At 39.5% G+C, this 236,169-nt stretch overlaps 2 protein-coding genes across 4 annotated transcripts; both read left to right on the plus strand.

The window, feature by feature from the left end:
- Window positions 1-19,735: 19,735 nt before the first annotated feature.
- On the plus strand, window positions 19,736-57,278 carry Kdsr (3-ketodihydrosphingosine reductase). 2 transcript variants are annotated; one of them, XM_003474072.5, is made up of 10 exons: window positions 19,736-20,163; window positions 24,744-24,833; window positions 26,828-26,884; window positions 27,289-27,354; window positions 27,534-27,629; window positions 32,487-32,678; window positions 37,821-37,904; window positions 43,474-43,557; window positions 48,667-48,768; window positions 53,460-57,278. In XM_003474072.5, the coding sequence occupies exons 1-10, from the start codon at window positions 20,056-20,058 to the stop codon at window positions 53,577-53,579; spliced, it is 999 nt and encodes a 332-aa protein (XP_003474120.1). In that variant the 5' UTR covers window positions 19,736-20,055; the 3' UTR covers window positions 53,580-57,278. The 2 variants fall into 2 exon arrangements, with proteins under 2 accessions (XP_003474120.1, XP_063087572.1); XM_063231502.1 differs by lacking the exon at window positions 19,736-20,163 and adding an exon at window positions 20,219-20,516.
- Window positions 57,279-64,659: 7,381 nt separating this feature from the next.
- On the plus strand, window positions 64,660-235,630 carry Bcl2 (BCL2 apoptosis regulator). Of its 2 annotated transcripts, none has more exons than XM_063231503.1 (2): window positions 64,660-66,624; window positions 88,567-103,028. In XM_063231503.1, exons 1-2 carry the CDS (start codon window positions 66,040-66,042, stop codon window positions 88,630-88,632), a joined length of 651 nt encoding a protein of 216 aa, XP_063087573.1. In that variant the 5' UTR covers window positions 64,660-66,039; the 3' UTR covers window positions 88,633-103,028. The 2 variants fall into 2 exon arrangements, with proteins under 2 accessions (XP_063087573.1, XP_003474124.2); XM_003474076.4 differs by lacking the exon at window positions 88,567-103,028 and adding an exon at window positions 230,421-235,630 and having other exon boundaries at window positions 64,669-66,624.
- The last annotated feature ends 539 nt before the right edge of the window (window positions 235,631-236,169 follow it).

Raw genomic sequence — 236,169 nt, forward strand, 5'->3', positions numbered from 1 at the left:
AAACTTTCAAACCGGGTACTATCAAGCAAAACAAAATAGAAGAAACATCAGTCAAAACAAGATGGTGAGAGCAATACAGGGCTTCAAATCAAGTTAATAGAAAATCAAAGTATTACTATAATATATCCTGCTATTTTTTTTATTTTTCCCTTAATTAAAAGGATAAAAATAAAAAAGTAAATAATAAAATGGAGATTGAGATAAAAGAGAGCATAACAACAAAACAGCACAGATCAAAACATAACCATTTAAGCAGAATAGTGTTTCACCACAAGATAATCCTGACATAAAAGTAGTTATCATATTGTCTGTTTCCTTGAAATCTTTGAGTATAACTTCGTATACTGTAGGATCAAATATATCAAAACAATGTAAAACCATTTAAGAGAATGACAGTATTACAGGGTATTTAGAATCTAACAGAAAATGAACAATGGTTTCTGTATAATCTCCTTGTCTATAAAAGTTTGTTTATACTATCACATATAATAAAATCCAGTAAGATACAACATGTTAAGAGCTATGGAGACAGAAGAACAAAAGCTTGATGGGACTTCAAAACAAGATGATACTAAATCAGCATTACCAATTATGACGTCGTTTTCTCCAAAATAGCTGTTCCTATCATCCAATTTTCTCTGCCTCATTTCTGTTGAGCTCTTTTTCTGTCATTAGTTGTCAGTTTGTCTTCTTCATTTTGTTTTCTGCTCCATTCATTGTGGCCTCCCTGCCACTATTTCTGGATTCTTAGTATTTTTCTTTTTTAAGAATATTCCTGCAGTATTCTCTGTAGAGTTGAATTGGTGGTTGCATATTCCCCTAGTTCCTCTTTATCCTGAAAGCACCTTGTTTTTCCATCAATTTCCAGGGATAGTTGTGCAGGATATATCAATCTTGGCTGGAGGTTATTATCTTTCAAAGCTTGAATTATTTCCCCCCACGCTCTTCGTGATTTGATGGTTTGTGCCGAGAAGTCTGCTGTAATTCTGATGGGTGTTCCCTTGTAAGTGATCTGTTTCTTGTCTCTGACGGCTTTTAATATTCTGTTCTTATATTGGACTTCTGGTATTTTGATTATTATATGCCTGGGTGTAGCTCTGTTTGGGTTGTAGGTGGCTGGGGTCCTGTATGCTTCATACATCTGAGTATCTTTACCTTTTGCTAAATTAGGAAAATTCTCCTGGATTATTTCTGCGAGTAGCTTTTGTAGTTCATTTGTTTGTGTCCCTACCTCTTCTTTTATGTTCTTAATTCTTAAGTTATAGATTCTCTTATCATCTTCTAGTCTTTGTATTATTGCTGTTTGTTTCTTTGTTATTTTTAAGAAGTTTTTCATTTCATACTCCCATATTACAAATCTGCCCTCCAGTTCAGATAATCTATCCTTAGTTTCTTTCAAGCTGTTATGCCAGTTTTTGATAGCGTTTTTAGTTTCCTGGTAATCTCTTTGAATCTGCTTCACATATTCTATGTTTTCTCCATCAAACAATTCTCCCCTTTTTCTGTTCTTCCATTCCACCATCTGCTTTTTCTTGGGTGGTGCTTAGCATTTCTCTATCTGCTTACGTCTTGCTTCAGGTCATTAATAACTTCATTCCTGAACTCATCTATGAGGCTCTGGAGATAGCGTTTTATGACTATTGGTGCTGTGTCTGCTATTGCCTCTTTCTCAGGATTGGGGGCCGAGGAGCCTTTCTTGTTGCTCCCTCTTCCCATATTCTTTGTTCCTTATATATGCAAGCGTGTATAGGAGGCCCAGCTTCCTTCCCTGTTGGCCACAGTCTGATTGATTTGCACTGGCTAGATGTTCCCGCCCACCGCAGTGCACCAGGGAGTTATGGACCAGGCAGCCTATGCTGGGCCCGCCCCTCCAGGTCAACCTACCTAAGGCTTTACCGCTAGGATGCACCTCTAGGCGCTGGGACCTGGGTTGTGCTAGCCTACTGGGTCTCAGCCAGCAGCATCATGTAGGCTAGGCACTGCTCACCAATCCCGCTTGAGAGGGGGATATGTGACTGAAGTCCCTACAGCGCTCTGCCCGGTCCCAGAATGTCCTCTGTTGGAGCTTCCTAGACCGTGAAAGAGTCCCAGTTTCCCTCACTCACCACAGGTCGATGCATGGCTCCCTGCCTCTCTAGCTCTCAACTCCATTCACCGATTCCCGTTCTCAGAGCTTTCGCATGTCTCTCGCCCTGCAGCGGCGGCGGCAGGAAGCCCAAATCTCGGCTTCCATGCTGAGGCTTTATCTGTTCCTGTTATAGCACCAGGATTGCATTCCCAGTTGGTTTCTCTCAGCTGAGTTTGTTCTTGGGTCAGCAGGTTATATCTCCTCTTGCTTAGGATTCCTCACTCCGCACCATTCCTGGATTCTAAGCTGGGTCTCTCAGAGAGTCTCTATAGCTGCTGCTATCTGTCCGCCATGTTCTCCTGGAAGTCCATGAGTACAGAATTTGAAGAAATATTTAATGTGATTTAATATGTAAGCATAGTATCAATACTAAGTGTATATTTCATCATACTTCTTAATATGTGCTTTGAGAGCTATGTGTCACTATCCATATCACTTTTAGCTATAGCTTAACTTTCTAAATGTTTGTCTAAAATTATTTATGCCACCTAACAACTTTAGACTTGTTATAGAACGGTATGGTAACGTATGCTTGGTAGGCCATTTCCACATATTCTATATGGACAGAAACTCACAGGAGCCTGAATGTACCTGCTTTCTCTGGTTCTTAACCATTACAGAATTTTGGGTAGATATGTCCTTTTTTAAAAATTAACTTATTGATAGGTTTTAAACACATAATAATCCACATTCATCATAGAGAATTTGTACCCCCATCTTGATTCTGCTTTCCCCCCACCCGCTCCCCTCTTGTCCCTTCAACATCTATTTACAAAAGCTTTTTTCCACTTTTCCTTCCTTTTTTTTTCCATTCCTCGCGCCCTCCGCCTCTCCCTCTTATTTGAACATTTTCTTCCTATTTCCTGATATCTGTTAAACATTTTGATATTTATTTTGTTTAGATATTTTCTGAGCAAGCAAGAGACCTTGGTAGTTGAGCATTTCTGAACTCTGCCATGCCATGCATATCTAAGAGCGTTTTGCCTCAGTCTGAGTAATATAAGGAACTCTATTAAGACTGTCATAGAGAATTCTGAGTGTGCTGTCCACTATAGACAGAAAAACAGGATGAGTGTATTTTAGTAGTAATATTAGAGAAGCACAATGTTATAGGAACTTTTCTCGTGTTGCTGAGACAAAATGCCTTGATACCCAAAATTACAGAAAGGTTTGTTTAGCTCACAGTTTGGGGAGGTTTTAGTCCATAATCAGCTGGCTTCAAGGTAAGGGGGCATGGCAAGGGGGAAACAGTTGATGGCAACAGAAGACGGCAAAAGCATTAGGAGCAAAAAGGAGAAGAGCAAGTCTCTTTTCCTCATATTGTATGTGAGCAACCCTAAGGCAGGTGTAGCACACACATCCCCAATTCCAGCCTTGACAAAGATCAAATCACAAACTCTAAATTCAGCTGCCTCTGAAACAGCACATCCTCTATGGCTGCATGAGGCTTTGGGGGGACATCCAGATACAAACCATAACACACAATTTAGTAGCTTTCATAAAGTGGAGGAAACAGGCCTAGCCACCCAACATTTGTGCCATGGGTTGCCAGTGAAGCCACACAGCATGCCCAGTGCTAACAGTGATTGGATCCCAATTCACAGGTGGCACATGTCTTTCCTTCCTCCTCCTTTTATATGTATGTCCTGTAATGCAATGTCCTTTTGTCTTTCCTCTAGTCCGAATCAGTGTTTCCATTAAGATCTATCTGATGAACTTTTCCAGAATAAACCTCTTTTCCAGAATAAACCCATAAACTGTCCTCATTCTACTTTTGAATTCTTTAAGTTGCTATTAAGATGCTGTTACATTTCCAGCATGTTCATTGACTTAGTTGTAGCATTTAGAGTGTAAACTCTTCAAAATGAAGAGTAGCATTTTCTTTAGCAGTTTACTGCTGAACACTTTGTTAGCTTAAAGGTTTTCAAAAACAGGAAGTTGGCCCCTTTTTTTGATCTTCCTCAAGGATTATCTGTGAGAAACTTTATTATGTAGGAAATGCACGTTACTCTTGATGGTATTGCGTAAAATGATAACTGTCTGTCCTGGTTTTGGAGAGTTGAAAATGAGAGGATATTACAGCCAAATAACTGGCTCAGATTAACATACTATGCATGTACTCTACAAGTTTCCCAACTGAATTCAGTGAACTTTGAAAACTACTGATCCAGAGATGAGGGAAAAAATCAAAGGTACCCACCTTCATCATTCCTCTTGAGGTTTGTACATGAGATTCTAGCTAGTGTAAGAAAAGCTGAAGGATTCAGAAGACATAAAAGTTCACAGATAACATGATTATGTATATAGAAAGTTGATATAAACTATTAGGAATACTCTGATTTTCTCAAAGATACAATCAAAAGTTATGTCTATTTTAGCAATAATTAGAAATTGTGGAAACAGTTACAATAACATAAAAAGTTATCAGCTATCTCAAAATTAATCTACTTACTGGGGATTTAGCTCAGTGGCATAAGCACTTGTCTTGCAAGCATGAGGTCGTGAGTTCAGTGCCAGGTACCAATTTTTTTAAAAATTTAATCTACTCAAAGATTTGTAAGACCTTTGCATAGAAAAGTATGAAGCATTAACAAAATGACCTTAAATCAGTCAAATGACAGAAAAAGTCATTTCTAAGCAAATTGTAGATTTAATGTACTAAATCTGTATTTGAATGGTTGATACAAAAACTACTTTCAAAAATACATACCTTATTCTGTAGGCTAAATACAGATTCAAAGGTATATAGATATTCAGAAATAAGAATAGGTTCTATATGTACAATTCACGGATGCATTTATCTAGAAATAAAAATAATTGTAAATAATGATTTTTTTTAAAAAGTCCTCTGTGCTTTCAATACATTTTACAACGTATTTTTTGAGAGGAAAATAGCAGAGTGGTGATCAACAAAATTCAGCTCCTCTCAGATCTGGAATCCAGATACTGACAGAAGAAAAGTCAATTGCTAGGAATTGGGAAGGAACTGACTGGAAATTGGAAGCTACAGAAACATTGGAGAGCATCCACACACAGAGAAAAAAGTAAAACAATCTAGACTCTCATTGGCCCATGCATCATGGGAGGGAGACCTGGCTCTCCAGAAGCCAGGCAAGTACTCAGGGTTGGAAGATCATGCAGAAACGGGGGGAGCCCACAGGTGTTGTGACTGCAAAAGCAGCACAGAGTTGTGTTCCAAGGAGGATCCTGCTATGTGGCAGTTAACAGCTGGAAAAGGATTTCACAAGGGCATCTACTATACTGTCAGAGTGGTTAATTGGGTGCCATTTCAGAAAGTGGTCGATCATTTGAATTTGGGGCTCAAAACAACTACTTGAGGGCTCCCAAAGTAGCCCTCCCACAGTGACTAAGTGAAAGGCAGCCATAGGAGACAGCCACTGACCAACGAGGCTTGAAAAAAAATCCTGAGAAATTTACGCTCAGGCCAGCAACAACATGGACTTCACTGCATGGTAAGGGGCTAGGCCCTACTGAGTTACACTCAGAAACAACTGGGTTTGGAAGTGCCAGCATTTTGAACCCTTGCCTGCGATCTACATCAAGCACAGATCTGAGGTCAGTTTGCCTTACCGGTCTACCAATATGAGCAAGTTCGTGTCTTGTAGGGACATTGCCACAGCCTAGAATAAACAGAAGTGCCTCACAAACCCACAGGCTCTGAGACCAGGATGGAGAAAATTAAGTCTTGCTACACTTTGAAACTGCAGATCCTGGAAGGAAGCCACTAATTCAAATACACAGCTTTTTTTTTTTTTTTTTTCTGTTTTTGGGCTCATTTGCTTTTTACCTCTCCAATCTCTTTGAGGTTTTTAATTTTCTGTTACTTTATGTAATTCTAAAAATGTCTTCCTACCTCTTAATAAGATCCTTTGACTCATTTTTCTATCCTCATATCCCATCAATATGTCAAATGTTTCTTCTTGCATTCTCCCATCCCCAATGTGCTATATTTTTAATAGTATAACTATTAAGCTTTGTTAACCTTTAGATAGTCAACTATGTTACTACTGTTGAATTACTTTCTATCCTTAGTGGAGATACAGTTAACACATTTAGTAGATATTTGCCATATGTGATTATTTGATTTGTCTTAGTGGTTATACTGTATCAGTTTCAAAGCTTAAAGATGGTACATTATTGGTTCTTATACTATGTCAATATCTAGTTTGTCTTGGATGATATGGTTGCAGATTTATTTGATATTTCCAAGATCACATACTTGTTACTGTTAATAGGTTTCCTCGATATACCAGTATCCAAATTATCTTTGTGACATTAACAACATGGCAGTCCATAGTACTGGTTTCTGGAGCAGTTACACTCTTTACTCTCTCCCAGATTAACAGAATGGGTGGCTATTGAAAAAGAGGCAAAATAACTATAATTAGTTCCTCTCTGGGTACATCACTGAAAAATACACTAAGAGATCTTCATACCAGCAACAAAGTCTTTCCTCTCTAAGCAACCACAAAACAAACAAAACAAAAGACAATAGAAACACAAGACAACAAAGTAACTCTCAAACTCAAAATTCCTCTAAATCCAATTTATGGGGCATTGAAGGGAAAGAAAGCAAAATCCACACAACCTCGTTATTCAAAAGAATAACGGAAGAGATTTTTTATAAAAAATCAATAAATTGGCACCAGGCTCACAGAAGATATAACTAATCAGGTAATCCAAGTATTGATCAGGAAGATCACAGAAGACACTGCTAAAACTAATTGAGTTAAAGTGATACAAAAGACCAGTTTAGCAAAAAGTTAGAATCTAAGGAAAAGTTTCAAACAAATCAAGGAGATTAAAAATTATATTGAAAGATGGCCCTTACGAGTGACAATGTGAGAACAGAATTCAGAATGGTAAGACAGGGATGCTTTCAAAGATCAATTACTCAGAGATGTCCTAAAAACAAGAGAACATGAAAACTGGATCTGCCAACTGCTAGACGTTACAAAGAAGACTAAGATTAATTGGAAAACTGAAAAATCAGAAGGAAATACAAATGGCATAAAAAAATCTGTCCAAAGAAATAATAGCAAAACGCTGTTCAGTATTGAGAAGGAAACACACAGGTAAGTGAGGTATACATCACTCCAAATGCCTCAGATGAAAAGATAACCTCTCCACGTTGCATCACATAATCCCAGAAGTCCAACACAGGGACAAAGTCTTAAAAGCTGTTAGAATAAACCAACCTATTACTTATAAAAGTAAACCCATTAGAATTATGGTAGACATCTCAATACAAACACCAGGACAGTTTTGAGTGCTTCAAGTCCTAAAATATTACAGCTTCCAACCCAGACTTGTATGTCCTGCAAAACTTTCTTTAAAAATTGATTGAAAATATAACAAAGACTATAACAAAGACCACCTCAAGAAATTCTTAGCCACAAAACCAGCACTCAAGAAAACCCTGGAAAGAATGTTGAAGCTAACAGTACCAAAAAAAAAAAATCTAATGAAGTTAATACTGTGGACAGGGTGAACAGTAAAGCAGAAAAAGGGCAGGAGGAAATCAGAAACAGGAAAATAATGCAATGACCAAAATGTCAACACTCCTGCAATAACACTCAGTGTGGATGGTTTCAGTTCAACCAACCAAAAGACACAACAGATTGGCAGAATGGATCAAGAAACAAAAAGTGATGCAATATAAAACAAATATGCCTAGTCCAGAGAGAGAGAGAGAGAGAGAGAGAGAGAGAGAGAGAAATGCAGAAATGGAGAATTCAGAAGAAATGGATCAATTAATTACTAGATACATAGAAACTACCAAAGCAGAACTGAGAATGGAGAAAAACTCTGAATAAGCCAGTATCAGGCAATGCAAATAAGACATAATAGTAGCAATAATAATAACTTATAATAAAGCATCTAAGGAAAGCCCAGGTTCTGGTAAATTTACTGCTGAATTCTGCAAGGACTTTAGGGAAGATCATATGCAAATAATCCTAAACTCTTCAATGAAATCAAAAGGGAAGGAGTACTTCCAAAGTCATTCCTGGAAGCTAGCATTACTCTGCTTCCAAACCCAGAAAAGGATCCGAGCCAAAAAAGAATCTTCAACAAACAGATACAAAAATTCTCAACAAAATACTGTCAAATAGAATGCAAAAAATCAAAAAGAGCATACATCATGTCCAAGTAGGCTTCATCTCAGGGATTCACAGACAGTACAATGTGGGAAAATCAGTAAATATGATGCACCACATACAGAAGCAAGGACAAACATCATAATCATCTCAATTGGCATAGAGAGGGTCTGACAAATCCCAAATCCATTCACGATAAAAACCCGAAGAAACTAAGTATAGAAAAACCTTTTCTTGACCTAATAAAAGTCATTTATGACAAAGCAATGCTAACATCATATTAAATGAAGAAAGGCTGTAAATCTTCCCTCTCAAATCAGGAACATCATAAGGTGTCTACTATCACCATTTCTACTCAACAGATTTCTCAAAATATTAGATCAGGAAGATAAAGGAATATGTATTGGAAAGAAAGATGTCAAATTACTGTTAGTAGATGACATGATCTTTATACACAAGACCCCAAAGTTCCACCAAAAGATTCTTACAACTAAACAAATTTAAGAATGCAACAGGAAGGGGCCAGGGATTTAGCTCAGTGGGATGAGTGCCTCTCTGGCAAATGCAAAGTCAAGTGCACCACAAAAAAAAAAAAAAAAAAAAAAAAAAGAATGCAACAGGAAACAAAATCCACATACAAAAATCAATAGCATTCCTGAACATCAACAATAAATTCATTTATAAAGAAGTTAGAAAAATAATACCTTTCACAACAACATGGAAAAATATAAATACTTAAGAATTAACCTAACCAAGGAAATGGAAAATCTCGATGACAAAAATTATAGTACTCTGAAAGGGGAGGTCTAAGAGAACTTTAAAAAAACAAAAAACACCTCTATTCCTGGACAGGCAGAACCAATATAGTAAAATGACCATGCTTCAAAACATACATGGACTTATTTGCAATCCCAATTAAAATATCAATAACATTCCTCACAAAACGAGAGAAAAGAATTCTAAAATTTTGTGGAACATAAAGAGAATTAGAGTCACCAAAGCAATCCTGGGAAATTAAGTACAAGGCAACAGGCATCGCAATCCCAGGTTTCAAATTATACTACAAAGCTACAGTGATAAAAGCAGCAGGATACTGGTAAAATAAGAAAAAAGAAAGATACACATGGATGAGTGTGTCAGAATACAGGATACGCAAACAAATCCAGGCACATTCAGCTACAAGCTCTTTGATAAAAGATCCAAAAGCTTATTCCAGAAAAAGAGAGATTTTTTTTCATCAAATGGTTTTAGGAAAACTAGCCATTCACATGCAGAAGATTGAATCTAGACCCATTTCTCTCACCATGTACTAAACTAAAATTGAAGTGGATCAAAGATCTAAATATGAAAAGAGGAAACAATCTGCTAGAAGATAAGATAGGTAAAACTGCTGAAAACATAGGTATAAGCAAGTACTTTCTGAACAGAACCCTGATTATACAAGAAAATACCAGGAATCAATAAAATGGAATTATATCAAATTTACAACCTTGTACCCAGGAAAGGAAACAACCAACAGAGGGAAGGGACAACCTACAGAATGGGAAAGAATTTTGCCAGCTACTTCTCAGAGTGTTGTTATGTAGCACATATAAAGAACTTAAGAAATAGATCCCCCAAAATAAAAGATCCATTCAAAAAATGAGCAACTGAAATGAACATATACTTCTCAGAAAAAGAAATACAAATGGCCACTAAGTATATGAAAACATGCTTAATGTCTCTAGATAGTAGAGAAATGCAAATCAAAACAACACTGAGATTCCATCCTTACTCCAGCAAGAATGTCTAATATCAAAAAATCAGATCACAACAAATGCTGGTGTTGGGAAGTCTTCTACACTGTTGGTGGGGATATAAACTAGCACAACCGTTATGAAAATCAGTATAGAGAGTCCTCAAGAAATTTAAGCTAGAAATTTTATTCCAGCCAGTTTTTCATCTTCTAGGTTATCTTCCCAAAAGAGTTAAAGACATTATATTACAGTCATACATGCATACCCATGTTTATAGAGAAAATGTGATGTTTTACACAATGAGGTATTCCACTGCCATAAATCGAGTCATTTGTAATCAAATAGAGGCACCTAGAGATCATGTTAAGTGAAATATATTAGACACACAAGTTTAAATATTGCGTTCTTTCTCTTATATAAGAAGAGCAAAATAAATAAAGAGCAAAGTAAATTATTATACATAAAGAACAAAGATAGATACTATGGAATGCTAAGATCTTTCGCATATGGAAAAGCACCAAGATTTGGAGAGAGAGAGAGAGGAATGGTAGGGGAATGGATTTTTTTTTATATTTTTATTTTTAATAAAAATTTTTAATAAAAAATAACAATCAGGTTGATTGTTGAACATAAGAACCAGTCTCTTCCTCCATAGTCCTATAAAATAACAAAATGTTTTTAAAAGAGCAAAAAAAAAAAAAAAAAAAAAAAAAAGCAGACCACAATGATAGTCATTGAACAAATGTCTTTTGGAGAGATGTTTTCACCCAAAGTGGCTTCCTGGTTTGGGGAATGCTCTGACTTCTCATTACAGGAAGCAGATCCTATTTTCCTTCTTTACTTGATAGTCAGCACACAAGCCTCTGACCTAGTCTTGGCATATCTGGCACTGCATGGAGGTCCAGTCTTGATCATCTTTACACAGATGACAAGAAATTTAAGATATGACTATAGCCATCAATAGCATCTAGTGGGAATCAGTTTATTTGTGAGAACTAATTCTATTACTACCTATGGCCACAAAGAATGAATGCCTGGTGAGGATAAAACTTAAGGACCCACTTTGCAGTCACTATAGAACAAAATAAAAGGGCGAGAATTTTAGACAACGGGCTGGAAACAAGGATGGAAACCCAGCGATCCATGACTGCTAAAAATAACGTTTCTTGGAGCCTCAGTGCTACAGAAATCAAAGGCAAAACTCCACGTTTGGGCCTGTGGGTTGTCAAATTACATCAGCTGAATTCATGTACTCACCAAGTTTTTGTGAAACCAAAGGAAAAAGGCAACATAATATTGGAATGTACATTTGTGAGAATGCGGGATGCTGAGTATCAGCAAATACCTGAAAATGAGCAAAAATGGATTGTGTTGGTTGTCAACCAAGAAGAGCTTCAAATTTCAGATATAATCATCATCTATACAGGTGTGATCAACAATGCTGGATTCAGTATTTGGTTTGAGCTTCTAAGAGTGATTTTAATTGCTTAACCGGTTAAAGAAACTAAACAGTGACACTCTAAACTCTAATAATATATAGTATAAAATTTTATTCAACATGTTTAGTAAATAGAAATTCTGAATTAGACTTATCGTGTAAAAGTGGCCCACAAAGCCACAGTGGTCTTGGAGAAGACTTCAAATCCAGTCCTTTAACCAATGCTTTGATACGTGAAAGGATCAAGAAACAACCCCTACGGTCAATAGATCAAGATAAAGTACAGGAAGAAGGCATGAAGGTAACTTACACACATTATTTCAGTTCTCTATTACTGCATTATTTTCTTGCCATTTCTGTGTGTCAGGAATTCACCAAAGCTTGGCCAGGCAGTTCTGGTTGGGAGTTCTCTGCACAGTTACAGCCAGTGGCTGGTACTGGGATACCAGAGATGGAGTCTGCGGCTAGCTGGACTTCTCTCTCTAGGAAGTCTCAGGGCCTCTCTGAGTGGTCTTTTGCATGGACTAGTTTGGGCTTCCACACAGCACGACAGCCTCAGCACAAACTGCTGCATTGTTACTGTGACCAAAGACTGCAGAAACAACCATGCTGGGCAGAAAAACAAAGTCTCATGAGCTTCAAGTCACTAGTGTCACTTCTGTCACACTAGCAGTTAAAGTAGTCACCTTTCCAAAGGGAAGAACAGGCTCTCCTCTAATCACTGGGAAGAAAGTCAGTATGCAGTATAAGAACATGTAAGTTGGAAGCTGCTGATATGCTTCCCAGTGGGATGAAGCACGAAATATATTTATGAAGTATTCTTACCAAAACTGTAAGATTTGGTTGGATCACTGTGTCGCTATCTAATGAAGCATTAGACATAACTGTTGGGTTACAGAAAATTCAGGGGTGAGAGAGTAAATGACACCCATAAAGAAGCAGTCAAAAGAGAACATAAGATGCTTAACACACGAGTGTCTTCAAAAAGTCAGGATCAGTAAGAAAAAAAAAATGGTTGGAGGATTCTTTTACATTAAATGAAATTTAAGCCACAGAAACATTTGAACTTTGACTGAACCATTATTTGGAAAAAACGGTAACAGTTAATTTTTGGACAAATGCAAAACTATGAATATGGTCTGCTATTAGATAATATGATGAGATTGTCATGAATCGCCTTAAGCATGACAGTGGTATCGTGGCTCTGCTGATGTGTGTTGTACCTCTAATTTTAGGAGACCCATGTGAAGGATGCACATAAAGAATGAAGATGAACTGCCACAATGTCCTCAACTTAAGTGAAATTGTTCAGCAAAAAGTACCTCATACACACACTTAGCCCTGCAAATGTTGAGCTTAAGTAAGATTTAAGGATTAAGTACAATTTCTGGAAGAGGTGAAGGTTGGAGCTTATTTTAAAAACATGTAGTCACAAACCAAGTGTGATGGTTTGTGCCTGTAATCTCAGCACTTGAGAGGCAGAGGTAGGAGGATCATTGTGAGTTTGAGAACAGCCCTGGCTACAAAGTGAGCTCAATGCCAGCCTGAACTGCATAGTGAGACCCTGTCTCATAAAGACAACACACAAAATGTAGTCACAGAATCTATGACTCATGAATCTGAACATTTTCCACACATTTAACAAATCTTTGAACAATCTATGATCAAAGTCCTGGAGCTGACCTTGTTACATACAACTAGATACCATTCTTGGCTATAAGCCAAGGCATTTGACTGTAGATACTCCTTGACATGGAAATAGTTGTATTTTGGAAAGTTGCCAGTACACTGAGACCTGTATATTTCATCCTATTTTCCAAAGACATCTATAAATTTATCACTGCATTCTGAAAGACCCCAAATACCATACTTTATAATTTGGAACATAAAACTTTTGAAACTCTGTGTTAAAGAAAACATGATTACTTGGAAAAGTACCAACTGATCAAAAAAATTTCTATTAACTAAACATACCAAAACTGACATTGGAGGAAGGGTTTTAGCTCAGTGGCATAAGCACCTGCCCTGCAAGCAGGAGGTCATGAGTTTGATCCCCGGTCCCAAACAAACAAACCTGACATTGGGGCCAGGGATGAAGCTCAGCAGCCTAGCACCTGCCTGGCAAGTGCAAGGCCCTGAGTTCGATTCCTGGTACAAAAAAGCAAAAACAAAACAATCCTGACCCTGGAAGAAATTGGTATTAGCCACTTGAAAATGGGAATGGTGACATCCAAAATAGTAACTGAAAGGGTTTTGGCCCAGGCCGGATACTGTAGCGGGTAAAGCCAGGAAGCTCCTATCTCCCCCCACCCTTAGGAATTGCCTCTGGCGCCAAACTAAGACCAATGGGCTACCTGTGCATCCCTAATGCCCCCTTAGGTTCCACCCCAGGCCGAGGCTACTTATGTGCCTCACTCCTCGTGTTCCACGGAGAGATCACCAACCCTGGGGTGGAGATGCCACGCCCCAGGGGGTCGGAGGTGTCTCTCCCCGAATTCCCAAAATAAAGGTTATTTATATTTCATACTTCTTACCTTTTCAGCCGCCGCCGGTCCTCCTCCTCCCTCTCCCCCCACAGTTCTATGGGTTTTGCACCACCTAATCAGTTATCACTAGCTCTTAATCTCTAAAATGCTATTTATAGATTCTTCATAAAAGTATGTACATGTTATCTTTCCCCAGATTCCTTCTTCTATAGGTTTGACCACAAAGCAGGGAAAAACTTTGTTATTTTTTCTTTTACAGCTAGGTAAGTTTCAGATTGTGATGGATATTCAAATCTTAGGAACGTCCTAATGTGTCTTGGAACTTTGCCAAATGGCAAATCTAAATTACAATCTTCAAACTGAGGTAGGAAAAATATTATATCTTTATATGATAACTAAATCCAGGTTGCTATATCGTCACTGGTAGTCTTTATTAGACCTGCTTACTCAGATTGCACCAAAGTCCAAGATAGTTCTATAATGCCCAGTCAGGAGAAAAACCTTTAGCCCTTCAAATCCGTTGCCAATAATTTTATTGTGCAAGCCATCCCTCGCTCTCTCCACACCGGAAATGGAGAATAAGAATCTTTGCCACGTCTACCAATCTCAGTGCTTCCTAAGACTCATGCCTCTGCCCTATAATCTGGGATTCAACCACCAGAGCAGCCTTCCGCCACTGAGATGGGAGTGGTGACGTCACGTCACCTCAGATCACTGAAGTCATTGTGTGACCCCCTGGAGACTTCGTTTTCTCTCATTGCTCTCAAAGGCACTTAGCTTAATCTCATCAATGACATCTGAGACAAGCATTTGTTGTTAGAGAAAGTTATAAGTAAGGAAATTATTGTATAGGCAATTGTGCTCTTATCTGTTTATATGAGGCAAGAGAGCATATAAAGGCCTGGCTAACAGCACAAAAAGGGGGAGGGAAATACACTGAAAAAAATAACTACTTGGATAAGCCCTGCCGTGCATTATGAGGTCATCTCAGGAAAATGTCATGAGGAAAGTCTGGAAACCAGAGTTAGTGACAGCTATCTCTCTCTGAGTGATACAGTACTATAGGTATATTCTCCCTTTATTTTATGTTCTGTATTTTATAAAGTAAGTATTTGGTTTTTTTAATGTAGTACAATATACATAATAGAATTTTCATTGCAATAAAATACACGTAACAGGATTTTCCATCGCAACCCTTCTGAGTGTTTAGTTTAGTAGCAGTGTTGCTCATCCATGAATGTCAACTATTTCCAGAACTTTTACATCATCCCAAACAGAAACTCTACCAATTAAAGTGTAACTCCTGATTCCTGCTCCAGGCCCTTTCTCTACTTTCTGTCTCTATGAATCTTATATTATGTGATTGGATACCAAGGGCCAAGTATTATATGATTTCACCTGTATATTTAACTTATTTCACTAAACTTAATGACTTCAAGGTTCTTTCCTATTATAATATGGCTGAGAATTTTATGCCTTTTTGAAATTGGATAATATTTCATTGTATGAATATACAATTTGTGTAAATATTCATCTTTTGGTGGACATTTTGGATTTTTTTCTACCTTATAGCTACTGTGAATAATGTTATTCATGTTGGTATGTGTTACAGTTCATATCCAGATGTCTCCCCAAAATGTCAAGTGCTTAGAGGCAAGGGTTTGGAAAGGTTTTTGGATGATGTAGGCATAGCTGACTTGCTGTTAGGAGGTGGGGTTGGGACAGAAGAGGCAGGTCACTGGGGGACTTGACCTGGAAGGAACTATCTCTTTTTCTGGCCTCCACTCTTCTTTGTCCTGTTACTGACCTCAGTGAATTGAGCAGTTTTCCTTTGTAATGTCCCTCTGCCTCATACTGTCCTGACTCTAAGCCAGTGTGTTATAGACTTAAAACATGAGCCAAAAATAAACCTCTCTTTAATTTGTTGGAGTTGGGTATTGAGTCCCAGTGATGAGGAAAGTGACTATGACATTGTGTAAGAATCTAGTTGAGCCTTTGCTTCAAATTCTTTTAGGTATATAACTACTCAGGGAACTACTGGACAACATGGTAATTCTGTTTATTCTTTTTGAGGATCCACGGTGATTATTCCATTTTACACTGCCAACTCTTGCAACAATGCATAAACATCCATATATTTGTTATTGTCTATTTGTATTTTCTTTGATTTTATGATAGCCATCTTAATAAGTATGAAGTGCATTTTTTATTTTTCTAACAAGCAAAAAATTGTAATAAATGACTTATGTGACTGAAGAATTCTATGATAACCTGCGTTAAGCTGGTAACATGAGGGGCATGGTGGTGCACACCTGTAATCCCAGCACATGGGAGGCTGAGATAGGAGGACTGCAAATTCAAGGCCAGCCTGAACTGCACAGTAAGACCTTGTTTCAAAAACACAAAACTAACAAACAAAAAAGTGGTGGTACTAGGAATACAACACACTACATACTCTTGCTTTTCATTCCTTCAGTCAAGACAATATTTAATGAGTGTGAATAGTTTTATCATCATTATTGATTTTTGCAGTAATTTCAATGTTTAAACTACTGTCTTAAAAATTACTAAATTTTTTCTTTTAGTTATTGAATTATCTTAGCATCACCTTAAATTTTGTGCCAGAATTGATGGAGTGTCTCATTTGCCTTGTCCTACCCTAGTTAGATAACTGTTTATAAGTCACAAGCATAGTTAGGGTGACCAGAAATAATACCAAATTCATTGTTTTGAACTTTAGGTTTTTCTTTGCTAAAGCTATCCAGGTAATAGCCACACACAGTTGTTCAGAAAAGCACTCCTGGCTAGAGTTCCTATGTATCCTCATGAGCATCTCCTAAGGCAAACACCTAATGCTACTCTGTGTACTGCGACTAAAACCAAGAAATTGCTGTTACAATCAATACTAATAGCCAGATTACAAATCATATTTCTCCACTTGTATTCAAAAGGATACAAATATCCTTTTGTTGCCCCAAGATCTGATCCCACAATTTAACGTTTTCAGGAACAGAATAGTTCATTACTTCTTAGCTCAATTAGAACAGAAACTATAATAGAATTATACAGAAAAGGGGAAGACTACTTCTGATTTTGAAAACTGGTAAGGTTGAAGGGGTCAGGGAAATTTCCCTCTATGCTGTGAAGGTTCACTGAAATAAGCTAACAAAGATTAAGTAGGTTAAAAAGCATGCAAATTATCAACTGTGCAAAAGAAGAAAAGTTGTGATGTGGGTCTGATCACAGGAAGATTATCACTCACTGGTTCAGCATCATTCAGAAGCTTATACACTATGTTTTCTACAGAAGAATGGAAGGTGTAGATAACATTTTGAGTCAAGAATGAATACTGAAGATTATAAGACAGAAATTAAGTTGAAAAATAATCTCCTTGGAACCTGATGAACCCAAGGGACAGACATCATCTCATAATGGAAATCCATCCAGCTGTAGTTACATTTCTCAGGCTTCTTTCCTGAGACAGACAATGGCATTTCAGGTATGAATGGAAAATGGTTATGTTCCCTTTTGCAGTCTGCTTATAAATAAGTAAATTCTAGGGTCTCTACCTATGTTTGAGTAGGCAGAAGCAATACAAACTGTTCCTTTAGATTGAAGTTTACCATGACAAGAAAGTGCCATATTTTTAAGATATTACCCATTGAACCTCAAGGGGGTCAAGGAAATTTGCTATTCTGAGCGGCACTATCCTGGGAGACATTTTGGTCATGTGATATGATAACACAATGGACCAGCTGTTGCTGGCTGAGTGGTACTCTAGAAACAAGGTACTATCTTTTGACTCTTATTTTTGAGACTGTATTTACTACCACAGTGCGATAGTGTCACCCTGGCATTGTTGGTGAGATTACAATACCGTATTGATGGTCCAATGTATTTGGAAATTGAATTAAAGTCATCTGACTACCTAGTAGGTCTTCCAGGTATAGGCATGTTTATTCTGCAGTATGAAAACTTTGGCCAGAGGTCAAAATGTGGTAAAGAATTCAGCATTGTTCACAGACGTTAACTATTTTATGTTTGCTTCTGGGAGTTCATGCAGGTCATGTCTGATAAGTGTCTTTGTTTAGGTGAGTCTAGCCAAACTGGACTTTATGTAAAGAGCTGGCTATACCACAATGACCAGCTACATCATTTAGCTGGGTTCTTTGTATTGTGGAATACCAGTGTACTTGGAGAATGAGTTTAAACATACGGACAGTCAAGTAGGTAATGAGGCCCAGTAAAAACTCTGGACTGAGATGGTTGTCCTTGGTCAGTAACACTCCAATAATACTGTCACAAATCCATGAGTGGAGGATAACACAGTAACACAACAGGTAGATGACAATAAAAACTTTATGTACCTAGCCCTCCAAATTTTGCCCTATGTACATCTTTCCTTGTTGTTGATCTATGGAATCTTTCCCTATAATAAACCACTGCCAAAAGTTAATAAATCCCTTGTAGAAAATCATCCAATTGAAGCTGGTTTGGAAAAACCTCTCAAATTTGCAATTGGTGTCAGAAGTCTTGGGAACTTTGCCTTCAAATCTTGCAGTATAGTTAACCTACTTGACTGTCTGGGCAAACAGTGAAGAAAATAGAAAAATTAATTCTTATTGTCTTTTAACTCCTTAGTATTTGTTAATATAACTATTTCTTTAAAAAGTAACACGATCCCCGGTACCGATAAAAAGGAAAAAGACAAAAAAAAAAAAAAAAAAAAAAAAAAAAAAAGAATATCAAAACCACATGACATTTCACACATAGTGGAAAGTCTATAATCAAAAAAAGATGAGAACAAGTGTTGGTGAGGATATGGAAAAGTTAGAGCCAAGAAAGAGTTGACAGGGGTGTAAGAGCCCTCTCTAGTAACCCCCTCAATCAGTGAAGCAGAGTAGCCGCGAGATCCATCAATTCTACTCCTAGAGCCATATCCAAGAGAAATTACCAAGTATGTCCACACAAACACCTTTTTATAAATGTTTACCATACCATCATTTGTGAGAGCCAAAGTACAGAAATGACCCAAACTTCTATGAATTGATGAACTAAGAGTAAATGTGATATAGCTACATAGCAGAATATTACTTGGCAATAAAAAGAAATGAACTAATATATTTTACACTATCGAGGAACTTTAAAGACATGGTAAGTCAAAAAAGCCAGGCATAATTGTTCTTATTGTGCTTTCATTTACATGAAATCTGTAAAATAAGTAAGTCTATAGAAATAGATTGTCTGGGGCCGGGCAGGGTTTGGGAGAAAATGCCTGAGAGCTAATGATTGTAGAACGTCCTCAGGATTGTGACAGAAATGGTCTGAAACTGATGGTGACTTATACAACCAACTACTTAAAAACCACTTTATTGTGCACTTTAAATCGGTGAATTGCATGTTGATATGTGAATCGGGTCGTCATAAGGCTGGTTTGTTTTGTTTTGAACGTGCATTGGTAAAAAGACGATCCCTGAGCATAACAAAACTAAATTAGTTCAATGATTTTTTTTTTTCTTTTTCAAAACTCCCCGTTCAGACTTTCCCGGTCTTCACAAAAGTGAAAGTGCGCTGTGATCGTTTTCTGAGTACGCCACGAAAACACGAACTGGAATTTGAGGTTTCCGAGTTTCGTCTTTGGACACCCACACCGAAGAGATCCGGAGATCCCGGAGCCACGGTTTCCACAAGTCCCAACCGCTTCCCGCAGCTGGGCGCGGGCCTAGCGAGAGGCGGAGCTCCCGGGCCCCGGCGCCTCTAACCCTCGCCCTCGGAGGCAGCGCCGCGGGGTCCTAGGGAGCAACCGCGCACACGCCCCGGCGGGGGCGGCTCTCCGCGGGAGCGCGGCCCGCGGTGGCTGCCTGGCGTTCGCTCGCTGCGCGCGGGAGGCCGGGCCGGGCCGGGCGGGGAGAGGGGCTTGGGGTTGCCCCCTGGCGGCTCCGACGGGTCCCCGCCTCCCCTCCCCGCGCCGCCCGATCGCGGCCCTCTTCGGCTCCTCCTCTTCCCCTCCGTGGCCGCCCCGCCCTCGACTGCAAACCCAAACACTCCTCGCTCCTGCTGCGCGGGCGGCGCGTGATTGCTCGGCTGCCGCAGCCGTTCTGCTGCCGTCGCCGTCGCCGCCGCGCGCCCGGCCCAATCCGGCCGCGCGATGCTGCTGCTGGCCGCCGCCTTCCTTGTGGCCTTTGTGCTGCTGCTCTACATGGTGTCTCCGCTCATCAGCCCCAAGCCCCTCGCCCTGCCCGGGGCGCACGTAGTGGTGAGTGGCCGACTTCCTGGCCTTCTCGGCCGGCCCGCGATCCAGGCCGCCGACCCTTCTTCCTTCAGGCTGCAGGTCCCACGAAGGGCCCGCCGCAGGGAGAGGCTCACCTGCCGCCGTCCACCCAGACACAGCCCCTGCGGCCTCGGGGACCCGCCCTCCGCGACGCTGGCTCCTCCCGGGGCCGGGGAGCGGTGCGCCCCCGGCCGCGCTAAGCAGCCGGGTTGCAGGGCTGCAAGGAGCTGCTCGCTAATCCCCGGAGCATCCCTAGGAAATGGGTGTTTTGGTCCTCAGGCTTCCGAATGAGTCATCAGAGAAGCCGAGAAACTTTGCCAAGAACACAGCGGTCGAGGGTGCGTGGACCCGACAGGAGCAGTCAGTAGGGGCGGCAGCAAGGCGGCGGGATCCCTACCGTCCCAGGACCCGGCCCTGAGGCTCGGGACTGGAGGGTGGGCTGTGCGACTGACCGAGCAGTTACAGAGGAGTCCAGGAAGTGACTCACCTGGGGGAAAATTGCTCAGAAGCCAGGGTTGATGGTCTTGGGCATTAGTGCTGGGACGTCCCTGAGGGGTGTGCTGATTGCCCACTCAGTGTGGTTGGTCCTTTGCTACAGTTCCAGAGTCGGAAGGGTGAGGTAAACGGGCAAGGCTAGGTCTTGAGGCTTGAGAAGAGATTCCAGTGAGAGGTTTGTTTTACATTCAGCCATCTCTATGGCAAGCATGGCACCATTCTCCACCCGCAGAGAATTCATCCTCCCCTCTCACCCAGCACTTCACCGTGAGCAGTGGTAGTCTCAGCAGTGCTCCTGGTTAGACTTCAGCCTGAGGCTTGCCAGGGCCAGGAGTTGTGAATAAGAAAAGTTGGTTACTAAGCTGGCAAGATGCATCTTCTTGGTGCTGTAGGATAGGATGGCCATTTGTTTTAATATACTTCAAAATCTGGGTAAGGGTTTATGGGTTAGAAAATGTATTTTCTTTCATTTCTCCTTTGTAGAACTATTAGTTTGTTTCCAACTCTTGATATTTTGATGTGGAAGGTGAGAAGTTGAGTGTAGATAAGACAGAAATGGGAATCCACAAGACTTCTGCCTCAAAGCATGCTTTTGAACCTTGAATTCTTTTGGAAGTTGTCCTTGCAGACTATAACCTGATGGAAAGAAGTAGAAACAAAATGAAAATGAGAATAAATATTAAACATTTTGACTCAATAATTACAAAATAGTTTCGGTTAACTTTGATACTAGTCCATTTGTTCCCTCAACTCCAGGCTGCAGGTGACATAACAAAGGCCCTGTTAGAATAGACCAAGCATTACTCACCATCTTACTTTAATACTGTTTGTGAATGTATATACAACTGTAAATAATGAGAGCTTGACCTGAGTAATTCACCTAGTGATATCATTCTTTAATGTTGAAGAAGCGTAAAGTGGCTGGGCATGGTGGTGCACACCTGTATTCTCTATGCTCAGAGGCTCAGGCAGGAGGATCACTGTGAGTTCAGTGCCAGCCTGGGCTACATAATTCAAGACCAGGCTGAACTGCCGTGAGTGAGACCCCGTGGCCAAAAAGAAAAAAAAGAAAATGAAGTGTAATGAGATTGGTCAGGTGTAAAGCAGGTGACGTGGGAAGAGGAGGCTAATCCTTTAGACTGTCAATGTGTCAACATGAACAATTTACACCTGTTTGCTGATTACTTTGGTGACAGTTCTTGTCTGCTAGTGTGCTTTGTGTCATTGCAGTGTGAAACTGCAATGAAGCAGCACAGTCTCACATACTAGGTGCATGTTTCAGGCCTGTCTTTTGGAAGTAAGCTAACTCCTGTTGCCCTTAATAAGAGCTATCGGGTGTGATTAAGAAAGGAAACTGAACTGTTACCTTTAATGTTCTCTACCAGGATTCATTTTAGCAATTTAGCAGCTTAATATACCTGTACCAATTTTTCAGCCATTGTGGAAAAACCCTTGATATTTCTTGTAACAATCAGAATAACAGCCCAGAATTGCCCTATATGTATCCTTAGATACCTTTTAAATATTGCCTGGCTTGACTAGAAGAGAGTTTCCTGAGGATTGTGATCCAAAAGACAAACTCTTTTATTACAGAAACATCTTAAAAATTTCGGAGTTTAAACCTTGTTTTCATTTTGCAGTAAGTTAACACAGCTTCCCTATTTGTCAGTTTAGAAAAAAAGGACAGCAATATTAACTATGACTAATACTCACATAGCATGTTACGGTATATAGATTTTTCTCAACAACCTCATAACTTGCTACTAATTCTCTGGATAATGAGTAAAGGAAATTTATTTACATGTTTTTGTGGCATCAGAGTTTTCAGGAAAATAGCATCAGATACCATTTTGCAAACTAATGTAGGAAAATAGTTATTTAGCAACTTTTATGCAAGGTACTATGCTAGGAATGAATGTGGTCAATCTGACTCGATACATGACCCTGATTAACTAGCAGTCTGGCCAGGAAGCTAAGATATGCCTGTAACTGACTGTACAAGGTAAATGGTGACAGATAAAGGCAGAAGTCTTAACAGAATCTGGAAAAGTTTCATGGAGGAAGGGACATTTAAACTGAGCTCTGCAAGTTGCACAGCATTTGGAAGTCTAAGCCTGTGGGTGATACGGGGCAGAGGGACAATTAAGCAGCAGGGCTAGCATAATCAAACAAGGACATTTTAAAGTGGCCTGCCAGTTGCTATGAGTGTAAATATCTGCTGAAATTTAACAAGCCAAAACAAACATGAAATAGCCCTATAGAAAAGACTTCCTCAGAGACAGCTTAGCCCAGGCAAAAAGTATATTTTTATAATAAACTTATATCGGTAATTGGCAAGTTATCCATCACAGAAATCTACCACTAGTGGCAAGTTGAAACTAATGAGAAATGAACAGTGACTGTAAGTAACATGGCAATATGCGCCTTCAAAAAGGAGGGACTCGCTGATGATATTAAAATCATGGAATGGGAAGTTTCCGTATAGCATGATTTTTTTCTTATTTAGAGAAAAAAAGGGTAGAATACAGAATTTTAAAAAAAAAGTAATAGATCACTAGCTGATAAATTACATATTGTTACCTTGGAAGTAGTTGCTCAAGTCACAAAATCAAAGCATAAAAAGTAGACAATCAAACAATGCCAGTACAAATCATTCTGTTTGATGAACTAACAAAAACTTAGTAGTACGGTTATCTATCTTGCATACTTATACATACAGTTATATCCCTTAGAGTCCTTTGTTTCCCTTTCATATCACAATATCCCTTATGGCATGATTTATATGTAAAGTAATCCAGAGGTCTGAATGTAGACAAGTGGGTAACATAAGTTTTGTTGCAGATCTTTGAGGTAATACTGTGAAACATTTTAATTTTTTAACAGACATTAAAGTGTGTGTGTGTGTGTGTGTGTGTGTGTGGCTGTGGACCAACCTGCAAGGCCTCACACATTTTAGGCAAACACTACCATTGAACTGTTATCTCCAGTCCTATAGCATAACTAAAAAAAAAATGTTACAGTACCTAGCAGTATTTATATAGTTTGTAAAAGGACTACAAAGATAATGCCTCATTATCTTTGAAGCATTATTATATGTTGAGTTTTTCTTGTTCTAAGAGCTAGGAATATAGTGAGGAACAGGAATAGAACTTCTATTTTTATGGAGTTTGTGGGGTGGTGATGTCAGATTATCACAGATACATGTATAACTTCAATTTCGTGAATGCTGTCGAGTAAAGAAAAAGGAATGCAGTGCTGAATAGTGGGTTGTGGTGGGGCCATGAGATGCAGTGAAGCTTTTCCTGAGGCAGTGATGTTTGAGGTAAGATTTGCAGGGAGAGTAAGTACCAGCTATCTTAAAGGAGGGAAGGGAATATTGGTGCCAGGGAGATAGAATGTGCTAAGCCCCTGTGGTTGGAGAGTGCATGGAAATGAAATATAGACAGTGTGGCTGAGTGTTTGTAGATGTGAGTGATAGATAGCACAGTGCAACGTGAGAAGCTTTACTTTTTTTTTTTTTATTTCCCTTCTGACCATATAGTGTTTTTATAGTAAGCAGTCATTTAACATGTGATACTGTATATGCAGGTGGCTGTTATTTTAATGTGTTGTAGATCTAGTCATGTATAGGTATACATTAAGGAAATAAGATTAACTTATTTTGGAATTATAGGAGGACTAATGTATTATTTATTAACTAGAGTTACAGAGCATTTTTCATACAGTAAGCTTAGACAATTATTGTAGCTGAGCAGTTTATAGCTCAGTATTGAAAACAGTCAAAACACCTGGCCCTGCAGACAGTACAGAATAACCCTTTGTGCTTGTACTTTTTTCAAGCATTACGTTTGATAAGAAGAAGCTGCAGTAATTAGGCAGCTCTTAAAGGTGTGTTTGTAGAGCCCACGGTAATTATTCAATGTTATTTTTGGGTGCTGGGAATAGAACCGAAGGCCTCATGCATGACAAATGCTCTACCACTGAGCTATACACCCAGTCCCATCGTAAGTAAATTTTCCACAGAGAACAAGATATTAGTGCTTAGAAGATTTTCTTATTTTTATTTGCAGGTTACAGGAGGTTCCAGTGGCATTGGAAAATGCATTGCTATTGAGTGTTACAAACAAGGGGCATTTATTACTCTGGTTGCACGAAATGAGGTAAGTCTTATAGGTTTATTATTACTGATATACTTCTTAAATTTTATTCAAAGTGGCTGGACTAAAATGTGGTTTGCACCTGTGCTGGGGCGTGTTCACATCACTGATTTGGGATGTGATTCCTGATCTACTGTTTCTTTCTTGTATTTAGGCCAAGGACTTCTCTGTTGATCAACATACTTCATATATATTTAGTGCTATTAATCTATCAGTATCATCAGTGACATTCCAGATCTTGAGATAAGAGAGGTAAATAACACACCTGGCCATGGGAAGCCAGATGTGCTGGCAGCAGCAATTCTGAAGCTGCTTTCTAAAAGTGTTTCTTGTTCTGGAGCTGATAGGTGTAGACGTGTGCCTATAGTTACTCTTTCCAAATTATTTGTAATATGTTATGTGTGTGTAGTGAAATCTGTATAGCACAGAGGAACCCTATCCCTTCTGACATGTTTAGGAAAACTCATTGTTCTCTGTAAAGTCCAGGCAGAATCTGTTTTTCCCTTTCTTGCTGGATCTGTATTTCATGTCAAACTTGTTTTCAGAGCACAGAGCAGTGGCACTGTGTGCACATGAACAGTCATGAAGTACTCTTGTACCATGAGAGGGCCGGTGGTGGTGCCCATAGCTGTTGTCCACTGCTGTTGATAGTGTGTACTGCTCCAGGCACATCTGTTGAAAGAAGAAATTAAGAAGGAATGCTGGAGAGGTGCCAATGTGGCATCATGGTGTGGGAATTAACTCCCTAGGTCAGGTGTGGTCAGATGACTGGAGACCATTGAGAAGGGCAGGTCACAGTGAGCCTGAGGGGGAACGTATTAAAGTAATGACTTAGAATTAGTCTTCGACATCAATAATTTCTTTGAAAAAACAGGAAAGGCAGAATTAGCTTACTTTTCTGTTACATATATTTTGACTTCTCTAAGCGGTGATTTTTATCATGGTATTAAAGCTACCTTACGTGAATAAAAACACAGCTTTCATAAAGTGGTACTTAATATGTTTTTAACAATGCTAATATTTGCCAGAAGACGCATGAAAGAGTAAATAAGAGTGACCAGAATTATAGGTGTCAGGAAGTCTCACTGAGGTCCTTATATTACTATGTGGACTGTAATTGAACGCACAGAATGGCCTCCTGGCGCCAAGAACTTCTTTAGTTTCTAGTGTTAGTTTTCATCCTACTCTTGGTGAAATAATGTCATGGATAGATAGATAGATAGATAGATAGATAGATATCTTGTTTAATTGAACAATATTATTTTACTGTAGACACATTCATAACTGGAAATCTCTTATATCCTTTGAAAGACTTCTCCCCTTTGTTCTGCTCTAGTTCTCATGATTATTTTTCTAGTTCTCTAGTTACTTTTGTGCAAATTAAGATTCTGCAAAATGATGTCTATTTTCTTGAAAGTAAACAAAATAAACAAAATTTATACTTGAAAAGAATTGCTCAATTATATGGGTAAGTTTACTGGTCTTAACAGTATTTTTGAAAATAGCGAGGTGTAGGTTTACCTAACCCATGTAAAAAAAAATTTTTTTTTGCTTTTGTAGTAGAGAAGGAAAATACTGGACGTCTTAAAAATTGTTCATAATGTGGAGTCACATGTGCTTTCCAGCTTTATGAAGCATTTTGTATTAGTGTGATTGCTCTTATTATATCACTGCTAAATAATGTCAGATCAAAACATTTGTTAGAATTGATAGAGTGACCATCACAGTTCATACTGTTAATTGGAACTTTGATGTTCACTTTTCTATTATCTTTCTGTGCAATAAACTTAAAAACTTGCTGTCACTTAGCTTAATATGTTTTACTTCTTTCATGAATGGTGGCCCATAGCTACTCAATATAGATACTGTTTTGGGTATTTGTAGAATTTAATAAATTTTTATATAGCAGTTTTTTTTTTTTTCCCCTCTCCTTTTCAGCAAATAAGCAGACAGGCATATGACAATCACTAAATCTAATTGTTTTCTGTTGCTTTCAGGAGAAGCTGCTTCAGGCAAAGAAAGAAATTGAAAAGTACTCCATTAATGACAAACAGGTAAAGTGCTGTCTTTAGGATGCGTTTTCCTGTAGTAAAAAGAAGAAAAGCATTACTTTAGCACTGTGCAGAGGTCATTGAAAGCATATATGGTTTTTCTGATTAAAATGCGTTAGATTTTTTTTTAAAGGTGAAATTGAACTGGTAAAGAATTCAGGTTATTATCATGCGTGCCTGAAATCCCAGCAACTTGGGAGGCCGAGGCAAGAGGCTCAGAAGGTCTAGGCCAGCCGAGGCAATAAAAAAAATATGGGCTTAAGAAATAGGTTGGGGTAGAGCTCCTGGGTTTGATGTTCAGTACTGAAAAAAAAAATCTTCTTAGTGAAAAGAATTGCTTTTAATTTTTAAAGAATAGTTTTAACACATGTATACTTCAGATCTTTATTTTTGTTCCTTTTTAATAGGTGGTGCTTTGTATCTCCGTTGATGTATCTGAAGATTATAACCAAGTAGAAAATGTTATAAAACAGGTAAGAGATTGGGCAGATTGAATTTTAATGTACTTGATTTGTTATCATTTTGCCTTGTGACTTAGAACTGACCAGTCTTCTCTGTAGGTTTTGTGGTTCATAGATTTTATTTATCAATCTGGGCTTATTGCTCAATGATTCTTCTCTCTCCTAATACTCAATCTGATCCATTTTTCTAGGCACAGGAGAAACTGGGTCCAGTGGACATGCTTGTCAACTGTGCAGGTCTGGCATTGGCAGGAAAATTTGAAGATCTTGAAGTTAGTACTTTTGAAGTAAGTAAAAATGTTTGCTCACTGTGTAACCCTTATACAAAAAGTGGAACAAGTTTTAAGTAAAGACTTTAAGAAAGAGATAGATGAGTGTATTTGGGTGTTCCCAGAAGCTTGAGAAGACAAGAGGAAGGTTGATGAGTCTTTGTTCCCAGGGCCACAGCTGTCTGACTTTACGCACATAAACAGATTTTCTGAACCTCATCTATAAAATGAAAAATAAAACAATTAATGTGGTATAGATTACTACAGCAGTTCACTGAAGCCCCGTCTTTAAGACAGCGCTTTGTAAACCCAGAGAAGTTGGATGTTCAAGTGTCAGTATTATTTTTTTTAATTATTTTTTTAATCATGCATGCTAGGCAAGTACTCTACCACTGAGCTAAATCCCCTTCCCCTTTAAAAATACATTTTGAGGGGCTGGGGATTTAGCTCAGCGGCGTAAGCGCCTGCCTCGCAAGCAGGCAGTCGTGAGTTTGATCCCTGGTACCGATAAAAACGAAAAAGACAAAAAACAAAAACAAAAACAAAAAAAAACCATTTTGAGTCAGGATCTCATTAAATTGCCAGGGCTGGTTTTCATACTTGCAATCTTTCTGCCTCAGCTTCCTGAGTAGCTGAGAATACTGGAGTAGATCAGTATTACCAACTGTGGAGACACTAAAAAATTTGAAGAACATCCTTGTTAGAGTTCCTAATCAAGATAAGAAGATGATACGTTTTATTCAAGCTTTAAACATTTTTTCCAAGGAATAAACCTCTTAGTAATTTACTTTAAAGAAATGGGCATTACACTGGAAATCTTTTTTTGAGTGCAAAATATTTTATAGTTGACAACGCATCCACCCATCCGTTACTGGTCTTTCAGATTTCATTTCATAAAGGTAAGGGTTTTGAATGCTTGATTCTGAATTTGAATTGCGTTCCCTTTTTATACAACAGGAGACCTCTGAACCAGTGTTGCAGCTGTTCTGCTTCTATTAGGCCGTGGGAAAGAACCATAAACTCTGGGATTTACTTAAGGGAAACAGGAAAGTCAGAGTGTAGATAGAAGCAGAATGGTGGGATGTGAATGTCTTAAGGCTTCTTTATCAACTCAGCATAATAGAGCGTTGTTTAGACTTGTACACCTTCATCTGGAAGGAATGGGAAGGAGATTGGAAGATAACATCTACAGCTGTGTAAAGAATCAATTTGGGAAAGTAGTTGTTCAAGTCTGTGTGTGAAGTGATAAAGCAAAGGTTTGGGAGGAAGGGCAAGAAGAGTAGGTGTGCGTGTGTGTGTTCTGAAGTATGTGTGTGTAAGATGATGTGGACTGAGATTCTGCAGGCTCACCTTGACTGAATGGGAGGCAAAGAATGGGTTGAGGAGTGTACTTTGCATGACTGAGATAAATAAATGCAAAGTTCAGAAGCTGGGACCCCAGAAAGTGGGGTGTGTGGGTCTGGGACAGCAGGAGTGGGGATCATGTAACACTGACTCATGACAGTTCCAAGACAATGCAGTGAATGTTTTGTGGAGATGTATGTTGTATAGAAAAAACTGAGGAGTATGTTTGTAGTTGTCAGTGACAAGGAGAAATGTGAAGTGTGTGTTGTTCCAGCCCACTGCTGGAGGAAATAGGCACGTCCCAAATACCTCCACTGGGAAATGAGTCCTGGAAACTTAACCCGGCTTCTTCTGGACTCTGCACCGTGTTATCTTTTCTCTCTGCTGATCTTGGGCATATCCTTACCGTGTAATCTTAGTCGTGATTGAGAATTTATGTTGAGGACTTTGAGACCTAGTGAGGCACTAAACCTGGGGAACTTGGGCTTACTTTTTTTACTTTTCTAAGTGTTTCACATGGTTTCTTAGTGATGTGTCCATCAGAAGCCTACAGGTGGTGTTATTTAAATTTTTTTCTGTCCTCTCATGTCTCTGTTTTTGAGGCTGGTGCCTCTGTTTTGGGTTGAGGCTTTGCTTGGATGTGTGGCAAGCCATGGTTATTTTTGGGGTTTTTTGTTTGTTTGTTTTGTTTTGCTTTTTGGTACTGGGGATTGAACCTCACCACCTTGTGCTTGTCAGGCAGGCACTTACACTGCTGATCTAAGTCCTCGGCCCCCGTGGATATATTTGTACTTTAAGAGGTAGGCATAAATTGCTGGTAGGAGTTCTTCACAGTAGGTAGATCTGTTTGGTAATGGGTTCTCTATAGAATGACAGTTTGGGACATATCTTGGGGGTGGAGTTCCAGTGTCAGCATCTGTAGACCTTTTCTTAGGTTGATCAGAAGATCGTGAGAGGAGTCTTTGCCGCCTCCTGGAAAATATATGCCTGACAGTAAGGTGAGAAGAGTGAAATTGGCAAAGAGTTGGAATCTCCATATTCAGTGTAGAGACAATTTTTCATTAAACTTTGCTTTATGTAGACTGATGTTTCTTCAGAACTAAACTTCTGCCACACGGAAGAGGGACCCACATTTTCCTGGTGAAGAAAGGGAAGTCCTATAGGATGTGACTGCTTGGTGTTTTGTTTTGTTTTGTTTTGTGTTTGGTCATTGTTCTACATCAGTTTTTTAAAGCAAGATAAAATTCATAGAAAATTAGCCATGTTATTTTTTTAAAATTTGTTTATGGATTTTTTTTTGTTTATTTATTTTTTTTATTTTTAGACAAGGTCTTAATCCTCCTGCATCAATTTCCTAAGTGCTGGGATTGTAAGCACATGCTGCTATGCCCAGAAAAACTAGCCATTTTAAAGGAAACAGTTCAGAAGCATTTAGTACATGGATGTGTTGTGTAATTGTCATTTCTATCTAATTCACCTTCATCACTCCAGAAGGAAAGTATGCATCTCTTAGGCAGTTGCACCCCACTCTCCTGGACTGCTCTCCTAGCCCGTCACCACCACTATTCTGTACCCCCAGTTTTGGATATTACCTGTAAGTGGCATCATATGATATGTGTCCCTTCGTGCCTGGCTTCTCTTATTTAGCATAAAGTTTTGATGTTCATTCCTGTTGTACCATGGATTGATGCCATTCCTTATCATAGGTTAACACCACTCTAATTGTGTGGATAATCCCACCTTGTGTTTATTCATTGTGGGTGGACCTTAGGCTGTCTCCACCTGAGTGCCTTGTATGCAGACTCTGAATGCAAACTCCTGTCTTTCAGCCCTGTGCCTCCCACCTCTATCCCACCCCAAGGTGCTTGGTGCTATTTGAACCTTCTGTGGTATAATCTTGCTTTTTAGAGCCTCTGCTGTCACTTAGCATTCAGTTTTCTGTGTTCTGCCAAGTTAGTTGTCATATGTCATTCTGTTTTTCAACTTACACAATGTTGTTGCTATTATTTTCATTTCTGTTATTTTTGTTTCATTTCTGTGAGTTTGTTCCAGTCAAAAACATCTTTTTACTGAGCTTTTAATGAGGTCTCTAATCAGAGCTGAGGTAGAGACAATGTGCTATCTTTTCTTCAGAAACTTTCCTTTTTGAACATTTTTCTTACCAAAACTATATAAGGATATTAAAACATATTTTGGGGGAAAGATGGGAAAATTAATGTTAAGTAAACAGTGATGACCCAGTGAAAAAGTGCAGCCAGCCTGAGTTTGGAGATTCTGAGCTAGACCTTTTGGAGTAATTGTAAGGGAAAGTCTGAGTAGCTTGTTGAGCTGGGTTTTTATGGATGGGATTAGCGGGGTAGGAGACAGGGGCTGAGTGAAGCTAGACTAGCAGAGTAACAGCTGTTACATTGGCCGGGTTCTGTTGTACAAGGTGTGCCATGAATAATAGCACAGGTGCGAGGCAACAGGATGTGGGAGTATTGTTTTTTTGGGCTCAGGTGGCTGGGAACACTCATTCTAGGAACTCAGGCAACTGAGGGCACTTGGGGATCAGACCTATTAACCAGCATCTTCAGCAATCACCATTTTTTGTATTTCTTAGATTCTGTATATGTGGCCTTTTATTTAATAGTTAAAATACTTGTACTCACAGTCAAAATATCACATAAGACTTAATGTAAAAACATTTAAATGCAGGCATTCTTAGGTTCTTAAGTTCAAAAATTTAAGATTCTAATGTTTTAAGAGTTGGTAGTTGAAGAAAACATATATTAGTGCCTGAATAAGTTCTTATAGTAATACAGTGATACCTTGGTTCATACTTGCTTATGAATAATTTGGTTCACAGACAGAAGCATTTGGCAAATTGTGTTTTTGTTTGCAGACTCTGCATTGGGTTACAAATGCAACAATGGCCAGAATATGAACATTGCCATCTTTTCCAGAATCATGGAACAAATTAAGTTTGTAAACCCAGGAACCAATGTATGAGACCCAAATGTACTGAGTGCTTTGTGTGGTATGCTGGCTCTTAACTTGTATCTTCTCTTTGCACCCTGCAGTCATATTCTGAGGTCATTTTAAGGTTAACTTTGTTTTCAGCTGAGAAAATGAGTAATGTCTGACTTTCTGATTCATCATCCAGTAGGAAGTATATGGCACATCCAAAGCGTCGAACCAAAGGGCTGGAAATACTTAGGAGCTCTTTCCTAAAACTGTCTTCCAAAAGGATTACTAGCAACATGCGGTACTCTTTTTATATGGAGAAAACTAATTTTAACTAGCTTTCAGCACAGATATTACTGCTGTCATAGTGAGAATTCAAGACTAGATTGAAATAGGTTGTAAATATCATGCCTTATTGTATGCAGCTTCATTTATTCATTCATTCATTCAACAAATCTAATCACTGGGCCTTCCACTGAAGAATTTAAATTTGAAAAGCAGACAGAATTCTCATGGAGAATTTTAAGGGGGCTGTTAAAATTTTGACCTTCTTGCAACTTCATGTGGTTTCTTTGTTCCCTGCAGAAATTAATGAACGTCAATTTCCTGGGTAGTGTGTACCCAAGTCGAGCTGTGATCACTACCATGATGGAGCGACGGGTGGGCAGGATTGTGTTTGTATCCTCCCAGGCAGGACAGCTGGGATTATTCGGATACACGGCCTACTCTTCATCAAAGTTTGCCATAAGGGGATTGGCAGAAGCTTTGCAGATGGAGGTAAAAATTGTATTTGTGTTTGTATGTTTTCTCTTGAACTCAGCAGTGTATGAGCTTTTTAGTTTTCTAACTTCTTTATACATGTTATTGCATTAAATTAGATGTGTCGATTTAACATTAATGAAAGAAAATGAGTTAAGCCCAGATTTTGCGTTTAACAATTTCTATTGCATGAGAATTATACTATGACAGAAACAGGGTGGTTATGGGGGTTTGCCTGATTAATACATGAATTGCTTGTAATATCTTCGTGATACTGTTGATCTAATACTTTTGTGAGTGTATGTGTGAGGTTAATCAGATATTTTATTCTGTAGAGATCTTCTTTAACAAAAAGACCTGCCCTTATGGTGAATAATAAAATCAGTATATGTTTAAAGAAAAGAGCTAAAAAGAAAAGAAAAGAAAGGAAGAGCTAGAAAGGGATATTCTAGCTTTTAGAGAAATAATTTATTTTGTTCTCATCTGTAGAGAGAGCTAGAATAAAAGCATCATTTGGCTCTCTGAATACTTACGTTTTTTTTGTGTCTTAATGTTTAAGAAAGTGAATGCTTTTTATTTTCAAGGTAAATAGAACATTTCGGAGAAGAAGAATGTAGTTAGGATTGTCTTGAAAATAAATGTCATATTGTAAACACCCTCACTCACACCTCAGCCGCGTGCGTAGAGTTTTGCAGTGTTGTCACATGGGAGTGCTTAGAGAGCCTTATGTGTGTATCTATCCATAATTGCATGCTGAACAAGGCAGGGTAAAATTAATTCTATTGCGGTATACATTGAAATATAATATTGCATCATGATGTTGAAAGTTCAGAAGAGAATTTGTTGCAGATAGCTTCTTATAAGTATTTAGAATATTGGTTAATAGTTTAGATTAGGGGTCAGCAAATTAAAACAAAATTTTTTGACAAGTGGCCAGGTGGTAAATATTTTAACCTTTTGAGGGCCAGATGATGTCTGTTACAGCTCGTGAAGTCTGTTGTGGTAGCAGGAAAGCAGCTATAGTAGATCACATATAAACAAACAGATATAAGTGTTCCAATAAAACTTTATTTATAAAAGCAGGCAGAGCCAGATTTGGTTCACAGGCTATAGTTTGCCAACCTGTCACATCCCAGATTTTGAGCGAGGTTTGGGGCAGTGACTGTGTCCCAGTGATCCACTTAAAGATTAACAAACTGTACTGTTCTATCAAAGTAAGCAGTCACAGAGTTCATTGTTAGCACTTGGCTTAATACTGTTTCTTGTTTTTTTTTTTTTTTTGGAGACCTGGTCCCTCTACGTAGGTCAGGCTGACCTTGAACACATTTGTAGCCTAGGTTGATCTCAAAATTGAGACAGTCCTCCTGCCTCAGTCTCCTGAGTGCTGAGGTAACAACTGTGCACCACCACACCCAGCTAATGTTCGTAGTAATAAAGCCTCACATGTATGCTCATACATATGCTTAATAAAAAGCATTATAACATATTTAGCTAATAGGGCACTCAGCTATGAAATTTCGAACAGTGATACTAATTATTCCTTTTGCAGTTGTTTTGAAAAGTCCCTTTGTGAGAAGCCACTTCGTTAATTTTAATCTTGCGAAATATGTGAGATGGGTGTCATTATGTCATCATATGGAGAGGAAACTGATCTGGTCAAAGTCTTATAGTTACTTAGTGACAGAATGATGAGGCCCAAGCCTCTGACTCTAAACCTTTGCCTCAGGTTGTAGGCTTGCAGCAGAGGATTTGGCTGTAAGGCAGAAGTAGCTTTACTCACTAGCTACCTGCGTCAGCCCTTCACTGAGGTCTTGAATCCATATAGGTGAAAAGGGTGTTTGGGAGATGAAAAAATCTACTCATCAGAGCTTTTCCCCTGAGTCTTGTTTTGCAGAGCTACATCATGACTCATTAATTTATGGCAAAGTGTAAAGTATGGGTGACCTGTTCGATTTCAGATGCTAGGATGGAGATGCTAATCCAGAAGAAGAGAAACCAATGAGTGATTAGTACTGTGTCCCCTCAGCTTCGGGGACGAGTGTGATTCACATGGTCTAGGAGGCTGGCCTGGAATCTCAGATCTGCTGACTTTTGTCAAACTTTGAACTCCATTAAAAATGTCCTTATTTAAACAAAAAATAAATATATGCCATGAAAACTAGGCTATTTTATCTGGGAAAATAATTTCAGTCTTTAAAATCTAATGTGTTCGTAGTAGAACTTATATGAAACCATTTATTTCTCTACAAATGGATAGTCAAGTGTTGCTGAAACGTGGATAATATAGTCATTTCTATGAATGAAACCAATATAATGGCTCAAAATCTAAATTTTTCATCACTAGCCATCTTCTTTAAGCTACCCCATCCCCCTGTACTAGGAATTGAATTCAGGTCTTTGTACTGGGCTGCATCACTATCCCTTATTTTTATTTTGTGACAGATTCAGGATTCAAACTTGTGATCCTCCTACCTCCGTCCCCTAGAGTGTTGGGTTTCAGGTGTGTGCCATCATGCCTGGCATACACTTTTGATAATCTTCTTGGTATAATAAGCTTTCAAGTGTTCCTTTTCCCCTCTGTTGCCCCTAAAGTACAACAGGATCCTAGAAATGTTATGGGTACAGTGAGTGATTTTGAAAGATTGCTTTGTTGGTGTGTGTGTGTGTGTGTGTGCGCCCGTGCATGCGCACACGCATGTCTTTTAAGCATAAATATAACACTGAAATATTTTAAAATTCTTCTGAGCCAGGTTATAGCCAAAGATGTGGTATCAGAGATTCAGGGGGAAAAAAAAAAACCCAAAAACAAAACAGTTGTTTTCTTTATTCTACCTGTCTTATCCCAGTCAAGCCCTGTCTCTTTCCCTGTCTTTTCCTACCATGGTCAGAAAAGAAGCTGAAACTTAACTTCTGAAGTTCCGTGCTAGTCTTCTCTCCAGCCCCTGTGTCTTTATTTAGACTGTATGAGGAACAGCACACCTTAGTTGGGTAATCCACATGATTAATTGGTTCTTGAGTGATCAGTTGAATTGCAGTTTGAGGTTGATGACAAGTGGGAAGATTGATGAAAAAGAAGCTAGGAGAAGAATGAGGCAGAGCAGGAGGACAGAGAATTGGCCATTCAGCAGAGACAGGAGCAGCAGGTGATCGGCCAGCTAAGCAGGGACTGCTTAGTGAAGAACCTGGCTTATGTACCCTTAGAAAAGCGGTGATGTCAGGTGTTACCAAGGGCCAGTGAAGCCAGACTACCCTCCTTTCCTTTTTTTGGAAGGACTGTGAGATTACTAGTTAAAGCAAGGTGTAAATACAGTTTAGTGTATTCAGATTTTAGCAATTTGTGTGACAAAGAATTTTAGAAGAGCAGAAGCTCTGTGCAGAGATTATATCTGCTTTGTTCATAACTGTATACATCATTCTTAGAACAACACTGGCACGTAATGGTTTAGTCAATAGGCGTTGTTACATAAATAAACTTAAAAAGGCCTGTGTAAGTGCTAAGTTACTGCACATTGGAGGCATTTGGCATGGTGATTGTAAAGAGAATACCAGCCCAGGATGGGATGGACTGTTTCCCTCAACCTATGGTCACACACTTGGGAAAAACAGTTTTGAAAAGCTCTGTTTTAAATGTTGGCCATTCACCCATAACTTTGACTTTAAGAAACACTGCTATGGAACACTGACATGCAGTGGCACAGGTACCCGGACCCTTTCTTCTTGTGGAGGAGGGACTCTGGCGGAGCAGCAGGCATCAGTCTGTGTGTGGACTGTCTCATTATCACTTGGCAGCTTGTTTGTGCTGTTTTTCTTTGGTCTGTGTGCAGTGCAAGACAAGGCTGGGAAAACTCATTTCCTTAAGTCTCATCTCAGAAAGAAATGGAAGGGAAATTGCTTGCTCATCAGTCTCCCCTGCTAGCCCCTGTCCATGCCATTTATGAGTGTAGCTACTCCGAGAGGCTGTGTGCCCTGCTGATGCCGAGGCCCTGGCTGCCTTGGAACAAAACCAACAGGAGTGTCTGTGTTTTGCTATGGTGTTTCCCAGCATGGCTCGCCAGGATCTTCTGCTCCTTTCTCCTGACCCTTACAACTCTCTCATACAGCTTTGGAACTGTGCTTTACGGGAAACTCCAAGCTGTTGTATTGTGTGTTGTCAGTTTTCGGTCTAACCTGAATTTACTCTCAGGATTTTCAGTAGTTGACCATACTGATTGCTGCCTTCACTTCCATATCTCCTGGATGTGTTCATGGGGCTCAAAAGTAAGGCAATAGCAAATAAAGATCATGGCATAGAAATCTGGAAGGCTTGAACTATGGCCCTGGAAGTTGGTAATTGTAAGGGCCAGATGAGCATCTGCTGCAGAGCTCTTTGGGGAGGGAATGTCGTCACTGACCAGCAGTACCACCCATGGGCCTTGCTGGGAATGTGTTTGGGAGTGAGGGAGTTAAATGCAAAGACGTGGGGTAAAGATAAACAGGTGTCAGAGGAACAAGATGGAGATTCAGATCAGATAGAGCAAGGAACTGAAACAAGCAGGGAAGGAGTTTCTTTATGTAAATAGTGATTGTAGCTGTCAGCAGAAGTGCTGCTTGGCTGGTCTGACTTGGAGTTCCACCCAGGATAAGAATGTTTTTGGCTGGTGTTGTGAGGGAAGAAGTGGCTCTTGACCCTCCTGATGGGCATGGCTTGGCTGTGCAGGACTTGAAAAACACTTCTCCTGGGATGGATGTAGTGCCAGACTTGGGTCTCAGAGGGCCATAAGGAGCCATAAGTATATAGGTGAAATTTATCAAAAGTAGAATATCAGAAACACATGTGCATTCTGGTAGGTAAGGAGTAGTCACCTTGCCAGCGCTTGGATGGTATGCAGAGTCTTAAGAGTGAGTGGACTGCTGTCCTCAGTGGACAGCTCCTGGGGCCCCGCCTGGTCATCAAGTCAGCTGTTGTGTGGCATAGAGGTCGGGAGAAGCCTTTTGCCGTCTTTTCTAAATCATCTCCATGAAGAGGGGTTTCCTGTGCATTTGGAGGTCATTTTCCACTTACAGAATCACCCCATTGACCTCACCACCTTCTGAGAATCAGGGCTTCCCAGGCAGGTTGGGGGTAGGACACACAGTTGTGCCTCTTGAACTGAAAGTGCAAACCTTGTGTCCCTGATGCAGGTGAAGCCGTACAACGTCTACGTCACAGTGGCCTACCCGCCAGACACGGACACCCCTGGGCTTGCCATGGAAAACAAAACAAAGGTCAGCCTTTTTCATGTTCATCCTTAGTCTTCAGTGTTGCAAAGCCCTCTCCTGGTTTTTCTTTTCTTTCTGTTCTGTTTAAGGCCCTTTGTCAATCACTGGTGTTTCTGGGTGTCTGATGGGCACCTGCAGACTTCTCTGAGGTCTCTGCATGAGTCATCCTTCCTCCCTTCCTTTCTTCCCCAACGCCCCTTTCTTACCGTTTAATTTAAACTTTGGTTCAGATCTATCAAGGTGTTCTGTCTGCCTCATCAGTTGCCCCACATCTGTTTTTTTTCCTCATTCTTCTCCAATCCCCAGAAGCAGCCATTTATTCAACCAATGTGTTTTTACTGCTATTACTTTTTTTTAGTTAAAGATTTAGAGATTATTTATTGAGACTGCTATGGAAGGTAAAATTGAAGACTCATCTATTCCCTACTTGCCTCTACTTCCCTTCTTCCTGTGTAATCTCAAATTAAATCAGATTCATTGTTTTTATTAATGGAACTTTATAAACATGATTCCCACCTGAGCTTTTCTATAGTGACATTCCTTTCCTTGTATCTTTATTTGCTTAACTTTGTATTTATCTGTGTGTTATTCAATCCCAGGTCAGACAGAACTGGCAGTGTCCTTTTAATCCGTTTGAACACAGGATTTTCTGTACGTTTGTTCCTTTCTCCTTAGAGGTGTTTCTCTGGGGGCCCTCTGCCTTCCTGGCCCACCTAGATCTGCCACTCGGCTTTGCTCATGACCCTTCTCTTTGCCACAGTACTGGAGTTTCCCTTTTCCTGTGTCGGATCCTGTGTTTTCCAGTTTTTTCACTTATCTGCCCACATTGGTAGAGCTCCAGTAATTTCCTGAGAAAGTGTACATTGGGGGTGCATTTATTTGGATCCTTTATGTCTGAAAAGGCCATTGTTTTCCCTTTATCCTGCTAATTTTTGTTTTGTTGGGTACAGAATTCTAGAATGGAAATCATGCCCCCTCAGATTTTTACAGGCATTTCTCCTTTAGCTTCTGGCTTCTGGTTTCTGTTGGTAACCCCATGCCAGCCCTGTGGATAGGACCTGTTTTGGGAAACGCTTTTTGTTCTATCTTTAATATATTTTGAGGCAAGGTGTTTTCATTTCATAAGTTGGATGCTTACATGAGCCCTTTCATTCTGTCAACTCATGAACTTTAGTTCTGGAATATTTTATACTACTTTTTTGATAATTTGTTTCCATACAAAGTATTTCAAGTGTTCTTCCTGGAGCTTCTCTTACTCACAATGTTGGATTTTCTGGGCTCAACCTCTTACTTTCTTCTGTTTATTTTCCTCGTGCTCCAACTTTGCAGTTGAAATTTTTATTTCTGCTCAAATATATAAAAATTTGAAACTCTTTTCTCTGCATATCCCTTCATTCATGGGTTTTATATTTTATTTCTAAACATATTCATTCTAGGAGTTTGGTGTTTGTTTTGTTATGGTGCTGATGTTTTAGTTTTTTTTTTTTTTTTTTTTTTTTTTTGACAGCAGACGTTTTTGTTCATTAAGCACTACACATAAGCACTTCACATATACGGTGGCGTGGTGTCTCAGCTCCCCTGTGCAAACTAACAGATGAATCCCAGTTAGCCATCATACATTGTCAGGTCATGGCTATTCTTGTTTTAAGGTTTTAGGCAGGTAACTGTAGTACAGCAATATAAATACTGATTTTCTAGATTTCATAACTGCTAAGAAGAGTTAGGCCTACCGAGGCCAATTTTAAAGTGCATATTAGAGAATAGTAAATTCTTCAGAAGCTTCAGCCCCTTAATATCACAGGTTAGTGATTTTACAAATTTATAAACACTAAATTAATAAACAATATAAAAATTTTGAAGAGGTATTTAGTTTCTTACAGGTTTCTTCAGTGAACACTGACATGTTCTTCATCTGAGATGAATTAGAAAGAACATCCATGTCTTCTAATTTAGAAGAGCATTGTGGTTTGGAATTGGCATCAAATTCATTCTGCAATATAGGTGCTTTCCGGCTGCTCTGAGAAAGCTCTGGGAGAGAAAATATGCTACATCTATCCATTTGAAGCATCTTTTTTGCCTTTTCCTCCTCTTTTGCTCTCATGTCAGAATTTCAGTTTGTTATTTAGGCTCTGAACATTCCTAGTTACTGACTCTGTAGCCTGTACTGTTTTATCTGTTTCTTGTGCAGTCAAGCCAGACCTTCTTCATTAGCTCTGTCCCGTGCTGTTTCTATGTTCAGAAGACTTGACACGTTAAATATTTCAGTTGTTCAGGAGGCACTTGGGTTTTACACAGTTGTAGCAACCTTTTCTTCTGGCAGGTAAGATGATACTGCATTATTTCTTTTTCTGTATTACTCCAACTTGCTATTACCACTTCGCAAATGCTCTCTTGTACTGTTTAAAAAAGGTTTCCAGGTATCTCTTGTTGAATGCTGTCTGTATCTGTCTTAGATTAATATGATCTGTTTGCCTTCAGAAGACACTGTCTTTGGTTGAATTTTACTTTTCCTCCTATTTCTAACCTCTGTCTCAGACAGATCCATTTCATCATCAGTTTTTCTTTTTGATTTTTTTTTAATTGTTGAGGTTTTTTGGGGGAAGCATTTGCTTTATCAGGCATCTTGATCTAAATAGTAAATATGGTGCTTTAAAAAAAACGAATTCCGTCTTAGGCTCCCAGAAAGCTGGGATTCCGGCAGTGTGCCACCATGCCCAGCTACAGATTTCTTAAGTAGAGGTAGGTCCTAGGTCCCTTGTCTTATATCCTGGGAGATTCCACAGTTCAAACAACTGGTGGAAGTGACACTGTCCAAATTAAGTAGCCCAAAATGGAAGAGATGGGCAGGTTTAACTTCCCCTTGCTTGCAAACACCTGCTCTTGGAACCCAGTCATTACCATAGTGTGAAAGCCAACATGGACAGGATCAATGGATTCTTCTTGAATTCATCAGACAGCTGCGCTCAGAGGAATTCATCCCCAACCTTTTGTTTTAATTTTCTGTATCCTGTATTTATCATTTTCAGGGTTTTTTTTTTTTTCTCTGTTGTTGTTTATACCTTCCTCACATGTCTGGTGTTCCTTGTTTAGCTGCTTCTGAGTGAGGTACTGAATGCTGGCTGTAAAGCCCTGGCTTCTCAGCTTTCTCGTTATTAGAGGGTGATCAGAAGGGGAAGTGACCATTTCAGCAGGAAATTCCCTTACGTCAGCATCTGCTCACCTTTCCTCAGGGCTGGATCAGTTTCCCCAGTGAGGAATTGTGTGTTCCCTGCCTTTGGGAGAGTAAGAACAGCTCTGCATTGTGGGGCCCACGCATGGCAGGAAGTCTGGCGAGCTCACCGTTCGGTTCCAAACCCTGCCTCAGATTTCTGTTTGTAGCAGTGCTCCTTATAGCTGCTCTACATGGTAGCCCATGTCCTAAAATTAAGAGTTTCTGATTGGTAAACAGCTAATCTTTTGTCCCTGCAAGGGAGGTGACTTGGAGTCTCAGTGGAGAAAAGGAATTGATCAGAATTACTCATTTAATTGAGGATAATTTTAGTTTCAGAAATTTTTTTAGACTTTTCTTTTTCTTTTCTTTTTTTTTTTTTTTTTTTTTTTTTGTCTTTTTCCTTTTTATCGGTACCAGGGATCAAACTCACGCCTGCCTGCTTGCAAGGCAGGCGCTTATGTCGCTGAGCTAAATCCCCAGCCCCTTAGACTTTTCTTTTTTATAGTAATACTTATTGTGATCCCCCATACCATAAAAATTGACACTTCTATTCCATGGACCATATATTTACAAAGTTTTAAAAAAAGATGTTTATGGTTTAGAAGCTTTTTTTTTTTCTGTTCTTTTTTTCTTTGACACTGCATTTTAGAACATTACTATTGTTATGAAGAAATAAATTTAAGACAAACCTCCTGCCTTAATCAGGACAGATATCCTAGGAAGATTTGTAGCATTTGGCATTCTTGAAATATTTGGTATAGTTGGGTTAAAGCCAAAGCAGACAAAGAGTAGTGATTCGGTTTTGAGGTTAAGTTGGATTTTTTTTACCTCTGGAAAAATTTTGGCAAACTTTTCTCTGGAAAGTTAAATTCTGTGTTGATTTGTGGGCCCATTAGGGGGCGACATAGTACTTTTAATCTCATGTGCATCTTGCTTGACCATTCCAACCTGGTGGTCTGGCAGAATGAACAGGCCCCATCAAACAGGCTTTTCTGTTTCCTGAAGTTCATCAAGCAATATTTGACTGTAATGAATGGCTTTGCTTTTCTATTTTAAGAAAATGTACTCTAGTTATTGTTTTTGGCAGTACTAGGTATTGAACCCCGGATGTCATGCTTGCTAGGTAAGCACTCTCACTGAGCTGCGTCCCCATCCTTTCCTTTAAAGAAAAAATTATTTTGACAGAGGTTCTCAGTAAGCCCAGCCTGGTCTGGAGCTTGTGATTTTTCTGCCTCAGCTTCTTGAATAGCTGGGATTATAGGCACTCACCATGCCTATCTCTAGTCAGTTTTTGTCTTTCCAAACCTATGTATAAACAGAATTTACAGTACACTGAAGTTAAAGGTTTTCATTTGAAAGTCCCTTTTTAAGAACTTTTAAGCACAAGTGTGCAAAGGGCCACAGAGAACAATAAAAGAGAAATGAGAGAAAAAAGATCCTGCTTGCAAGAAATTTTGCAGGTGAAATTTAAATACAGGGGGGCTGGGGATTTAGCTCAGCGGCATAAGCGCCTGCCTTGCAAGCAGGCAGTCGTGAGTTCGATCCCTGGTACCGATAAAAACAAAAAAGACAAAAAAAAAAAAAAAAAGAAATTTAAATACAGAAGTAGAAGTGATCTATATTAAGGCAGAAATCTTCAAAGAAGAGAAAGATTGATTATTGCAAATCAAGATTTCAGAAAGGCATGCTGAACTAGGTGAGTTGAGATAACCTTTGAACACATGTTGAAGAATAAAAGGCCCAGATTTGGGGTTGAGTCCAGCCCTGTAACCAGCATGCAGTGAACTATAGGCCATTTGGGGATTGCTCCTTAGAGGCTCAGCTTTTAGAGCCTGTCCATGCTACTCCTGTGGTCTTTTAAGAAACTGCGGCAGTTGCTGACCATGGGTTGGTTTGAGACCACCCCTGCTCAGCACCTTAGCTCTGTCGCCAGGCATCAATCATCTGCTGATGGGAGTCAAACATAGGTGTTGTCCCGGGAGTAGAGTTGCTCAGGACGCAGGGTCTGGCCTTTGGCTGCACACCGATAGGTCAGGTGTCTGACTAGCAGTGAGGAATCCAAAAGGATCCTTCTTGACCTGGTACCCAGTGACGCATTCTCACTCCAGCTTTGATGGTTTTCATTGAGGCCGAGACCACACATGTGCTACAGAGAACAGCAAGGGCTTTCTTATGTTCCTTTAGCCTCTGGACTGACTATTCCAGTTACCAGCTAGATAGAAGGTGACGGTGGAACTAAGGTCTAAAAACAGGAATCTGTTTGAATGTAGAAATTGGGACTTTATGACTCAAGAGGTTATAGGAATTATTTTTAATGCAGTGGAGAATGATGGCATTGATATGTGCTTTATTTTCCACTTCTAGCCTTTGGAGACTCGACTTATTTCAGAGACCACAAGTATTTGCAAACCAGAACAGGTGGCCAAACAAATTGTTAAAGATGCCATAGTAAGTAAAATCCTTGTTTTGTTTTCTGTACTATTTGCCATTATGCTGTATTTCTGAAAAGGTATTTCTTTAAGACCTGCTTCATAACAAAAATTACTATAATTTTCTGGATCAGATTTATCATATCTAATAGACTCTTCTTCCTTTAGACACACTTTTATTGATTCTGTATTGATAGTAGGTTCCTAGAAACTAAGTATGTATCTTAATCTTAGGAACAGATTTATCAATATGGATAATTGGAACTTCAGTTCTTAAAGAAGGAAATAAGATTTAGCTGTGAAGTGTCAGCAGTATAACTATATAAGGTTTATTGTCTTTTTTCTGACAGTATTTTAACTTTATTGCCTTACCGACTACGGGTTTTTTTCCCCCCTTTCTGCCTCCAAGTATCATTTTCCCAGAGTTAACTAAAGAAAGTGCAGCTGGCCTGTGGAGCCCATCATCCCGGCATCCTGGCGTCCTGATATGCTTTTGGGAATCACCAGTGGGATCTTTTGGAATCCAAGGGCTGTTTTGTAGCACAGAGTATGTGCCACATGCCTTTGGACAGCAATGCTGTTAACTCACATGGCAGAAAAATGTACTTTTCTGTGGGATGTCTGAGAACCAAAAGCCCACACTGACCTTGGAATATCATTAGGATCGTTGGAATGAGAAGCATCAGGGCCTTGTGATACAGTCTCAAAATAGTACACATATGAATATGAGAGGATGAGCCGAGCAGAATCCAGAAAATAACAACCTTTATTAAAATATTTTCTGAGATGAACAACTCTGTTCCAGTTGCCTTAAGCATAAGACAGATGGCACAGGTGTGATTTGTTTTTCCTGCTTATTTTCAGTCAAAACCTGGGTTTTTAAGGATCCGAAATAGCTCTTCTAATTTTGACAGAATTCATTTTGTGTGGTGGTCTGCAAACTTTTTCTTCTCTTGAGAACTGTACATTTATTGACAACCTTGGAGAACTTCTGTTTCCCTGGGTTATGTTTATTGATATTTACCTTATAGGAATTTGAAACTGTAATTTTAAAAATATTTACTTATAATTCAAGAGAATAAGTCTTATAAAACAAGAATAAGTATTACATTTCAATTGATTTTTTTTTACAAAAATAATTATTTTTCAAAGCAAGAATTCAGTAAAAAGAGTGGTATTATTTCATGTTTTCATCAGTTGCTTTAATGTCCTCATAAAAATCCTTAATGATTTTAGGTGGATTTTCATCCACTCCTGTGGTCATTTTGATGTCCTATGTTGCTTTGACTGGAGCAAATGAAGAAAATTTGACGCCATTCAGATACGTAATTGGATAAGGCAAAAGTATTTTACTAGGCTTTTCAGATAGTTGTGGAGAGAATTTTCTTTTTTGATATTAAACCTAAACTCAAAGAATTGTAGTTCCTTAAAGGTTAGTTACAACATGAAGTTGGAAACCACATCAATGAACTTTTGTTCTCTATGGCATTAAGATCCATCTGTTTCTCTCACACTTTGAATGGATCCTTTACCCATTCATGATTTTATAACATGCATTAGTCATTTGGAAAATATGTGTTCACTGAGTTATCAAAAAAAAATCACATTCATCAAGATCATTGCTGATCTTACCATGAAAATATGTTTTCGGCAGCCAGTAGTCTCACAAGGGTAGATGCAAGTTTTCAAAAATCTTAATTTTACCTTGAGAGCTGAGATTTTTAACATCACCTACAAATGCATCAAGTTGTCTTTCTCTAAGTGACAGGCTTACTTCGTTTTCTGCAAGTCTGAATAAGTTTAGTTTCTTTGTCAATGGTTCTTTCCTGTGAAAATTATATTCCACATATAGCAGCAAGTTCAATTCTTGAACAGTTGCACAAGGACTCTCTCAAGGTGGTCATTGTCCTTTGGTATTCAGAAGAAAACAGAAGCACTTTCTGCGACTTCTTCATTCGTCACATGCAATACAGTAGTCCCCCCTCCCATCCTCAGAGACATGTTCCGAGACCCCTAGTGTGTGCCTAAAACTGCTGAACTGTATTAGAAAGTTTATGAATTAGATATCAGGTACAGTGGAAAAAGAGATCACTTATGTCCAGGGTGAGAAATTGATAGATACTATTCAATTCATCATGCTTCTGAGAACAACGTACAATTTAAAATTTGAATTATTTATATATGAGATGAGTAACTGAAACCAAGAAGAGGGTAGGAGAGAGGACTGTATTGAGGAAATCTGTCTTGAAGAGTTGTGATGTAATAAAATGATTAACTTACCTGCTCTATCGAAGACATTTTTAAGTAAAATGGACATTTAAAATTTTTAAAAATATTTATACAAGTTGTATTTTCCTTGTGTATTTGTTATCATTTCAAGGGCATGTAGCAGTGGAGGTGACAGTGATTTCTAGTTCCATATCTAGAACATTGGTTTGGGTTTGTGCCCCAGCAATTTTACTCATCAGTAGAAATACTACTCTGCTAAGAAAGGTGGCTTATGTTCCCCCAAAGCCTCATGCAGCTTTTTCAGAGGTGGCTGGATCTAGAGTGTGTGAAGCTGGGATTAAGGATATATGATCACTAAATTAGTCCACTGATTGGTTTAGCATAGTTCTGGGTAGGATTAAAGGTGCCCCACCCTAGGTGTGAGTGCTACCATCCTAAGAGTAAGAATGTAATATAAGGACAGAAAGAGGGTTATTGCTTGTCACTTGTTGCTTGTTACTTCACTGCTGGGTACTTTCTGTCTGCCCTGCTTGGCATGAACTGTTTCTCCTCTGCAATGCCCCTTTGCCATGCCACCATGCCTTGAAGCCAGCCAAATATCAATTGAAACCTTTATAAACTGTGAGCCAAATAACTGTGAGCCTTTCCTCCTTTTGCCTTTGGGTGTTGGGTATTTTGTCTCAGTAGCAAGAAAAATAAAACAGAATTTGGTACCAGAGAAGTGGAGTTGTTATTATGGACTACACTTGACCATGTGGTTCAAGAGCCTTTGGGAATGGCTTGTGGGAAGAGTTTGGAAAGGTTTGGAGATTTCGGTTGAAAAACCATTCCTGGAATGCCTGAGGCTGCACTCGATGGGAGAGTGGTTAGAGCTCAGAAGACCAAAATACTGATGGAAATGCAGCTGGTAAAGACCAGGTTTAGGAGGTTTCTTCTGGAAAGAAAGACTGCATTGGTTATTGGACTTCAGAAGATGTTTGTTATGCATTGGCAGAAAGTTTGTCTGCATTTTGGTTATTTCCAGGGATTTGCTTGAGACTGAGATTAAGGGTGGCAGACCAGTTAATCTTGCAGAAGAAATTTCAAGGCAGTCTAATGCTGAGGCAGTGGTATAGCTACTGTTGGAGGCTTTTAGTCAGATTTATGTTGAAAATCAAAAGCATAGAGTCCAGGAGAATGATTCAAAACATTGTGAGTTTGACCAGAAAGGAAGCTGCAGCAAAGTTGCTTCCTGCAAAGATGAAACAGAGGAGAAATTGGTTGCTAAAAAGATTAGCGGAAATAAAGCCACATATTTCAGAAGAAGACAATAGAAGAGTTGGCTTGAGGATATCACAAGAACCAGCAGCAATCTACCCTTTGCAATCTCAGAGATGCAAAAGTGAAAGTCTTTGCTTTGAGAAAAGATTACCATGTTCCAGCATGGAGGTAGCCTAGGGAAGTGATTCTTCAGGATTTGGTTCATAGGCACTGAACCTTTCCAGCCAATAGAGAAGGAAGCCTGGCTACTGCTTCAGCTGGCAGCAGAGCGTGGCATCATCCATGGGTGCTGGTATTAGGTGTATGCAGAATGGAAGAGTTGTGAGGTCAGGAAGACTTCAGCCCAGATTTCAGAAGAAGGTCTGTGCCCCTGAGAGGGCAGTATGTGAAGCTGTGAGTGTGAAGCCAAAGGAGCAGGGGAGACCCCAGAAGAGCAGCCAGAAAAATGAATCATTTGAGGAAAACTGCAAGGAGGGAGCAGAGCAGGCCAGAGAGAGAAGCTGAGGGAACTACAACCGCCAGGTGCTGTGGGAGTGGAGCTGCCCGTTCCCTTTGGACTTCACGGCTTGTTAAAATTATGAGGGATGCTGGACGTGGAACTGTGGGCTTTAATGTTTGCCCTGCTGAGATTTGGTCTGTCTTGTTCCCATTCATTGCTCTCCCCATTTATAACTTTAGGGATGGAAATGTCCATATTGTGCCATTGAATGTTGAAAGGGTTTAAATTTCTTTTCATTTGTACAGGAGCTTGCAGCTAAGAGTTTACCTTACTTCTCTGACTTGGACTTTTTAGGAATGCCAAAACTTTTAGGACTTTGGCAACTCTTAGAGATAGACTAAATGCCTTTTTCATAAAGGGATGTGCATGAGTCTTTGGGGTGCCAGAAGCAGCATGTTATGGCTTTTGTCTAGATTTTTACCCAAAGCTTCATGCGGTCATAAATGGGCCTTTTTCAAAGTTGGCTGAATGTACAGTGTGTGATGCTGGGATTAAGGGTATGTGATTACTAAATTAATCCACTGATTGGTTTGGCATGGTTCTGGGTAGGATTAAGAGTATCCCACTCTAGGTGTGATACTGCCCTAAGATTATGGGTATAATATAAGGGATAGAAAGCAGGTCATTGCTTGTTGCTTGCTTGACGCTTGTCACTTGTCACTTGCTGGTTGCCACTTCACTGCTGGGTGTCTTCCGCCTGCTCTGCTGTGTCATGGACTGTTTCTCCTCTACAGTGCCTCTCTGTCATGTGCCACTCTGCCTTGGAGCCAGCCAATTATTAACTGAAACCTCTGCAAACTGTGAGCTGAAATAAACTTTCCTTCTTTTATCTTTGGGTATTGGGTATTTTGTTTCAGCAGTGAGAAAAGTAAGACAAAAGGCAATTAATGTTTTCATATTATTATGATAATCATTTTGTCCATAGGTGACTCTGAAAGAATCTTGGGACTCCTTGGGGGTTCTGTGAACTCACAGTTTGAAATTGCCCATCTGGCAAGAGTCTGTGTCTACTTATGAGTCCTGATATATGCTTTTTCCATCCTGTCACACCTAACATGAATGAACATACTTCATTGTTTCTAGTTTTGAATTGATTTCCTTTCCGTTGACTACTATCTTTATCTGTTCCTTTTCTTTTAGCAAGGAAATTTTAACAGTTCCATTGGCTCAGATGGATACATGCTCTCATCACTGACCTGTGGGATGGCTCCAGTAACTTCCATCACTGAAGGACTCCAGCAAGTAAGCTCTGCCTTGATCAGAAGTCTGACAAATGGGCCAAAACTGCATTGCATGAGAACTCCATTAAAAGGGGATAAAGATAGACTAAGTAACTTTAAGAATGTGAAAAAATTTTATTCAGCTATTAACTTTTTCTTTTCCTCTACCAGTAGCAAGTAAATAGGAAGTAGAGTAAGGACAGAACTTAAGAACTGGAAAAAATGTTTTCTGTACCGGGCTATATAGTACAAGGTGTGATCAAAAACTACACTGAATGGTTAAATTAAAAATTAAACAAAGTGTTAAGTAAAAGACACATTGCCATTAACCCCACTTAAAATACTGTCCCTCACTTCAAGCATACTTGCCACACTTCTTGACCCTTTCTGAAGGAGGTCTAAATGTCCTCTTTCATGAGTATCTTTTCCTGACTGCCTTGATGTCCTGAATTGATTCAGAATATACACAGAAATTCGTCCAAAAAAAAAAAAAAATCCATGGTGTGTCCTCCTCTACTGATTCACTAGACTGTGCAACTCTGACTCTTCCCCAAAGTCAAAATAGCCCTGAAAGGTAAACATTTTCAGTTAGTTCAGAACATCAGGGCACCTACAACAGTGTAACTGAACACAATCATGAAACAAGACTTCCAGAACTGATTCGGAAAGGGGCAAGTATCATGGCATCTATGTGTTCAAAAAGAGAGGGAATATTTTGAGAGGGATTAATAGCAATCTGTCTTTTATTGTAATACAACGTTTAAAAAATTAAAACATTCACCACATTTTTCAATCGTACTTGATAGATAAAGTGACATCTCTGCTATTGATTGTTAATCTGGGTTTTTACCTGAGAACTACTGCTCTAAACTTTTGGAAAAATGGAAGCATCTGTCTACAATAGTTTAGGGTGAGCTTGCCTACAAATAATGAGATACTATTCTTGAAATCATTCTTGGGTGAGTTGGGTCACCAATAGCTAAGCCAAAGGAGACACAATCGAGGATTAGACACAATCAAGGAGTAAACACAATCCCTAGTCTTAGAAATTTATAGTTTTGTCCAGGACACACAAATTAATGGACATTAATTGTTCTTTGACGTGTATTCTGGGTACTTTTACTCTGGTGATGTCAGGTAACCACTAACCTCAGGTCACCTGCAGTCTACCAGAAGAGACTAACGAGAAAGGTATTAATATTACTGGCCAGTGTAATTGTAGAGTTGTATTAGATTGCTTTGGAAGCAAAACTAAGGGGTGGTTTATAACAGAGCATTAACTTCTATGCCAGGGACCACATAAGACTAAGGCAAATGATTTTATTGCTAGTTTTCCTCATGGTCTTTCCTAAGTCCTTTTTTTTCTCACTCTACATAATACCCTACTATTGTGTCATTTTTTCCTGACACTAGACTCTGTTGGATATAAACTCTTTGGAGACAGGTTGCCTGTCTCTCTTGTGTGTCATCGTACCCCAGCAGGAAGTGTCTGCACTGACCAGAAATTCCAGAATGCCTGAGTTGGGCCAGTGCGCAGTCCATACCTTCTCCTTGGGCAGTGTGATTCCTTTCTTATGACTGCTACTTCCATATAAATATGTCCAGCCCCTAACTGCCCCCGGGCTCCAGTTCTGTATCAGAGTCTCTTAGTCATTCTCCCTGGAAAGTGACTACAAATCCAATTCGACCGAGCTTTGTACCTCCCCAGCATTCTGTGGTCTTCTCCCCCTTCCTACACCCCATTTCTATCTCCATAACTGGTGCACACATTCACTCCCCTCAGCCAGAAACTGAGGTACAGTTGCTGCCTCTGCCTCTCTCTTCAGGGGCCCCCTGCTCCCTAACCTTTTTGCCTCCTTTTCAGGAACCCCACTGTGCTTCTGGAGGTAAGGCCTGGCTTCTTGACCCTGTACCTGAGTTACGTACTTTGTGAGCCAGAGGCTGTTAATGAGCCTCTCAGGGGCTTGCAAAGCATTGTTTTGGTTTACCTGGCATGAGTGTGTGTGTGTGTGTGTATGTGTTTAGTTTCAAAATTAGATTTTCACATAAAAGGCCTAGATTTCAGACTTTTCTTGGCAAATCAGATCTGGCTAAACAAGAGCTGCATACTCAGCATGCAGTAATCAGTGGAGACTGGTGGCAGCTACACCTCAACAGTCCCTGCCCGCCCCCAAATCCCTTGGTCTACCACACCCTGCCCAGGCCCACCAGATACATTTGAGTGTGCCATCACGTTCTCTACCTGTGTTTCTAAACTGTGGCTCTACCCTGCATGAAGCCTCCTGTGGCTCCCCAGTACCTTCAGAATGAAGCTCAAATCCCAACAAATGACCAAGCTCTGAGCTGCCCCCCACCACTAACCTTCTGACTTCTGCTCTTTCTTTCTGCACCCTCCACCCCTGTCATCTATGGGACTTTACAATAAGGCCCTCAACCCAGATAACCTCTATCTAACCGACTTCTAATCTTCCCTCAGGTTTTATCTTGCTTTTACTGCAAAACTCCTGTACTTACCCCTGTTCTTTATAAGGCTGTATTGTAATTGGGTTTTTCTTAAGGTCCTCCCTCCCTTATTTAAAAAAAAAAACTAGCTTTTTTTTTTTTAGTACACTTTTTAGGTTTATGGAAAACTTGGATGGAAAGTATAGACTTCCCATATATATCCCCCTTTTCTCCTGTAAGCATTGTTCCTTAAAGTTATATATATGTTTAAGTTGATGAACCAATATTGCCATGTGATTATCAATTAAAACCTAAGTCTCCACTATGATTTACTCTTGGAATTATGCATTTCTGTGGGTTTTGACCAATGCCTAACACATACTCCATTACAGGGTCATGCCAAATAACATCACTACCCTAAAATTCCATTGAGTGGCATCTTTCCATCTTTCACCTTGGCCTCTGCGTCACAGTGACCTTTTTTACTGTCTTCATAGTTTGGATTTTGCTAACTTTCCTTTGTCTTTCATATTTTTCAAATTTACCCTAGTTTGAAACTAGTTGCTTTCACAAGTTGCTCAGAAAAACAGTAAACCCTTTTATTTATGCATGCTGGTTCCCACTTTTAATCTCAGCTACTCCAGAGGCTGAGGCAGGATGATTGCAAATTTGAAACCAGCATTGACAACTTAGCAAAACCCTGTCTTTCAAATAAATTAAAAATATAAAATAAATAGCTGAGATTGTACCTCAGTGATAGAGCACTTGCCTAGCATGTGTGAGATCATGGGTTCAATCTCTAGGAATAAAGAAAAGAAAAAGATAAACAGTGGACACTCCTTTAGATTGCTCCTTTGCACCTTTCTCAAAGGTGGGTGCTTCTTGTTCTTGTAGCAGAGACTTGCGTAGGTACCCCCCTTCGTTGCATACCTCCCTTGATCTTCTCTCTTCCTTGGTTGGTACATCAGATTATTGCCTTCAGTGTGAGAGATGAGGACTTAACTCTTCTTACCATCCTCCTCCCCACTTGCACTTTGTTTATATTGTCAATTATTTATATTGTCATTCTGTCTTACCGTCATTTTGGTTAGATATGTGCTTGAAGAGATCATTTTTGTGATGAAATACCATTTAGAAGTGTCATGTGTGTGTCATGAATGATTACTCCTGTTTAAAAAACCCAGGCTTTTGTTTTCACTAAATTACTTTTGACCCTTACCTGGGTACTGTTTGAATGTATTAGTGGTTCAGTCTTGAATTCTTCACTAACCATCTTCATCTCCTCTTGACATGCGCTGTTCATATATACTGGCCGCGGTGGCTGTTTCCTTCAGGAAGGAGCCATGATTGCTCAGCATGGTGCAAAGCTGATGCCTGGCTCCTCCTCTTCCTGCTGGTCCTGGAAAATATCTCTGCCTGTCTTTTCTAAGTTGGACCTTGTTTCCTGGACCTCATGACAGTGTCTGTCTTTGTGATCCTCTCATTTTATTTACCTCTTCTGATAGTTTTCCAGGAAGTGGTGGGGTGAGGAATCTAGGAGACAAATTTTTTTGAGTCTAGTACTTATAAAAATGTAATTCTTGCTCCTTGTACCTTTTCAAGATCCCATTTAGAATTGCGTTAGTGAGAATCTATTAAAGGGAAGACCGAGAGTACCATGGGTATAGTTTATTGCTGCCTTGACCCTGAAATAGTAATTGCCTTTTTACTTGATTGTTTTTACAATTAGCATACAAGCTCAAGTCTGGAAGTGCCCACCTATAGTCTCAGCTACATAGGAGTTGTTCAGGACCAGCCAGGGCAACATGGAGATCTTAAAGAAAAAAAAAAAAAAAGGCTCAGAGAGGGCAAGGTTATATCTCAGCACCCGGTGTTTGGGCTCATTCTTATGATCAGCACGTAAATCTTAAACCAAAGAAACATTTTTTGTATTCCGGCTCCTTGGAATGCTATAGTTGAGTTTCCCTAGTAGTTACAGTCCTGTGTTGCTAAGAATACCATTTTGTTCTTTTGTGGTTGGAATTTATTAATCGGACAACTATTTTCTCTCTCTGGAAGGTGGAGTGTTAGGCAGTGGTACAGAGTAGGCATATTCTGTTTTCAAAGCTTATTGACATTTATCAAGTTTTCATTATACTTATCCTTGGAACAGATTAGAAGATGTGTCCTAGAAACTATTTACCAGAGGCCTAAATACTTTGAAATGAAGTGAATTATTGTATTGCACTGTTGGATGTCAGACAAACTAAAAGGTCTCTCTTTGTCTTGCAGGTGGTCACTATGGGCCTTTTCCGAACTATTGCTTTGTTTTACCTTGGAAGTTTTGATGGCATAGTTCGTCGCTGCATGACGCAGAGAGTGAAATCGGAAATTGCAGACAAAACTGCCTAATTCTTACCCCTTGAGTGTGTGTGGGGAACTGTTTCCAAATAATTCAAACAGCTTGCTGCTACATGGGACCCAAGTTTTAGACTACAGATACTTGTCTTGTTTTTGAATATATAAGATTGGACCAGTGCTCTTCCTAAATCTGGCTACCAGCAAAGAAATAGAAGTCCAGCTTCAGACCACATCATTAACACTATGCAAATATGGAATAGGAGAGCTTTGAGATGGAGCAGTAGCAGTGTGAGAGAATTAACAGTGTGCCAACAGGGTAAGGATTGGAATTCTAGAATAACAAGCAGAATTTTTTTCTATTTATTCGTTTTCCCCTTTATAAAGATAAAATCCAGATAATGTACTTCATGGTACAAAAGAAGTCTTGAGAGTTTTTTTAAACTTTCCATGAAAGGCAGTTCATGGATTTCTGGGGTTGGTTTTTCTTCTTAACTTGGTGTATTTTACTCAAGATGAGCTGTGTGCATTGCCAGTGAGTCTGGATGCCCTGCGTCATGCTTGCTGTGCTGCTGGTGGAACCTCTCTCTCTTTGATCCCACAAAGCTGCAAGGGGGATGGGAGAGAATAGTGCAGAAGGTGAGATCAGTCTTTTCCGGTAGGGAAGCAGTGCTTTCTTGTCTTCTTTTAATCGAAGCTTAGGACTTTTCAGTTTTTATTCATGGAGAAAGACAGCCTCCTTAGTAAAATCTTAGATGCTTACAGAAGTTTACAGTTTCCTCAATAGCCATGATAAACTGAAGCTCACGTGTTCCATGTTAGTGTCTGTCCTTCCCTTTCTCCTCTGTCCCACTTTGCTTATTCTGCTGTAATATTTTTGTAAAAGAAGAATGACCAGCTAAGATTTTTGACTTGACTTTTTAAATTAAGTCATCAAGTCATTAAACAATAAATAAAAAGTGTAACATTCTTAACCTAGTAGCATATATGTAGCTTTTAGAAAAGGCTTATGATTGTATGTTTAAATCTTACTCACTAAGAAAAGAGATGGATAATTTTGAAGATACTCATTTTTTTGAAATAAAATGATCACCCATTTTTCTATGATTCCCCCTGACCTGAGAACAGTATCTTCCTGCCACTGTTACCACTCATTTCTTCGTGCAGCCCTAGAAATCTCCCTGGCCCTGTGAAGCCGTATTTGGGTTGCAGGACCTGCTCATTTTTTGGATTTCTACATCAAGTGCCTATTCCCATCCTGGTCCTCTTCCTGTGGCATCCTGTTTGTCAGGACATCTTGATGCCCATCCCCTCATCCCTGCACATACAATAGTGCATTCTAGTTCCCTTGGATGGGAAAAATCTTCTACTTTTCAAGAAGAAATTTTTTTGTTGTTAAAGAAAAAGTAACCTAGAAATTATATCCGGGCCTTTTTTTTTTGAGCTTTTGAAGTTTTTTTGACTTTGAAAGTGACTTCACTTTTAAATAATAATATGTTTAATAGCTCCATGGTATTGAGATCTGCAAATGGCAAATTTAGTCACTAACAAATACAGAATAAGTTACTATTTAATATATAAATTTCTTTGTATAAACTTGATTACACTTTGCAGGAGTTTGTTGATGCCAGAATGAGTTCATGCATCATTCAGTTTTTATAGCCAAAGTTTGCAGTCTTTGTGGAGTTATTCTGTGCAGCTGCTAAAAAGGTATAATGTATTTTCCTAAATTATATTAATATTTATACATTTCTCAGTTTTACTCTTTTCTTATGAGTGCTTTTTGAATGTTGATATCCTCTGCTGATCTATATTAAAATCTAGCCTAAGGTGGTGTTGGATTTAATAAAATTAATGACTTAGCAATAGTTATTACAGTATTTTTTTCAAATTATTGTCAGAGAGAGTATTTTACTCAGGTACTCTACTGTTGAACAAATTTAAGAACCCCTTTCTGTGGTGGGAAATACTGTCCCTAATCTCGTGTAAGTCAGGCACAAGAGGAGGTTTGCAGAGGTCATAATGGAATGGAATAAACTTTGTCAGAGATGTTAAAGGTCCACATTCCCTTACCCCAGAAACTCTAGAACTAAGTTTGCTTATTTTTCTAAATTTGATGCTATAATTCACTATCAAAACTTGAACTGGTGTGTGGTTATTGTTTATTTGTGCCACTTCATGTGCCTGTTTGAAATATCAACAGGTTTGATTTTATAGTTAGTGCCAAACTTCAAGGAGGCATTTTGTGATATCCATTATATGCTTCCGTGGCACCTTTTTCAAATCCAACAAATTATGAATTTGGAAAAACATCTGGCCCAGAGGGTTTTGGAGAGAGAATTGTAGTCAGACAGCATCCCACAATATTCTGAATCCATCCAAAACATGAAAATATTACAAAGAACATTCAATTTTTATATCCCTTTTGGCTTGATTCTTGTACAACTTGTTTTTCTGTTGAGGGGAAGAAAAGGAAGAGGAAAAAGAAGACAACCTTTAATCCAACTGTTAGGGAAACTATTGACCTTTTTTAAAGAATTAAATCACACTGATTTAATAGTTACTGTGGATGAATCTTACCTATGGCTATAGTTTTTAAAATTCTCCTTCTTGGTGCTGGTGTTTGAACCCAGTGCCATGTGCATGCTAAGCCTGAGTTCTACTGCTGAGCATCGTTGCCTCCCAGCCCTAGAAATTTAATTGCAATCCTGTTGGACTGTTGACTATGTGATCACCAACAACTTACATAAATTTCAGTTCTCAAGCACCTGCTCTGATGGTTTGGTTTACTATTTTATTGTAATGAGTATATTTTCTTATAAGTTAAATTACATTTACTTATAAATTAACATCATTCAGTCATATAAATTCAAAAATATGTTCCAAGGCATTTCATAATTGAAAAATGTATAGAAAACAGTCCTTAGTTCTATTTTCAAAAACAAAAATCATGGGCCAGGGATGTAGCTTAGTGGTAGAGTGCTCGCACATCACTATAAAAAAAGAAAAAAATTAGGAAAATTATTCATTCTGTATTTTTAACATAATTTGCACGGTTAAAAAGACTATTTAAAATGTTGTTCCAGTGGTCTTTTTACGCTAATATTTATATATATCTAGTTAAAAATATTTATCTGGATCTGTAAAAACCATGTGTTATTGATTCCCACAAATGAAACTTCAAGAGAGTATTTCTGATATTTAGATGGTGAAAGCATTTTGGTAATATTGAATTTCTTTCAATTCAAAGAATTGTATGTTTTTCTCTTTCTGGAAGAAGGCAATACCACAATTTTTTTCTGAATTATGTCGTCAGGTTTAATTTTATTATATCATGTTTTAATTTAAACATTAGTATTACTCAGTTGAAGCCACTTTTAAGTGTTTGTTTTTTGATGTAAGATAATTTGTGTGTTATTTCCTTAAGTTTTCAGTAGATTGGTTTTAAAAGTAACAACTAACCATAACTTTCCAATTCAGGACTGGATCTTGCTATTGAGTTATAGTTTGTGGTAGTTGTGGATTTGATATTTTGAAGAAATAATTGCTGTTATATTTTACACTTGGCCTGAAATGAGAACTCTAAAAATGTTTTTAAATTGAAAAACAATACATGGCTATTTTGATACATGTTAGAACTTGTATTTGCTATGTTAGAAGCTTTTGTGGCAGAATTGTAACCTAATTTTCATATCTTGTATTTCTGAATCACAACAAAAAATAAATGGGGAACAAGCTTTACAGATCTAAGAACTTATTTTTCTAGAATTTTGTGTTAAGAGACCACTTAAGCAAAATTCAAATGTTTTCTGCAATGTTATCATGACTTGGCTTCCTAAGCATTTCACAAGGCCTGATTCTTATCTTTTTTTAAGGAAGTAATATTTTCAGAATAAATGCTTGCTACTCAGCTCTTACTTCAGATACCTGCTATTTGTAGGCCTTTGCTATGGGATGTATGAGTAAAAGTTTAGGATTGTAGGCCCAGCCTGTGGCCCATTCCTATCATTTCAGTTACTTCTGAAGCTGAAGTAGGATGGCATGTTTTGAGGCCGGCCTGGGCAGCTTAGCAAGACCATTTCAAAATACAATTTTTAAAAGAGCTGGGGATATAGCCCAATAGTAGAGTATTTCTGGGTTCAATCCCCAATACCAACCCCCCCCATGTTAAAATTTTAAAATCCCACCCTTCAAATTATATTTAAATAGTCCATCCATAAACTGCCTTCCAGCTCTGAAGGGCAGCAAATTTTGCAAGATTGATATGTAAAAAGAACACATCTTAATATTCATCAGTTCTTAAACAATCACTTTAGTCATATTGAAAAAGGAATATTTGGACGTGTTTGCAAACTTAATCTTTAAATCTGAGCACTTCGTATTAAGAAATGGCATGTGATATCAGTTCTATAGTTTTCATGTTTTGATGCAAAAAAGTGATTCTTTTTCCATTCTTGACTTTATAACCTCTATTTTTCTTCATTCAGCATATGTTTGTTGAATACTGACAATGAACTGGCTATTTAGGCACTAGAGATAGAATTCTGTGTAAACATTTTGTCCCTTTCTTAATCAACATCTTCCCTCCTTTGGTTCTTGGAACTACTCTGCTACATCCTTACAGTCTTCCTGCAGGAAGAGGAACCAACTGCCTGTTTCCCTCTTTAGTTTGATGTCTCTGAATCTTATGTCACTTGCATTTGGAAGCTCAGCACTATTCTAGGCTGGGCATGTGCTAAGGAAAAATATGTTCCTGCCCTCAGATAGTTTATAGTTTTGGGCAGGAAATATATGCCAGAAACTTCACAGTGATCAGTAATACTCTTAAATAAAAGATACCACAACTAAGGCCAGGCGTGGTGGTATAGGCCTATAATCCAGTGTATTAGTTACTTTATGCTCGTTGCTGAGACAAAATACCTGAAGCCCAAAGTTGGGAAAGGAAAGGTTTATTTCTTACAGTTTTTGGAGGTTTCAGTCCACACTCAGATGGCTCCCAGGCAGGCGGGTATGGGCCGCCTTTCATGGTGGCTGCAAACACCAAGCCGGAACCGGCAAAGAGCAAGACACACCTTCTTCCTGCCATTACATCACATCCTGGCTCCACCCCTAAGTGGGTGTAGCACTAACACCATCAATCCAAGCACTATACAATGAACTATCACAAATGAACAATGCAAACTCATGAGGCCTGGGGGCCACAGACATAAATCATGACATCCAGCACTTTGGAAGTTAAGGCAAGAAGATTGCTACAAGTTCAAGGCCAGCCCAAGCTACATAACAGGACCCTGTCTCAGAAAACAAAGCAAAAGAAAAGATCACAAACAACATCTAACACTTAACTGGTGGCAGTCCCTGCTGAGTGTTTTACATGTTTTAACTCACTGAAATCAGACAGTATCCCCACTCTTTGAGTCTGTGTGAATTTTAAGCTCCTAGCCTCTGTACAAACCATAGGTAGAAACCTGCCCAGGACAGTCTGGTAATTTCTCAGAGGAAGAAATTCTTGAAGTGAAACTTTAGGAGTGAGTATGAATTTGCAGGGTAAAAAGTTTGGATACATTTCAAGGAGTCTTAACAGTTGTGTAAAAGCAAAAGATGCAGAAGATTTTGGTGTGTGAGGTGTAGTTGAAATTTATGGTGAAAGTTTAAAAGTGTATCGTAGTAGAAGGCACAATGCCATTAATTCCCCTCAAAATACTTCCCCTCTCTTTGGACACACATCCCATCGTTTTTACCACTTTCTGAAGCAGTTCTAGAGGTCCTGTTTTGTGTGTTTATTAGATGTGCTAAAAAGACTGCTGCTGTTGAGTGGGATCCAACAGAACGGCAGGCTCAGAAAAACGTGTCCCCTCACTCACCCATCCATTAGATCTGGCGCTGTGTGACTTCTAGCTCTGCCCCAAAGTTGAAGCAACTATGAAAGGTAAACATTTTGAATTGGTTCAGGATGTGAGGCAGCCATGACAGTGAAACTAAATACAATAAAGGGCTTCCAGGACTGCTTCAAAACGGTGGGATACATGTGTTTGAAGTTGGAGTATTTTGAGGGGACTTACACAAACTGTCTCTTACTGTAATCCTTGTTTTTTTGTGAGAAGGTCTTACTATGCAGTTTAGGCTGGCCTTGAGCTCACTTTGTAGTCCAGGCTGGTCTTAAATTTGCAGTGATCCAGCCTGCTATGTGCTGGGGTTACAGACTATAATGTTTTTATTAATTTAAATATTCACCATGGTTTCCATCACATCTCACATTCCAGACACCACCAGAATGTAGTTTAGGTGTGAGAAGGGAAAGGAAGTGGGAGTGGATAGGTATGACCATGTCATGCCATACCAAAGAGTCAAATGCTAGTCGTTGATGAGCTTTGAGCAGAAATGTGAAATAGATTTTAGTTTTAGAAAGTTCACAGTACTGCTTAAAATTTGGTTTTAATATTGCTAAGTCATTAGGCCTTGGTGCTTCACCACATTAGTGTGAAAAACAACCTATAAGAAACATTGTGGATTGAAATGTCACCCAAAAATATGCTGAAGGCCTTTACCTACTTGGAAATAGGGTCTATAGAGTTGTAATCAGGTAAAGATGAGATTATTAGGACAGGTCCAAATCTATTATGATTAATGACCTTTTAAGAGAAAAAAAAAAAACTGACTAGAATAAGACCATGTGATGAAGGCAGAGACTGAGATATGCAGTTACAAGTCAAGGCAGATCAAGGATTGCCAGCTTTTACCAAGATTTAGGAGGAGAGGAGGAGTCTATCCAAACTCTCAGAGGAAGTATGGTTTCACAGGCACCTTGATTTTGCACTTGTAGAGCCAAAAAGAAACCAAAACCAAAAACAAAACATATTTTGTTGCTTTTGTGGTTCTTTGTGACTGAAACTTCAGGAAACATATCAATTTTTCTCTAATAGCAATTAATATTTGAGAGATACTGTACTCTGCTAAATAGTATAAAAATAAAACTATACATCAGAATGTAAATTTGTCACTTATCTTTCCATGTGATGGCATAACTTATTTGGTTATAGGACTGCAGTTCCAATCTAAGAAGAGCACTAGGTATATTTGGACAATACAGCAGATTGCTATCTCTAGTTTATTTCACTTTAAATGCTAGCTCATTAATCTGAAGGGGAAAAAACTGCCAAATAATTTTCCTATGATTTCCTTTGTAAATCAAAAATAAAATTATTTACAAATTAAAACAACATTGAGAGTTTATCTTACCTAAGAAAGAACAGCTACCATCAAAAAATCAAACTAACAAAAACTGTGCAGGCTGCAGAGGGAAAAGGCACACTTCTGATTTATTGGTGGGAATATCCACTAGTACAACCACTTTGGAAATCACTATTACTGACAGTTCTCAGAAAAACTAAAACTAGAAGTTCCATTTGACCCAGCTCTTCTAGGTATGTTCCCAAAAATTAAAATCATCATACTAAAGTGATACATGCATGGCTGTGCTTACAGCAGTCAACTCACAAGCTAAATTTTTGAAGTGGCCTGTATGTCCATCAACAAATGAATGAAGAAAATGTGTTTATGCACAGTGGAGTTTACTTCACCATGAAGAAGAAATTCAAGATATATGTAGGAAAACAGATGCTCCTTGAGACTATAATATTAAGGGAAGTAAGTCAGATACCTAAGCTTAAATGTCATGTAGTTTCTCTTATATGAGAGTAGTATTGTGCCTAAAAAGGGTAAATTAAGTCATTTGTTATCTTAATGTTAAGTGAAATAAATCAGTTTCAATGTCACATAACTTCTTTTATATGAGAAGCTTAAAGTATAAATTGAAGAGCAAAAGGCAAGACAATAGAAAACAGATGGACAGCGGGAACCTGGAGATGGTTGCACAACTGCACAACAGCAATGGGTTTGTTTGCATTTTGTTATCTAGGTTTAAAGATTGCTATTTTTCTAACCATTTTTGAGGTTTAGTGCTCCCCCCAAATTAGGTGAGTTTCTAAGTTAATCTAAGGCTTGCTGTTTCAGAGTTGTTGAAAGTATTTCCTGACAAGAAGAATGGATTAAGAGCACAGATGGATCACATAGCAGAAGAAAGACTGAGCATGAATGAATTGGGAACGTATTGTTGGGGCTTATTCAGTGCTTTACCAATTACTAATGTCATTTGAAACAATGATACTACTCAATGCAAGGGTTGGTAGTGTATAAAATACATGAAGTTAGACACTATCATTTTAGATCACTTTTGGAGCTTGTGAGGGTTTTTTGTGCGGAACGGAGTGCTGTTGTGCAAGTTTAACAGATGTTTAAATTTTTTTTATTAATATGTTTTTAGTATATGATGACAATTATTGTGGGCAGTAGATACATGTACGTATCTTTCTATCTCCCTCCTCCCTGTTTCTATCTCCAGGTTCTCCTGTTGTTAAAACCAGGGCTCAGACTTGCACCTCAACCTATTTTTAATTTTTTCATTTTCAGACAGGGGCTAAGTTGCTAAACCCAAGTGAAGCTTGTACTTCTGATCTTCCTGGCTCAGCTTCTCAGAGTGCAGCAATTACAAATGCCTGAGATGTCATTTCTTTAAATTTTGTGCAAGATATATGTACTATTACTCTAGTGAGTTCCTTTTGTTTACGAATTTATTTCTACTTCATTTGGGGTCATAGTTTTCAAACTAACCCCCCTCCCAATTTTTTTTAAACTCAGCATTTTATTAATCCATTCCCTCTTACTTAATGGTCTCTTTCTACTCTCGTTTTAAATAAGTTTAATAGTTGGAAGGTTTTATATGTACATTAAACATTGCTATAATTCAGATTAGAATAATTTTTTAATTTCATAAGTTTAATGAACATTTACATTGATGGATGAACAGAACTTTTGTGAATAATGCTGAACACCAACCAGCAGGTGGCGAGACCTGGCAATAAAAATCTTTTTGTTTGAAGAAATAAAACAGGCCTTTCAGATTCTTGATACAATCTCCATTCCCTGCATATTGCTCTTTTCCTGGTGCCATCCTTCTGGTGGGATCCATCCGGGAAGAACTGGGCAAAAAGGCGGTCCTTTTAGCTCTCCCAAGTGGAAGCCATCTGGGAAAGCAAGAAATCCATGGTACTTGTCTGGAAGGTCTCAGGCACAGGTGTGGTCCAGAGCTAACAAGAGACCTTTCCTGGGATGTTACAGGCTAGATGCTATGTAAAGAGCCAGTCCGGGAAAGCTCATAAGGAAGACTCTACAGAGGCAGAGAAGTCACCGAAGCTTTTCTTTCTCTGGGAATAAGGGACCAACTTCCTTCTGACTGCCTCCTTTGCAGAAGTACAACTTCTTTGCCTTTTGTCCTCTAGTTTCTGCACCCACATGCTGGGTATTAAAAGTGTGAAGGCTTTCAATTCCTCTTAAGTAATGTTAGGTTTTTAAGACAAAACATAGTTCCGGAATTAGTACAATTTACACTTTTTATAAGAACGTGTATCACAGGTCAATCTACAGTACAATTCCTATGATTTCTATGAGTATAGTAGGTCAACTCATACCCACTGTCTACCTCAGAAGACCTTACCCATCTGCCACTGTCCCTAGATAAGGGCCCATCACATCATCTCCCTTCACTCTTCCTGGATAACAGTTATACCAAGGTGCCCTTTCCTATGTGAAAGACATCAGCATGATGACTGATGGAATGGTGAATATCATAAATGAAATGTGATATTTTTTGTTTAAAAATAATTGCTTATTTCCTATGTGAAAGACATCAGTGTGAGGACTGATGGAATGGTGAATATCAAATGAAGTAATGTATTTTTTGTTTAAAATAATTGCTTATATTTTTAGACTGGAAATAAAAATAAACAAGGTATCAGAACGTAATTGTACACATTGTGGTACTCATTTCTCATGTTTCTATAACCACAGTAATCTAGTGTCGTTATGCATTTCTATTTGAGCCTGTTAAACTGCTGTGCATTTAGTAAACGTTTTCTTGATGCTTTGTCAAAGAGAAAGATAAAAATAGTTATTTTTCGCTTGTCCTTTTAGGGGCTATTCAAGCTGGTGAATTAAAAAAAAATGTCTTTGCTCACAAATGTGTGTATAAGCGTATCATACAGATATAGCTGCTAGGCAAAGGTGGAAACATTTTAAAATTCATCCACCGTGGTATTAGGATTGTGGCCTTGGAAGCTGCCATGCGGCACTGCTCAGAGTCCAGCCCTGGTCCACCAGCCAGTGTTAGGGCAGACAAGCAGCCTTTACTGAGCTTTCTTCGATAGTGGTCCCCTCCTTCTTGCTTTCCCTGGCGCACTGGGTCAGGTCCGGCTCGGTCACAACCGTGTGTTCAGGTGAAACCAGTCGGTGTGCGCGCGCGTGTTCGGCTTGGACACTCAGGAATCAACTGGGAAGTAAAGACGACGCTTCGGGCTGCTTCCCTGGACCTTCCTTAATGAATGTGCACGGCCGCCTCGTCCCAGAAGGGCAGCGCCAAAGCCCCGGCGCTCAGAGGTTCACACCGGCCTCTCCGGGCGAGGGAGCGCCGGCCACACACCGGAGGTGTGCAACGTCTCTGTGTGGAACATCTGTGCGCGCCCACGCGGTCGGAAAGGGTCCCGGCGCTCGTTCGTCCTTGTTTTCAGGGCGCAGCCGCCCGCTCAGCGCTCGGTCGCCCCCGCGGGCCGCCGCGACCCCGGAGCACGCGCCAGGCCCACCGCGGGCCCGAGGAGGCCCCGCGCACACCCACCGCGCCGCGACCGCGCGGGAGGCCTGCGCCGCCCGCGCCACCCACCGGCCGGCCCCCGGGCGGAGCGGAGCCGGCGGTGGCCGCCCGGGCGCGCCCTCCCCGGCGGTGGCCCCGCGTACCAAGCGTCCCCTACCGGACGCTCGGCTCCCAGGCCGGCCGCGGCGCCTTTAACCCGGGAAAGAGAACGGGCGGAGGCGGGCGGCTCAGAGGAGGACTCTTTCTTTCTTCTTTTTTTTGAATGAACAGTTGTGACGTACGTACAGGAAACCAGGCGGTTGTGAGGAGAATGAAGTAAGAGGCCAGGCCCCCCCGCCCCGCGCCCGCCCCCTTCCTCCCCGCCCCCACCCCGCCCGCGCGCCCGGCCGCCCGCCCGCCCGCGCGCCCGCTCCTGGTGTCCCCGCCGAGCCACCGCCGCCGCCGCCGCCGCTGCTGCCAGCCGAGGTGCCCGGGCGCCGGGCCCTCCGTGCCAGTAGCCGTCACCCTCGGAGCGGGCTGCGCGGCGGGACCTCGAGGAGGCAGCCGTCGCTTGCGCCGCCGCGCAGGAGCAGGAGGAGGAGAAAGGTTGCGCAGCCCGGAGGCGGGGTGCGCTGGTGGGGTGCAGCGGAAGAGGGGTCCAGGGGGGTAGAACTTCGTAGCAGTCATCTTTTTAGGAAAAGAGGGAAAAAATAAAGCCCTCCCCCACCACCTTCTTCTCCCCACCGCACCACACACAGCGCGCGGGCTTCTCGCGCTCGGCACCGGCGGCGGGCCGGGCGCGTCCTGCCTTCATTTATCAAGCAGCTTTTCGGAAAATGCATTTGCCGTTCGGAGTTTAATCAGAAGAGGATTCCTGCCCCCGTCCCTGGCTCTTCCATCGTCCCCCTCCTGTGTCTTTCTCCGTGGAGTCGTGAAGCATTTCCGTGGGTAGAGATCCATGTCTGTGCCCGCGCGTGTCTGTGCGTGTGTGAATTGCCGAGAGGAGGAAAATCACAGGACTTCTGCAAATGCTGCACTGAACGTTGTAATTCATCTGCCGCCGCCGCTGCTGCCTTGTTTTCTCGTGCTCTTGAAACCTTCGGTTGGGATTCCTACGGATTGACATTTCTGTGAAGCAGAAGTCTGGGAATCAATCTGGAAATCCTAATTTTTGCAATCGACACCCCCACCCCCGATTCATTTGGAAGTTTCAGAGCAGCTACAAACGGAGAGTTCTGAAGATTGATGGGATCGTTGCCTTATGCATTTCTTTTGGTTTTACAGAAAAGGAAACTTGACAGAGGATCATGCTGTTCTTAAAAAATACAAGTAAGTTCTTTGCACAGGAAATTGGTTTACTGTAACTTTCAGTGGACACATTTGAGATGTTTGACTTTTAAGTGCATCCAAGTAAATTTCATTTCCAGACAGTTTAATACGTTCTTTTTAGGGGTGTAATTTGTAGTGTATATGCCCAGCTTTCACCTAGTGCATTGAAGAAAATGCACCTGATTTCGACTTACTAGGATTTTTTCTCCTTATCCTTTCAGCATCACGGAGGAAGTAGACTGATATTAATACTTTATGATAATGTGCCTCATGAAATAAAGATCTGAAAGGAGTTTGAATAAAAATTTCTTGCCATCTCATTCGAAGGGGGAAACACCAGAATCAAGTGTTCCGCGTGACTGAAGACACCCCCTCATCCAAGAATGCAAAGCACATCCAATAAAATAGCTGGATTGTAACTATTCTTTTTTTTCTTTGGGGTTGTAGGGTGGGAACGGGGGCGAGAGGTGCTGTTGGTACCCGGCTGCTTTTTTTCGGGGAAGGATGGCTCACGCTGGGAGAACAGGGTATGATAACCGGGAAATAGTGATGAAGTACATCCACTATAAGCTGTCCCAGAGAGGCTACGAGTGGGATGCCGGAGACGGGAGCGCAGCGCCCCCGGGGGCCGCCCGCACCCCCGGCATCTTCTCCTTCCAGCTGGGTCGCAACTCCCCGCTTGGTGTGCCCCGGGACCCGGCCGCCAGGACCTCGCCACCGCCACCCCTGGCCGGCCTCGCCGTCGCCCAGGGGCCTGCGCTCAGCCCGGTGCCACCTGTGGTCCACCTGACCCTCCGCCAGGCCGGCGATGACTTCTCCCGCCGCTATCGCCAAGACTTCGCTGAGATGTCCAGCCAGCTGCACCTGACGCCTTTCACCGCGAGGGGACGCTTTGCCACGGTGGTGGAGGAGCTCTTCAGGGATGGGGTGAACTGGGGGAGGATTGTGGCCTTCTTTGAGTTCGGTGGGGTCATGTGTGTGGAGAGTGTCAACCGGGAGATGTCACCTCTGGTGGACAACATCGCCCTCTGGATGACTGAGTACCTGAACCGGCACCTGCACACCTGGATCCAGGATAACGGAGGATGGGTAGGTGCATGTTTGAGTGAGTGTTCTGGGCTTGAGGGCACAGGTTTGTGATGCCCCGGCAGGCGTGTGGGTGGACCCCAAGGGTCAAGAGGAGGTTGTTGAGCCAGTGAAATAAAATCGGGTTTGTAGTTTTCTTCTCTTTTTCTCTGGACAAAGTGCACCCTACCAGGTGATTTCTTGCCACCAAAAGTGTTTAACTTGCTGCCTGCCATTGAACTTAAAGATCTATCATTTTTGACCCATTAAGATGTTTTGCTAGGCGGTATCCCTTCAGTGTTTCTCACACTGAGCCTTCAGGGTTCCCAGCATCAGGGATACCTGGGTCTTGTTGAAATTGGAGATTTCAGGGACTGCTTATGAACCAGATCCCCAGGGTTGGATCTGGTCAGTGTGCAAGCCCCCCTGGTGGATTCTTTAGTGTGGTAAAATTTGAGAACCATCCGATTAGGTGAACAGACTCCACCGGAGGACCTCTTCTGATTCATCTGCTAAAATTTTCCCCAAGAAGAAAACTAATGTAGTTCCTTACCCTGGAATACTTAAGCAGTACTTGTGAAGAGGTAAGTTGGCTTTCATTGACGTTCATGGACGCCTGTCTGCAGTGGATATGATGGTGTGTGTGCCTTAAAGAATACTGGGCTATGAATGCTTTATTTCACTGGGCACAGATTTTGCATCTGCCACATGCTTTGTGTTCTGTAACGCATGCATGGTTTAAAGTTTACCGACATCTAGTACTTCTCACCACTTAGGATCCACGTAACATTGTGATGTCCTCTGCTGTAAACTACTTGTATCTAGGAGAATGTAAGAAGGAGTAAGTTAGTGTGGATTGAGAGATGCCCTGACTTCAGTTGAAATGACTGATATCTGTAGCTTTGAAGATCGTCTGTCTGCAAGGTGATTTCTTTTCCTGGTGCTGTGCTAGATAGAAGCCATCATTTTGCTGTACAGTTCTTGTTTTCTATGATTCTTTGGGAGTGGGGAGCACATCCTAAGACTCAAGATTTATACTTAAGATCTGAACCTTATATTTAAAATGATTAATTTATAGAAGAGTAGTAATTCTTGCCTAAAGTTGTTTTCTTATAGACTTTTTGTTTTAATTTGAGGATTATGTTTGGAAAATGCTTGCAATTCAGTGTCTCCTTTTATAGTGTCTGGGAGAATGTTAAAATCACTTTTTTAGGACTTAACAGGAGGAAAAAAGCCTGAAATGACTACAAGTAGATTAAATGTCAAGATGCGCATTATATATTTTGCCACAGTTTACAAAATGTGCTAATATTCAGGACCCAAAAGGAAAAAGGCCAAAAAAAAAAAAAAAAAGAATGATTGATGTGAGCATCTGATCTTTAATGAAAGTTGACAATATAGACCCACTGTTTAAGGTATAAAAGTAAAATTCACTAACCTAATGCTCTAAATTTTAAATTTATGAATTGTTTGTTGAGACCCCCACATTATTAGATCTTTAGTAATTTGGGAAAAATTTGTTAAAATATGAAAAAATAACATTTTTGTTAAATGTTTAGTTATTAATAGGTGGCTCAGTTTTTAACCACTGTATCCAAAGAGGTGGAGACTTCCAGATGTCAGAAGGATTGTTCTAAAGACAAAGCAAAACTGATTTAATAGTTTTACTATTTCATACTTTTTAAAATTTAAGTTTTTCTTTGAAATTGAAAGAAATCCAAGCTAACTGTTGTTTGTCAAGTAAGTTAATAAAAAAAGTGGAAAATAGGACCATGTATTTGTGATAGAAATATAGATACAAACTTGTCATTTGTTATGGGATTGTAATATGTTAATACCTCTTAAAAATGAGCTTTTTAATGATCGCTTTTTCCTCCTTTCAAAATAAGGCTTGCATGTAGAGCCTATCTTTGTGGTCAACAGGTATCTGAGGTTGATAAATGTACAGGCTATGTTTTATGATGCCAAACCACAATGACATATTATACAACATGATAAAAAATATTTACAAAAACCCTTATGGTAAAAATAAATCATATAGAACCACAAATGATTGATAGTAAAAATATATAATAATTTTTAGAACAACACACACAGATGGATGAATTATATAGGAAAACAAAGGAATTTGGTTAAAAGAAAGTATTTATCAGGAAATGCAATCATATGTGGACACTTTAAAACAAAACTATATTTCAAGAGTTAAAAATGATTTGCCTATCATTTTATATGTGCATTATTTATCTAAATTTTTATTTTAGGCTTTTGGCATACAGACAGGTTTTCCTCCAAATTTGTACCAATCAAGGTTCTATACCTAATCAGAAATTGCTTCTTAGAATGTAGCTTTAATAACAGTTGGAAGCTTTGAAGAGAGCATATTTTCTGGACTTAAGACCATGATCTGTACTAGGGCTCAGTGGATTGGCTCATCTATGAAAGGTAGTATTGAACATTTAAAACTTTAAACTTGAAATCACTTTTTCTTTTCTGCTGCAGACTCAGAACCTTCTGGGCCTGAGGAAAATACATTCCATGTTTCAAAACAAGGAGAAAGCAGTCCTTGGAATGATCAGCCTCCAAAAGATGGTCCCACAGCCTACAAATTAAAGGCTACAGCAGTAATTGAGTATAGAGTGGAGTGTGGCTTTTTCCCTAAATCTGAGTAAGGCTTTGTGTGGCACTGAGAAAAAAGACAAGAAAGAAGTAGCAATGAGAGAACAACAGTTCTAGAAAATGTCTAAGACCTTGCAGCTAATGTGTAGCTCCCAGAATGGCAGCATCAGCACCACCAGGAAGGTTCTTAGAATTGCAGAATTTCAGGTCTCATTCCAATGCTACTCACTCAGAATGTGTACTTTGTGAGCATATTAAAGTCAGGAGTGTTGACTATCATACTTGATTATTGTGGTGTCTTTTAGGAAGAATCATATCCTGGGATGAATTCTGCAGTGCTCCATTCCAGTAGTCTCCCAGAGTATTACCTGGAAAACAATATGACCCAGATATCCACTAGAGTGATACAGTCTTCAGGAAGAAAGAGATTGGAATGAAGGAGATACATAGATACCATAAAACAAATCTTCCCAAAAATGTTTTTCATGGTACTTACACAATGTGTATTAGCGTCACTGGTCCCATTAAATTAAGATAACATTCCTACTTTAATTAAGAGATCCTATTTTTAATGGTTCTATTAGTTATTATTTTATGCCCTCATACACAGTTTAAATTACATAAATGAGTTAGTAACCCTGCAGTCCCTTTTAGACAAAGGGACTCTTGCAAGCAAAGAGCTGAGATACAGGCAAATTGATGATGAATGAATGAAAATTGGCAGCACTTCCCAAGCAGAACTGTGATGACATTCAGCCTCATGTCTTAGGAAGGTGTAAGATACAGCCTAGTAGAAGAATAAGATGCTTCACACAAGAGACTAGGAGATTGATTTCACTCTGTTGGTGGGACGGTTGGTGGTTTGATTTTCTTTGTTTTATTTATTTTTATTGTGTTTTTGGTGTTTTAGTGTTGGTAGTTTTGGGAAGATAAGAACTTAGTTCTCCATACCCAATAGAGGTCAGCTTCCTTTTAATTAGTTAGTGAGCAAACAATTTCTCTTTTCTGGATGCAGTCCATGTCCAGCAAAACATTTGATTAACTGGAAAGAAGCACCATTCTCATGCAAGTGTACAAAATAAGTGAAAGAGCATCATTTTCTTAGGGGCTGAGTATCCGCTGCTTATGGGCGCTTTTGGCAGCAAAATGATACGATTAAAAATAGAATGATGATGATCTAGTCTTAAATAATACATTTAATGATGAACTTTCCTTGGTAAAAGTGCATCTCTCTGCCTGCTAAGAATCACATGACCCCTTTCAATAATTTATTTTGTAGAAAAAAATACACTGTTGCTCCTAGAGTTTTTCAGTCATGTGCTGTTGAGTGATTATATTTATGGACCTTCATAAAAATTTTCACTTCACTCAGTTGCCTTTTAGGGCTTTTGTTGCTATTAAATGTCAGTTGAAAACATTTTTTTTTTGTTCATCCTGTTACTTCAGTTGTGCTTTCTAGTGAGAATGGACTGCTCTTTTTAGCAATCCTTGATTGAGCTGGTACACGTCAGATTGCTTAAATGTTATTAGGCCACACATACCATACCAGGTAACAGCCAAAGAAAAGAGAGGGAAGGAGGAAGAAAGAGCAAGAAGGAGGAAGAAAGAGAGAGCAAGCCAACCAGGACAATTTTTATTGCTTTCTTTTTTCTCTCTGTTTCGAGTCCAGTTCTGCTTGGGGAGGGTGACCAACCATTTATGAAAGAGCATGGAGGTGCTAGGGCTCCTCTGCACCTGTTTTTAAGGTTGTTCATCACGTCTTAGTAGTAGTTTAGCAAAGCAGGAGTGCATTTGTGCTAGAAAACAACACTATCTTTGTAGTGTACAAGCAGAAGGTTTTCCTTTCCCCCAAAGATATATCGTATCAGAGGTTCAAAGGTTCTGTTAAACCTTTTTAAGGTAATCTAATATCACCTTATTCAGGTATGGCCATGACCTCTCGATCTGGTCACCTATCCCCTAACTACATATAGAAAGACCACTTGGTGGATTTGTTTCTTACGAAGTTTCTCTTTTCCTCTGCTTGTTTTGATTCAAACATGAACATTTGAAATCTAAGCAGTATTAGTGAGGCAAATCATTCAAGGACTAAGACAGTTACCCCATGAACATGATGGCAAGTCTTGTGTGTTGGGCTCTGGGTTAAATTGGGTACATGGGACAAAAAGCTTGCCCTGCTCTAGATGAACTCACAGGCTAGGGTTGTAGGTGTTCTTATAGAAACTCATAGTTACCACACATCTTCATTACCATGATTCTACACTCCAAGACTTAGAGCAAAAAAGAAAATAACTAAGAACATGTTACTTTGCATGCAGTTCAATTTTTGTCTAAAAAAAGTTATTTCTAACCATATGGCTGTTCATGTGTGCATTAAGGCCTCATTTAAATAAGGGACAATATGCATACAATTTAAAAAATACTGTATAACCAAGACATAGGCTTAACAGAACTGAAAGGCAGTGGGGGGAGTTCCCTTTTTAAATAGTAACCCACTAAGGACTCTGTGCATTAAAAATACTTAGTAAATAGTCTAGTTTTTAAAGAATTTCATTAAAGCTTTTAATGTAAAAGACGATCCAGATTCTGATTAGAATAGAACATATTAAATTTTTATTACTATACTGGAAATTGAACCCAGAATCTCCCACCCCCCCCCCCTTTTAAATTTTTGAGACAAAGAGCTGCAAAGTTTCTAAATTGCCTAGGCTGAGTTTGAATTTACGCTCTTCCTGCCTCAGCCTCCCAGAGTGCAGGGATTACAGGCCTGCACCCCAGGCCCTGCTAAACAGGGTAATGTGAAGAATTGTCTTTCTTCATTAACTCTTATATACAGAGAAATACAGGTAGCTTTTGAACTAGAATAAGGCCTCTTTCTTTGGAGAGAAGAAAAATCCTCTATTTTGCTTTAAGTTCTAGTACTGTTCTATTGGCAGATGGTGCTCTTCTAAAATGTTATTTATAGTTTATAGAGACTCAGTCTACTGTAGACTAACTATATTCCAAAGGCACAGGGTGCTGGCTTTCTAATTTACAACTGCTGTGGCCCTCTTTCTTTAAATGGAGATAGTGTAAACATTTTCAAATTACAACAAAACTATTTTCCTGTTTATAAGTATTTCTGTAGGTGGTTGTTCTGATAGTTGCCCAGTTCCATAGGGCCAATACTATGCTTATGTACGCTCAACCAACCTATCTTCAGTAAGAAAGAGGATTAAAAACTGTGTTTCTCCAAAGCCGTTGTTTTCTCATCAGCACTCAATCCCAAGGCCATCCCTACCTGTCCGGTTACAGACAGCCCAAGTGCAGCTCCATGTTACCGTGCAACTTACAAAGGGTGGGAGTCACCAGAGGAAGCAACTGTGTGCGTCACAATAATCTTGCCATTAGCAGCTAGTAAAGTAAAAATTCTGTCAATAAGTACTAACATTTCCCTCCAGAGATGGTAAATTCTAGCTCTGAGTGGAGAGAAGAGTATCTGCTAGCAGAGGTTTTACTTGCTCTGATTCCTGTGGTGCGTGAAAGTAGTCTACAGCTCGAGCTTCAGTTACGTTTTCACTAACTAAACTAGCTGAAGGTAGGGACTGCTTCTCCCAGACATCCTCTTACAGACATGTTAAAAAGGGATTCTCCTTAATACGCTGAGTGTCACTTGGTTTCGCTCCTCTGTGACTTCCTGGCAGCAGAGTGCTTTCCATGAAGAGGTTAACCATGCAGGGAACCTTTTCTCCCATTTTGCACATGGAGCATGTGCTTCACTGGAAAACTCTACTGGGAAAATTTGCATTTCCATTGCTGCCCATTTTGCCTTCCAAATTTCAGGAACAGAACCATATTCTCTTTTCGTTAATCGGCTCTCTTGGGGGCTTCAGTGTAATGAGTCAGAAGCTTATGACCGACTCCACTCTGCTCTTTATTATGTCTCCTGAAAACCCACTGTGTCAAGCAAAGCTTTAATTTTTCAAGAGAGATTTTTTTTCCATTGAGACCCATACATCTTTTCTTGTGACAGTTCCAATTACTGCACTTCTCTGTTTTTAACTGTTAAAAAGACAGTTAAACCTCAAAAGACTAATGGAGAGTTTACGCATTTTAATGCTTAAACCCCAAACAAGGAATCAGTGTTGCAGGTTGTGTCTTCTTGACCTTTCCCAGCTCTCCTTATAATATAAGTAAGATTTCTGTTTTATAATACAATGAATGTTACATCTGTGTATTAACTCAAAATTGAACTGCAGCCAACTATTCCTCTCCTCTGTGTTTGAACTTTCTAAGAGAATATGGGAGCAAATACTGAACCTTCTTTAGTCATTGCCTATCTAATATATATCCTTATTATAATTAGAATATGAATATAGTTAACTAAAGCTAATATCAGCTTAATATATTGACTTATCTCTTTGAGGGGAAAAAAAGCAAGTCCATAAAGAATGTCAGCTTTGGCGCCTCTGGGTTTAAAATTTCAAAAGTATCTCCTAACTATATCCTTTATGGATTTCTGCCAACATCCTTTTTTTAAAAATACTGAAAATATGGAGAAGAGGTTCTGAAGTATTGTATAGCAAAAGTGTAAGTATAGTGAGACATCTAAACATCATATTAACAGTATGAGGGAAAAAATGATTTGAGGAAGTCTTAATCAAGGAAAATGAGCAGGTGCCCACAAAACTTAACACAGAGTTTCCAGTAACCGGGCAGTAATGGACATGGAAGGGTGAGAAGGCTCTGTTTAGACAAATGTGAACATTTTTTTCATTGAAAAAACTTTATTAGGGGGCCAATTATGTGTGAAGGTCTAAGCTAGGTGTTTCAGTTAAGTAAAAAGTATGTTAAGTAGCCTTGCTTTTGCAGAATTGCAGGTAAGCAAATTGCAGTAATCACTGATAATTTTTAGTGGCAGAGAGAGCCACTCCAACTAAGGAGGCACCCGCTAGGAGTTTCCTCCTAGAGGTTCATGTAGGAAATAATTTGAGGGAAACTTTGAAGAATAGGTAGGTAAAAAGAGACACCACTTCAGATAGCCAGAACCAAGGGAGTCAAAGCCAAGCAGAAGTGTGTGAGTTCTGTTTAAGGAATTAGGAGTCTGACTTGACTGGGGGAGCAAGACCACTCCAGTGGAGTTTGGTTTGAGAATTTATCATTTGGTCCTAGGTTAGAGATTTGTATTTGACTTGGTAGATGTTAAAAGGATTCTGAGACAAGGCAGGATATGTTGCTTTGAGGAAGACTGATAATGATTGAATCTGAATGGGAGGGACCAGGTAGGAGTCTGAACATCATTAGTGAGGTGGAGAATAGAAAGACAGTAGATATGGGGAATGATACAGAATGGAAGTAGACAAAGGGCTGGAAAGAGATGGGCTGAAGAAGGAGGAAGGAAAAGAATCAGAAGACTTTAGGTATATACCAGGTAAAAACAACACTATCTTTGACAGAGAGAAGAAAGGTAACATCAGTTACTGTTTGATGAAGTCAATGTGATGAGTACAGTTGTGGACATTTTCAACCTGTGCTTTCTTTACAATATCTAAGTGGAAATTCTCAGTATGCAGTTGAGCTTAAGGATCTGGAGCTTGACATAAAGTGAGGCTGGAACACAATACATCTTTTTGCTCAAATTTTGTTGATTTCCCTTTTTCTTCCTTCATTTCCAAAAGTGGTGCTAACTGCTACAACTGATTTTGTCATCTTTTATCATTACTGTGTATCTTCGCTCAGAAGTCCTCTGTGGACCTCATAGGCTTAAATTGAAGCAATACACTTGAGTATATAGTATATAGAGGTTGTATAGAGGTTGGCTTGCTGCTATGAGTTTGCCATCTTAATCAGTAACTCAAGTCAAGTTAGTGTTGTTGTGATATTTTGTTTGTAACCTCCATTTGTGGGTCTGGGTCCTTAAAAAAAAAATCAAGATGTCCTTCTTAACTGGGACTTTCTCATGAAATTATTCTCCTATTAAGTTCAACCTGCCACTTAGCCTAGAAGTAAGTGGATACACACAGTGGTTGTCAATGGAATTAATAAAAGAGTTATGTCAGCAGTCCTTTAGATAGCTAATTCACCCTTACCTGTGAATGTACTCCCATTTCTCTTACTATAGATTGTGTGCCCCAAATGTTCTATCCCACTGGTTCATTAATATTTAATAGAAACTAAAAAAGAAAAAGACGTTTTCAAACATGATTTGTTTTCATCTTTTCCATTAAATTGAAAATATCATTCATACCTAAAGAGCAATGTAGATTTTGCTTTATCGTTAGCATTCAACATGTGTTACCACTCATCCTAACATTAGAGATACGTAACATTCACGCTGTACCTGTTTCTGCAAAGGCCCTGTATATACACAATACCTACTTGTTTTAATTCCTCAGGTTTCATATCTAATCCAGAATGTGACAGTCTTAAGAGTTTGAGATTATTCATTACCTTATTATTAAAGAAATCCAGCCCTGTTCAGAGTTCTCAGAGTGGGAGCAAAGTAGATTTTAACTCTATAATCAATGTTGTTGCTCAAATATAAAAAGAACAGCATTAGAAGCACAAAGATAAACAATGCCCTAGTTCTCCCATGAAGCAAGCAACTTTTGAAGCTGGAAGTCAGCTCAGCATTCCTAGAGGTGAGAGAAGCTAAGATTTTGTTTCTAAATACACTAATAAGACCACCAGGGCTGTCATAGATAAAGCTATTGGCCTGGCAGCTTTAGCAAAGTTCTTGTTCTATTTCGAGCAAGCTTCACTGCCTATCTGGCTTTATGAACTGGTGGAATTTGTATTTTTGAGAATTTTCATTCCTTGGCATGACAGAAACTCAAAGTGTTGTTGTTCATCATTTGTCGTCTGTTTCAGAAAGATCGTATGATTTGTTTACTTGTAATGAAGCTTGACCAGACTTCTCCAGGGGCTTTTAAAAACGACGAATGTGTCAGCTTACAGATTTGTCCCCATGAATGAAACCACAGGCAAATTCTCTTCTCTCTCCCATCCCCCTTCCTCCTGCTCTTCTGTGGCCATCTGTGCCTTATGTTCCCACTGCCAGCCCCTCTTCAAGTGGCTTATCTTTGAGTGAGTTCAGAAACTTCAAATTATAAAGGACACCCAGATAATTGGCCCGGTCTCCAAACTATCTGTCCCCTGTGCTGCTGCCAGATTCCTTCTTAATGAATACATCCAGTGACAGTGGGATTCTTGGGCTTGTCCATGTCCGTGAGAAAATGAGCTCCCCTGCTTTGTAACAGCTTGCAGCACAGAGAAAAAAATGACAGCCATTGCACTAGTTTTCTTTGAATGTAGTTTTCTTTCCCATAAATGATACTTTGAGAATACAGTTAAGGGGTTATTAGTTTTCTATTTCATGCTTGGCCTGTGTGTGAGAATAACACAAGCTGTCACTGCAAATAAGCAGCTAAACATGCTTTGTCTGCTTAATGTGAGCATTTAATATTTGGCTCAATTAAAAATTAACTGATGAAAGTACATGTCACTGGAATCTGAAAATACGTTTTGTAAGGAGTATTTCAAGGGCATGCCAATGAGTAAATCAGTGTTTTTAAAATACGGAGAATTTGGGAGAAATTTAATATCAGGGGAACACTTGTCTGGCCCTTGAAACCTTTGTATGTTTGCCATGGCAAGATATTAAAAATGAGTGTCCAGTTATTGTTGTTAAGGATCCATTTGCATCTCTGTAGTTTTTAGTAATTGCTTTTTTTAGTAATTGCTTGGTCATATGATCATTGCATGTAGAACAAGAATCAGTTACTCATTTGTGAAGACTTTTTTTTATTGTGTACATGCTATAGGGCAGGCCCTGGAGAAATGGGAAGCGGGGGCAAGGTAGGCCTGGCCTATGGATCAGGAGGAGTAGGGACCGAGACGGTGAAGCCGGGAGTTGAGGGGAGGATGCTGAGAGTGATGAGGAAAGAAATGCAGCAGTTGTGGGGGTCTTGGTGAGTCCACAGAGGTCTTCTGAGGAAAGAGACTGGTGTTGGAAGCATGAGCAACAGCGGAGTGGTAGGACGAACAGAGTGCCATCAGGGCTTTGAGAACAAAGGCCAGAGGCCGGAGATGGCTGGAGAGTTAAGGGAGAGAGTGAGGCTCAGCTGAAATGCCAAGTACAGTGCACAGCTCGGGAGAGGACGCTGGAGACGGGCCTCTATGGAAGGGCTCATGCCAGACAAGGCCACGGTGACACTGCTCGGTGAGACTGGGGCAGGTTAGAAAATGTATGAGTGACTGTTTGCCTGAGCTCAAGGAATAGTAGTAGCAGCAACCAGGAACTGATAGCTTTGCATAATGAATAGGGCTGGGATACAGAGGATTTTAGGAAGGTGCTGTGATTTGCTGGATAGTTTAAGACACCACTCATTTTTTTCTACAACAGTCTTTTTCCATTGGTGGTCATTGTTCTCATTATATATAAGTATTTCTCTCTTTTTTCACATTCTTTTAAATTGGCATTACCTGGCTGAAAACTTGTCAGAATTCATAATGTAATACATTTTCATTGGCAATCAGTTAATAAATTTAAAGAAAGAATTTAATAATGAAAGGCAATTATCACGGAATTTTTCTATAGGTAAAAAAATTATGGAATTTTAAAGCATCTAAAGGAATTTCTTATCTGTTGGCCCATTTGATCTCTGCAACACTCCTGAGTAAGGAATCCCCTTTATTCCAACTTTCCCTTACCTTTCTTCACCCCCACACTTTTCCTTATTTCAAGTTGAAGAGAAAACTTTGTTACAAAACTGTGAGAGTGCCAAAAAGCAAAGCCGGAGCTGACAATTCGTCAGCAGTGCAAGAAACCCTTCTTTATTCTGCCTTGCTCCTCTGAGTTTGCGCTAGATTTCTTTAAAAAGGCTTAATTAAGTGTGCTTAATTTTGAAAATAGTATCCTCTACTGCTGTCTCAAAAATTATTAGGAAAATTAAAATGTCTTTAATTTTAGTTGTTTCCCTCCACTTGGTTTGTGGGGGTCGACCCCAGAAATTCGTGGGCTACATTGCCAGCCCCTTACTTTTATTTTTATGTATTTGAGCAATTAATTTATTTTTTGGATGCTAGGGGTTGAACCCGTGGTGTTCACATTGAGCTACAACCCTACTCCTGTTCGTTTGTTTTATTTTGAGAAAGGGTTTCACTAAGTCTCTGAGTTGCCCAGGCCGACACTGAAACTGCAATCCATCCCTGTCAGACTCCTGAGTAGTTTAGGGTTTTGTTCCTGTGCCATCGCACCTCACTGGTTCTGCTTTTAAAGTATGTTTGTGTGTACGCTTGTAGCAGAGTAGGACCTAACTGCTGTTAGATGCCCACATAAGGAGCTCCGGACACTGCATGGGCTTGTGAGCCAGTTAGACTTGGCAATATCTCCACTAAAGGAATAGCACCATGATTGATGGCAGAGTTATCTAATGTTTCATAAGACAGTCGGTAAGCCAGCATTAAGAGAGTGGGATTAGAGGTGCATAGATTGTTTTTATCATCACTAATTAGCAGTAGAGTTTTTATTTACTTTTAAAATTGGCGACCAATAAAAATTTGACAAGTTTTTAGCGAATTTAAAAATGGTAGAGAACTCATCAGTAGGGTTTCACCACAGTGTAAAAGGGTGATTTCATTCATTTAACAAATGTTTATAGAAAGTTTAGTATGTGCCAAGCACCATTCTTGGAGCGTGAACCCTTAACCAATCGTAATGGTCAAGAACCATGTCTTGCTGGGTGTAGTGGCATATGCCTGTAATTCCATCTCTTTGGGAGGCTGGATCACAAGTTCAAGGCCAGCCTGGGCAAGTTGGCATGACCCCGTCTCAAAATTGTAAAAGGGATGGGGGTATAGTTCAGTGGTAGAGTGCATGGGAGGCTGTGGGTTCAATCTGCAGTCCTGAGAAAGGGGAGAAAATGAAAAAAAGAAAGAAAGGGAACTATCTATTACCTCCTGAATCCATCACCTGAGCAGTGCACAGGTAAATTACAAAATAATAGAGGGGCTACAGAATAAATAAAACAGAACAACACGATATGGGGTTGCTGATTGGACAGTTGTACTTTTGCACAATCCTGCAATTTACACGGGAGGTTCACTTGCTTTTGCTCATTAACAGCTGAAAATTGTTCTGCCTTAAAATTAATATATTAGTAAATTATTGTCTTCACATAGATTTAAACTGGGCTGCTGTGCATGATACAGAAGTAGAGACAGCCAGTATTTTTGGCTAAAAATTTAGAGCACTATTTCCTTTAATAATCCTCCTGATCTTTCTTATTTCCACTTATCATACCACTTGACATTGGCCCCACCCACTAAAAGACAAGAAGGAAGGAAGCTAGCATATGTTGAAGCCCCATCAATGCCAGACCCTCAGTTTAATACTTGTAGGAATAAATTAAATTCCTCCCCTGATGATAGGAAGTGGAATCATAGGTGAACAAAGGGGTTCTGAAAACTCATTTTACTTCTCATAAGAGCTAAGACCAGGACTGTTTATTTAGGCAACATAAATGATAATCAGCATCCTCAGAACTCAGACAAATTTTTAAGCATTTAAAATAGAGAACCTATTAAAATTAATAAGTTGATGCATTGTGACTTTTGGGGTTTTTTAAAGAAGCTAATTAGTCATCGTAGTAGCTAGGAGGTAAAATCTGTCTTACAACATGGATATGGAGTTTTAAACGTTTTCATAGTTAAAAAAATGAAAACTTCTCATTGAAACTTTTTTTTCTCCTTTGACTTCCAAGAATCTATATAAATAGTCTTTGAAAAATAGGTTGTAATAATCACTGCTTCATGTGAGACCAGACACCTGATTCTGAAGCTCTTCCTGGGGTCAGAGTGTGTCTGAATAATAAACCCACAGTGCCTTCCTGGACCAGAGCAATGATCTCACTGTCAAATTGTAACCTGCCTAATGCTTTTAATAGAAAGGTGGGAAAAGTCTGTGGTTTTACTTCTGGTGTGATCCTCAGCTCTTTGCTGTTCTTTTTTTAGGAATGACCTTAGTGTTTTTTCCAGAATCTAGGGGTGGAATGACATATGTTACTCAAGTTTACAAGATGATAATGTAACTGTTTTTAGATGTAGCTGTAAATTTTATTCTACTCATAAACAAACCCACCTTTGCAGACCACGGTGTATCAAGGGAGGGTTGTTTCCATCCCTTGCATTTTAATTTGGATACTTTGGCCTGGCACAGTGTTTCCATAATAACATCTGAACAGGATGCAATTGACTTGCAAGGCTAAGGGGGTTTCAGTGTGGGCCAGAAAACTTCTTTCTTAAAAAAAAATTAAACCCTACATTCTGACAAGATAGAAACTCTACTTATTCAGCCTTTCTTTTTTCCCCTGGCTTTCTGGTCAACTGACATATCTGTTATTAAAAACATTGAAATTGAATATTAACTTACTTCAAGGTCATGTGTAGAATTCACAACTCAAAAGTCAAAAGAAAAAATAATGTTTTAAGAAGTTTGTTTAATAAAGCATAAATAAATTTTAAAAATTAAGTATTTTCCCAGGGTACATGTTGTGACTTTTTAGAGTAGAGCTGCATCATATTTAATAAAGAAGCAAAAAAGGAAGGAAAATTATTATTCAAGCAAAAGCACAATAGTAACCTTTCATTACATGAGACAGAGTTCAACATGAAGCTCCCAAAGTCCCCAACTCTGAGCTCTTTTTGGAATTAAACAAATCATTCACTATTTTCTGTCTCTTGTATGGGTCAAACTGTCTTTAAAATGTTGGACCATTGTAATCTAGCATGTTTAATTAATAGGCTATCACCCAACAGTGCAATATGTATAAGACTCTTTTATGTATTTTTGAAAATTCTTAAAATCCCAGTAAATTCAGAATATCAAGATATTTTGTGCTTTTAGCAGCACTTATGTGACCTCTAAAGTTACAGAGATTGCTCACAGGACAAGGGAAGAGTCGATTTGGCTTCTGTACCCCAGCTCCCTGGTTTCCAGTGTGAGTATGAGAAAGTCCTGTTACTTTATTTCCTCATTTCTCTTTAGAATTGTTTCTGATGCTCCCTGAGGAGTAAAGAATACCTTTTGTCACCAGTAAGTATAATATTTTGTGACTGAAAAGCGCATTAACACCTTCAAAGATCTCTGTTTAATGATGATGATCCTAAACATAACCAGGAGCTAGGAAATAATACCAGTCCTTCTGTGCAGAAGGGTGTCACACAGTTTCCATGCTGAAATTCACACTGACTGTCATGAGCTCAACCGTCATTCCTGACCAGTATGCTTTTAAGATATATGTGTGTGTATCCAACACATCTGTAAAAGTGCATGTGTATATAATGTGTGTTAAAATACACTTAACATTTACCATTTTAGTATCTCCTTTTTTGTGGTACTTCATGTATGCTACACCAGTGCTCTACCACTGAGCAATATCCCCAGCCATTTATATCATTTTTGAATGTGTGCAGTTCAGTGGCATTAGCATATTCACAAGGTTGTACAGCTATCACCACTGCCCATCTCTAGACCTTTTTCATCGTCCCGAGGTAAAACATTTTACCCATTAAATAATAACGCTACGTATTCCCCTCTCCCATCCTGTGTAACCACTGTTCTGCCTTCTGTCTATGAATTTGACTCTTCTTGCTATCTCACATAAGTGGAGTTACACAGTATTTTTTCCTTCAGACTCTTGTTTCCTTAGTAAGTTCATCCAGTGTTCTAATTTCTTTCTTCTTTATGGCTGAATACTATTTTGTGCATTTGCATTTAAATTTTTTTTTCTTAAAAGTTTGATTATAGTCCCCCTCACCTCAACCAACAGAAACAGAAAATAAGAGTTGACAACAGAGGTAATGTGAGGACTGAAAATTATTAGAAAAATTTCTTTGGAGTCTTGACAGGAAGAAGACAAAAATGCTTTTCAAAGTAATTCGGGAACGAAGCAATGTAGCCTTTGATGGCCCTTTTGTGTGGAGCAGACAGTGATGAAGGCTACTCAGCTGCTGAAGTGGCTCTTGGACGGGCGCACCAGGCACAGGGCAGTCTCCCATGCTTTTTAGGGTGCTACTGAGTCACCAAGACAGGGCTGTTCTCCGTAGTAACAGTTGGAGAGTTCAGAAAAGATCGGTAATAAGTGGCAGACACCGCTCTGTTCCAAATGATTAAAAGTTTTTTAAAGGTTTCAAGCATCTGAAGAATTCACTTGAATGAAATATTATGTTTCAAGAATGTACTGGAAGGGCCAGCCATCATGGTGTATGCCTGTTATCACAGCATTCAAGAGGCTGAAGCAGGAGGGTTGCTGTGAGTTCAAGGCCAGCTTGGGCTACATAGTGAGATTAAGGTCAGTTTGAACTACATAGTGAAATCTGTCTCAAAACAACAACAACAAAAAATTTAAAAAAGTAAAAAGAATGTACTGGAAGGAAGCAATATCAAATAAAATAAAACAGCCCAAAGTGACCAAAATACCTTTGCTTCCCTATTCTGTTCTTTTTCTATTTTACTTTACTTTTACTGTTTCTTTTTCTGTTGTACTTTTCAGAGTAGAAAGTTAAATAACAACTTGATTCAAGTGGATGTTGTGATTTCCTGGAAAATCTTTACTCTATTGCTGTATCTAAATTATTCTTTCTGTGCATAAATTAAATGCTGGGCATATTTAGAGTAGCTGGTCTACCCTGCTTGGTGGTACTGGAGTGGCTCATGAGACCCTGTTTTGCAGCATCTATCTGGTGATTTCATTTCAAAAGCACTGTATAGTAAAATGTAGTCAGGTGTTCATTCGACGTTCTCCGTGCCTGCTAGGTTTCTGGACATGACCTCGAGCCTTGTGGAGGGCAGTCTCCTGGGAAAACATACACAACCCAGTGAGCTTCTGCCGGGAAGGTGAAAGATGGTGTCATGAGGAGATGCTATTTGACCTGGGTCTTGAAGAATAAGACTTTTGTTTTGTTTTATTTTGTTTTTAAAGAAGCTTGTCCTGTGGCGAAGCAGAAGATACCGTGTGTAAGTACAGTTCTTGAAGGGCCTGATAAGCTTGAAAATGGCAAGAAGAGCAGAGCAACCAGAGTATAGGGGCTGAGGGTAGATGGAAAGACACGGTCCGGGCAGGGCTGACTCAGCGAGGCTGCCTGCCACACCAAGAAGTTTAGACTCGTGTTCATGCTGTGGAAAGCTGTTAGTGAGTGACATGCCCAGATTCTGTTAGGGAAAATTCTGCTGAGAGGCTTGTTGGAGGGGAACAAATAAGCCAGATCAGGAGATGGGGCAGTTGTTCAAATTAAGGTACTAAGCAGTTGCACCACGCATACGAAGTAGGAATAGCCAGGATAGGACTTCCCAAAAGACCTTTCAAAGTAAGTTCAGTGAGGTTATGTAGGGCTGGGGATTTAGCTCGGCGACATATTTGCCTGCCTGGCAAGTGCGTGGTCGTGAATTCGATCCCTGGTACCAATTAAAAAAAAAAAGAATCACAGTGAGGTTGTGTATGGGACTTGCGTGTGGATGTAATTCATTATCACTGAATACTCAGCACTTGGTATAAGGAAAGCATGTAGTTGGTGCTCATCTGACTACACAGACGGCTGGCTGTGCAGATGTTATAGGCTGTACTAGTAACTGTTGAAGGGACACTCCACTATCTTGTGTTCCTTTGGTGGATCTAAACATTCTATTAGTACATTTCTTTTTTAAAACAGTCCCAGGAGGTTGGTTCAGCTTTTATTCTTTTCTTGCAGATGAGGACCCTGAAGCTTAGAGAGTGAATAATGACAAGCCTGGTTAAGCCCGGGCTTGAACCCACGCCGCCTTGGAGTGCTTGGTGCTCTTAATGGCTGCACTCTCCTCCTCTCTGCTGTTGGAGTTTCCAGGAAGCTGAGTCTGTCAAGGCTCCACAAGTGATGACTTGGGGCAAACACAAGCAGTGGCAGGATGCAGAGAAGCCTGTTTAGGAAACGATTTATCTCCCGTAGACATAGCATGTGAGATGACCTTACCAGAAATAACAGTGACAGTGATAACAGCACCATAGCCTTTTCCCTGGCATCAGAAACCAGCTTTGTAATGAATAAGGAATTTCTCTAGGGAACAGTCCTAGAAAGAAATAAGCAGTTGAGATAAAAATAACAAAATATAAAATAGCCAATTGTTTTCTGTGTTTTCCCTTCCAAACTTGGCCTTGCGTGATTTACTTTGTTCACTTGCCATCTGTAGGTTGTCGCCGTAATTTGACTTGCTTGTTGCTTGGTCTAACGGAAGAGGAGATGACTGTGAGCATTTTCAGAGAGGTGCACCTTGACTTTGACTTCATCATACCTGACAAAAAGGAGAAGGGATTCTTTAGAGCCCACACAGCTTTTGGGGTGGAAGCCTAAGGTTTTTTGGAATGAAGCTGGTGACTGTTGTTTCCCACATGGCCCAGGCTTTAGAATCTGAGCTCTCTGACTTTCAGGTGTGTGTGCTGTCATGGATCATTACAACCTCAGCTGAAGCAGTATTTTCATGCCACAGGTCAGAGTCTTGCAAAATAAACTCTTGTCATAACAAAGATGCAGCATCCAGATTACATCTTAGCATTCCACCACCCTTTACCCTAGAAGGACACTGCTTTTCGTGTCAAGATGGGGAAGAGATTCCATTTTGATACTGATTCTAACTGGGGGTTGACTGGCTCTGGCTCGACCACCCTTGTGTATGGTGATAAATCTTGGTGCCATTGTAGTATGTAAGAGTGAGGTGTGGAAACTCTGCCATGGTCTCTTGGCTCCAATTTTATGCAGATTTGCTTAACAGAATGCAAATGATTTCTCAGTAATACAGGTCCAAGAGACCACAATCTTGTTTTTATCATTGTTCCTGGGCTTTTACCTGCAGCCACATGAGAAGTGGGGAGAGGCTAAAGACAGTGTGGCAGGTTAAAGACAATGGAGCAGATTAAAGACAATTTGGGAAAGAATGGCACAGCCATCAGCACGCACCAGGCCTGAAACTGAGTCAGAAGCACCAGTAGTCTAAGACATAAGTGTTTCGGGAACAGGAGAAGGTCAGCAGAGGCTAATGTTTTTTGTTTGTTTGTTTGTTTGGTTGGTTTTTATGGCTTTTTGAGACAGTTTCTCACTATACAGTTCAGGCTGGCCTTGGACTCACTTTGTAGCCCAGGCTGGCCTTGAACTCACAGTGATCCTCCTGCTTCAACCACCCAAGTGCTGGGATTACAGACATAGGACACCACACCAAGCAGGTCAATGCTTTTTTTTTGTTGTTGTTACCTGGGATTGAACCCACGACCTCCCGCTTGCCAGGCAGGTGCTTATGCGGCTGAGCTAAATCCATGGTCCTTACTGCATTTTTAAAGTCTTTAGTCACTTCTCTTATTTCAAAGAGCTTTTGTGATCACCATATGTTTCCAAATATTTGTTTATCCCTACGCCTACTCCCTACAAGCTAGGCACTAAAAAAGACTAGTATGTGCCACAGCTATGATACTGTTTAAATCTAATTCTGCACTGTCCAACATGATAGACACTGGCTACTACCTGTGACTATTGGGTCTGCAAATGTTGCAGGTCTCAATTGAAATGCGATTGGAGTGTAAAATTTACAGTGGCCTTCAAAGACTTAGTATAAAAAAATGCAAAAATATTTATATGAACATTTTGCATATGTTGGTATCAATAAAATATACTAAAGTGGTCACTAGAAAATCTAAAATTACATATGTGACTCATGTTTCTACCGGACATTTACTGTATGATATAATCATCTTTTTATTTCTATATTTAGATATTATTAGGATAGAAAGACCTTTTCCCCCCACTGAGAGGTGGGTACAGTTTTGATTATTTTATGCCATCTTGTATAACTCTTTTCAAAGTATGTTTTATGGATATTCTTGGCTCCATTGCCTGTAAACTGAGGTAGGAAGGAAAGGTGTAGGGAAGGTCCATACCTTTGTAGGGATGGAGAAGAAGGAGGAAGGGCTTGTCAGCTTCAGAGTTAAAGGTGGGTAGGGAATAAAACTTCAGCTCTATGATGTTTATCCCAATGCATTTTAGAAATATACTAAAACTTATCCGTGGATAAGTATAAAAATCCTTATTTTTATACTAAGGATTATAGGTTACAGTACATTTAGAAGTATTTATGTGTGCATGTATGTGGTTAATATGTACTGATCCAACACATTGATCCAAGGTTGTAGCTCCTACTTAATGTCTAGATACAACTGCTGTTGGATTTTTAGCCTCTCGGGAAAAGGACAGGGTCGGGGTGGCAGGCATATTATCATGACAGAGGCATGTTTTCTTTTCTTAGAAGTTGGTTACTGTCATGTTGAATTCTTGGCAGTGTGAAGCAAGCTCAGAAAGTCCTGAGATTGAATTTTAGTCATCAGTGGGATACAAAGATAAGGCAGGTGTCCTGGGTCAACAAAGCAAGCAATCAGACCCGAGAAGTCACCTAACATGGGATACGGTTTAGGACTAAGGATGGGAGATACAGGGAAAAAGACATTCCAAGGTCAAGACTAGGCATTGGAATTGGCAGGTGAGATCTGTAGAGCAGGGGAGGGCATTCAAGGCAAGGGCCTTGGGTGTGTCTTTCTGGGCCTGGCAGCGGCTTGCGTTTTTCAGCCCATCATATACTTTCTGAGCTTTTCTTTCTTCATCTATGAATAAGGGAGTCAAATTAGTCTCTCACTGTCGTTTTGTGATTCTGTTAGTTTTGAAGGGCTCAGAGTTAGCCAGAATGGCATGAGGAAGCTATCAAAGACAGCAGAGAGGTTTTGTTTTACTACCTCTGTTTTTGCTGTCTAATGCACTCAGAGGGCTGAGATCCATGGTAAAAAGGTAATCGTTGGCTTGGTCTCTCTACCTGGCCTTGACTGAGCACAAGCTGTGTCTAAGATTGCTTTGCTCCTAGAGCCAATATAGGATAAGATCTACACGTATTTATTCCTACTTGTCTGTCTGGGTTCTCTCTGTTCTCTTTATTCTTATATTTTCTTTTATCACACATCTTCAGAGTGTGATATTATGCAGGTAGTTAATTTACCCACATTGCCCGTGTGCATTAGTAAATCACAGCTTGTTCTTTGTCTAGAACTGTTTCCCCTTCCTTATATTTCCTATGAATTAAAAAGCTTCAGGGCTATAGATGAGCAATATAAGAATTTAGCTACTTTTTGTGTTTAAAGAGTACACTTAATTGGTTTTTGTACGTGCAGGGAAACAAAAACCCTTGGATCATGGGGGTAGCTTTGTACTTTGCAGAGAAGTCTCAGGAGCACATTCCCTCACTCAGGGTTCCAGCCACCTCTTCTGCCTCATTATACTTTGCTTAGCACCAGGAAGCCTGGCATGGTTTCTGTTGGAATGAAAAGACTGGCAGAGCTGCCCTAGACAACAGCACCGTAAAACACTGTGGCAGAAGGTTTGGTCTACATACCAAGGCAGCCAAAGTATTAATTGCATTCTCTGTGATCACAAAAAAGGCGCTGAATTATTCTCTTCGTGTTTTAAGAGTGACAGGGTTTTGCTCTGCCAGCTTTAAGCACAATGCATCACATGGAAAGGAAAAGCTAGATTTGAGGGGGAAAAAGGAAAAAAGCATGTAAGTGAAGGTCTCTGGTAGCCGGTTCTTCAAAAAGATCTGAAGGTGAGCAGTTCGGTGATTGGTACCTATAAAAAATCAGATGCAGGGTGAAGAAGGGTTTCCATAAATTTACATAATCAAATTAAATATTTTCCATTTTTGAAATCTTTGAATTTTAAAACGGGGTTTTTCAAGTTGCCTGCTACAATTTGATCCTATTTAATTTTGTGCTGGTGTATGGAAAAAAACTGATTATACTATTTCTGTATGTACTTTTCCTTAGACCCTGAACAAAGGCACACTTGTGAATTTTCCAAATTCCAGAGTCTTCCAGACTCTTTCCTGGGAGCCTGTTGCTCCTCTTCCAGGCACACACCCCTTCACAATCCACACTCACATGTAAATCACTCTGACACATATGCTTGTTCTCATTGGTCAGTCCTTCAATCTCTGCATCTTCAAAGCAAAAAGCAAAACTTCCTAAAGAACTGTTTATTTAACTTGGGTGGGAGAATAGCTAAAACAGGTGTCAGCCTGTGATTTGGGGATTTTCCTATGCTGAACATTGTTATTCTGTGACGCACCCCACCCTCTCTTCACAACCCCAAAAAAGAGAAGTACTAATGCTGCTGATATTCAGGTTTTGAGTATGTTTTGGTTTAAAATGTTCAGTGGATCAGAGAGAATTTTATTCTGGGTAGTGTCGTAGGGATATAGGAGCATTTTGACTTCATGCTATTAAATATCATTCTTCCATTCTTCTGTCTTAGGTTAGGAAGGTATACACTGTCCCTCTGACTCAACCCTGCTGGGCAGAAGTGCTTCATGAGGACTAAGTCCAGCCAAGTGTGAGGTCACCTCAGTGTACGTCTTACACATTGCATGAGGCTGTGAGTTCAGCTGACTTCTCTAAACTGCCCCTATTAGACCACATCCTTCAATCAAAGGGAGGATCCTGTGGTCCCCATGTGTGGAATGAGAGCCTTTGCTAGGATCGCGGATCACCTACAACTGGAGGAAGACTGCCCAGACGTACAAACCTTCCATCTTTTGGCCTGTTTGCCTACTGCATCTAATAGAGAGCACTTAAGCTCCTTTTTCAGTGCTATGTACGAGCAGAAACCTTCTCTGACACTTTCTGCCCCTCCATAGCCCCAGAATCAAGGGACTCTTAAGATATTCCTCAGTATTATACTCACGGCTGAAGAATCATTCATTCAAGCATTTAGGAGAATGGTTCTTTCATTACTTTCTGTTCAAGACTTTCATTTGCTGTTCATTTACTGAGCACCTGGTTGGTATCAGACACTAATCCTTTTCCTTACATATACAGGCTCTGCTCTTTACTTTCAGAATATGAAAGTGCTGTGTATAAAGTCTGAATTATTTATGAACATTCTGCACAATTCAGGACAGTTTTCTAAAAGTATTGTGCTTTGATATTAACTTTATTAGATTACTATTCTTTCATATCTAGGATATGAAACTTAACTTAAATTTATCATAACTTAAATTAATCATAACTTAAATTTATCCTTAAATAGGAGTGTTAGTAAGCGTGAAAAGGGATGTTAGTATTATTACTGACATATTTGGGTAAAATAGGGTAGTCCCAGGCAAGCAGGTACCTGTAGTAATAATGCTAAATATACCAATATTTTTAAGAATTGGGGATGATTGGTGGTTGAGGAAGGGTTATGATAAGTCCAATATTTTTCTGAAAGCCAGTGGGTATTTTGTATGTTTCTATGGCAATTATAAACATACTTGCTAGAGATCAACCCATTAGATCAACTGTAGTTGATCTATTAAGTGGTTGACTAGGTCTCATCTGCACTTGATTCATTGCCACTTGAATGGTTGATCCTTCTTCCTGTGATGAAACTCTGCGAGCTTAGCACTCTACAGAGTGGTGCTAACTTTCTTGGATCCTGAATGAACTTCCTTTCCCTGCATTTCTTTCATTTTCCTGAGCTGTCTTCTAGGCTTTTATTTCTTTGTTTAGGAGTCAAACTAGGAAGAAGAGACATGCTGTGCCTGTTTTCGTAAGGTTGTCTTACACCTTTCTGGGATGAAAAAGACAAGTATCGAACAATTCTTTCAGCGTGTTTCTCCATTTTATACTCATGAATACTGCAGGGCCTTGTTTGATAGTGTGACAAAAATAGTTCCAATTGAACTGAGTAATTCTAAGCAATTTGCTTTAGCTCTCTGTACTCTTTAAAATGTGCTTCTGTAGATTGGGTTATTACGTCTTTATTTAAATTGTAAACTCCTGTAGTATGAGATCTCTTTGTTTAACTTTCTCTGAATAATCTCAAGAGCAGGGCTAGGGATCAGTTGATGTTTGCTGAGAACTGGTTTCCTTTTCTAAGGATGGCCCGCTAAAGAGCCGTATGTGAAGGTAGATGTCCCACTAGGTAATGTTCCCATAAACAATGTATTGTGACTCATCGGTAAGAGTCATAACTTTTTGAAAAATGTTTTGTTTGTTTTGTAACCATAAACTTTAATCTCCCCAGTCAAAAGAATAATCCATTTTGGGAAACAATGTAAAAATTCTTTCAACAAATATGGAAGAATGAAAACCAAGCATGCACATGTTGAGAATTTGATATTGGAATAAAATCAGCTTCTTCTTGTTAAGTAATAACTTTGTGAAAACAGTATCCATTTTTTGCTTTTTTGCACTTTTCAGTCTGCAGCTAAATCAGGCCACAGGAAAAGGATGGTGTACCTTCAAAGAGCTAGTGGGGCTGGCTGTGTTCTTTCTATTCGTGGAAAACAGCTGTGGGTGCCGAGTGTCTAAATTGAGCTTTTGTTCCATGCAAAGGTGGGAAGGTTTGGGTTGAGAAGATCACTCTGCTGTGGAGGAGTTCGCAGATGGCAAGGGACTTTATCTACATCTCAGAGACTTCTGAAATGTGTTGATAATGCCCCGGGAAGGAGCCGAGTGGGATGAAGGTGGGTGTAGGAAACATTCCTCCTACACAGTGCTCCTATCTTCTCTTGTTTTTGTGTCTGTGGTGACTTCAGATTAAATGAATTAGGTTACTCTTTTCCACTGCCTTCCACCAAATAGAAGTACTTATTGAAGCCCTTGGTTATTTTTTTTTCTGCTGAGTGAAGCATGAACTCAGTTTAGGGAAGGGAATCTGTGCATGGCAGGGTTATATTTCCCTCCCGCGCTCATGCTGTCTCCCTCTAGTGCAGTGCAGTTTATCCTCCACCTTGTCATCCAGGATTACTGTTATTACCCTTATTATGAATGAGGTGTTGAGATATTTTCCTTATATCAAGTTTTAAAGCTAGTTTTAGGAATTCTTTTTTGCAATGAAAAATATGGGAGCAAAACTTGTCCTCATTTCGTTTTGATTCCGAGTTAATGGTTTGAAAAGTTTCTGAATAGTGTTTATCCTGACTCATCCTTCCCTCTTCTTTTTTACCTTCTCCATCCTCACAGCTTTAGTGTCCCTTAAATGCAGTTGATTCCCGAATGTATATTTGTACAGCTCTAGTTCTGGTACGTCCTATTTCCTGATGACCCTTTCTATCTGGATTCTTGTTGGCAGATCCAATTAAACATACAATCAAAATATTTAGTTCGGGACTAAACTCATCATCATTCCTCCAAGGTCTTTCTTGAATTTAACTTTCTTGTCATGTTGCTATTATCCTGATCACTGAGGCTCAAAACCTAGGATTTGTCTTTATAACTTCTACTCAGCTCCTAGTATGTGGAGCTACAAGGCCCTGCTGGTCCCCCTGCATACTTTCCTCAAGGTCCTGTTGTCATTCTTTTTCTTTTCTTTTGTACCAGGGATTGAACTCTCAACCTTGAGCCTACCAGGCAAGCGCTTGAGCCACTGAGCTAAGTTCCCAGCCCATTATTCTTCTTAACTGTGGCCTCAGTGAGTTCTTTAACTAACCCCAGTTTCTTTCCTTACTCCAGTTTATCTTATGCTTTCAACAAATCTGATTAAAATTTTTTCATGATTTATAAAAAAAAAAAAAAAAAAGAGACTCCTGTTCCACGAGGGGGTCTTGGTTTGCTCGGGCCCGCTGCTCAGGCTGTTCTCTAGTCTTCCATTTCTGATGGGATCAGCAGCGTTTCCTACTTCTCCACAGCAGTGTGCCTGTTCTTTGAATCCGCCTTGCTGCTCTGCTGTGAGGATCCTTTGCCTGCTGTTTTTACATCCCAGTTAAAACAGCTCTGCTTCCATCCAGATTTTCTAAAATCCACCCCCATCCTTTAAGAGTGTTTCTGGATGAAAGTAAGGGAGTGAACTCACTGGCCTCCAAATTTTTGCCTCCCTGCCAGCCCTTTTATGTCACTTTGCCACATTTGGTCACATGTTCTCTGATACTTCATTGATACATGAATGTTTGCGATAATTCCCTTTCTTCCTTTCTTAGATATAAAAGTATTATGGTTCAGGGTGTGTCTTCTGCATTTGTATATCTAACACCATAACTAAAAGGAATTTAAAAAAAGATTTCATGATCTCATACAAGTGCTCAGTGACATTTGCCAAGTGAATGAATGAACAAAGTACAATAGCTTTGTCATCTTTTACTTGAAGAATGCTTGTTCACTGCTCTTCTACCTTCATACATTTATCTGACAATGTATATTGAGAGCATGTGCCAGGCACTCTCACAGGCATGTGAATTTATCATGTGCAAAACAGAACTCCTGACAGAATACACACAATTTTGGACCTTCCTAAGCCCCATCATTTTCCCAGTCACCCTATCTAGTTCTCAAAGAAACAACAGGCAGTTATTTTAAATGTTTTAGCTTTATATTTTCTTATTCTATGATTAAAGTTTGCTGCCAAGAACATTATGCCTGCTTGGTAGTTTGCAACTTTGAAGTTCTGGTTCATAAAATTGGTTACATATTTACAAATCCTGACCTACAGTGAGGATTGGAAGCATCTTCATGGATTATCTTGAGGAAATCATTGGTTGGCAGCTGGTTCCCTGCCTGACAATGAGAGTTTGAAAACTAAGGAAATGTTTGTTATCCTAGATGATCTCCATCTTTTCTCTTGACATTCTTCTTTTCACCTGAAAATGGACCTGAGTCATAACTCTTTAGTCGATCCCCGGGGGTGTCCTGGGCTGACTTTCAAGGTGGACAAGTCTCTGCCTTCCAGCCTACCTCCTACTGACACTCTGCTTTACTTCCCGCCTCCCATAACACACCAGTCCTACCCCAATCTCATCCTGTTCCAGTGGCTTTCAAATCCTTTGTTGAACCCTCCTTCCTCCTTGTCTTCTTCTGTCAAACTAATTTGTTCTTTACATTCCTTTTTGTGTTTATCTAAAGCCAATAAGTTTGGTATCATAATAATCCATGTATGTCTCTGCCCTCTCATGCAAATGATGCTCAATTCATATTTGATGAAATGAAATTACTTTCTAAGTAATTACAGCAAGTTTGAAAACAGTGAAAGAAACAGAGCTTTTTTTATATCATAGTCACATTTTTATATACAAACAGCATTCTGGCTGTGGGGCAGGTATTACTCTTACGGGTTTCTGGCACTTGTGAATGTGTCAGACATTCTGTTTCCAGACAGCTGTCACACGGTCAGAGTTCCTCAGGTAATATTTTTATGCACACCAGATTATGACACAATGCACAAAGGTCCTGAAGAATTCAGGTCATTGAAAACCTGGCAGGCTACTGGTATAGAAATTAGAGAAAAGGTGACTTGGTTAGAGGTAGAGCACTTGAACACTGCTGCATCCTGCTCTTCCATTATCATCAGATAGTCTGCTTTCAAACTTAAATTGCCAACAGAAGGCTGAAACTCAGAGCCATGCTTGCTAAATTAGGTTAAGTGAGACATACTTCCAGTACCTCCCACATTCATGCCATGATGCATAGCCCAGCCCTGTTCAAACACATATGCCTTGCATGTAAACTTGTGCCACCTTCCCACAACCGTCTCTTCCTGTACATGCTCTGAGGACCAGATGGGCCTGTTTGTGAAATCCAAATTCAAGATTCTGTTCTTGTGTAAGAGCTGCGCCACATGGCTGACATATGTTCAATTTGTGGCTCACATAAGCCTCCTGAACATGTCTCCCACCCCATACCTCACGAGCAATTACCCGTCTTGTATTTGCATATGTTCCTTTATCTCAAGATTGTGGAGAGGCTGCAGTCTGCGGCTGCCTCCTTCTCTAGGTACAGCTCCAATAAAAGCTGTGCATCCTTGAGGAGTTATCAGGAGAATTCCCCAGGCCATTTCTGTCCCCTACAACACAGAGACAGAGGTTAGAGCGGTCTCCAGGACAGAGTCTCCACTGACATTCCTCTTCCACACCTTCTACCTCAAGGGCAAATGATCTTCAGGAGGGAGCAACCATCATTCCTTGCCAGGGAAGCTGAGTACACAGGACTGTTGGATGAGTGAGAAGTTCCTCAATGATCTTTGCTTTTCCATTACAGCTTTCTTCCTCCCCAGTGTGTTATATGAGGCCTACTGTGTCCCTCTTCAGATGTAGATGAGCAGCTGTGAGCAGGAGCCCCAGTTGAAGATCTCTTCCTGGGGATACTCTATTCCCTTGGACAGCAATAAGTTTGAAGCCTTCCATGCCTGGCTCTCATTTGTGTGTGTGTGTGTGTGTGTGTGTGTGTGTGTGTGTGTGTAGTATCAGTATTGGTGGGAGCCTGGTAGGAGCCAGCCTTTGTGGTCTTGTAGGATTCTCACTGTCTGCAAACAGCTGCATATACCTGACCCCAGCCTAGGGAAGGTAGGATTGAGTAAAAATCAGCAGCCCCCTTCCCCATACACTGCAGCCAGAAATGTACTCAGGATGTCTTCCTGCCCTTTTAAAGTAAGATACTCCTCTCTGAAATTGTATGTGTCTCAGCCATGGACTGGAAGTTTCTTCCTTTTTGATTTAAACATTGAAAATGATTAACTTGTTTGAATTTCCCTCTTGCGCTCTGGCAACACTTACGTATTTCTGCATGTGTACTGCTGAGGCCATATGGTGTGCTTGGGTCCAGGGACCTCACACTGAATCATCTGGGAAGCACATTTTGCCAAACCCTTCAAGAAGTCTGTTCACGCTGGGTATAATAGGATCAGTTTAAGGGACCTCACCCTTAGGCCTCCAGGAAAGGGTGGCTGATGGTGTATGTCATCTTGGTCCTGTTTTCATCCTCCTACCTCTGAAGGTCTTCAATAAATTCACTCAGGCAATACTTATAAATTTCAGTAACTACACCACATCTCAAGCCAGTTTAATCAGAATATTTTGGGTGGCAAGGTGGGTAGGAATCGATATTTTTCAAAATTCTCAAAAGCTACCCCTGGTCATTCCTTAAGTGCTCAATGGCATGCATGTTGATTCCCGTTTTAATGACTTGTATTTAGGAGGACAAAAAATAGATTTTGATTGTTATAAAAATTAAGGTTTCTTTGCTGCCACTGAAGAGTCTAAAATCAGATTTTCCATTGGAATAGGAAATAAATGCCAGGTTTATTTTAAAAATGCTCTTGATCTATCTAAAACTAAGAAATGTAATGGATTCTCTAGTAGTTTATTCTCACATCTGAATGTGTCTTGGCTTTTTCTGAAGCAAAACTTTGGTTTGTATACATTACCAAAGGTATCCTGTGACTTAGGAGGAATATAATTGAACTGAAAATTCTGGGGTTGTGCACGAAGGTGACTGAGAAAAAGATGTAACCAGGTCTTCCCTGCACAATGAAAAGTGATTTGGAAATTCAACATGTCACTATAAGCTGTACTTTTCTGTATGATTCTTCTAGGTTGGGATTTGTATCTCAAGGGCAGAGGATTATTTTTGGGTGATTATGGTAAGTGATTATTTGCTTAAGACTTTAAATGAGATGAGCAGATAAAGTACATTTGTACTCAGTTAACCACACAAACATTTTTAGGTTTAAAAAAATAAGCAACTAAATTGGTGGTTTGTTTTATTACCAGACTGATAGAGTTTCACAGGCAGGAAAGAATCTATCTCCCAGACTGGAGAAGGTTAAGTGTTTTTGTCAAGGAAGATTGAAAACTTTAAAAGTTTTACTATTGGTTGAATCTTACTGAAATCAACGATGCATTTGATAGATGGTGACCAAAAGCCCTTAGAGGTGACATACATGGAATGTCTTTAATTCTGAGACATGGGCTTTTTAGGATTCGCAGATGACATATGTTTTGGCATTTGCTGTTTTTGTTGCCATATTTATTGCCTTTAGTTCCTAGTGGGAGTAGTTTTTCTGCTCCTAATTAACCAAGAAAAAATAACTAGCATTTTTTTAAAGGAGAAGGAAAATGTGTCTTGAAAGTTTTGTTAATTGCAAAATGAAGTTAAATGGAGCATTCAATAAAAGTACTTCTCAGAACCGACAAAGAATTTCTCAGAAAGGAGCTATTAAAGCTGGATTCTCTAAAGCAGTGGAAATCCCAGGAACAAAAGCCAAATGCCTGGGAATTGAGTTTCAGAAAATTTTTGAATTGGTACTGTTTAGTAATTTACAAAATGGAGTGGAATCACTGAATGTTCTCAAATCTGTTCATCTAAAATGAGATAATAAATTTAGCTTACATAGACCACATACCTTCAACCGACACTATTGTTACATTTTTTAGTACCATTCTTTAGCATTTTTCCTAAGCCAAGGCCTCTATTTTGACATGTATGATCTCACTTCGGATAATTACAAAGATTCAGTGTCTTTCACAAAAGTCATTAGTAAATTATAGAAGAGTCATAATGCTGATTTTTGGGTGTTTTGAGTAAGTAAAATTTATAATGACATTTGAAATATTATGTAGATGTGTATTAAAGCTAACATTGAAGATAAGATTTCTGTTTCATTAATATGCTTCACTAATTGGCCCTCCATTCAGAAGTGAAAAAAGAAATGAAATCAACTTTCTTTATTACATAAGTCATGAGCTAAACTGGAAGGTTGGACAGATCGTTTTAAATGTTATTGTAGACCACTGTATGCAGATCTGAGTTTTCGAAACTCAGTCAATTCTGATAAACTTCCACAGTAAATTCTGATCCTTTGGTAAGTGAGAGAAATAACTGCTAGCTGGGACTCATGGATTAGAAATAAAACTTAATGACAATCAGAACTGCAGTTTAAACATCATCAAAAGGTGACCTGTGGCTTGACTTTCTTAATTATACCTGTCAAGAACTTGAGATAACAGCCCTGATGGAAATAAATTTTTGATTCAGGTAATATTAATGCCTTTTAGTCAACTATAATCTTTAATTTACCAGATCAGCATTAGGCTTACTTTGGCTCACAAGGGCTGTGCACTATAGTCAAATTAAAAATACAATTCATAGTAAATTTGATAATTAGGTACTGCTTAACTAATGTTAGTCTTTACCATAAGAATATATTTTGAAAGAATGTTTAAGGAAACTGTTAATGAAGCATTGGGTATTACAGTGGTGGGGAAGATGATGAAAGCTACCAGCAGTCAAACAAATTATCGCCTTGCAGTGGGCATGTCTTCTTCCTCGTCTGAACATGCTGTAATCCACTTTTCTGGTTTATGGATGTGACTTTACAATAATGATTGCTACCATTTTAAAAGTGTTTTTAAAACTGTGGTACAATACGTAACATAAAATTTGCCATTCTAAACAGTTTTATATATATATAGTTCAGTGGCATTACATTCACAGCATTGTGAAACCATCACCACAATCCATCTACAGATTTTCTGTGTGTGTTTCTAGACAGAAACAATATCTGTTAAGCAATTCAACACGTAATCCCTCATTCCCCTTGACTTCTAGCAAATACTATTCTACTTTCTGTCACTATGAATTTAGCTACTCTAGTGCTTCATGTAAATGGATCACACTTGTGACTGGTTTATTTTGCTTAGTGTAATGTCTTCAGAGTTTATCCATGTTGTAGCCAGGTCTGGTTATGCAGGCATATAATCCTAGCATTCTGGGAGGCTGAGGCAGGAGGATCACAAATTCAAGCCCAACCTATGAAACTTAGCAACTTAGTGATATCCTGCCTCAAGTAAACAAATAAATAAATGGGAAGACAGAGAATTCTGGAGGTGACTCAGTTCAAAGGCCTGGATTCAGTCCCTAGTATCAACGATAACAAAAAAATTCATCCACTTTGTGGCACGTGTCAGATTTCCTTCCTTAAATTCTGAAGAGTATTCCACTTTATACGGTACTATTTGTTGTTAATTATTCATTCACCTGCGAACACTTGAGTTTCTTCCACCTTTTTGTTTTGTGAATAGCATCTATGAATGGTGTACACAATCTGTTTGAGTCCCTGCTCTCTATTCTTTTTGTTACATACCCAGAACTGGAATTTCTGGATCATATGGTAATGCTATTTTTAATTTTTTGAGGAACCATCATACTGTTTTCCATAGCAGCTGCATCATTTTACATTCCCATCAGAGTACACCAGGGTTTCAGGCTCTTTACTTCCTTAGCAACCCTGTTACTTTGCTTTTTGGTGGGAGCCATCCTAATGGTTGTGAAGTGGTACTTCATGGTGGTTTTGAGTTGCATTTCCTGCTGAGCAGTGATGTTAAGCATCTTTTATGTCCTTATTGGCCATTTGTTTATCTTTTTAGAGAACGATTCATGTTCTCTGCTCATTTAAAATCACCTTATTTTATTATTGTTGTTATTCAAGTCCTTTATATTCTTTGAATATTAAGCCCCCACCAGATATATAATTATCAAATGGTATAATTTCTTGAGCGTTGTGATATATTAGATAATGTATGGTGTATGAAGTGCTTTATGTGAAGAACTATAGTTCATTTATAAGCCTAAGGAATGGATATTTCACAGATGTAGAAGCTGAGACTGTGAGGGTTTAAATGACTCACTCAGGATCATGCAGTTAGTAAATGGCTGAGTAAGGATCGGAATCCTGATACCTCCTACTGCAGAGCCTGTGATGGCATGCAGTTCAGTGTGCAGAGAGTATTCTACTTTCCAGATTTATGACTTGACTTTAGTAAATACTTTTAGATTCATGAGTAATGAATAATGAATATACCATAAGATTATAACTAATAAGTAATCATCTAAGCAGATTATTTTATGTGACTGTAAGCATCAGTCACATAAAAGAAACAGAGCATTTCCAGCTTCCCCAAAATTGTATGTCCCTGGACAGCCTCGTGCCCTTCACCAAAAGGGAAATTTATAGTAACTTTCATGATAATAATTTCTTATTTTTCTTTATGCTTTTGTTCCCTACGAATGTGTCCCCAAATTGTCTAAATCAGTGATGCATATGATTTAACTTTATATGGATTAGATAAGAGTATGTGTATTTTTTGTTTGGTATTTTTGATCACAGTTGAATTTCTGAGATTTAGTGAAGCTACATTTTTGCATTTTCCTTGTTGAATTCTTTCATAAAACTTTACCCACTGTGTGTATCCATTCTTTTGTGTTAACCACCAGATACAATGCTCCTGGGCATGTTACTGTACTATCTGTCCTACTTAATACATGCACTTCTGTTGGTACATGCCAAGTAATGATATTGTTGTAGATGAAATGCCAGACAGTTTTCCAAAGTGGTTGTATTAATTTACATAATCACCAGCAGTGTATGAGAATTGCTGTTTTGCATAGTCTCCAGATTTAAAATTGTTAGTGGCTTTAATTGTAGCCATTCTGTTGTGTTCACAGTAGTATCACATGATGAGTTTAATTTGCATTTTCCTAATTACTACTTATGGATACTAGTAGTGTTTTAATATGTTGTTGGATGTCCTGTTTATGACGTGCCTATTCATGTTTCTTGCCCATTTTTGAACTATGATATCTCTTTCTCTCTCCCTCCCTCTCCACAGTACTGAGCCCTAATACCAGAGCTTCACATATGCTAGGCAAGTACTCCACCATTGAGCTGTACCCCTTTTTAAATTTCATTTTGATACAGGATCTCACTAAATGTGTGCTAGTGGAAATCTGGGAGAAGCACCCTTTGTGTGACATGTAAATTGGCATTAGGTTTGTCATTGAAGCCATTTCCACTGGATTCCCTGAATTGCAGATTGTCCAATATGAATAGTCTCCATCTTCTAAATACCACTGATGACTTCAGTTGTGTGGCTATCAAAGCAGCAGTTACAGGTTTCTAGAATGTCCCTAGAGAAGGCTCTGTACCTAGTGAAACCTACAATAGGAACTGAAAAGCTCCTGCAAAGATTTAGGAATTTGTTTTATGTGAGATGAGAAGCCAGAGGACAGTTAATAGGAAAAAGAGGTGATCTGACTTAGGTTGTAAAGGGATCTGCTGCCTGCTAACGAGATAAAGTGGACACTGAGGTCCCTCAGTGAGAACCCAAGCTCCAAACAGGAATAGTAGAAAATGCAAACTTGAATTCCTTTGCCTGTCTCAAATTTGGACTCACCTAGAAGTCTGTCTGTCTGATGCAGAGGCAGCTAATCACCCTTTAAAGTTTCCTGATGGGGGTGCATCACCACCATCCTTTGGTGGTGTCTTTTGGCTGTGCTCTACACCCTGACAAGTTCACATGCTGGCTGTCACCTCAAGCAGGTTTGAGCCTCTTCCCATCCTTTTTCACTGCCTTCCTGTAATAAGTTAACAGACCCAAGCAAAGTTAGAAGCAGTTAAACTTCACACTTGGATTATATTGCCAGGAGGCCTCTCCCTCTGAGTGCAACCCCTTCCAGCAGGCCAGCACCCCTGTTAGATCTACTGCCATCTGCTCCCGGTTTTGCTTAGTGCCTGCAGGGCCGCTGATGGCAGAAGCATTTCCTGTAACTGGAATCCCCCATGCTTAGCCTTGCAGACAATGGATCAATAACTGGATAAATGCTGAACTGGAAACTCCAAGCAATAAAAAAGAAAAGTACATGTAATGTAGTGTGCATGCTACATTGAAGCTAGGCAAGTTTACATATGAAACTACTTAAGCAAGCCCTTTATTTTTTGACTGTAGTGAAACTCTGAGTCCTGAAGCAACAGTCTCCAAATTTGCTTAAGAAAATAGTCAGGGCTGCCAGCACTCAGGATGCAGAGGCAGGAAAATTGTGAATTGAAGGCTACATAATGAGACTACCAAAGAGGAAAAGGAAGGATTGACAGATAGAAGGAAGGAGGAAAGGAACTCAGAAAGGCAAGATGGGAGGGAGGAAGGAAAGATGGGTCGATCCGTGTTGTATGGTGTTTAACACCAGGATGGAAACACATACTCTGTGTGGCTGTTGTTTTGGAATGAAGAAGGGCATGTCACTTGTGTAACCTGTAACTTGGCATACCTAGTTACATGTGTGGCAGGACAAAAAAGATTTATTACTGTATGTGTGTGCTTTAATTCAGTGCTGCCTTGTTTAACGTGGCCTCAGTAACTCAGTGGTCTTCAGGTAGCACCAAATTTGGTGATCAAAAGTTACTTCCCAATTTTTCCATGTGAAAGGATATCAGAACAAAATAGAGACTAGGTATGCCCTAGTACTTTGTCAGGAGTCACAAAATTATGAAAGGTGGGATCTATGCGTCTTAGGTATGATGAATGTAATAAAAGTACTATATTCTTCTCTAGTAGAGCATAGCTAGATTTAAAATTTTCTGTTAAAAAAGACATATTTATTGATCACAAATGTGTGAATTTATCCAAGTCCCTGAAAGTTTCTTCCTTTGGTAGGAGGTGGGGTAGGAGACAAGATCACTCCAAGCCCCACCCTCAGGGCCTAGATTCAAAAGTGGCAGGTGAAAGACAACTTGTCACCTCATGGTTCTATTTGCTTCAAAAGATAGGGCGGGGCGAGTTCAGAGACTTTTGTGCCCATCAGTGTGGGAAAAATGTTACTTAAAGGTTAACTCTGTTGGTAGGTGGGGCCAAAATAAGTTTACAAAGTCTAGAAAGTCTTACAAACCAGCCTGTGAAACTGTAAGCACATAGGAGCGATTCAGATCTGAGAAAAGAAGGAAAAAAAATCTTTCTTATCTCAAGAGAGATGGGGAATAAGAATCAGATGGGAAATAAGAATGAGGATTGAGGAAGTAGATGTAAAAATGGCTCCTTTGATCTCTGGTTGGAAAAAAGTCTGGAGTTTCCAAAAATAGCTTTTTCCTTCTTTTTTCAGGAATCTCATTTCAAGTAGTGTTAGTTCATTCTTATGTTCTGCTTTTACTATTCGTTTGACCTGGGATGCTTATAAAATCAAGAAACAGGAAGCATCTTGATGAAAAAGGTCTTGGGTCTTCATCTACCATCATCTGCTGAGTCCAGAAATCGATGTACACAACAGCTTTACAAGAGATGAGTCTCAGGCACTGCTCTGGGTTGGCATGGGGTCAGACCTGGGAGACCTAGCCGTGCCTTTGATTGTGAACCATGGATAGTTAGAGCGGGAAGGCAGCATAGAGCCATCTTGTTCAACTTGCTCATTTCGTAGATAAGAAAAATGAGGTCTAAAGATTTAAAAGGAAACGTCAAATTGCACACCAGTACCTGAACTATCAATCAAAGAGATGAAGTACATTTTCTGCAGTTCTGCATTAACTAACACCGGGAGAGTAGAAAAGGCTTGAGGAGTTTTGTTTTTAAGGGCAGACTGTTTTAATTTTTACTTATTTATTTTCATTTTATTTACTTTTAATTGAAAAATAATTATGTCTATCTGTAAGTGAAAAATAATAATTGTGCATACTATATTTGTATGGTACATAGTGATGCTTTAATCTATCTATACATTGTATGTAATGATTGAATCAAGCTAATTTAAACATATCTATCACCTCACCAGCTTTTTTGGTGATGTGAATGCTAAAAATCTATTCAGCAATTTTGAGATATATAACACATTAATCCAACTGTGGTCATCATACAGTGCAATTTACTCATCTAGTCTGAGACTTCGTGCCCTTCTATCAATGCCCCCCCCCCAGTTTGTTGTAATCATCGTGTGTGTGTGTGTGTGTGTGTGTGTGTGTGTGTGTGTGTGTGTGTGTATTTCTGGGGCTGAACTCATACATGCTAAGCATTTGCTCTATCACTGAACTACCTCCCCAGATCTGATAGCTACTTTCATTCCTTTATTTCTATGAGGTCAACTTTTGGATTCCACATATAAGTGAAGTTATACAGTATTTGTTTTTTGTGTCTGGCTTATTTCTCTTAATGTAACATGCTCCAGTTACAATTACATTGTCACACATGACAACGTTTCTTGTTGTATAGTATTCTAATATATATATATATATATATATGTGTGTGTGTGTATATATATATATATATATATATATAGAGAGAGAGAGAGAGAGAGAGAGAGAGAGGGAGAAAGAGAGAGAGAGAGAGAGAGAGTTTCTTTATCCATTTATTTGTGTCCCTTGGATTGCCTCCAGTATCTTGGCTTACTTGGGTTGTTTTCTTCTTGTTGAGTTGTTTGGATTGCTTATGTATTTTGGATATTATCACCTTATCTGATGTATGATTTGCAAATATTTACCATGCCTTTGACCTTAACCACCCCAACTGGTAAGCATAAATTGTAGTTGCTTATTTGCTTTCCTTGACGTCATTGTGAATGGTGCCCTTTTAAAGAAGCCAGGAGAGGTTAGAAGAAAGAGTTGTCTTTTGTGTATTGTATATCTGGATTCTGAGGTTCAATCCTGAGTGGCTTTGGAAGTTCATAGTAGGCTAACACAGGGGAAGACCCAAGTTTTGTTCTGAAAAGTTTGTATGATGCAATTTCCATGTGCATGGGTTGTTTTGTTTTGCTGGGAAATCTGAGAGAAAGCATCCTGACCGGTATTAGCTTGCTCTTCATGTGTCCTTCTTTGCACATTTTGTCTAAAAATTTGCAATTTAAGGATTATCCTTCCATAGAAAATGGACTTAATTTTGATGTATGCCGCATATCACTATGGAAATGTTTCTTTGTTACCAAACCATCTGAAAAGTTTAGAAATTTTACTCTTATTTGAGCTCTGTCTTTCCTATGCTTTTAGTCTAGATTGTAAACAAGCCATAATACAAAGAGATGTACAACAGAAGTTGCCTCAGAAATAGAAATTGAATTTATTTGCAGTGAGATAACATAATTAGTTTTTATATTTAAAAATATCTCCATCCAGAGGAGTCTGCTGTCTCAAATAGAGAATAAAGTTTGAATTCTTGCCAGGTTTGTATAAAATATATACTTACATTTGCTGTGTGTGAACATATATAAACCATATAATACACACATCTTATATCCCTTCTAAATCCACAAATTTAAATACCAGTTCAAATCCACAAATTTAGATTGCACTATTTGTAATTATAATTCTCAACCTTAAATGTTATTGACATAGCCCTCTGTCTTTTTTGAATAGTTATTTAGAGTTCAAAAAATCAAACAAAAACTTTGCAGCTTTTATTATAAAAAGCAAGAACTATATTTGATGATTATGCTAAGATTTAGTTTTGATACAGCTGTTACCATAGAATGTACATTTAAAAGTGCTCTGTGTAGGTAAAATCAAAGACACAAGAATATTAAGTGTCTGTTGATGTTAAATATGTTTACATTTAGCATCCCTTTTCTAATGGCCAGCATTTCAGCCCCAATCTCTGTGGTTCTGAATTGGCAGACACCAGAGCCTGGTTTGGGATTTTGAACAGATTTTTTTCTTCTGGATTGCATCACCACTCTTGGGAGGGCATCTTGCCTGAAATGTGCAGTCTCTTCAGCCTAAGTCACTGGGGACAGACAGAAAGAACGTCTGCCAGCTGTGCTGATGTTTCTTACGTGTGGAGTCCGTTCCTGGTTCCTTGCCAATGGTTTCGTTAGGAAAACTGCAACAGCCTGTGGCATCCTTGTTTCCACAGAGAACAGCCTACAAATGAGAGGAACTTAAAAGCCAGAGGAAACACCCTGTTCCTCCCCACTCTAGTGCGCCTTTTAGCAAAGAAGAGCTGGAAGCCAACCCTTCTCGATATCTGCTCGGTGGATCATAGGAGGCTTTCATCAACTCTGCTGGTATCTTTGCCCCTTTTCTCTACCTCTTGTCATAAATCTTTGTATCAGAGGAAAGAAAAGGGATGGTTGTTAAAGCATAAGCCTGTATGTAGTTCTAGCTCTTGTTACATCTAACTCAGAGGTGGTACCCAAAACCTTTTGTTGAACCTAAATGCTAGATTGGTTTGAATTAACTGAGCCATTCATTGCCTAGTGTTAGGAAATCTTTCTTATCCTAAGGTGGTTGGATGGTGAGTGCATTTGCAGATGCAGAAAGGCTGTGTTTGGAATAGCATTGCCTTGCATGGACTGAATAGAGAAAACGTCAAAACCCCATCACCTAAAACTAGAGAAAGTTGCATAGGTGGGTTCACCTAGAGCCATTTCTATTCAGGTACAATTTTCTTCAGCAGCTTGAAGTTTCCGGTGTCAGATGATGTTTTCTGTCTTGCTCTGTAACACCTCATATGTGTTTTTGCCATCTGTTCATTTCCATTGCTAACTGCTGTCTACACAATGTGACTTGGTGTTAATTAGAACATGTGTCTGTCATTCATCTAAGGAAGGGGTTAATGGTGATTTATGTCCTTTTAATTGGTTTTACTCCAAACTGTTATATTTGATTTATTATTTTATAAGAAGTCAAAGAGACTGGGAAAGAACAAGAGTACCTCACTCTTATTCTTCACAGCTTTAATCATATAATTTTAAGAAATTAAGGCTTAAATGTTTTAGAGTTTAAAAAATACGGTCCTTTGGGTTCTTATTAAAAGATAGTACTTCCATGTGTGAATTTATTGCTTACCAATAAACAATGTATTAGTCACATTTCTTAATTCATGTTATTTTTTGAATAAGTAACATGTCCATAATTTTCAGAGTTCATAAGGTCCCAAAAGGTGTGAAATCTTTTTCTTCTTATTGTCTTCAGACACTTGTTTCCTTTCTCAAAATCTACATTGCCAGTGTCATCTGTGTGTATATGTATTTATACTTATGTATAGACATACATATGCACATGGGTGTATGCATGTGGATGTATACCTATGTTCCCCCTTTTTATGCAGTATAGGAAATATACATTCTGAAGTTATCTTTTAAATACATTTTGAAATTCATTGCATTAGTAAGTTGAGAGCATCTTCTTTCTTTGGTAAAGCTGCCTTGTATCATTCTTCTGTGGCTTACACCCAGTGTCTTGCTGATAGATATTTAGGTTAGTCTCCATTTTTCTTGAAATTGACAGTGATGCAGTGAATTGAAATGGAATTACTGTGACCCAAAGTGGGAAGACCAAAAATAATCACTTTGATTGATTTTGTCAAGTTGCCCTGGAGAGAAGTTAATGGTTATAAGTCCCAGCAGCAGTATCAGCTTTTTTAAAATATTTGAAAATGTTAAGTGAAATAGCTATTTCAGCTTATAGTTTAGTTTTTCCCTTTTATTTTAAGTGATGTTATGATGAATATTTTGAAAGAGAAATTCTTATAGATATGTATATATAATATTATATTTATATATATTTCAAAAATAGAAGCCTAAATGCAAGAGTTTATCAGCATTTTGTCCTCCATTTATTTGGTTTCTAGTAAATTAGCAGACTTCTATATTGCTGTTATTAATAGTGATTCTGCTACAAATTTTGAAAGATATCTAATATTCTCCTTCACATGTTTACTGAAATCTTATTCCAGCTAAAATTATTTTTCAAAAATAATGCTTTCCAAATTAATCTAATCAGGTTTTGATTTATAGGGGTACATTACATGACATCTTTAGAGGCACAATATTTTAAGTCAATTAACTTCTGACATATGTTGCCATTTACTAAAAGTACACACATTCTAGTGAAATCAATTTGACTAACATAATGGGAAAAAAAGCCTGTTGTTTTAGATAAAAATGACCACTTTTTACTTGCTATTATTCTTTGTATGTAGCCTTAGATGAAAATCCCTGTGGCTATTTTTAATGACTGCAGCTTTGCTATCATAACTGAATTCATCTGGTCCCTAACAGAAAGAAGTCATAGGGCCTGTTATTTGCATTATCATATAATCTCTACAAGTGGGAAAAGTACATTGTCCTTTTTCTGGTAGCCCCATCTTTCTGTTTCACATTCTTAAAACATAAGCCTGTCGTTTACATAGCTGATCACTCCATAGCTTATTGCCATTTTCTCTCTCCTGTGAGTCCCCACCTGTGATTTCTTCAGACCAGACAAAGAGATGGATTCTTTGGCAAATATAAAATTTGAAAACTGAGCACATCTGCTGCCTTATAATAGTAGAAATTTCCCTGTGGGATAAATATACTTGACATTGCAGCAACCTTGTGACTAATAACAATGATACCATTTCTGTTACCCAGTTAAGAAATCAATTTCTAAAATGAAATTGCCCTGAATGTCTAATGGTGGTTTTGAATTCTTGAAATCTTCCGCACTTTAATGAAACCAATTACAGTCCCTTCCCAAAACTAAACTTGCAAAACTTTACAGCCAGAAGAAGATTTGGAGATGGACCAGCAGTTAATCCCAGTTTTATAGGTGAGGAAACTGCAGCTGAGAGGCGGTCAGGGTCATTGTGGCAGGGGAGTAAGAAAGCTGGCTCTCTTAAACGCTGGCTCCAGACCCTACTTGCTAAATTGTTCCAGAAATCTTGCTTAAACGTGATTTTTTTTTCTGGAAGAAAATATTACTTCGAAGGTCTCTTTCATAACTGAATCATAAGTGGGAGTTGATTTTGCTTAATACCTTCATTTGTAAAGGAACCACAGAATGCTCCTAGACAACACACTCTAGGCAGAAATACAGCAACTTCTCTCTTTTCAACTGGCAAGATGGAAATTTCTCTTTTGCTGGAAAAAATAAGGTCTTCTTGGAGCTCACAGTGGTATGAAGATGTTCCTACACAATCATAACAAGTTTCTGGTGGATTATATTATATATGAAGAAAGACAAAATTGCCACTGATCAGCTAAAATGGGTCAGAAATGGGTTACTTCATATGAAGTATTCAAAGAAACTTCATATAAGACTGCTATTATATTTTCAGAAGAAAAGGAAGAGGTGGGAAGAGATAGAAGTGGAAGGCAGAGTGGAGGAGGGAAGCAGAACAGGAGAGAGGAAGGAGGAACGAGGCAGGGATCTACTGCACCACAGGACATGCCTGCCTGCTCTAAAGACTCTTGCTTGGACCACATGCTTTAAGTGTTAAAGACTTGTCTGATACCTCCTAAGGCTGCATTTCAGACTCTGGTCCTTCATCTGAAATTTGGGCACCAACACTTTACTGATCACCTGTGAGACGAAGGAACCTCAACAAATCCAGGACTTAACCTGTCATCCAGGCAATTCCTCTGCCTGAACTCCTTGCTTCAGAATTACAGCACAGTCCTCCAAACTGACCTCAGGTTTACCCTTGATGTCATTTTCTGTCTCACGACCTGGGTGACCAGGGAGATCTCCTTTGTGCCTTCCAAATCCTTCCTCTTGTTTTGTCCACTTCCAGTCTCCGTTCATGACCTTATCATTTCTTCTGGGAGTTGCTGTAACGATCTCTGCTACCCAGTTTTTCCTTCTTTGCCACCTGTCTTCTAGACTGTGGCCTAAGGAATTTTCTGGAAAAATCTGTTCAATTATAAAATTCCGCTGCCTAAAATGTTCCATTGGCTGCCAAAACCACAACAGAGAAAGTGTTGTGAGTGCTCCATGGTTTAGCCATGCCTCTTACTTTCTCTCCAGCTATACTCCAGCCACATCAGGCTACCTTGGGGCACACAGAGCACATCCACACCCTGATCTTTGCATGTACTATTCTTCTGAATAGTATATCTCGCTCCCCCTGCTCCTCTCCTCCCAGTCTCCCAAGTACTTGGGATTACAGGCATGTGCCCTGGAGAGCACATATCATAAAGCACAAAGGATACAAACAGTATACAATATAGTGAGAAGCAGATCTTCTTGACCTTGCATCCCAGCCATTCCCTTCTTCCTAGAATCAAGTACAGTTACCAGTTTCTTGTGTATCATTCTAGGGGTTCATGCAAGTGTGTATGCAGACACTTTATGGTTTGTTTCTTTTTCCATTTGTGATGACATATTCTGCTTGCTATTTTTATTACTTTGTTTGCCTAACAGTATACCTTGGGGCTTGTTCTATATCAATGTATTAAGAGCTTCCTCTTTTCCTTTATGCTTAAATAATAGGCCATTATAGGGAGATACCATAATTTATCTATCAGTGTCCTCTTATTTAGCTTTTGTACAAACTTTTGCTAGTACAAACAATGGTGGGGAAAGTTGCTTCTCAGAGCCAACGTTTTGTACACTTAGGAGGTTATCTGCATGATAAAATTCTGAAATTGGGATTTTGACTCAAAGCATAAATGTATTTATAGTTTTGATAGGTAATGTTGGATTGTCCTTCCTAGTGTGTGAAGCCATTTATTCTTTCATGAGTAATTTCTGTGGCTGCCTTTTTCCTTATTGTGTCTTTGTTTTGTGGATGCAAAAGCATTTTGGCGTTTGTTGTTTTAATATGATTAATCTACATTTATTGTGAGTAAAATATCTTTTAACATATTTATGGACTATTTTGGTTTTCTATTAGCTGAGTATGGGTCTTACTGATTTATAGGCATTCCTTATGTATTAAGGACACCAACCTTTTGTCTGTGATTTATGTTCCAAATAGTTCCTCTGGTTTGTCATTATCTTTTGTCTTTGTTCATGGTGCTTTTTTCCATGCATAAAACTTTTATTTACATGTAATCAGATTTATCAAGTTTTTTCTTTTATAGCCTCTAGGGTTTGAGTCATAGTCAGACTGACCTTCCCTACTCCTAGACTATAAAATCCTCCTCTGTCAGTGTGCGGTTGTTTCAAAAGGAAAATTAGCAAAGATGGCTTAGGAAAAAAGGATTCTGGAGTTTATTGACCCAATTGCCCTGGCTTCATCTCTAACAATTCTGTAATCTTGGATGAAATTTTTAAATGAGTTAGTAATGGCTACATTCTAAGGTTATGGGATCCCAGGAAGATCAAATGGGACAAAATAGGAAAGTGTCTGGTATTCAGTTGTGTTATTATGTTCTCTATCCAATCCTTTAATAGTACCATGAGAATGGAGCCCTTTCTTCTGTTTCTTTTGCATTCTTCTTGCCACCATGGCCCTGCCCGCTCACCCCACACTCAGCACAACCTAAGTAGGGTGCCCTGCTGGTCATGCTTGAGTGCTCATTTTTGATTGCATCGCTGTTTATTTTGATTGGAGCTGAAAAGGTCCGGAACTCTGGCTGGAGCCACCTGGAGTGCTGTGAGTGCCTGGCAGCTTCTGCTCTCAGCTCCTCAAGGACCCTGATGCCTTGCTTCATCTTGAACCTTTTTTCAAACCATGTTTTGACTCCTTACCCTACCTCTGTGTGTTTTGCTTTGTGGACATTGTTGCTCTTGTCCTGTAAGCAATGGCATCCTCTTCCATTGCCACATCTCAGAACCTGCCTTACTTTTTTCCTCTTCCACTATCTGAGAGGATTTAAGAGGATAATTGCTCTCCACGTGGGAGTGCCCTGGAATAAATCTTTTTGCCCAAATGAGTTGGGAGAAATAAGAGATGTGGGTGTGGAATTGGCTATAGGAGCCGTTCATCAGTGGCTCTGTCTTCTCATCTACCATATCAGGAGGAACAATGCAAAGTAATAGTTTTACTGACTGGATGTAAAATTTTCTGTTGTGTCAGTTTCTGTTGCTATTGAAGCTTTAGTTGTCATGATTTTAACTTCTTACAAATGTTTCATATTATGTGCACGCTTCACAAACATCAATACTTTGGAGACAGAGCTGTGAATTTAACCTTAATTTCCAGATTTTTATCTCTGTTGTTCTTTCCTATACTTGTTTGATACTTTTTAAAGTATCTCCTTTGTATACTTAATTTTAACTAGGGCCCTTTGAACTTCCAGGAAAAGGAGATGCAGTGGGCCAGTATGTAAGGTCATCTTATAGTTAATTTTGCCACTGTTGCAGTTGATCAAATAACACTTGGAGCACAAGTGTCTTGTTTTACCGGGAAGTTTATAGAATGTCAATTGTGACTAATTTGAAGCATTCTGATATAGTGCCAGACAGAGATTAGGGGCAAAAGCAGAGAACATACTAAGAAGAACTAGATGAAAGAAAACTTGTTAAATTTAACACGAGGCTAAACTATATGCAAGTGCAGTAGAAGGTTGCAAAGACGGGCAAGGCATGATCCTTGAACATAACACCATACTGCCTACTGGCAGGACATGCTAGATGCTGAACATTTTACTCAAATTATTGCATACATAGTTTACAAGGTATCAAAAGTGCTAAAGGTGGGCATCTGGATTCCAGTTGAGTTGGAAAGAGGTCCAGTAACTCCACACTGATCGCGAAGTGTACTGGGGCCACAATTAGATGGAGTGAATTTGATTCCGAAGTATAGGATCTCTAGCCACATTGCCTTTCCTTCCAGAACATGAGTCCAGTAGAGTGGGGAGGGCAGGATACAAAGAACAGTGATGTGATTGTTTTCTATGCAAAAGTAAAAACTAATTATTTGCAAATAATAGAGATGTATTACTATATGAGCTTTCTTTTGGTTGCCGTCTTTGGGTCTGCATTCTGAATGCAGTTGAATATGAGGAACATTCAAGAGAAAGTGGTCACTTTTTAATCATCCTGCTGTTCCCAGCTCCCACGTTGTAAAAGATGTCTCATTATGGCCTGATGCACCTACAGATTACAAGACAGGTCTTCAACCTATAAAGTCAAGGAGCTCTGCTTGTTCCTTTCTGGCAACAATCCCAGTGAAAGTAAAATTCCACTGGGCTGCTTGATATCCTGGGTCCCAGGGGTTAATTCTTAAACAGTGCTTGAGGCGCCTTACTTTCCTGAATGTTACTAGAATACTCTGTGGTTTTAAAATGTCACCCCCCCTTACCTGTTTCCCATATTTGGAAAGAGATCAGCTTACCATCCATACTGGCTGCCCCAAAATACTGATGCTTACTTAACAACCAAGTTTTTTTGAAAGGATTTCAGCCCTCTGTGGAAGATTTCAGTTATCTCCTCTCTTGTTTCCAGAAGTATCTTCTTTAGCCTGCTAAAAATCTTGCTGTATTCTTCAGTGTTTTGGAAACAAAATGTGCAGTGAGAGAATTCTGGCTCTGTGAATATTGGATCACTTTGTTCCCTGGCACAACAATCTCTCCTTTGTATTAAACACCCTAGAACAGAAGTTCTAAATAACATTTTTATATTCCCAGTTGATCTGAGTTTTTTTTATTTGGGGACAACAGTTTGGTGCTTGTTCTTCTGTCAAATTCTGATGTACTTTTCCCTTCTTCAATGATAAGATATCACTTGACCTATAGCCGTGGACAGCACTTTCGTAGTTGTGAGTGTTTGCCTGTCCCCAGGACTTTCTTGTCGTACCCTCTGGACTATAGTGAGCAGCTTGTAGCATAATGAGATGGCTGACTGGTTAGAACTGAGGTCCCTAATCCACTGGCCTGCCCATGTGCTGAGAGGATAAACTAACCAGCTACAGGCTCACCAAAATAGCCACTCATGTGTCCTTTCAGGAAGTGCAGAAGTGCTGCTCCAGAGGCCCTAGGAGACCTAATTTGGTCAGAAATCTTATTTACTCTTAACAAGAGATTGAGTTGTGACCCTGGTATAAGTATATACCTCTAATTTAAAAAAAAATTTTTTTGCCAACCATTTGCATTTTCTTAGAAGGTGAATTAGCAAGGATTCAATTTGTTATCAAATATCCTTAGCATTTCTGATTATTTTCCTTTATTTTGAACTTTATACAAAGTACTCATACTTTTTAGTCAAAGGAAAATAAGTAGGTATGCTCTCATCTTTACATAAATCCAATATTATAAAAATCCAGTTTTATGTGGAGAAATGAGACATTTTTATTTTTCAAAAAATTTATTGTTACCTTCCTGCAATGGCATAGGTAGTATAATAAAAATCTGATTTACCCCTCAAGAATGTTTTTATGTCTCTGCAAGTTTCAGAGTCATCTCTTTCTCTTACTCATTTGACAAATACATATTGTGCTGTCCTACATGAGGCAAAGCTGCCCTACCCAGCTCTCTGGTGGCTAATGAAAGGAGCACTTTGGCTTGGTAATTTATCACTTTGTGTTAGAGAAATATTTCTTGCTCCCTATTCCTTTGGTGAATATTTTTTTGGTTCTTCCTATGAGCCAAGCATGTGCTGGGTTCTCCATATCTTTCTTGTTCTGGATGGGAGCTGTTGGTATGGTGCTATTATGCCCCTCAGAGGCAGGGACAATATTTTCTCTCACTCACATCTGGTAGCTGGCTCTTCAGAAATACGTGCGCCAACAGGAGGCCTGGTGAGCTGTAGGTGCTGAGATGGATTAGATTGTTTTCTAAGTGGAAGAACATTCTACTCCTCCTATTTAACCTTTCTTTGCACACTAAAATTGGAAAACCGCTCTGCGAACAGACAAGTTCAAGTGATAATAAAAAATACCCTGACAGTACCTATGTGAGTCAGCCAGTGTTTGGCTAAGATGAAGCCCCTTGAGGGAGAATGGAGTCCTTCTCTGGACCTTAATTGATTTTCATGTTTGTTCTGCTGCTTCTAATTCTTTGTGAAGAAGTGATTTATAGTGCAAAGTGTTTTATATGTTATGGGGTCTGTATTATGTAATACCTTTGTTATCAAAAGATCTTTTCTTCTTGGTTTTGACCCCCTCAATACAGCTCATATTTGTTTTTCATCTTCATTTTTTCTCCTCTTATTTAAGCAGTGATTGTTCCTGTTATTTCTCGCACCTCATCGACTCCCATCCTATGCCTGGGGAATGAGAATAGATATAGGCACTTGGTCTATTCCTTCTTTTCTTTTTTAGTTTAAGATCAAATGACTTGACATCTTCAAGGTTACCTTTTTCCTAGTGAGTTTGTTATACACTGAGGACTCTCACTCATTATAAGCCTGACTTAAGATTTTGAGTAATGTTCATTTCTTGGGATTAAGGAGCTGTCCTGGCCTCATTTTTGTTCTGTGCCAACTTCCAGCCCTGTGGATTAAGATGAGCCTGGCTCCTGAATAGGGCAGCTCCTGACATAAGTGCCCTTGCTGTGTAAGAAAATCTGTAGACTAGTAGCCACTAAAAGCTCTTTTGATAAAATGAGATCTTGAAGCCTTAAAATACGTATCTCTGAAGCAATCTGCATAATCAATTCAGAACTTGGAGATTCAAAGGGTATTGGCATGTTTTCAGTTATGTTGCTTGGGAATTCTGGCACTGTCTCCAGATGACACATTGCTCTGTATGTGCGTGCGTGTGTGCGTGTGTGTGTGTGTGTGTGTGTGTGTGTGTGTGTGTAAGGGATGAGAAAAATTAGATCTTTCATGTTTATGTACTATGGTGAAAAATGTGTTAGGATTATTCAATGGATACCTTCACTAAAAATATAGAATTTGTTTATGACAGTGATAATGTTACCAAGAAAAATAGCAGATGAGATGTAGCTAGGCATATTCAAAGCACAACTAATATATCAGGTTTCTGGAAAATCTGAGTCTAAGGGTTTGGTCTTCATCACAGTATGTTAAGAGGTGATGTTTTCAAAGCAAGAAAGGAAAGACCAGCTGTGGAGAGTGGTAACTGAAACAATTAGAAAGCAGATGTGTGCAACTGAATATAGTCAGCTATAAATGGGTCCATGATTTCTAATGTATGCGGGACCAGAGGGAGAGTTCTATTAAAGGGCACCTAGTAAAACTCTAATCATTTAAATTTTTATCTGTTCAACAGAGATTTATACAAACAGGAGACTCTTGAATTATGACTCGCTTTCCTCTTGGCACAATTCCCACCTGGTTTGGCCATTCTTTGGGGGGTGACTAGGAAAACACTGGCTGTGTCTAGTGGTCTGAAAACCAAGCAGGCAGACTAGTCACCTGGATGGCTGGGAGGTATTACCTAGGGAAAACAAGGGCTGGGTGAAAATAAAAACAAATGGTTTCCCTTGGGCAATGACTGCAATCAGGATTCTAGTGCTGATAAAATGTGCTCTTTTGTTCTGCTTCCTGTGTGTTCATCCATGTGATAGCTGTTAGGCATTTCATTCAGGTTTCACCCACCTGGCACTGAGTCAGCACCAACAAATGGCAAGGTGCTTCCCAGCTGCCAGGGAGCTGTGTGCAAACAGCCCTCTGCAAAGCTCTTTCTATACTCACGTTTGTTTTTTGCATGCTGTTTTTCTCTCTGGGCTATGCTAAGGACACTGCATTGCTATGGGTCATGCTAAGGACACTAATATGCTACCCTGAGGACCTCCCTGCTGGGGCCCGAGGCCTTTACACTAGATCCCCACAGTCATCAATAGGCCTGTTCATGTGGGAGGTGACAACATTTTGCCACAACATTAATAACTTCTGAGTTCAATGTGAGCTTTCTTCTTAGAATGAGCAAAAGGCATGCGACTTCTGACAGCCAGGAGAGTCACAGCCTGTCTTACACAGTAGAGACCCTTGACCCAGGCCACGGGAGAGCACTTAGAATTTCTTTTTGTGGGTTCAGTAAATGTGATGAGCAAACGTTTGTGATGAAGTGCTATTGTGTGGTTTTCTGAAAATGGATAACCAAATTACTGAAATCTTTGCTGGGCACTGTTTTACAATTTCAATCTACAAAGGAAGCCAGTGATGAGCTCTCTGCCATTTCTTGGAGTTCATTATAGTCAGTTCTTAATCTACCAAGTTAATAGAGGAGATCACCATCATACAAATCCACAAAAAGTTCGAAAATAATTTATGTTTGATTTGAGATGGAGACGGCAGGCATGTGAGGCTACACATGCACAGGCATTAGCCTACGTCAAGGACCAGGCAAGTGTCCTGCTAGTTCAGCTCCATTCTCCCTGGGACTGGGACAATGCTAAGGAACTGGGAGACAGATGGAGGAGGTGACTGTCAATTCACAGAGTACATCATCAGCTATGGAAGGAGCCCATCAGTTTTTTCTGATAATACCATCTGAGTTTTTCATTTGTATGTTTTAAAAGATCAGAGTAACACCTGTGTGTGGTTAAAAAGTCAAGTAGCTCAGGCCTCCCTTACACTCACTTTCCAGAGACAATACTTTTTACTCTCTGACCCTCTTTTAAAGGTCTTTGGGTGATTATTGTTGTAACTCTAATATAGGTACATTATTTGTTTGGTCTTCTGGGGTTGCTGTGACTAAGTACCATAAGTAGGTGGCATAAAACATCAGGAATGTATTATCTTCTGCACCTAAGGATGCAAATCCAAAATCAAGCGCCAGTGGAGTCATGCACGCTCTAAAGGCTCTCTGACCTCCCTGGCGTTCATTGGCTTGCCCTGTGCATCTCTAGCTTCATATGGTGTTTTCCTCTTCCTATGAAGGCAGTCAGACTGGATTAAAGCCACCCTATGACCTCATTGTAATTAAATCTATAAAAACCCAATTTCCAAATAAAGTCAGATTCTCAGGTACTAAAGACTTGAACATATCTTTTGAGGGGACACTATAAGCTCATAAGACTACTGTTTCTCAGTTTATAAACATTTGGCTCTTGTTTTCCTTTTAAGGTAATGAAGTTTTTCTGTCATTCAGCTGTCTCTTCTCCAAGCCTTTTCCCTCCGTGGGGGTGTCTCCCTACTTAAAGGATACTGCTTACATCTCAAACAAAAACTCTAGTTAGTGCCCTCATTGCTTATTATATTAACCACAGGGTACATTCCTTAACTACCCATTAAAACATGAGAAAATTAGCTTTCTATCTCCCTTTCCTTTGCCTCTTCCCAGCCTGTCAGCCAATGCCAAGGTTAGTAACACCTGCTCATTCTGTCTCTGTCTCTGTCTCTGTCTCTGTCTCTGTCTCTGTCTCTGTCTCTTCCCTCACTTCAACAGCCAACCCCCAGGGCCTTGCTGGTGGCCCTGGGGATTGAATGCAAGGCCTTCACATTAGCACTGTTCCACACCCTGTTTTCATTTTCTTATTGGGGGGATAACATCTTATTAATTTTCCCAAGCTGAGCTCAAACTCATAATTCTCTTGTCTCAGCTTTCAAGAGTACAGGATTATAAGCATGTGTCACCCTGCCAGTTCTGAACTGTGTAGCTTACCTAAATAGTTCAGTTCCCTGTTATTTGTTCTCAAATGCAGACTCAATGCTTGCCTATGGCTTCTACAGATAGGATCTAAGGACTGAAAGCCAATAGTGTTCTCATTGTTTATTATTCTGACTGTGTATACTGGATGATACTTCCTTTTTATGCAGTCTGATTTTTAGTTAAAATACTTTGTCCTACTTGAAGAATGACAATATAAATTCTGTTTGTATAGTACTTAAGACTCCATATTTCATTTGATTTTTAGATACCTTTTTGGTCCTGAATTTGGAAACATTATTAGTAGTCTTTTTTTTTTTGGTGGTACTGGGGATCAAACTTATGACCTCGAACTTGCCAGGCAGGTGCTTATGCCACTGAGCTAAATCCCCTGCCCCTTGTGAAATCCGCTTGTGTTATGTATTGAAATGATACTTTCTGCCTTATTATGAATGTTTGATCCCATTAAACAGTGGCTATGCAGGTCTCTGCTTCTTAAGAGATTTTAGCAAGCATCAGCTGAGTGAGGTAGGGCTAGCCAAATTTATAGATTTCAAAACTCTTCTTTTTTGTAAACTTTGAAGACCAATGTAGAGATACTAACTTCCTATTTTTGCCAAATTATGGTATAAGAAATGAGCTGTTTACTCTTACTAAAAAATTAAAGAGAATTTAACACAAAAACACAGGAATGACAAAATCCCCAAATAAGTTACACAGTTTGAAAATTGAATTAATTTCACTTCCTAAGAAAACCTCACTTTTTCCTAATTTTTTCCATTTGATAGAAAGTGATAAAAAACAATCTGAAAGTGATAGAAACAGTCTGGATTATCTTGGATCAACCTTGTTTAGTGGATGTGTATTTGATTTTAATAGATGTAGAACATAACTATTAAATACTGCACTTATTCTGTGAATGTTTAACTTGACTCATTAGGACCTGGTATGGAAGAGGCTCAGGACACGGCAGACTTGTATGGGTTGGTCCACCATATTTTGTGACCCCAAACTATTAATAGATCTATATAATTCTAATAATATACCCTAATGCAGACCTGCTGAGACATCTCACAAATGTGTGGTGTCAGGCATGAACCTAAAATAGATACATATATCTCTGTCACCTTTGTATGTGTAGCCCTTGAATGAGTCACATGTTAATTCTGTGTTAATTCCTTTTTTTCATGAAGTGGACTGCCTGAGCATATTTTATCATTATTTTATAACTTGAGTTATTAACTGGAAAAATGTAAGAATTCAACCAGTGTATGGTGACAGTGTTTTTATAGTCTTGGCTAAATTAAATCTAAAACAAAATATGACTACAGACTCTATTAATATATTAATCATAAGAATAGATATGATTAATAAGCAATCATATTCTTTTAACTTGTAGACTGTGGTATTACTATTAGTAAATGTTAGTATATCCCCTTGCCATGTTTAACTGAATTTAATTCTTAGAATGTTAAAAGTTTTAATATGACATTTCATGAAATTCCCCAAGTAACACAGTTTCTTTCTTTCTTTTGGGGGAGGTAAGAAATATTGACATGTATGCCTGCTCTCAACCACAGACAATTGTAATAATGATGCCCTTATAATATAGTGAGCTTTCTTGAGACCATGTGATTTAAACATTGCTCAGGCAATTTTCACAACATCCCTGGGAGGTGGTTAGACATTGTCTCCCCACATTTTGTACACAGAGAAAACCCAAGACAGAACAAGTTAAGAAATGAGTCGCTCAGGTCTACTAAACAAGTCTATTGCAAAGTGAGAAAAGCTCTTAAAATCAAATAGCTCTTATCCTGGATGGCAGATGTCCATATTCTCAACTTTTGGGATTCTACATTAGGCTATTTTGATCAGTGAAGACCTAAACTTTTATAATGAATCAGATGTGGCTTCGTAATTTGAAACATAGAGCAGTGAGTCCTGTGAGGTTCTGCTGTGTGGGGAAATGAAGGTAGAGGTGGCACTTGAGCCCTGCAACACAGACTGGTACCCTAGAGAAGAAAGGGGGCTGTGAGCTGCAACATCTCCAGACTCAATCTGTTTGACAGAAGTAATGGTTTGCATTGAGCTTATCTATATTACCATCTCAAAGGTCTGGTTATAATTTATGATACTACAGAAGGTGATGTGCTTCTCAATACTGATCTAGCCCTGGATCACTTAGCTCTTTTACACCAAAGCTGTGCCATGGTAAAAGGGACATGATGGTGTTAACTGTCAGGCCTTTCCCATTATCTGTACTTTGTCTTATAAATGGGCATAGTAGGAAAGAAGCTTGCAATCACGTGCTTTTTTAAGAGAACCAGGTACAGGCAGGACCCATATTTTGCAGCTTTGCATTCTTGCTTCTTGACATTTCATCTCTGCCCACATTCCATGTAATCTTTAGAAGACCTAGTGCCTGTCTTTATGTTCTCTTCAGACATTGTTGTAGAGATCCAGGGAGCAGTCTACCCATGTGCTACCAGGATGGTGCCTTGTAATGATTCACTTAAAGATCTGATGTTGTTTTAGTTGAAATCTGATATCCCATGTGAAGAAGAAGGGCAGGACCACTGTACATAGTATACTTTGCTTAATCTGTATTTTGAATACATGTATTAACTTATAATGTAAACTTTTGAAAATTTTAAATAATATTGGACTATAAAAACTTTCTGTGATAATTATGACCCCAACTAAGAGGGGCCCTCATGATTTTGTCTTAAGCATGCTTGTGTTTTGTTCAGTCTTGTTGTATCATCACTGTTAAAAAGCAGCAGAAGCACCAATCAAGCAAGCATCCTTTTATCTCCCAAGCAAACATTCTCTATAGCTGGGAGTTTGCTGGACATAAAAGGCAGTTTTCTGACACACTGGAGCTTTCCAAACAAATGATGACTCTTGAAAGTAAAGACTGAAGAAAAAAATAACATGAACAAGCTTGTACACAGAAAAAAACACATTATATGTGTTTCAAGAATGTAAAAAACACAGGTGGAAAATGAATTCTCCTTGATAAGAGAGAAATGCTTAGTAGGGTGGAAAAGAAAGAAAACATTCAGCAGTTTTTGGAATTGTGCAAATCCAGAGGGTTTCTTTTCTCTTTTTCTTTCTTTTTTTTTTCCCCCTGGTTAGTTGCTCAAGGCCACAAGTATGTATATTATTTCCTTCTTGCCCACAGTTTACTGAGAATCATCTTTCTAATATACTGGGAAATCCCAAATAAAAATCTCATTTTCCTGAAAACAAGCAATTTTGGTGATAATTATTCATGTGTAGATAATCAAATTGTTGAAAATAATCAAATTGTTGTAACAAAAGACTTGATTGTCCATCTCATATTTTCCCCCTTACTCCATTTAGACTATAAATGGCTTAGGTTCGTAAGAAGGGATTTTTGCCCTGGTCACTTATGTTTGGAAACAAGATTCAGAAGCCTCTCCCATGAAGTCTCCAGTAATTAGGCTGCCCCTGTTGATGTGATATAGTGGTAGGGATCACAGGATATTTTAACCCTTTTCTGAATGTAGTATAGTCTTACATTGAAAATGATTACTAATGGATTTGAATGTTCTTTCTTTCCTTTTTTCTCTGCCTCATCATTCTCCTTCTCCTCCTCCTCCTTTTTCTTTTGTCTTTTTGACCCAGGGTCTCACTATGCAGTTCAGGCTGGCCTTAGGCTTACTTTTTAGCCCAGGCTGGTCTCAAACTCACAAAGATCCTGCTGCCTCAGCCTCCTGAGTACTGGGATCACAGGAGTGTGCTACTACGCCTGGCTGTGAGTGTGGTTTTTATCCAAGCACATCAGAACAGAAAATGGCCAGATTCATAATTGGTCAGAGTAGTATGAGATGTTGGTATGGACTTAAGCCCTGGACACAAACTGCAATTCTTTGCTTTTCTGAAAACTTCAGTGGCTCCTTTTTCTTATTTGTAAAGCATCAAGTATAACAGTATCTTCTTCCTAGTGTTGTTGTGAACTTTCAGTGAGTTAATGTGACTCAAGCACTTAGGATGATGCTGGTATATAATAAATGCTGTTTGGATAGGAGCTGCATAATGAGGAAACAAACCAAACTGTGCATCCCAGGAATAATTTCAGTTACCATTTCAGTATGTTTTTGTTTATAGAGTTAGTGTCTGTTGTCTGTACATTCACTGAAAACAAATCAGGTCTGAAACACAAGGTGCTAGGAAGTGATTTATCTTGGCTGTTTCTCATTCCTTCTTTCTTTCTGCCTTTTATCTTCTATTCTAAACCTAGATCAGATACATTTATCTATACAGCATTTCTCCTAAGCAGAGCCTGACCCAATCACGTGTATTTGCATATGAAAGGAAGTAAAATACTATAATTTAAAATAAGACCTCTTCCACTAAGACAGGAGGGCTATATGCAGAAAATGAGGAAAGAGTTTGGAATGTTAGTAACTGAGTTACCAGTTCAGTAGGTGCTGACTTTGAATTTGCTTTCAATTAATTTGATAGTACATTTCTGTCAGATAAGCCATGACATGAATACTCAATATTTAGCATGTTGTACTTCCTTGTAATATTCACTTTATTATTTAATAATCTTAGTGAATAAAAGCTAGTCATGTCTTTTTTTTTTTAAGTATGGGGGATCAAACTCACAAATAACACTTGCCAGGCAAGTGCTTATGCTATTGAACTAAATTCCCAGCCCCTGTCTTTTTTTTTTTTTTTTTTTTTTTTGAGGTACTAAGAAGATTAGTATCTTATATTTGAGGAAAGAAAAACTGGTAGAGACATAAAGTCATCCTTGTAAGTTGTTTCGGTTTTATTTTCTATTTGGTAAACCTAAGATTTACCAAAAAATTTTCCTTGCCAGTCAAATATAAAATACTCTTTTTAGTATTAGCCATTTTCTTTTTCTTAAGATTTTACAATAATGGTTGACCTTTATTTATTTATTAATTTTATTAAAGAGGTTAAAACAAAATGTAACAAAGCAGATCAGAACAGAACAATGCAAGTGACACAGGATTTCAAAGCAAAACAACAGAAGATCAACAGTGGCTACCATAATGTCTCTTGTTCTCTTTGAAATAGTTGTCCATATCTTCACAGAATGAATTCAAGCAAAACAGAAGAATGAAAGCATGATAGGCCTTCAAAACCAGACAATAGGAAAATCAACAGTGGCTACCGTAATGTCTCTTGTTCTCCAAAATAGCCGTCCATTCCTTCATAAATATTGAAGCAAAACAGGCTAATACCAATCAAAACAAAGAATGAAAGCATTACTGGACTTCACAAAAAGATGATAGGAAACCAGCAATGGCTACCATAATGTCTCATTTTCTTCAAAGTAGTTGCTCATATCATCACTCATAATACAATCAATTCTTGTAAAGAAGTTCTAGGCATGTATAAGCCTCTACATGTTCATCTATCCTTTCTGTATTAGAGGGAAAAACAAATTACTAGAAAAACCAGAAACAGGGGCTGGGGATATAGCTCAGCGGCATAAGCACCTGCCTTGTAAAGCAGGCAGTCGTGAGTTCCATCCCTGGTACCGATAAAAAGGAAAAAGACAAAAAAAAAAAAAAAAAAAAAAGAAAAACCAGAAACAAAAAAGACAAATAACAATAACAAAGAGGCCTACACTGACATTGTAGGCCTTCAAAACAAGGTGGTAGGGACATAACTAATGTTGTTATTTTGCATAGTAATCTTCATAAGAGTCCTCATATTATCAGATGTAAACATGCAAAAATTGATCTAATCCTATGAATGTTAACTGTTTTGTTCCAAGAACTAACAGAATTAGTAGCACAATCATCTTAGCTATCTTAAGTGTGTATATACAAATTCGTTTCTTTTTCTTTTCCTTTTTTTAGTGGTTGATTTTTAAATACTAAAATTAAAAATTTCCTTCTTCATCAGTATTGAAACTTCATGATATCATAAACCTGATTTCATGTTAATTATTGTAATAAACAATATCAATCTTCCTAACCAGTACTTGCCTTAGATTATTCATAGATTTTTTTAACATTATTATTTGCTGTTCATTGATTTCTTATTAATATTTAATATTTACATGGTCTTGTGGACCAGATTTGATTCAGAAATTCTCCAAAAACTGCAGTTCCACTAATAGTGTCCAAATTACCTAAAAAATAAAGAAGTTTAAAGTTTGAATAATAGAAAGATGAATGTGAAAAATAATACTTTTGTAATTTATAAGTTGGTTACCTGTAGAAAAGTTTCCTTCCTACAAAGACTGTAGCAGTTTTGAGTCATGTATGCCTTTGTATATAAAATGAAAATATACTACTACCAGCATCAACATCATCATATTAAAAGCCTTCTGCCTATTGTAGATTCCATGAAAAACAAAGTGAGTTAACATTTGCCTGGCGAAGTCAATTATCTTTAATTTAATATTAAATGATCATGTAAGACATTGCAGATGTATTATTGGTGATGTTATACCAAATTTAGCTCTCATTATTTCTTTATCTTCTCCACATTCACATATGATAGAATATTTTAGATTTTTTTTTTTGCAATAGTGACACCACACTGCCACCAACTTCAGATACGCAAATTCTTAATTTACTGTATAATTCTGTATTTATCAAAGGCTTCCTTGTTGAGGAAGAGTAAAATATACTAGCAGCAGTATGTGTCCTTATTGAAATCCTGGCCCAACTGCTTTTTTTTTTTTTTTTGTCTTTTTTTATCAGTACTGGGGTACTGGGGATCGAGCTCATGACCACACACTTGCAAGGCAGGTGCTTATGCCTGACGAGCTAAATCCCCATTGCCTCCAACTGCTTTCTTACTGTATGCTGTTGAGCTTCAGGTCTGTAAAATACTGACCTAGAGTTGTTGAAGAGGGAGAGATGTATGTGCAAGAGTATGGTAAGGCATTTGGTAGATGCTCCATTAGCATTAGCATTAGCATTAGCATTAGCATTAGCATTAGCATTAGCTTTTCTTTTCTTTCCTTCTTGGGGTCATTACATGTGGAGTATTCCATGCCCACAGAGTAGATGGGAGGCAGAGTGACATTTCTGTATTGTGATGTCATAGACCAGTTCCTTCACCTTGAGTGCCTTGGTTAGCTCTGTTAAATTTGGTGGTTGACCTTTAGTTTATGGTTAATTTTATGAGGACTTTGAGGTCTGACCTGTGAATCTATGATATTGTGAAGGAATGAATTAAAGACTAGAAGACTAACAATAGAGTGTGATATGTATGTACAGTAGTACCATCCACAATAACATATCACGAAGGAACTGGACTTAGAAACTACTCTAAGGCAATTGTCCGCAATATGAATGTCCCCTCTATGAAACACTAGTTGCTGAGGATAATAGTAACTGTTCATTGAAAAAGGTTTTCAAAATCTGGGAAAGGCTAACTTAAACAGGTTTTTACTTCCAGAATCTTTTTTTTTTTTTTTGGTAAAGTGGATCGAGCTCACTATCTCATGCTTGCCAGGCAGGCACTCGTGCTACTGAGCTAAATCCTTGGCTCAGAGTCTTTATTTTGATCCTATGCATTATGATTCTAAAACTGAGGAATGAAGTATAATAATAGTACTAAATATTTCCAAAGTTTGTTTTATCATAAAATCAGTTTTCTGCACCCAGGTAGCACTTGCAAGATCAGTATTTCATGGGAAACATTGCAAAATGCTGCCCCACTGTTTTAAACTAAGAATGTGGTATGAATGGCATTGGCTCAATTCAATGAATATACTGAATGTCAACCATTTAAAAAGTCCTAGGAAAACAAGAAGAATAAAATTCCATCGTATATCTAGGCCTGGTGGTGCAGACCCATAATCACAGCACTGTAGGAGCCTGAAATAGGATCACAAGTTTGATCTAGTTTGAAGAATTTACCATCTTAGCCACTGTCTCGAAATAAAAAAGGGCTGAGAATGTAGCTCAGTGTGAATGCCCTTGATTTAATCACTAGTACTGGGAAAAAAAAAAACCCTGTGTTTGCAACAAGTCTGGCAATATACTGTCAAGTGTGGCATTGTCTACGTGGCTAATGTCGAGGATAACTTGGGAGAGATTGTATCGCACTAGATTATTGACGTGGAATTGGTGAAGGCAGTATCCTGAGGGCTCAATCTTAGTTTCTGTCTTGGATGTGTTTATTCTTTGACCTCTATAAAATAATTATCATCCTGTTCACCTCAAAGAGATGGTGGATAAAATGAATGCACAGTACTCAACCTCAGGTGGTTGGATTTAAACCATTTAAAAGTTTCTTTGGGGTGCATAATCATCCAACCCCTATTTTTTATACTTGCCTTAAAGTTAAAATATAAGGAGAGGAGCCTCAAAAAACAAACCAGAGGCACAGACAACCTCTTTCTTTATAAGGGACAAGGTATCTCAAGTGTTGGTTGAAACTGATGGCACAGTGTCTGTTTTTATTTTCATTAATGAAATACGAGCCAGAAGCCTTATGGCAGATGTTACTGGAAAGGACCTTTTCTTCTCACTGGTAAGATCTGTGGACTATTTCACCACTGGATTTTTCTGCCTATTAGGCCTTTGGAAACATTTTGGCAGGTTGAGGAGTTATTTTGCTCATGTTGTGAATAGCATTTCACTGACCTTTTGTTATTTACTGAAATCGTCCAGCCTGTTTTCTTTTAAGAGAACTGAGAAATGAAAGGGAGTCAGTAAGCACATGCTGACTATGGTATTGGAAGACTAAGTTTTGGGCCGCTTGTCCGCTCATATTCCTGTAAAACAATTGGGTCATCAGCCTCATTGTTTCTCATTTGTATCATTTTCAAGGATTCTTCTTGTTTTGTTTTTTTTTTAATTTCCTTGATAAAGCACATGCATATCAGAATAGTAACTTATTTAAAGCATCTTTGGCATTGTAAATAATCTCAAGTCTTGTTGCTTTGAGCAGTGAAGTGACTTGCACTAGGGGAGGGTGGCTTAGCACTGGGCAGTTTGGTGACTTGAAGGGCAGCCTTCATAGGGCAGCTATCATCCCTGACTTCTTACAACTTTGTAAGTTCAGACAGCAGAGGTGATGATACCATCAAAGACATCTTGTGAATCTGAATTCTATATCTTGGTTTTGACCCTATGGAATCTGTTTAACTGACGTGCAAATGAATTATTTCATCTGATTTACATGAAGATAAAGTATAAGTCTGGAACAAAGCAAAAAAAATCCTATATGTTTGAATTAATAATCCATATCACAGGAGTTCATCAGTTAACACTCAGTTGGTTTATGAGGCTAGTTCATGTGGCCTCAGTAGTTTAGTTTATTTCTGATGCTACATACCTTGAGGACTTCATAATCTCTACAGAGCATATCTATTCTTGAAAATGACTGAGAAATAAGCACAGATTGGGTCACTTAAACTCTTCAGGGGAAAAGTTGAGAAAATAAAGCATAAATTTGTTGGCATCCCTCTATGATAACCGTGAGAAAAAAGGATATAAAGGGTTAACAGGTTACCAGAAGAGTGGGGGAATTCCTTATAGAAAACAGAACAAATGATGGAAAAATAGAAACCTGTAGGACGTGCAGTTAGCAGTGAGAACTTAAGGTGCAGGCTGAAATGGAAACACGCTATAAACAGATTGAGGGAGAGACAACAGCTTTAAGGGAAAACATCTGTCTGCTGGATCTGACATCCAAAAGCTGCATCTGTGGCCTAGGCTCAGTCTTGCAATGCTTAAAAAAGGAATGTGAAGGGGCCCAACACAGGCTGTAAGTTTCTTTTTTTCCTTGAGATTTTCTGTTAGTTCTGCCCAGAGTGCTGCCAGGGACTGATGAACTAATATGGTCCTATTTTTTAATGCTGAAGCATTATTCCTTCGAAGTTAACTTTAGATTAGTGACTTCAAAAGACATTTCACCTGTACTGTTCTAGACACACAAATGAGAGGCCTTGTTTACTTTGCCAAATGAAACCTCTGAAATTCTCCAGATAGATTGTTTAAAATTTGTATTTCACAAAGCAGTTTTCAGTAGTAAAGAAGTTGAAAGCCAGAAAAAGGAGTGGATATGTTCTCAAGGCACTTTGGAGGAGATTAAGAACATCCAGCTGAATACTACATTTTGCTTATCATAATAGTCCCTTGACAATTATTTTTCCTCCTTATGCAATTTGTTTGTATCCTATAGATACAGCCTGAGAGATTAATTTAAAGGGAATAGAGTTCAAGTTTCCCCATACACATGTGAGGTCTTGATTTCTCTGAGGAGAAGCTAAAGAGGATGATGAGCAGGTTTCCCCTTGTCCTTGGAGATTAACCTTCTCTCTTACAGTCTTCACAATGGGATGCCAATAATTTATGTTTCATTTTCAGGGGAAAAATTAAGAGACTTAATTCATGTTACCTGATGATTATCATAAATGAGATGTAAGAATGTGTCCTGGGTTACTATAAATAACCTTTTAGGAAGTGTCACAATATGCCAAACCTTTTATCTCCCTCTCATTGACTTCACCCTATGTCCCTCTACCAAGATTGCAGAAAGAGTCATATATGCTATTGCCACATATGCCACATATGGAACTTGAAATTTTATCTAATGTAAATTAAGTGTGTGAGAATGATGTTGGCTGAATATTGGTGAGAATGCCTGCATTTTGTGGCAAAGAGAATGAAATGTTTTAATGAGGACTTACTGATATTAAGAGATTGTGGTAAGATTAGGAGGGTAGAAATTCAGTAGACAGAGGAGAGGAAACAAGAATGGTTGGGTAACTGGAATGGTCTTTCAGTAGTATGTGATGACTCTCTGGGAGATGCTCATGCTTTGTGCTCAGAATCTGTGCACAGAATCTTTTCACTCTCCAGTGCAAGAACATGAGAGGTTCTCAACGTTTAAATTGGGACATATATCAAGATTTCTCATTTCTTTTCAATAGTGTGTACATTCTAGCCCCGAAGTGACAATTAGGACATCATGTTTCATTGAAGTCCAGTCATTCGCTTCAAGTCACATAGCTTGAATATTCTAAGTGTAAACTCAGGGTTTGGCTCCTTCATTCTGTCTTCCATTTCCATTTTCTTAAGGCACAAAATCCTTTTAGAACTGCTCTTGTCAAGAAGCAGCTTTGTAAAATAAAAAAGGCTCAAATTTTACTTTCCTGTCTTAGAAGAAATCTGTGGAACTTTTTGAGTTCCATGTGGGCTAGACTGATAGTTTGAAGAGTCCTCACCTAAGAATAGTCCATCTCAAATATCAGGTGGGGCACTCTCTAGTATGTTCTTTTCTATGTGATTCCCTGGCTCTCAGAATGGACCAGCTGAGTTTTCCCAAATCGACCAGTTATCCTTAGGACTTCGCATCCTTTTAGTGCCTACTACAATTCTAATCCAACTCTTTTTTTTAACAAAATGTTTTATACAACAGTGACCTGCGCTAGGTGTGGTGGTGCCCACCTGTAATCCCAGCACTTGCAAGGTTGAGGCAAAAGGATTGCAAATTCCATGAGTGAACTGATAGGGAGACAAAGAGTAATGACAGATGAGGTCAAGGTGGCCAACTGGGACATCTTTTTTGCTTCAGTGTCATTGTTATCCTTTGCTTCTCTGTTTGCCAGGCTTGTGAGATTCCCTTGTGTAACTTTGTGGCTGAGTGTTTGCCAGAGGGTCTTCAAGCAAAGAATTGTTTTCTACATTAATGACTTTGGGAAGGGTGTGAACAGGAACCTTAGAGATCTAGTGATTTGGTGGAAAGCAAATGGGTGAACTTTCACTCCCTCCTCCAGAGAATGTCAAATTCAGCATGATCTTATACAGACCCAGTAACTCAAGGATCTCATCATACTAGGTTATCTCAGTGATGATGTAATTGACAAAAGTACTACCTTTTTGTCTTGGGATAAAAATTGTTTGTTAGGCAGATAATATACAAATTAAGCTACCATGATATGCTTGGTAGAGCAGCAAAATTCCATTTATGTTTTCCTGTTTGATTTTGTTTTTTAGTGAATTCATTTCAATGTAGTTCCAAACCACTCTTTACCATTCATATTTTCTGCACTTTATCTAATTATTGAAAAACACAGATGTCTTATGAAAATTTAATATGATGAGATTATGCCAAGATAAATACCATGGACCAGGGGTCAGAAATATGTGACTTGTGTGTCAATTCTTGTTTACCACTTTTTTTAAATAAAATTTTATTGGAACAGAGAGAGCCATTACTATATGTATTGTCTATATCTACTTTCTCATTACAACAGTAGGACTGACACCATGTGGCTTAAAGCATCTACTGTCCTATCTTTACTAAAAAAAATAAGTTTCCAACTTTTACTGTAGACATTTTCATGACATTTAATCACTCATCCCTTTTCTCATTTTTTAGTGGGTATCAGCTCTGTTAATGACAAGGAGAAATGTAAAAATGAAGCAAGAAGTGTATAATGCACAAAAATTTATAGTCAACACAAACAAATTAACAACTTTCTGATGAGGCAGAGTGCAGCAGTATAGACAGGAAATACAGATGAGAGATGTACAAAGACACTGCTTCCATAAATATGGCTCAAAGTGATTTCCTAGTAGGAACTTCTTGAGAAATAAGAGTCATTTCCTTCATGGAATTTTATAAATTGTAGCATGCAAAAGGTGGAAATGATTCAGGATATTGTTTTCTAAAATTTCTTTATATGGATGCATGTTTCCCTTTTAGCTAGGGGGATAATCACATTGAAGATTTGAAGATTTGAAGGAAGGCTTCCTTCTCCAGGGTCCAAAAATAAAAGAGAATCCCTTTTCTTTTTAAATAATTGTTCTGTATGAAAGTAATCATAACCTCTATGATTACAAAGACAGGGTTTTAAGGGGAACTCCTCTAATATTAAAGAGGTTTTTCTCAGTGAAAACAAGATAAATTATAGAATATCAACCATAAAATGCTGTGACGTAGTGACAGTCATAATCTCTGTAATGTTATATTTATAGGAGTGAACCGAGCTTTTGTTTAATTCCTATGGGCCTGTTGAAGCCCTTAAATGTCCAGGCCTCTAACCCTAAAGAAATTCCATGAATAAGGCCTACCCAAGCTTTCTGTTGGAATTAATGTCTGCCTCTTCATTTATGATCTTTTTGATTTTTGTCACCAATGGTGCCTAATCCATTTTGTGTTTTTCAAATATTTTTTGAATTAACCTGACTTGGATACAGATAGACAACATGCATTCAAAAAAATTCTAGGCGGCTGATTTAGTAAAGGATTCTAGAGTTTCAGTAAGATGAGTGAGATTCTATCTATTCTGCTTCTAACATGGTATCAAAATTGTTGGCTAAATTCTAGCCACTTGTTCTTTATATTCCTAACAATAAAGGTAACAGAGCTAATGAAGCATAGTTTTGTCTTACAATATGAACATGTGAAGTTTTATTTGCTGACAACAAATGTTTTGACTGATAAAAGCAAGCCTGTTTGTTGAGAAATATACTGAAAGAAAACAATATTGGATCCTCAGTGAGGTAATTTAGGAAACATGAAGCCTAAATATTTCACATTTCTTTCTTCCCTCAAGTCAGAAAACTGGACATTGGCTTCTGCCGGTGACTACTGGGGCACCAGTCTTCTGTTACCAAAAAGCACATGTCAACTTGGCATCAATACTTCCCAGTAGTTTCTTGGTATCCTGGTTGCCAGTAGACCAGAAGTTGCCCCAGATACAGACTGGCGAGGACACTCATCCTGCTGGTCCCCTTTCCCTCACTGAGCCAGAAAAGAAGAATCCAATCCTCTATGTTTGGAGAATACATTTTAAGGCATTTGCTGACAAGTAGGTATAGTTATTGCATGCACATGTGAGGGCTGTATTATATCAAAATTATCTAAATAAACAGGGACTCTGCTGTACCCCACTGGGTATGAATGGGATTGCTTCGTCATTGTCTTTACCATCAGTAGCAGGGAAGTTGGAAAGCATTACCTCTAAAGTGGGGGGAGAATATTTGCAAATGCATACATTTCCAGCCAGCTGCAATAGTAACCAGCAAACAGAATTACTTTAGCCCATCATCATGGGCCCCATTCCTGTGAGATTTTTCCTGAGTTTCTGATTTATAACAATCATTTTTTTCTTTTTTTGAATACCTAGAAATGCTTAGGTGAGATTAAATTACCGATTATCCTACAGTTCTGTTTTCACTGGAGCCTTTCTGGACGGCTGCTGATTTGGTCCCATTTAAAGCGCTCAGTGGCGTGAACTCACTTGGTTTCTGCCCACATCACTGCATTCCTGGGATGCCGTTCACAGGCCTTAGCAAGATCATCTGACAGCCGCCTGTGAGGTCAACGAACTTTATACATAATTAAACACTCAACGGTTAGGAGAATTCACTTCTTTCTCTCCCCTGAGAAGTGGAAAAAGAATACATGTTAACTTTGCCCTTGGTGCCTGGGTAAGAATTATAAGGAATTGCTGGGCGAGTTTCACATAATTTAATGCTGAACGGAGTAAGAAAGTGATTGCATCCTCTACTGGGCCCCACAGAACAGTCACCACCCACACTGTTTATTCAAACTGGGATCTTGGCCATTTGGGGTTTAAGCCAGAAGAAAGGGGGAAAAAACTAACCCTGGAATGAACATTTTTGAAACTCTGTATTTTTGGTGAATGCCGCCAAGGATTCTTTTAAAAATCTATTTAAAATCAATTACTGTACTAGGATCATATTTTCATTAACAGTTGATTGTTAGCAACAGCTAATTTTATGTTTTCACCCAGATTTGGAGTTTAGGATGGATAGGCTGGCATTGAAATCATTCCCTCTGTTTGTCCTGGGCATCTGATACTGCCACCAAACTATTTGTGGGCAATTGGGCAATGCTGACCTTTCTCCAGCTTTCCAAAAGGAAAAAGCAGAGGTGTCAGGAGAAGAACAGAGAGAAAACAAGGGTATGGAACTGTGTTTCCCTGGGGAAGAAAATATACAGGAGGCTGGCAGCCCATGGCAGAGGGTAAGAGAAAGCAAGAGGCAGAATCATAAACCTGGAGGAGGATCAAGGAGGCACCTCGTCCATCTGTGTCTAGTCAGGGCTGCACAAAATCATCTCAGACATGTGAGATTGCATCGTAGCTTTAAAGATCTCTAGAGGAGATTCCGGAACCTCCTTTGGTTACCAACCCTGCTATTTAGCTGTTTCTGCAGCCAGGAAATGCTTTTTTCTTTCCAGCCTAAAATGTGCACGTGGTGATGCTTCAGGGAAGAATTTACCAGCAGAGACCACTCCCACCTCCCACAGCATGTTTACTCCTTGGATGGGATGGAGCATATTACTCGCTTCCCCATTCTGACTCCTAAAAAAGTCTGTAGGCTGCAGGAGAGGAGACAGGACAAGGGCAGGCTAGAAGGCCAAGGAGTAACACTCATGGAGGCATGATGGCTGGGCATTTTATGTGTTTACCAAGGGTGAAAAGCGCATAGCTGTGACACATCCAAGGGAAAGTCTTAAACCATGGGCACATATTAAATACGGAAGCTCATGCTTCAGATTTTAAAAGCAGAGGCAAAAGGATCCTGCAAGACAGAAAGAGATGCTAGAATTTCAGTAGGCTTTAGATGGACCTCTGCCTCCTTAGTTTTAAGGACTAAAAGACTCAAAGCCTGGAAGGTAAAGGGACCAGGCCCAGACAAGATCTTGGGTCAGATGTCCCCAAAGACAGCCCTGTCATCCACTCTGAAGCTTGAATGACTGGGGTTGCGGCTACTTTCTGACTTCCCTCAGCCTCTTCCTCCTCCCCAGCGGATGTATTGAACACTCAGCCCCTCCAGGCGCAACTTAGAGACTTATGAAAATCTGGCACATGACTTCCACAGATGGCTCCTTCCCATTTTATTGAATTATGTCATTCTCCTTCCTCAGGCTGTGGTTTGTTCCCAAAAGAAAGAAGTAGTTTTTCCTTCACCCACCTGCCCTAAGCTGTGCCAAGTTCCAGTTCCCTATGTTAAATAACTGAATGAGTAACATTGTACTGTAGAGTGGGGCTCTGAGCGCTGGAGCCATAGACCGTGTGCCCACTGTGCAGGATCTTTGTCCCTCAACTTTGTTATCTGTCAATTGGTAACACTTCCTACCTGCTGTTAGGGGTCTCTTGGAAAATGATAATACAGCCACAGACATCACTTAATGGCAAGAATCCCTTCTCAGATGTATGTCATCCTTGAGACAGTGACGTCATCCATGTGAGACTGTCGTAGAGTGTGTTCACTCAAACTGAGTCTCCTGTGATGTTACCAGGTGACAGAATCTCACAGAACTGTATCCTGGATGAGGCCCACTGTTGTTAGAAATGTCATTATGTGGTGCAGGACAGTATTTATAGACATTTTAAAATGACCAAAGCATGGTATTCTTTATTAGGAAGTATTTAAAGCAAAGAGGAAATAATGGAGAATAAGATAGTCCCATGCTGTATTTGTTTGATATCTTCCCACCTAGCCTTGTTTTATAAAATACAGATAAAGCATGTCCCTACCTCCCGTCCTCTGCATCACAATATCATTAAATGTGATGCTTATTTTCACCATGTGCAAGTTTAGTTTTTACACAAAATATGCACATTTTAAAATATCTTTGAAGCTTATCTAAATGATACCATAAGGCTTGCAATCTGTGTTGTACTTGGAAGATTAGTCTGTTGTGAAACATACCTTTACTTAATCTATTTTCCATTCCATGTCATGTTCTGTCGCATGAAGGACATTAAAGTTGTTTTGAACTTTTGAAATGTTTTTTGGAGTAGGTTATAGTTGTTTCTGGCTTCCTGATGTTAGAGGCAGTGCGATTACATGCACATGTTTTTTGCCTATGGTGTGTGACAGTTTATATCAGGTATAAGGTCAGTAGCAAAGTGATAAAGTTAGCACTTTTTTATCTTTATTGGCTGTTGCCAAATTACTCTCCTGAGGTAAAGTACCAGTTCACCTTCCCACCAGGAGAGTTTGAGAAGCATCCTACTGCTGCACGTTCACACCAATACTTGCTACAGTCATAATTTAAAATTTTTTCCTTTTGCCAGTATGATAAGTATTTGGTGTTTTCCAGTATGATAGGTGATTGTGATTTCCTGATTATCAGTAATATTGAGCATCTTTTTTATTTGCTAAGTGATATCAGGATTCTTTCCCCTCCCTTAATGTTTATTCTTTGTCTACTGTTACTTTTAGTTCATTTGTTTCTTACTGATTTATGTATTATAAGGTTGGTACCAACCTGTTGTCCATTATACATCTGGCAACTCTCTTGTCTAAGTCTTATAATGGTGTTTTGTTGATGGTGGTGTACCAAAAGTTTTTCTTTCTGCATTTTTGCTTTATTTCCATAACAAGTCTGTGAGCTAGATACTGTCTCTGTTCCCATTTGATGAAAAGTGCATTTTAGAAAGTGTAAGTAATTGACTACTGGTGAGTAGTGGGCCTAGGGATCGAGGCCATCCAGAGCCTATGCTGTTTACCACTGCTTTCTAAAGAGGCTTAGAGAAGTTCATTGTTTAGCTCAGGATCAGTTTGGTAGTTTGGTACCAGGACTATTCCTCAGGTCCCCAGATTGCTAACACAACTATATACCTATATAGATGCAAGAAATGGACAGATAAATACCATATGTGCACATTTCTTTAAAAGGTAACTTTGAAAAGTTATGAACTTTAAAAAAATACAACAACAAAACTGCATTCAGAGAATAATGTAGAAATCAGGCCCCCCCCAACTTACAATTTTATATCTATTTACTTAAATATTGATATTTAACCACATTTTCAAAAGATTTTTACAGATAATCACTGCACTTAAAGCTTGTTTTTTATTTCACTCCATTGTATTCTACCCAGCTCTTCTAGAAGTAACCACTCTGTCCATATTGTTTTTTGATTGCTGTTGCATTTCTCTGTGTAGTCCTGTGTCATAAATTATACCTAGTAGTATTTTTGTGAGTTCAGAAAACAGTATGGTTTTCATTAAGTAATCTTTCTACAACTTGCTTTATCGCCTGAAATGGTGCTTTTGAGATTTATTCTAACTAATTTATATAGATCTATTTTCTTTAACTGCTATATTAGGGAATAAATGTACCTTCCCTAAATTCATATGTTAAATTCCTAACTTTTAGTATGATACTGTTAAGAGGAAGGATTTGAGGAGATGATCAAATCAAGTGAGCAGAAGTTTCATGAATAGAATTAGTGGTTTTTAAAAAGAGACTGGGGATACAGCTCAGTGGTGCAGTATCTGCCTGGCAAGCATGAGGCTGTGAGTTTGATTTTCACTACCGAAAAAGAGAGAGAGAGAGAGAGAGAGAGAGAGAGAGAGAGAGAGAGACAGACACAGAGAGAGAGAGACAGAGACAGAGAGACAGAGACAGACACAGAAAGAGAGAGAGAGAGATGGAGATATATATATATATATATATATATATATATATATAGAGAGAGAGAGAGAGAGAGAGAGAGAGAGAGAGATAGAGAGACAGAGAGACAGAGAGACAAGAGAGAGAGAGAGGAGACGCCAGAAGCTGGGTGGTGGTGTGCACACCTGTAATTCCTGAGGCAGGAGGATTGCTGTGAGTTTGAAGCTGAAATTCAAGTCCAGTCTGGGCTACTAAGTGAGACTCTGTCTCAAAAAAACAACAACAACAACAACAAAAAAAGAGAGATCCCAGTGATTTCTTACCCCTTTGACCATGTGCACACTCACTGGGAAGCCCATGAGTGAAGGTAGAGCACCACCAAATCTGCTAGTGCCTTTCTCCTAAATTGCCAGCCTTCAGAACTGAGAAACAGATATTTGTGAAGTTACCCACTATCGAGCACTTTTGTTGTAGCAGCCTAAACTGGCTAAGACACATACTCTTTCTTTTCTATGAGTACTTTATAATATTATATCCACTTCTTAAATTGATGGGGTTTAGATTGTTTTCAGTTCTTTATTTTACAAATGTGCTGTTGTGAACCTCATGTACACATATTGAGCTTCTCCAAGACACGGAAGGAAGCAGAATGTTGGGGTCTTAGAGTAGCAACATCATATACTGGAATAGATGTCGCCTTACTGCTGTTCTTAGGTCATACTCCAGCCCCAGAGTGTGGCTGTTCAGAAGCTGTACAACTTCTGAAGCTGTTGGTGGTGTCCCTTCTAGGTTTTGCTGATCTCATGGATTGCAAAAGTGTCTCCCTATAGTGTTAATTAATATTTTTCCTGAAGACTTTTGATGTTATCTCTTTGTCCCCCATCTCATGGTCTTTGGTCATTTGAGTTTCTTTTTCTTTGTATTATCTGTTTGTGGTCTTTGCTTTGGAGCAGGGGGTAGTGAGTTGTTTGCTTTTCTTTCTTACAGATTACTAAGTGTTCATCATATATTATGGTGATTTAGTTCTATTTCTAGCCTGTGAACATTGTTTATTTGGCATCTTTTGTCATACAAGAAGACTGAAGTTGAAATATATCAAATTTTTTCCTTCACGGCTTGTAAATTTGAGTTATTCCTTGTCTTAAAAGTTGTTGTAATTCAACTAGAATTCATTTTTTTTTTAATTTTATTTAAGGAGAAAAGAAAAAAAAAGCAGGGAAAGGGTACAAGTTATACAGATTTACAGAAAAAAAATGAACAGTAGGAAATCACTAGTTAATGGATTACATATTGTCATCTTAGAAATAATTGTTCAAGTCACAAAATTAAAGCTTGTAAAGTGGACATTCCATCAGTGATACTGCAAACAGTTCTGTTCATTGATCCAATAAAACTCTGTGATATCATTTTCTATCTTATACACTTAAATATACATGCAGTTATATAGTTTAGAGCACTTTCTTTTCCTCTCTTTTGTACCATGACTATTACACATTTTGGGTTTCATTGCTCCCACGGTTCTTATTACTTTTTTGGAAGAGAGTAAAACCAAATGTGACATAACAGAACAGAATCGGTCAAGTCAAAAGGGTGGACATAATAGATAATGTAAAAACATAATACAGGTGATCAACAATGGTTACCATAATGTCTCCCGCTATCTCTAATAGAATTGCCTATATCATTAGTTATAATACAATTGAACAAAACAGTAAAGAATAAAACCGACAAAACCAAAACATTGGAGACATTGTAGGTCTTCAAAAGTAGCTAAAAGTCAACAAGAATGGGCGTCATAATGAATCTCATTATCTTCACAGCTGATGCCTAAACTTTCGAACCTGATACTATCCAGCAAAACAGAATAGGGGAACATCAGTTAAAAACCAGATGGTGAGAGTAATACAGAGCTTTAAATCAAGGTAATGAAAAGTCAAAATGGGTTACTATAATATATCCTGCTATTTTTTTCCTTTAATTAAAAGGATAAAGATAAAAAAGTAAATAATGGAGTGGAGATTGAGATAAAAGAGGGCATAACAACGAAACAGCGCAGATCAAAACATAACCATTTAAGCAGAATAGTGTTTCACCACCAGATAATCCTAACCTAAAAGTAGTTACCATATTGTTTCTTTCTTTGAAATCCTTGAGTACAACTTCGTATACTGTAGCATTAAGTACATCAAAACAATGTAAAACCATTCAAGAGAATGACAGCATTACAGAGTATTTAGAATCGACTAACAGAAAATGAACAATGGTTTCTGTATAATCTCCTTGTCTTTAAAAGGTTTTTGCTTATACTATCGTACATAATAAAATCCAATAAGATACAGCCTATTTAGACCATTGGAGACAGAAGGACAAAAGCTAGATGAGACTTCAAAACAAGATGATACTAAATCAGTATTACCTATTAAGATGTCATTTTCTCCAAAATAGCTGTTCCTATCATCCAATCTTCTCTGCCTCATTTCTGTTAAGCTCTTTTTCTGTCAGTAGCTGTCAGTTTGTCTTCTTCATTTTGTTCTCTGCTCCATTTGTTGTGGCCTCCCCGCCACTATTTCTGGGTTCTTTGTATTTTTCTTTTTTTAGAATATCCTGCAATACTTTCTGTAGAGTTGAATTTGTGTTTGCAAATTCCCCCAGTTCCTCTTTATCCTGGAAGCACCTTGTTTTTCCATCAATTTCCAGGGACAGTTGTGCAGGATATCTCAATCTTGGCTGGAGATTATTATCTTTCAATGCTTGAATTATTTCCCCCCACGCTCTTCGTGATTTGATGGTTTGTGCAGAGAAATCTGCTGTAATTCTGATGGGTGTTCCCTTGTAAGTGGTCTGTTTCTTGTCTCTTACAGCTTTTAATATTCTGTTCTTGTATTGAATTTCTGGAATTTTTATTATTATATGCCTGGGTGTTGCTCTGTTTGGGTTGTAGGTAGCTGGGGTCCTGTATGCCTCATACATCTGAGTATCTTTACCTTTTGCTAAATTAGGAAAATTCTCCTGGATTATTTCTGTGAGTAGCTTTTGTAGTTCACTTGTTTGCATGCCTACTTCTTCTTTTATGTTCTTAATCCTTAAGTTATGGATCCTCTTATCATCTTCTTGTCTTTGTATTATTGCTGTTTGTTTCTTTGTTATTTTTAAGAAGTTTTTCATTTCGTTCTCCCATATTACAAGTCTGCCCTTCAGTTCAGATAGTCTGTCCTTAGTTTCTTTCAAGCTGTTATGCCAGTCTTCGATAGACTTCTTAGTATCTTGGTAGTCCCTTTGAACCTGCTTCACGTATTCTATGCTTTCTCTGTTTTCTCCATCAAACAATTCTCCCCTTTTTTTCTGTTCTTCCATTCCACCACCTGTTTTTTCTTGGGTGGTGCTTAGCATTTCTCTAACTATTCTGCATACTTCTAGCTTCAGGTCGTTGATAACTTCATTCCTGAATTGGTCTATGAGGCTCTCTATATGGTGCCTTATGTGTATTGGTGCGGTGTCTGCTATTGCCTGTTTCTCAGAATTGGGGGCCGAGGAGCCTTTCTTGTTGCTGCCTCTTCCCATGCTGCCTCTTCTTCTCTGTTCCTTATATATGCAAGCTTATATAAGAGGCCCAGCTTCTCTCCCAGTCAGCCACAGCCTGATCGAATTGCGCCAGTTAGGTGTTCCCGCTCACCGCTGCGCACCAGGGAGTTACGGACCAGGCAGCCTACGCGTCTCCCCTCCCGGTCACCGTCAGGCTCTGGGATCTGGGTTGGGACAGTCTACCAGGTCCGCCGGCAGCATCATGCAGGCCAGGCACTTTTCACCAATCCCGCCCGAGAGGGGGATGTGTGGCTGGAGTCGCCACCGCGCCCTGCTCCCGCAGGACTGCTCGGGCCCAGAAAGTCCTCTGCTGGAGTCAAACTGTGGTAGAGTGTCAGTTTCTCTCACTCACCTCACCATAAGTCAGTGCACGCCTCCCTGCCGTTCGCAGATTGCCGTTCTCAGAGCTTCTGCACGTCTCTCCCCTTGCCGAGCCGCTGTAGAGGCAGCCAGCCACTGCGCGGCGGGAAACCCAAATCGCGGCTTACAATGGCGCGGTTCCAGCCTCCACACCGAGTCTTTTCTGTTCCTGTTTTAGCACCAGGACTGCATTCCAAGTTGGCTTCTCTCAGCCCAGTTCGTTCCTGAGTCAGCAGAGCATATCTCCACCTGCTTATGTCTCCTTAGTCCGCACCATTCCTGGCTTCTGAGCCGAGTCTTTCAGAGAGCCGCCGGTAGTTGCTGTTATCTGTCCGCCATGTTCTCCCGGAAGAGTCAAATGGCAACTTAATTGTGTGTACTGAGCAATTGGCTAGATCTTACATCTTTGACATCCTCCATAATATATTAAAAGATCCTAGAATCGCGTCAGCACAGTGACCGTGAGAGGGGGTGCGGATGTTATCTCTGCCACGCAAAATGGTACTACATCCAGATTTGTTGGTGACTCAACTCTGAAGGTCCCCACTCGTCTCCCTGAGAGACTTTCTCCTGCTTCTTACAATACCACTGTGTGTCTTTCCGGTCTGCAAGAGTCCTTCCATGAGGCCTGTAGGCCGTAGAAATCTCAGTAAGCAGTCTAGCTGGGACAGAAATTCTCAGCACTACGTTGTGGTCAGGGCAGCCATGACACCTAGAATTCATTTTTCAATAACTGTATTATGTATTAAGATCTGTATTTTTCTCCTTATGGATAACAGTGTCCCAGATCTATCTGTTCAGTAATTCAGCAGCAAGTAAGAACCTTGAATATTAGTATCAATTCCCTCAGCTTAATATGTAAGTTAAATTCATATTAAAATCCCAGAAATTTTTTATTGACATTTTAGCTGTTTAAAAATTCCTGTAGAATTGAGATCCCAAAACACTCAAGATAATTTTGAAAAAGAGTGACATAGGAACTTGTTCTGCCACATGTTGACACATATACATACATGTGTACATATATATATACACACATGTATATATATGTATGTATAATATTTGTGTATATCTCTAGTCAGTAAAATCAAATACAGATACATATCTTTTTGTACATTTGTTAACTCTTTTCATAGATTTATTCTTAGGTACCACATAATTTATTGCCCCTGCCAATGAAATTTTAAAAAATTACATTGTTATAAAAAATTTACATTGTTTATTATATGTTTATATGTTGTTATAAGGATACAGTGATGTTTTTTTATTAACCTGTCTCCAGCATCTTCATCAAACTCCCTGATAATAGTAGTTCCTCATGGATTCTCTATGTAACGATCCCTTTCTCTGTGCCTCTGTCTTTCTCTGTTTGTGCTAAGGATCAGACATAGTCTTACACATGCTAGGCAAATACTTTACCACTGAGCTATATTCCCAGCCCTTTTGAAAAATGTAGACTGGATTGGACTAAATTTCCCAGACTGGCCTTCAATTTACAATCCTCCTGCCAAATGCCTGAGATTAAGATGTGCTCTGTTAGCTGAGAGTCCTGCCTGACAAGCACGAGATCGTAAAAAGATGTGCTCTGCCATCCCCAGTTATGTAGACAGTATTATCTGCAAATACTTTATCACTTCTATTTCTTAATTCTTGTATTCCTTTTTCTTGTTTTATTGCTTCAGCTAGATTCCTCACATAATGAGGAGCATAGTGATGAGAGAAAACTTGTATTTGTCTAGTTCCTGACTTTAAAGGAAATATTTCTAAAGTTTATTGTAGCTTTTAATAGAAACGACTTCTCAGTTGGCCATAGACATTTTACTGTTCTTTTAAACTGAAAATCAGGGCTAAATTCTGTTAAATGCCTTTTCTGTATCTATTGAGAAAATTATATTTTTTTCTGCTTCATCTGTCAGTGTGATAAGTTACATGCAAACTTTTAATATTAAATAACCCTTAAACTTTTGAAATAATTTTTACTGAGTCGTTATGCCCACCCTGCATATGTTTATTATCTGATAAATACAACACATATATAATCTCAAATGTATATTAAAGAATCACTATACCTTAATGCATGGCTCTTTGTTGGAATATGTGAAACATATTTTTAGGATTTCTGCATTGATATTTTTACTTGAATGAACCTATTGTTTTCCTTTTTGTGCCTTTTCATAGTCTTAATTCTAAAATCTAGGTTTTGTCTGAATTCAAAACTTTCAGAATCTTTTGTTCTTTTTTCTATTTTCCATGCGTCCATTTTGGTAGACATATATTTCTAAGTTTTCCATTTCATATGTTTTTAGATTTATTGCTTGAAAATAGAATTGTCATACATAAAATTTTGAAAATTTAGTGATGGCTCCCTTTCGTGTCTAATAATGTATATTTGTGCCTTCTTTCTTTTTACTCTTTCAATTCTGTCAAATACTTACCTACTTTATTAGTTTTTTTAAAGAATTACCCTTTTCCCTATTTTTACTGTTCCTTTGTTTCTGTTTTATTGATTTATCTTTATTATTGCCTTCTTATTACTTTATTCATATGTAGGAAAGGCTTTTTTCTATTATTTTTTAGTTTACTTTGTTTCTGTATTAATAACTTAACTTTAAAATTGTCTTGTTTCTGATACGAAATTTACTACCAAACATACTCTCCTGTTGAAAACTAGGCTTCAATCGCTGCTCAATTCTAAAAGTTTTTTACTTTTATTTTGACTTCATATTAATAATTTAGCAGTGCGCCTTTGAAATCTCATAATATTCTTGAGTTTAGGGGCTGTATTTTGTTGTTGATTTCAAATTTTATTATATTTTAGTTGAAGTTTGTGGTCTATATGACAGTGTTTCTTTGAAATTTGTTGTAATTTGGTCTGTGACTTAGAACCTGGTCAATTTTTATACATATTTCCTGTGTATTCTGTATTTATTGAGTAGAGTTCTCTTCCAGGTCTGTTAGGGGATGCTTGTAAACATGCATTATTTAAATCTTAAATTTTTCTCTTTATAAAAACTTTGTCTATGGATTTCATAGGATATATGCTAAAAACTCACACTATAAACTTGAATTTGTTGCCTTTTTACAGTTAAGTCACTATTTGTGATATATAGTTGACACTGTACCATGAGGTATACAAGAGAATTCTTTTTATCATTAAGTAATTATTTTCTTTATCCCCAAGAATGCTTTTGGCTATAAAATATATTTTAACAGATTTATTTATTGAATCAATGAAAACATACATTTATTGTACACTTATTGTTGGAAACATTGCAAAAGGCAAAAGATTTATATAACCTAAAGAGAAACCAGAGTATAGGGAATATTGCAGACATTGAAGAAGCAATAGTGAACAAAGAGGTCTTATTTTCTTGGATCTTACTATTCTATTTGCCAATCACACACAATAAGTAAACTTAAAAAATTTATCAGGTGGCATAGGGATGTAAAGAAATATAAGACAAATTGAAGTGGCTAGATTATGCTGGGAAATATTGCCCTTTTGTGTGATACAGTCTTGAGCTGCTCTTGGGTTCAGTAACATTTGAAGACAGCCTGAAGAATTCACCTGATATTTGTATGGACTGAGTGTCTGTGTCTCCCCAAATTCAAATATAGAAGCTGGAACCTGCAATGTGGTGGTCATTTGGAGATGGCACCTTTTAGAGATAATTAGGCGTAAGTGAGGAAATGAGGGTGGGGCCCTGTGATGGATTAGTGGCTATAAGAAGGAGCATCTTGAGTTTTGTGAGTAGGAGGACCTAGGGAAAACTGCATCCTTCTGCAAGACAAAAAGAGAGCTCTTAGCAGAAACAAAATCAGCCAGGACCTTGACCTTAGGCTTCCAACCTCTAGGACTTTGAAAAAATACTTCTATTGTTTAAGCAACCCATATGTGACATTTTGTGATGGGAGCCCAAGCTAACTAGTACATTTGCTTTACCAGATTCTTCTGAGTATTTCACTAGGGTGTTGTTTTCTCTACCTGTACATTTATCCTTACTGTGACATTATGTTTTAGGCTCTTTTTTTGTAAACAGATTAAATTTTTAAAACATCAATCTAAAACTTTCTGTTTACAGGCTAGTTTAAGCCATTTACTTTGATTATATATTTGGAATTGACTAAGAACCCAAATGTTTTCTGTATTCTGTGTTGGTTCTTACTGTTGATTCTTACTTTTTCTTCTCTTTTATTAAGTTACTTGGATTATTGTTTTCTTATTGATTCTAATGTTTGTTTGTTTTTATTTATTTTGTTTGTTAACCCCTTGACCTTAAAAAATTATATTTTGAGTAAGAAAATCTAAAATTAAATTTTATCAGTATCTCTATTCACTTCCTAAACAAATAATACATTCCTTGGAACACTTTAACCTGGACTTCTCTTTCTCTTATGATCTGGGACCATTGAGTATTTTATTATCATTTATTGTTTATTGCTATGTTCTTTCATCCCCATTCTTTTTATTTGCAAGTTTGTTGAAAGTATAGAGTCCAGACCTGATTGCTTTGATTTGAATCCTTGTCATACCACTTATGACCTGAGTGGCTTTTAGTCCACATAGAAGATTAGAAAATCTTCTTTTGGCCCAGTTTTATCATCTGTAAAACAGGCATGATAATAATACCTACCTCACAAGGCAGTCATAAAGGTTATTTGTGATGATAATTACAAATTACTTAGAATACTGCATGATAATCAGTTGAAAACAAGAAGCTCTTAACAAACATTCTTGATTTTGCTTCATGAATTCCACTCCTCTTTTCTCAGTGCAGGTTTCTTATTAACAAAGTACATCCTTGAGTAACTATTTGATCAAACATTTGGAAATATAAACTATTTCCATCTCTGATTAATGGTATTTTTATTTCACTCTTAGTCTCGAGTAATAGTTTGTCTGGGGTAGAATTTTACATTTGTATTTTTTTCCTCAGCATTTGAAAGTATTTTTTTATTGCCTTTTGAGATCTGTAATTGAGAAAGTGCCGTTTACTTTACTCTGTCATTTATTTATGGTTGTTTTAATTTTTCCAGTTGCATTGAACTTTTTCTTTGTGTTGTGTTTTGCTTTGTTTTGCTTTTAATGATCTGTACTCAAAACAATCCTGCCTGTGCTCACTGCTTCCTTCAAATATAAGGATTTCTAACATTTCATGAGTTCTGAAGCATTCTGTTCTAATCTCTGAATGTTAGTTTCTCCTCAGTTCTCTTCATTATATCTTTCTGAATGCCCTGTATACATGTGTATTGGACTTGCTTATTCTCTTCTCTTTTTACCCTGTTAAAATTCTCATGTCCATATTTTCCTGTGTTTTATTTACTTATTTTTCTTAATCTCTTTTTACCCTACGTGTATCACTCTGAGTTTTACCATGTTAGTATTTGGTGTGTCCACATATTTCTCCCAGCTCCTATAAACACATGCACATTTATTCATATAAATCAGATAGAGCAGTCTATTGTTAATCTTGGTTGCAAAAATTATATGCATTTGTTTACAACATTTTTTTCTTAAGAATTAAGAATATCCTAGATAAATGAATACAAATCTAACTCATTTAAAACAATAGTTAAGTAAATTCCATGGTATGGCTTTACTACAGTTTATCTTTCTGATTATTCTGAAAAAATTTTTTTCTTTGCTTCTGAATTAGATATCCTTTTTGATATGCTCCATTGTAGGAGGAGCACACACCTTTGAAGTAGAACCTGGTGCAAAGCAGAAGTAGAAACTGAGGATGGCAGCTCTCAGTGACTGTCTGGTGGGCCAGTCTCGGGGACTGCTCTCTGTGTCGGCACCAGTTGTCTCCTGGGATGCTGCTTCACGACCATCATCTCTTGGCTTCAGTTCTGTGTTGAATCACATAAAATTCCCTTTTCACTTCCACTTCTATGGTAGGAGCTTATCAAAAATGGATTTATGAAAGAAAGATTCACACTCTGGTATCTGAAAATGCCTTTATTCTGTCCTCTTGTTTGATAGCTTATCTGTCTTGCACAAGAAAATCTAGGTCAGAAACCTGTTATCTGCAGGAGTTTGAAGGCATTGCTGTAATATATCCTGGGTTGCTGTTAAAAAGTTCAGCCTATTCTGATTCTTGATACTGTTGTATCTTTTTTTTCTTCCTTCAAAAACTTATGGAATCTTTACATTTCCTCAGCAGGCCAGATTTCACAATGAATTTTGTAATTATACAAATGCTTTTATATGTTATTTATCTGGACAATCAGTGTATTCTTTCAGTCTGTTGAATACTTGTTTCTCTTGGTAAGCGCAAGTCAGAACTCCTATTCCTTAAATCCTGAGCCCGTAGTATTCTCATATTGGCTCTTCTGTTTCCCATCTATCTTTCTGGACAATTTCTTAAACTTCAATTTCCTTTCTTTCTATTTAGCTTGTATAGTGTTTTTTTAAATTTCTTTTTGTTTATTTTGTGGTACTGGGAATTTAACTCAGGGAACACTGAGCGACATTCCAGCCTTGTTTTATTTTTATTTTTGTTTTTGAGACAGTCTTGTTGCGTTGCTAGGCTGGTCTAGAAGTTGCAATCCTCCTGCCTCAGCCTCTCTAGTAACTGAAATTACAGGTGAGCATGCATCAGTATGCCCAGCTTATAAATAGTTTTAAAAAAATTATGTTCTGCTTTCAGAATGTGTTAACTTTTTATAAAATTTTTTCTCTTTTGAAAGTTTCTTCTTCCTCCATGTTGTGCTTTTTTTGTTATTGCTGTTGTTTCATTTTGCTTTATTTTTGTGTGTCTTGAGCTTTCTTTCCTGTAGAGGCTTTTCTTAAATATCTGGCCATATTGGTTGTCTTTCACACTGTACTTTAATATGAGACCAATAAATGTATTGGAGCTCTGAGGATTATGAGGGGGCTATTACTGGCTTTTGAACATCTCCATAGTGTTTGTGGCATGTGTGAGGAAATTCCTAAGGTCAGCACTAAAGAGTCCAAGGGATGATCAGTTTCTCTGGAGAACACTGCCCCAAAATGCCATCTACAGGATGAAAACCTGCCTGTCCCAGTGCTGGGAGCTGAGATGAACAAGGGGGCTAGAGCATCCAGCCTTCCGTGTGTATATTTTTCATTTAACCTGCTATATGGCAACTCTCAATCTAGGAGAACCTCTGGGATCCCTTGATTGGATCAAGGCTGCTGCCCCACTGCGTGGGGCTGAAGAGAGGACCTACACACCTTGTCCTTAAACAGCTTTCATTCCTCTTAGTAACTGCAGTAACCTCTTCTGCCTGCATTTCCAGGAGTAGCTAGTGCTGTGTGTCTCTGAGCTTTCGAGTGCCTGCCGGTTGTTTCTGACCTTCTCAACTCTTCACTTAGGATCCTGCTTTCTTTGGTTCACTGATTCTGTTACTACTTTGTCCATCTGTTTTCCATCTTCTAAAATCTCCTAAACTACACTTGTTCTTAAGGTTACAGCTTTTAAAAAATAACTTTCTTTAGTTTAAGTGATGTTTCAGGTGAAGCCAATATTAGATATGGTGTGTTAAATTCTTTATTTTTACTTACAAGTCTTAGGATATGCTTTTGTTTAATTTTTTCAAAGCTTTGTTCCAGTCCACTGATTGTCTGTTTTGTGCAGGTATAGTGTATATGCTTTTCATTGAGCTATTCCTAAGAGTTCTTTTTTGTTTTTTTCAAATCTGTTCCCACATTTCAAAATTTTCATTTAATTTTTTAAAATTATGGTTTTACAGTTTACGAGAATCAATTATATTATGTGTGATGAGATGAACAGCTACTTTGAAGAAAATGAGAAATTATGGTATCCATAGCTGATTCTATATCGTCATGCTGTGAAATCCAGTAATGCTTTTATTCTTTGTTCAGAGTGGTTTTAGTCTGTTTTGTATTGTTTAATTTCAACATACGTGAAGGTAGGGACAGCTATTTTGAAGAGAACAAGATACATTATAGTAGCCATTGCTGATTTTCCTATTGTCTGGTTTTGAAGGCCTGTAATGCCTTAATTACTCTGTTCTGATCAGTTTTGTACTATTTTGTTTTGTATGAATTCATTGTGTGTGAAGATACAGACAACTATTTAGAAGAAAGCAAGAGACATTTTGGTAGCCACTGGAGATTTCCTGTTGTCTTGCTTTGAAATCTGTGTCACTTAATTGTTTTCTTCTGATCTGCTTTGTTCTGTTTTGTTTTGTTTTATCCTCTTTAAAATAAAAATTAAAAAAATAAAATTACACTTATAAGTATTTCTTCAGTAACTCTAGCCATAGTAAGAAATCTTATTTTGTAGTCTATTTCAGATTGTTGTGTTTCCAGTTCTTATGATTTAATACCTAAATTTTTATTTCCATGACTTCCTTATGGTAATGTATGTATGTGTGTGTGTGACCAAGTTTAGCTTCATAGAGATATATCTTTTTATGAGAAGTTTATAAGTCTTAAATTGGGAGATGTTTCCTATATAGTGGCCACATACTTGCTTTCTCTGAAAAACAAGGAATTTTCTGTGATTCTGTTTATGCTAATTTCTTGTCATGAGATTCCCAAACCCAAGATAACATAGGTAGTATGAATTGTGATCCCACACCTTGGCAGCTATGGGCATAATGGAAGTTTTTGTTCTTAATCCCTATACCAGTGGGAAGTGCCTTAGTCTCCCTTTTATGAAGAACATTTTGAGGCCTTGAGATTTATGAAAGGGGTTCAATTTTGGCCATACCACATCATGCAGGACTGAGGCCATGTCTGTGATGGTTGTTAAAATCTAATTGTTATTCCAGATCTTCAGGGGATTTTATGTAGGTGTGAAGCTCTCTTAGACACTGTAGAATCAACATTTTGTTAAAGCTTTGGTTCAGTTTTTATCTTCATTTCTGGAGCCTGTTCTCTTCTCTTCTTCCCACCCTTCGTTTCTTCTACCACATCTCACCTCTTTCCCTTCTTCTTTTTCTCCAAGCTTAACTCTTGAGTTATTTTGAAAATTCCATTTTTTAGTGGTGAGAAGGGACCTATACAGGATCCATCCAGTGTTTGCCATTTTCCTGGAAATGAGCATTTAAATCTACTTTGGAACTGAATCTCAAACATACTAAACAAAACCTGGAATTGATTGTAAAGGGTTATGGATTTTGCCAAAGGTCAAAGCATTTTTAGAAAACATTTCATTCAACCTTAGGATTTTGTTTTAAGGAAATAGAAGCTCAAAACTGATGAAGCCATTTTTCTACAGACACATATGCCAGTTGGCAGAAAAGTTGGGACGGAATTCAAAAGATGGTCACTTTTTTCTCACCACATCACAAAGAGGAATGCGGTTGTCTACTTGCTAACTCTTGTCCAGTTGTTATAATACATATTATATTTGGAGGGCATTGAATCTTAAATCAATGCAACAATTTGGGAAAGCCATAAAAGCTATTTGTGCTTGATTTTTCTCTTCTGGCATATCAGGTAATAGTTGTAGAAACATTTAAATGGTTTATTCCTGTTCTGATTTTATTTCTACTCTTATCTTTTTTTTTTTTTCAAAGAAAAATATCCTCTCTTCTCCTTTCTGCCTGTTCTTTCCTTTAAGGCCAAGTTTTGATCCATAACCCCTCAAAGTAATCTTTGTAGACTAACACTCATATGGATCCCCTCCATACACCATCTCTTAACACTTTTGAAATGGTGATTTGGACCACGTAATTACCAGCATATTATGATTGTATCTCATTGAGGGGTGTGATACTAGGATTGATCACAAGACCTTCTCACTGAATCTTCAGTCCCTTTAAATTTTTTAAAGTTTTGAAACAGAACTTGCTGTTCTGTTCTGTATTGCCCAAGGTGGGCTCTAATTTTCTTCCTGCCTTAGTCTTCCAGAGTGCTGGGATTACACTCTGGTTCTCTTTAATTGCTGAATAGCTATTGAATATGTATGTGCTTTATCTCTCCAGCAAGACCGTAAGTGCTCTTCACAGAAACCATGGCTTACATATCTTTACCATTTCCTGGAGTGTTTTTCTGTTGATTAGCTGATGAAGGAATAACCTAGAGGAAATACGTTGTAGATAGAGCCTGGGCTTGGTGTCTGGAAGCCTGAACTCTTTCCTCTGATCCCTGGTATACTGGAGCAAAATGTCATTCTTTGTATGGAGAAGCTCCTGGTACTTGATAGAAGCCTCGGTACAGACATCATATAATTCACTGCCCAAACGGGGACAGTTTTGCGAGTGAGAGGGAGTCACTATTAATAATTTTTCAGGGACAACAGGTGTAAACCAGGACTTTCCCTGACAAGCTGGGACATATGATCACCTTATGTTATAGATCACCTTGAGTGCTTGAGAGAAATTTGCACAGCTGCTCTCAAGATATCAGTGTTTTAAACAAACAAATAGAAAAAATTTATCATCCTTCCAAAGTTTCCATCCCCCAGTTTAACTTCACAGGTAATAAAATTCTTAGTTTTTCCAGAAATTCTTGTTTTCTCAGTTACTTTCATGGCTTTAAATGTTTGTTCTAACTGAAGTTTAAGTAGATTATAGATTTGAGGATTCGGACTGCTGAGTGATGAGTGTCTTTATTTTCTATATCAATCCACTGTCAGTCCCACGGAGAAACAGAAGCCTCAGTTTCCAGAGTTCTGAGCCTTCTTTACCTGGGTGTATTTTGGAGCACACGGATCTTACTCTGGTGTACCAGGTGCGAGATAAAGGCTTGTGAGTGACCCACAAGAATTATGTCCTCGTAATCATAATCATAGTATATTTGGTGCATTAACGTAGTAAAGTGAGGCAAGTCTTCAACTAGATGTATTTTAGAAAGCCTTCTTGTTCCCAGCTCGCTCATCTCTGCAGTGCCTGCCAGAGTGCTTTGTTCATAGTAAGCACATAATGAATGCTTGTTAGCTTTACATTCTGAGGCACACGTGGAAGCCAATGGTGGCTGGTAAATTCATAATCTATGCTAGTCACTGCCTTTTAGCTTACACGCACCTGCCTTAGGCATGGTGTTGGAATGCAAAGGAAAATAGAGTAGCGGTGCCTTCCACAAGTTTACGAAGCAGAGGGAGCCTTTGAGCAGGAAACAACTAAAACTGAGAAAGTTCAGAAGAAGGAACAACTGATTTTGACTGAAGAGGGTTAGGTGGCCCTTCAGCTAAGTGTGAAAGGGAGGATTTTTTTTTAATGAGACAGAGACATGAGAAATTCACACAGAGAGAAGGAATATCATAAACAAAACCCAGGAAGAGTGAAATTGCATGTTGTATTTGGAAACATAGGAGTCCTGTTTGGAAAATAAGACTAGGTGATAGGGTGGGGAATTCAATGTGGAATGAAAAAACTCAGCAAATATATTATGTAGACAAGGGTATTACATAAAAGTTTAGATGTACAGTGATCCAAACAACTTCTGCTTTAGAATAACTTAGTTGTAGAAGGACTTGAAGCAAGAAGATTAGATCTGTTTGCCTTTCAGAAGAGATTAAAAAGTTAAGGGAATAGAAAGGAGTAGCCCGGTTTAGAGTTACAGTTGATTGGACAGAGGTATCACACAGAGAAGATTCAAACCACAGTGCCAAAGGAGTGAATGGAGGTTGATTAAGTCAGTGGTGATGCCATAGAAGACACAGAAGAGCCAAATGATATCAGAAGAGATTTCTAGGGAAGCCCATGAAGAGGTAATGTGAAATTCTACATGAAAGACTAGTAGCAGCTGGTTCAGGCAGAGAAAAGGTAAATTTTGAGTTAGAAGAGAGAGAATTTGGTTGGTGAGGAGTCCATGCTGATACGATATACATAGCAGCAGTGAAGGCTTAAAGACAGAAGCATGCAGACCAGAGAGAGAGAGAGAGAGAGAGAGAGAGAGAGAGAGAGAGAGAGAGAGAGACATGGAGAGGATATTAGAGGTGTTTTCTAATGTGGAAGAAAGTCCTGGGTGGACTAGGAGGGTAACGTGGAGGAAGATGTTGCTTACTTTCTGAACAACCTATCCTAAAACTTCTCAGGAGAATTCTATTTCTTTGTAAAAACCAGATCAGTTTCTCCTAATGTTTTCCTGATCATTTGGAATAATAGCATAATGCTTTTTTTGTATTTAGAAATTAAGTCACACTTAAAGCACTTCAGCATCACTCTCAACCAATTCTTTCATTGGAAGTAAAATTCAATACTTGTCTCATAAAATACCTTTCAGTGAGTCTCTTTGTCTCAGTCTTTGATTATTTGGTAAACATTTTAGTTTCATGATTACATGGTATTTAGATGGCAATGCTTGAATTGCATTGCTGAAATTGTTTGCCTTCAGTTGCATTACATCAGCTTCGGGAATGTTAGAAAGCATAAGCAGAGTTTATTTAGTAAACTACCTCAGTTGGAACATGTGTGAGAGAAAAGAATAAGAACTAGCTGGTTGTGGGCATGCTGTCTTATCTTGAATCAAAGCTCTGAGGCCATGATAGTCTTGAAGATACCTTCTACCACTTTCTCCTGTAGAGTGCCACTGTCCTCTCTCCAAGCGCTTCAAAGAAATGAGAATTCTCAGAATGTGCAGGCGGTTAGAAAAAAACAAACCACAGTTGAACAGAAACTTTAAAATTAATTTTTCCTAGTCTTGATAATAAACTGATTATGTTTGCTCTAGGATAAAATGAACCAATCCAGCAGCTACCTAAGAATATTTTTATTTGTTCTCCAACTCTCATTGTTTTGTCTGAGGCTGTGCTTTTCAGTGATGCATGTTTTTTGCCTGGACTGAACATCTTAGGTCATCTGCCTGTATTTTACCTTGCATAGTTTTTTACTTATTTTTGTCTTTTCCCTTGGATCTTGTGCCTTTCTTCAATATGCATTCCAAAGCCTTGATATTGAAAATGGGCCAGTCTTTAAAATTACAGTTCTCTGTAATTTTTGGTCCAATTAGTATGTTTTTACAAACATCCATATCAGCTTCATAAAGGACCACTGAGACTTACTTGTTCTTTTGTGATATTTTGTGCATTCATTCTTTTTATATTAATACAATTAAGGCCTTTTAGATCTCCTTCTGTTTCCACTGTTTCTTCTTCATTTAGGGTCCTTATCCACTTACACTGACAGCAGTGCTTCAGAAACTGAGGGGTCCTGTACACCTATAATCTAAAACATTAGTTTGATGATTATCTGCTCCTTTTAAAAACATTCACTGCATTATTTTTCATATAAAACTTTCATGTTGGTTATAAGACCAAGGTAAGGTTTTTGTAGAAAATAAGGAAAAACAAGAAGAAGAGAAAAAAAAAACCCATTCATTTGTCTACACCAAACAAGCAAAATATATACAACCCCACTGCTGATACACTGACACATTCCATACAAGTGCTTTTTCTCCCTGTCTTTGCCAGACCTTTAGAATATTCTAGTTAATCTGCTTCTGTCTTGATCCTACAACCTCATCTACCTGCTTGCTTCTGCTCTCGGCACCTGGATTGCCCTGTGTAGGACTCTACATATTTCTCCCTACTCAATGAATTTTTTTCTGATTACACAAATAATGCATGTACTTGTAAATATTTGAAAAGTATGTACAAGAATAAAATAAAAATTATATTTGAAAAAAATATTACTACCATAAAACTGTTGACATTTTGCTGACCATCCTGTCACCATTTGTGCACATATGCATACATAATCGCGTACACATGATTTCCCATGAGATCACGACACCATAGGGTTCTTCTGTTTGGTTCCCTGTTTTATTCTGCAGTTGTGTCATTGCTTTAGTTGTCCTGATCCCCTTACTCAGGTTGCCAGTGTTAGCACCCTTGTATGTAGCTTTCCACACACAGAATTAGAACTGATAATGAGTAACTATAAAAATAATAATAATAATAACAAAGGCAGAAAAACTGGAAAAACAAACTAGGCAGTTAAATGAAAAGCTTAATTATATCGTACAAATCAGTAATAAAAACATTGGAACTCTACACTCCTAATCAAATTACATTTTTAAAAACTCACAAATATGGACATATAAGGGGTTAATGACTGTAAGAACTGTTAAGCCTCCCTAATAAACAAATACAGACTCAACACAACAAGGTAGGAATTTTTGGTCTTTCTACTAGAAAATATTTAAAAAATAATACCAAATATAGCATGATTTATTGAATGAGTCTACTACAGTTTTGTAATACACATCTCTGTGGTCAGAATTTATTTTTAAATCCTTATAACTATTTCCAGACTGTTCTAACTGGCATAGCAGTTTATATTTTTCTGCCAGCAGCATATGAAATCACCTCTCTTTGCATCCTGCCAAGGAGCAAACATTTAAATTGCAGGAAAGAATGTGATATCTTGTCCCTTTGATATCCAGAGCATCAAGATAAATCTGGAACCATGTGGAGACCCTTCCAATAACACATATCAGATACTTCATTAAGAGAATGTTGTGGTTTACTGGAGTTGGGTTCTAGGGTAGTGTTATTTATAGAAATGTGCTCTAGGGCCTGAAGTGTAATTTTATTTTTAGGGTGATTTTTTTATAACCTGACATTATTTGGTAAGTGTGGCAGCTAGAAATGCCCCTCTTGGCTTTAATTTGCTTCTTTATAGTTTCTGTCAAAAGCTGAAAAGGTAAAACACATCACACATAACTTTTAAACGTTTAAGTCCACCTTGAAAATACCCACATGGATGGATATCAAGGTTAGATCCAACTCAGAGTTCTTATGAACATTGTTTATATTTTCAAAGCTTTTAAAATAACTTCATATGTAACTCTGGAAGCAGGTGGAAGGGCTAGATTTTATGACCATCTCCTGAGCTTTGAGGGGGATTTTTGTCTCCCCTCCTCCACCATTTCCTCCTCACTGCCTCTCTTCCTTCGAATCCTGTTCTGTCCGATGCTTTCTGTGTTCATCTTGGCAGCCTATATCTGCACCTGCTTTTGTTATTCTCACTCTCTGTTCCCTTCCATTCCTTTTCTCCCGTGTTTCTCAGCTTTCCCTCAAAGAGCCTTGACTTTTGCAGCCACCACTGCATTGAGATGATTACATTTTTTCAGCCAAATAGTTCATTTCTTACCAGATTTGAGATGCAATTTCATGGCCATTGTCTTGTCTCAGTTATTTCAGTCCCTACTTTGTCTATTGATAGGTTTTCTACTCAACAGAAATTCTTATTCCAGTCCCCCTTTAATTTTTAAAATTTGATGCATTTGAAGACGTTGAGGTCCCTGAGGGGCTGTGACTTCCTTGTACTTTGAGGTAGGCCACAAAGATTTTGTCACTGAAAGCACTCTAATCAGCGTGTTCTGTGAAAGATGTTGACACAGTATCCCAGTGAATGAGAGCCTCTGGATTACAGTGGGGTCCTAGAGCCATGAGAGCAGCAAAAGGGATGCCTGGAATGCCATTCCATCATGCTCAGTGTCAGACAAAGTCACGAGTAGGATGCTGGTCCTAACTCATTCTGAGTTAGGTCATATTAGTGGATTAGGTACAGCCTCCACATCATTTTGATACAGAGAGAGAAAGAGACAGAAAGGGAGAGAGAGAGGTTTGATGTGTTGAACCTATGTAAACGCAGTAGCTCTGTGGTTTGTCTTTTACTGAGAACTGCCATTTTTTCTTCCTTTTCTAAGAAAATGCTAATTTCCTAGTCTTTCTTGTGACTTCATCAGCAATGAAGGGTGTTGTATGAGAACCTGCTGGTGATAATAAAGATCAAACAAAAACCCAACTCAAGCGATTTGAACACATCATATTGACTAAAATAGCATTAACCTTGTAATGCTGTTGTGTGGCATTTGAATATTAGTCAAGAAAAGCACCTAAGTGGTTGAAGCTGGCTGCAAATGTGAGATTTGCCTGGTTTGTTGTTTTATAGTTTTACATACATTTTTATTTGAGAATCTGAAGCCAATCTTGTGATTTGGGGAAGCATAATAGCACACAGAGCCAGCATTGATCTTCTGCTTGCTTTTCGTCTGCACTGCTTGTTCATATGACTTTGGGCTTCGGCACCTAGACCTAACCAAGAACAAGGTAAAAATTTGGGGCAGGGATATTAATAAAGTTGGATTATCTCTGTGTTCTTTCTCTCATATGCCTTTCCTATAGTCTTTCTCCTCCTTTTTCATCCTCATGTAAAAATAACAACTTTTATTTGTAATTCTGACCTAAGCTACCTAGTTCCATTTGTGGCTTGTGGCTACTTTTACTAGGAGAGTCACTCAAGCTTTGGTTTTCTGTTCTCTAAAATGGGACACCCAACTTATCATATGACTGTTGAAAATATCATACCTGTTTTCCTTTACTCCCCCTCCCCTTTTTTGGAGAAACTCAGAATGTTTAAAACATCTAAATGGATTATTTTTAGGGCTTGATATAAGATAATTAGAAATGTCGTATTCTACTACCATAACTAACCCTCATAGAGTAAAAAAGGAGTCACGTGATTACACTTCTGATAAAACTTGGTTGCATTTTGACACAACTTGTGCAAGGACCAGAACAATTATAGATGGAATGCTCCCTGGTCCTCATGCTTGACCTGGTAGTGTTGTTGAGGTACCTTTGCATGGTGTGGATGGAAGTATTAGCAAATGTGTCACTAGCTGTGTTGAGCCAGATTGCAGTGGGCTAGAACAAAGCCAAATGTCATGCTCTTTGATATAGTGAAGAAAATGAACTGCATATATTATTATCAAGGGCCTCCATCATTTTACATGTTGGAAAGACTAGATTAAGGCCAGACTCCTCTCCCACCAGTATAAAATGTAGAAAATAAGGGATTACTATCCAAAGTACACTGCTTCAGAAAGAGGAATCTGGTCGTATTTCAAAGGTGAAGATTTTTAAAAATCTAGATGATTAAAACTAGGAATAAACAGTGCCACACAAAGACTTACGGGCTCAGAACACAGAAGAAGAAGAAGATAGACCAACCTGTCCTGAGTGACAGTTTGCTGCAAGTTTTGGAAAAGTGCGAGGAAAGGATAAATGAACAGATCGGGGGCAGAAATTGAGAACAGAGCCGTGTTTGAGGTTAAGGCCTGATTCTTGGCACTAGGTGGAATGCAGTAGCGAGGAGGACTGCAGTCAGCAGTGAGTCAGAGCACAATCAGATCACAAGTGAGAACAGAGAACGTGGGTTACAGCACTGCAAGAAGCTGAGTGCTCATAGCAGAGCCAAGTACTGAACACAGACTTACGGTTGAGAATGGAAAGAAAATTAAGACACCTAGACCACTGTACAAGGGGCAGGAGAAAAAACAGGAAGAACAGCAGAAGGCTTATGGGTAAGATAAGCTCATGATAAACATATGATTGAGCTAAGCATTATCTTTTAATCCAGTCTTTTATTAAACAGAAGTTCAGTTTCAGTTTCATTCATAAAAGCAATATAGATTCAAAGTATCTAATTGCTCATGAAATTGTGGAGGAAAACCCATTGCTGATTAGAATACTACAAATTTAGGAAGTTTCAACAAAATATACTTAGAAAGTATGACACAGAAATGAAATTTTAAGCCAATCATAAGATAGTAAAAACTCAGAAGTAATTTTCCATTCACTATTTTGCAAAGAAAAAAGGTAATTAATTCTCCCTTGGGCCTGAAGTCCACGTTATCCTCTTCACCAAAACTGTAACCATAGGGTGAGCTCTGCTGTCTGTCTTTCAAGGATATTGGTACATTTGCTTTCCATCCCTGTACACCATTGGAATACTCCAAGCTCTCCCAGCACTTCCCAGTCTTCTTTTACTGCCTAAAAGTATACTTAGGGCTTCCCGATCATAGGGAAACAGTGGTCTTAATCTCTGTGGCTCCTTTAGTTTGCCATTTTCTCTCCTCCCCATATTTCCAAGCGTCTTCAAGCCAGATTGTTTCTTTCTTAGTCCATGTCTTACTGACTCACCAGTCCTCTGGCTACCACTATCCACCATTCTAGGGATCTTCTATATTCTGCATTCCAATGAAACAGTTCTCCAGAAAGAGAATTATGTGTGAATTTTCTCAGATACTCAGAGGCATGTTGCTTTACTTTTCTGCAGGAGTTGAAACCAGGGGAAACATTATTCTTTAAATGCTTGACCTTCTTGCATCTGTTTTGTAAGCCTCATTCTTTAACTCTGGTAACCAGCCCATCTCTGTCCAACATACTAGCTTTTCTTTCTTCTCCTACTCAGGGAAATTCATTATTTTCCCCAAGCCCAAGACATTTTATTTCTTCTTAATGTTTTCAGCTTTCCCTGTAATCCTCTCCCTGTAATCCTTCCAGACCCAATATCTTCAGACCAGACATTTCTCCTGGGCGCATCCTGTATGTCCAACTCTCTCTGTTGGTCACACCCAGTTGGACAACCCAGGACCATGTCAAACCAAGCTCTGTCTCTTTTCTCCTTCAAACTAACTGGTCCCTCCTCCTGATGTTGCCAGTCTGAGGATCACCTGATAATGGGGACTCCTCATCTGAGTTCCCTTCGTCTCAGTCATCTATGGTTTCATCTTGTCACCTTCTTCCCTTCCAAACATTTATATTTCATCTCCTCCATTTGTAATTTGCCCTCATGATGTTCCTATGAGTGCAATCTGTAGTCTAAATTCCCAATTATCCTGTATAAGCCAAAGACTTAGGTCAAGTGAAAAGTCTAACTTGAATCATCAAAAACAGAAGACAGTCCAAGAATCCTCATCAGTTCCTAAATCTAGGGCAGTCTACAAGCATGGGATCCCTTGAATGAATGGCAACGGTCACCTTGAGGAAGGATCTCACTATACTACCAAAGATTTCTACTGTCTCTCTTTCTCCCAGCTTTCACCAAAGAGATCTAAAGCTTTGTACCAGTGTGGTTATATACTTGTAAAAAGGAAATATTCAGACATTTTGGGAGTCCTGAATACTAGACCTGAACCAACACTAATTCTGGGAAACTCAAAATATCATGTGGCCTACTCAGGACAACGGGATAGTCAAGTGGTCACTAGAATTTTGGTTCCATTTTTATGTCCATTCTCATAATCTGCAGTGACCTCCTGCACATAATTCTGTCCTAAGTATCTCTACAACACTGCCATTTTCTGGCTCACAGCCTCTACTATGTCCTTTTGCCAGCAAAAAGCCATCCTTTTTTGTCCCAGTGGTTAAGATTCTCCTCAAAGCATCATGCCCCTCTTTCCAGTCCTCTTGGCTGTAAATTCTCAACCCAGTACGCTGTCTTCCACATCTTCCAGAAAGGCCATCTCTTAAACCTGACTCCTTTGCCCTTGCTCATTTCTGCCTTTATTGCCATTGTTTCCTGTGCCCGATTTTTTTTTTTTTTTTTTTTTTGGCTCCCTCCTGGATTTGCATGGTGCCTGTTTTTAGCACAAAAATGCCATGTTTCCTTATAAACTCTTTTTTTCTTTACTTTTGCTTCTAACAGCCAGGAAAATGAGCAAACACGTGAGGATGGATTAATTCACCAGTGTTGAAGAAGGGAGGGTCTTTCACCAACTGATTTGTTAACAATCTTCATAAGCAAAAGATTGCCTTGTTTATACCTGTTGGTCAGATTTGGCATTTCTTAAATCTGCTTAAGGTGAAATGAGTGTTTTGTGTTTCAGAAAATCATATGGGAGGCATAGAAATACGAAATGTTCGCTTTGTTTAATGTGCAAGTGTATTCCACAACAGGTGGCCTCTCCACTTCCACAAATAAAGCAAAAGTGGTTGACTCAAACTATCAGAGAAGAAGGAATAGATGTCCAGGTGGTAGGACCAGGAGCAGATGGGGAATATTTACTTAGTGCTTCATTTCTTCTTGTTAGATATCTGTACCTCTAATCAAGTACCTTCTTTTAAATGTTAAATAAACTTTCAGTGTCTTTGAATAGACTTTTTAAAACACAGGATATTTCTCTGCCAGTTTTTCCTTTTTGTAATGTCAAGGGCAGAATAACTACACAGTACCAATGGAATCTGTTCTAGCCCAATATTCCAAGTTTCCTTTCAGACGTTGTGAAGTTTCCAAATTTCAGAGTCAAAATAAAAATAACACCAAAATTAGACTAAAAATATAAATTCCAGGGATTGTTTTTTCATGTCAAAGGAGGTCGTGTCATCCCTAGCAGTCTGTACACACCCAGAACAGTCAAGGCAGACCTTCCAAGTACCAAGTTACTCAGGAGGCTGAGGCAGTAGGATTGTAGGTTTAAGAATAACTTGAACACCCTAGCAAGACCCTGTCTCAAAATAAAATATAAAAAGTCCTGTGGCTGTAGTTCGGTAATAGAACACGTGCCTAGCATGTACAAACCCTTGGCTTTAGTCCCTAGTACTGAATTTAAACAAAGAAACAAAAACAAAACCTTCCAGGTGCACCGGGTCACACTCCACAGTCCTGTGCACCAGGAAGTCCTGAAAGCTCTGTGCTGCTTTGGATCTTCAGGCAGTGTTCTGTCCCCTCCACAGTGTCAGCCCTTGGCCATCTTGGAATTCTTCTTTGACATATGCATCATGGTTGTGTCACTAGTTTTCTTTCTGTTGCTCTGACTACTACATTTTCATTTCCTTCAGTAAACATTTATGAAGCTTAGGGAGAGAGCACTAAGAGATATCTCCGGAGACAACTGTGAATGCACATCCTCAACTTCCACTCTTGTTCTGAATATCTTTGGTGTATCTTTAAAAACAGAACAGTTTCCTGTCTCTCTGGCTGTTGCCCTTGGCTGGTACCTTATGTTGTGGTAATCCAGACCTGGTACCCTTGACGGTGCTGTCCAGGGTGCACAAGGGTTACGACAGCTTGTGTACTGGCTGAGCCAGTAGGGAAAGAGCCAAGCAAGTGACCTGCACTTCCTCCTCAAGGAGGTTAAACTTTGATGGAGGTCAGACATAGAGACAAAGAACTCTAATAGATGAGTAGAAAGAGAGCAACTTCAAAGGAAGTGAAGATTTCCAGTGAGAGTTGTTAAACCCGTGAAAAGGGTTACGGAGAAAGCTGTGGTCTCCCTTTTCCTCGAAATGCTACCTATAACAGACAAACTACCTGCAGCAGCTAGAGTTGACTACTTGGAGGCTTGAGAATGATTTGGGAGCCTCCTGGCTCTGCTCCGCTGGGCCACTTACCTGGACCATCCAGTTGGCCTCCTAGGATGGCCGTGTATTTCAGCCTTCAAAAGTAAAATTAGTTATGCTGATATGACAAAAGACATTTCTTTTTTTCTTTTTCTAAACTCTATATTGTTAAATGTTCTTGTTACTAGAGGAGGTTGTTTTACATTTCACCTTTCGTAGCATTCAAATGTAGCTTTTGTAAATTTACCTCTTTCTAGAAGTTTAGAGTAAATTAATGATACAAGAAAACCCTAAATCACAACAAATGTTAACCTTTTTTTCTAAAAGATGATGCATATAGTATCGTGTACCAATCAATATAAGAAGTTACACTGTTAAAGATTTTACTGGACTCATCAGCATTGAATGAACACTTTCAGTGATGTCAAGAGTGTTTTTATTTATTTATTTTTAGCAAACATATGCTGGGCATTTGCTCTGCCCTGCACTGAGCTTGCCAGTTGCTGTGAGCACTGCTTTTTTTCATTAGTACATGTTTGTAGTACATAATGTTTACATTCCTTGTGTGGAGTTGGTACACGTATGTAACACATCTTAATTCCTTTTTTATACCCTTTCCCTCCAGTCTCTCTCCACTCTCTCTATCTCTTGATCCCCTTTCCATTTGAGAAAGATCATCTCCATTCTTTCTATTATTTATCTTTTATCTTGCCTTTATCTATAGTTTGGGTTTCTCATATAAGAGAAACCATGTGATATTTAAGCTTATGTGTCTGATTTCTTTCACTTAATAGTATGGTCTCAGGATGCATTCATTTTCCTACAAATGACTCAAGTTTATCCTATCTATGACAGACTAATACTCCATGTTGTGTACATACATTTTTTCCCATCTGTCCATCTGTTGATGGACATATGGCCACTTTCAAGATTTAGCTGTTATAAATTGTGCTGCTGTAAACGTAAGTACACATGTATCCCTGCAATATGATGTCTTTAACTGCTTTAGGAACACCACCTAGAAGGGGAATAGCTGGTCAAATGGAATTTCTACTTTTACTTTTTTCAGGAATCTCCATACTGATTTCCATAGTGGTTGTACTAATTTACATTCCCACCAACAGTGTGTAAGAGTTCCTTTCTCCCCACATCCTCACTAGCATTGGTAATTATTTGATTTCTTGATTATGACCATTCTTTTCAGGATAAGATGGAATCTCTTGAGTTGTTTTAATTTGTATTTCTTTAATGGTCAGCAGTGTTGAACACATCTTCATGTATTTATTGGCTGTCTGTACTTGGTTTTCTGTAAAATTTCACTTGTCCATTTTTTGATTGGGATACAATGAAAAGATTATTCTGGATTAAAAGAAAGCCACTTGTGAAGGATGGCTTCATGGTAAAATTATAATCATCATTTCAAGCTTTGATTTAAAGACTATTATATTGCCCCTGTTTTTCAATAATAATTTAAAAATATCTCTGAGTATATTATCTATTCTTATTTTTCATATACTGAAAACAATTTAGATATTTAGAAAAGGGAGTCTCAGTCCCAACCCATCCCCATCTACCCAATTCAAGCAAGCCTGCCTAACTCATTACTACTTCCTCCTTTGATACAGATAACTGTGTTTATAAATTTATCAACTGTGGGTCCAGTGTCCCCTCATGCAAAATTAAAAATATATATTTAAAATTTTTCCATCTTTCTTATACAAAGAGCCACAAACTGTTTGTCACATGGATTGTTAATTCTGTACTATATCTTGAGCTTTGGCCTTTCTTCATACTATATTTTCCTTGTTTTGGAAATATCATGGAGCACCAGTTATCTATTGCAGCCTAATGAGCTACCCTATAACACAGTGGCTTAAAACAACCAACATTTTTTATTGGTCATAATTCTTTGGGTCAGTTACTTGGACTGCGGTCATCTGGGTGGTTTTCTTGCTAGTGTTCCTGAATTTACTTACATGGGTGGTCACTGGGGCCGGATGGTCTCATATTACCTTACTGTCAGCTTGGTGATATTCTCTGACCCCTAGCTTCAGTATGGTCTTCCATCAGGCTAGATTGACCTACTATACGGTGATGAAAGTCCAGAGGAAAAAAAAGGCTTATTGGCCAGGGTGGGTGTACTGACTAAGCTTTGGCTTGCATCACATTTACTACATCACATTGATGTCATTGTGATATAATTTACCTATTCATAGGTACCTGGTTATTTCCAATCTTTTGATATTACAAATAATGTGCCAGTAGATATACCAATATCTACTTGTTCATAACTCAGTTCATATGAAAGCAGGATGAATTACCAGAAGTGGATTACTGAGTCAATGGGCTAATACTTTCTAAATTATCTATTTCTGTGGTGCTGTTTCTGTGGTTTTTTTAAGCTTGTGTTTTGTGTTACTTATTTAGGAGTTTTGAAAGTGAAAAAAGTTCAGATATGAAATTCATATAAAACAAGTTAATTAGAAATTCATCTTTGAAATAAAGAAGATAGAAAACTAGGTAGAAATTCAGTAACTTTGAATAAAGTGACATACATATATTACTTGAATAATTATAACTGTCTTTTATTGCTATCATGTTCACATCAAAGAACTATTTCATTTGCTTAAATGTCTCACTAATTCTTAGAACATTTAATGAGTTAAAAGTATAATTGGCTCCATTGTGTGTGTGTGTGTGTGTGTGTGTGTGTGTGTGTGTGTATTTAAAGAATTACATGACTTGCCCCAAGTAGCAGGTTCTATCCAGGAAGTATATCCAGCTCTTTGACAACAAACTTGACCTCTTTCCATAAACCACATCTCATTAGTAGGGATTTGTGTCTTATATCTAGCTTAGCTTCATATGACATAAATTTGTTCAACTTGCTAATTCCCACACTGATATATCTCAGTTGCATGTGTTATTTTCTCAGGAGGATATCTTTTTAAACATATAAGTAGTTTATTTCTAATTTCTAAGTACTGGATAAGAAAACATCCCTACAGTTTTCTCTTGTTTTGCACATGACCTTGTTGTCCAAGTTGAGCACTCTGTCTCCTGATCTTAGTCAGCAGTAAATCTTGACAGAGGAATTCTCTTTAAGCTCATGTGCTCACTTCGGCCTTCAGGAAGGAGGAGTTGTTTTTAAATAAAACCTCGTCTTGGCCCTCCTGCAGTGGATGTGGAAAGTAGACTGTTTTCTTTATTTTAAATTCACACTCAGACATGTTCATAGGGCCTTGGTCATAGGGAAATGGGCCCCACATAGAAACTATCCACTTTCCTGAAGCGTGATTGATTAGCAAAGCTGTTCTGCTCAAAGGCAGCCTGTTTTCCTGAGCTGGGATGTTGACAGGTCCGACATGCACAAATTTTAAAACAGGTCACCAGTTCCTCCACTGAGGCTCTGGGCCAAGATGCTTGTTCTTGAGGGAAGAGGGAGGAGAAAGGATCCACAGCAGGGAACAGGAGAAGCTATAGGGATCAGCAATCATCCTATATTGTCAAATTCCTGAAAAATGGCAGCCCAAGCCAATATGGTCCCTGGTGCACAAGCTCCCGCTGGTGTTAGGTGCCAAACACACACACACACACACACACACACACACACACACACACACACCATGACTACAGGAAAAGTATGAAGAGAAGTAAATTTAGCGATATGTAGCCAGAGCTTGTGCAAATAGGTGTGAGCCTCATTTGACTGAGAATCTCTAAATATCAAAGACAGGCATAAACTTAAAGGAAGAAATCTGATACCTAATCAAAGTAGCCTATGATGGAAGTTTGGAAATACAGCCAAGCAGTGACACCATAAACACGATGAGGTACAGATCATGTCTTTGCATGTTTGACTGCCTTGTGGCATCTAGCAGAGTGTCTTTTACAGAGTAGAACCTAAGTAAATATTTAGTCACAAAATGTTAGGGCTGAAAGTAACTGTAGAAACTATTCTTTCAGGCCTTACCATTTTGGACATAAGTCAACTGAGCTGCAGACAGGTTGGGTAAAGGGCCTCAGGTTGTTTTCCTGAGGCAGAACTTAGTAAAGTGGGTTGTCATAAAGTTACTTTGTAAATATTCTAATGATTGCTGTTTGAATGGAGGTGCTGTAGCTTTGAATGTTCCCCAAAGGCCCATTTGCTGAAAGCTTGGTTACCAGCCTGTGGTGCTACTGAGAGATGGCGGAACCTTTAGGAGGTGGTACCCAGTGCAAGGAAATCAAGTCACTGGAGGCATGCCCTGGAAGGGATATTGGGACCCCGGTGTGATCCTGTTTCTCTTTGCTTCCTGGCCACTGTGAGGTGAGCAGACTTACTTTTTCATGGGCCTCCACAATGATGTTGTGCATTCCCTCAGGCCCAAAATAGCAGGGCTACAGGATCAGAGACTTAAACCTCTGAAACTGTGAGCCAAAATAAACTTTTCCCCCTTTTAGATATTTGTCACAGAGTTAGAAAGCTAACACAGAATGAATCGATTAATTTCTTTTAATGAAATACATTTATAAGTCACTCATTCTCAGTTAAGTCACATATAATCATGTACTTACTTCACTTACACCTTAATTATAGGCAGTCATCCCAGGTAGATCTGTTGGGGGTTTTGAGCAAAGGATCAGTTGTAAAGGTGAATTGACTAGTGTCTTTTGAAAGACTTTCAAGAATCTGAGTTTCAAGACATTTTGGCTGTCTTACAGAAAGTCTTAAATGTCAGAGTTGGATGAAAACACTGAATTTTTCTTACAGTGATTTCCTATACATTCAAGGGTGTAGGCAGACTGGTACAGAAAACTCTGCCCAAGGCTGAGAGAGTTTTCAAATGTACTTTGTAAAGCAGGTATCAGTGTAACTGAGGCAGAGAAATCATGAAGAGTCTCCACCTCTTGTTACTCCTCTCTGTCACCCAGGTAATGCAGGAGGTTCCTGGGCTTTTCCAGCTCACCCTGCTGGATGGAGCTTCATGAGTAGCAGGCTTTGTTATAACTTGAGCCCCGGTATAAAATCTAAGGAGGCAAGAGACCAAAAATTTAGTGGCAAAGGCTTTATTTTTAGGCCTGGCGACCAGTCTCCGGGAGCCAATTTGGAGACTGTCCCCTAGAAGCTGTAGGGAGGACTTTAAAAAGGGGCTGGAGGAAAGGGCGGGGGGAGAGAAACAAAGAAACCTGTAGAGCCATCAAACTTGTGGTACAACAGCTTCAACACATTATCCAAGGCCACCGTCAATTCTGTCACCTTTGTCTCTTGACTGTCATACTACCTTGGAGAAGACAGACACACTTTTTGTGTCACTTCAAAGATACATTTGACAAAGTCAGTTGTCCCGAGTAAATTTTGACATATGACAAAAGGAAGTCTAGAATTGTTCTTTCTTCTACAAGGTATGAGGGATCAAATATTGTCAGCCCTTTGGGGATACAAAACAATTATTTTCTCTCAGCCACTGACAACATTTTAGGAGCCTTTTTATCAGTGCTTATGACACTGCTACATATTTGGTTTCCTGTGTCATAAAGAAAAACTTCAAATAACTAAAAGTAGGGATTCTAATGAAATGTGGGTTCTACTTCATTCTATTTGGTGTGGGAGGCTATGTAACTCTAACTCTAAGAATACCGGTAGTGGTATCTATCTACATTCTAAGAATTAAGGGAGGTGAGGTTTATGTAAAATGAAATCACCCCATCATATCTGTGAGGCTTTCTGTAGAACGAAAGCAAAAATAAACCCAAACAAACAAAACAGGAACGTGGCAGAAAACAGTAAGGTGTGTGTTTTTGGAATCACACTGAAAATCAATTTGCTCAACATCCTTTTTTGATTGGTGTGTGTATGTGGTTGTTTTGCTTTGTTGTGTTGTGTTGTATTTGTTGTTAGGGTTTTGGTCCTTACTACCACATTTGCCCCCTGTGTGGTTGGAAACTTCAAGGTTTTCGTGATAAAAAGGAGAGAGGAGATAAGAGATTCTGCTACCTACACCACAGGTGAAGTGGGAAGAGCCTAGCTGTGATATGCCCGTAGCACATGTGTACACGTGTCTGTGTTGGTGCATCCTTATGTGTTTGTGTATCTCTGTGTCCATGTCTCTGTGGCCCTGCATGTGATCTGTAAGTGCAGGCATGGTACAAGGCATAATCAGGCTAAACCTTTTTTCTGCATTGAAGTTTTCCTTTTCCATAACCTGCAGCTACTTTGCTGTATTAGAAAAACAGATATAACTATTTTCTTACAAAATAAGACCAGATAACCTGAAAAGCTCAAATGAAATTGACCTCATGACACAATATTTAAAAAACACATTTTCCACAGAAAAAATCCCACACCAGACTGAGGACAACAGACCAATTTAACCTGATTTTTTTTTTTTTTTTGCCAATTTTTATATTTTTTGTCTACCCTCCTCTCCCATTTGCCAACAAAAGAATACTTTTTCAGGCTGTATGCTTCTCCTCTCCACATCAGACTAATAGTAATTTTCACTTGGATTTAATATAGTTGGTGACTGGAGACAGGACATTTCTGAAGCTCTCTACCTCTCCTTCCTGCCCTCTCCCTCCTTTTCTTCTCTTACCTTCCTTTTTCCCTTCCTCCCTCCATCTTCCTCTGCTTTATTCCTTCCTCTTTTCCCCTGTTAGTGATATTTCCTTTGGTTTACTAGATGTGAGTGTGCAAAAAACCAGCTGGAAAAGTGATTGATACCACCCAGTCACTATTCTCTCAGAAAGCTGCACTACAGGAACTTCACTGAACACGTAGGAGTAGTTTGGTATCCCACTGCATGCTGCATACCTCTATCAGGACAAATTGTAGCCGAACATGGTGACAGAAACAGTCTTCATGTTGTCAGTTCTCACCACATGACAGAAAAGTGCTAAACTCTTGATTTGCACTCTCTGTGTCCTGCATACCTCCAGCAGGTAAAAACATTTTCCCTATTTTTAGATAAGAAAGCAGAAACTCTGAGTGAGTGAATGATCCATCATGGGTAGGGTGCAGATTGGTAGCTGGTCCGTGCTGAACTGTGATGGCCAGGCTCCTTTCATTTCAACATCCTTACGAGGAAGGACCCAGACGTTCAGGTGCACACTGAAACTTATTTCAACCCATATATATTTGGCAGCCACATATCACCAAGTCACAGCTTACCTATTTCAGGAAAACATTATTTTTTTTCTCATCTGTGTATTAGTCATCCTGTTTTCTGTTCCAAGAAATCAAAACATGTGAAGAAGATAGATTTGAAGAATTGTTTTCTTTAACCACTTCTGGTGGTATGATATAGTTGTGAAGACCAAACTCAGTACTGAAATATTTGCATTTCTAGTACATATTTATGGTTAGAGGGAAAGTAAGTTGTAACATAGAATTAAGAAATGCAAGAAACATGGGTCAACTATAGCAATGAAGGTTCCAGATGTGTGAAAATTCATCTCCCACACTGTCCCCAGCCTCTGTGGAAGTTGTTTTTTAAAAATCAAATATATTTTAAAATTTTGGGGTATTTTAAACTAATAAATAAAAATTGCTTGTGTAGGCTTTTGTATTTTATTCTGTGTGATAAAGGACCACGTTGTTCTTTCTTGCTGCCTGAGTTAACTAAGCGAATTAACTGCAAGCAGTGTTCAGCTCTCATTAATTTTCCATAGACTCAGTTGGCTTTGATCTTTTCATTTCAAAGTCGAAGATATGAGAGAGACAGAGACAGAGACAGAAAGGCAGATGATCACATTGTGTGTCCCCCTCCAGTTTGGATTGTTCAGCCTGAATGATGCCTTTCAATCAGGAAGCAGGTTTGAGTAACCAAGTGATTAAATGACACAGTCAAACCTTCATCAGTATATAATTACTATTAATTCTTGGCTTGGCTAACTCTCATTTCAGAACCTGAACAGATGAACTTTTTCCATAAGTGAACCTTTTAAAGTCTATATTTAAAATATCTTTAAGTCTAAGAGAGTAGTTTCTAAGCAAGTTGTACATTATTTCCTCTGACTCTGGACGTATTTCTTGAGTGATTTGCCTGAAAGATTCTTTGGTTCATTGAACACAAAAAACAAACCAGGTAACTAGTCTGGTAGAGGCTACAGGTATATAGGTAACATAACATTTGTTCTTAAGGAGTTTGAGTCTATTAAAGGAAATAAGACACTTTGACAAAGAGCCATAAGGTAAACTAGAAAACTGTCCAGTACTGGATAATTTTAATGGTGATTACTACAGATCTAAAAGCTGGTTAAATTATAGTTTTATTGAATGTTAATGAACTCTTAATACTGTTCTGCACAGAATTTTTTAAACTCATTACTTTGTCTGGGTTGTAATTATGGTGATCATACTTTCCATACCAAAAATTAAGATACATGGTCTGACAAAGGATTCTTGTGCCACTTGTAGGTGTGAGACCACCCATAGTTATATTTTTTTAAAGCAGTAATTTTTAGGCATGCCCTATAAAAAATAGAGCTTCATTAAATAGGCATGTCTTTAGACTTTTCATTAAATGCCTGTAATACAAACAGTATTTTATTTTATATCTGAGTCAACATGCTATATCCTAAAGGACTATTTTACAGCCTAAGGGTATGTGTTAGCCTATTCATAAAAACAGACTGCTGCATATAGTCATAATACCCACCATTATCCAGGTGGAATAAAAAGGTCCCAAGTGGTCTACTCCAGGTCTTTAATTTTCCTTTTGAAGATAAAGCTCCTTATTTCACTTTCAAGGTTCAAGGTTTTTGAACCTCGCAAATGACTGCCATTGAGGCTTGCCAGATGTGAGCAATTGTGAGCAGTTGTTCTTGAAATGAGGGGGAAAGAGTCACTTTCCCCCCCTATTTTCTCTCCCTACTATCTGTGGTTTCTACACATGTAATTTTTTCAACTATCAAGGCCATAAGAATGGATACTGGCCAGGGCTCCCATAGTCCAGGTGGGACCTGTTGAACTGAGAGGACCTTCAGGATAAAATAGGCCTGTGTTGATGATTTACTAATGATGAAACCAAGGCCTGCTTGACCAGAAATTAAATGACTTACCCAAAGTACAGTGCTTGTCAGTGGAAAAGCCAGATCCTGATCCCCAGCTTTCTGACTGGCCTAGGTTTCTGTTTCCAGCTGTGATACTTTCTTTTTTTCTGGAGTCACCCTGATCAGTTTCTGTGATGCTGGGTACCACCCCTCAATATGATCATATCCTTCTAAATCTATATATACTACAGCTTTAATCAGTAGGCCATCATTATTGTGGAAAATAGATTGAAAATCTTGGAGTGGTAATCCTAACTGCTGATGACTCCTCAGCAGAGGTGACTTCGAAAGCACCAGGGCTTCCCAGGCTCACTCTCAGCTTGTCTGAAGTTGCATTTAAGGGAAATCATATATACAGTAGTTCCTCCTGTCCTAGGGACCATTGACCTTCTGATGCAGGAGTCTCTGGGACCAGACATTTCTCATTGGTGCTTTATTTAAGGTTGAAGTATCACTGTAAATAGTTGACCCATTGCTATCTTTACGAGATGGTTTTATTGTGTTGCTTACCAAAGTACTTTCAGAATGTATCTCTTCTATTAAAAACCCAAAAAGTGTGCCTAAGTGACCTTCAAATTCAAACACAGCTTCCATTTACTCATTCTCACTGTAACTTCCCATTCATTCATTCGGCATCTATTGAGTGTCTTTTGTATGCCAGATACTTTTCCTGGTGCTAAATATACCATAATGAACAGACAAAAGTTCCAGCCCTTTTGTGGTATATAGGCCATTGATAGTTTTAAAACATATACAAAAATAAAAAAGTAAAAACTTCTGGCTTGTCAAAAATTTAAATTACCATGAAAACAGAAAACTAAAGAAGAGGAAACTCATATTTATTGAATGCATTTGACTTTGTCATGTGCTGTATTAGATTTATTATATGGAATCATCATAATCCTTTTAAAGATAAATGGCAACTTTTTTTAAGATGAAGAAACAGAATTTAAGAATGTAATATACATTGCTCATGGTCATACCAGCAAGGAAATAAATCTTTTAAGACCTAGGACATAAGTCTTTTTAACACCACACTAAACATGACTATATCATTTTGAAACCAAATATTGGATATATGGCCCACCATACTATCATGAAAATTAAGTGGAAGAATCATAGGACACATGTTGGTCAAAGTTAATAATATGCATCAAAAAATTCATAGCATGGATAGAGAGACAAAGAAAATGTGATATGTACATAGAGTGGATATTAGCCTTTAAAAAAGGAAATTCTGCCATATATAGCAAATGGATGAACCTTGAAGACACTATGCTGAGTTAAGTAAGCCAGTTACAGGACAGATGGCACATGATCCCACTCATATGAGATATCTATAATATACTCTTACAAGTAGGATAGAATGAGTTTTTCAGGTTCTAGGAGTGGGGGAACTTGCTGTTCAATGGATAAAGTTCCAGATACGCAAGGATGAGAGAGAGGTTTTTGGTACAATATTGTGCCTGTATTTAACAGCAGTATATTGTGTACTTAAAACTCTGAGTACATTGCATGTTAATTTTTCTTTCCACATACTTAAAAAGTAATTTCACTGGACTCATTTGAAATGCAGTTACAGAGTGTGTGTTCCCCTTACCACTGATGTAGATTCATCTAAATTTCTGAGTAGGAGTAGTCACTGTAGTACCCTCTATTTTATAGCAAGTGTCTCCCATAGAATACCTCACTCTAGATTGGCTGTTTGATGACCACAATGGGATGTGCTCCTCAGATAACATGTGACCTCTCATTTGGCTCAGAACTTAGTGGCTTTGCTAAATATAGGTGGCTAATGACCACATACAGCATTCATGAGCGGGCACTGATATTTGGGAATTTTCCTCTTCATATGAAACAGGTGTGGCTGTAAAGTTGATCGCCTTCATTTCTTTGAAATGCATTAAAAATTTCAGAGATAGTCCTCTGTATTTTTATCTCTAAAATTAGCATATAGGAAAAGTGTGGAATCTAGCAGTGCTTGACAATTCAAACCTTTTGTGTTTCTAAAACACAGAATACAGTGGGGCAGTGTTTCTGGTGATACTGAGAGATTGGATTGGATCTGGATGGTGAGGTGGGCCAAGGAGGAGGTTTTTTGCTGACTTAGATCTTTTCCAAATTAGTGCGGATATAATGGCATGTGCTACAGCTGTGTCACAATCGTGACATCATTCTATCAGAAGCAGGCTCACTGGGTGTGTGATATCACAAGAGGCATGTGCACTTCACCCACAACTTCTGTGCACTCTCTTTGGTCATCTTGAGTTTTGGGTCTTTGCAGAGGAGTTGTATGAATCACCCTACTTGCTTAAACACCCCTATATTCTTCATTACCTTTAGAATCAAATGCAGACCTTTTGGTTTATTTCAGAGCTGTTTTGCAGCCTGACCTGCCACACTTCTGATCTGGCATCACTTTGCCACTTACGCATTGCTCATGGGCCCCTGGGGCTGAATTCTAGATCCTCCAACACATCAGCTTGTTCCCACATGAGGCCTTCCAGGACTTGTGATCTCTACCTGCATTGCCCTTCTCATTTTCCTAGAGTTGGCTCCTTCTGCTTTTCAGCTCTGAACTTAGATATCACTTCCTCAGAGAGTCTCACCAACCCTAATCATATAGCCATTTCTCTTATATTGCCCTACTTGTATTCTCCGACCGTTCTTGTACAGTCACCATCTTATTTCTTTATTCTTTCAATGCCATGAAAGCAGAAATGATGCTAGCCACACTCTCCACAAGGTCCAACAAGCTAGACAAGCACTGAACACGGTAGCTGAACAAGGCGGAGAAGGCATTCAAGTTGTACATGATTGAAATGTCATAGATGTAGCTTAGATTATTTTTTAATAATGCAAAAGAAATTATGGCTGTTTTTAAAATCTCACATTTCATATCAGTGTGTCTCGATACTTCTCATAAGTTTGAGACTGACTAATCACACACAATGGCCAGTCCTAAGGAGATCTTGGTGCATTGCTCACTTTGCAAGTGCCTTGGCCTGCAGTCTTGTGCACTAGTGCCTATTTTAAGGTCTCTACTTAATGTAAGTCCACTTCAGGACTTATCCTGAACTCCAAGCCTGGCTTGACTTCTTCAGTAAGCAGCTGCTCATGAGGAATGATACCCACATTGAATGACTGCAACCAAACCCACCCCCTTATACTTCGAGTTGGATGCGTTTCACACATGCAAAAAGCACTTTTTATTTCAGTAGGTTAGTGACACCACTGAATATAGATGACCTTTTCTTGAATCTACTGAAACTTAATAAGAATTTTTCTGGCTGGAAAGTGGAATTCAGTTGATGATAGGCCTGTTACTAGATAGATCAAGGGGATTTATAGTTACTAAAATAAAAAGTACCAAATGTGATTTAACTTGCTTGGGTATCCCCATGGTTTCTAGGGCATGGGAAACACCTCCTGGAACTTGGCCTTCTAAAAGGAAAAAGGGAGAATTATTTTATCTTACAGAGGTCGGGTGGGGATGGGGCAGTTGTGTTCTTGCTCTCTGAAAGTGAAATACAGACTCTGCTAAGTGCTGACTTAAATCATACAATACACTTAATATCCAGCTTCTGATCCTTTATGGAACATACTTTCTTTTTGGGGAATCTAACAATTAATTTTGGGGGAAATTGTAAACTGTTTCAAAAACTTGTCTTCCAAATGTTTTTAAAAGAGTTTTCTAAATAAATGAGCAGCTGTCATTTTATAAGCAAATCACAGAAAATGTGTTGTGGTATAAAATCATTTAGTCAAGCTTTGCATTCCAAACCATTTACTTATTTACTCTAATCTCAATCATGTAACTGTTAATTTGGAAATTACTATTAAGGGTAGATTTAACAGTGTAACACTGGATTCTTTTTGAGGAGGGTGATGGGAAATAGCTGTTTTTCGTGGGCTGTTTTGTTTTCTTGAGATGGGTATTAATTCCTTGGCTCACTTTGACTTCTAGAATAAAGTGAAGTGTAGGAACTTTCAGTGGGGAGAGTAGGACTGAGTAATATGGTAAATTCCAGTTTATCAAGCACAGTAAATCTTAACTAGCTAGAAGAGTGAGGTATTCTGGTGAATTCAACATTCTGTTTAACATAGAGATACCCAGCAGACCAATTCTCTGTGACCAATTTTGATACAACTCAGATACAGCAAAATTTACTTTGACACTAAACTGTACCAAACACATGTTTTATCTTTTCAATGATGTAGAAGATCTCTGATGATCTCACCAAGCCTCTGGGGCATCAGAAAGATCATCAGTTATCTCAAACATGACCGTTAGTAGAAATTAGAGACTGATAATAGACTGCCTGTTACTTCTGAGTGAAAGCAGCACTTCATTGGGTGTGGTGGTAGTGGTAGCGGTTTGGACACCAAATCTTTCTTTCCCAGATCTCATCAGGCAATCTGTGAGGCTGCTCAACAACACACAGCCTTTAGCAGGAGAAAAATGTGTGCAGATAATGTGTGCATCTAGGAGAAATGTTCAGCAACTAGAATTAAATTTAGTATGTTTATCTATGCTCAGTTTGATTTAATTTTGCTTTTTTTCTTATGGGGATGGGGCTTCCTACACAATCCTCAGCTCTTCAACTAGAGGAAACTGATGCCCTAGTGTAGGATAAGCAGAAACTTTTGTACCTTTAGCATTGTTTACATTTTTAAATTGAGCATTCACAGAAGATAGCTGTGAGGAATGATCATTAGTTAAGAGTAAATGTCAAAGAGAAGATAGATAAGTCAGTTATTATTATGACTTCAGATTGTATCCTTTCCCCTAGGATATATCTGGAAAGTCAGAGAACATAAGCATATATAAAAAAAAGTCTAGGTTTTTGCTCCATACACTGTCAATGAGAGGATAAATTCTTGTAAATTTCTGGAGGACAGTTTGACCTTAATTTTGGAAATGCTAAGTTGACTTTACCTTTGACTCAGTAACTTTATATCCAAAAATTATTCTTACACTTGTATAAGGCTATTCACTGTAACATTATTTATTTTGTTTTTGTAGCAAAAGCAAAAACAAACTGGAAGAAAAATATCTATATGAGAGATTGGTTAAATTGGTAAATTAGTATTATGAAATAATTTCCATTATTAGAATATATATATATATATATATATTCACACACATGCACACATATAAACATGAATTCAATAGGATACCTGAGATCTATTTTAGATAGACATAGTTGAAGTCTATATGGATTATATAATCTCAGTAATGAGACGAAAAATTAGATATGTGTGTAGATGCAAGGATATTCTGAAAGGACATACAATATATTGTTTAGTTAATACAATTTAATAATTATGAGTACTATACATGTAAACTAGTAATTACAAATAATACCTATTAAGATTGTATAAACATTATATGTGAAGTATACATGATTAAGTTGAACTCTCAAAATTTTAAAATATTTTCTAATTTACATTCTAATTTGTTTATTCCAGCCTTTATTTCTAGTACCACACAACTAAACTCAGTTCAGCTCAGAGCTGTTCAGATCTCCAAATTAATGCTTGTACTGGTTCCCAACAGTGTTGAAAATAATGGCGATTGCAGTAGTCATCACTTGCTGAACCTTGCTGTGTGCTGAACGTTTGTACCTAGATTTTCTCTAAATCACACAAATCCTGAAAGATGATGAGGACACATGCTCTGTCATATTCAGGAACTGTCAGAGTTGTGCAGCCTGCCTGTTCAAATCTAGCACTCAAACTGGGGCCCGACCCCAAAGAGCAGACTACTCACGTAGGTCATTCTGCCTGAGATGTGATGCTTGTGAATCAGTTTCTGAGTCTCTCCCTTCTAGTTAAAACAGATAATTTCCAAAAGAAGATCTAACAAAAAACATACTCAGGGCTGTTTGCTATTACTACTACTTTCTAGCATTTTCCACCAACCATTGTTCTTAATTTTTCTGTACTTCACATTTGTCCAAACTTTGATCATATCCTTAAAAACTCTATAGAAATTTCCCAAGCTTTCTGGGTTGCACTATTTCCATAATATGAATGAGCACCAGCCCTATTTACAGGGGCCAAGTGGAGCATGCCATCTGAAAACTGGCCTAGCTTTCAGGGTTGGACCTAATTCAGATGAGAACACCATACCGTTGTTTATTTTCATGAGATAAAGAACAAATAAAAATAAAAGAGCAAAATCTGATTTTTGAAAACATTCAAAAACGTAATTTTTATTAGTTGTACAAGTTCTAGTCTTGGTCGTGGTTCTGATTTAAGAGATGTCCACAGCTCGTAGGATACATACACCTAGGGTGGCCATGTAGCAGTTACAATAACAATAATAGGAAGGTACTGACAAGTCCCTGTCTCCTTTCTGCTCTGATGATACCCTTCAGCCATTATTTTATTTAGCTGTTTACTAAGACATGGTTTGCATCTAAAATTATTCCTGATATATTCAACCCACTATAATAAATAGGATGGCATAGGTAAATGCCTACAAAATAGTCATATAACTCCATATGAAAGACTTTTTTTAGAGAAAACAATAACTAAACTGAGTTCTGAAAGAGAAATGATAAAGGTGTCCAGTTATCTTGAAGACAAACAGCACGTAAAAGGCCAGAAATAAAAGAGAACATAGTACATTTATACAAGTGTGAGGCCCCAGGTATCTGACTTTCTTTTTTGCATGAAGACATTGACTACAGATTAGTTACTTGATCTTCTTAATGGCTCATCATACCAGTGGTACGAGGAAACAGAAACATTTATAGAATGCTTCATTCCCAAACATTCCCCCCAGCACCATTAATGACACTGCAGATATTTATGATTTCTTTTCTTTAATCTCCCATATCTGGTCTTATCTACTCCATCTTCCTAAATTTACACTGGCAAATGACATACCTAGGCAAGATGAAAACTTTAGAGACTCTATAGAATGAAATGAAAAACACATCCATTTTTAAGAAGTACTATTGGTATAATATTCTTTTTGCAAAATGGGAAATGCTTATGGATGGAGTTTCTGTTTTCAGTGATGAAGAGGGATATCCTTATGAGAGGATAAAGGAAGGCAGAATGCCCCTGCAGTGGGCCAAGAAGTTGGCTATTTTTATTTATCACTAAGAGAAACTTCAAATGACAACCTTTTCCTTCACTCCTCTATGCATCCTGTGGCATTCTACTAAGTCGTAGGTTGAGTTAACTCCTGGCAGTGTATATGCTTAGTTTTCTAGTTTGTGTGCACCAAAGTTTGAGAATCCCAGCATTCTCCAGTTGGTCAAGGGAATCAAGAGGACTTTTCTTTAGAGTTCTTTTCTTACTCTATTTCATCATCTAAATTAATTTTTTTAACCTATGAAAACTGAAAAGGTAAAAGCTAAACTCAGAAATTCACATGTGCCAAAGCATATATCAATCTGAAAAAAACCCCAAAAACTGTGTTAGACTTTGTAAAGTAAAATAACACATCAATTCTGGTTCAAGGTCAGCCATAAATGGATTTATAAAGAAAAGTTGTGGTTAATATTCAAGAACATACATGGTCATATATATGTATGTATATATAAATATATATTATAAAGCGCTGCTCTTTTGTCAGCATATTTCTACTAATTATAAGTTAAAGGCAGTCAAAGAGTCAATAGATTCAAGAGCTAGTTGAAAACTGAGAATCCTGTAGTAAATATTAAGCAGTGTAGTCATATGTGTATAATAAAGACAATAAATCTCCGTGTAAGTATAGCTATGATGAAATGTGTATAAGGCACTTTGAGCTCCACAGAAGTAAGCAAAGTATAAATAGATAGCATGCTCAGGCACAGAGAAAATCAAGTGCTATTTTAGCACTTGGGCTAGTGATAATTTATTGTTCAGGCTCTTCGGTTGAGTCAGTGTTTATATGGTGCTTCACATTAACTAAGACAAAAATAGTCTGCACATCACAGTCTAGGATAGATTACTGAGTGATCAGCAGAAACTGCATCAAACAACCACTCCCTGACAAGCAAGGGGATTTATAATATTTAAAATATTCATCCTAAAAATCCAAGCTGTTTTGACAATTTTGCCTGTTAATCGTATGAGAGGAGGTGTGGCATATGTAATGGAAAAAGCAAAGTGGTTTACATTCCAAACTCAAGGCCCAAATTGTCTGGCTTCAAATTCTAGCTCTCTCATTAGCTTGGTTGACCTTGGGCAAGTTACTTAACTTCTCTGTGCACTGTGTTCCGTATCAGTAAATGGAGTTTATGATAATACCTACATCATGGGGTTGTGAAACTGAAATGAGTCAGTACTAAAAAGCCTTTAAAACGGTGCTTAAAACAGGTTAACTACCTAGACATTACCACAGACCAGCAAAGAGATTGTAGACAAGTTACTTTACCTTCTTGATCTTTGACTTGACATTTGTAAAATGCCAAGAATAATAAACTCACAGGATGACTGCGAGCATCAACTGAGTTACCCGATAGAAAGTATCTAGCCCTGGAGTAGGCATTGAAGAAGGGGTTCTTTCAATCTTTCTTCACCCTTCTCCTCTTCTGGTTGCTTTTTACTGATCATTTCCTGAGTGCTCCTTCCAAAGTGTCAGGCACTCTGCTTCCTACCCTGCTTGGTTTTGCTGGTTCCTTACGAAGTTCCTATGTGGTCAGAATCTATTTAACTTCAGCACCTGTCCTTTCTGTCATAACACTGAGGAGCTTGTCCTGAGAAATACAACTTTTGGAAAGCCTTCCGAGATTAACTCCACCCAGTCCTGGCTCACTCCTTTACCAACTCAAGTTATATTTTCACTTGTGAATATATTTGACCATTTTCTGTATTGTCTCCCTAACCAAAGCCTATGTTCTCAGAAAACAGAATCTCTCATAACTCTTTCTAGTTCACCTTCTTAATGGACTTTTAGTCTGCTTGTACCAGCATCTACCATGGCTGGAGGAGTCACCTGGTTGGATTGATTACAGTGTTACTAAGAGCCTGCATATCACTCCTCCTGGAGCCTTGAGGGCCATGCTTAAGCATCTAGACCCTGTGAGACTTGAGTTGTTTCTGACTGTACAGTCTTTATTCAAGAAGTGTAGAAATTAAAGAAAAAGCCCTGAAAGACTTTTAGTAATTTGTTGAGGGTTCACTAGGGGAAGACCGAAGCTAAGAAGCTTCTGAGGGTGGTGTTATTTACTGAATTCATCATTGGATGGGAGCTGAACTTTATTCTGGCAGGACTGAAGATCTGATTTGTTCATCCACAAAGGATAGTTTATCTCTCAGGAGCTGACTCCCATTAAAATACCTGCTATACGGGTGTCAAACCAAAACACCAGTACACTTATTGGTAATAGCAGAAGTTCATGTTGGACAATAGGTGCTTACATGCCCCAGCCCTGCATTCTATGGGCAGTTTCCTGGAGAGCCAGGCATGCTTCAGAGGGAGCTCAGGGAGGCAGAGTCTGAACAAAGGCAGTTGGAAAACCCAATCGGTGTCAAAATGATGTCACATACTTAATCCTAAGAGTGCCTCAGTTTGATGGCCCCGAAGCTCCCTTTCATAGCAAGGGCCAGAGTTTTCCCCTATAGCTCACTGATAACAGCTGGCAAGTATCTGCTCTGATTGGCATAGGGACCCCCGAATGCATTTAAACCTTATGATCTTGGGATCCATTCTGTTTCTTTAAGATGCCTTTTTCTCTTCTGTTCTGACCTTTATATATCTGTGCCTGTGTGGTCCTGGAGACAGCGGGTGTTTGAGGGGGTAGGGCCCAGAGAAGGCTCCTTTCACTGTGGAATGAAGTGTTGGTGCTTTTCACAAGCTGCCTTCCAAAGAAGCTCAAAGTAGGGCAATGAGAGAGAAGCACAGTTATTCTTGCTAAAATAAATTACATCGCTTAATGTACACAAAAGATAGGGAAAAGAAGAGAGCAAAGGCGTTCTCTCTGGATCAGTGTTTACTACTGAGACCACATGCTTACAGATGTCCATACCCAGCTCTCAGTACATTTGTTCAAGCCCCTCTCTCATACCCGCACAGAGGGCAATGTCATGATTTCTCTTTCTTCTGAACTCCTGCCACACATAAAGTTATCCAAATAGTACCCCTGTCTTCTGTCACCTCTTTCAGAGTTGGTTTATTTCTTGGTTTCTTTGAAACCTCTCTTGTTTTGAGGTTGCTTCAACCCTGTGAGCTAGCCATGGGTGCAGCTAAGCTGATGTCCGATGAGGCCCCATCTGCAGCTGTCCCTCCTGAGGAACAGCTGTCCGGATCCTAACAAGCAAACGAAGCCTGTGTCCCTAACCAGCTCCATGCCCTGCAACCTTTCATTAATGGCTGGTCTAATAGGAAGCATCCTGCCAACTGTGATGCCCCACCCTGGATACCTGCTCCTACAAGACACTCAACTTCCTCACCTGGGACTATGGAGGGGCGGACCTGACACAACTGCCTGTATTTCTCTTCCTTGCTCTTGGCCCTTGGCCAAAGTGAGGAGTTGTCCAGAGGGATCATCTCCTGCTCTCTCTGGTGGCTTGCCTTTATCATTTGTGGATTCTTATCTGCCAGCTGATAAAGCTTTGTTTTGTTAATCTTCTGAAGCATTTCCATGACTATGGCAAGTAGTAGGGTTTAAACCTAGCCTCAGCGTGGCATGGATTTGCTCATTTAAGCATTAACAGAGATTCATTAGTGACCTACAACGTGTGCAAGACACTGTACTATGCGACAAGCAATGCCATGGACTCATACATCTGCAGAAACCACCAGATCCTATATTTTTGTATGCCTATTTCAAGCCTGCTTTCCTCTGATGGCTCTAATCTGTACTACACTAGAAATCCTTTTGCAATGAGTTTCTCTTGTCTTGGGGTAAATGCCTCATCTAGGGACAGCAGTCTTCAATATTTGCTTCAGAAGATTGGTTCAAAGCAGGGCTCTGTGCAAAATTTCTTCATGCTCAGGTTATGAGTATTTGGGTCTAGTAAAACTGGGGATCTGGTCTGCAGAATAGACCAATGAAGCTAGGTTTATAGTCTGGTTATGGTCTGGATCTCACTGGGAAAATGGTGTTTCTTCATGGTGTCCTGTTTATACCAGTGGGCAGATGGTCACACCCTCTTCAAATTCAATATGTCCAGGTGAATCTCCTGCTTCTAAAGGCTTTGGCTGGCAGATGTCAGTAAAGCATAGCTCTTGATCTTAGCTGAATGCGCTGGAGTATTTAAAAATCCTGACCTTCAGGCCATAGCCCAAACCAGTTTGCCATACTCCCTGGGGATGTGACCCAGAGCTATCCAAGTGATTTTATTTTGTTAGCAAGATTGAGTGTAACTACTTTAAAGGAAAGGAGAAAGACTGAAGGCAAAGCTAGAACAGAGGAAAAGAATAGATCCAACAAGAAAAGAAGAGACCGGGCATTGCCCATGTGTGGCAGAATGGCCTTGTGCACAGCTCTGCACTGCCCATCAAAAGGATCATGTTTGCGTTGCCCCTCTCCCTGAACCTGAATGTGGGGAATCCAGGAATCTGCATTCATCTTGTTTTCCTATCACACCAACTACTTCTAGATGGAGATTCTTGAACTTAGAATTTACTTGACTCTCTCTGAGCTTCTGGTTTTTCATCAACAAAATGGGAGTGTCATGGATTTGATGGAACAGTGGTGAAGGTGGCTGCATGTCAAGTCATCTACAAATGAAATCTTAATTATAATCAGCACTAGAAGAAATTTATATCTGTATTCCAATAAAATCGTACCTACTCTTTGCATCAGTCACTTCTCTCTACTGTCCAGAGAAGCAGTGATTCTGAAATGATGTAGAGCTAATAAAAAAACAAAACAAAACATAGAGCCCTGGGCTAACGGAAGAGCCCAGCATCGGTTCTTCTTCCTAGCTCAAAGGGTGATTTGGACATCACCTCCCCATAACCTGAGACCCTATCTGCAGGTAGGGACATGGAGGCGTCCAATGATGGTGGGATGGCAAGCATGGGCAGGTGCTGAAGCTCCACCAGATACCCCAAACTATTTACCTCCTAATTTCTCTTTCTAGTGACTTCAGTGAACCCCTAGCATGGCAGAGGGGTCTGTGGAGCAAGTTGGCCAGCAGTCACACAGCAGGATAATTTTAGCAAGGTTCCACCTTTCATTTACAAGTCAAAAAACAGAGATGAGCTCTAAAACTGGCACCCTCCAAATTAGTAACCTCCCCAAACACTGCAGAAACTTTTGCATTTGTGACTGTAGGGGCAAAAATGAGTTGTCTCCTTTTCTGTAGTTGAGTGCTCTGAATGCTTTTCATTTAGAGCCCTGATTTTCAACCTTGGGGAGCGTAGTAAAGCACAGCACCTTCTCAGTGTTTGTATTTATTTTTAAAGGCATGAAAAGCCCCTTGAATCACAATGAATCACAGGGTCTGCACATTGACATGTTTCCACTGGGCGTTGTGAGAATGTTGGTCGGCAGGAGCCCACAGGCCCCTCGGTGGATTTACTGCTTATTGTTTTTGTTGTAACTATAATAGGAAAAAGGATGTGTCTGCTCATAGGAACAGCTACTGTAGGAGCTCTGTTCTGAAGGTCTGGGAGCTGAGAGTCAGGGAACCCCAATCTAGTGGGGGTGGGGTGGAGTGGTGGAGGAGTGTTGACTGGAGACCAGCTTACCCTTCACAGTGGCCTCAGACCGTACTGCTGCTCACAGGCAGGAATTCTCACTGAGTGCAGTCATTCAGCTGCCTGGCAGCGAATCGTTCCTGTCACCGTGGCGGGCCTGGGAAAGTGGAAAACACCATGGAGACTAAGCTTGGGGTGGGGTGGGTGGACAGCCCTTGCCTACTCCTCTTTCTCTCTCCAGGGGGATCAATGCTGCCCGAGGAGCCCCCATAGAGCAAAGGAGTTCAAGCCTTTATTTTCCATTTCATAAAGAGGGAGGGAGATTCCTGCTGCAATCTTTGCTGAAGAACAAGAATTCCTAGCAACACCAAGGACTTTTGCTTGATCAAAGGGTTTTAATCGCTCTCTTCTTTGTTCTTTGCCATTTGACTAGGTTGCTAGTGTTAGAATGAGAAAAACAACTGCACTAAATTAAATTTATCTTTATATTACTAAAACTAATTTTTCATAACCTGTTTAGGGTTCATAAAATATCTACTAGGAATGTCCGCTAGATTCAGAAGGGAGAGAAAGGAAAAGAAAGCAGAAATGTTAGAAAGCTAAGAAGTTTTTAATCATAACAAGAATTATGCTTGATAGGTAGCACAGATGGCCACATGCTTGTTTAAGTGGTTACCTCCAAACCCTTTATGAATGAAGGGATATGCATTAATCATTCATCGCAACGCCATTCTGATGTATGTCAAAATATAGAGATCTCATTGAGAAACCAGATAAATGAATGATCAGTCCTAGACGAGGGACACCTACAACAGCAATGACATTTGACACATACTGATCTCCATCCCCATGCCACATTGTGTTCTAAGCACTGTTCATCCAGTTTATTACATCTTTACAAGAGCCCGGACCTACAAGCTAGCACTATGATTATCCCATCTCGGAAATAAGGACGAGCTGACTTGAAGCTCTCTTAATCAGTGTGTATGTCTACGCAGAGTCTTGTGGCGGTTCATGTTGAGACCTTGTAAAGATCTGGGCCCTTGTTGAGGGGTGCTCACTTCTTAAGGTAAAGCCAGAGGCCTATACCTGCTTGTCTGCCTCTCGGACCCCATCATGTGGCTGCTTGGGAGTCACACCTGGGGTCATCCTTTGGCTTTTACAAACGGCACCAAGAGAAGGGATGTAAAGGGGTTCCTGTATATCACACAGTCAGTGCCCAAAGATTTACTGCCAGATAAGGAACCCACAGGAGGGACCTGGGGCTGCCCTTTTGAAATTCGGGGTGTTCTGTGAGTCAGAGAATCTGGCAATCCTGCCAAACCACAGCAGCTTTCTTAGAGCTTGTTAAAAACTCTCTTGTTTTTTCTGCCCCTTGAAACTCTTGCACCGCTTCTTTTACCCAGACGCCAACAGCTTTCCTGAGCACCTGACTGAGCCTCAAGAAATGTTCAAAAATGGGAAGCCCATTTATTCATGCTCTCCGCGGTAGAACCTTTGTGTGTCAAGGGCAGGAAGGTAGGCGAAAACAGCCAGTGGCACCCATGCTGAGCTTCAGGAAGTCTGTCTCTGTTCTCAAGCAGGCTTGAGAATGGAAGCAGGGAACAAGCCACAATATCCTTATGGTTTACTTGATGATTATTTTTAAATTGTATGTTGGTGCTTTTCCATTAATTTTAATTGAGTCAAATCCCATGACTTTTGTGATCCCCCAATCCCCCATAAATTCTCTATGACTGGCATCCCCACCCCCAGTACCCTTTTCCTTTTCCCACCTGGGAACCTGCCCTTTAAATTTGACATGGCTGGGATTTTAATCGCTCCTCAAAGGCATAGTGACAATTTCACAACAAAGCAGGGAGGTTGGGGATGGGGTCGAGGGAGGAGTTTTGTTTTCTGCTGTGATTAAGAGAGCAACTGTTCTTTCTCTGTCCCCTGGGGCCAGCTCTTGGCACCACGCTGGGAAGACCTCAAACTTGGTGTTGCAACATCCATCAGACCCAGTGAGTCTGGGGCCCTCCAAGGTGAACTGCAGCTGTTTGGATAAAATTCTAAAACAAATGTTGTTTGGGAGATTCTCAGTACTTGTATTACAGTTGTTCTTCCTGGCAGAGAAACCAGGAAGCCTTACTTTCCCAGGATCTCAGGCAGGTAATTGTTTTCCCAAACTGTAATCTGATGGAAATGGACATTCTTTGCCCTGAGAACCTTCACCCACTTGTACAAACCATTTGTATCCGCCTCACGCACTAGAGTCTCCATTGCAGAATGTCCTTTCCTCTCCCAAGACACATTTCCATTCTGGTTATAATTTAGGATCGTTTTCATTTTTAAACAACAGTTATTAGCTTTTTAGTCTCTTGGCATCTTGCAGTGCTTTCCTTTTAGGCAAGTAGTCATGTCCAGGTGGTGGGTGTTCTTCTGAGGATAAGAATTGGCAAAATCTCCTAATTGGTGCTATTTTCAGGCAAAGTAACATGAACTATGACTATGTGGTAGTTTCTTCCATGACCAACACTTACGTGGCCCCAATTGCCAACTGACTGATCACTAACCCTCTTTTCAGGGGGCCCCACTCACGACTGGAACCCAAGAGGCCTTGATTCAGTTCCTTGAACTGCCAGTGAGACTATGCACTTAAGAAAGTGGCTATTCTCAGATGCTCTTTCTGCCTGTGCATGCTCTACTCAGGCTAACTTGGTATGATGCTCTTGGGAAGAGGAGAGTGGGTTAATTCTCTGGCACTGCCTCTTCCAGAGATGGGGACTTTGTCCAATAAAGAATACATATGCAGCTCTTTGTGCAGTAAATGAAATGGATCTGTAGACAACTTAGATGCTTCAGGCAGAATGCTGTGGCCCTACCCACACCAGCCCCTCTGACAATCCCTGTCACTTACTTACTTCTTAGCCCAGACTTCAAGCCCTGTTTTTCCTAATGATCACTAAAATGTAAAAAACAAAATATTTGAAGGAAAAAACCTACCTTAGCATTCCCTAACCTTTATGGTACAAGGCCCTAGTTTCATGGAAGCCAGTTTTTCCACAGGCAGGTTGGGGTAGAAATTGGAGGGTGAGGGGAATGGTTGTGGGATGATTCAAATGATTAAATTCATTGTGCACTTTACTTCCATTGTTATTACATTAGATTCTTATAAGGAATACAAACCTAGATCCTGGCATGTATAGTTCACAGTAAGCATCTTCCTCCTATCAAAAGCTAATGCCATGCTAATCTGGGAAAATACCCAGGAGGGGAATAACTTGCCATGCTAATCTGATGGGAGACAGAGCTCAGGAGTAATGCAGGCAGTGGGTTGTGGCTGTAAATACACATGAAGCTCAGATAGCTTGCCCACACTCACCTTGTGCTGTGAGTTCTAGTTCCTAACAAGCTACAGACCTGTGCCTGTCAGTGACCCAGTGGCTGGGGGCCTATGGTCTAATTAACTTGCCAAGATGTCTTTGTTACATCTCAATTAACACTGATCAGTTCAACCTTGCAATGGCTGCTAAACACTGGAGAAAAAACAGTCAATTTAAACGTGAGCAAAAATCCCAATTCCAGGCAGTCCTCAGCCAACCGTGTAGGTTACTGTTTTGGTTATGGTGTGAGTGTGCCCCCGAGGAGTTTATGTGCTAGAAGCTTGGATCCTAATGTGCCTGTGTGAAGACACTGGAACCTTTAAAAGTTATGTCCTAGTAAAAGGCAGTTAGGTCATTGAGGGCACTGCCCTTGGAAGGGATTAATGGTGGTCTGAAGAAGGGAGCTGGTTCTCACAAAAGTAGGTTGTTAGGAAAAGAGCAAAACTGGCCTTTCCCTGGTGTCTGACTTTCTGTCTAGCCACGCGGTCTCTCCACTACTGTGGTACTCTCCACCATGAGACCCTTACCAGGGGCCAGACTAAAAGGGAACCTGATCTTATATTTTCAGATGCCAAAACTGTGTACTAAGTGAATTTATTTTCTATATAAAGTCTCCAGCTTCAGAACTTCATTGTAGCAACAGAACACAGAGTAATGTTACAGGGTGTGATATGTGATATCTGAATGCACACCTATCTCACAGGCCAGTGTGGATTTGGCTGAAGTTGAAAGCACATGATAAGTATCCAGATAACTACAAGGGGAACTTCTGGCATATTATTGTGTAGGTGACTTGTCCCATTAATCAAAGGCTTTTGTTTTTCAAGTGTTCCTTGTGTTATTCTTCATTATATAGAGAGACATCTTGGCGGAGCTGAATTATGTAAACTATGTAAAAGTATGACTAAATATTTAACCTTTTTCCTGCTCTTAGGGAAGATGTTTGGTATATTCTGCCAGAGGAACCCCAGCAATTGATTAAAGACTGTATTTTTGTCCTGGCCCACTTATTCACAGACTTACCCCTCATTCTCTTGTTCACTAAATTTATCTTTTATTTCATTTACTAACCCAATCAGTCATCAGTCAACAAACATTTTCCAAACAGGTACTGACTATGTATTGGGAACTGAGCTCAACAGATAAAGGTCTCATCTTCAGCCAACATTGTGGTAGTTTTAGAACCTTGTTTCCAGGCTCCAGGCTACCTGCATGATCTGTCCACAATTACCTCCTCCCATCCGTGGATCTCATGATATAGAAGGTGAGAGACACACCAGTTTCTCAGGCCAGGTCTTATCATTATAGAAAATACTGAGTAGTCTGCATATGATCTTATCTCAGGTGCTCTTAAATGTTGTTGTACTGCCACTATTCCCTGTCCTAATAAAGTTTTGGACAGAGTGCTGACCAGGCCCACTGAATGGCTCACTGGGGAGAGTACACAACTGAAAAACAATGGCAGGAGCTTGAGCTGAGGTCATTTCTTAAATTTACCTTTGCCATCCGTAGCTTTTATCTACCTTCCCATCATCTCAAGTCCAATTTCATTCCACTGACCAAAGTCAAATTGCTGATGTGAATGCCTCCCAAGTCTCAAGTGCTGTAGAAAGCTTGACATCAGTGGTCACCTGTCATCAGGCTCCTGGGACTCTGTGTGTGTGTGTGTGTGTGTGTGTGTGTGTGTGTGTACCAGGGATCAAACTCAGGGCCTTGCGCTTGCCAGGCAGGCGATTATGCCACTGAGTTAAATCCCTGGCCCTCATGAACTTGATCTTGCCAGGCAGGTGCTTACACCATTGAGCTAAATCCCTGGCAGACTCCTGAGACTCTTAACAGAGTATCTAAGTACATAAATTCCTGAGTAGTTGTAATAGCTTTGCTGTCTGCTGCAGCAGAGGCGCCAAGGATCCATAAGAACATTTTTGGACACCAGTGCACTAGAAGAAGGAGAGAACATGGATCAGAGAATCTGCACTTGAATCTCAACTCTTGAATCTTACCTGTGCTTTACCAGCGGATTGGTCCAGGACACCTCTAACTTTCTTAGGCCTGAATTTCCTCATCTATGGATTCCTCTTACATTAGTCAGCTTTCTTGTTATTCAGGCAAATACCTGACACTGTAACTTACAGGAGGAGAGGTTTACTTTTGTCTTATGGTTTCAGAGGCTTCAGTTCATTGTTGGCTGACTTCAGTGCAGAAACATGATGTCAGGAGGGTGTGGCAGAGCAAAGATTCTTAGTTCATGGCAGCCAGGAAGCAGAACAGGGGAACCATGCCAGAGAGAGTTATGCCTTCCAAAGATGCATCCCCAGCAACCCACGTCCAGCTGGACCCCACTTCTTAACAGTGGTCAGCTGTGACTGTCATTGGTTAGTTCACTGAGTACAGTGACCCCGTGATCCCATCACGTTTCAGGATCCTCTTAATAAAGTCGAGTTCACCATTAAACTTAATTGGCACATGTTTTTATGCCCATTTGTAAAACTCTAAAAATAGGTACATCACAGGAACTAACCAGAGCTGGAATTTACCTGGATGGGTTCCTCAGCACAGCTCTGTCAGTTGTTTACTGAAATCCAGTCTGTTGGCCTGGGGCACTCCATGTTGGTTGTTAAATATTTTGAATATGACGGTGGGAAATAGTATCTGTGAAGGAGTTTATAAGCAAACTAACTTTAGCTAATTTGACCATGGTATTTGGGTAGTTGACATTTATAAATCTAACTTAAAGTATGTTTTCTATATCCAGTTTTTTCCATTAACTGACAAATTAATTCTTCAAATTTGTATCTTTTGAGACTTAGCACAGGGGAAATACTGCAAAGCCTTCTTTTCCATTTTTTTTTTTTTTTCATGAGTGATGGTTTGGCTCTTGGTCCTAAGGAATGAACTGTTATTTGAGCCTTGAAAAGTGAATGAAGGACCATTCATGGCAGCCTTGTAAAGGAAGATAGTATTTACGAAAGGTGACTTTTTTTACAAAACATGACAAAATTCAATAGAGTGTCAAGACAGATAGCCCTGATTCTGATTTGTGGATGAGTATAATATCTTAACTGAAAATGGCAGTCTGTGTTTTTAAAGGAATATGTGTTCTATGATTTGTAATGAAATTCACTGTTTAGGGAGAAATAAAAACGATGCAGTTACATTAAGGGAGCTCTGTAGAATCTTATTAGGCTAATTTTAATGGAAAACGAGGTTCCATTCTTCCTAAAATCCATTTCTTCCATCCATTTTTTTTGTACTTTCCTCAAGGTTTGATCAGTATAACTTTTTAATCGTGTTGCACCTTAGTAAAGAGACATACGGCTTGGTATTTAACTTTAGACAAGGACGTGATTGATTATCAGGAAACCAACGTATCAAAAAAGAAAGTAGGAAAATAAAAACAAAAAGTAACCCCAACCATCCATACATGCATACATCTGTGCATACTGATGTGTCTACTAGAAATTCTGAGTTCCAATTTTGTTTCTCAGCAAGTAATAATTTGGATTCATAGGCTTTTTTTTTTTTTTTTTTTTTTTTTTTTTTTTTTTTTTTTTTAGTGCTAGAATTACAGAACTGTGCCACCCCACCAGGCTGGATTCATAGTCTTGACTGAGTCCATGGGCATTTAGTGAAGCAGTTAATAACCCAGAAAATAGTTAATCTAGCTTCTAGAATGAACTATGTTACATATAAATTTGTATCTTTGTGTGTGTGTGTGTAGAACTGGGGATCGAACTCACAACCTTTCACTTGCCAGGCAGGCACTTACACCGCTGAGCTAAATCCCCAGCCCTATGCTACACATAGACATATTACTTAGTTACATTTTCTAGGCTCCAATTTACTATCTGTAAAGTGGGGATCAAAAAGAATACTTATTTCTTAAGTTTTTAATAATGAAATGAGTGTATATGTATATGCATGTATATATGTGTATTCACTATATATTTATATTTATATATACATATTGTATAATAGATAATATGTTATCCTTTTTAAAACACTCTCTTCTCTCCAGAAAAATTCTTAAGAACAACAAACAGCCTAACGGTGTCAGGGAATTTATTGATCCTCCAAAGCCATAGACCTCCTAATAAAAGATTCTATTGTCCAAGGAGAAAAGCCTGGTCTTCTCCTTGAAAGGAAATTGCAACTCAAATTTGGTTATTCATATTCTATAATAAATATTTCTTTATGATCACCATTCTCTAAGACTTCTAAGCTCAGACATGTCAAGAGTATGCCAAATGATAAAATAGTTCATAATAACAGACTTTGGTTTCTAATAACAGGAAAAATTTGTTATATAATCATACATTTGCTTACTTATAAGCTTAACTCCAGATGAGGAATAGTTTGGGTGGAGATGTACTTTTTTCATTCAATTTGTTTTTCCACGTCTATTTAGAGCAACCAAAATAGGAAAACTACTACAGGCTCTAAAATTTACTTCCTCTATCTGTTTTTGGTACTCTGCTCCAGGCTGATGACTCTAACTTTTTAAACATGTCATTTATTTTTATTTTAGCTTAAATGTTCCTTCAGAAACACTGGGGAAAGCCATTTTTAGCTCAACTAAGAAAGCAAACATGTTTAAACAAATAACATCCAAAATGTTCAGGTAGAGTTGATGTTTTCATGTGTGTATATTTTAACTGTGAAACTGGTAAAGTATATCCTGGAAACAGAATGTTTTGTGTCTTAAATTTGCCAAATTCTTTCTGGAATAAAACTGAGATTAATTGGTCACAACTGTTACATTACAACTAAACTTTGTATCATTTTGAAAGCTTCTTTCAAGCTAGGCGATATGATACCTTTTTTCTTTAGTTTTTAATCCCTGTTTATAGACATCCTGTACACAACTAGTGGAAATACAGATAACAGTGCTAGGAAAGAAAAAGACAACCTAGAAAAGAAATGAATGCCGAGTTGAGACCATCAGTGTTCCGTGAACACAGACTTTTTTGTCCTCATGACTTCATAGGCTAGTTTTTAAATTTTCAGGTATAACTGATAGCTTAAGATTATTATTTCCCATTTTGATCTTGCCTCTCAGGGCATGATCTCTGACTCCCCAAAGATCAAAGGTGGAAAAATCATTACATTTGATTAAAAAGCAAAATCTGTCTTACCAACTCTTCAAGAACCAATAGTTCCCGATTTTTAGTCTGAATTGTTCTTGCTCAATAAACAGGTAATTGAGGAATAGTAGTCATGAATGAACACATAATACTCAATGAATGGATGGATGGAGAGATGCATGAACTAATTCTCTGGCAAAGTGCTCTACTCATCTTTAGAAATTGTTCATTGGAATTGCATTCATTTACTGGGTTTTTAGTTAGCTACACATTGGTAAGCCTAACATACACCGCATTATGAGAGACAGTGAAAATAACTGGTACATTTCATATACTAACCTAACTATAGATCAGAGTAGAAATTTCTATCCTATCAAATGTATTACTTTATCTTTTGTGACTTAAAGCATGTTTATCGTACCGTGTTGACTAGTTTTCTACCAAAAGGTTTTCCAGTATCATTTTACTCATTGTGTTGCATAACTATTTATGTGAGTGCACTTAGCTACACTCTTACAAGAATAAATGTTATCAATTGGTTGGTTATTGTCAATCACATCCCTTCTCATCTTGTGCTTATAAGTGCTTTGCACTTGCAAGCCTATTGAATCTTGCTGGGCTCTAGTTGCTAAGCATTTTCATTACACTTTATCTTAATTTATCAGACTCTTTTAACCTCTCTACCTCCAGAAATGAATTAGGCTCATTCACACTACGCTAGTAGAATTTCAAGGTAGACACTATGAACTGTATCAGCAGGCTATTAAATCCTTTCATTTCCTAGAAGGTTAAAAGGTCAGATCTTAGAAGTTGAGGTTTTAGATTTTTGTAATCCATTATGCTGGCACAGGGACTGAAACTTGGAAACTCTACAGTACACTTTGACCATTGTCAAATGATAAATACATATAACACATGGCTTATGGACACTTTGGATATATACAAAAAAGTACACTTTGAATTCAGTATTGAAAAAATTAATTATAAACATTAAAAAACCCACAGAAACTCAATTCTTATTATACTAACATTATTTCAAAAATACATTGATCCTTTGCCAGTCTTCTAAAAACCTATTTACAAAGAATACCTAATGAAAGGATTTCCTTCTCTGTGATTCTCAGTCTTCGGACAAAGGCATCCCATTAGTATAATTACCCATACTAGTTCCCAGCAAACTGCAAACAGCAGCATGTGTGAGACGTGCCTCTTGGTGAGCTCAGTAACAATGCCTGAACTGTGTGATTTCATAACCCTCTTTCATATTGTCGCTTGTACCTACCTGCGAATGCTGATTTGCAAAATATAAGTACAGTTTGAGTATTTCTTTTCTGAAATTCTTGGAATCAGAAGTGTTACAGATTTTAGATTTTTTTTGGACTGGAATATTTGTATATGCATAATTATGTAATGATACAATTAAATATCTTAGAGATAAGACCCATATCTAAACATGAAATTCATTTGTGTTTCATATGCAACTCACATACACAGTGTGAAGGTAATTTTATGCAACATATATACTGCTTCTGAGTTGCTTGTAACCCATCATATGAGGAATTCCACTTGTGGAGTCATGTTGAGACTACAAAATTTTAAAATAATTGGAGCATTTCATGTTCTCAATTTTAACATTATGTATGCTTAATATGTACTAGTAAATGAAGGTTTTAAAGATCACAAATCACTACAAGATTAAAAGACTCAATTATAAAGAGAGTATACAAGGGAAAGCTTATAGAAGGATGATGAAATGGGAGAAAATCCCAAAATACGACTTAACTTATTGGTGATATATATATATATATATATATATATATATATATATATATGTTATATATATTCTATACCCCACAGTATCAGTGGAAGATTCCCCCTGACCTGGGGCTAGGACTTTTCTGCCTGAATATTAGAGATAAGAGAGATAAGTACAACCCAAAATGGCACTATGGAATATTGAAAGCATTAAATCAAGGTTGAACAAAACATTTCAAAGTAAAAATAGAGCTCATTAATTGCTAACTTTGAATACTTACTACATGCTAGATACAGTACTACCCTTGTGATACTATTAGAGTCCTTTTAAAACCCAAGTTACTAGAGACTTTCTCATTTGCCTTGTGTTGATTAGTTCGATGACTTATTCATGCATTATTACCAACATTAAGTATGTATATGTCCCTGCCACCATTTTAAGTACGTATATATAGAAATCATTTAATCCTCACAAGAACATAATGAAGTCTATGCTGTCATTATCCCATTTTATAGATGAAGAAACCGAAACACAGAAATATTTAGCAACTTGCCCAAGATCACACAGTATTAAGCAGCCAAGGGAAGATGGAGACCATGTTTGTGTCTTGGTTGCCTTGTGAGGTCTCTTGTCATATCATGATTACAATCATAATATGGCTGTTATTTATGTTAGTTTGGTTGCCAAAATTATGAAGAGTATATTGATGAACACAAATGGATTGTCTTTGTTCTTCAAAGATAAAAATTTAAATAGCATAATATTACCTTGATATGGTCACTGATATCTATCTCAGGAAAAAGGAAAAGAATTTAATTTAGAAAACAAGACCAGAGGTTGTTTGTGATAGTCCAAAAGAGGTATCCATTCTTTGAGGAATGGATGTCAGTAGACATCAGGATCCTGCCTGCCTGTAGACCTGGGAAGCCCTCCTCAGACATTAAGAATTGTGGCCTGGAATTTCTCCAGAAGAGTAAATTGGACACTCTAAATTAGGCCTACCCATCCAGTGCTACTACGCCAATAAGCAGCTTTTATCCAATACTGTTAAACTCCAAGGTAGAGACTAATACACAGAGCTGGCTATGTCGGCCTTGGTAGTTGTGCTTTAGCTGTTAAGAGTGGCCGGCCCTTTGCCTTGCATTCCAGCACAGAAAATGCAGTGACATTGGTCAGCAGTGTTTGTATGTACACCCTGCATGACCTTTCCTTTTCCCACGCTATAGAGACTGCTTGAAGAGCCAAGCTTACCAGTAGGACTTGACACTTAACAGAACATCAGAAAACCTTTAAAATTTATGCTACAGAGGCTGAATTTACCAATAAATGTAGTTTACATTTTTCCTCCAATTAGAAACATACCAGAACTTTTAAGGCATTAGAATATGCATTCTGAGTTCAAGAATCTCTTTGCTTTTTGGCTCTTGGTGTCAGCTATGTGTGACTATAAAACTGATGTGACATTGCAGAGTTGGCAGTCTCTTGTAGAGCTGCAGCCAGTGGCAACAGTGACCTCTGTGACCATGGAATGTGCCCTTGGGATCTTGTGGCTTGGGAAGGCAGGGCCAATATTGAAGGAGCAGCAGATGCCCATGTCAAAGGGTCTTCTGGGCTCTGGGCAGTAGAGGAGATGAAGATATAAGGGAACTCTTGAAAAGGGCTCTGATGGGACCCTCTGCCTTTAGGCAGGACCACTCAGCCATCCAGCCAAATGAGAATAATCCAGTTTTTGAAGAATCCCCAGGGAAGGCATTACAATCCATCTTTTATCACCTTTTACTTTGGCAAAATAATCTTTGGTAACTATATGCTTTCCCAGTAGCAAGAAGAGAAATCTGTGTTTGCAAAGTTATTTTTTAAATGTCTTAGATAACTAGCTGGAAAAAGAAAAGTAGATAGGTGAATAAATGATCCAAGGAGGAAGACAGTGAGAAGAGACAGCTAAACCCTTTGCAATGAGGCATATTTATTATAGAACCGTGTGTCAGAGGAGGCCTCTAAACCCATTCAAAACACACACCACCCTCCTTCACACTCCCCTCGCATTTTCCACATTCCCCTGGTATAGCACCTTATCGTGTTGCAACGTTACAATTTGTTAGCTGTTGGTCTCCCTGATGGAGTGGGAATCCTGTAAGGCAGAAATTATATCTGATTCTGTTCTGTCTTCGCCCCTAGCTGAGTTCCAGGCACTTGGTAAGTATTCCATTGCCAGAAGAATAGAAGGCAGGGAGAAGGAAGGGTGGTGGGTTAACCAATAGGATCAATAAGCTCACATTAGATGATAATGTCCCTTTTAAGGAGTTCATTATTTCTAATGTCTTAATTTTGAATGTTTTCCTACCCAAACCTAAGCTATCTGCATATTTCACTTCCCCTTGGCGAACTGTCACATTCAAAGCCAAAATGGTACTGCCCCCATTTAACATCATTATGAGGAACATTTATTCATTATAAAATCTCTTGTCCCTGAAGTTCCTTTAGGGTTCATTGTTAATGTGTATACCTTTTCTGTAGCTAAGTGTTATTGTGTGGCTTCTACCCGGTGCTATACAGTAAGGTTTACTGACAGTGACATCAGTATGTCATACACCACATACTTATTCTGCCAGTCAGGCCATGCACTGTTACCCCTACCCCTCCAGTGCCCCTGGGATTTTATTTCTGCTGGAATGGCTCCCTTTCTGCCTCCCCAAATCCAAATCCTCCCATCTTTCAAGACCGATTCCTTGATTGGTCAAGATTTTCCTCTCCCATAGCACACCCTTCCTTTCTCTTGCTGCTGTCTAGTCTTCCTCATTAGCTCATCCTGGTGTCCCACTTTTCTCTGTTAACCATGTCTTTACCGTGCCTTGTACTGGGTGGTATGTAAAGCCCTGAGTACCTGCCATGCTGTACTCCCTTGCCAGGAGGGGCCAGCTGTGCAGCTCCTCAGGCTGAGGACCAGGCTTGGCATCCTGTGGGCCTGCAGTCCTGACCATTACCAAGATGAAACTAAGACGTGGTTTAATAAAGGGGCAGTAGACTTGCTCTGGGGTAGAAAGCACAGACTTAAGGCAATCTAGTATAAGACCTCTGCCCATTTGGGTCATTTTATTTTTGACAATAGCTGACTGGCCTAGTCTGATCCGCCTTGGGAGTTGTAACTGTTTCTAGTGTTGCATATAACTTGTCTGTTACTTGGACATTCCCCATACTTACAAAGTTCACTTAATCTTTCTGTCACCTCCACATCTGGGCTCTTAGCATTTATTAAATGTTCATTGCAAAATACCTAAGTCCTTTGCCTCAACCCTAAGCAGTACATTTCTCCCCTGACTCCTTTTCAGTGGTGTAGCCAAATAGTATGAGAGTTAGATGGAAACGGTTATTGGATGTGGGTTGGACTGCTGAGCAGGGCAGTGGAAGCAAGAGTAGGTAACTGCCAGAAGTGATTAAAGGGTGAATACTGAAGATGCCTGCAGGGCAGATAGGTCTGAGGTAAAAGACCATTGAGATGGTTCAGAGCAGTCTGCAAATAGTGAAGAGGAGCCAGAGAAATGAACAGGGACAGCTGCCGTGTTGGGAAGGACAGAGATGGAAGAGTTACACCAAATGATGCTCATCCAAACTAAAATTCTTCTCCTCATCTAATCAGGCCCAAGTGCCTGCTCCCTCACCAGGCCAAGATTCCTCCAAAGCAGGGCTTGTGTTCTGTTCATCTTTTTATACCTCAAGGCCTTGCTGCCCCCTGCAAGGGAGCCAGCACTTAGGAGGCTCCCAGTAGTGGTTTCCAACCTGAACTAAATTAGTAGAGGTGCATTTTACAGCCTCTCTCGACAGTCTATCCACAAGGCCACCAAGGCTACAATCAGTGTGAACCATACATTTTCTCCCTTTACACCAACTGTGCTTTCTTGATATAGTTTAAGTGTGCTTCTCCTTAGTGATTTCAAGTGCATAGGATGACTTTTCAGCCATTCACAAAGAAGGAATGACATATATAAGGCCTGGATTCAATAAAACCACATTTAAAAAAAAAACCAGCTCCTAGCGTCTTCTGCTATAGACACTGGTCTGAGCAGAGCTTTTTAGTTTATTGAATCCAGCTGAATAGTTTGACTATTAATAATGGGACTGCATTTTCAACCACTGCCTCCCAGTCTTTTTCTCTAAAAGCTTTATGATACTTAAGCAACTGCTAATACATGTATAGCTGTTGGTGGCATCATTTCCTGCCATGGTTTGACCACCAAGATGAGGTTTTTCTTGTACATACTCTGTAGTTCTTGAGCATGCTATGTGTGAGTCTACAAGGTCATATTTCAAACAGAGAAGCAAGTCTAATTATAGTCCTGATTCGGGTTGCATTCAGTTTCTTTATGTGGAGAAGTTAAGGATTTGGAAAGCTTCTGTTTGGCGCGTAGTAATGTATGTCTGGGCTAAGCGATAAGCATGGAGGAGTACTGCCATTATGCAGGTCCCAAGTGAACTGGCAGAATTTTTACCTGCACATTTCCAAGAAAACCCTGTTTAGCTTCCATACTACCATACTTCTTTTAGGAGCTTCCCTGGAAGATTATTTCTCACCACCAACTGTCTTTAATGTGGACTTCAGTGATGGCAAGTTTTAGTATACTGTGGCAAGGTGTTTGTGTGGAAGACAAGCATGCATGGCTATTATTGTCTGTCTTGTCATTTTGTTGAATATTGGTGTCTTTATTGCTCTGCACAGAATCTCCTGCTAGGATAAAAAGTAAAGTTTACCTTTTAGTGACAAGCAGTCAAATTTAACAATAGGCTAAAAGTTTGGCAAAACCTTGTATATTACTTTCTGGCAAAAGTAAAACACTTTCACCTGAAATTACATTTCTGTGGAGTTAGACACTGTTGGGCCATACAGGAGTAAAATATGTGATACCTCTCCTGAAAGAACTTGCAATCAAACATGACTCATAGAGCAAGAAGCAAAACAAAACTTGAGACCAGATACAATGGTAAGTATTGGAAAGGTTTAGGAGACGTAAACATTGAAGATAGATTGGATGATCAGGAAAGGAAGGCCACCGGAGAGAATTTCAGGTGGGCTGCGCTGCACTGAAGGAATATGTTAAGCTTTGAGTGGTGGAAGTCAGAGAGCTCCAGGACTGTGAAGGTACGAAGACTGAGGAGAAGGAGGGCGGTTGGAGGGAGAGGGTGAAGGCTCTGGGTCAGGAGTGAGGGCTCTGCGGTCTTCCCTGCAGAGGCAGTGAAGACATAGCCCTGGAGGAGCTAAGGAAAAACTGCACAGTTCGTGTATGGTGCCAGAAGATAAGGAGAGAGAGGCCAGATTGTGACGGTCTATGCAGAGCAGGCAAATGAGGTTAGATCTGGTTTAATAGAAAATAGGAAGTGAGAAGAAGGTAGGAAACACTCTCTAGAGTGCTTGACAGCTGTGTCTCTGTGTGCCTTCCTGCATCAGCAGCATCCAAGCTAGCCCGGTGCTACTATTCTCCAGTGCTTGAGGAAGAGGAACAATTTGGGAAAATTAAAAACCCTTGAATATATCTGAGCTACCAAGTCAAACCACAGCAGGTCCCAAGAACAGTTTCTGATTAAAAAATAAAATACTGGTTCATTTTTGGTGGGTGCAGGTGTTCGTATCATCTCTGCCTTACTAGGTCTAAATTTCTACTTAAGAAAGAAAGAAAGAGGCAGAATTTAAGAGTAGTTGTTTTGTTGGTATACAGGCTCATTGTTCTAGACTTCTGAGCATTTTTCTCAGGGTGTCCAGGGGCCTACTACTGATAATGTAGGCGCACTGACCCTTTGCCTGTTTCTCTCACTTTCAGTTGTGGGGTGAAGTCCCTCGTTTCCTCTGATGGGCACCTTCCAGGTCTGAGTGCACAGTGGGCAGCCCCAAGCAACTCGTCTCTGTCACTGCGTCCTTGCTGTGAGGTGAAGGGAAATAAACAGCACGTGGGAGGGGGAATCTGTGTTCTAAGAACTGCTCTGGTTTACACATCTATAGACACACACTGTAGGTCACATGTCCTGGCGAGTGAAACTGAGGATGAGTCACTTAAATTACTCATACAGAAAGAAATATGTTTTTGAAAGCCAGCACCATTGGCTCACACATAGAGCTTCGGGAGTGAGTGGGCAGCCCCACGAAGCACTCGGGCCTCCTGTGAGAATGCTGTGAACAGTGCCTCAGGTGGAGGAAGGGGCCCTGAGAACCGAGCCCCCTGCTGTGGATAATATTTGGAGGTGAGGATCTCTAGGAGAAGGAACCCACATGGATCAGTGAGTGCGTGGGACAAATTTGTCATCCAGCTAGTCTTGCTCTCACAGTTTCATTTTACAATTGGTGAACTGAGAACTTGGCATGGGCCCTCAATCACTCATAGTAAGAGAGAAGCCCAAACTCTCTCAACCTACAATATGAAGAAGTATGTCAACCCAGCAAGAGGTCAGGTAGGGAGGCTCAGGAGAGAGATCTTGGAGAAGGGTTTCAGCTGAGCACCAGAGTCTTATTTGTTCACTGCAAAAGAGAAAGGATTCCATCCCAAAAGAGATGAAAGGGTCATCTGAAAGAAAAGAAAGCATAAATGACAAAGGCTGCATGTATGTAGCAGAACTAATTACCAAGAAAGCCCAAGACTTTGCTTGCTAAATTTGTCCAAGGGAGGGATTTCACCAAATGCAAATGAACAAAGAACAATACATGTGACTCAAAATATCCGTTATGCTCTTAACTTGACAGGGTGTGAGGTAGGGAGGTGACCTTTTCAAGAGTTGAAAGTTGTAAACTTTTCAACCACATTGTTTTGATTACTGAAGATTTAAGAAAGTATTGCCATTTTGGAATAGTGATTTTTTTTTAAAAAACTACTTCTGCATAATATTCTGGAGACCATTTTCATTTTGTTTTTACTTGAGACATATATTATTCAGATGTGCATGAATTATCTCTTAACTTTCATGAGAAGCGAACATTTGCTCAGAAGTCTATAAAGACCTGACTTCTGCTCCATGGTTCTGGCAAAAGAGATGGTGAAGTTGAAGCCCAGTAGAGCAGTAGTATCCTCATTCCACCTGAAAGGAAAGCCATGTAGCCATGATTTTCCTTCTAGCCCAAACCCTCTATCGTCGACAAGCACTAGAACACCGTAGTACCAAAGTGGAGGGGGAGTATGTGGATGGAGGGGGTTGAGGGGTAAGCACTGTGCCTCATCTTGAATGTGTTAGTCTGAGCTAGACATTCCCTGAAGGGCTTCTCTGAAATCTGGCAAGCAGGAAATGCTGAGACAATTGATTATTTGCCTGGTCATATGAATTCCAGTTTTGGTGTCACAACAGAATTTTGGAAAAGAAGACTCTAAGCTGTGGTTGAATGTTCACTCCCGTGAGAATATGGCAGACTGACTGTTCAGCCTCAACTTCCCTCTTTCTAAACATGTAAACCTTGATGTCTAAAGGACAAATCAGAAGAGAAAGCTGCAGTCACAATTAGGTGATCAGGTGCCAACAGAGCTGCTGAGAGGGGCTGGCACCTGTCCTGAAAATTCCCTTGGCGTCTTGTCCTTAGGACCTGTCCCTAACGACTTGCCAGCGCAGGCTCATGCTCCGTCTTCACAGCCATCCGCTATACATGTTTGTAGTAGATGATGAATGATTAGGCCCAAGGATTTTTCTGGGAGAATGATTTGCTCTATGTCCAGGGGTGGATGTGTTATCAATATTCATCAAGTTGTGTTCATTTTGCTGCAAGTGCGTGATATCTTAATGAAAAATTTTAAGGTAATAAAGTGGGTTTAGTTTGTAAAATAAAAAAAAATGCACTATGTAAATAACCCTATTGAAAGAGATTTGGAACATGAGTTGGCCAGTAGAAAGTAAGAAATGTATGCTGCGGGCAGTCCCCACAGTATGATGAGCTAATTTGGCCCAGCTACTAAAAACTGTCTCTGGTTATGTACATTTATCTGGATTTATAGGTGCTTTTTTGTGTCTTTACGCCCATCTTGGTTTGGCCTATTTCCCCATTCAACTGGATTTTGACTTCTATTTCCTGAGTACGACTCCCCCACAGTGCCTAATATTCTAGATCTGTACAAAGTGAATGTCTAATAAACATCCAGCTTCCTAGTGAGAGGGGATGCTTCCTTTCTCACTGGAACATACTATCAAAATTAGCTAGTTCAGGGGGCTGGGGATTTAGCTCAGCGGCATAAGCGCCTGCCTTGCAAGTGCGTGGTCGTGAGTTCGATCCTCAGTACCGATTTAAAAAAAAAAAAAATTAGCTAGTTCACATTGGCCTTAAATGTATATGTAAAGAAGGACTGAGAAACATCCACACTTGTACTAGTTTCGAGAAAATTCCCAGGTGTCTCTGCTGCTAAAAAATCCAGCGTTCCCCAATCCGAAAAGCAAACATATATCCTCAATACACAATTATTCTCATTTTACAGGAAAAAAAAATGGACTTATTTACTATGGGGGAGCGAATGGTAGGCAAAGTTTCTCTCTCTGTGTGTGTGTCTCTCTCTCCCAGTCTCCTGTTTCTCTCTCTGTCTCTGTGTCTCTATCTCTGTCTCTGTGTCTCTGTCTCTCTTTCTACTTTAAGGCAAATCAGAAAAGCAAGCTTGGAATTTCCCGCAAGTTGTGCTATGACCCTTTGCCCATTTGTATATTTGTATATGGAGTTTCATGGTTTTTTTCTGACTAGTCAGTTTTTCTTTTTCTTTTTTTTTCTTTTCTTTTCTTTTTTTTGTCATCATCTCATCTTGAAACCAGAGAGGAAGGGAATGGGAGGGCAAATTGCTAATATCAGAAGCTTCTGGAAATTCCCCTTTTATGGTACGTGAGTCTTTAAGAATAGTTCTCTTTCAGTTGTGTTTTTGTGTTTTGGGTGATAGTTAGTGCTCTGAGCCCTACACGCTGGTAGGGTCCAGTTTACTTAAGCGCTATCCAGCTCTCTGGTCATGGGCTGCTCAAAGTGGTAGGGAGAATAACTCAAATTGCACTGCTTGGGAGCAAAATAGCCCAACATAATTTTTTTTAAAGTAGATAACTGAGCATAGATCTATGTTCATGTGATTTTCAATAACTAGCTTACTTATCTGTTCCTTTTATAGACTGATAAATCTCAGATGAATTAATGGCTCACCACTGCCTAAATGGGTAGACAGACAAGCACTTCTATAAATTTCTGTTGACAGTTTGCATGTCAGTATATATGATCAGTTCCAGTAACACATTGGCTCAATTGAAACGGTTTTCAGATGAGTTCATTGCAAGGTAGCTTTTTAAAAAAACTATTTCTTACAGTTTTGGGGATACTTTATTGAAGATAAATGCAAGCCTTAGAACTGAGTACCGTGATGGGCAGGGTCCAGTGGATTTGCAGGTAAACAGATCAGTGCAAACTTGGAAGGGCCCTTGGAGAAAGGCAGATCTTACTGCTTACAGGCTTTTGGCTCCCTGGGGGTCCTGTAGGGCCCAGTAAAGACTAATGGCTGAAATGTAGGAGATCGTGTGCCAGCCAATCCCAAGCCTGGGCTATGAAGGACTATACTAATTAGCAAAGTGTCTGCTTAGGTTGGGTCACTTACTGGCCAGGTAAACAGTATCAGGTTATTTCTGAATTGGCAACAGGACAGAGGGCTAAATGCTTCTACTGTGAAGTTGTTCACAGCAGTTACTTATTAATTACATCTCAAGACACACTAAGGTGGACAAGAAGTCTACCCTCTTCATCGATTCTTCTAGTATTTCTTCACTCTTCCAGCATCCCACTGTCCACCCCTGCAGCTTGGGGAACTCCCTTCCTGGGGACTCCCCTTAGCCTAGGGCAGCCTCCTGGCCTCTGGGGGCAACTGGTTCCCTTCCCCAAGCAGAAGTATCCCAAGGCTCCAAACCAGTTAGACCTAGACAGAGCTTCTCTCATGCACTGTCTTGACTATTGAGTTTCTTTTTTCTGCTACGTCGAGCCCTGTATACATTTGTTTTTGTTCTAATTTTGGCTTTAAAAAAAAAAAGAAAAAAGAATGTTTGGGTACAGTGTAAAAGTTTTCTCGTATCCAGACTGGAAACTCCCTAATCACCCTGAAACCGGACAGGTGCTGAGCAGTATTTGTTTCTGTGTCAATAAACAGCATGTACTTGGCCCAAAAGTAAACTCCTGCGGTAACTGTCCCTGGGCCTGTGTCACCATTTGAGAAGGGCTGAAAGACCTGTGTCAGGAGAGAGACTGCATCTTACTCCTTTTTAAATCTTACGATGGGGACCGTGTAGTGTTCTCTTTATGATATTTTGATGGCATATGGCATGTAAACACAGGTGTGACCTTTACAGTGTGGCCTGCCTTACAGTTAGAATGAGGGAACATAAAGCCAGCTGGAGTTTAAGGTTGAGGCTGAAAACAGCTAATGCTAATTTTCACTGAAAACAATGTCACAGAGCAAAACCTCTGTGCCCCTCCAGGGTATTCTTTTCAATTATCTTTTGTAGTCTGATGAACGAATCACAAGCAAAGGGTTTCCATGAAATAAGCCATCTCTTGGGGTGTAGAAATACTTAGATACGTTCTTGGGACGCACTCAGACTACCCTCCTGGGGCCATATACCTGGCCCCTTTCTGAGTGGGATGGAAATGCTGGGAAACTTGACTTAGAACAAGATATCATGATGTGTCTTGTTCTGTCTTCCGTGATGACTGGCATTTCGTTTCCTTGTGTCTCAGTGTCCTTGATTTAAAAGTGAGGGATTGTGATCACATTCTTTTATCTTCTTGTATTCTGGTTTTTCAGACAAAGGCTCAGTCTGTAAGCCTAACCCCAAATGGTACTTAATTCCTCAGGAAAAAAAATATTTGTCAGACCCACAATTAACTTAATTGTTTATTTGTGCAAAGGCTGACTTGTTTAGATCTAGAACTTGCTGTGAATGTGAAAGAAGTTGGCCCCGGATTTGTGTTCACACAGATAGTTGCTGTGGCTTTTACTTGCTTAGCACCAGGAGGCAAAATAGAGGAGAAAGGAGAGAGGAAAACACAACAAGTTCTGTAGGGTGTACATGTTACTCACGAAGCCACCCTCTTGGCAAGCACTTCTACCTGAATCCATTGTTGTCTGGAAAGCGGGGAGTCAGGCCTGGGTATGTTATGAGCCACTGGGTTGCAGCTAGTGAGCAGAGCAAGAGATGGCCCTCTAATCTGGACCTGGAAAGACACTCCAGAGCTTCTGAAAGAAGCTTCTATTTCTGTTTATGTGAACATCAAGTGATAAAAGGACACCTATAGGTGGCATCCAGGTAAAGATGAGATTGAAGGGAGGGAGGGACAGCTTTGGGCATCTGAGGAAAGCCAAACAGTAGTCTAAAGCCATGGATCTCAAAGAGGGCAATTTTACCTCCCCAGGGACATTTAACAAGGACTGGAGACAGTTCAGTTGTTATAACTAGACAAAAGTTTCTGTTGGCATCTAGTGGAGAGAGGCAAGGGGATGCTGCAGATCTTCAAGCAATGCACAGGGCAGCCTTCCTCCCTGAACAAAAAGTCATTTGACTCTAAATATCAGGTGACCTAAGAACTAAAGCCTGGTAATATTTTACAAGTTGAAAACACTAGATTTCTACGAATGGGAAAAGTTATTGGCATTTTCCCCCCCAAGGGACAAACCACTGCTACTGTGTCTCACTCTGTGGTTGGATAAGATGTGATGTCAACTCTTGATCCCTTCACTTCTTTGTCCCTCCTCGTCTGATCACTTCCTTAACTGTGTTGTTGTTGTTTGATTCTCAGTAAACCTCATGGATATTACTGGGGCCTTCATGGCTGTTGAGGTTTCTGGCTTTACTGGAAAAATAACCTCAAGCAAGAAAAAGAACAGCGTCAAAAAAGCCAAATGTATTTCACTTTGATCGCAACTGTGTCCATACTAGCCTGAGCATGGGTTATGGAGGGTTTGCTTCTGGTCTGCAAAAAGAACATGGGTGGGCATCTCAGAAGGGGTATGGAAAAGGAAGGGAGAGCTTGAGGTAATCCTGAGTTTGGGGCGAAGCCCACAGGACCTGCAATTGGAAGGATGCATAGCATATGACTAAGCAGCAAGCAGTGTGTGTCTCTGCTCCACCTCCACCACCTGCACTGGATGAGTGACTGTATTTCTGTACTTTGCTCAGCTTGGGACTCACCTGCTTGCCCATCCTTCTGTCTCTGTACCTTTTCTTCCCCTCCACACCAAGAGGGGGCAGCAGAGAGCAGCAGACAAGTCCAAACAGCATGACCCCTGTCACTTCACCTCTTCTGCACCCCAACAAGCTGACCCTCTGAGCCTCTCGTTTCTGCCGAGCTCACTCCACCAGAGAACCTCCCCACTCAGTGCCCAGTACATCCATGCTGACCTGGCACTCAATCCTGTTCTGACTCCTCAGAGTCCATCTCATGTTAGGACCTGCTGCATGGCCTCCTGACTTCAGGGAGGACAGTGTCTCCATGCTGACTGTCCGGCCCTTCAGGTAGGAGGTGCTGCTGTTTTCAGGTCCACCACCTTTCCCAGTGTCTGTTACATTCCACTCTGACAACTGAGGAAGGAGGGAATTGCCTCTTGTTTCCTCCTACTGGACACTTGGCCTGTGCCAGCTCATGTAATTCTCACCCCATCCTTTGTGGCCAATGGTATATCACCTTTTAATTTTTATAGAAGAACAGACTGATGCACAGAGATGGTAGATGTCACGGACAGGGCAAAGTTGTGAAATAGTAGAGTGCAGAACCAAGCAGGTAGCATTTGTGCTGAGGTGCAAGAGGCGTGTAAAAGGCAGAATGGCATCGCGGCAGTAGGACATGGCTGGAGCTGTGAGGTTTCAGGAAGATGATGTTGCCAGTAATCGGTAGAGTGGAGGCCAGTGGAGTTCAAGGTATGAGGCTGGTGGGAAAAGGGGTGGACACTCAGGGCACTGGACTAACGGGGAGGGAGACACAACTGCTTTGTAGACTAAAGGGAACCCCTGGGAGCAGTGGGGACAGGTGTGAATGGAGCAAGTTCAGCTAGGAGACTCTTGCAATTATCTAGGGGGGTGATGCAGTGGGGTAAGCAGAGCTGATATCAATGGGACTGGAAAGAGGAGACATTCCTAAGAGGTCAGAAGGATAGCAATGGGATGTGAGTGGGCGGAGGAAAGGGAGGAGTAGGGTCATTCCAAGTTATCCAGCTATGCTGTGCACTGTCAGAGAGAGAGTGAATGGATTCTGAGGGGCAGATCGTTTTGTGTGTGGCCCATTGTTCCCCCTAGAGATAGTCTTGCTGTGTGGCTTAGGCTGGCCTTGAACTCCCAGCCATCTTCCTGTCTCAGCCTCCCCAGTGCTGGGATTACAAGTGTGTGCCACCACACCCAACTAGAGAGGCAGATTTTAGGAAGCTTACTGAGTTTCGTTTGGGGTATACTGGGCTTGAGATACCTGAGGTCTATGAGATAAATTTGGTTGCAAACTGGAGTTTGAAGCACATAAGAGTTGGGAGCCGTCAGCCTAAAGATCTCATAACAAAGGTATGACTGAATTCATTAGAGAGCATGAAGTCTCAACTTTATAGAGGATAGCAGTTTCCATAAATCTGCCCCTCTTTGAGGAATAATAGTGCCTTTATCTTTGTTCCTAAACCACCCCCCAGCTTAACAGAAATGGCTCAGGGTTGGAAGGTTCATGTATGCAATGAATAAATGGTTTTAATCCTTTCTCTGCCCTTAGGAGCTCATGGATGTCTCAGCAGCCACATTGACACGTCTTCTTTCCAGGGTCATCCCTCACTTCTAAATATTCTTGTAAAAGGCTTCTGTCCTGGTGGCTGTTTCAGTGTCAGTTCCTCTCTGGACCTGCCATTGGCCTTTTGGAGTAGTGACTCTGCCTGGAGCTTTCCAGAGGGCACTCATGGTGGAGGACAAGGTCCAGTATTCTTCCTTATAAGTTAGAAATCCCTTCCAGATGAGGCCCAGCATTTGTCTGGCCTTTTACACTGAGATTTTCAAGAAATTTCCTCTCCTGTCTCCAGAACTATCCTGAGAGCCCACAGGTATTTAGTCTAGATTGAACTGTTCAGTTTCTGAATTTACCTTGACTAATGATTGTAGGAAACAAGATTCAAAGCTTAAAATCTGTGAACTCTTAAAAAAAAAAAAATGAGCCCTACAGTTTCAAATGCTCCAAATTACTCTTTCCACATATGCATTCCTGTAATCTTCCTGTAAACAAAAAAGGTCCCAGTAAAGGGAAACTGCAACTTCTGGCCGTATAGTGGAAAGGCAGGAGTGGGAAGAAATTATGGTCACTGAGTGCTAGCCGGCATGCCAAGTGCTTCATAGAAGTCAGTTCATTCTCATGGCAACTCCACAGCTAGAGTCTTTTGTTTTCCCTGTTTTATGAATTGAAAAGTTGGGACTTAGAGATTTAAAGGATTCATCTAACACAAGTTTGCTGTAAGATTCCAGGTAGGAAAAGAGAACATCTAACTCGTGCAGCTAATTGACTCAGCCAGTCACTGGCAAGTCAGAGTTCCAGCTCAGACATGGCTGTTTCTTAAGTGTGTGCTCTGTGCTCTCTGCCACGCTGCCTCCTGGCAGTGGATTCGGTGCTCCAGAGAGGGAAAGGTGGAGATGCAAAGTCAAAGGCCAAGTAAAATAGTTTCTCAGAGGAGAGTGCAAAGCGAGCGGTGGCTGTTCATGCAAGTGAATTGGATGCCATCTGAAAACTGAGCTAAAGTTACATGGTTACATCTGCCTCTTGTATTCTCTGCTTAGGACAAAATTATCAAATAAAATGAAGTACTAAAATTAAAGAGATGGTAAAGCATTATTACTTGACCAACCCACCATCCTGTTCTAATGGATATCACAATATTTTGTCAAACCTAAGTAATTGCATCCAGCAGGATGAAAGGAACCTCTTGTAGATACTGAGGACAGGCACGATTTTTTGTATTTTGTCTCCTGAGAATCTCGGAATTTATGTTTTAGTAATAGAACATTTAAAAGTAGCACTATGTTAACTGGTTAGCTTTTTGTACAAAGGTTAGAAAAATGAAAACACAGCATTTGGTCCTTTGCAGAGTGTTTTTTGTCCTCATTTGACTTCAGTTAGTAGTGGTAAAATTTCAGACAATTGAAACTAACTTTGGGGACAGTTTTACAGATTAATAACAGTCTTTTATTTTAGAATTTTCTTAAGAGATATGTTTTTAAAATTTCAAGTGCTTAGAATTGGGCAAACAAGGTGTTGCCAGATGGAGGCTCTGCTGAGCAAGTAATGACCACATCAAAACACCAGCCTCGGGAGGTGCACCCTGATTCTTCATTTCTAGCAGGCGCACTGGTTTGGAGTCAAATGCATATCTCTAAAGCACTCAAACATTGTTTTCTCTTGGTTAGATAAATACACTCCTTGATGTTTATTTGTTCATGTGTGTAACTATTTGTTCATGAGTCTCTAGTAAGTAGTACAAAGCAGTAAGAATGTAAAGGAGATAATTTGCAGGTGGGCTGTTGGGTAAAGCCTCTCTGATTTGATCAAGGTTCCAGGGTCCCCACCCAAGCTCGTGCTTGATGTCCTGATTGTATTTATATGATTGTCATCCAAAGCTGCCCTGCCAACCACTGTTAAGCACATACATAAGCAACAACGAAGTTTTCTTCTCCTGTGGTGGGGCAGGCCTTGAGAAGTAGCCAGCAACCCATTTAACTTTGTTTTCTAGCTCATTTATCCAAGGGCTCAACGCAACACTGCAGCCCTTCATATAACAGAAAGCCAGTGTTTGGGGGGCATTTGGTTTCAACTTGCTTGTGTTTGAACATTTATATTCATAATAGTGCTAATCTCTAAGGGACTCAAATCACATTAAGAGCTTTATCTTAGGCTGCCAAGGAAATTAGCATGTATCCACATGACTGGGAACTATGAGAAATTGGGTTGGGCCTACAGAAATTTAATAAGCTCCAACTTTCATTTCAATTATCTTTTCCATGAGATTTTGTTTTGAAACCCATGAAGTCAGGCCAGGCCATTAGCATTCCCTGTGTATACATAGGCCCCTCCTACACACACACACACACACACACACACACACACACACACAGGTACACATGCAGTCCTGTCCAGCCTGTGCCCCTTGCCCAAAGGAACAGCCCTTCTCTGAACTATGTCTGGGCTACACCTTTTGCCACCTTCTGTCTGGCTCCCCACTGACTACGTATTTGTCGCCAACCCGAGAGAGAGAGGAATGGTTATATTTTTCTTGTGAGTCCACCTCAGAGTTTATGCCAGTCATGTAACTGATGCCCAGTCAATGCTACAGGATAGAAGTCAGCATGGTAGGGGGTGAGTCTTGGGGAAGTAGAGGAGCCTTCGGGTATGGGTCATTGTCACTGTAGGAAGGGAGTTTTGGGGGGGAAATCTGAATAGATTAATTTGACTAGTTTATATGGCTAATTTGTAGGGGGAAAAGCACAAAATAGGGGGAAAATCCCTCTTGGCAATTAGAGAGATGAAAGAGAAGCAGGGAATGCCCCTGATTGCATTACAGAAGAAGAAACCGAGATGACTTAAGAAGTAATTTGTTGAAGCTACAGTGAGATCAGTGGAGCCAGGATGAAGAGAGGCCATTTGCTTTCTCAGCGGACACCCCGCTTAGTAATCTCTACGGAGCATTGCCTGTCAGACTAAAAATATAACAGGACTTACCCAGCAGGGGCTGGAGACCCAACACACCTCCCCGCCCCCAACCTGGATGGCGGAAAGACTCTGAAGCATCAAATTTGAAGTTGCAGTCCAACATTCCTAGAGATTTTACTGCCAGAAGCTCTCTAAAAATGTGTGAGCTAAACTTTGGCTTTTTTAAAATTTATATTTAAATCTACTTTTCTATCCCTACTTGGAAAGTGCTGGTGTGTCAAGACTGAAACAGCTCACTAGAAGGCTGAAGAGGAGTCTAGCAGAATTTGGGACAGTGGGCCAGAGCCGGCAGAGTGACGTTGGTTTCATGGAGTAGGGGAAATATAACCTGAGAAAACACTGATGAGAGCAAAGAAAAACACTCAGAAAAGTGGGAGCGAACTTAGAAGGATAAGAAAAGGGAAAAAATAGAGCACATGCACGTCACAATAAAAAGCATTCCAGTGCCCGCTGGGCAAGTGATTTTTGTGTTTTCTTTGATTTTTACCAGGCCTGCCACAACTTTTTCTTCCTTTTTTCTAAATGCTCCTTTTTTTTTTAATCCACAAAGATTGCTAGAAAGTGAGAGTAGCGTGCTTTCTGTGAGCTCGCTCTTGAAGTGGATGTTCCTGAACTGAGAGGACCACAGCAATCTTTCCAGCAGACCTCCATTTCTTTCACTTTTAGACCAACCCAAGCCAAAGAGAGAACCATGCATCAGGATAAAGGAAACCTTTCCCCCTAAATCTAAAATCCTTACATCAAGATCATCCTCTGCAGGGAGCCATATTGTTAAATGTTACACCAGACTCGAAATAAAAGCTAGATCTGGCCCTAGAAATCAGTATTTTTAGTCCCATCTCCTCTCCTCTTTCCTCACTGCTTGCCCTCTGGCAGATCATGATCAGAACTGATCTTTCCTACTTGGAAGGAGAAATGGAGATCTCATTGAGAAGGAGCTTGTACAGGAAGGCTGAGTTACTGTGTTATTGTTTGGACTCTCATTGTTAATGTATGAATGAGTCTCTCTTCTTTTCACATGAGTGGAGGGTGGGAAAATTACTTCTGATTGGGAGAAATAAATGACATAAGCAGAAACTAGACTTAAGTCCTTCAGTGTCCGCCAACATGTATAATATAAATGAGCTTGCTTTTTCCTCATAATCTAAACTTTATCAAAGAGACAAGGCTATTGTAAATGGCAACTTACCTCTGTATTCCAGCCTGTAACGTCTTGACTCTGGGAAAGCCCATTTTGCTGGGAATCATAGCTGTGCGTAGGGAGGCCGTGTGATACAGTGGACAGGCAAGATAAAGTTTATGTCCCATTTTTTAGTTTGAACGCTGGCTTCACTGCAGATTAATGATGCGTCTATGGAAAAAGTGATACATTCTTTGTCATCAGTAAAAAGGGAATGACGGAGGTAACACCTTACCCAGAGGTTGTTGTGAAGGTTACCCTGGTGGATGGATAGGGCTCCTTTGTCATCCCTGTGTGCCCTGTATTTGCTTATATTTATAATATGAACCAATATAATAATGAAAAGGAGAAAGTTATTGTTTCATTGTCAATGCATGTTCACTCTTTTGATTTAACAATAATTTTTTTGTCCTACTGTGTTCCAGGACAGAGGTCAGGAAGCTTTTTTACCACTTCATAACACTGCATTGTTTTATTATAAAATTTTTCCCAAGTGCCAACTTTGGAATCTTTAAAAATCCAGATAAAAGTCCCAAAGCCAAGTTGTTTAAGGAATAAGCTAATTTTTTAAAATAACAAGTCTTTTCATATATTCTTGTCTCATTTGTGTGGGGCTGGTAATTTTTAAAATTAGATTTTCCTCTAGACACTTCATACTAAAAATGATAACAATCCCTGTCCCTTGTAATTGCATTTCTTTTGATTTCTTTTATTATGACTTACATGTCACTGACACTTTTTTTTCCTGGAATGTTAAAAGTATACATCATCCAGCTAAAAGAAAAAAAAATACTGTCTTTGTAAAAATGGAAACAGAAAGAGGGGAAAAGTGAATATTCCTCTCTTTTGGTTCCAAACAGGGGAAGGCCTTCTTTCCTTGTTTTTCATACTTTCCAAGGTTGATGCAGTGGAACCAAACCAGTTTTGAGTTATCTGAAATGGAAAAAAAAAAGTTTCCTTAAGCTCGAAAAACAAATTTTTCATAGATTGATAACCCCAGAATGACCAATAGATTTTCTGTGTAATGGCAAAGGCGGGGGGTTGGGAAGGAGCACTTAAGAAAAGATTAAAGATGGAAAGTTTCTGTTTAGCAGGATGCTGAAGGAAGTGTAGCAGGACCACGCGGAGGGACCGCGGAGAAATGCACAGCAATCCTGAGTTACACGGCTCCATCACCTGAGGAGCAGTGCCGAAAACCATGCAGCTCCTCGGGTGAATGGATTAACTTGTCGTCAAAAGTTTCCAGCAATGAATTTATGATTGATACATCATGCACATTTCTGTAAGGCATCCTTTAATTTTTCATAAAATCATCTCAGCACTTTTGAAATACGGCTTTTGTTCCATTTAAAGTGGAGCCTTAAAGAGTTATTGCGTGGATTCTTAAGCAGAAATAGATACAGTAGTTGGAACTCTAGAAACCCTGCCTGGGATTCTAATTCCTGGTGCCTTGAAGGGTTTGGCATGTGTTTCTTTTGATGTCTAGAATATCAAGCACATTCCTGGCTTGTGCATTATGGCAGGTCATGTCCCAGTTCACCTAGTATAAAACCACCTCTAGGTTTCAGGCCTCTGTTGGCACTCATAATAGTTGTGATGGAGCTCTGTGATGCTTAATGAGAACCAAAAAGGGTACAAGAGCCTGATTCTTCCAGCGTCCTGATTGCTTAACACTTTTTATCCTCTCAGCTTTTTATGCACAGAAATGAGACAGAGCTCTAAAATCTAAACTTTATATCTCCTTCATCAGGCCATGGGGCATTCTCTTCCCATTACAAATGAGGCTTTTGAAATCCACGTTGATGACGCTCTGAGTGGCAAGTAGGGGACCTAGAAAGTAGTGGTCAGCTCTCGGCCCCCAGCGTGGTCATGTGAACTGTGACACTTCGAGGGCATCGAGCAGCTTGAACAGTTGTCCATGTGGGTTATGCTGATAAACTGCTCACCCAGGAGGGCAGTGCTGCTCAGGTGGGTGCTTTTGAAAAGGTGTACTCCAGCACCAGATACTAAAACTTTGGAATTCTGGCTTTCCCTCCAAAGGTATTATAGACATGATAGTAATGAAATTATAGTTTTTAGTATTTAAAATCTCCTTTAATAAAATTACCTTTTCCAAGTGATTTGATTCCAATCTGTTTGATTCTGTAATCCATTAACTATGAACTTATGCCTGAGAGACAAATATCTTTTAAAGCCCTCCAAGTGTGAATGAAATAACCTTAATTTTTAATTTAAATTTTCCAGGGTGTTTTAGTAGGTTAGGATTACTTTCAAAGACGTTTCAGTGATATTTCAGTTTGAAATGGAAATAAAAAGTGCATAAAATTGTAAGACTTGAGAATTTCAAGAATTTGGCAGAGGTGAACACATACAAAGAAGACATGTGCCATAGTTGTTTTTGCTACGTTCCTTTATTTGACACAAATCCCTCTTCAGCTGTCCCATAAATGTAATATCAGTATTTAACTCCATGAAGGTTAGAGGGGGTTTGTGGAACAAGCCTCTGGCCAACTTCAGCCCAGATCGTAAGCCTGGAGTCCTGTCTGACTTCCACGGTCAGATTGCAAAAATGAAGTTTCACATTACATCATCCCCATTGAAGCCCAACCCACATTCCCTATCGAAGTCCATGACTGGGGTCCTTTGACCAAAAGGAAGTCGGTCCCTCACGGTTATGGCCGTGAGGTTCTGTTACCCTCCGAGGCCTCACTTGTTCTACTCAGCCAGCATTTATTCCTTCACATATTCAAGGTCATGGAGAATTAATGTCTTTCAGAAAATTTAGAGCAGGCTTGTTCTAAAACAGTACAGGCAAATGGAGAACAGGAAAAAAAATCAGAAGTAAGGTATGAACTTTAACTGACAAAATACAAGACAGGGAGGGAAAAGAAAAACAAAGTAAAAGATTAGGACCCAGGAGAAGATAAAGAGGGGGTAAGGGGTTTGGGATGTGAGAGAGGTGTCCTGTTATAGTGGAGGTCAGAGATACAAATTTGGAGGATCTTGAAGGACCCGGACTATGAGCAGCCCACTTTCTCTCCCACATACCAACTCTTCAGTCACCCCAGGAGCAGGATTAAAGCCTCCCGTGCTGAGGTAGAGCTGAGCTTATGTTGGTTGTTTGATGTGCACAGTGGATCCTGCAATTTTGCTTCCATTTGTTTATCTTTAGTTGGGCGATAAATTATTAGAAAGTTTGTGCTGAACACTTTCTCTCTTAGCATGCACCTCTGGAAATGTTGCACAAAGGTGTTTCTGACTTGTCAGACTGTGACAATCATAAATGCTGCCCCACAAACTTCCAGCCTTCCAGAAACAAACCTAACATTAAAGGATTGTGAAACACTCTGGGAGTGGGGTCCCAGGAATTTAAAAGTCTTCGTGAAATGGTGAGAAATGTTAGAACTGAAACCAGCAGGGAAGACTTGCTAGTCATGAGGCACCAGAAGTGCCGTTTACAGGAGGGAGACCATAACACTGCCAGCTGGACCGTCTGCCTGCTGAGCAGGAGTGGGTAAGGACAGTAGGTGAGCCACACTGTCTGGGTGGCCTCGCAGTGCTTCTTTCGTCTCTGGTGGAAGGCTGTCCTTGTTCGCATGCACTGTGGACACAATTCCTCTTGATTACATGGAAATAATTGATCTGATCCATTGAAAAGATCACCAGTTGTCAACAGAGCTCTTGGACTCCATATTTTAGTATTCAGAATAGACTTCAAGTTGGTTGGATTAGTTTTTGTGACTCAGAGAAATTTTATTCTCCTTAACATTCCAGAATTCCCTGTGAAGCTGCCCTGTAAATATGAAGACTTTTCCTGAATGGTACAGAAAAGATTTCTCCTTTGTGATTTGTATCTATATCGTACAACGTTAAAAAAACAACCTTGAGGTGGTGCATGCAGCATCCAACAGGGTCAGACAACAGGCTGGAAGAATTCCAGAGTACAATGTGCATGTTCCCGTGGGATCAAATTCTGCAGCGTGCCTGGGGCAAGTGGAATGGGGTGGTCCATGTGATTTGTGGTTTCTCGTGACAGTGCACTTCAGTTCCCCAACCTACACCAGCTTACACATACCAACTCGCTTTGCAGCCTCCTTGGGATGACCCTGAGTTCCCATCCTAATTCCATGTCCTGAAAAGCCATATCCAGCTTGCTTCTGTTCGGAGTTATATGGCCTAATTCTTGTCTACTTTTCTGTCCCTTGCAGCCTGTTTTAAAAAGCTTCCCTTGTCTGTCTTTAGAACTTCCTTTATAACCTCTCCCATCATTTCATATTTCCCAGGGACTGGATCTTGTTTGGTTTTTTCTGCCTCCAACAGGCAAAGCAAAATGTACTCAAAAAGCACGTGCCTAGCAGTTGTACAGTCTTACTTAGATTTGACCTTAGGCAAGTTGTGAGACCTCTCTAATGGCAACCTCTTCTGTCTCGTGTTTTTGTCAAAACAACCTATGAGGCTTGGCACAATAATTCACTCACACTGCATCTCAGATTTAGTGTGTAACCAGAGGCAGACATTAATAAATACTTTGGTAAGTGGATTAGCTGCAGTTGGATCCCTTGATTCAGAAATGTCCAGAGGAAGCAGGCCACCTCTCATAAAAGAAAACCATGTAGTGGTAGAAAGAATCATCCGAAGTTTACATCAGTTCTTTTAAGAAAGCTGGTTTATGCATGTGAGTGTGAAATTTGCCAAGTGTTTTCCTTGGAAATAGTGGTTGGCTGGGCCTAATGTCCCTCCTTTGTCTGCTCAGATTTGAGCTGTTTCTTATAACCTTAGTGCTGAGCATCTCTTGAGTCACACCTGTGGAATAGTATTTATTGAGTACTTGATTTGAGTAATGAGTTTGACATTAGTCCTGCTTTAAGGAGCTTGTTGTCATACAGAGAACCATGGTCTCTTGTCCTGTCCTACAGCACCGGCACAATGCTGTGCACAAATCAAACATTCACTAAGTGTCTGTATCATTGGCCTCCAGATGATTAGTCTGGCCTCAAGGTTTCATCACAGATGCTGTAAGATCACATGCAGAGACATGAACACTGACCACTGACCTGCCAGAGCAACCTTGAAAGTTTTAGCCCTGCCCTTTAGCCAAAAAAATAGTCAGTGTACATAGCCCCAGTGATGTGATTCAAACCCATTTCAGGTCCAGCCCACAAATATAAGAGTACCTCCTGCACACATATTCCCCATGCTCCAGATAGTGCTACAAATGTGCCTGGCCCACGATGAGCAGATGACTAGCAGTGACAGTTGCCTTGAAAGTCAGGCTCCCTGGAGTATGGCTATTCTCCTTTTAAAACCTCATTGCCACCACCTGCCAACATCACTGAGGGGCTTTGTATGAGCATGGTGGGTATGTGTGACCTTGCTCATGTCCACAGCAGGCTCACATCACTGTGAGAGTGTCTTGTGTCAGGTCAGCCAGCTGTCAACTGTTCCTCTGGAGTCTGTGCTGATGGGAGATTTTCTAGCTCCTTCTCTCATGTGAAGCCCATCCATGCCTGCTTTCAGGATCTGACTCTTGCTCTCTGTATGTATGGCTGTGCAGTTCTGGCAACAGAAAGCACACTGTCGGAGATCATGCTTAGTAAACATTTATTTGGACAAGAGGTCACACCAGCATACCTCATCCATGTGTTAATGAGCCAGAATCCAGAGCTACATCCCCAACCTGTCTCAGAGTTCACACAATCCAGTGCTAACCGCTCTTGCCATTGACAAAAACTACATTTTCCATGTGATAGAAAGGTCTGCTGTCCTTTCTGGGCACAGGAAGACTGTCTGATGAGGAAGGAAGAGGGTTGTCAAAGAGCCAAGCAGTGTGCCTTGAAATGCATCTGGTTTTATTCATGTTGAGTCTTTCCAGGTGAACTGAACTATATCATAAACTACAAAATGAAAGCAGATTTTCCTTAGCACATGGAGCACACTGAGAGTTCAGCACCGTCCATCAGCCTCTCCCCCAGAGGATGTAATTGCTCTTCTCTTACTGAAGCCTAGATTGACAGTGTGAAGAAGTGTTTCCTGTGGGCCGCTCAGAAGAACACCCTGGTCACTTTGACCATCACAGAATGAATGGGTCACTGGGCTGAAAATCGAAGAACTGAGAACAGAGTTGGGTTTGTCTTGTAGTGCTTTGAGTGGGATGTTAGCAGACTACAGAGTTTTCAGGAGAGTGTTCAGCTTATTTGCCCAAATCATTCTTAACAGACGTTGTCTGAGCCTGTGATAGGTATCAGGTAAGAGCTCAGGAGCCAGTACAATGTGGAGCCTCCAGAAAAGATGCTTAGACCAATTTCTTAACCAGTCCTGAACAGCACATGTCAGACAAGGCATGGCTGGAAGCTGCCAGTGCCCGGCTAACTGCAGATACCACTTACACAAATACCTCTTGCTTTGCTCTTTTTATTCCAGTATATCCCCCCTCCAGGGCTGAAATCACTTTTTCAGCAAGTTCCTATTAGGAAATGCAGGCTCTTTGTACTCCTCCCACCCAACCTCCATCAACACTTCCTGATTTAAACAAGTGAGAATCCAACATTCAGCCCCCCAGCTCTGGCCTTCCACATTTAATCAGTAAAGAGCCCCCTCTCCCTGTGCTCCCCAGCAACGGCATCCTGATGACAGCGATTAGCCCAAGCTGCAGAATTTAACAAGCATCTGCTTTCAGTTCCCATTTTTGGCATATTTTCATGAATTAACTCTTGCAGCAGCAAGCATAGAGGTAGGTAGGTTTGGCTGTGCCACACAGGGCCACAAGTCAGGCACAGTAGATCGCTGCATGCCTGGCCAAGACAGTGACCTTCAGTAGAGCATGTTATAGGACACCAAGCCCTATGGAACATATAGTGACTAGGTTTGTGCTCACATTCAAGTATGGACACTCGGACAAGTATGGACATTGGAGAGGAGGGCAAAAGACACCTGTAGCTCAAGATCCCAAGGAAGACAGTTGATGGATGTATTCCCAGGGTTCATCTGTATGTGGAGTCCACAGCCCACATCAGGCACTTGAGAGTCCTATTTGATACTAAAGATGAGCAAAATTCTCCACCTGCTTCCCATTCTGAGGCACACTGGCTTCTCCAATTCTAATTGAAATAGACATAGGGCTACACATGGCAGTGCACACCTACAGTGGCACCTAGTAGAAGGCTGGGGCAAGAGGATCCCTGACGTCCAAGAGTTTGAGACCTGCCTGCACAACAGAGTGAGGCCCCAGTTCTTTAAGAAAATGGTCTGAAAGGTAGTGGGCTCTGTTGATACATGCTGATGAGACTGGGAAAGAGCCTGTGGGATAAGTAACCTGGCATATGTTCATAAAAGCAAAGGGATTGGAAATAGGGAGACATACCAGAGACCACAACAGTTTGGCTACCATGCTGGAAAGAGGAGGGGTTCTAATTAGAAGAGCCAGTGGAAAAGCTGAGCACAGGAAGTTCTGAGGCTAGGTGTGGGTTTGGGAGAAAAAGGGCTGTAGAAATGGAGTATGACAGAGATGGACCACTCCAAATGGAACCTGGGGAGCGGCCATCTGCCGCACTTCTGGCCCAAACAGTTCCTGACATGCATCGGCAAATCCCAAATGATATCCCAAAGGATGCCTAAGAAAGGGTGAAGGATAAGATCATTGACATTGCAAGCCCAGAAGAATGAAGAGCTTTCACATGGAGAAAATCCAGGGCCCAGAGGGAAGCTAAGCTGCTTACCCCACAAGGATGGGGACCCAGGCAGCTCTCTGCCTCCCTGACTTCTCACTCTGTGCACTCAGCCATTATGCTACTGCCTACTTTTTCTTTTTTTTCTCCCTTCTTTTCTTCATTCCTTTCTTCTTTCTTTTTGTTTGAGAATGACAGTAGTGCAACATTTCTAAATGAAAGAGTACACTCACCTATATACCTGTATAAGGCTTGCAAAACAAGCCAGTACATCTGTTGAATTTCACATGGTATAAAAATAATTTATCCTCCCTTCATGGAGTGTAAGAAATACAAATTATTTTTACTGAGATATAGTTCACATATCATGAAAATCCATTTAAAGGAATAACTTCATTTGTTTTTAGCTTATTCACAAGATTGGGTAACAACCATCATTGTTATCTAATTTCAGAACAGAACCAATTAGCAGTTATTCCCTATTCTTCCTTTTCCATGGCCCCTGGAAACTACTAATCTGTGTTCTAGCTCTATGGACTTGCCTATTATGAACATTTCATCGAAGTATAAGAATCATACGGTATTTGACCATTCGAATTAGACTTCTTTTATTATGATATTTTCAAGGTTCACTCATGCTGTCACATTTATCAGTGTTTCATTTTTTATGGCTGAATAATAATTCCATTGTATGCTATGTTTTGTTTTTCAGTTAATAGACATTTGGGTCATTTCTTTTTACTATTATGAATAATGTTGATATAAATACTACATACAAATTTTTGGTCAAACATATAGTTTCAGTTAAATTGTATTTGTATCTAGAAGTTGAATTAATGAGTCAGATGATAACTCTGTTTAGCTTTTTGAGGAACCACCAAGCTCTTTCCATAGTGACTACACTATCCCACATTCCCATGACCAACATGTGAGGGTTCCAATTACTCTACTATCTTGCCAACACTTGTTGGCCATTTTTTTAAGTATAGCAATGTCCAAAGTTTCATCACTGATTTTGATTTGTGTTTCCCTTATAACTAATGATCTTGGGCATCTTTTCATGCACTTGTTGGCAATTTGTGGAAATGTCTGTCCAAATTATTTGTCCATTTTCTATTAGGTTAATTATCTTTTTATTGTTTGATTTTAGTACTTAAGTTTTTTTCTTTAAGCTCAACATACTTCCATACCCAACATAATATCATAAAGCTCCTGAAATAGTGAAAACTCTTAAGCCTCCCCAAAACAAGAATGGGTTAGTGCAGGAAGATGCAAGGTGCTCGGCATCTCTAGCCAAAGAAGGCAGTGCAGTGAGGAAGGTAGGGGGAAATGGAGAAGCTTTGTGCTAAAGTCAGACTCCCCAGAAGGCAGGTTACTGAGGTCTCAGTGTGTGAGATCCTGAGGAAAGCACCTTCGCTAGGGCCTTGCAGGCAGTTGTGAAATAGTAACAGCAGCATCAGTCCCCTCTCCAGGCCAAGGCATTGAGCCTAAATGGGCCTGCGTGCACTAAATATGCTGAACCCACTAAGAATATTTTCATACTCATCAGAGGTACTATAAAGGATTAGAATATTACTGAGCAATTATTATAGGACAGAACCTGTATCTTATTTCACTTTAATGCTCCTTGACACCTTGCTAAAGTGTATTGAGTGACTAAATGAATGAGCTATTTGAAATGAGATTTCAGAGTCTGATATAGATGGGGCTTTCAGACTCTTGTTACAGCTTATTATGGCAAACTAATAAATTAGAGGGAATAATTAACACATTTTCGCATATTTCCCAACAAATGCATTTCTTTTCCTATGTCCATATTTGTCTTGTGAAGCACTAGACTGATAATTTCCTTGCAGGAAGGACCAGAACCTGCAGGTGGCTGAATAGCTCTCTTGGCAGCATTTACTAGCTAGGACAGGAAGGGGAGTTAGTCTCTCTGCATCCCTCCAGATCTCTGTGCTTCTTTCCAGATCTCTCTGCTTCTCTCCAGATTGCATCTCCTTCCCTCTCCAGGCCAGTAAGCAGGCTAACAAATCCTCTGAGATCACATCTGGGGACTGTCTGGCTCTGGGCTTAGATCTTCTCTCACAGATGGGCACAGCCATGCATCATCCTTTGACCTGACCAAGTGGCACCAGTTCTCAAGAGCATCAAAGATGCCTTTACAAATAAATTTTAAACTATGCCTTGTTAAAGAAAGAAGCCGGCCATTGAGACTTCTCATTTCTCTGCCTCCCTGGCTCCTGAGGGCCCCTGCCTTATTTGCAACCTCAGTTAAATTTGCATAACAAAATATATCAAAACTTCCCTGGACCAGCTTTAGTAGACAGGCAAGTTTTGTTTTTGTTTTGTTTGGGTTTTTCATCTCGTGCCATTTGTCCAGCAAGTTTCTAGTTACATCCAAATGACACTTAGATTAGGTTTCACTGTATGTCCTTGGCCAGTGATTCAGCTAGCCCCTCCCTCTGGGCTCATACTCCTCCAAGTTCAGTCGTCTAGTCACTGGAGATGACTTCTTCGGGGAACAGCCCTTGCATGGTGGAGAAGGAAGAGCGTGCTTCTCATGCATCTTGTGTCTCTTGGTGATCTCTGGGCCAGGCATCTGTGTCGCCTTCAGTTTTATGTTCAAGGGTTATTTTTTCCCTTTCCTTTTCCCTCAAACCCAGAGTCAGTATTTTGGTAGTAATGGGAGGCTGCCAGAGGAGGAATCACAGGGGTAGAAGCAAGCGTGCAACTGCCAGAGCCACCCTGTTCTGCAGACAGAATCCTCAAGGCTCATTCAGCACAATGTGGCTGCAGAGGAAATCCTGCCCAGCCAATGATAAGGGGGAAATGGAGTCACTTCCTCAGCAGCTGCTTTATTCAGGTAGAAAAAGTCCTCACTTCCTCGCATGTGCTTGCTTCCCCTTTTGCTCAGAGCCAAGTCTGGTGTCAGGAGAACCACCACTTCCGTGGCCTCATAGAGAGCTCTGGGCTCTGCTGTGGGGTGTGTCCCCCGTCACCCATTTCTTTTTCTCCTTTTCTCAATTGTCTCTTGCCCAGCAGTTGTGTGTCAGCAGATCGATGGTGTTGGGAATGAGTCTAATGTCTCCTTGGTAGAATCTCTGATGCAGAAGCCTCCAGTCCCTTTAAATTTGTATGAATGTGCAGAAATCGCTTCTTGACCTTGGTCATCTCCTCTGTCCTGTATACTGGGCACCAGCACTGCCCCTCCTGATGCTGTGGATTGTTATGCTTAAACCTCACTGTAGCATTTTTCAAAGCATACCTTCCCAGCACTGTATCACAGCAAGAATCTCCCTAATAGAAGGGTAGATGGTCAGATGAGTTTAAAAGATGCTGCACAGCTCATCCCTGTCATGGTGATTCACAGCACATCGGGGTGATATTACTCATAAAATTTAATCACCAAAATGACCAATGAGACCCATGCTGATGGGAACACAGTGCCCTTATGAACTAGCTGAGCATAGGTCCCTGGTAGGAAGACACTAGCAACTGCAAACAAAGAAAACACTGAGTTTTTGTTTAAGTCAGTCATTTATTTTGGCCTTTGCAAAAAAAAATCTTTTAAAACATATAATCCTATAGGATATATTTAGAAAACCTGCTGTATAGGAAAAGAAATCAGTTTATTTCAGTTCCACAGATATTTGCTGTGCACCTAATGGAAACTTTAGAGAGTCTGAGATAAGTAAAATGTATTCCTGCACCTGCAGGTGCTATGAATGAGTTGGGGAGACAAACATGGAAACAGACGATCTTCAAGTAACACTGACCAGACACAGCCAAGGATTATTTAGCCTGACTTAAGAGTCAAGAGAAAGATTCATGAAGAAAATGATTGCACTGAAGCTCTGAATTAAACAGAGTTAAATTAAAAGTGACAGAAGCTGAGCTCTAGGAGAGCTAGGTTGGGCCAGAGCACAGGGGACCTTGGACTTGAGAGAATTTGGATTTAAGCATGGAAGGGACAGATTTTATTCTGAATGCATCATTCTAGTTGCAATACAAAGAGGATATTTAAGGGCAGAATCCAAGAATGGTGGCAGAAAAGTCAGGTTGGAAATCAGCAATAATCCAGGGCAAAGAAGGCAACAGGGACAGAAAAATATTTAGATGGTAAAACCAGTGGTGCATTTACTGTCCTGTTCCCTTGCCTTTGCCCTGCAGTGCTCACTAACTTATCTCCAGTTACAAGAAATGTGACATCTGCATCTCTTCCTCTGAGGGCTTTCTGTCTCCCAAGAGCCCACTTCACCTGTACACACAATGGGCTGGAAGTGATGTGTATTGACTCCGGCTTCAGAGCAATCTTCAACCAACACACGGCAGGAACTGATGCCGTAATGCCTCAGCTCCCTATCCCATCCATGGAATAGCAGGAGTTATACTGTCTGTTATGCACTGGCCCTAGATTTCTCCAGCAGGATTAAACTCTAGTTGCCGGTAGCAGTAACTTGCTGGATACAGGGATTCCTGCACAGTTACTCCTTGGTTACTTTTCTTTCTTTGCAAGGACAAAACCATCCAGCACCCAAAATGAAGGAAGAAAAGGTTCATTTAGCTCACTGTGGAAGTTTCAGTCCAAGGCAAGGTGGCATGGCATTCAGGGCAAAACTTCAAGGAAGCAGCAAGAGGAAAAAGAGGGAAGAGCAAGCTTTTTTTCTCCATTATATTGTATACAGCCGCCGCCCCCCCCCCCGCCCCCCATCCAAGGCAAATGTAGCACTCACAAAATCTCTGTGCCCTCCTTGCAGAGGATGAGGATATTTACAAAGTAAGGATCCTGGTTTCCTGCTGAGTCTCAGTAAAACTTGTAAAGTCTCAAATTGACATAATGTTATCAACCATAAACCATAGCAATCTATCCCTTGTCAATTTGGCAACTAGGCATATTTCTTTAAATCAGCCTCCAGATAAAAAGGCATGCTTATTCTTAGCACTTCACAACTTGAATATTATAACACAGGTTTAACAATCCTTTAGAACCAGTGTTAAGTCTATCAACATTATATTGCATTAGAATCATAACATTCTGTTCTTGGCCCCACAAAGATTCATGCATATTCCTTTAGGCAAAAGGCATTTAGTCCATCTGCAAGAGTTACTAAAGTCCTAATAGTTTCAGCATTGCTGAAAGTTCAAGTCCCAAGTCTCCTCAGAGATGGAAGGCAAATCTTAGCTGCCTACCCCTGTACAAATGAAAACAAAGTTAAACACTGCCAACATACAAAGGCACAAGATAAACATTCCCATTCCAAAAGGTTCAAACGGGGATACAAAAGATTGGGACCAAACAAAGTCCAAAATCCAGAAGGGCAAATGTTAAATCCTGTAGTTGCATGTCCAGCATCTGAAGCAATCTGGCAGATTGTGAGCTCCAAAGGGCTGTGTGGTTCCACCCCACAGCACTTCAAATAATTATAGTTCCTAGGGCTTCTCTCTTAGGCCCACTCTGCTCAATGCTTGCAGCTTTCATTAGATGATACATACTCCTGTTTTGTTTTGTTTTGTTTTTTTAATTTTTAGGTTTTCCATTGCACCTTTGGCTACACAGTTACAGCTTCACATATTTCCCTCTTAGGGGCACACTGCCTGGCCTCCTGGGCCTTCTGAAATCAGGGTGGAAGCTGCCTTAACCTCAGAACTTGTGCATTCTGCATGCGCCTTAGATCAGCACCACATGGAGGCTGCCAAGGTCCACTGCCAGCTGGAGCAGTAGCCAGGCTTTCCTCTCTCTTGGCTATAGGGGTCAAGTGACTGGATCACTGAGCATTCAAACCTGATTGTGAGGAACAGCTTCTCTATGTCACCTCCATTATGGAACCTGGTGTGGCCTCTGCTGCCACTTTGGAGCATGGCAGTCTGAAGCTTTCTCCTCCATGTAGAAGTTTCCACATTTGCAGTTTTGAGGCTGCAAAGGGTGGAGACCCACTGCCTCTGCCTCTGATGTGCACAGGCCATCTTTTTTATTTTTATGTTTCTTCTCAGCAGTGGAAATCTCAGCTCTATCTTTACAGTTCACAGTCTTCTCGCCAAAGTCACAATGTGTTAAATCAACCTGCTGGGCTCTTTGCTCTTGATTCGCAATATAAATATAATATTGTTGGGGGCTAAAGGCCCCCAGCAATAGCCATGCCATTGCCTCAACATTTGACAGCCTTGAAATTTCTTCTGCCAGATTAATCAGTCTTCTGCCCATAATCTTAGTCTCAGGCAAAGTCTCTGGACATGAGCAAAATGCAGACAAACTTTCTGCCAAGCCATAACACACATCTTGTGCAGTCCCAGCAACCAATGCAGTCCTTCTTTCCAGCAGAATCTTCTTGAGCCTGGTCTTTACCAGCAAGCTTTCTATCAGTCTTCTGGTCTTCTGAGCTCTGACCAGAATCTCTCATACAGAATAGCCTAAGCTGTTCCAGGGCTTCTCTTTCAGGCAACATCTCTGAAACCTACAGCAATTCCTACAGCAATTCCCAAAGGCTTTTGAACCACATGTTCACGCACAGTCACAGTAACAACCCCACTCCTGGTACCAAATTCTGTCTTGGTTACTTTTCTCTCACGGCTAGGACAAAACTACCCAACACCCAAAATGGAGGAAGGAAAGATTTATTTAAGCTCACTGTTTATGGAAGTTTCATTCCATAATCAGCTGGCTCCAAGGCAAGGTGGCATGGCACTGGGACAGCACTTGAAGGCAAAAGGGGGAAGAGCAAGCCTCTTTTCCTCCCTTATATTGTGCACAGGCCACCACTCCCGTGCAGGGCAAGTGTAGCACTCACAAAATCTTTGTGCCCTCCTCTTGCAGAGAATGAGGATATTTACAAAGTAAGGATCCTGGTTCCCTTCTGAGTCTCTCAGTAAAACTTCTAACCTTCTCAATTTGACATGATGCTTCATCCATAGCACTTCCCCCTTCCCCTTCCAGAATACTCTGGCATCAGTTCTGAAATAAAATGCTCATGCTTAATGTTTGTCCTTGGGGGAATCCAAGCTAGGATGGTGGGGGTTACTGTTTAATGGATGTAGGTTAGGGAAAATAAAAACATGGGAGAAGCACCCAGCGTGTAGGTTTACTGAATGGCATGAGCACAGTGAAGGCAGGAGGAGGGATGCCAGCCTTGTTGGAGGGCACTCCTGTGGATCATTTCAGAAGACTTCTGGAATGGGAATCTGGCAGTTACAGTAGAAAGTGGGACTGGAGATGAAGATTTCAGAGACTTTATCATGGGGATGGTATTTGAGATGAAGAAAGAGAATATTGACAAAGAGAAGGCATAGAAGCCAGGGGCATCAGGGTTTCCAGAAAGAGACATCTGGGAAATTCTCCAGGAGGCATGATAATTCTCAAAGAGAGGAGAGAGTGGAAAACTATCATGGTCAGAATACCTGGTCAAGTATAATCTAAAAAGGGAGTTGGCCACAGTGTGGGTGTTGGTGGTCCCTCTTGAGTGGTCTCAGAGGCAGAGGAATGGGAAGAAGCCAGACCAGGTAGGTTAAAATGTGGGGTTGGAAGGGAGCCAGTGAGAGGGGTTGGTAGCTTGCCTGGAAGGAGAAAGAGAAGATAATGGTTAGGGGGATCAGGTGTTTGTGCAGACATTTTGAGAAAATACCAACATTTATAAGCCTAGGACAAAGGCATAGAAGAAGGATAAAACTGAATTGTTGAGAGCAGGAACAGGCAGTGCAGGAAAGTTCCAGAAACAATGAGAGAGAGTAGAATCAGGATGAAGGATGGAGAGGAGCAGAGAATGGTGGTGGAGATGGAGATTAGCAGGGTAGGAGCTATGGTAATTTAAGCTTAATGGGCCCAAGTTTCCCAGAGAAGACAACATTGGATGCTAAATGTTGAGGAGTCTGAGTGAGACAAGTAGTGGCCATTTGGAATGGTCATAGAAGAAGACCAGGGAGAAATCCAAAAGGGGTAAAGAGTGGCTGCGTGGTTTGGAAGTTGTGAGTTTAGAGCAACCTCCCTCACCATAGGCTGATCTTTTTCAGCAAGACCCAGAAGCCCACCTGAGCTCCTTGTGGGATGAAGTCGAGCTGGGGAGAATGTGACTGTAATAATAATATAATAGCATCCAAAAGCATACAGTAATAGTAATATATTTATTAACATATACTATGTAACCTGTTACTACATATGTATGTATGTTATTAAAATATATTTCAAAAGTAGTAACATTGTATGGGCATGACAATCATATTGTCAAACATTTGATTTTTTCAGATATTTTTGTAGTATAATCTGCATTTTTAAAAGAATATAACTAGCTAGAAGAGGAATTACTAATAAAAGGATGGTTTTAAACCTTCTGATAAACATTAGCAAATCCAGAATGTCTTTACATTTACCCTTGTGTGGGTCCCTTATTGTGGGGGAGCATCCTGGGGTGCGCACCTCAGCCTAGCGCATCCTTTTGAGTTCTGTGTTACACCTTTTCTATTTTTGTCAACCTGATTTATTTAATTGGTTTATTTTTAAACTCATTTTATTTCGAGTCAAGTTTAAATGATACTTCCTGAAGGTTCTGAGGGGGAAAAGGAAGATTTTGGAGGTGGACTCCCTCCGGGGACAGCGGTGCATGTGTGGGAAAGTTGCACCCAGAGACAGATAAAAGAAGACCAAGCAAAAGCCTGACAGTGGCCGCCAGTAGCTGTGCGGTTGGAGAGAGGGTACTCTCCAGACTGAGGAGGCTTTGCTCTGTCTGACACCAGCCACACCTGCCAGGCTTCCCCCAACCCCGTAGCAAGGCTCTGGGCCTGGAGTTTGTCCCCTTGGGCCACTGTGAATGGAGGCTGAACTGAGGCCATCTGTGGCTCAGAATTTGAAGTCTGGGGGAAGCCATTGTTGACAGAGCAACCAGAACCAGGGCCCCTCCTGCTCAGTCTGGCATGAGGACCAACAGAGAGCCGCAGAAGCCTGCAGTGGGCTCTGGTGCACATCCTGAAGCCTGGTTTGCCTTGCCAGCCCTGACATGAGTAAGGGGTGCGACACCTCCCAAATATACAGACGCGGATTTTGTCGGAATCATATGAGATTGACCCAGGTTTTCTTTTTCCCTCTTTGTTGCTTTTAATACATAAGATGAATAAGTATTTATTTAAAAATGGCTTTCAAACTTAAACAAATAATGACAGGCTATTCAAATAGGCTTTGGAAATTGCTCTAATCAGGATGTTTGAAAAAGCAAGAAGCTTCTCTCTGAGAGTAGCTTTTCAGACACTCAGACCTGAAACCACAGTCTCCATTGCACTTTGCAATCAAAAATGCAAACTTAGGGTACAGGCTGAACCTCCAGGAGTAAATAATACACAACCACCCCATCCTACCACCCGGCTCATAATTTATAAAATACAGAGGGGCACTTTACCGTCACTCCTCATACTGGGGAGAGGAGGAACCAAAACTTGGAATGTGTATATTTTAATTCATAATTTCTATAGAGATCACCAACTGTCTTCAGAACCAAAAGCTGCCTTCTTAGAGCTGGGAAATCTCTCCTCAGTGAGCAGGCTGGGCACAGCCTTCAGTGGGAAGGACAGGAGGGCACCTGCAGAGTTGGTGAGTGCTTACCTAGTGCCCGCCCTAACTGATGGCTTCTGGTAACTAACCTGGCTTGTGACAGTCTTCACAACCACCAATTTTGTTGTTAAAGGAGAAGAATATAAGGCTCAGGATTGGATAATTTGCTGAAAGCCATAAATAAAAGGTTTGACCTGAACTCTCCTCCAAGTGCCCTTGTCAGACCTCTGGATCTGCAGTAGCACCTTTGTCTCTTGTTATTTGGGCCAGGAGAGTGATGTACCTCATCTCCCTCTCAACGTGTATTTTCTTTATCGAGCACCAACAGTGGCTCATGAGATCCATTAGAAGCACTGTTGTTGCTAGAGCATAAGGCTGAAAGAGGTAATTATCCAGCTCCAGAGAGGTGAGGGTAAGTGGGAAGACATTTATTCAGCACCCCCAGAACTGTGGACCAAAGAAAGAGAGAATGCCACTGAGAGTCTCACCTTCCTTCCCACAGTGGCTTCGTGTCCAGGAAGACCAGGTAGACAGTGGCTAAGTCTGTTTCAGCTTTTGTCCTAGAAAACTCTGTTGGTGACTAAAGAATCCAGGGACCAGTCTTGACCCTCTCAATGTCTTGCTGAGTTTCAAACAGCACAGTGCCATAGAGAATCCAGGAATCCTTTGGCTGGGTTGTGGGAGTCTCTCCTGTCTACAAAAACATGGAGGAGAGGACTATTCAGCATTTACTGCCATGTCCATGAGCCTGGGTGCTCTCTGCAGGAGGCATTTGCCTCTTGTTGCCTGATTCCCCTTCATCATCTTGGCAGATGATTGTGATGACACCTCAGCTGTTTGTGCAGAGCACTGTGAATGTATTTGACTTGCATTAATTGCCTAGCTTTTCTTGGACTCAAATTTAGACTTTTTAAACAATAGGTATTAAAAAAGAAGGCGATGATGAAATCCTGTGCGCCCTCTCCTGGCAAAAGTTTATCTAGTTTCTCTGAAGATGTAGGACACTGCTTCATGAATTCCTCTGGGGTAGTTTAAGTAATCAACCTAGTGCTAATTTGACCACCTCTGTTGACACACAGACAGGTCGATTGTTCTGTTGTCCGTGATCAAGGTAACTAGTGAGGGTTTCTTAGTCTCCACACTCCTGACTTACAGGCTGCGCAATTCCTGTGGCTGAACAGCTAGATGCCATATTAGGTGCCAGTTGCACCTCCACCCCAAATCTCGAGGACCAAAACAGTTTCCCCAGTCATTGCCAAATGATCACTCTTAGTGCTCCCTGCTCTGTGGAAGACCCCGTCGCCCCACAGAAGCCTGTGAGAGAATGGAGCAGCACGGTGTAGCCCCTTATGACTGTGGGATGCAGTTTTGATCAATGATCAACTGAGTTCTAGCAATTTCTTTAAAGAATAATTAGACAATTAGACAACGATTTATGTACAAAGATACATCAGTATTTTTGATAAACTAAAGTTTAAAACTCTCTAAGTAAGAAATTTATTAAAGTATGACTATATATATATACGATATTGTACTATACAACATAGAGTATCCAACATAGAATACTATACATTTATGACAATAACTATGAATCTGCATTTCTTAATGTATAAGTTCTCTTAATAGTGCCCTTGCTTCAAAGACTACTCCAGGATTTCCCAGTAGTGCTACCTACAGATGGAATGATTTAAAACAGATTGATGAGCGTCTGGTATTAGACCAAATTCAAACCAATGACTGACCTCGGAAAGCATTGATCACTAATTGAACAAACATTTTCTAGGCACCTCCAACACACGTGATGATGCCCAGCACTGGAAAGACAAAGATGATACCTGGTCCTTGAGTGTAATACTTGTTCCAGTAAACAAAAACGCTGTGAACTGTAACAGCCTTCTTCCCACAGGCCTGCCCAAGGTCAAGGCATATGACTGTATCCTGTAATAAAATCATGTGCTTCAGTTCAAAATTGTTGGAAGTGATGGGGAACCATATCTTGTTTTTCTTCTTCAGACCAGAATAAGCCACACTAAGGGAAAACAATTCATTTATTGATCTGTATCTCCAAATATTGATTCAGAGAATTGTTCATACACTGTTTATTGGGTTCGAAGGTAGAGCACAGTCTTCCCAATTTCTCAGAAATGAACATCCAACGCCTTGTTCAGTCTGAGACAGTCCAGAGCGGGAGTCTTGCTGAGGGGCACCACAGGCCCTACTTCAAATGCAGTGGTAAGAGCGGGAGACAGAGCCTTTCCTCAGGCACCTGTGCATCTAGTGACACATTGCTGACTGCATGCTTTGAGGATTTCACAAGTTAAGTTAAAGGCACAGTTGTGGTCATCCAGTCTGGCTACCTACGAGAGAAACCCCATCAGTTTCCTTTTCTGGGGAGAATGTATTCTCATCTCAGAAGCTCTGCACTTTACTGTCAAGACTGCCCCTTTGTGTCCACTAACTCAGCATCCTGCTGGACCCAGTATGGACATCATTAGAGAAAGGGGTGCTAGTTCAGATCTAGATTCAAATCCTGGATCTCCCGTTTATCACACACATCTCTTAGCCTCTGTGACTGTCAGAGACTTATATTGCCTGTATAAAAAATATTATGATACATTTTTCTATATCTTTTTAATCTACTTGTTTAGTTGGATTTTTTTAAAAACATACATTCCTAGAGGTGATCTCAGCAAACCTCATCTTGCAAGCATGTCGGGCTGTGCTGAGCCATCCTTACACACTTACGGACTGTCCTGTGACCCGGGACACTTTTGCAGAAGATAGGCAATTTGGTTTATCTTCATTACTGGAATAAGAAAAAGGACTTAGTAAGCTTAGTGAGAAGAATGAACACAGTACTGCATGTTAGGTACAGGGCTGGCATACAGCAAACACCCAATAAAGGAGTGTCTTAGTTACTGTCATTGCTATGTTTCATTGTTTTTAAAAATGAGCACACCAGCTAAAATGATAAAATCCCAGTATTTTTCCACTCCTTTTTTGTTTTACTTTTCTCTTTAGCACTTAACCTCTCTGATGTGATGCTTATTTGGTGTGCACCTATCCTGATGGACTGGATAAAAACTTCATGAAGTAGGAACTCTAGTCTGTCTCATACACTGTTGTATCCAGGGGGCCGGGGATATAAGCGTGTTCTCAGTAAGTGAAGCTACATACTTCTCTGTGGATGGGCTCTGTGCTGGCCCCTCTCTCAGTCTCTCTAATGTCTCTCTTTCTCCCTCCTCTCCCCCACTACAGGACGCCTTTGTGGAGCTGTATGGCCCCAGTGTACGGCCTCTGTTTGACTTCTCCTGGCTGTCTCTGAAGACACTGCTCAGCCTGGCTCTGGTGGGAGCCTGCATCACGCTGGGTGCCTACCTGGGACACAAGTGAAGTTCACAGGCCTGCCCCAAATAAATATGCAAGAGGTTCACTAAAGCAGTAGAAATAATATGCATTGTTAATGCTGTACCATGAAACGAACACACGCACCTACACAAAAACAGCTTTCAGGCAAAATGTCGAATCAGCTACTTACTGCCAAAGGGAAATATCATTTATTTTTTACATTATTAAGAGAAAAAAAATTTATTTATTTAAGACAGCCTCATCGAAACTCTCATCTTTGGAAACCCCACCACTAATTGCCAAGCCCCACGTTATGTGGCTTTACCTTCTGGTCTGTGCCTGTGAACAGGGATCTGATTTCCACATTGGCTGGACTAACTCACCATCTGAAGAGCAAACAAGCAGACAAGGAATCTGAGTGATTGGGAGGTTGTGTTCTGGCAGCCAGGCTGGGGAGAAAGGGTTCCTTTAACTTGCATTCATTGGCCCTGGGGGCTGTGATTTTACAAAGGGGAAGGATACTTAGAGAGAAGCCCCATCTTCCTGGGCCTGAAAAGTGAATATTTTAAATCTGACTCACATGGTACATTCCCAGTTAGAGGACAAAAACTGGAAACTTCAGATGGACATAGTATCCACTTGAGCCTTCCCCACCGAAGGACAGCAATGGGAAAAATGCCCTTAAACCATAGCAAAGTATTTTTTTAAGCTACCAATTGTGCCGAGAAGCATTTTAGCAGTTTATACTTACCATCCAGTACCTTAAGCCCCAATTGTGTATATTCATATATTTTGGATACACACCCATATACCCCTAGCCTCCAGTACTGACTCTGTCTGAGTAGCAAACAGAATCCCCTAGATTCAAGAAAGTGGACATTTCGGTGACTTCTACAGCATCAGAAGACCGGAGCATCAGGCGGCCGTAAGTGCCTGCTTTTAGGAGACCGATGTCTGCAGAACCTACCCTGTGTCCCAGCTCTGAGACCGAGACCTGGCACTGAGCCTGCGCGTATGCTTGGCCTCCTCGGAGAGTTTTAAACAGGGTCTCCGAATGTTTGGAAGCTGACAGAGCTCAGAATTTCACTGTCAAGAGAGCAATAGAGGGACTTGGTCTGGGCCAGTTACTTCAGCTGCCCAGCTGGGCCTGTTTTCACACACAGCTTGGAACCTGGGACCTGGGACCTGGGAGCCACAGCTCTTCTTAGGACACCTATCACTGTGGAGGGAAGGGAACAGACGCTGTGCCTTTCCTGGCAGAGGGACATGGTGAAGGCTGGGAAGCTGCCACCGGAGTGTGAGCAAAGCAGAAGGCTCAGCTTTTGTGGCTGCAAACGTGTGCGTTGGCAGCCGTCACCGTCTGGGATTTAAAGCAAGGCTTTAAATGACTTTGGGAGGGTCACAGGCCCTAAGGAAGCATTGCATGGGCTCTCCTGGATTAACTGGCCTATGTCCATGGAATTACATGTGAAACATTATCTTATCATTGTAGTTTGGTTTTATTTGAAAACCTGATAGAGGGAAGAAAGAAAAAGTTCCAGGTGTGGAATGAGGAGATTATCTGTACATCCTGGGGCATTAAAAAGGAAATCCATGGTAGGAAAGTAGTAAAAGAAGTAATATCTCTGGCTAACAAACTAGAAAATAATTCTTTTTCAAGTTTCGAGTCAGTCTGGAGACATTTGTGGAATAATTTTGTGGCATTATCACTTATATACCATGTATCTGTATTAACTTTAGAATGTACTATGTTCAATGTTTAATGCTGTGGTTAATATTTTGAAAGCTGCTTTTGAAAAATACATGCATCTCAGCATTTTTTTAAAAATGTATTTAGTTATATAGCATCTACACATTTGTTAGCAGAAGTAATAATTTTCCATTTGAGATTTTTGTCTCTTGATTCTTCAAAAGCATTTCTGAAAAGATTGCATAAGCCTGAATCTCAGCCACCTGAGAACCCCTGAATTTGCTAGCCACTGAGAAGCTGTGTTTTAACCAAGTTAGGTGCGTTTCTTGTCAACAAGATTGCTTATTGTGACAAATAGTTCTATTCTTTTGACCTTGTTTCTTGAAGGTTTACTTGTCTCTGGGAAAATTAGCACTTAACTGAAGTTATCTAAAATTACATGCACGTTTGGTTAAACCCATGAAGTTCACTCCGTTTGAAAATTCAGATGGGAAATGAGCAAAAGATTACAACCTGGCTGCGGTCTTTAAAGAGTTGCTTTGCATGACCTGTTTGAACACTGACCGTCCAGAGCCATGCTGCCCTTCTTCCCTGGGCCCTTCTCTGTGGCTGTCCTTCAGGCCCTTCCTCAAATCTAGTAGCACTTCACTTCACCAAGAAAGCAGGAAACCTGTGGTGTAGAGCCAGACTTCCCTGGTGGGCCTCAGGGAACAGGATGATCAGACTTTTGAATGATTCTAATTTTAAAGCAAAATATTATTTTATGAAAGGTTTACATTCTCAAAGTGATGAATATGGAATATCAAATCCTGTGCTGCTATCCTGCCAAGCTCATCTTAATGGAGTCAGATTGCAGTACGCTTCCAAGTGACAAGATCCTCCAAGCTGCTTTAGAAGTAACAATGAAGAAATGGATGTTTTTAATATAAAGCCTATTTGTCTTTTGTTGTCATAATTATTGTTCAAACCTGGATTTTCGGAATATTTGAGAAATGTATATATATAAAAAAGAAAGGAAGAAAGAAAGAAAGTCAGTCAGTCAGTCATGGGCTCTACCTTCTGGCTGGTGTCCCTTGGCTTTCGAGTTTTGTTGTCTGGTTGTAATGGTAAACATGCCAGCCACCTGACCCCAGGACTGTACAGTATTGTGGCTGCATTCGCTCTAAGAGAAACTGATACTGAATTTTCTTGTTAAAAACATGAAAGAAACATGAATATATATAAAAGCCTCGAGTAGTCATTTTTTCACTTTTTTTATTGTCTCAATTATTTTGCAGTCAGACACCAGAGAACCATCATAGCATATTTCATGTTGAAAGGGCTTCATACTCCTCTAAGACTAAGAAGAAGTCCACTCTACATTGGCCAGGGACCGAGGAAAACAGAGCACATGCACTTCCCAAATTAGGGTGAGAGGCCCACAAGAAAAGCCTTCTAGCCCCTCCGCATGCTCCTGCAGTCCGCTCATAGGCACTCTGAAGAGAGATCCAAACAGTTCTGACAGTTTGCACAAACAGACGGTTTTGCAGGAGCTGAACTTTTGTTTAAGTTTAAGATTTGAATTAGAGTCTCAATTTAAAATTAAAGGAAACACCTTTATATAGCTGTAACATAAAACCTCAACATCCTCTGCCCTGGTCACCTGTCTCTGCATGTTCACTTGTACCCTTCCTTTACACAGGATTTTTATCTCACTAGTAAAGGCTTACCACTTACTATCTAAAGACCCACTGGGAAAAATTAGGAAGTTCTTACCTACAAGAGGTGTTATTATCATCAAGATTAAATGCAAATAATTCAGGCAATCCCAACACGTCTTTCACATCAAAGACCTATTAAATGAACAAAATTTCAAACACTCTATAATTCAACTAATGCTAAAACAATTTATAAATGTGAACTTCAATTCCAATTGCACTTTGAAGGCAGTGCCTGTTTTTATACTTTCTTAACACTTGTAGTTACTAATATACACCTACTCTATGAGGGAAAAACAGGAAGGGCTTGAAGTATAAGCCAGTTTAAGGAAATTAAGAGTCAAATTCTATTTTGATCTTACTCTGGTGTCTACTGCGGCCTAGACAAATGTGGTCACATGCTTTTTAACACATACAATTCTAATTGTCAAGCTTATGAAGGTTCCAATCAGATCTATATTGTTGTTCAATTAGGATCTTTTGGGAATTTTTTAAAAATTATTATTTTGAGACAAAAGACACTTGTTTCAAGAGTGGAGGGAGGAATAACTTTTAAATGAGTAAAACATTTCCAAGATTGAACAAGGCAGTGGAAGTTTTCTCAACAGCCAGAACTGTGGAGTATGAAAGCCTCTAACTAGGGTCTGGGTGATTCCTCAAGCAGGCCCTTAGTCAACTAATGAGAAGCAGTTAAATTCCGTGGTACATTTCAATTCCAGAGGTATTAGAACAGTCCAAATCTACACAGCCCGATGCTGGAGTTGTCTAATGGGCATTTAAACAATAAATCTGTAGTTTTAACAAACATATATTTAAAAACAACTTTCTAGTTGATAGGAATTTCTATTTCTAAATGTTTATTATGTACAATACAGAAAAATTTAATAAAATAAATAAAACAATGTGAAACTGAATTGGGTAAATTATAAGTTCCTTTGCCTTACCTAATGAATCATTCTATTCTGTGTCACTGGACAACCATGAAATAATGTATCTTATGGGGTACAAAGAAAACTAGAGGGAGTATCCCTGCCAATCTCTCATGACTAACCAGAAAAAAGTAACTGAAAGTCAACATTCTGTGGACAACAAGGTATTTCTTTCACAATGCTCAACACCGAAGACAAAAACACTCGAGGAAAATGGAAAGCTAGCTTATCAAAAGTCCTGGAACTGTTAACTTATGTGACTGTAGTATAGACACTCAGTAATGCCACATACCTCACCATTTGGAAAATCAGCAGTGGGACCTCTGCCTGGCTTATTTCATTAAGTTTTTCCTTACAAGGTAGCATTTGAAGGATTGAATTTCTTTTGGGAAAGCTTTCTTTTGGTGGGTTATGTTTATTATATTAAAGTTTCAACCAAGTTTTGCTTTTGTTTTGAGTTGCTGGGATTTTTGTTTTAAATAAAATAAATGCACATTAAGTGTTTTTGTATTGAAACCTTTGTTATCCAGATTTTCATGCTATCAAGATTTTATCTTCCATGGGCTGCTTTTAAGAATGATACTTTTTAGGGGTGACTGGTATCTACAAAACTGTACATACAAAAAATATATATATATATATACGATAAATGTACTTTACATAGTTAAGGTAAAGTAAGTCTCCAGTTGGCTACCATTAAATATAATGGCACTTTGTTTGTGTGTTGGAAAATGTCACATTGCCATTACATTTGTCTGTCCAGCTAATTTTGTGAAGAAAAATAAAGTACAGTGTGAGACTTTGGTTGTGCCTTGGAACTGTTTATAATGTGTTAACATCATTTTGCCTGCCATTTATCATCATTAAACAAGATTTTGGAATGCCTTCTTAACAAGCCAGTAGAACCATTACAAACCCCACTGTAATGAAGCCCTTAGGGACCAGACAAAGGGATTGCTTCACCAGTGAAACCATCTTGGAAGGGGCCCCTTTTGTTTCTTGATCACTAGTCATCTCTGGCTAGATCCAGGATGGACTAGTCTTGAGTTCTGTCGCCTGAGAGAACTGTTGTTGCTACTGGGTACATTCTTCCATGTAGACTGGATACCCCAGCTTCTGCATTCCATGAGATAAAAGACTGCATTAAAAACAAATAACCTGATCCGACCCACGGATTAATCCATGGGGTATATACCTGGAGGGGGAACGGGGATGAATAGAACAGGGTGGGAGACAAAGAGAGATTGAGACAAGTTGAGTCCAATCAAGTCTCGTTTATTCAGGAAGTGATCGGATCCTTTATGGGCCAAGGGCAGGCTGGTGGGACAGGAAGAGGCTACGGG

Source organism: Cavia porcellus, unplaced genomic scaffold (assembly GCF_034190915.1).
Source record: "Cavia porcellus strain 051 isolate PalLab524CR breed Dunkin Hartley unplaced genomic scaffold, mCavPor4.1 scaffold_20, whole genome shotgun sequence".
Classification (NCBI taxonomy): Eukaryota; Metazoa; Chordata; class Mammalia; order Rodentia; family Caviidae; genus Cavia; species Cavia porcellus.

Bases quoted from the DNA above. Each gene is read 5' to 3' on its own strand.
- Kdsr (XM_003474072.5), top strand. From the start codon at position 20,056: ATGCTGCTGCTGGCCGCCGCCTTCCTTGTGGCCTTTGTGCTGCTGCTC. The intron at 24,834-26,827 runs GTAAGTCTTATA...TGTTGCTTTCAG, and splicing joins CTCTGGTTGCACGAAATGAG to GAGAAGCTGCTTCAGGCAAA. The intron at 27,355-27,533 runs GTAAGAGATTGG...CCATTTTTCTAG, and splicing joins TAGAAAATGTTATAAAACAG to GCACAGGAGAAACTGGGTCC.
- Bcl2 (XM_003474076.4), top strand. From the start codon at position 66,040: ATGGCTCACGCTGGGAGAACAGGGTATGATAACCGGGAAATAGTGATG. The intron at 66,625-230,420 runs GTAGGTGCATGT...CCCCCACTACAG, and splicing joins TCCAGGATAACGGAGGATGG to GACGCCTTTGTGGAGCTGTA.